Source organism: Ictidomys tridecemlineatus, chromosome 5, assembly GCF_052094955.1.
Source record: "Ictidomys tridecemlineatus isolate mIctTri1 chromosome 5, mIctTri1.hap1, whole genome shotgun sequence".
NCBI lineage: Eukaryota > Metazoa > Chordata > Mammalia > Rodentia > Sciuridae > Ictidomys > Ictidomys tridecemlineatus.
In genome coordinates this window covers 132166759-132455116 of record NC_135481.1, presented here as the reverse complement: position 1 = coordinate 132455116, position 288358 = coordinate 132166759, and the positions used below count along the sequence as shown (strand labels likewise).

The window sequence follows — 288358 nt, the reverse complement described above, 5'->3', positions numbered from 1 at the left end:
CTGTGGGGCAGGCCCGTCCCCTCCCCCAGAGCCTGCAAGGTAGGCGGGACTGTCACCTCTAGCAGATCAGGCTTAGTGGCCTGCTGAGGGGCAGGACAGTCCCCTCCCCCAGTGCCTGCAAGGTAGGCGGGACTGCGACCAGCGGCAGATCAGGCCCAGCGGCTGGTTGGGGCCAGAGCCGGCCCCACCCCCAGTGCCTGCAAGGTAGGAGAACCGGCGACCTACGGGCAGGCCAGACCCAGCAATCTGCGGACAGACAGAGCTGACACACGCGCCTGCAAGGAACAGGGTCCTGCGACCCACCAGCGGCCTTCTGTGGGGCAGGCCCGTCCCCTCCCCCAGAGCCTGCAAGGTAGGCGGGACTGTCACCTCTAGCAGATCAGGCTTAGTGGCCTGCTGAGGGGCAGGACAGTCCCCTCCCCCAGTGCCTGCAAGGTAGGCGGGACTGCGACCAGCGGCAGATCAGGCCCAGCGGCTGGTTGCGGGCCGGAGCCGGCCCCACCCCCAGTGCCTGCAAAGTAGGAGAACCGGCGACCCACAGGCAGGTCAGGCCCAGCAATCTGCGAAGAGACAGAGCTGACACACGCGCCTGCAGGGAACAGGGTCCTGCGACCCACCAGCGGCCTTCTGTGGGGCAGGCCCGTCCCCTCCCCCAGTGCCTGCAAGGTAGGAGGGACTGTGACCACCAGCAGAGCAGGCCCAGTGGCTGGTTGGGGCCAGAGCCGGCCCCACCCCCAGTGCCTGCAAGGTAGGAGAACCGGCGACCTACGGGCAGGCCAGGCCCAGCAATCGGCGGACAGACAGAGCTGACACACGCGTCTGCAGGGAACAGGGTCCTGCGACCCACCAGCGGCCTTCTGTGGGGCAGGCCCGTCCCCTCCCCCAGAGCCTGCAAGGTAGGCGGGACTGTCACCTCTAGCAGATCAGCCTTAGTGGCCTGCTGAGGGGCAGGACAGTCCCCTCCCCCAGTGCCTGCAAGGTAGGCGGGACTGCGACCAGCGGCAGATCAGGCCCAGCGGCTGGTTGGGGACCGGAGCCGGCCCCACCCCAGTGCCTGCAAAGTAGGAGAACCGGCGACCCACAGGCAGGTCAGGCCCAGCAATCTGCGAAGAGACAGAGCTGACACACGCGCCTGCAGGGAACAGGGTCCTGCGACCCACCAGCGGCCTTCTGTGGGGCAGGCCCGTCCCCTCCCCCAGTGCCTGCAAGATAGGCGGGACTGCGACCAGCGGCAGATCAGGCCCAGCGGCTTGTTGCGGCCGGAGCCAGCGCCACCCCCAGTGCCTGCAAGGTAGGCATACCAGGGACCCATCGGGAGGTTAGGCCCAGCAACCTACGGAGAGACAGAGGTGCCCCTCGCGCCTGCTGGGTAGGCGGACCTTCGACCGGCCAGCAGAGCAGACCTAGGGCCCGCCAGCGTGGTAGACAGATCGCACCAATTGGTGGAGGATCACAGCCACCATCTGTCCTGCAAGGGAGACTTTTCAACTATACAAGAGCAATATAAATAAATAGAGGGAAAATCTCAAAAACACAACAGCTTCACCAAGCAGAAAGAAACGCCAGCAGTATGAAAAGACAAGGAAAGAAAGGACCACAGGCAATGCAGGTCAACTCAACTCTAGAAGAGGTAATAGCTGCAACAGATGGAATGTCAGACAGAGAGGTCAGGATATACATGCTTCAGATGATCTGGAGTCTCAAGGAAGACATGAGACAGCAAAATCAGACAATGAAAGATCACATTGACAAGGAACTTCATAAACAAATCCAGGAAGTAAAAGATCAATTTCACAGGGAGATAGAGGAAATAAAAAACAAACAAATACAAATCCTAGAAATGCAGGAAGCAATAAACCAACTTAAAAACTCAATTGAGAAAACTACCAGCAGAGTGGATCACTTAGAAGATAGAACATCAGACAATGAAGACAGAGTATTTCAACTTGAAAAGAGCATAGACAGCTCAGCAAGTCTGCTAAGAAACCATGAGCAGAACATCCAAGAAATATGGGATAATATCAAAAGACCAAACTTAAGAGTCATTGGGATACAGGAAGGCACAGAGCTCCAAACCAAAGGAATAGACAACTTATTCAGTGAAATAATACGAGAAAACTTCCCAGACTTGAAGAATGAGACAGAACCCCAAATCCTAGAAGCCTACAGGACGCCGAATGTGCAAAATCATAAGAGATCCACACCTAGACACATTATAATGAAGATGTCCAACATACAGAATAAGGAGAGAATTTTAAAAGCTACAAGAGAAAGGAAGCAGATTACATTTAGGGGTAAACCAATCAGGATAACAGCTGATCTCTCAACACAGACTCTAAAAGCTAGAAGATCCTGGAATAACATATTTCAAACGCTAAAAGAAAATGGGTTCCAACCAAGAATCGTGTATCCAGCAAAATTAAGCTTCAGGATGGAGGATGAAATTAAAACATTCCATGATAAACAAAAGTTAAAAGAATTTGCAGCTAGAAAACCATCTCTTCAAAAAATCCTTGGCAAAACACTACAGGAAGAGGAAATGGAAAACAACAATGAAAACCAACAGTGGGAGGTAGGACAGTAAAGGGGGGGAAAAATCAAAGAGAAAAACAAAACAGGTTTAACAGCATTAATAAACAAATATGGCTGGAAGAACAAACCATATCTCAATAATAACTCTAAATGTTAATGGCTTAAACTCACCAATTAAGAGACACAGGCTAGTTGAATGGATCACAAAACAAGATCCAACAATATGCTGCCTTCAGGAGACGCATTTGATAGGAAAGGATATATATAGACTGAAGGTGAAAGGTTGGGAAAAATCATATCACTCATATGGACTGCGGAAACAAGCAGGAGTGTCCATACTCATATCAAATAAAATAGATTTCAAACCAAAGTTAATCAAAAGGGATAAAGAAGGACACTACATACTGCTCAAGGGAACCATACACCAACAAGACATAACAATCATAAATATATATGCCCCAAACAACGGTGCTGCTGCGTTCATCAAGCAAACTCTTCTCAAGTTCAAGAGTCTAATAGACCACCATACAATAATCATGGGAGACTTCAACACACCTCTCTCACCACTGGACAGATCTTCCAAACAAAAGTTGAATAAGGAAACTATAGAACTCAATAACACAATTAACAACCTAGACTTAATTGACATATATAGAATATACCACCCAACATCAAGCAGCTACACTTTTTTCTCAGCAGCACATGGATCCTTCTCAAAAATAGATCATATATTATGTCACAGGGCAACTCTTAGACAATATAAAGGAGCGGAGATAATACCATGCATCTTATCTGATCATAATGGAATGAAACTAAAAATCAACCATAAAAGAAGCAAGGAAAAATCATGCATCACTTGGAGAATGAACAATAGGTTACTGAATGATCAATGGGTTTTAGAAGACATCAAGGAGGAAATTAAAAAATTCTTAGAGTATAATGAAAACACAGACACAACATATCGGAATCTATGGGACACATTGAAAGCAGTTCTAAGAGGAAAATTCATTGCTTGGAGTTCATTCCTTAAAAAAAGAAAAAACCAACAAATAAATGATCTCATACTTCATCTCAAAATTCTAGAAAAAGAAGAGCAAAACAACAGCAAAAGAAGTAGAAGGCAAGAAATAATTAAAATCAGAGCTGAAATTAATGAAATCGAAACAAAAGAAACAATTGAAAAAATTGACAAAACGAAAAGTTGGTTCTTCGAAAAGATAAATAAAATTGACAGACCCTTAGCCATGCTAGTGAAGAGAAGAAGAGAGAGAACTCAAATTACTAGCATAAGGAATGAAAAAGGCAAGATCACGACAGACACTTCAGAAATACAGAAGATAATCAGAAATTATTTTGAATCCTTATACTCCAATAAAATAGAAGATAGTGAAGGCATCGATGAATTTCTTAAGTCATATAATCTGCCCAGATTGAGTCAGGAGGATATAGACAACCTAAACAGACCAATATCAATTGAGGAAATAGAAGAAACCATCAAAAGATTACCATCTAAGAAAAGCCCAGGACCTGATGGGTTTACAGCAGAGTTTTACAAATCCTTTAAAGAGGAACTAATACCAATACTTTTCAAGCTATTCCAGGAAATAGAAAAAGAGGGAGAACTTCCAAATTCATTCTACGAGGCCAACATCACCCTGATTCCGAAACCAGACAAAGACACTTCAAAGAAAGAAAACTACAGACCAATATCTCTAATGAACCTAGATGCAAAAATCCTCAATAAAATTCTGGCAAATCGGATACAAAAACATATCAAAAAAATTGTGCACCATGATCAAGTAGGATTCATCCCTGGTATGCAAGGCTGGTTCAATATACGGAAATCAATAAATGTTATTCACCACATCAATAGACTTAAAAATAAGAACCATATGATCATCTCGATAGATGCAGAAAAAGCATTCGACAAAGTACAGCATCCGTTTATGTTCAAAACTCTCGAAAAACTAGGGATAACAGGAACATACCTCAACATTGTAAAAGCAATTTATGCTAAGCCTCAGGCTAGCATCATTCTGAATGGAGAAAAATTGAAGGCATTCCCTCTAAAATCTGGAACAAGACAGGGATGCCCTCTCTCACCACTCCTGTTCAACATAGTTCTCGAAACACTGGCCAGAGCAATTAGACAGACGAAAGAAATTAAAGGCATAAAAATAGGAAAAGAAGAACTTAAGTTATCACTATTTGCAGATGACATGATTCTATACCTAGCAGACCCAATATGGTCTACAAAGAAACTGTTAGAGCTAATAAATGAATTCAGCAAAGTGGCAGGCTATAAAATCAACACGCATAAATCAAAGGCATTCCTGTATATCAGCGACAAATCCTCTGAAATGGACACGAGGACAACCACCCCGTTCACAATATCCTCAAAAAGAATAAAATACTTGGGAATCAACCTAACAAAAGAGGTGAAAGACTTATACAATGAAAACTACAGAACCCTAAAGACAGAAATTGAAGAAGACCTTAGAAGATGGAAAAATATACCCTGTTCATGGATAGGCAGAACTAACATCATCAAAATGGCGATATTACCAAAAGTTCTCTATAGGTTTAATGCAATGCCAATCAAAATCCCAACGGCATTTCTTATAGAAATGGAGAAAGCAATCATGAAATTCATATGGAAGAATAAAAGACCCAGAATTGCAAAAACAATACTAAGCAGGAAAGGTGAATCAGGTGGTATAACGATTCCAGATTTCAAACTATACTACAGAGCAATAGTAACAAAAACAGCATGGTACTGGTACCAAAACAGGCGGGTGGACCAATGGTACAGAATAGAGGACACAGAAACCAACCCACAAAACTACAACTTTCTTATATTTGATAAAGGGGCTAAAAGCATGCAATGGAGGAAGGATAGCATCTTCAACAAATGGTGCTGGGAAAATTGGAAATCCATATGCAACAAAATGAAATTGAATCCCTTTCTCTCGCCATGCACAAAAGTTAACTCAAAATGGATCAAGGAGCTTGATATCAAATCAGAGACACGGCATCTGATAGAAGAGAAAGTTGGCTACGACCTACATGCTGTGGGGTCGGGCTCCAAATTCCTCAATAGGACACCCATAGCACAAGAGTTAACATCTAGAATCAACAAATGGGACTTACTCAAACTAAAAAGTTTTTTCTCAGCAAAAGAAACAATAAGAGAGGTAAATAGGGAGCCTACATCATGGGAACAAATCTTTACTCCTCACACTTCAGATAGAGCCCTAATATCCAGAGTATATAAAGAACTCAGAAAATTAGACAATAAGATAACAAATAATCCCATCAACAAATGGGCCAAGGACTTGAACAGACACTTCTCAGAGGAGGACATACAATCAATCAACAAGTACATGAAAAAATGCTCACCATCTCTAGCAGTCAGAGAAATGCAAATCAAAACCACCCTAAGATACCATCTCACTCCAGTAAGATTGGCAGCCATCACGAAGTCAAACAACAATAAGTGCTGGCGAGGATGTGGGGAAAAGGGTACACTTGTACATTGTTGGTGGGACTGCAAATTGGTGCAGCCAATTTGGAAAGCAGTATGGAGATTTCTTGGAAAGCTGGGAATGGAACCACCATTTGACCCAGCTATCCCCCTTCTGGGTCTATTCCCTAAAGACCTAAAAAGAGCATGCTACAGGGACACTGCTACATCGATGTTCATAGCAGCACAATTCACAATAGGAAGACTGTGGAACCAACCTAGATGCCCTTCAATAGACGAATGGATAAAAAAAATGTGGCATTTATACACAATGGAGTATTACTCTGCATTAAGAAATGACAAAATCATAGAATTTGGAGGGAAATGGATGGCATTAGAGCAGATTATGCTCAGTGAAGCTAGCCAAGCCCTAAAAAACAAATGCCAAATGTCTTCTTTGATATAAGGAGAGTAATTAAGAACAGACTAGGGAAGAACAGCACAAGAAGAAGACCATCATTAAACAGGGTTGAGAGGTGGGAGGGAAAGGGAGAGAGAAGGGAAATAGCATGGAAATGGAACGAGACCCTCAGGTTTATACAAAATTACATACAAGAGGAAGTGAGGGGAAAGGGAAAAATAATACAAGGGGGAGGAATGAATTGCAGTAGTGGGGGTAGAGAGAGAAGAGGGGAGGGGAGGGGAGGGGAGGGGGGATAGTAGAGGATAGGAAAGGCAGCAGAATACAACAGACACTAGGATGGCAATATGTAAAGCAATGGAAGTGAAACTGATGTGAATCTGCAATCTGTATAAGGGGCAATATGGGAGTGCATAACCCACTTGAATCAAAATGTGAAATATGATATATCAAGAAATATGTAATGGAGGGGTAAGACAAGATAATACAAATGGAAGAAATGATTTACAGTAGAAGGGGTAGAGAGAAAAGGGGAGGGGAGGGGAGGGGAGGGGGGATAGTAGAGAATAGGACTGACAGCAGAATACATCAGACACTAGAAAGGCAATATGTGAATCAATGGAAGGGTAACTGATGTGATACAGCAATCTGTATACGGGGTAAAGTTGGGAGTTCATAACCCGCTTGAATCAAACTGTGAAATATGATGTATTAAGAACTGTGTAAGGTTTTGAACGACCAACAATAAAAAAAAAAAAAAAAAATAAAAAAAAAAAAATAAATAAAATTTAATACAGTTTTATAGAGCAAAAAAAAAAAAAAAAAAAAAAAAAATTCTTGACATCATCATCCTCCATTTTTTCTCAAGAAGTTTAAGGAACACTGCATGAATGAGATTATATTAATATGCAAAATTATGAAGCGTAAACAGCATTTCATTTGCGCACATTTAGCTCTAACTTGACATTTTAATGTACTCTTAAAAACCTTCACTTTAATATTCCCTACAATGTTTGCACTGTATCATAGTTGATTTAATTACTCTTTATTGATGGATATTAGCTCATTGCCATTTTACTATTAAAAAACAATATATGCAATTCATTCCTATGGTACAGTGACAGGTACAATATGATATCTCTTTTATAGCATCAGTCACACCATAATACTCATATACACAGATATCTAGAAAGACATAAGCCAAATGATGAGAATTCTGTTTCTCTCCTTTATGCTTTTTGTTTCTTTCTTTCTTTGGGGCAACAGGTATGTATTCACCTTTTTTTTTTTATTTTTAAAACTGATACTGTAATTCCATATGAGAAAAAAAGCTGTGACTTTCAAAAATGCAGACCTAATTGAAAATCAATTTCTTTTGAGTGACTATACATTTAATTACTTGCTTATTTAAGGGGAAAATGTGAGAAGTGCCTATGTTAATCATGATATTTATCAAAAAGGACTAATTTGAAAATGGTTAACAAACACTAAAGTGTACATTTTGTTTCATCCACGATGCCTTTGATTATAAATTGCCTCATTATTTTATGAACCAGGAAGAAATAAGAAAAAGCTTCCAAATCAAGTAGGGCATGCATTGATTGGGAAATGCATCCTGCTGTGCTTGATGTCAAAGTGTGAAAACAATTTTCACCTTCCACTTGATGAAAGTATGGTACTCCCTCCTACCATTAAATTACTTACCCATTTATTCACCATATGATTCAGAAATTTTTCTAAACCCATGATGTTAAAAGCACTGTTTAGAACTGAGAATTAAAATGATAAAAAAAAAAAAAGGACACTGTGCCCTTGAAAGGCTAAAGCAAAAAAATCTATGTAATGAACTATCACATGGTGTTTTCATGCTAGACCTGAGGTAACAGGCGATGCTGTAGGAGCAGAGAGGCTGGAACAATTACTATTTTCACAAGGACACTGGGGAGCCATCATGAGGAGGATGCTTATCAACTGCCCTTGAACACAAAGAATCTTTCTCTAGACTGACAGAGGCAGATGTGGAAGGACCCAGTGCTGACCTTGCGGCATGCCCTGAGCTCAGTTCCTGGTAGTCCTTCCCTTCCTAAATGTGCAACTCACAGTGTTAGCTCTAAAAATTAGAAGAAGAAAAAAAGGGATTTTAAAAGGGCTCTTGGGGAATTCAGAACTACAATGGATTGCTTCTGATACTGGGGTGAGTTTCTAAAATGAGGAAACAAGATTTTAAAACAGAAAAAGTATATAGTTAAATTCACCCTGGAGGGAAAAATGAAATCTCTCCTTAAATTACCATGTCTTGGGTCTCTTAAGTTCAAGAGACATGATTTTTTTTTTCCTTAGTAATGGCTTTCTCCCCACCCCCCACCTTCAGGCAATTGAAAAAAAAAGTACTTGGAAAGGCAAGTGAGAGGATCAAAGGACTCATTTCTTCCTCACTCTTGCCCTTGTCTCTCTCTACCTCTCTCCTCTCCCCCCTCCCTCACTCCCCCTCCTCCCTTTCTCTTTCTCCCTCCCCCCTCTCTCATTCCCTCTCTCTCCCTCCCTCTCTCCTGCTCTCCCACCCTCTTTAGTCTCACAGTAAGTCTGCCTAAGTTAAATACCCATATAATGTTACTCCACTCTAATCTCTGGCAGAATTTAAAGCAAGTAATCACTGTACCAGGCAAATAGGAAAAAAATAACATAAATCAAAAGTCCAACCAAAGGAAACCATGAAATGCTAGTCATAAACCAAAGGAAAAACCAAGGATGTATTCAAAGCAGAAACCAAGGATGAAGATAAAAATATAAATTAAATTTTCATATTTTAAATGATTACTTACTTTGGAAAGGTAAGCATGGTTTTTAAAATATTTCGATAATATAATGCTAGATAAAGTTAAAAATGAATGTTCTGTAAGTCCCTTCTGTTTCTGTTTCACAGATACAAGCACCCTTGACAATTTGGTACATATCCTTCTGGATTTTCTTTTCGTACATATGAGAATATAGCATATATCAGTATTTAAATATGTGAATATACTTAACCCTGTTTGGCATTTTCTTTTATGTGACTTCTTCCTCTTAGCCTGCAGAGATTTAGGATTGTTGCTGAAAGAAAAAAGAAGAATAAATATTCAACTGATGGAATAGGATTCAGAATAGGATTTCTGAGTCCATAACAGTATGAAGGTTAGAAAAAGGAAGGTTGGATTTTATCAGTGCAACCTTCATTGTACACAACTGCCACACTGCACCACATGAATATATATAACTAATATGTGTTATTATATTTTTTAAAAAATGAAAGCCTAGGTTTTCCATAAGACATACGTTTCAAAAAATATCAATTTTTATCAATTTTTTATTGCTAAATTTTAAATTTTCATTAACATAATAAGTCTGATTTCAGAATTCCAAAGGTAACCACTAGAATGAGTAGGAAGAGGAAACAAACCTTTTTTTATTTGCAAGGGGGAAGAGATCAGAAGCTTGCTCCATCTTCCCTGAGTCCTCTCTCTGAGAATAAACCTTAAGGGATAAGTCAAATATCATTCTCATGAAATAAGGGTATGTAAGAAAATTGAAGGTAATGGTTCACTTCCATATGCTATGCTTCTTTAAGTCTGTAATTTGGCTTGGAGTCACATCCAAAATTCCATGGAATAGTCCAACAAAGACACTGGATAATTGAGCAAAGCCTGAATATAGTGGTCAGTGGGGCAGGTAGTGCCCATGTGAACTGGCTGGAATGTTGTACTCACACACCTGGATTCTGCTTAGCAAGGAAGAGAGGGACAGGGAGAGAATGTGAAATATTAAATATTTAACTAAAAGAAACAGGAAAACACAAACAATCTTATACCCTCACCTGCCTCCAACTGTTCACTGAAAATAGAGAATCATAGGGAAATTAGATTAAAACTAAAGAAATTGAATTTATTCTGCAAATGTGAGTGTAACTGAGAAAATCTGAGACTTAGCACACATGCCTATATACACCTAGCCACCCTTTGAAACAATCAGAATAGCAAATGTAAATGGCTTAAAGCTTTTATGTAAAATTCAAAACCTTACAGACTAGGCCAAAAAATAATAATAAACCTATATTTAGACTATTTTCAAAAGAAAATTTAAAACTAAGTAACAGAACATTACAAAGCAACAACCAATAAAAAAAACAATAAAATAATTAGCAAATTTAAAAAATCAATTGCATTTAGATATGAAAAGTAATGCAATAATACAAATAAATTTTGAATCATATTTTGTAAATTTTAAAAAATATCTAAAATATTAAACTAATAGATCAAATTGAATTATACTTATAAATGATTTCTTTAAAAAAAAACTAAGTAACAGAGATGAATTTAGGTTAGACAACTGTGTATTTTAAATAAATGTGAAAATATGTCAGATAATATAAAATAAAGTCACACTTTGAAAATAGGAACAATTCAAATGATGAACCATTGTCATAAACCTCTCTGTACAGCATGGCATATCTTCAAGATAAATAGAGCAGGGCTGGGGTTATGGCTCAGTGGTAGAGCACTTGCTCAGCATGTGTGAGGCACTGGGTTCAATTCTCAGCACCACATATAAATAAATGAATAAGTAAAGGTCCATCAACAACTTAAAAAATATTTTAAGAAAAAGGTAAACAGAACAAAGTTTGTTTTAATTTTATGAAAACATTTTAGGACTGGGGTGTAACTTAATGATAGAGCACACATTTAGCATGTACAAGGTCCATGGTTCCATCCCCGCCATGGGAGAAAAAGAAAAAGGAAAAAAAAAAAAACTGAATGAAATACGGTGTCTTGATTTGATTTTTCTTCCTGAAAAACAAAATAAAACTAAAGCAACCTTCCTGGCACCCGTGTGCTGTCTGCTTAGGGGTGCCTGGAGTGTTTTCATACTCCATTCTTCAGGTCAGCATCAGAGCCAGGACTGGTGTTTTCTCGTAGAAAGGTGAATGGATTCCCCTTGGACCACTCAAAAACCATTGGTGTCTTAAGATGTCAAGCTTCCCTGTCACTTGACTAACCCAGGGGGAGGGAGCTGGAGCCTGGAGCAGCAGGGCCATCACCCCTCCTCAGCAAGGGGTTCCCTTCCATTGGGCCCATATACTGTTCTAGAGCTAGAGGGGCCATACCTCTGGTTCAAGAATAGTGCCACCTCATCTGGGATGTGTCTCACCAGCAACCAAATTCACAAAAAAAGCAGCCTTCTTGTTGGTCATCCTCCAAAACCACTGCAGTGGAGTTGGCAAGCCTGTCAAATGATGACCATCAGAGTCTTTGGCTCAGCCCCAGTAATAAAGGTAAACAGATTAAGCCTTGGGTGTAAAGATGAAACTTCATAGAAATTAAGAATCATGCAGGACTTGGAAAATATTTTAAACATTTTACTAGAGGACATAAAATTTGATACAGATATGGAAAGACATGGCATATCCATATGTGGTAAGAGTCAAAGCCTTCACTCAATTCCTGCTCTTCCATTAAAAAATAAGTAGAATAATCTATCTCATTAATGCTACTCCAGTCATGCTCCTAGGTATTTGGGGGTCCAGGGAAAAATGAGAGAGAATACAGGGAGGCTGGATGCAGAAGTTAAAAAATAAAAAACTAACTTTGACACTGTTTTAATCAGCTTTTTTTGCTGCTGTGACCCAAAGACATGACAAGAACAATTTTTGGAGGAGGAAAAGTTTATTTGATGTCTCAGGCCATAGACAGCTGGCTCCGTTCCTTGGGACCTGAGGCAGAACATCATGGCAGAAGTGTGTGGCAGAGGAAAGCAGCTCAGGACATCACACCAGGAAGGGGGAGGGGGTCAGAGGACTCCCTTCACAATGGACAAAATGTATACCACAATGGTACATACTCAATGACCCAACTCCTTCAGCCACACTCTACCTGACTACAGTTACCACCCAGTTAATCCCTATCAGAGGATTAATGCACCTATTAAGACTCTCATAACCCAATCATTCACCTCCAAGCTTTTTTTTTTTCTTTTGCATTGTCTCACACATGAGTTTGGGGGGGGGGACACCTGATTTCTAAACTATAACAGACACTTTTTAAAAAATACAACGTTAAAAATAGATATAAATTTAAGATAAAGGAATTAAATGAGTTGTAACAAGCAAAGATAAATCAAGAATGAAATAAATCTAGATAAAAGATAAGGGTAGCAAATATAATACCAGGCCAAAAAAAATTTTTCAAGAAAAGGAACTGAATGAGACAAGGGAAAATGGTATTAATTCTGTAATTCATACACTTGAAAATAAAGATATGATATTTATGAACCTTTAATTCAATACAGTCACATTCAAGATTACTCTCCAAGCATAATGATTGGAGTTGTGGATATCTCCCAAATTTCAACTCTTCAGCTTTGGTAGCTCAGATGGCTAAATGATGTGACTTTTACTAGTTTATAGCCAAGTATTGGAGAATATCCCCCACTTTGTGCTCCATTTACTGACAATATAGTCAAGCAAAGCATATAGGGTTTTTTCAGAATGAGATTAGCCTAGATGAAATCAATCAATCAATCAATCAATCAATCTTTGAGTAGTGTAAACTCAGGCTTCATGGCTTCTGTGTAATTTTTCTGAATAGAAAGAAAGGAAATAACAAGGAAGAAATTTTGAGTCTGCAATTCACTTCAACAGCCAGGTTATACTCTTAGGTCAGGATACTGTGGAGATGAGTCAGAGAGAACCAAAGGAAGAAAGGAACAAAGAAATATCTTGAATCCATTGCATTGGAGGTGCCGCAGCTGGGTCGTTTCTGTGTAAGAGACATCTTGTCTAGGAATGCCGCAAACATTGTCCTCTTCTGCATTATCGAAACATATTTGCATGTTTATTATTGCTAAGATATTTAACAGAAGTGGGAGAAATTGCTGTAGGAAATATAGCCCTGAAAAGGAATTCAAAAAGCTGTATCTAGGTTAGGAGATGATTTCGTTTTCAGCAGAGAAAACCAGAACAGTGGAAGAATCATGCTGGTCTTTTCATCTATATTCTCTCTTGTGTTGATTCAAGCATCTCTAAGAGTTATTTCAAGAACCATTTTCACACATTCACTGATTTTGTTTCTTTTTTTAAGCCTTCTGGAAGCAAAACTCAAGCTGTCGATTGCAGCCATGGAGATAAACAGAGATCTGAAAGCCATCATTTTTGAAGTTTTCTTCTCTTTCAACTATTCTTAACAGGGTGAAGCTACCCAAACTACATGATAGAATCACCTGGGGAGCTTTTCAAAAATCCCACATGCTCAGGACACATCCAAGGCCAATTAAATCTGAATCTTGGGAGGTATTCACAGGGCATGGTAGAAGTAGTTGCCTCCTGGCAGCACCATTGTCTTGAAACCCAGGTTCAAGGGCATTTTTTGAGGTCATCATTATAAGACCTTATGTTAGAATTGCTTTAACTTCTTTTACCGAATTTTCATTTAATCTTCCTGCAAGCTGTGAAGTGAGTCCTATTTTCCCTCTTTTATGAATGATTAGGGTTCAAATGAGACTGTAAATGGCAGACTCAACTGTATAATCCACTGATCTGAATCCAGTGGAAAACTAGATATTCCTGAACTAGGCCCTTTACCTGCTTTCTCAATGACTCAAGTTGTTCCTGCAGAATTGCTGCAGAACAGAATGGTGGGATACATACTATCAAAGATAGTAGTAGCCGTGAAGTCTACCTTAAAAGCCTACATCAGGTCTCTTCTGATGGAAATCAAATGGCTTATAGTGAGTCTTGGAATATTAGTTTGATTAGATTTCTTCACCAACTCATGCGATCTGGATTTTAGAAGAGTATTAGAAACTCATCCCATAATAAGATAAAGTCTCAGTAATGTGTACCATTACCTCACATGATGAAGCAACTTGATATTAGTTGGCCCATGATTTTTGTTAACTATACAATACTCTGAGTTTTCTTAAAGTGGTGAATGTGGAAATTACCTGGGTAGGACATCCATTGCTCATTGATTGATTGATTGGACAAGTGCAGCTTTGTTACCCTCTGGGAGGTCTGGCAGCAGCCCTTTACCCGTCGGGGTTCCCGGTGAGGATGTGGGGCTTCCCACATGGGCAGCCTGGCCCTCACCACCATGCTTCTGTTGGCTGTGGTGGAGCCTGGAGGACAGCCTCAGGTAGCTTGTACGCAGTGCATAAATGCCCTTGTTACATCTCCTGATGATTTGAACTTCAGGCTTCCTATCAGAAATGAATTATGCACTGTGGATTTAAAGAACTATTTTCAAATTAAAGCATATTAATCATGATGGTCTGGATATCCAACTGAAAGTCTTTGATAACCATAAGGAAGATTTTATTGAGTCCTTCCATCACCTCAAAGATATTAGAGCTGAACTTGAATATCTTTTTTTTCCTGTGATCTAGCCAAAAGATACATAAAAGTACTGCTAAATTCAAAATAACTGATTACTTCTCATTTCTTTGTAAAAAATGTGAAATTAAGCCTTTTTGCAACAGAAAAAAATATTATTTTATTAGCTCTTTGCGTTTTTATAAATACAGATATATGTATATATATGTAAATTCATATTACAATCAACAAATGGATTCTGTTAGAATAGCTTCTTTTATATGTATGCATGCGTTCTTTTTATGATCGGTACCTCCCTTCCCATCCAGTGCTTTGCTTTCCAGCACAAGGAATTTGGTAGCTTTCACCCATTGGCTGTTTCTTCCCTGCACATTGGGTTCATACTTATTTGGGCTCCTTGTTCATTCTGTAGGTCTGCACTCTTTTGAGATCCTCCAGCTTTCTTTCCTCTACTGGAGCCTCTCCATGGGAGATAACATGTGCCACCAGTTCTGTCATTCAGGGCTCCCTTAGAATTCAATATTGTGTCCACAACCAGCTGCCTACTACAATTTTTTCCAGCAACATTTTCAGTTAGAAAGGCAGATTGATTGGAGTTGATTATAAAGGGGAAGCAAGAAAGTGTCAGGGCATCTTGCCATTTCCAGAGTTATTTCCCTGCCCTCTGTCTTCAGTACCTGTATTGAGGTGAGATAAACAGTGGTTATAGAGCATATTCTATATCATATTATTACAGTTGTTTGTTGTTAGAGTATAAATAAGTCCTTGTGTTTCTTCATCAATTTACTGAAATATTTGATATTTACAACATGGTGTTGAACACAGTTAAGGAAACCAGAGCAGAGTGATATTTTAATTGTATTCTTTAATATTTTTTGCTGATTCAAAATGACTATTTTATAAGGTTAGAGGAAGTTATATTCCAATGTGTTATTTCACCAATAAAAATCTATTAATTTTGAATTTACCTGAAAAAAAAAAAAAAGATGAGGGAGGGACGCTTTCAAAATCTCATTCTCAAATAATGTACTCTTGATAATTGCCATTCAGACTGGGGTGAAATGGGGTCACAGGTGCCCTTAGACAGAAGGCTACTAACATCTGGGTGACAAGTGCTACCACTCAGTTTATATCCAGAGGACTTTAAAACAGCATACTACAATGACACAGCCACTTCAATGTTTATAGCAACTCAATTCACAATAGTCAAGCTATGGGACAAACTTAGGTACCCTACAACAGATGAGTGTGCCGCAGTCTGGCTGGGCACAAAATCACGAGCCACTCAACCAGGAACAAATTTTATTTCCAAAACTCCAGCGAATGCCATGCACTCGGCCTTCTCCAGGGACACACTACACCAACAGGAAATCCCTCCTTTGGAATTCCCTCCTACTGCACTTCCCCAACCAATGGGAACTCTCCGGGAGTCCCACAAGAGCTCCAAAGTAGCAGGCCAGGTGGACAGCAGGGGTCTAATCTCCAATTGAATGCACATCTTAACATAATCATTATCATCTCAATGGCTTGTTGAAGTCACCTTTCAATCAAAAATGCCATTTGTCCTTTCTACTTGGCTATGGCTCTCAGCATGAGTGGATAAAGAAAATGTTGTATATATACACAATGGAATGTTACTCAGCCATAAAGAAGAATGAAATTATGGCATTTGCTGATTAAATGGATGGGCTGGAGATTATCATGCTAAGTGAAATAAGTCAGTCCCAAAAAACCAAGGGCAGAATGCTCTCTCTGATATGTAGATGCTAACCTACAAGGGAAGGGAAGATTAGAAGTTTATTGGACTAGACAAAGGGGAATGAAGGGAAGGGAATGGGCATGGTAATAGGAAAGATAGCAGAAGTAATTGGACATATCTTTCCTATTCTCACATATAAATATAATCAATGTAACTCTGCATCATGCATAACCATAATAATGGGATCCTAGTTGAAACAGTTATTCTATGTATACATAATATTTCAAAATGTTCTATACTGTCATGTAAAAAACTGTCAAATTTTACCATTGAAAGACTTAGTTAGATGTGTTACAAAATATAGATTATTTATTTGAAGAAAAATATACTAACATATTTGCAAAGTTGAAACAAAATAACATCAACAACAAAAAAGCTTCAGTGATTGTTTAACATTGCTGTGTCAATAACAACTGGGGCCAACGAGTTGAAATGGTATGGATATGAGGTGTCCTCCCAAAGCTTCTGCATTAAGACAGGAAAATTCGGAAGTGAAATGACTGGACTGGGAGAGCTAAAACCTGATGAGGCCATCCTAGTTTGAATGGACTTGACTAAGTGGTAACTGTAGGCAGGGGGGTCTTGGTTGGAAGAGGTGGGTCCCTGGGGGCATGCCCTGGAAGGGATGTTCTTCCCTGTAGCCCCTTCCCCTGCTTCTCTCTGCTTCCGTGCTACCAGGAAGAGAGTAGCTTCCCTCTACCGTGTCCTTCTGCCATGATGCCTTGCCTTACCTTGGGTCCAGAGCAATGAAGATGGCTGTCTATGGACTGAGACCTCTGATATCATAATAAATAAAAATTAGATTTTTATTTGCCAAAATAAAATTGCTCTCCTCTATGTTGATGACATTAGTACTTTGGTCATAAAGACACAAAAGTTGACTGAAACACATAAGTTGACCAAAAGCTTTAAAAGAAAAACCAGAGAAGTGAGAGATATCCATGGAGCTGTGCAAAGCCCTGAAATCTTCCTGGGAACCTGGGAGTCACATGTGTCGGGGGTGAACACAAGCCCAGGGCTGTGTATATGCTTTGGAAAAACCTAGGAAGGCCTTAAACACTCACCCCTGGATGACCTTGGCTTTGAACAAGTAAGAGGGGGAAGCTAAGTTTGCGTTGTCAAGGAGGTGGCTGAGAGTCAAAGGCATGCCCTGACATGTACACAGAACCCTTGGCCAATAAAGAGAGACTTATTGACTCCAGAATCTTAATGGAGTCTCAGACCAAGCATTGCCTGATCATTAAATTCACTATGCAGAGATCTCAGTGCTTATACCTGGCAAAATGCAGTCTTAATGGAATTAGTTCAGATATGTTACTCAAAAGACAAAAAAAATGCAAAAACAAACAAATAAAACAAAAACAGTCAGCAGCAATAACACTCAACAACAGCTATGGCAAAAACTGCAGAAAAGGAGAGAATTGGATCTTCAGAGTTGCCACATTATATTATCTAAAATGTCATTTTCAACACAAAAGTTATGAGACGTGCCAACAAACAAACAAAAATATGAGCCATACATTAAGGAGAAGATGTTCTTGAGAAAGCCCAAATGTTGGACTTGCTAAGCAAAGACTTTTAATCATTTATTTTAAATGTGTTCAAAACTAGAGGACACTAAAAACCATGGTCTGTCTCCATCAAAGAAACAATGAGGTGGGAGTCTTTAAAATGAAAAATTTCTGCTCTGTTGAAAGAGACACTGCTGAGAGAATGAAAGGACAAAAGGTGCTCAACATCATGTGTCATTAGGGAATTGCAAATTTACCCAGCAGTGAGATACACCAACGCATCTATCAAAAGAGCCCAGATCCCAAACACTCTAACGGCAATTGCCAGTGATGATATGGAGCATTGAGAACTTTACTGATTATTGATGGGAATGCAAAATGGTACAGCCATTTTGGAAGACAGTTAGATGATTTCTTATCCAAACTAACATATTCCTATTATAGAATCTAACAATAATTCTCCTTAATATTTCTTCAAGTGTTGAAAAATTATGTCCACACAAAAGCCTCTATACTGATGACTGCAGCAGCCTTATTTATAATTATCCAAAATCTCAAGCAACCAAGAACAAGTGAATGGCTGAACAAGCTGTTGGCACAAACATATCACAGAATATTATTCATTGATTTTAAGAAACAAGTTATCAAGCCATAAAAATACATGAAGGAAACTTAAATGTATGTGAAACTCAAATGCTAAGTGAAAAAAGCCAACCTGAAAAGACTCCATCCTGTATGATATCAACCAAATGACATTCTGGAAAAGGCAAAACTGTGGAGACAGTAAAAAGATCAGTGATTGACAGGAGGAAAGAGAAGGACAAATAAGTGCAGCAGAGGAGAATTTTAGGGTACTAAAAATTATTTGGTATGAGAATGTAATTGTAGATACATGTAGTTACGTATTTTTCAAACCTCATAGAATGTACAATATGTAGAGTGAACCTCAATATAATCTGTGGACTTTACTTTATGGTATTGATATTCCTCATCAACTGTAACAAATGCACCACATCATGGGTACAAGATGTTCATAACAGGGAAAACCAGAGGAGACGTGAGGAGTCATCTATGTACTTTCCAGTTGATTTTTCTGTAAATCTAACACTGTGCAAGTTAAGTCTATTAATTAAAATAAACGAAAAAATATAGAGAAAATCAATGTCTAAAAAAACTAAGATATGAGAATGATGTCTCATCAAACAGAGAATATCAGTAAAGAGATTTAAAATCACACACACACACACACACACACACACACACACACACACACACCAGAAATAGAAACCAAATAAAAATTCTGGAACCTGAAAGTACAATAACCAAATGAGAAACTAAGTGCTGAACACCATATTCAAGCAAGAGGAACAAAGAATTGGCAAGAATGAAGATAATGCTATTGAAATCATCCAATGTAAGGAACAGAAAGAACAAAGAATGAAGAGAGGAGGACAAAGTTCAGAGAGTGTGGACCATGAAGTGTGCCAGCTGATGCATGCTGGGTCCTAGAAGGAGAGGAGAGCCAGAGGAGGACAAGAGGGAGTACTTGAAGAAATAATGGCCAACAACTTACAAATCTGATAGAAAGACATTTGCCTAGATAGTGAAGAAGCTCAACCCAAATAGATGTGTTTTTAAAGAGTTTCACACCTATCTATATCATTATCACAGAGACAAAGTTATGAAATTAATCAAGAGAGAAAGAAAGAAGGTTCAAGGTACCAAATTCAAGAATGAAAGGGGAATATACTATGGCCCTTACATAAGATCTGACAGAAATAAAAGACTTTAAGTCTTCTATGCCCAGTGGAAACTAAGACAAGTCACTGTTATCTCTATAATGCTACTTTCTTGCATGTACACAAGGACGGTTGTTCCTTGGAATGCTGATCCTACAAGCAAACTAAGTAAGCTAATACTTAGGCTTCTTCAGCCTAATCTATAATACCTCTCTCTCAGTGGGGACTGATGCATTACTGAGGGCACCGTGGAAAGGATATGTATTATTTGTCCAGCTGGCTGCCACTGGACAGGACATCATGAGGAAGAGGAGGCACTGCTGAGCTAAGAACCATGAGGAATTGGGGTGCAGTCTGTTGAGCCTATTGCCACTCAACTCTTCTTAGCTCAGTCACAATTGTATATTAACAAATTAGATCATTTAGATGAAATGAACACATTTCTGGAAAGAAAAAATTCCCAACATTGACTCAAGAATAAATAGAAAACCGGAATAAATTTATTTTAAGAGATTGAATTGTTAATATTAAATATCCCCTAAAGAAAATGTTAGATGCTTCACCAAAGTTGAAGAATTAGCACTAATCCTTCTGAAACTCTTCCAGAAAAAAAGGAAAAGGAAGAAACATGTCACGGCTCATGTTCTGAAGCTAATATTATCCTGATGGCAAACCATGCAAAGACATCATGAGAAAGCTACAGATTAATGTCCTTCATAAATAATAGATTAAAAATCCTCAGCAACAAAATAATAGAAAACTTAATCCAACAAGGTAAAAAAGGATTTATCCAAGTGGGGTTTATTCACATACATGGATCTAAAGACAATATTGTTAGGATAATAGTATTCCATAAACTGACCTACAAATTCAATGAAATCCTTATCAAAATCTCAGCTGCCTTACTTTGTTTGGCAAGTTAAATACAAATTCACAAGGAAATTTAAGGATCAGGATAGCCAAAACAATCTTGAAATAAAAAACTAATCTGTAGGACTCATATTACCATACTTTAAAACTTATTACAATGCTATAGTAAACAAAACTTTATGCTGTGGAAATAAGATAGATAATATCAGTGAAGTAGAATTAAAAATGTAGAAATATACCTTTACATTTATAGCAAATTATTTTTTGGAAAAAAATGCAATTCCCAGATAATATGATAAAATGTTTAGTATTTGCAAACCATATACCTGATAAAGGACTAGTATCCCTAATATATAAAGAACTCCTGTAATTCAATGATAAAAAGACAATTAACTCCAATGAAAAAGTGGAAAATATACCTTTACATTTATGGCAAATAATGTCTCTGCCCAGAGACAGAATATGAGACATAATTTACTGAGAAAAAGCCTACAAGAGATCAGTGACTGTGCTAAGAAGAGTTCTGTGGCAATAGGCTCAACAGATTGCATCTCAATTCCTCATGGTTCTTAGCTCAGCAGTGCCTCCTCTTCCTCATGATGTCCTGTCCAGTGGCAGCCAGCTGGACAAATAATACATATCCTTTCCATGGTGCCCTCAGTAATGAACCAGTCCCCACTGAGAGAGAGGTATTATAGATTAGGCTGGAGAAGCAGTGACAACATCAGTATTAGCTTACTTAATTTGCTTGTAGGATCAGCATCCCAAGGAACAACTGTCCTGGTGTACATGCAAGAAAGTAGCATTATATAGATAACAGTAACTTGTCTTAGTTTCCACTGGGCATAGGAGAAAGCCAGTGTCTTTCAAGAGAATTTGTATCTGGACATTCTGGTCCAGGCTTGTTCTCATTTTTCCCCTAAGTTAACCGGGTTTATGGAAACAGAAAGGGGGCATTCAGGGACATGGTGTATTATTATCCCCAATTTCCTTAAGGGCACTACACATATGAACCAGTAATTCTAGTATATACCTAATAGAAATGTAAATATATGTGTATGCAAAAACCTGCACATGAATGCTCATAGCAGCATTATTTCTTTGAAGAAATTGAAAAATAAAAAAAATAAAAGAAATAATGCTGCTATGAGCATTCATGTGCAGGTGTTTGCATACACATATATTTACATTTCTATTAAAGAAATTTCTATTGAAGAAATTGAAAAATAAAAAAATAAAATTAGTTATACATGACAGTACAGTGCATTTTGACACACTGTACACAAATGGAACACAATTTCTTCTTCCTATGGCCAACCATCCTATCCTCACACCCCCTCCTCTCCCCTTCCCCCATCTGCACAATCCTTTATTCCCCACAATGGCCTTGTTATGGAGTAGCAACCACCTATCAGAGAAAACATTCAGTTATTATTTTAAGGGTTTGGCTTATTTCACTTAGCAGGATATTCTCCAGCTCCATCCATTTACTGGCAAATTCCATACTTTCATTCTTCTTTAAAGCTGAGTAATATTCCATTGTGTATATGTACCACAGTTTCCTTATCCATTCATTTGTTGAAGGACATCTAGGTTAGTTCCATAGTTTAGATTGTGAATTGAGCTGCAAAAAACATTGATGTGGCTGTGTCACTGTAGTATGCTGAATTTAACTCCTTTGGGTATATAGAAATAAGGAGTGGTGGGATAGCTGGGTCAAATGGTGGTTTTATTCCAAGTTTTCTGAGGAATCTCCATACTGCTTTCCATAGTGGTTGCACCAATTTGCAATCCCATCAGCAATGTATGAAAGTACCTTTTCCCCCACATCCTCACCAGCACTTATTGTTGCTTGTATTCTTGATGTTTGCCACTCTGACTGGTGTGAGATGAAATCTTAGTTTTGATTTGCATTTCTCTAATCGCTAGAGATGATGAACATTTTTTCATATATTTGTGGATCAATTGTATTTCTTATTCTGTGAAGTGTCTGTTCAGTTCCTTGGCTCATTTATTGGTTGAGTTATTTGCTTTTATTGGTGTTAAGTTTTTTGAGTTTTTTATATATGCTGAAGGTTAGTGCTCTATCTCAGGTGTGTGTGGTAAAGATTTCATTCCATTCTGTAGGCTCTCTCTTCACGTAACTGATTGTTTCCTTTGCTGACAAAAAGCTTTTTAGTGTGAGTCCTTTCCATTTATTGATTCTTCAATGTGCTTCTTGGGCTTTAGGAGTCTGGTTAAAGAAGTTAGTTCCTAAGCTGACATGAGATTTGGTCCTACTTCTTCTTCTATTAGGCACAGGGTCTCTATTCTAGTGCCTAAGTCTTTGATCCACTTTGAGTTGCTTTTATTTCCAGTTTTCCCAGCAGTATTTGTTAAATAGGCTATCTTTTCTCCAATGTATGTTTTTGGCATCTTTATTTAGTATGAGATAGTCATATTTATATGGGTTTTTCTCTACATCCTCTATTCTGTATCATTTGTCTACAAGTCTATTTGGGTGCCAATACCATGCTGTTTTTGTTACTATAGCTCTGTAGTATAGTTTAAGTTCTGGTATGATGATGCCTCCTGCTTCACTTTTCTTGCTAAGGATTGCTTTGGCTATTCTGGATCTCTTATTTTCCCAAATGAATTTCATGACTGCTTTTTCTAGTTCTATGAAGAATGTCATTGGGATTTTAATAGGAATTGCGTAGCAGCATTATTTCTAATAACTGAAAAATGGAAACAAATCAATGTCCATCACACAACAATTGTGGAAATACTAAAATCTACTGAATTGTATGATGTGAGAGGCTGAACTTCATGCTATATGTATTATTTCTCCATTTTCTAAAAAAAAAGAAAGAAAGAAAGAAAAGAAAAAGAAGAAGAAAGAAAGAAAAAAGGTAAGACAATGCTTAGCAAAAGTAGCCAAACACAAAAATTCTCTTTATAAAGTTCAAAAGGCAAAGCTATAGTGATCAGGGATTCATACTTAGGTGGTAAAACTATCACAAATAAAAATTTTCAGCAATTATTTTAAAAGTCAGGATAATGATTACTTTAGGAGTTAAGAAGGGCTTTTTGGTTTGGAGGTCTAAATGGGATACTGGTAATGCCCCACTTTCTGATGGTAATGGTAATGGCAATACAGCTGTACATTTTAGAGTGAACAATAAGTCATTCATGTGTATAATTCAATAAGTAACATGTGTGTAATGTGCACTTTTGTATTATGTGCTACATTTCACAATAAACATTCACTTTAATTTGCTAGTGAAAAATCCGTGAATTAGATGCACTACAATTTACTTAATCATTCCCATATTGGTGGTGGATTTTTTGCCTCCAATTTTTCATTATTCTTAACATCATTGTAATTAACATTTTTGTGTAAAAAAATCCCTTTCCATATTTTTATTAACTTTAGATAGATTTCCATATGTGGAAATATAGAGTAAAAGGAATCAGATGTTTTGTAATTGATGCTATGAAGCTTCAAATATAGTTTTTCTTTTTATATGTTACATGTGGTTTATTTCAACCCAAATGTTCCAGTTTTTCAAGACTTTTCTAAATTCTGATTCTATCTTTGGATGTTAGCTATCCCCTAACCCTCCAAGGTTCTCAACCATCCATTTTTTCTCAAGAAGACTTGCTGATCCTTCACTACAAGTCCAGGTGTGAGCAGTGAGCTTGCTTCTGTTTCTTCCTAGTTATCTGTATCAATGCTCAAGATGATGTGAAGGAAGGACCCTTTTGATAAAGGACACCTGTGCCTGAGATTTGTGACCCATAATTGCCAGACAACCTCTGTTCTGCAGTTCATTCTTAAACCTATGATGCAATTCCATCCTTACTGCTCAAAAAGTTAAAAATGCAACTTCCATACCTATGTTGAGTATTCAATTCAACTCATTGATTCAATTCTTTAATGAGGGACCTGTAGGATGGTAAAATTGGTTCGAAGAACAATTCAAGGAATAAGGATGGATGGAGTTAATCCATTCAAAAATGCTGAAATGAATTTGTAATAGGATAAAACTATGTTGTATCTTACAAGGTGACAGAAACCTTTGGAATTATCTTTTTACCAAGCAGAAATCTACTGATTAACATGTAACTTTGCAGGGTTCTAATCTAGTAGTAACAAAGTCAAACACAGTTTTTTTTTTCTGCAATATAGTGAAATAATCCTAGGAAAGGATTATAAAATAATGTTCTACAACATCAAAAGTAGGTGTGGTCATCCTTTGGCTTTGTTTCTAAGTGTTGGATAATTTTACCAACACCACACTTTTTCAGTGGCCCCGATAAAACACTGGGTCTGTCTTTTACTGTATTTAAAATCCTGAAGGGCTAGGGTAGATTGCATTGTTTAAAAACAAAAACATAGAAAATGATTTTCTCCTTCCCAAGGCTAACTTGGTTCCATGTTTCATTATCTGAAAACTCATAACAAGTCAGTCCTCTTTTGCTTGAGGCCATTGATGTTTTTTTTGTAAGATATAAGAAACTTCCCTTTTTCAAGTGTCCATGGACACAGCATCTGCCCATGAGCCTCCTAAAATTTCATTCATCTGATTGCTGTAGGTGCACAGAAGCATTTTTCTTAAAAACAACTAAATTATGACCATAGATGTTAAGAAACACAGTCAATGGGGCTGGGATTGTGGCTCAGCAGTGGAGCGATTGCCTAGCACAGGTGGGGCCCAGGTTCGATCCTCAGCACCATATAAAAATAAAGATAGTGTGTTGTGTCCATCTACACCTAAAAAAAAATATTAAAAAAAGAAACACAGTCAAGAACAAATAAACCACAATTTTCTACTAACCTGTCAGGAATTGACAATAATTTTCTAGGCAAGTCAGTGTGATACCCCTTTTCTTCTCTTCAAATTTATAGACATCTGAATCCCTGTCCCTGGGGGGATGATGAAGAGATGGCGTCAAGGGGGACTACTTTGGCAAATGTGGCCCCCAGGGTCAGCTTGCTGAGGTTGTGTCCCACTGGAGTTTTAGGTGACACTCCAATCTACGTTATCCACAAAACCAAGAGCCAGGTGATGAGAAGGAAACTGCCAAATGTGGCTCTGGCATGGAGTAATAACTCCATGGAGGTAGCCGCCACAATTGCAGGGTGTCTCTTCCTTTTCCTTTTGCATTTCCTGTTCTTTGGAATGACTGGTTGTAACCCCTGCTTCTGTTTACATCCCTTCTATCCACCAGCTTGTGAACAGCTATATCCTTAGGGGAAAAAAGATACCCATAATGCTCTGTAGCACCAGTACAAACACACAGACTAACATTGCCAAAAAGGTAAAGCACACATGCTGCCATACCTGTAGCTATTACATCTTGCAAAAACAAAAAGTCAAAAAGCTCTGCTATTCATGAAGCACTACCCATTGGTTAACATGATTTCTTTTGCTCTGAATTTTATTTGCAGCCTGTCTTTATTAAAAATTCAAACACACCCTAATGTATCATTTACATTATGTGAATCTGTGTTTAGCATAAGCTATTCCAAGGCACCAAGAGTAATTGATGGTAAAATTAGATTTTCTGTGCAGTCTGTGAAATAAGAGTTCAAAACCTATCTGAAGACAGGAACTCTCTGTCATCTTATCACAGGTGCATTTAGCCATGTGGTCATTTGGTCAGTCCAAAATGAATTCCTCAAGCAAAGCCATTATAGGTCATTTTCCAATTCACAAATTTCATTCCCATTAAAGAAGAGGGTTCCTGATTGCAGAATAGATTGTGCCTATCTAACTTTGTGTTTAAATACATACTGAGATGCTGTTTTTGCCAGGATTTTTTTCTTATTCAAATAAGGGCAGCATCACAGGAAGCAAAAAGGGGGTAGGAAGGATAAAGGGGACATAAAGTAAAATGACAAGCTCTCTCCAATGATGAATAAATAATATTTAATAGTACCATAACAGTAACAATCGATGCCATGTATTGAACATTTATCGTTTAGCATTGTGCTATAAGCCTTACAGATTGTTGCTCATTCACTTACTTTACAGATATCTATTGAATGTTCATGTGTCAAGTACTCTTATATTTTTTAAAGTATAAACTATAAAGTCTCTGAGCTGTCTTCAGTAGCACATATACTTAAACGGGAATGATACAGAGAAGATTAGCAAGGTTCCTTCACAAGGATAATATGCAAGTTGTGAAGCAGTTGTTTCATATTAAAATTTTTTAAAAGGGGGGAAAAATTATATATATATATATATATATATATATATAAAGTTTCTGCTCTTCCAGAGTTGTACCAATGAGAAATGAGATCAAAATCACAGGAATAAATACAAATACATATGGACAAGCATATGTATTTGCATGTATAATTTTAACTTGAAACCTGCCTTAAAGAAAACAGGCTAATGGAATGCAGAATTATGCTGAATGGAGAAGAACCAATTTGGTCAGATGGTCAAAGGTCTCTCTGGGAGGGCCTATGAGAAGATCTGAAAGAGATTTCTGGGCAGAGAAGACAGCAAGTGCAAAGGTGTTGAGCCTGAATAGAGTTTGGCATGTTTGAAAAATCCAGACAGTGGCCCAATGGTCATTTCAATGAGGAGGAAAATGGAGAGAGATGAAGAAGCTTTAAGAGGTTTAAGTGGAAGACTGTATCAGGTTCATTCTTCAAAGATCACTCTGGTTCCCCTGAATGACATGGTAAAGGTATAAGAGTAGAAGCAGGAAGACTAGCTATAAGACTGTTAAGTTAATGCACAGGAAAGATGGTGGTGGCATTGCCTGGGGTTACCTGCATGTGGGGGAAAGGGCAGACTCTGTGGATGTATTTGAGGAAGAGTGATTGGGATTTGATGATGGGTTAAATGTGGGGTCAAGGGAGGAACCAGAGATGCATACGAATGCAAAGTAGAACCTCACTCTCCCTTGGCCCTCTTCTCATAATGGAAAAATTGGCACAAGATTTTAAAAGTTTACCATTGCCAAACAAATGTCACAATCCAGTGCCAGGTGTGTTCAAGTTTTATGAATAATCAAATAAGTGAACAATTTCTATAAGAATACTATCTTTTTGATTTGGCCAATTGGCAAAGATTTTTAAATGACAGGTAGCAGAATTATCAATGCTGGCTAAAGGGCTCTTCTCAGACCCAGTAGTGGAATGTAAACAAATTCAAACACTGAAGTGAAATTTAAAATTTTACCTTTACTAGACTTCATAATACACACTGTCTCCACCAATTCTATCCCTTAGAAAATAATCCTAGAGAAATAACCAAATGCAGAGTTAGATTTACATTGAAAAAGATTAATTATAATGAAAATGGAGGAAAAAAAGAAACTGTGTAAATATCCAATGATAGATAAACGATTCAGTATCTTAGAGAGCAGTCATTTATGCTGTCACTAAAATCATACTCTGGAATAATTTATGTTATCAAATGATCATGATGTAAATAAAATTGACTTCAAAAGCATGTTAGGGGCTAGGACAAAACTCAGTGGTAGAGTGCTTGCCTGGCATGTGTGAGGCTGAGTTTGATCCCCAGCACCACAATATAAAAAAATAAGGTTAAAAAATTCTGCATGCATGAACATGTATACTCATGCAAATAACAGAAAATAGAGAGCCAAAAGATAAATAACTGTTTCCTCAGAAAGGTCAAATGAGAGATATCATTTTCAAAATTTCAACACTAAATGTCTATATTTTTACTATTAACTGAATTATACAACTTGTGCAAGCCCTAAGAAGTCCAGGGACTAGGCTTTAATATACAGCCCCTGTGGTAGGAAGGCTGAATTCAAACCAAACCTGGCATTTTGCATGGACCCCTGAGGATAATATCACTTGCTTCCTGATTCTGTTTCTCTAAGCTCAGAAATGTTGGCAGGGTTCTCTTGGGAGTTTCTTATAGTCACTCTTGGATTTGGCTCCTCTTTCTCACATGACTTGTTTTACAGATTATCTTAGTTCAGGCAGCTATAAGAAATTACAGTAGACTGAATAGCTCAAAATTACAAATATCTATTTCTCATGGTTCTAGAGACTGAGAAGACTGAGATCAAGTTTCACTCAGATTTGGTTTCTGGTGAGGGTCCTCTTCCTGGTTTGTGGATGGCATCTTCACATGGCGAGAAGGCGGCAAGAGAGAGAGGGAGAGATCTCTTGGGTCCCTTTCACAAGGGGCACTGATTCCATTCACAAGGCCTCCACACTTTTGACTAACTACCTTCCAAAAGCCCCCTCTTCCTGATGCCAACACATTGAAGATTAGGATTGCAACATGCCAATTTGGGAATCCTAAACATTCAGTCCTTGATACACCATCTGTTGGTCTTTTCTTTCATCTGGTCTCAACTAAACAAAATTGTTCTGGAATTTCTTAACATTGGAGCCATATTCTCTGACACATGAAGGCATGCTTTCTTCTGCTGGTAAAGTACTTCTTACTTGTCATGTTCCTTCTGTAATTTGAGTGGGAATGTGAAAAGAGATGGAGTCAATTTGCTGAACCTGGATCACTTAGCAGCCCAGGCTCCCTGGCTGACATGTTTGCCAAATTCCTTCATATACCAGAAAGAGGAAGGTAGAAGAGGAACCTCCTAGGTCACTGACACTCAAGAATAGTGTAATGTCATTTTAGGGAGATCTGGCACACTTGTTTTTGCCCCTATCTCTGCTTTTATCTCACGGAATCAGGGTATGTGTATAGTTAGGAAATGAAAAAAAGTGTACGCCCACTATTACATTTTTGTGGTCTCAGTGACCATCTCTAGTTGGTCACAAAAGCACAGGTACCCATGACTAATTGGTACCCAAACATAATATATAAATGGAATTTTGAACCCATATGGGTTTTATAATCTGACAAAGAATTGTGCATTTGAAGACAAAAAATTTTTTCCAAAGATTAACACATCCAATGTCTTCTATCATCATTGAATTGATTCTTGAACTTACTTAATTTTATTTCATTAAAGTTCTTTGGGAAAAAATTCTCACTTGATCATAACATCTCTTGTGTTTCTTCTTTGGCTTTTGGAGGAAGAACAATACTATGAAAGGTGGTTGCTAAAGGGTAATTCAATCAGCATTCTCATAAATTCCACATGTTTTCTGCCTGATTGATATAAAGAGAAAAGTTTTAGGGCAAAGAGTGTCTTTCATATTTTAATTTGATTTCTGGGCCTAATTACATTTGCTGAAACTCAACACACTTGTGATTCTTGTGATTTTACACAGAGGACCATGTTGCATGATAAAATAAAGGTTTTTAAATTTCTAAAACTACTTGTCTTTCCTGGGAGTTGAACTCCCACTATAATCCAAGTATACTGGAATAGAAGGAAACTCCTTCTATTAAAGAAAAGATTTAATGTAAAGTTAATAGATTGAATATAGCTACTCTGGGAAAAAAATGATAATGGAATGTATAGCTAGAAGAATCCCCAAATCCGAGAAAAAAAGTTTTAAAATGTCCATTCCTATCAGTTCTTCCAGGTATTCGAACTCACATCTTCTCCTTGAACCTGCCAGTTATACCAAAAAAAAATCTTAAATCCTTCAATTTTTTTGTTTGAAATGCTTTCTTAATCCTTTTCATTCCAAAATTCCAGACCAAATCTCAAGTTCTTTATTTTGACAAGCCTAAATTATTATGGTACCAGCTATTTCTTCTTTCTAGTATTTTATCTTCTTACCAATTTTAATCTATTCAAGCCCTAAATTGTCACTGTTATTAAATAAATTGTAAAATGAAATATTCATCATTACCTCTGCAATCAAACCCAAGCTTTTTAGACTAGCAGGAAAGTAAAAACAAAAAATAACAACAATAATAATATTAATAGTAGCTAATTTTTACTGAGCATTTATTTTCCAGATAGTTTTCCAATACTATTTTTAGGGCATTATAATTAAACATAATAGTGGGGTTCATTCTGACATATTTATACATGCATAGAACATAATTTGCTGCATTTCATTCTGCAGTATTTCCTTCTTTCTCTTTTCTCCTCCCTCCCCAAACTCTTCTTCTACTCTACTGGTCTTTCTATTTATCTTTTTAATTGGTACATTATAATTATTCATGAAAATGGAATTCATTGTGATATGTTCATATATGCACATAGCATAGTTTGGTGGATTTTTATCCCCAAATACCTTCCGTTTCCTTCCCTTCCTTTCCATCCAGATATTTTTCTAAATACTTTACATGGTTTTAATTCTTTAGCTTTCATGATAACTCAACAATGTAAGATTATGTGCCCATTTTGTAGATGTGAAGGTGGAAGACAGAGAGATTGAGTCGACTCTACCATCACAGGTGAGTATGGTGGAGATTTCAATTGTAGACACTAGGGCAGAGGCAGAATCCTGGGGCTTGGGTTAAATCTGAAAAATGAAATAGAAGAAGGGATGAGCCAGGCTAGTGAGGGCATCATGTTATCCAAGCAGGTATTTTGAGTAATTATTAAAAGGGAAGCCAGTGGATAGTGATTGAAAAACGGTGGGTGGGGTTGGTGTCTTTCTTTTAAACAGTAAATACAGAGATTGATTAGTAAAGAGCCTGGAGTTGAAGATACCAGGAACGTGTTAAAGTGAAAGCAGAGCTGATGTCATCCAAGAACAGAAGGAGAGGGTCGGCTGCATTCTCAGTGGGTGGTATTACCAGCCAGCAGATTCAAAGCCTTAAAAAAAAAAGGCAAAAAAGAAATGGTTCTATTTATTCTAAAATTATCTAACTCTTTTTCAAGTTGTATTTCTTCTATAAAATTTTCTCTGGAGAGATTGCCTGCCTGCTATTTCTCCTCTGATCCCATATAAATTTATTATCTGTAAATGATGAACTCTATTATGATATATTACTTGATATTTTATTAATGTATTTTATATGCCCCTCCTAGTTCCAAGGAGAGCTTAAAGATACATATTTAGTTTTAGGATTCAGTTCTCCATATATCACATATGGCTTCTCCTTGTGTAAATTCCCTGTTGTTTGTTCTTCCACCTGCCTGACCTCTGCTATCCAAGCTCAGCAGGGCTGTGGCAGACCCAGTGAGAGGTCTCTCTACATTTTTTCTTGCTCTCAGGCCTCTGGTTTCGTTCATGTTTCCACCTGTCCTCTGAGACTAGAAACAAGGTCTCAAACTCTATATCTCCAGGGCAGAGTTCTGACGGGTTTAAGCCAATCTCAAGGAGATGCCTGGGCATCCTCCATCAGCTCAAGAGTGACATGTGACTGAGGTACAACTAAGGAAGTGACAACAGGTGTCAACCAAGGGTACTCGGTAATAATTTTCACATTCTTGAGGACACATGAGAAGAGACGTTCTTTAGACACTGGCTAAATTAAATGATGCTCCCTGAATAACTGAAGCTATTTAAATTCATGGGGGAAAATGCCCTCATAATGCAGCTAATGCTCAAGGTGGCAGAGTTAGAGAGAGATGCAAGAATTCCCAATCTGCAAAGATATGGAGGGATCTTTCAGGCATGAAATATGCTGTGTCTTTGTTCTTTTTCTGGACTTTTAAGTACATGAAAAAATAAACTTCCTTAAGACAACTTGATTCTAAGCTGATTGTTGCACCTAACATTAATGTAGCTGATAGCTTTCACAATACTCACTCATACACAGCAGCTGTCCATTAGCACTGATTGATAAACTGAATCAATATTTTAATGTTATTTGTTAATATTATAGTATGCTATATATAGTACACATACATCATTGTATATAACATACAATTTATTTTTATATTGGATACAAATCACTATCATAAAAGTTACTAGAAATTGTATTTTTGAACAGTTATAGAAAGTAACATCTATTTATTAAATATATTGTTTTAAAATTTTAACAAGAAAATAATATTATAGCTAAAGATCTATGCAAAGATATTATGGGCATATTATGCTTTTACATGTTATTATGATATGACAATTATCATAATTATTAGCCCTTACCAAACCTAAACCTAAATTCTAAAACAAAATAAAACAAAGATTTATAATATAAAAACAGATTGTTACTTATTTTAACAACGTTATATTTCCCTATACTAAAATTTTAAAATTAGTTCATTTGTTGATACACTATTTTGCTGTTTCATGTTTATAGCAGTTCCTTATAAAAATCAGAAGCTCAAAATGTCATTTGAGAATGAATAAAATGGAGTGTTGTTATTAGGTTATTCCATGATTTTAAATGTCTCAATTTAAAGTTTTTATTTTATTCACCTAAAACAGATCATATATTTTAACAAATAACTGAGAAGAATTATACTGGGTTTCTAGTAATTTTTGAAGATTTGAGTAAATTTTTCCTTTTTAGTTTCCTAACAAGAAGATAATCACTTTACTTCCTAACTAAAACTCACATTTCAGAGGCTGAGAAAGCAATTAAATTTATATTTCTTTTAGTTTTGGTTATCACAGTTTTAGCAAAGTGACATAAGCTCATCCATCCTAACTGCTCAGAGACTCTTTAGTTCAGACTGTTGGATCCACTATCAGAGAATTAATGGCACAGAGGGTAATGGAGCAGATGCAAGAAAAATGACTCTGTCTCAGTTTTCTGTGACCAGGGTAAATTGTCTGAACTCTGAGACACATGGCATCAGGAATCAAGATTCTGTTTGCTTGATCTTGGTCATGTTCTGAAACATGAAAGGAAACATGAGGACCTAATCCCACTGAGATCATTATAAGAGTCAAAAGTGTAAGAAGAAATCAAGGACCTCAGCAATTCCAGGGTCTCAGGTTACAGTTTAAAGCCAAATGCTGAGTAGAAAAAAGGCAGATTAGGGTAGCAAAACTTTTTCTTGCCTTTCTCAGATTCTGCCTTGGCAGGAGGGTATAATGTAACTCTGTTTTGAAATCACATCCAAGGGAAGAAGGACATAAGGAAATGAGGATTAAACAGGATCCATTAAGCACTTGTTAACTAACTCCCTTTCTTTGATAGAATATGAACATTGAAATATCTAATTTTTCAATGAGATGACATACAGACACCACCTGGATTTCTAGAACTTGTAGTTACTTGTATTAGTCTGCTGGGCCTTCCATTAAAAAAAAAAAAAAAAAAAAACTACAGACTAGGGGTCTTCTCACAGTTCTGGAGGCTAGCAGTTCATGATCAAAGTGCTAGCAGGGTAGATTTCTCTCACCTAGATTTCTCCTCTACATGCATTGAAGGGCAGGGCAGTGGATGCAGAGAGAGAGAGAGAGAGAGAGAGAGAGAGAGAGAGAGAGAGAGAGAGAGATAGGAACAGAGAGGAGAAAGACCTGGTGTCTCTTGGTTTTTGTAAAGACACCAATCCTGTTGATCAGGGCTCCACCCTTAAGATCTCATTTAACCTCAATTACTTTATTAAAGGTTCTGTCTTCAAATAAGTCACATTGGATGTAAGGTTTCAACAAATGAATTTGGGAAAGATACAATTCAGTCCAAATGTAGACTATACATTCCCCAAATTTACATTTGCTTAAACATTAGAATATGAAGAATGCTAGAATGTTTTAGCTAATATTTTTGTTTCAAAAACCATTTTGTTTGCTATTAATATAGAAATATCAGAGTTCTTTTGGCTAGTATTTGCCTGGCTGTATCTTTTTTTTTTTTTTTTTTTAACTGTGCTGAAAACTGAACTCAGGGGCACACTAACACTGAGCTACATCCCCAGCAATTTTTAAAATTTTGAAACCAAGGGTTTCATTAAGTTGCCAAGGCTAGCCTCAAATTTGTGATACTCCTGCCTCTGCCCCTTAAGTAGTTGAGATTACAGGCATGTGCCACTGAGCCTGCCTTAATGAATCTTTTTTCACATTTAACTTTTCACGTTGCTATCCTTCTGTGTCCTTAGGCTGAGGATTGAATCCAGGCCTTCAGGTTTGCTAGGTGAGTGCTCTCTCATTGAGTTGCAGTCCTGCTTTTTCTTTTAGATTCACTGCATACACATCTTTATTCTATTATTTTTTGCCCACTATTGAAAGTTATATACACATTTATATTTTAGGGGTGCATATAATTCTCCATTCTGAAAAATTCTCAAGTTATTTTGTTTAATAAAACAATAAACACTATTAGAAACAAATATTATTGAGTGCTGAACAAAGAAAATATACCAGCACAGCAGAGTCCAAGTAGGCCTCCAGGGATGAGTTTGTTAAGCTGCTATAACAAAAATACCACAAACTGGGTGGCTTACAAACAACAAATATTTACTTACTGCTGTTTTAAAGGCTTGAAAGTCCAAAATCAAGGTACTATCATATCCAGTGTCTGAGGTAGTCCCTTTTCCAGATAGTATCTTCTCTGCATCCTCACACTGTGGAAGGAGCAAGGTAGATCTCTGAGGCCTCTTTCATAAGGACACTAATTTCATTCATGAGGGTAAAACCCTCGAGAACTAACTGCTTCCCCAAGGCCCCATTTCATAATACCAGGACCTTGTGGGTTAGGGTTTCAGCATATAAATTGGAGAGACATATTCAGACGTAGCATCCAGGAAGTACCTGTCCCATGCCAGTCAGGGTCCAGTAAAACATGGTGGTGGTGGTGGGAGGATATCTGTGAAGAGTCCTTTAAAGAACCCATAAAAGGACCTTCATGCGAACCCACCAAAATAGGCGGTGTTTACATCCAGAGGGAACAATGACCAGCACCAGTCAATCATGATAGTATTTTCTCTTCACCTTTCCTCCTTGCCCAGTTTCTCCAGCCCTAAAGAGTAAGAAACATCAGTCACTAGAGGAGAGAAAAAAAAATTTACAAAACATTATATACACACACACACACATACATATATATAAGTGTGTGTGTGTGTGTGTGTGTGTATGATATATATACACACACATACACACACAAGCAAAGAGAAAAGTAAAATTAAATCTCGTTGTGATTTTGTTACCGCTGTTGACTGGTGACGAGTCCTTGCTTCCCCAATGTTGAAGAATAACACCAAAGAAGCACGCCGAGGCAAGGTCAGAGTAGAAATTAGAAGTTTATTAAAGGACAGCAGAAAAGACTTCTCCCGGAGGAAGAAGGGGACCGAAGAGGTGGAATGGTGGAAGTGCGGTAGTCTCTCCATTTTACAGTTTCTTTCAGTGATGGAATGTAGGTGGGAAGGCCCGAGGGGTGGGACACAGGTGGGCCAAAGAAGTAGTCTGAGCAGGAAGGACTTCATTAACACTTCTTTGGGATGGACTTTGGCCTAGGGCCTTTTCGGGACTTCATTAACATTCCATGAGTTGTCCTGCATTTCCTGGAATCCTTCTCAGGGTGGCCTCCATTTTAGATTTCACTCGGTATTAGACCTGATTTACCTAACTACACTGACTACCTAATTTTAAATCTGGCTTCAATTTTGTCTTTTCTCTACCTTCCCCCCCCCACCCCCGGACTATTACAAAGAAAACTTGAAGCACCATAGCATTTCACCAAAACATACTTCCTTTGCATTCCTAAGAGATATGAAGATTACTTTTTAATATATTCACAATGCTATTGTTATGCTTAGCAGGATATAAAGCAATATAAATTTTGGATACCTTGAAATGAGTCTGCTGTTAATGGTTGAAAGTAAATAATTGTGAGATCTGTCCAAGATTCCGTTAAAAGATGGAAAAACGTGATGCAACTAAGTGGTTTGGTGAGAGGAAAATAAAGTTGTTTCCAGACTATGCTAAGTTCAACATACCAAACAAACAAATCATTCATGTTTGATCAGAGTGTGCTCTCTGTGTGACTTATAATTGGTCTAACACAAACAAAAATGGGGCCACCAGGTTGAATGTGTACATTTTTGATCCTTCAGTAGGTCAGAGTGCTCTCTATCAATGGGGTTAGCTTCTAGGCATTTCTCTGCTAAAGGCCTCCTCCTTCCCCAATTAGTCAAGCCCTCAACGAACTACCATTTAAAATGAGCAGCTTGCTATGGATTACTGTTTGATTCTTACTCAATTATCTATTACTTAATCTTTTTTATTGTTTGATTCTTACTCCGTTATATTGTTTGATCTTTTTAACTCTGAGTTTTTTCATCTATAAAACACAGATAAATCTAGTATATACCAGACAGAGCTGTAATAGATGAAAATTTTAAAATGTATATAAGAATATATTACAAGGTCTGAGCATGTAGCTAAGTGGTAGAGCTCTTGCCTGGCATGTGCAAAGCATCCCTGGGTTCGGTTTCTAATACTACGCACAAAAAAAGTTTAGCAATCCTTGGAGCATAAGTGCTCAATTTATCCATTCATCCATTCAGCAACTATTTTGTATTACTTTTGATTTAGTGGGCTAGGAAGACATCATTCAGCAGGAACTCATCTCAGCCTTTATAAGAGAGTTAAGATAGTTACTTTTCCAAAGAAGGTGAAAGAGACTACATAAATCTGCTAACTCATCACTCAATTATAATTGTGATCATTTGAAAGAAGAAACAGAAGAAAAGATGACAGAGGAAGCTGAGCTTATCTGAAAGTCTGAAAGAGTTTTCTGAAAGTGCTGACAGTTGACCTTTTCTAGCTCCTCCAGAGGTGTATTGGAGATAATGCAATTTTTAATATGCATTCCTATAAATATAAGAGGAATTCAAGGCATTTCTTTCCCCTTCAGGACTGGTGAGTTGGAGGACATCCCAGTGGTTGTACAATTCTAGATATAATAACAGAATATACCTGAGGTTGTACCAGTTTTCTTCTGCTGTTTTTGAGCTAGGATATACTTGTAGAAATCATAATCCTTTTCTGCACAACCATTCATCAGCAGGACTCTTGCACTTTTTAGTTCTCCTTTTGGCCACTTACTTTAAAGTTTTGTACTTTTTTAACACTGGAAGGAAGGTGTTCCTTTAGGTTATCTATAATTCTTTCTTGTTCTATGTTCTTTTCAGAAAGCATCATTTAGTTACATAAGTTGATAGAATATTCTCTGTTAATAGCTGTGATCCCAAATTTTATTTTCTAATCAAATTTCATAACCAGAAAGAAGCAGATAAATGGACCATTCATTCATTTATTCAATCCATATTGAGCCTTCTACAATGTGACATACTCAAAGGTAGAGATACATGCCAGGCCTGGTGATGTGGGATTGTAATCCCAGGGACGCTAGAGGCTGAGTCAGGAGGCAAGTTTATAGTCAGCCTCAACAACTTAGACACTAAGCAGCTTAGTAAGAACCTGTCTCAAAAAAATAAAAAGGACTGGGGATGTAGCTCATTGATAAATTGCTAAAATATCCTTGGGTTCAATTCCCAATATCAAAAATAAAATGGTAGAGATGCAGTAAGAACCAGACTGCAGAGCCTCTTAACAATAACTCTAGGGAGGCAGGGCACACAGATATGTATAAAATAAGACAAGTTTATTTTGATAAGTGCTACGTAAAAATAAACAAGGAGATGAGTGCATGACTGGAATGTATTTTAGATAGGAAGTTCAGACAGATGTTTCCCACCAGGTGGCGTTTAACAGAGAGACGAGATAAACAGCCATGAAAAAAGATAGAAAAAGAGCACTTGGGGTTCCCAGTTGCTCCCTGGGCTCTGACCCCATCAAGTGTCAAAATGTCACAGAATTAAGTCATGAGTTATAAGTTTCATGGTGTTGGTGCTGCCAGTGTTGTACTGGGATGTTCCCAGACTTCATTAGCCTGTGGTCCCAGGCTACTGGGAGTCTAGATGCATGATGTGGTAGGGACAAGAAGGGAAGGTGTCTCTGTGGTTTCTCTAGGTAGAGCCAGTGTATGAAAGATAAGCTAATAATTGGCTGAAGAAGATATGGTTGGTGATGACTATTCGTTATAACTTTATCCTAACAAATTTCCCCTAGTTGGGTGATACCTTTTCATTCATTTGTTTAGAAGACAAAGTGTTTGCAAATCTCTGATGGCATAGAGATGCAACAGATTTCACTCAGCAAATCCTCTCTCAAATGTTTTGCAAATAGTTTATCGATAAAAGTTTTCAGTATGACCTTTTCTGTGACTTTATGAGAGACTATAACAGTACTTGCTATTGCAAATGAGAATGAACAAACACAACACCCAAGACTGTGTAGCCCTTTTCCTGCTTTTCTACCAGATATCTCTGCATATCTATGTTGCCACAGGAATTTTACCACATATCTTTGGGCAGTTACCCAAATATATTCCAAAGGTATCCCAGAGGACCACCCTCTTGACCTACTAACAGCCTTGCAAAAATACAAGGCCTGCATGCTTACATCATCCCCACCTCCACATGTGCAAAGAGCATCATCACGTGCCTCCTTCTCTTGAAAGGTGACTTAATGATAAAAAAAAAGGGTGATTTTCCTCAGCCTATCTGCCTCTCTTAAATGTATACACAATGGAATATTAGTAAAGAGAATAAAATCATGGCATTTGCAGGTAAGTGGATGGAGCTAAAGAAGATAATGTTAAGTGAAGTTAGCCAATCCCCCCAAAAAAAACAAATGCCGAATGTTTTCTTTGATATAAGGAAGCTGATTCATAGTGGGATAGGGAGCGGAAGCATGAGGGGAATAGACAGAACTCTAGACAGGGCAGAGGGGTTGGAGGGGAAGGAAGCGGGGCATGGGATTATTAATGATGGTAGAATGTGGTGATCATTATTATCCAAAGTACAGGTATAAAGACACGAATTGGTGTGAATATACTATGTATACAACCAGAGATATGAAAAAATGTGCTCTATATGTGTAATAAGAATTGTTATGCATTTCACTGTCATATATAAATTTAAAAAAAATAACACAAAGGCTCATTGGAAACAGAATTCTATTTTTCTCAGTTCTCTGGTGCCATCTGGAGGTTTAAGTTAGAGTCACATCCTGTAATTTTTCAAAACAGGCGTGGGTTGAAGAGGTTCAAGTATGTAATTCATAAAGTAAGAGTCCTAATCACACCTATAAAGGTGAAGTGAAGCACCAACTGAAGAAAATTTTTATGTAGGTTTGACCACATATCTTTCCTAATGTGACATCAAAAAACACTGTCAATCATTGTTTAAGTGGTGGGAAAGAATGGACTGTGTAGAGAGGCGGTCTAAAGAAAATCTCTCCATTTACTTTGCATAGACTCTAATTTAAATTGCAATAGCCCAAGTTCAAGTGTTAGGAGGACAATGGGAAGACATTTAGAGCATTTCCATATAAAAACATGAGTTCTGAGAAGGTTTGCTTTGGTTCAAATACTAGCTTCACTATTTATAAACTGTGTGACCTCAAACAAGTTATAGAAGTTCTCTGTCCTCTATCTTCTTTCCAAAATGGGTTTAATAGTCTGTACCATGTAGGGTTGTTGTGAGATTTAAATGGCATAATGTGCATAAAAGTGCTTACCACAGAGGCACTTCAGCAGCATTCAACAAGCATTGGGATTTATTAGGTGGGACCAGACCTTTCTGTGTACTTAACCTAATGGCCTATGAATCACAAGGTTTTCTAGTCTGAGTGTACAAGTAGGCTCTAACCAGTGAAAAGAATGAGGCCCATGTAGCAGGCACTTCCTGAAAGGCTGAGAGTTTACTGGACCACGATCTCCCTGGCTTTCACCAGGGCATGAGATCAGGCTAGCCTAGGCAGATGGCTTTGCTTCTGAAAACAAATTGTCAGCGTTCATATTCACCCCCAGAAATCCCATCAATGTAGATTCAACCACTGGGTCCTCAATGTGATGGATGCTGAGTAAGATACGTTCCCTCTCAACCAGAATTATTTTCTTGTTTTATAATCTAGTTACGGACATCATACATGCACATTCATAATTCATGTTTATTTTGAAGAATGTCATCATGGGCTGAGGTTATGGTTCTGTGGTAGAGCACTTGCCTCACATGTGTGAGGTACTGGATTTGATTCTCAGCGCAAGGTATAAATAAATTAATAAAATAAAGGTCTATCAACAACAAAATATATTTTTTTAAAAAAGAAAGTCATCTCTGTTATATATAAATTAAAAAAGAATGTCATCATAGATAACAGGTAGAAATTTCTGGGTACACATAGGGCAGGGGGAGGGAAAGAGGAGAAGAAGAGAGAAAAAAAAAATCCAGATGTTGGTGAGACCAAAATGAGGACCATTGTCCACAACATGTTGATCCCTGAAGCAGTAACAAGGTTAACATGCGACTAAAGAACATACTACTATGGACATTTTTTTTTTCATTTTCCAATTCATATTAACACAAATTAACTTCTGAAACAAGGAAAAATTTTAATTTTGGCAGTGATTATTATTATAACATCAGTAATACACTTTGATAATTGTGCCACATTTTACAGCTTAAAAGACCTTTTCTTTTTCATATATATATGAAAATATATATATATATATATATATATATATATATATATATATATATATCTCAATTGAATTGAATTAATATATGCTGTCATGTTTTGGATATGAGGTGTCCCCCCAAAGCTCACATGTAAGACAGTTCAAGAAGGTTTGGAGGAGTAATGATTGGGTTATAGCCACAGCCTAATCAGTGAATTAATCCCTGATGGGGTAATAGAGGCACATGGGGTGTGGCTGCAGGAAGTGGTTAATTGGGGGCATGGCTCTGGGGTATACATTCTGTATCTGGAAAGTGGAGTCTCTCTCTCTCTCTCTCTCTCTCTCTCTCTCTCTCTCTCTCCTTCTTGATCATCGTATGAACTTCTTCCCTTCACCACTCTCCTGCCACCATGTTCAGCCTCACCTTAAACCCCAAGAAATGGACTAAGACCTCTGAAAACATGAGCCCTCAAATAAACATACCTTATATGCAAACAGAGATATGATAAATTGTGGTATAAAGGTGTATTAAAAATTTTAATTCAAAAAAAGTAATAAGAGAGCTCATGTATAATGGCATAATTTGGCATGAACATACTTTATATACAGAGTCACGAAAAATTGTGCTGTGGATGGATAATTATGATTGTAATGTATTCCACTATTGTCATGTATGTAAGAAATAAAAATTAATTAATTAATTAAATAAAAAATTTTAAAAATAAACTTTTCCTCCTCTACAGTTGTTCTGGTTGGGTCCTTTTAGTCACAGCAGCAAAAAAACTGACTAAAACATATGCAAAATACCTTGAATAGCACTTGCCACACAGGCAAGTCTACGTAAATGTTTAACAATAATATTAGTAGAGGCAAATGATCTCCAGTAACACTTGGGTCTAAGAATTTCTTCACGATCATGCGCAACATATAGAAGTGATTTTAAAACACATTCAATATGAGACTCTCTCCTCTTCAATGAAGAAAGTGAATTATTGCCTTGAGAAAATGAAGCTCTTGATGATCAATTTGTTTGCCCAAAACTGAATCTTGATCAATCTTGATACTAACTATTTTGCTGAAATATGCTTCTAAGAAGATGTAATTGAATTTATCGAATCATCTAAATTAAATGGGTACAACATGAAATGTTTTTTGTTTTTCTCTAGCATTTGGCTTTCAAAGTTGATTAATTGTTCCTCTCTTTTCCATCTTTAGATGTTTTTTTGCAAATCCCATAGCTTTTTTTAGTCAGTTTCAGGTACCAAAGTGATGTTTAAAAACCCACTCTAGTGATTCATTTTAAATCTCAGTCACTCACACAATCTTGTATTGCTTCCCTTCTGCTCCCCAGAACCAGCCAGGCACAAGACAAGAGACTTCAGAATGATCTGTGCTCCTCAGTTCCCCTCTGCTTTTCGGTTCCTCTCTGCCCCTCTCCCTTTTGCTTCTACTTTTGGGCCGGAGAGAATGAGCTAGAAATGAGAGGCAAAGTCTTTATTTAACTGGAATCATTATAGGTATTTCGTGGCTCTATGTAGGAGAATGACTATTTTGGGGTCCTATGTGTGTTAGGAGACTCTACAGGTGGCTCCCCCAGGCACATTTTCTTTATTTGAGAGAATCACTCCTGCTCAACCTCTTGGTAAACCTCCTCCACAGCTCTTGGCCCCGTAGGGATGCCCTGGTCCTCATGTTTTCTGGTCAGCCCCCAGCTCCTTCTACCTGAACTGTATCCCTTTTAATGAAGTCCTTTGGAGGTGACTGAAGCCCAGCACCTCCCATGGTGTCCACTTCAAAGGAGGAACCTACCCACCCCAGATACCATATGGAGGAAGTATTCCAGGACAGCTCCTCTGCCTGTCCTATGGTCTGCCTCCTCAATTTCCCCTGCTTAAGTGCACACAGAGGACAAGCAAAAGCCAGATTCCTGCCTACTCAGCAGTATAGCAGGGGATTGAGTCTCTTCCCCACACACTTCCCAGACATTATTGAATGTCCAGATCTCTCCAAGTGACTCTTAGAGCAGTTGTCATTTTCTGTGGGCACTAAGAAGCCATATCCTCAGTTTCAACTCTGAAGGCTCTGTTCTCTTCCCGACTCTTGCTCTTACACCTGCTGAGGGACATGGCAAGCTAATGACATAGGGGCAAGTACTACCATCTCTTAGCAGCTCCTGGGCAGCTCTGGTTTTGGAATACAACAACACGTTACACCTCTTATTCCAGCTCAAAGGCTTCAGGCTGAAACTGTCAGAGGATAGAAAGAGCCTCTGTACAATTATCACATTAAGATCATGGGTGTCATAAAAACTTTTTAAAGGTCTTCTTTTGTCTCAAAAGCCTTTCTGTGGGCAGCCAGGGTGGATCAATAGGGAAAAGCAAAATGGTATCCTTTGCTACAAATCTCTTGGTGAGATTGGCTAAAAAAATGTGTTATGTGTTTTATTATATTATAATAAAAATGTGCAGGCACAATTTTATTATAATCAAAATGTTTACAATTTTTGTGAACAGTGAATCAATTTCTGTTTTTTGGTAAATCATGGCTTTTTAAGAGGGGAGAAAAAGAGTACATGGATTGGTATTCAAGAACAAGTCATATTTGAGTAGCAGTGGCTATCTCCATGTTGTAGCTAGGTTTTGTTTTGTTTTGTTTTTAGTTTAAAATAGAGTTTACAAAGTACTTGGTTTTAATAAATAGAAAAATTGACCACCAAGTAGTTCCTCTGATATGTGCACTGCATGCATACAGAATCATGCACCAGTGATCAATTGGTGATCTAATTGTAGCATAAAATAGCCACTGAGACATGCCTTCTATTGTCAAAGCATGATTTTCCAAAAAATTTTAAATATTACTCTCATATAAGCATAAAGGGAACATGTGTTAATAAGTCATTTAACTCAGTGAGGAAACCAGCAGCATCCACAGGATAATTTAAAGAAAAATGAGAAGAACAGGGATTATATAGTATATTAGAAAAGAAATACCAAAATAACATACTACCTAACTAGTTCATGTTTTGCATCTCCATCAGACAAAAACTAGGAGTTAGCTTGCAACTCCAGAGACTTGGCCTCAATCAACAGAAAATAGTAAATCAAGCAAAAGTCCATCTTCAAGAAAATCAAATAGTCCTCAGGTGGTCCTGTTAGACAAGGTTCCAGCATAGAACACTGAAAGGACAAAGAATTCTGTTTTCCTTTTTTTCCACATTTTGGATAATTTTGAAATAATAGTATATGTTTGGATACATTGTACATCATTATTATGTGGTGTTCAGTAATATAATCTACCTAAAATTTGCAATGGCTGAGTTATTGTTTTCTCAGGTATGATGTTTATCCTTGGTTTTGTGGCTAATTCCACAGCTTCTTAGTAGCATATAACCCGTAGTTATTTCGTTTTGTTTTGTTTTGTTTTTGCTGTGGGGAGTGCTCCCTCATTTGGTCTCCTTCTCCTCCTCCTTTTCTTAATAAACTTTTTATTGAGAGAAGAAATTTTAGGGAAATAGTAAATTGAGAGTTCTCACACAGCCCACATACAGTTTCCTCTGTTAGTAATATCTTACATTAATATGGTATATTTGTCACAATTAATGACCAATATTAATGCATTATTATTATTAACTATAGTTCACACTTCATTCTGATTTATTTAGTATTTGCCTAATAGCCCCTTTCCCTTCTAGAATCCCACCCAATATCCTTTCTACATCTAGTTGTCAGTCTCCTCAGGATCCTCTTGGCTGTGAGAGTCTTTTCTATGTTTTCATGACTTTGACACTGCTGAAGATTGCTAGGTGTTTAACAGGATATCCATCAACTGGAATTTACCTATTTTTTTTCTCATGACCAGGCTGCTCTCCTGGATTTTGGAAAGGAAAATCAGAGATAAACTGTGATTCTCATCATCTCCTATCAGGGCAAACACCAACATGACCCCAATGGTTGCTTGTGTTAACTTAGATTCACCTGAGACAGTGGTTATCAAGTTTCTCCACTGTAAAGTTCTTTTCGCTCAACTTCCTATACCATGCTTTATGAAAGGAAGTAGCTCTGTACAGCCTACAATCAAGACATGGGGAGATTTGTTCACTTTTCCTGAGTCATAGTATCTGCATTAGTCCATGTTCTCAAGATTTATTATAAGGAGTGGGAATGTAATTCTGTAGGGTGGCAAGTCAAAACTCTCAGTGTGGGTGGTAGGCTCAAGACCAGGAAAGCCCATTGTTCAGGTGAAATCCAAAGGCAGTCTGCTGGAGAATTTGCTCTTTTTTTCTGGAAACCAAAATCTTTATTTTATTTTGGTTTCAGTAGATTAAATGAGAAATATCCTTGTAATAGAGGACAATCTACTTTACTCAAATTTCACTAATTTAAATGTTAATCTCATCCAAAAAGTTGGATGAGATTTCCAAATTGACACATAAAATTAACCATCAGAATATCTACATAAATTATTTGGAATTCTTCTGCTCTGGAAATTTGGGTTCTCTTCTCCATTTATTTATGTAGCCATTTATATATGGTAGTGTGGACTGATATGTGCACTTTATACTTTTGGTTAAAATTCAGTAGTACTTTATTTTGTTGTACAAACTAGTTCTCTTTTGGTTTCCTGATGGCTCATGTGTCCCTCATTGTGAGTGTTATGTTGTTGTTGTTTATATTTTAAGCACTTCCTTATTTCTGGCACTACAAGATGCTCTGGATCACCTTGTATATTTCTCCCTCCACTATAGAATCATCCATTTTTTTTCAAGGATTCCTGATTGATGATTCTTCCTTTTGGATAATAGTATTAGAAACTAGGATCTGAGTGCCAGATGTACTTGCTACTCAAGTCAATTACATCTAGTGCCTCTCAACTAACAAAGCAAAGAAATACAGTTTCCCTTCAGTATCCATGGGGGATTGGTTCCAAAATCCTCTGAGCATATAAAAATCTGTGATGCTCAAGCTCTTTATATAAAATATGTAGTATTTGCCATTTACCAACGAATTGAATCTTCATCAGTTGGAATTTGCCAAATATCTTTCTCATGATTAGGCTGCTATAACCAGATTTGGAAAGGGTGATTAATAGTAAACTGGAATTCTCATCCCATTGTATCAGGGGCATACACCATACGCAGGACTCATGGTTGCTAATTATGCACATCTTCCTGAATTCTTTAAATCTTCTCTATTTATAGTTTCTTATACCATGTACATGTTATATGAATAGCTGCTACTCTCTATTATTTAGGGAATAATAACAAAAGATGTCTTTACATGATCCAAGTTCAGCTCTTCCAAATATTTTCTATCTGTAGTTTGTTGAATTACTGAGTATAAAACCTGCATATACATAGGACTGATGTATATATGAATACTAACACATGTATACACATATGTCTATGAATATTCATGGATATAAAGCTAAATATGAGTTCATACTGATGTCTCCAACTCTAATTAATTATCTATGGATAATTCAAGCCTCTTCCCTTTGCTGCTCTGGAACTTTCCATTTGAGCAAGGAGAACTCTGGCCCTGACATGCCATCATACTTAACAACCTCTTCATTTCTTGTCCTAAAATACATCAGTCTTAAGCTAAAAAGTTTTTGCTCATTCAAAACAACAGCAACCCAAAAAAAACCTCATTTGCCTCTCAACAAAGATACTGTGTTTCATTTGGAAAATTTTACAAACCCTTGAAAGATTTCATAACATGTTTCGGAAAACTTCACAATGGACACAATGGGACTAACACAATGGATGAATCCATAATATCAACAAAGTCCACTTTTCAGGTATTCATTGTTATCTTTGTTCTTTCTCTTCTGCTTGTGTGAAATCACTACTCTTGCAACTTAATTCGCTTCTCCCAGTATATTCAATTTCCCTTCTCTTTTTTTACTGACTAGTGACCCTTTTATTATTTATACCTATTATTTTTACTAGAATTAAAGTATTTTCATTAAATTTTAACCATTAAATTCTTTAATAAGTCACTTTTTATAATAATTAGTTATAAGTTGGTATGATATATTAAAACACTTTTATTATTTAAAAATCAACTATCAAGGTATCATTTACATATGATAACAGGCACTCATTTCAGGTGAGGAGTTTGACAAGTTTTGACAAATGTACACACTCATGTAACCACCACTCCAATCAAGATACAGAACAATTCCTTTTGCCCAAAAAAATTCCCAGGGTCATGGGCTTCTTTGCAGGGAAACCATCCCCACTTTCCTGATTACTGTCACCATCAATTAGTTTCAGTACAGTAATTTATGAGTGCAAATCACAACCAATAGAATACAAACAACCTGGAAAACATGAGACCCTGTTATCTGAATGATAGCCAATACCAATTCACTAGCACTATTCTGGGAGCATCTTAATATATTATATAATAACAATATAATATTAATACCTTAATTTTAGGATACAATAGTTCAGGATGAAATGGAATTTTAAAATAATAATTAGTATTACATCTCCAATTGATAAAACATGTGACTTGGGTTGTTTCTTCACTTTCATTTCTAAGACTGCCAAACCAAACATTGATGTGCCATGAGCAATTTGTATTTAGCATTTTGAGAAAACTAACTCTGGGAGGCCCCTGGCTTTATAAAACCACTGGCATTAACTCTTCTAATTAAATGCTAGTAGTATGAGTGGCAGGGGGTGGGAGGTGGAGTAAGCAACAGTGTAGGTACATGTACATCTTTTTTCTGGAGCGAAGGTATAACACACATCAAGTCAATGTCAACATGACCTGAAGACTGGATAGGGCAGTTAGTCAAGTATAATTTACCTGAAATGGGAGTGAAGTTACGATTCCCCTTCCAGGCATTTGTGCAGATTTTATCCCTGGAGAGCATGAGTCAGCAGGGGGCAAGGCCCAAAGATCTGGATCCTAAATGAACATCTCAGATGATTCTGATGCAAGTGATCCACTGATCTCACCTTGAGAAATACTACCTGAGATCATTTTAAAGACCTCACTTCATCTGAAAAAATCTTTATTCCATGAATTTCAGGCACACCTTCTTCATAATGGATGGAAGCTGTCAGTAGGTCAGGGAGTTTCTAACAGGTGTTCCCTTCTCACTGGCCTTCAAAACCCTTTCCTACTTAAGAATGTTGCACATCTTGTCTCGGGTCACCTTATCTCGGATCACCAGTGTGCCTGGAAATAAAAACAAGTTGACACATGGAGAAATTGCCATTCTCTCCAGAAACAATTCAACCCTCCACAGCACCAGAAAAAGAGGGACACACAGCACCAGAAAAAGAGAGACATGAGAACAAAAAGAAGAAAAGAGAGGAAATTGACTTTCAGAATAGCTATGAAGGCAGAGTTTTCTCTCTTGAACATATTCAGCATGTGGTTCAAAACTGAGGGAATGAACCATGGTGGATGACACACTGGGTGCTGTTGGGTAGAAGGAGGGCCTGAAAAAGAGTCCATCCTACAGCCCAGGAAGCTATGGTTGTCTCCAAAAAGCATGTTCAGATAGGGTGTGCCCAAGTTCTCATGAGGAGGGCGTACTGAATAGAGGCCATTCACATACTGTCAGTGACAGGAAATGTTCAACAAAGAATAGGTCACAAATAACTATAGGAACTCTCCTACAAGAGTGGCCCTTCAAGAAAAGCTAATAAAACTGGAAAAGACAGTATTGTGAAGGGTTCACTATTTACTTCATGAGAAGCAGGGATATTTTTAAGATGAGCCATCTTCTAGAAAGTATTTGCAATGAGCAGAAAAGATCAAGGATGCCCAATACCTTTCCACAATGGTACATCTCAGGATATCCATTCAAAAAAGGTTTCTTGGAGTCAGCATGCTACTTGGACAATATACATTAAATTCTAGGTGTTTTTTTTAAAAAAAGAACAAAACAAAGTATATTCTACACAATAATGACCAATATTCTGAAATTGCATTACTTTTGTTAGGTCTCTCTTTTAAATTTGATTATTTTTCCACTTCAAATTTTAAAAATAACTTCAAGTAATTCATACACATAATTTAAAAAGCCAAATAATACTACAGGCTTACAAACAAATAAACAAAATTCTGCAATCCCTTTGATTTCTTTTTGCTACCTTCCAGAATATTAGAAACAAAAAGGAAATTTCTCTATCCCCAACCATGGTGGGGGGAGACTCATGAGGGTGATCTGAATTAGTTCAAGTGTCCATTCCTGAGCAGATCACTGAAGTCAGGGGGAATAGTAATGGGTCTATACTTTTCAGAATACACACTGAGAGCTGATGAGAGCTGAAGGAAGGCCAAACTTAATGGCACCTCCTAGCTATTATCCAGTGAATGCAGCCTGCATGGAATACCAGGGTCCTGGGAACACTCCCTACCTCTTTCCCATGGCAGATTAAATAATGGTTCCCAGGTCCTAATCCTGGAATCTGTGGAGATCAATTCACATGGCAAAAGTGGCTTCACAGATTTGATTAAATGGAAGATTATAATGCATTATGTGAGTGACCTTCTAAGAGCAAGGCACAAGGGAGTTTTGAAACAGAATAATGCCAAGTGAAAACTGGAGTCAGAAGCCACTTTGCTCTCTTTGAAGGGCAGGGGACATAGTTTTAGAAGCTGGAAAAGATAAGGAAAAGACCCTCTCTTGAGTAAAAGAATGAATCTTTGCACAGTTCACTGTTCAAGTGGAAATCCCTTCCAAAATGGCTGTGGATGAAACTTGTCCTGCTTCATTGAGATAAGCAGGACTTCTATTCCACACAGAAGTCCTTGGACTGTAAATTGACTTTTTGGTTGCTTGATATTCTTAGGAATATGAAGAATGAATGCAGATCAGAAATTAGCCACAAGATGGAGACTTCATGCTAGTTCTAGAAAACAGCCTAGTTCCTGGAATCTTTCCATCTAACAATGGCAGAATGAAACATCGGATTTAATTTCTATTCCAGCCTCTGACTTCCCATCCACAACATAGAGAGCCTGCCCCACCTGCCTATAGTGTCCTAAAGGGCCACAGGATCAAAGGATTCATATCTAATCAAAGGATTCATATCTAAAAACGTTTTTTCCTAATTCCCCATCTGGTATTCTTCAGTAAGCATCACTCTGTTTTTTCCTCCATCTTCTCTGAAAAAAGATGTTAATTCTCTTACATTCTGAAAATCACATTTATTCATGTAAAGTTTTTTTTTTTTGGTCTTCTTTGGCTTTCCATCTCCTTCCATTGTTATGTATCAACAACAAGCTTAAAATCATTTCATAGTGCTATAATCCATGGCCTATGCTTTGTTATCCTTATGACAAAAAGATAAAACTCCATTTGTTATCCTTATGACAAAAAGATAAACTGGATGAATCAGATGTGGTCTCCACCTTCAAGGAGCATTGAGTTAAGGGGAGGAGGCAGACAAGCTAATGAGATGATTGTTTTAAGTGATATACATGTTCTTTCCATCAGTAGAGAAGGGGATGGGAGGCATGTGCAATAAAAGACTCGGGTGATCCTTGAGGAAAAAGATAACATGGGCTAGACCACCAAGAAGCCATGAAATCTTATGAGCCCATGACTGGAGCAAGTTATGTAGCCAAGAAAGAAAGAAACAATTGGGGAACAGAGTTGTGTTAGGATATTCTCAGTTGTGCAGTGGTTATCAGATTACTACAAATGGTCAGTGGCCTAACAAACAAAGGCTTACTTTTCAGTTGTGGTCATATCCAACAAGTGTCAATGGAACTTTACCCCACATAGTCACACAAGGACCCTGGCTGAGATACATACCATCATTCTGCATCTCCATTAGCTGTCATAGTAGAAGAAATGAAACTGAAATATTATGCATGGATGTTCCAAACTCTTCCTGCCAAAATACGTGTATATTTTCACCACTGTGCTCAAAATACCCCACAAGAACAACTTAAGGGAAGAAAAAATATTTTGGCTCCTGGTTCCAGAAGTTTAGTACATAGTTGGCTGAATGCATTGCTCTGGGTCCAAGGTGAGGCAGAAGATCACGGCAGAAGGGTGTAGCAAAAGTTAGCTACTTAAGACATGGCAGAAGGGAAGCAGATAAAGGGAAGTGGGTAAGAGGCCACAGGGAAGATGAACTCTTCCAGGGCATGCCCCCACTAACCCACCTCCTCCAGTCACACCCACCTGCCTATAGTTATCACCCAGTCAGTGAATTCAAACTAGGTTACAGCTCTCATGATCCAATCACTTCATCTCTGAACATCCCTGAATTAACATGAGATCTTTTGAGGGGACACCTCTTATTCAAACCATAACATCATCACTCCACTCATATACTGTTGGCCAGAACTGGTTACATAACCCTGACTAACTATAAATATAAAGGGAACACCTGGACCATTTGATACATACTACTTTCTCAGCCACAAGAATTCAAAAATTGACTACTGTGGGTTTTAATGTAGAAAACCTGTCAAGTCTTGGTGAAAGAAAAATGATTCACCTCAATTCTGAGACCATCAGAATTCTGTTTACCAACCATCCAGTCTTTGTCAGAACTCAAATGTGAGAAGCAAAGCTTTTCCATTACTGTCCATGAGATTTTTAATTAATTCTGCAAAGAGGCTAGAAGGGCTTCCAAGGACCTCTCATACCTCCAGGCCACATGATGAAAATCAGATCTGGGAGTTACCGATACCAGTGTAAACAAAGGAAATAAATTCCTGGGTTATGGAAATAGAGAGTGGAAGTGAGAGCCACAGATGGTATTTTAGTCAATTTGCCTTGTGTGATGAATGTAGCTGACTAGAACATCTTAGAAAAGGAAAAGTTTATTTTGCCTCACAGTTTCAGAGGTCTCAGTCCATAGTCAGCCAACTCCATGGTCAGCTCTGGGCTTGAAGGAAGGCAGAATATCATGGCAGAAGTTTATGGCAGAGCAAAGCAGCTCAGTCCATAACACACAGAAACAGAAAAAGCTTGCTCACCAGGGATGAAATATAAACCCTCAAGGCTTTCCCCCAGTGCCTTGCTTCTTCCAGCCATACCCTACTTGCCTACAGTTACCACCCAGTTAGTCCAATCCGTTGGATTAATCTGCCAATTAGGTTACAGTTCTGATAATGTAATAATTTCACCTATGAACATTCTTGCATTGTCTCACACATGAGCTTTTGAGGGATCCCTCATATCCAAGACATAAAAGATGGTTTCCAGTATTTCATGTCAATGAACCTTCCAAAGAATTTATATTTCTCCTATTTTTGACATAACAAGGAAAAGCACCAGGACGCCAAAAAGACTCAAACTTGATTTGGATTACAATCAAATAGCTGAAAGAACAGAATGATTCTGTGCTAGGACACCAGAGCCCCACCTGTGACAAACCCCAGGGAACAAGTATGGTCTATTTATTTCTTGCTTCCTGCCCCCATGAAAAGCAAAGTACAGGAACTTCATCACAGGAAGGTAGGCATAAAATGCTTGCCTGCCTTCTAATGAAGCAAAGTAAATTTGTTTACAAATTCTATTTAAAAAAAAAAAAACATGATAGCATAAAACTAGGAAAATGTTCAGAAGTCTTCTCAAGTCAAATAAAATAAGATGGTTGGGAAAGTATTAGTCTATTCAGATCGAGTATTCTGAGCTAAAGAATTCTTTATGCCCACAGTTATGCCCACACTGAGTTTGCTGGTGGTGAGGTACATGCTCAGGCATGTACTGAGTATCATATTGTCCAGATCATGCCAGGACAATAGGGAAGACTCACAGGCATCTGGGAGGAGGCCTGTGTGTCAGGCAGATGGGAATCCAGATTGCCTAGTTAGATCAGGGTTAGCTGAAGAGTGGAGCCAAAGGCAGGGCCAGTTGCCCTCAGGAGTTTAGGCCAGATTTGGAGAAATTCAATCCAAGTAATTTCTATGGGATAAAGGTGACAGCAGTTTATTTAATAAGGCAATTCTAGAATGTAGATCTAGAATGTCCCCCAAAGGCCCATATGTTTAAAAGGCTTTGTCCCCCACCCATAATGCTATGGGGAGGTGGTAAAACCTTCAAAAGGAGGGGCCTAGAGGAAGACATTCAAGTAATTGGGTGTATCCCCAAAAAAGTGTTTGACCCTGATCCCCTCCTCTTTCTCTCTTTCACTTTCTCTCCAGGAGGAAAGTTGAGTTTGTTCCTTCTCGACACAGGCCTAAAAGCACCAGGCCAACTGATCATGGACCTCCAAACCTGTGAGTTAAAATAAACCTTTTCTCTTTATCAATTGATTGTCTCAAGTATTTGTTATAGTAATGGAAAACTGTTATTTATTGTATTTCTTATAGTAATGGAAAACACAGGGATAACAGGCGGAATGTTAGGATCAGTATACAGAAAGAGTAGAGAAGATACCCTTTCTTTCTGGTCTTGAGGGTAATGTCTTTAGGATGGAATCCTGTAAAAACTGACATAACTTTCTACAGTTATACTTTTCACCCACTCTTTGCTACTGAATAAGGCAAGGTCTAGGATCTATCACAGGGAATACTGTTCCCAATTAGGAATTATAAATGTGGAGGGAAAATTCAAGCTTTCAAATTTTAAGACAAATTTCTTCAAGTCCAAAATGGTAGAAGACATCTTAATTGTCCTTGCTCAAGTCACTTATCATCACTAAGTCTCAGAGTCTCGAAAGTAAAATGAGGGTGTGCACTTCACACACACACACACACACACACACACACACACACACACATTAGTACCCCATAATTTCATCACTGGTATCCTTGAGTCTTTCTTACCTGTCTGATTCTTCATCTGCTAAGAGGTCAGACAATAAGGTATTAGTGATCTGCTATAGAACCAGGAAACTAAGGCTACAAATGCTTGACTGCTATGCATATCTGAAGATTGATTCTGGATTATGATTTTGTGGGACAAGTGTTCAGAAAGGCAAAAATGCCAGGAGATACTTGTAATAGTTTGATTTCAGAAATCAGTCATTGTTATGGTTTGGATGTGAAGTGTCCCCTGAAAGCTCACATGTGGGACAAGGCAGGAATATCCAGAGGTGAGGTGATTAGATTAAGAGATATGCAATCCAATCAGTGGGTTGATCTATTTGATGGGTGAATGAGTGGTAACTGTAGGCAACTGGAGATGTGGGTACTTAAAGGAAGTAGGTCACCGGGGGCATGCCCTTGAGGATTATATTATCCCTGGCTCCTTGCACTCTAGCTGTCTCTGCTTTCTTATTGCAACCTCCTGAGCTATCTTCCTCTGCCAGGCCCTTCCACCATGATGTTCTGCCTCACTTGGGCCCAGAGCAATGAAGTTTCCCAACCATGGACTGAACCTCTGAAACCATGGGCCAAAATAAATTTTTCCTCCTCCAAGTTGTTTTTGTTGTGCATATTGGTTGCAGTAATGCTGACTAACACAGTCATGGGATTCTGTTCAAGATTGGCAATTATGAGGATAGAAAAAGACTAATATTTGGAATAATTAAGAGTTTGGATGTGTTACTGTAGTTAAGAAACAAAACAAAAAAATGCAGCGACAGGCCATTGTATGACCAGGGAGTGGGATATTATTCATAGGTAGAGAAGACTAAGGTGGTGAAAGGGACTCAGAGAAGACTTGGGAGAATGTGGCTGAAGTGGAGTGGCCCTGACATCAGGGGCTTCTACCTGTGCCTTGTTCAGTGGTTTCTGGCACTCACTACCCAGGGTTGAGCCAAACTTCACAGAAAGGCACCATCCTCCACAAGACCACCCAAATTTCAGACACCAGCATGTTTTCAGGGGTTCACAGGCCACTCTCACTTCTGACCAGCTGGTTACAAATTTCAGGGGTTCACATGAATCTTTCAGGTTTAATGATTCTTCAGAATAACACCCAAAACTAACGAAAATGCCAGAGATTCATGATTGCAGTTCTAGTAGATCAAAAAGAGATCATTTGGAACCAGCCAAAAGGAGAAAGAGACACCCGAGATGAAGTCTGGAAGGTTCTGACACACAATCTCTGTTTCCCTATCCTCACGGAGGCAGAATGCATTACCTTCATGGCACATCAGTGTGTGACATTATACAGAATATTACCAACCAGGATCGTTGAGCTGAGGTTTTGTGTCCAGAGTTTCCATTGGGGTTTCATTAAATAAGCATAATGGTGTGAATCATTAGCAATGCATTCAAATTCAATCTCCAAATCCCTGTTCTCCCTGGAAATTGAGCTGATATTGCCTGGCTCAAAGCCCCCACCCTCTAATCACAGGGTTGGTCTTTCTGCAGGACCAGCCATTATCCTGAATCATCTCTTTAGCATAAACTATTAGGTGTGGTCCAAATGGCCCTCCATGAATAACAAAGATGCTCTCCTATCACTGGGGAAATGCTTTCAGGTCTGGGAAAAATTTAGATGTATTCTTTATTACACATCAGTTAAAACAAGGACAGTGACCAGAAATGGCTGTTGGAAGTACCAATTTTCAACATCATATCACAGTTATAATGATGAGTTTTTGTTGATATTGTCAGATAAAGTCAGAATGTGGGGGCCAAAGTGGGACCAGAGGCAGGTTGGGGAAACAGAGAGCTTAACTCAGACTAAGTCTAAGTATGAAAGGACATGGGAAAGGGTCCTGTCCAAGGAATTGGAATTTCTGGGCTCTTTCAAAAGCTGTCTTCTTCCATGTTCTTGTGGAAGCCTTATTGGCCTTTAAATCCCCACAATGGGTTCCCAGCTTCTCTTGGAATACCTCAGTTCCCAAGTGCTGACCTCGCTCTTTAATTTTATTGTTGTAGTTGTTTTTCATACTGGGGACTGAATCCAGGGGTGTTTTACCACTAAGCTATATCCTCAGTTCTTTTAATTTTTTTTTTTTTGAGACAAGGTCTTGTTAAGTTGCTGAAGCTGGCCTCCAACTTGATCCTCCTGCCTCAGCTTGTTGCTTGAATTACAAGCATGTGCCACCATGCCCAACCTGACCTTGCTCTTGAAACACACATTAAAACAGTTCCTTGCATCTACTCAGCCCAAATGGGAAAGTTTCTTTTTCTACTCCTACTGTCTCAAGGCTGAGGACTATAAGAAGAAACTTTTCTCCACTTGCATTTTGTCCTGGGCTGGATCAAAAAGGGCACTATTTTTATTCTTATGTATCAGACAAACACTATAAGGAACAAGGAGTTATAGCTATTCCCTCTAGAACTGCAACTATAGAATTAAGGGGGAGCTTGGAGATCTCATTCCAAAGGAACAGAAATCTTGCCAGTCATCTAATTTCCATTTTTTTTTCATGCAGATAAATCTTTCACTGGTCCATACAATAACCCATCCCCCAATATACCTGATCATGACTCTATGGTCTGAAGAAACTCAGGCCTGGGCTTAGTATTCTGTGACACAGAGGTTTTAAAGAAAGATTGATTGTGGGCTGAAGATCCAATGAATTATTCACTGTAGAGTCAGAATTCTGATATGATCTGTGTTGACCGACGTTCATTTGAAATGGTTTCTCATGATCGCCGTTGTCCAGGAGCTAATGATATCATTGGAGCAAGTCCATTCTGTGATTGATAGTCTATGTCTTTCTCAGACTTCATCTTGTTGTCCGGTTTCAATTTGTCTCCTTTTGCTGTACTAAACCTCTGACTGTGACTATAGCACTTTCCTGAGTTCTGTGACCTCTTCTATTGAATTATAGAAACTCAAGTGGTAAAGGGAATCCCTGAAGTTGAAGCCAGCTGGTCAGAAATAAGAGTGGCCTACAAGGCCCTGAACTTGTGATTGGTGTCTAAAGTTTGGGTGGTCTTGTGGAGGACTGTGCCCTTAGCCTGTGAAGTTTGGCCCAACTCCATACTATTGGTATCAAAAGTCACCAGACACTGAAGGCTAGCTCAGAGAGACACCTGTCCAAACTCCTGCCTATTTATCTGCACCTTGGCAAGTGGACACAATTGCATCACTCCCTTTAAGAAGATCGTTAAGCACGTGGAAATTTTGGACAGAGGTCAGAATATATGAGATTACACTGAAGGGTTGAGGCTGGCCATTTGGGTTTAGAAAGATCCAGAAAGATATGCTTGAAGGATTAATAAAAAGTGTGAAACAAGGCTATGATCCTCTCAGTTGATTATTACTCCTTATAGTCAATGCTCTTCAGGAGATTTTTTTTCATAAAATCAAGATAGAAGATCAGTCACACACATAATTACATTTTCACAATACAACATATATCATGCATTACATATTGTACTTTCAGAATAGAGACTTATATTCCAAGTCCCTAACTGAGCAATACTCCTGACTTTCTTCTTTCTCCTTCCCTTCCATAGCTCTAAGTGTCCACACAGCACTGCAATCCCGTGGCCTTGTTGTGGTCCTCACTTGGTTTTTCATCCACTAAGCATCAAATCACTTCCAGGAAAGACTCAGGAATTTTCTTCATGTCGGTCCACAAGGAAGCGCAGAGAATCAGGTACCAAACAGCAAATGCTTGATGAGAGAATAAATGAGTGAGTATGCTAAATTCATTTCTTGTCATCTTGAAATATTCACATGTACCCCCTGTCCTGGCTGTATCACCTTGTCCCAGAATAAGCCAAGTTTGAGAATTCTACTTTGACCTTGAGATGAGGTTGACTTGGAAGGCCAGATCAGTGAGGCTACTACCAGTAGGAGAGGAGTATAAATTTTAAAAACAAGAGTTCAAAAGATTTCTGCAGAGAGCTGACAGAAGGGAGAAAGAACAGGGGTGAGACGATGCAGCTTTCAGAATAATCAAATCCTGGATTTTAGCAAACAAAACCTCATTAATCCCCCCGACACACACACACCCGCATCTCTGGTAACCACCACCTCTATTTTATGGCCATTTGGAGATCATTTGAAGCCCATTCCATAGCTGTTCTCTTGCTGAGCTTCCTTTATGCAGAAAAATGATAATGCAGTTAGGATGCTTTCAAAAGTCCCGGGGGAAATTAATTTGTTTACAGGATTGTGCATCATATGGTTAAACCAACAAGGAAAAACAGACAGTCCTCTTTCTCAGCCCAGCTGAACTCCTGACTGATGAGGTCAGGAGGCAGGCGACATGGGCATGGTCCCAGTGAGCTCCAACAGGAGCTGTCTCTTTGAAACTGTGGTCATCCAATCCAACATCACAGGTCTCAAAAGCTCTCACTGTGGCACCCTTCTCAGTTACAATAGAGAGCTCTCTGCTCCAGGATTTGGTTAGTTTTTTATGGGCCTGATAAATGCATTACAGAATGGTATTTCTTTGTAATCCATCCCTATTGCTTCCCCCAGGGGTTTCTTCAGAAAAAAAAAATAGTCCTCATGGACCTTTCTCTGTGTTTTGCAACTACCTAAATGGTTTGCTGGTGCCTTGGGCTATTCTTACACTCTGAGCTCTATACCAGAAGTGATCCAAACCATCCTTCAAGTAAATGACTCTTGGAGATTAAAAACTGTATTGAAATAAATATAATTTAAAAAAATAATTAAAAATTGTAATGAAATTAATGATAGGCCTCTATCATCTAGCAGTAATGCTATAATGAGAAGTTTCCAAATGATAGTACTTCATTGTACATTTTTGTTCTGTATCATAGCTTCCAAGTCTGAATTATCAAAGTTTCCAAATTAGTAGAGTAGAAATTTAATAAGACCTTACCATAATCGGTGACAGTTGGTCTTCCCTTTTTAACTTCAGGAAAGATACCACTTAACAAATTTCATCCTTCCTGCAGTCGGGCTGGGACCACATGTTCAATTACACAGCACGGTCTCACTCACCAATCAGCAGGCCTCCCTGAGCTCTGGGAATTAATCCCTGTATCTCTGGGCCTGGGCAGGCTGCTTCCCACATTCAACACCTGCAGCAGGAAGTTCAAACTCCCTGAGTTAAATTCTGTACATGTCCCTGGATACATTCCAAACTTATTTAAAGCAGGAAGGCATTTTTAGAGTTTTATTTGTATTTGAAGCTGGATTAAAGAGCACAGATAGTGTGTCTATCATGTAGTTAATAAATATATTTATAATGTTGTTATTATAGTTTAGATGTGAGGTGCCCACAAAAACACACATATGCCAGAAGGTTCAGAGGAGAAATGATTGGGTTATAATAGTCTCAACCCAATTAGTGAATTAATTACCCAACAGGGACTAACTAAGTGGTAATTGAAGTGGTAGGGTATGGCTGGAGGAGGTGGGAATTGGGGACATGGCTTTGGGATATATGTTTTTATCTGGTGAGTGGAGTCTATGCTTCCTATTCACCATGTGAGCTGCTTCCCTCTGCTACACTCTTCCATCATGATGTTCTGCCTTGCCTTGAGCCCTGAGAAATGGAGCTGGCCTTCTGTGACCAACATCTGAAACTGTGAGACCTAAAATAAACTTTTCCTCCTCTAAAATTGTTCCAGTCAGATCTTTCAGTCACAGCAGTGAAATAGCTGACTAAAACGGTTATTTATTAAAAAGTCTCCATATCAGATTAGTTTTTAAAATATAACTAATTTCAAGCATTCCAACCAAGCTTTTATGCTGATGTTACAATAATGCCAATAGTCATAACAGTAATGGCTATAACAATAGCTCATATGAATCCAAACCATTTGGGCCACGCTTCTATGGTGGAGTTTAACACTACTATTATGGGCATAATGCCAGTTTTTAGGCTCCTACCACGCCTCAGGCCCTGTGTTAGGTCCATTATACATAATTTTGCTAATCCTGAGAAAATTACAAGATTATTTCCATTTTGCAGGTAAGAAAAGACTTAGGGGTATGCAGTAATATCTCCAAGGCAATCCAATCTATCAAGCACTAGAACTGGTATTTAAAGATTTTATGACTTAGCTATACCCTCAAAGCTTAGGTGTCCTGAAAAGTTCATGTGTGAGAGACAATGGAAAAAGTTTAGAGGTGAAATGATTGGGTTATGAAAGTTTTAACCTAATCAGTACATAAATCCCCTGGATAGGCATCAACTGGGTGTAACTGTAAGTAGGTAGGATGTGGCTGGAGGAGGTGGGTAATTGGGGTGTGCCTTTGGGGTATATATTTTGTCCTTGGTGAGAGGAAAAATCTCTCTCTCTGCTTGTCATGTCCTGAGCTGCTTTCCTCTTCCACACCTGCTCACCTCAATATTCTGCCTCACCTCAGGCTCAGAGCAATGGAGTCAGCCATCTTTGGATTGAGAAACCATGAGCCCAAATAAACTTTTCCTTTTTAAAAATTGTTCTGGTCAGGTCTTTTGGTTACAGCAGCAAAAAAAAAAAAAAAAAAGAAAATCTGACTAAAACAAATACCTATATTCTAAACTATAACAATCCCATGTTCATTGCAACACATCAAGCAGATTATTTTGGTTTATAAGCTAGATTCTTAGGAGGAGCAGAGTAAATGTTAGACTCAGTTGTCATTCACTCACACAAATAAAGTCTACATTTTTAAAAGAAAGATGTAAAGTATAAACTGATTTTTTGTTTTTTAATGTAGTGTTGTAATAGTAGACTCCCAAGGAGTAAACATTTAACATCTAGTAGGGGTAAGTACTATTTTAAAAAATTATTATTATAACCTGCCTGTAAAGAATGTTGGATCTTGCTCTTCTAGCCAAGGTTGCTGAAGAGACTCACCAAATAAAAACAACATATGAGAAGGAACGTGAAGGAGGAAAAGTAGGAGCAACTGAATATGTGAGGAAAGAACATTTCAAAAGGGAGCAGACATGCAGAGCCCTGAGGCCAGACTCGGAGTGCTTGGGCACAGCAATGTGGCCAGTGGGACCAGAAAGAAAGTTGATATTTTTTAAGTATGTTTTTAAATATGACATATTTTAAATTTTAAAATAAAGTCACAAATAAATAAATCCAACACAATTAGTCACCCAATGTCTTAAATCTATCATAAGTATATCTAACATTTCTGAACACTTACTACACCAAGCACTCTTCTGAGCTTTCTCTGGTATGCATTCATTTTATTCTCACAGAACACTACAAAGCACATATTGTTATTTATCTCGATTTCAGAAGAGCTCAGGGAGGCAACAGAGGGCCAGTTCTTGTCAGGAATTGAGGGTCTTACTCAGGACTTGGCTTTCTTGGACCCAGAAAAGAAGCCACTGGAGTTTTCTAGAAGGGAAAAGACCTGAACTGACTTATATTTTTACAAAGAACTCTGTGGCTGCTGAAAGGAGAAAGGGATGTTGTTGGTGGGGGTAGTCTTGAAAGTTGTCAAAAGAGGCAGGAAAACAATCGGGAGGTGATGATGATAAGCTAGGAGAGCAATAATAGTGTCTAGGTGTCGCGACCCCCCTTGCCCGCAAGGAAGACGCGACTCAGGAATCTTCTTTCAGCAGTTTATTCAGGCCCTTGATATTCTTCTAATAATTCTTCTACTACTACTTCTACTAAACTTCGGATGCCCCTCCCAGCCTTAATAAAGCACCGCGAACCCCAATGCAAAGCTGCCACGTGTACCCTTCTCACAGGGTGCTAGAAAATGACACGCCAACTTTCTCTGATAAGGAGCTGGGAACACGCCAACTCTCTTTGATATGGAGTTGTCCTTCACAGACCACAGCGGAGCCAGCGCCATCATGTAATGGCGACCACAGTCCGCAGGAACGGCTCACCACATCTAGGGGTGTTGTCATGGAGGTCTGTGACACAAGCAGGTGCCAATCATGCTCAGAGGTTCAGTTAGTTTGAATAAAAGGTTATATTTCATTAATATATTTGCTACTTAATATTTGATGTTGGGAAATTATGTGGTCTCATGTTTTAGATAAATCGTTCATAATTATATCAGATCTGGGATTTTTGTTTGTTTTTATGGGTTTTTTTTTTTTTTTTTTTTTTTTTTGCTGATAGTAGAGATTAAACCTAACAGTGCTACATCCCAGCTCTTTTTGTTCTTCATTTCGAGACAGTGCTTGCTAAGTTGCCCAGGCTGGGCTCAAACTTGTTATCCTCCTGCCTCAGTCTCCTGAGTCGCTGGGAGTACTGGTGTGCATCCCCACACCTGGCTTTATCTGACATTTGTGAATACTTACTGTGCCAAGCACGATTCTAAAGCTTCCTTCAGGTACTCATTGATTTCATCTTATCTTTACAAAAACACTTCCAAGTACATGCTATTATTAATCTCCTTTTATAGATAAAAGTAACTATTAATTCACTGGTATTGCTGTAACAAATTGTCATGTTTTAAAACAGAAATTTATTCTTAGGTTTCTGGTGGCCAGGAGTCTGCACTCTGAAGTCGGATAGTATTGCTGGGCCAGATAACAAGCTGCCTGGGCCATTCCCTCTTGGGGTTTTAGGGCAGGATGCTTCCTTGACTTTCCCAGTTTCTGGTAAGTGTTGGCACCTTCTTGTTTTGTGACTGTATCACTTCCATCTTCAAGGCCAGCACCTTCCAATCTCTCTCTGCTCTGTCTTCATATCACCTCCTCTTCTGCATATAGTAAGATCTCTGGCTTCTTCCCTCTTGTGAGGTACATGCAGCTGCATTTAGGGCCAACTCAGATAACCCAGAAAAATCTTCCCATCTCTATATCCTCGATCACATCTGCAGACACACACTCCCTGCTCCGGTCACCTTTTTGCCAATCAAGGTTATATTCACAGGTTCCAGGGATTAGAATGTGACTAATTAATGTGCATAAGGGACGTTTTTCAACCTACCTCTGTGATACTCAGAATATTCTCTGCATCTAAACATCAGCATAGTAGTGTTTATATGTATTATGGTACACTTGAGAACATTTTATTATGAACGGAATCCCAAGATCAAACCCAAGAAGCTGCCTAAAGCTGCTGGGATTACAGGCATGCACCTGAACATTACGGTTCAACAACACTCAGTTCAAACTTTTATCATTTCTTGATGGTAAAAACACTTCCTCTTTGTAAAGGACTGTGCTGTGGTGGTAACAACTGGTCTTCATTTACTGGGAAGAGCAACTGTGGTAAAGGGCAACCATGGCCACCAACCCATTTACCCATCACTCACTACTCAAAATGAAGAACAGAGTATCGTATAAGGGAAATCTCAGCCAGTCTGCAGGGTTTCCAGTCTATATGATTTCTTGAGGCAAAAAAAAAATTTTTTAAATTTAAAATTGTTCTCAGTCTCAACTAATTCAGTTGTTGCTCAGAAAATTGGAAATAATCTACTCTTGAGTATCTTCCCAGCATAACATTCTCCAGACTCAAAATATATTTCCCAACTTTAAACAAAAGTTCTCAGATTTGCCAACACAATATAACACCCATGTAACTATATACCAGAAGTGAGAAATTGTCCTGTAAAATCCAGATTTAAAAATTTGAGAAGGAAGCAGGAGCTTGGCACGGCTGATGGGACATAGTGGACTCACATGTATGCTCTAAGATGTGCCCAGGGATGCTGATGTCTCAGAATAGAATCCACTTAGCAGGAGGAAAAATTCTTTAATTGATGATGTAGGAAATGAATGTTTTTGTTCCTGTAAACTAAGCCATCAAATGATTTCTGTTAAAACCTTCTGGGATTTATAACGAAATTGTATTCCCTTTCCCCCTTTTACTTTTTCTTTTTTGAATTCAAAGAGATGCACATGCTATACAATTAGTCTTGTCCTGCTGCTTCACTCTCTCTCTCCCTGTGTGATTTTTCTTTTCCTACCATATGAATCTTGGAAGCAGTTGGTCTGGGAAATGATAGTCGCAGACCATTTTGACATTGTTTAGATCCTTTCTGAATTTTTAAAAGTAATCCAATTATAAGTGTTTGAGGGATTTTCAGTCATTTTATCTGTAGACATATTTGAGACATTCTGTCTTACCTTAAAATCACCCAATGCATCTAAAGCTTCTAATCAAATTGCCAGAGGAAGTCAAATGCAAGGAGAGTAATTATAATCTCCTTGCATCCACAAGGCAGCATCTTCTGGATGCCCACTTTCTGCCTGGCCCTTTGGAGCCAGGACTGGTAGAAACCTAGAAAGGAAATGAAGAGGTGAGGCTGAGTTCTCCCACTGGGGATTAAGGAGCAGCAATCAGAGCCTCACCCTGATCACATGACCAACTCGAGGCCAAGGAGACTCGAAAGGGCATTTTAAAACATCAGACCAAAAAAATCATAAGGAGATCACAGACAAATGTGACCATGTCAAAAACTCCTTTTAAGTTATTGTAGATTTCAAAAGAGCCAGAAGAAGAAGGGATTTTGAATGTTCCCAAAACAAAGAAATTATAAATGTTTCAGACAATGGATATGCTAATTACCCTAATTTGATCACTACACATTAGATATATGTATCAAAATAGCATAAACATGTACCATTACTGTGTGTCAATTAAAAGTAATTTTAATGTAAAAATAATTTTTAAAATCTATTTTAGCAATAATAAGATGCATTGACTTAATATAAACGTAAAAAGGGCAACATTGATTTGATATTTAATTTTTAAAATAATATTCCTTTTCATCCAGTAATTTCACTTCTGTAAAAGTAACTCTAAAGAAACGATTCTCACAGCAGAAGAAAATCAATGGCAAAAAGAATATATCTGGGAGAATGAAATAGATGCTCAAGAAATGGGCAGAGTCTAGATGTTCACTCAATGGCCTGTTGGTAAAGTATTTTTTTTTAAATAACACGGGGTTTGCACTCACTTATTTTAATAAATCCCCATAGTACTTTGAAATGTGCTACCATCTTTCTCTACCTTCCCCCACAAAAGATATATAAGGCAATCCCATGCTAACACACAACAAGAAGGGTAGTGGGGAAGAATAGAATTCAGTGGATTAGAAAAAGGGGAACAGGGACTGGGGCTGGGGTTCAGTGGTAGAGTGCTCATCTAGTGTGTGCGAGGCCCTGGGTTCAAACCTCAGCACCACATAAAATAAATAAATAAAACAAACGTATTTTGTCCAACTACAACTGAAAAATAAATGTTTTTTTAAAAGGGGGGAATGAGGGGAAGGGAGGGGAGATGGAAATAAGAAAGTAGAATGATTGGACATAACTTTCCTATGTTCATATATGAATACATGACCAGTGAAATTCCCCATCATGTTTAACCACAATAATCGAATCCTAATTAGAATAAGTTATACTCCATGTATGTATACGTCAAAATACACTCACTGTCATGTATATCTAAAAAAGAGAAATATATATATATATATATATATATAGAAAAGAAGAAACAAAAATGCTCAAAATACTTGAAATGCATAAGATCAATATAAAATATTTCAAGTAAATATTTCTAAGTCAGGGTCTTAGAAAAAGTAGAATTAAAATTCTTTGACATGTTTAGAAATCATCCATGTAAATATGTAAAGATCTCTAAAACAAACTGATACAACTCAGTAGATCTAGAAAGAATTCTTCTGTAAGTGCCATTTGTCCATTTGATAAGCACATATTTTATAACAGTGTTCTTAGTAGATTATCAGGCAAAATTGCCTCAGGCACATTGACACATGACCTGGTCTCAAAGACCCCCAGGTCTGTTTCTGAGTCAAGGTCAGCTCCAGCACATGACTTTCTGCCTTGTTCCCAGGCCCTGTGCCCTAGATCTGAACACCTGCTTGGTAGCCCCTGTACCCCAGGGTCCTGGGCTGGGGTTCTGGCTCATGTAACAAATAATAAGAGCTATTGTAGTGGCACCCCCTCCTCCACAGAAAACCTTAATTAAGCTTCTCCAGAAATCTTCACCTTAATTGATTTTAGAACTATCAGCAAGAGTCTCTACAAAAAGAGTTCAGTGTAGTTAAATTTCCTATTTTCCTGTTGCTGTATTTTACTTGGCCACTGAAGAGATCTGCACTCCAGGTGCTGAACTCCCCTTTTCTTAGTTTTCCACAAACATTTATCCAGTATAGTAGTTTGGAAAAGTGTGTTTGCAAATGCAAAATGTGATTTAAAAAAAAGACAGATCTTTTAACAAGGCCTCTGGCCTGAGATGGAGCTTCTCGGAGATGTCTACATTTCTAAGATAAGAAAAGTTACCAGTTGGGCTCCCTAGTAACAGCTGGCAGGGGAGGAAAGAAAGGGGAGAAGAAGCTCTCTCCTTCTCAGGCACTGTCCTTGAAGGGTTAACTTGCCCAGAACACTAAAAGAAAAGGCTGCTTTCCTGTGAAATTCTGCAGACTATGAACTTCTGAGCCCCCTCCCCTTACACGCTGGGTATAAAGTTCTGAAACTACCTGAACTCAGGGTTCAGGGGATTAATTGATTACAACAAAACTGTACCCTCTGAACCTGGCTGCAGTAAAATAAAACTGTTTCCTGCTATCTTCAGTGCTCTGCTTCATCTGTCCCCTACAACACTATCTAATGATTTGTTAATCAAGTAATGGAGGATAGAATAAATGGAGTCTCTCCCCACACCTGAAGTTGCTGATGGACTTGCTCTCTGCTCTGTTGTCTGGTAAATAGCTCAGTAATTTAAAAATTCACCCCTTTGTTGAGTTCTTAGTGCATACTGTGTATGCATTAAGACATTTCTGTTTTCATTCTTGCACTTCCCACTCAGTTGGTACAAATCTACAATTCACTTTACTACAAACAAGCCACTTCTTATGGTAACTAGCAAATAGAGATTGATATTGTGAAATCACAGTCAGGTCTTGGACTTGGGGTAAAGTCTTTGACTGAGAATCTTAGTGCATGGCTAAGAGGGGAAGCCAAAAGTGACAATGGAACAGGGGACCATTCTGCCTGTGGCTGGGAAAGGAAAGTGGTCCTACCGACTTTTGCCCCAAGGATTAGCATGGGCTAGGCATCCTGTTTTACAGAGGCAATTTACTTTCAGGATCTCTAATCTCTATCATATTCTTTCTTACCATGAAACTCCAGGAAATTCCTTCATTTCCCTTAGACTCAGTCTCAGAGGGTCATCATGCTCATGAATGTGACCCCACTTGATAAACATAAAAACATGATGAAATATTAATTTGGTTATTTTTAACACCAGGCTCAAGTATTTGGGACAAATCTTCCAGAATATACAGTTCTAAAAAGATCTCATGGCAAATATTCACTGCAGGCCCTGGACCATGGGACAAAAGCTAAAAGCACTTGATAAACATAAAAACATGATGAAATATTAATTTGATTATTGTTAACACCAAGCTCAAGTATTTGGGGTGGCCATATCATTATTTCTGCAATGTACTTTCAAATAGTGTGGCGGTGGGGAGAGTGTATAGAAAGAAACAGAAAAGAAAAAAGTCAAAAGGGAAAAATTAAAACCAAGCCACGATGATACCTCTCCTGGACTCTACTATGTGAACATTGGCATGATCCTTGCTGTCTCTAAGCCTTTTTCTTGAGAGGTAAAGATGGAGAAATTAAGCCCTGTCTGTCGTATTCCTTAAGTGTTTAATGAACGCCAGCCAAGGTAATAGATGTAGAGTGTTTTGCAAACCATAAAACCTCGAGTACAAGGGGCTATGGCTGGGTTCCATGGGGAGTGCAAGTCATCCCTAGATCACCTGGCCAAGCGTTCCACCTTGGGCTGCCCAGACTCCAGCCAATCAGTGCTTCTCCGGCCACCTTAACATTATATATGCATGATCTGCCTCTGGCTTCTCCCCTGTTCCCAGCGCCAGTTGCAGGCAGGCAATCCTGCTCCTGAGAAGGGGAGGACAGAGCAACTCTGCAGTTCCTGTTTAGAAACCTCCAGTTGCAACAGACCCTTGCCTGCCAGCTTCCTAGCTCCCTGGCTGACATCAGGGATCACAGGCAGCAGGTCTGTTCCCATGAAAGCCTCAAGGGCATCCCAGCGCTACAGAAGCATCAGGAGAAATGCCAGCCAGCACTACCTCTACCAGGAGTCCCTGCTGCTCAGGTGAGTAGGTCCCCTTCATCACCTGGGCAGAAGAGGCAGGTGTGTGAGAAAGGGATGCATGTTTGTGTCACCTAAGCCAGGGACAACATCTCTCTCGGTTGTGCTTGGTTCTTCAAAACAAACTCAGAAACTTATTCCTACAGGTTTCATACAACTAAGATGGCAACATGAGCCAAGGAAACAGGGAGAGATGGTTCTAAGCTGCTGGTTCTCGATGAGGGGATCAGACTCCCAAAACCTGTATCCCAGACTGGCTTTATTGCTGCCAGTTCCATAAATGTGCTTTGTCTTTGTTCTCTGTTTACTCAATCAGCAACGTTGAGAGAAAGCAGATAATACATCTGTCTCAATAAATAAGGTGTTTCTTGGAAAAAAGCTTCTGAATAGTTAGAAGTGGGTGGAAGCGCTATTTGAGTTTGTTAAATATTTATAATGAATATTTTGTTAAGTATTATGACCTCCACTTACTTTAGAGAAATTGGAGGAAATTCTCTATTGAGTAAGCAGAAACAGTATGAATGAAAATAATAAAGAAAACATTTTCTAACAGCTACAGAAGAATCTTCATCTCCTGAAAAGATTGCATTAGGATTAGCATGTCAATTATTACTGGAAATGAACCTCACTACACATCAAATATTGTTCTTCTAGAGAATAACCATTTCCCTGACATGTTTTGCTCATATACACTTGTTTAGCTAATTTCTTCTTCATAGAAACTGCTGCTTCTGTTATCTCAGGTTTAAAATGAATCAAAGTGGAAGGGCAGAGAAGGGTCTTTGGGTGACTGAAGTTTGACATTTATATATTTCATCTGCAGAATTGGGAGCTAAGGAGAAATCTCCAAAATTATTTCAATGATCCTATTGAAAATTGTTTTGTCTACCAAAATTGCTGCTATTCAGGAATTGCATCATATAAATAAGTCTCCTCTTGCTTCCTTTTGTGTCTTCTGATGGTTTTTATCCTCATTATAATTATACATAATAGTGAGATTTATTATGACATATTTCTACATGCACATAAAATAATTTGATCAAGCTTATTCCCCAGTACCTCCTCTTTCCCTCCCCTCTTCTCTACCCTATTATCTTTCTCTCCTCCATTGGTCTCCCTTCTATTTTTTCCAATATTATATTTCATCCTGAGAAATTTTTCTCTTTCACTGACCTCAGAAGTAATAGAATCTAAGAAATGTGTTTAAGTGGGCTGCTAACACTGCCAAATTCTCTCTCCACCTTCATGGATCCTTACACACACACACTTCATACAGTTAACCCTGGGGCAGTCAGATGCTGAACTTTCCCCAGGAAAGATGATCTTCACTGGAAGCAATTCTACTAATCAGATTTCCTCCTTAATGCCCTGATCCATTCAGTAACTTGGATGACAGCTTTAATGCTGATGAAACAGGGGACAGCAATGATCCGGAACAAATCTTCCAGAATATACAGTTCCAGAAAGATCTCATGGCAAATATTCGCTGCAGGCCCTGGACCATGGGACAAAAGCTAAAAGCACTGAGGTAAGGTCCTAACAGCAGTTACTAATTACTGTAAATATACTTTCCAAAAAGCCTCCAGTCCCTGCCCATGGAAACAAGGAGACAGATCCACATGAGAAAGGTGCCCTGGTGGCTCTTGACCTGACCCAGAGAAATCACAGAGGTGTCTGAGGGGTCTGCCTGGTCCATATAGCCAGTGTATGTGTTGAGGGAGAGGGTGTCTATATGGGGTATATATATGTGTCATTTGTGTGTGTGTTGGTGGAAAGTTTTTGGTCTTCTACCTCTACTCCAACAGTAGGTTTTAATATTGTCTCCAAACTTATAGGAGACAGGTACAAGTCAGAATGAAAAGAGATGTTCATTTTAGTTTCCTTGCTATTACTTCCCCTAGAGGGGGAATAATCTCCATGGGAAGCCATATTATTATACTTAAGAGTCGTTTTACAAAGTGTGTCTGTATAATAGTTAAGTGCTAAGGATTCAAAGACAGATTTCCTGAATTCAAATATTATCTGTCAATCTCTAGTCATTGGATATTGGAAACTTTTCTTGATTTCTCCAAATATCAGTAAAGTTGAAGTGTTAACAAGGAATAGCCTGAAGAAATAATCCCCAAAATGTCAACTGCTAAGTTCTCAGAGTGCTATTTAAAACTCAAAGACCCTGGCTGCCCTCAGACCTGTTGAACCAAACTGTGGGGGAAGGCCCTCCGTTTTGGCAGCCACCTCCTCTGATTCCTCTTTCTCTTGTTCTTCTCCTTTCTCCTTTCCTTCTCCACTTCCTCCTCTCCCTTCATCTTCCAATGCTAGAACTAGAGCTTTCACTCAGAACTAGAGCTTCTCACAGGATAGTCAATGCTCAACTGAGCTACACCTCTACCTTCCCTGGTATTTTAAACATGCATTCAAGTTGATTCTTGCACAAACTCAAGTTTGAGACCACTGACAGCAATCCCTTGAAGGAATTGCACTGTATCGGGTAGGCAGTAAGAGTGACTGATGACTGCTTATGCTGATGCCAGGGATCCCAGCAAGGGGAACTAGTAGGATGGCCTCCATCACCTGTGCCAATGAGCTACTGTGAACTAGCAGAGCACCCTTGTAGCAAAGCAGTCACCACCCTGGCCATCAGGCAACCACTGTATGGACAGAACCACTGTCACACCTTGCTCTTTAATGCCATTTTCTAGATGCCAACCAGACATTCCTTTCTCTCCATACCTACCATCTAAAGAGCTTACACTTTCCCATCACGTAAATCACTCTTTCCTTGGGATTCCATTCAACGCACTGTTCTTCCAGTTGGACTAACCTGCCCCTCAGGTGGCTGCAACAGTTAACTAGTCATCCATAGTTTTCACCCTCAGAAGGTTCCAATTAATTCTCCTGTATCAGCTCTCATCATTTCTACTCTTGGAGGTAAAGATAGCTCTATGTTCACTTTTCAGCTCAGAAGATTGACACTCAGAGATGTTAAAAGACCAATTAACCTATGCATGGCTTCTGAGTGCAAGAATTAAGCTTTAAACAAGATTTTCTTCTGACATCAGTTCCAGGGTTCCATGATATTGAAACACAGGAATTTTATCAAAGTGATCATTGGAGAAATTAACTTAAAAAATAAAAAGAGCATATATTTCACTAAAACCTAAAAAAAATCATTTAGAAATGATGACTAATTGTTACCTATACAATAGAAAACTAAGCTTTTTTAACCTTAAGGCCAGAACAGAGAAAAATATTGCTTTATTGTCAAGGCACTTCAGAAACAAAAGATAAAACCAGGACTTCCACCATGATGCTTGGCTGCATGACTCAGCAAGAGCTCCAAGCAGGCTAATGCCAGCCATGCATCAGCCAAAGGTAAGGCAGCTTGCCCTCTGAGCACTTCCATCTCTCACCCCCTGCCACACACATCTCTTTTCCATCACTTTAAGAAGCTACTGGAGCAACACCTCATTAATGGGACCTGCTGAGGCTTATCCCAGCACTTGAGTGGAAGCTACAGAAAGCACTGATCCCTGACTGTGTGAGAATTAAGGGTGCATCATCTAACACAGATAAAAAGCCACTGTCTCAGAGAACATGGCACACTCCTGTTTCCCCTGAAGGGAAACGAGGGGTCAGATGGCTGGGATCAACCTAGTTCTATGACCCAGCCTAGGTCAGATCCACCCCTCTTTGCCACCTCTGCACCTGATCATCCCCCTGACCCCCGTAAGAGCACATGCTATTCCACTCTTTGTATAGTTAGATCTTTCATCCTTTCTAGGTGACACATTCTTCCAGGACATTGACTATGCTTTATACATGTATTCTACTGCACTTAATCCAAAACAAGTATACAGAAAATGTTTGCAGGAAAAACATCATAAGTAAATACACAAAATAAATTATTATTTAACTTGGATGGGTTCTCATCTTCTAGATGTATTTAGCATGCAACTGTATTGAGGATGACCCCCAATATGGTCATGGTGTGGAGTAGGACATCAACCTCACCCTTATCTGCTCTTCTTATTTTGACCAGAATGAAGCCAGTCCCTTGGATCAGCTATGATAATGAGGACATTGCATTGAGAAGGCAGACGCCAAAACCCAGTACTCAGATTAGGTCATGTTTTGGAGAGTCACCTTGGATATGGAAAAGAGAGCTGTCTAGTTACATGTGTCTCCTAAGGGAGGACTCACAACTGGTGGGTGTTACTGGGAGGTTGTTGGAAGAGACACAAAAGAACACCCCAATGAGTAAACTTGTCAAACTGGCAAATTGGCTGATTCTGAAGAACTAAGTTCTTTATCATTGAGTGCAACCAAGCAAAGGGTAGTTGACAGCCAGATAAGGAGGATCTCTGCACTGGAGTCACATATATCTATCTAAGTTGCTTTGAGGGGAAATATTCAGTCTGTCCTACGGCACCAACATTTATTTTCTAATCCTTTTGCTCATTTAATTGTGAACTTAAGCAGCTATTCCAAGGAATTCATTATGTTTTTATGACTCAAACATTTAAATTGAGAAATCACGCAAGCTCAACAAAATGATCAATAATGTGTCAATAGTTTGATTGGAATGATTCAGGTTGCTCCTGGCTATCTAAACACAACATTTTCCTCTCATTAAGCAAACACCACCCTTTTCTTGAAGCCAGTTCTCTGAAGCCAGGTCTCATTATCACTTCTAAAGACTTGACTGAAAGAGAAAGGTTGATAGGTTGAAGAAGCCAAGATACTCCACCCTGCTACAGATTTCCAAAGCTAGTGATTCCCAGCCAAACTCCTGAATCAGAGAAGGACTTTAAGAAATTCAATTTAACTAATTTTGGCATGAATTCATCATTTTAGGTTAATTCATCTATTTAAGTGCTAAAGAAAAACAATTGGAAGGAGTTTTCTGGTTAATAAAAGTCAGGAAATGAAATATTAGTTTAACTCCACCCTCCCACAGCATCCTACCCTGCAGGTTTGGTATCCATTTCTATTACATCTTCACATATTTTTCAAAAACTAGGTGATAAAATTGTGCTTACTCTCATTTCCCTTTTCTCAGACGCGCAAAGGAGATTGTGCTAAAATTTGAAGGGAGGCTGACCAGGACCCGAGGCTACCAAGCAGCAGGTGCAGAGGTAAAGCACAGGCACATGGGCACAGCCATCCCTTCCTGGGGTCTCCAGGGCTAGGAAGCTGCACTTGCCATTGGACATAGGTTGTGGAGGGCAGGATGATAAGCCAGAAAATCTGAATTCCCCCAAATTCGATTTTAGTCCCAGATGCCATCCCTTACTAATTGTGTGACCCCGATAAGCTAAGATCATCAGGAAAAGATGACTTCCCTGTGAGAATAATCTAGTGTCCATTCTGACCTAACCCCATCCACACAGGTAGGTATTGTTTGCTGTGTCACTGTGTACAGTTGTATCACTGAATCCCTCGCAATGAGAGATGCATATTCCAGCTCTCACTTTATAATATAGTGTGAAGGGTTTTGATTGTTATTTTCCCCAAGCAGTCCCAAGCAATTATTTAAACTAAACTTTAGTATGCCTTAAAAATAATATGTTTATAAAGATATCTCCTATATCTTTTTAGAAAACAAACAAAAATATCACTTCCATGGCCCCCACCCCTAATATAGTATATTTTTTAAAATCTCATATGTCAATAATTGCATAAATATGTCCTTTTCACCTCAGAGTAATTGTAACTTACACACATTTTTATTTTGCTACTTTTTCCACTTAATACTTTAAAGTTTACCTATATTGCTTATGGTCCTCGTTAGACTTAACCGTTTTTAATGACTGTTTAATATTCTATCAGATAAGTGTATATTAGTTTAATTAATCATTTGCCTGCTAGTAGATATTTAAATTGGTTCTACTTTTCATTATTATTAATAACTCTGCAAAGACCCTCTTTGCATATAGTTTTTCCTCTTTTTAAATTTTTTTTCTTAAGGGATCCCTGTAGAAAAGACTATAATCCCTTTTTTTTGGCTCTTGGTAAATACTAAAAAATTATTTTCCAAAAATCTTTTTCATAAACATTGTCTCACACAATGCAATAATTTATTGGTCTCATATGCATAAATGTTGAGTATCACATTTTTTAAAAGTTTATTTTAACAGAAAATTTGATAAATATACTCTCACTAAATTCTCTGAAACAACATACTCTTAATAAAATTTAAATTAAAGATGATCATAAATTTACATTTAAAGCTGCCCTGCTTTTGCAGGTTTCATGTACTGAAATTCTCAAGCAATATCATAAGCACTGATTGATTTCTACTGCTCCTTATACATATGAGCCAGCAGCATCCCAAAGAAAGAGAATGACTTCCCCAGCAGCACAGAGTAAGAGAGATGAGGAAGTGAAGCTAGAACTCAGGTCTCTGGCTTGCCACGCCTGTTTCCTAGACCATATGTTGGGGTGGGGGTACCAGGGATTGAACTCGGAACACTCTACCACTGAGCCATGTCCCTAGCCTTATTTTGTATTTTATTTAAAGACAAGGACTCAGTTGCTTAGCATCTCGTTTTTGTTTAGGCTGGCTTCAAAACTGAAGTCCTCCTGCCTCAGCCTCATGAACCACTAAGATTACATGCATGCACCTGGCTAGACTTTATATTTTAAAGCAGGACACAGACCCAAACACTTTCTAACCCCAAACTTCTTGCTAAAAGATGTCTGAGAGCCCCTGACTCTGAACACTATTGAGGACAGAGATCAGAAAACCTTTTGTTTTCTGATTTTGTTCTTTGTGCTTGAGGAGATAAACCATACGAACCAAATACAGGTAATGCAAGGTAGGGCATGATGAATGTTATAAGACAGACTAGGGAGTTTATAGACAGGACAAATTTATTTTTGGCTACAGAAAAAATCTGTGTGACAGCTTCATGGGAGTGGCCCTATTTGAGTTGGCTCTGGAATCATGAGCAGAAGATGAACAATTCCAGCTTCTGATAAAATTCAGATTTTCATTTCCAAGCAGCCGTCTGGCCTTAGCAGACACATCCAGAATGACATTATCATACATGTCTGTATCAGGACCGTGTGCTGTCTTACAGTTCAGAATGTGGTAATCACATTTGTAACCCTTCTTTGTGCAATGATATCATTTGCTTCCAACACAAACCCAGATTGTTTGTGTGTTAAAATGCACAACCTGCCAACTTTGTCCAAGAGCACAGCCAGTGTCAGGACACATTTTGCTTCATTCTTCTTTGAAAAAAAAAATTTTTTTTTCAAACTTTTAACAATTGCATCTTAAATCCACAAGATAAATTTCTAGACCTTATTCCTGACAACTTCAACCTGGGAAACTAACCCTGCTCAAGATACAAAACACATATTGGGTGTGGCTCATTTTCACAGTAGGCTCTAAATTCTTGGGCCTTAAACAGAATACAGGTGTGGTCACTTGGTGATTGTGTTAGCTGTATGGATTTCTGGTCCCCACTCCCAGAGCTACCTTAGGTCCATGGCAGGTTCAAGTGGTGCCTTTAGACATCATTGGAAGTCTGACCTTCATCCCTGCATCAGGAATGCTATAAACAAGAGGAGCTACATCCTTAAAGAGTATGCATCTCAACCCAGACACCACAGCTTAGAGCCCAGAGCAGTTGTCCACTCATCTGGTCAGAAGCACAGAGAAAGACAAGAGTGCTACTTTGGTCCTAGAGCTGCTTAATGGCCTATGAAGCCATCATTAAATGTACCAAAGGGTATGTCTGGGAGTCCCTCCTCCAGCTAGGACCCTAGTGCTACAGGAAGTTCTCCAATCCTGTTGTCTCCTTTTTAGCTCTGGAGGAAATTTGCTCGTCTTGCCTGTAACTTTGTGGTCATCTTCATTCCCTGGGAAATGAGGATAAAGAAAATTGAAAGTAAGTAATCGCACCTGGAAAAGGGGTCAGGGATGCAGGATCAGTCATCAATCCACAGCCTGGGAATAGTCTGGTGTGTGCCAGTCCCCACAGTGTGTAGCTGGGGAGACTTGCATAGCAGGGCAAAGCAAGAAGACCTGGTCTGTCCCCAGCAAGACAGGAATAATCCCCATGCTTCTTTGCTACATTCCAAGATAGCTCTGTTTGTTCTCTCCCAGTTCATTGAATCAGACACATCAAACCCCCAAAGATGAAGTGAAAAACTCTGAGGATAAATAAGATGGTAATGTAAGGAATTGCAAAACACACACACACACACACACAAATCACATTTTCATAGAAATAGTTGTGTTTAGAAAATATGCTAAAAAAGTAAATAAAATCACATTTAAACACACACACATAATAACACAACACACATAGACTTCTATCAATAAAGTTGGTAATAATTCTGAAATAAAGGAAACTGTAATATTGGACTATAAAATATAAAAGTTCTATAAGGAGATATGAGAAGATTTAATATTTGGGAGATTATGAGTTCTAACATTAATTTACAAGTTTAATGCAATTCTAGTAAAAGTCTCAATGTATTGCTTTACGTATTTGACAAAATAATTACAAAACTTATAAGGAAGAAAAACATTGAAGAGATCAATTAAACAAAAATTTGAAGGAAAAATACAAATGAAGTTTTGTGACCAAAATCTTAAAAATACATTAGAAAGCTAAACAATCCAAACAGTACAGCGTAGTGCAGAAATTTAATGACAAATCAAAGTAATAAGAAAAAAAATCAGAAGCAGAAATACAGACCTTTAGCATATAATAATTATTATAGTCTAAATTACTACATAAATATTGCTGGAATAATTGATTCAATTGTTTTAAACAGTAAGTTTAATTCCTTTACTTTAAAATTGCATTACAAATATTTTTAAAAAGAAATGTTTTATATACACACACACACATACACACACACACACACACACACACACACACACACACACACACATATATATATATAAATCTAAGGCTGGGGTTTTAGCTCAGCGGTAGAGTGCTAACCTAGAATGGGTGAGGCCTGGGTTTGATCCTCAGCACCACATAAAAATAAATAAATAAAGGTGTTGTGTTCAACTACAACTAAGAAATAAATATTTTAAAAAAATAAAAATAAATCTAAAGTTAGCTTAAAAAAGTGGAAAAATATTTTTAATGTTTAAATGGAATCAAGCAATTTCTTACTTTTTAAATTTAAAGTGAGATGTATTTGCAAAGAACTTTTACAAATTTGTAAAATGAAATTTTCAAAGAATTACCATGAATCTTTCACTTGGTTTTCCCAATTGTAAACATCTAACAAATTGGTTTTTATTTTAAAATTTAGCCAAAAGGACCCTCAGAAAAATACTTGGAATTCTCCAAAGGACCTCAAATTTATCAAATTCTCAAAAGATGCTCACACTTTTTAACATACATTTGTTATTGTAAATTTGATAGAGCATTTTAGATGAATATGTCATTAGGAAAATTATTATTTTTGGTAAACTAAGGATTTTTTTTCTTAATATAAAACTATTCATGTTCATCTTGACCCATCTAAGTAACCATTTGGAGGAATGTTCTTATGTGCAAGTATAGCATTTTTTTTTTACTCTATACCCTGAGGATAACAGGAAAAATTAATGTTGCTTTATGAAGATTTCTTGTACCGTGAGGATTGAGCATAAAGGACTATATTGTCTTACCTTTCTCTAGGTCATTTTGGATCAGGTGTGGCCTCCTATTTCATATTCTTGAGATGGTTATTTGGAATTAATATTGTGCTCACAATAATGACAGGTGCTTTTATTGTCGTCCCAGAGGTAAGAACTATTTCAGAAGAGAAAACAGTACCATTGTTTAAAAGGGGAATGTTACAATAGTATAAAATGACCTCTCTTATTACTGTTGTGGGAAGGATAATTCATGTATGGCAAATCTTTTCTATAAAGGACAATACAGTTAAGCATTTCAGGCCTTGTTGGCCATTTAGTCTCCATCACAACTTCTCACATCTACCAGGATAGCAAAAGCAGCCAACATAGCACATAAAATAATTAATGTGGCTGTGATTCCATAAAAACTTTGTTTATGCCAACTGAAAGTTGAATTTTATATAATTTTAATTTATCCCAAGATATTATTTTTCTTCTGATTTTTCCCTAACCACTCAAAAATGCAAAAACCATTTTTAGCTCTCAGGCTCCACAAAAGAAGTGACAGGCTGCCAGTTTGCCAACCTGTTAAAATAAAACACATTATTCAAATAAATTTCATCCTATTAAAGTAAATGGGGCCATTCATTTCCCATACAGTCTCAAAATCCCAGGGACCTCACTGATCCACCCACAAATACTATATCTAGTCCAGAGAGAGTACACCCAGCAGGTACACAAAGAAAACAGCCAAAGAAAAAACTAATCACCCATGATTAACTTTCCATTCATGTGAATAAAGCAAAAAACAGCCCCATAAGAGCTCTTACATGTGACACCTCTACAGATTCATGGGAATCCATCCCCCACCCTTTTCTCTGGTCCCCTCACCTGGAGGACCACATGACATCTCTTCCTCTCTCACCAGCTGATCGCAGGCCAGCCCTTTGGAAGCACAGCCAGCAAGAGCATCCCCCGGGAGCATGTTGCATCTGCCCAAGACCTGGATACCGTCTGGTCCCTGGGGGTGAGGTTGATGCTTGCCACTCTCTTGCCTTGAGTAAGGCACTATTCTGAGACCTGGGAATCAGAAATGACACAGAGTATTTTCTTTGCAGGGCTACCTCCAGTACTCAGTTCTCTTCTATGGCTATTATGGCCGGGAGAGGAGGATCGGGAGAGCAGGCTACCGGCTGCCCTTGGCGTATTTCCTGGTGGGGATGGCAGTGTTTGCTTACAGCTTCATCATTCTTTTAAAAAAGTATGACTGCTCATTTCCCCAAGATTTACGTGAGGAATTATGATATGTGTGATCCTATTTAATCTTGTCAATAGCCCTGCTAAGTTAGGGCATAAATGTACCTATTTTTACAGAGGAGGAGACCAAGACCAAGGAGGTATGCTCATTTTAACCAGTACTTTTTGCCCACTTACAGCTTCGAGCTAGGTGTTGTGTTGAGACTGGAAAGACAAGGATCATACAGACTTACCAGTTTATGCAATTTTAGACAAGTAGATGACTTAATAGAGATGAATAATATGATCCAGGTGACCAGAGATTACAGAAAGCAAAACATGCTCTGTTGGCTGTATGTTTGCCTGTGACCTGGTTATAGATTCTTACAGATCAGTTTATCTGTGATGTGACAGATTTGGAACTTCAAGCTCATCCTTGATCAGAGGCACAAAGCAAAAGAAAGTGAACTGGCCAGGGGTTGGGAGTCCTGCACCACTCCCACTGGGAGCCCCACAGCAACTTGCTTCCCTCTCTGCCCTCTCTGCACTTCATCTGTAAAATGGGCAGTTTGGCTTGAAAAATCGCCAGGTTTCCTTACAGCTTAATATCCTATTAAGAAATTATGTTAAATTAAGACATTAGAGTAAAAACATTTAAAATAAAAGGGAGAGATGCTGGGGTTGTGGCTCTGTGGTAGAGGGCTTGCCTAGCATGTGTGAGGCACTGGGTTCTATCCTCAGCACCACATACAAAATAAATAAAAATAAAGGTATTGTATTGTATCCATCTACAACTAAAAATATTAAAAAAAAAAAAAAAAGGAACACAGACTAACAGTTTCTGAGCCTAGAGAAGAACTTGGTCCCCACCATCTTGTCTCACGTGCACTTCTTTCTAATTTGTGCTTCCAACCTGTGGCAAGTTACCAAAGTGCAGACAGAGGTGCTTGGGCCACCGCAGTGGTGGGACTCTCTGTCAAAATGAACTCACACACAAATGTGTCAATGCACTTTTCAGAGTATTCAAAAAGGTTAGCCGAGGGCAGGAAGTCCACCAGGCACTTTGCCTAAGGAGCTACCTCAACCCAGATGAGGCAGCTTTTCTAATTCACATAAAACTCCAAGTCAGTAAGTAGCAACAGCCCAGAGAGGAAGATCATAGTCCTGAAGCTGTCCCCAAGTACCCTTCTGATTCCACTTTTGCAGGATGGCCAAAAACTCCCGCACAAGCCTTGCTAGTGCTTCCAATGAAAACTACACCTTCTGCTGGCGTGTGTTCTGCGCCTGGGATTACCTCATCGGAAACCCAGAGGCTGCGGAGAGCAAAACCGCGGCAGTCGTGAACAGCATCAGGGTGAGTGAAAACCTGTCCAGACTGCCCTGCCGCTAGCGCCTTGTCCGGACTCACAGAGCGCGCCCCCTACTGGAGAGTCGCGCCCTGGCCTCAAACTTGCAATCCTCAGTCAGGCACTGGGTTTACAGGAGTGCGTGCTACTGCCTCTGGCTAGAACATTTATTTATTTATTCATTTGTTTGTTTGTTTATATTTCATCCTTTAAAAACTTCAGTTGGTGTATTTTTCATAATTCACATAATGGATTATTACCATGATCCATAATATAACCTGTAAATGAAACAATATGTAGATGTGAGGGATATAAGCATTTATTTTTAACTTAGAAAAGAAGATCAAAAGCAGTCAAAAACCTGGGCCATTTGAACCACTGCAACAACTCAATGGCACCCTATTTTGAGAAAAATGTATCTTGGTAATTCAGACTATCACAATCTTCCTGTCTCTAACTTTTCTTCCCAATTTCCAATTTCCCTTCAATTGATAATTAAACAATTTATATCTAATTCACTGATATCAATAGAATCTTACAAAAGAAAGTATTAAACATATGATTTAAAATACTGAATGTTTTTAATGATTTATAGTTAACAATAATGCTAAGCTCCTAATGTTATATGTATTCTTCCTTAAAGGAGGCTATCCTGGAAGAACAGGAAAAGAAGAAAAGCAAAAATCTGTAGGTATTAATATGTCCTGTGCCAAGAGTCAGTGATGCATTTTGTTTCAACTTAGTACAGAAATTTACTAGATTATCTATATTTTATTTTCACAAGTCAAATAGGTCTTCTTTCTTTGTGATCTCCGTTCCCCTAGTACTATGGTCTATGGGAACCTCATACTTTCCTATAGCAGTGATTAAGAGTGCTTCCTCTTCCCTCAGAGCCTGTGACAGGGTGAGAGATCTGAAGTTAACCAGCATCCTACCTTTTTACTTAGATAATAAAACTCTTATATTTAATGCCAACTTCCAGTTTGCTGAATGAAACAAATCTACAAAAACTGTTAGGACTAATTTTATTTAGAAACAAATCTCTGAAGTTCACAAGATACAAACAGCATCCTTTGTGTTTACAAGGCCTTCAAGATGGTTTCTTCTATGTGAGGTTCTTCATGAGGACTTGAGAAGTGTGTTGGCGAGGGAACAACACCATAACCAGAGAACTGATGCAAGACAAGGGTGTTCCCAGGAAGGGGCAAAGGGGCAGTGGCTCTGTCTGCACTGAGATTGACGTGTGCATTCATCTGCTATCCTTACTGAGTGGTTAGTCCTCATAATTAATTTGTGGAGAACCAAAGAAACACACCAGCCACAGGGATAATGGCAGGAAGCAAGGCGTGGTATTGGGAAAGGCTATGTGTAGGTGGTCTGAGGACATGGATTCTGGCCCTGCTCTTGACATTCACTCCCTGAACTTTCCTGGCCTGCAGCTTCTCTCCTGAGAAATGGAAGGATGGGGCTCTAATAATGCTTTTCAGAAGCTGGAGAGCTCCCACCCACATAAGAATCACCTGCAGTCCCTGGAAATGAAGACTCCTGTGGCCCAATCCCCAGTTTACCAGATTAGAATCCCTGAGAATAGAGCACTGAATATATATCTTTAGCAGATCTCACAACATGATTTAAAGGGTTCCTCAAATTTGAAAATTGTAGTTATCTTAAGTTCATTCCAGATCACTGAAGTCATTATTAAAACAAGCAAAAGAACTAAGGAGAAACTTTTCTCATCTCTCTTCTACAAAAAAAAAAATGGTAGCCATTCTGGGATATGCAGCATGCTGTAACAGGACCCAGAAGAATAGGGTAGAGAAAAGGGAAAACTAACATTTAATTGGCTACTTCCCTCTGTCCCACATGCATTTTCTAGTGTAGTCCCTAAAAGGGTCACCAGGTACTGGAAGGGAAGATCAATTGCAGGACCGGCCCCAGGGCCACATTTCACCACGTGGGCAGCCTGACCCTAGAAGTGATGAAGTATGCTCCAGAGACTGGAGGGAATAAAGAAGCACTGGGATTGCCTCCGTGGACCCAACTCTCTCAGGGATTTCTGTCTCCGGTGCTCTGTGATTTTTTGATCTTACTCCTCTGCCACCAGAGTTGGTAATAATATCATAGTATGCCATGTTTTTATGTTTTACCTGGAAAGGTGACATTTATCACTGCAATTTGGTAATGAGTTCCTTCACTCTGCTGATGAAGGGCCAGGACACCTATAGAAGAGGGTGTCTTGACCTGTCCAAGGTCCCCAGCTGGTGCAACTTCACAGAGGGGATGATGCCCTTCTTTTGTATACCTTCAATTCCTCTTGACCACATCTCTTTCTCCTGTCTCTATCCCCAGGTAGAGCTTTACAGGATGCTGCTGGCCATATGCATGTTCCCCTTGCTTCTGCCTACTGTGTGCTGCCCTGAGGTCCTCTGAGGAGTACCCACAAGGTCCCAGTCAACACTCATACAGCCATAGGCTGGAAGCAGTGCTGACCATAGGGAATGGGATAAATGCTTCTCTCTTTCCCTCTGGGTGGACTGTTTGGGAGGCATTCTGTGGTCCCTAAGGAGGTCCTGCAGTTGCCTCCAATTGGCCAACTCTACCACACATCCTTGTGTTAATGGCTTTTTTGTCCCACTTTCTGGTGTCCCCTCCCAAATTAACTATGTACAAACAGGCCTCTGCCTGGGGTTCTGCTACCAGGGGAACCAGGTTGGAATTGGTCCCACAGTTGACAGATTACCTTAAAAATGGGCCAACCAGAGCCAATAAGTCAGTTGTCCCCCATTGTGACAAAAAGTAGATGGGTATCAGTTATACTAAATTCCAGAATCACTGTTGATTCTGAAATCTCCCACACTATAAGAGATTTGTGACAGTGAGAGCTAACGAGGAGAGAGATGAGTCCCATGTCGCATCTCAGAGTCATTTAGTTGCTTCTTTATTTGCTCACTCATCTATCAGATATTTATTGTATGCTTAGATGTGCTTAGGCTTATTCTAAGAGCTGAGGATATAGGAACAAAAACACTAAAAAATCTGGGAGCTTCCATTACAGAAGAGAAAGACAGCTCATAAGGCCCCAGGAAGGTATGTGGTGCAAAGTCAGATTTGTCATATGGAGTGACAGAAATCATCTCTCCCTTCCTCTGCAGAACACATTTATTTCATTTTGTAAAAGATGAATGTGCAAACCACAGAACTCCAAGTTTAAGTAGCAGAGATTGTTTTGAAAGCCAAATATTCAGATTCTAAAACTAGAGTTATTTGTTCATGTGTTTTAAGCCCCAAAATTCTGGCAGGTTAAATTTATAACTCATTGTTGATCTCACAGAAAATGAGGTTTTTGAGGTGAGGGGAAGTGACAGTTCCTTAAGGCAGAGGACCCTCTCAGCAGGGAATGTGTTTCTGGTCAGTACATCATGGTGGTCTGATGGTCATGGTGCCTGCTTCTCTCCACAGGGCAGTGACCATCTGCCTGAGGATCATTGCAAACATCCTGGTTCTTCTCTCACTGGCTGGGAGCATTTATCTCATCTACTTTGTGGTGGACCGGTCCCAGAAGCTGGAGCAATCGAAGAAAGAACTGACCCTTTGGGAAAAGAATGAGGTACTCAGGGCCTGTTAGTTACCTGCATTCTGTCTTCAAAGTAGCTGCTCTTCTGCTTCATTAGTGGATTATGTAGAACTACCTCTAGGGAATAATTCCAGTCTTGTTCTAAAGCATGGACCTCAAGGGCTTTGAGCCATTGAGTGGCAACATCAAGCCTTGGATAAATAATTTTATTGGTCTCCATAGGAAGATTTTGATTCCAAAGAACCTTCAAGTGTTTGCTCAAATCTTTACCTTTAAATCTATAGGTTTATGCGTACATACATACACATACACATACACACTGGGAATTGAACCCACTGGCACTTAAACACTGAGTCACATTCCCAGCCCTTTTTATTTTTTATTTTGAGAAAGAGTCTTGCTAAGTTGCCTAGGGCCTTACTAAGTTACTGAGGCTGGCTTTGAACTTGCTCCTGCTTTAGACTCCAGAACCACTGGGATTAAAGGCTAGTATTACCGTACCCATGCCCAGCTGCTCTTCTCACTTCTGTTCTTTCACATCTGAGCTTCAGAGTTTGACGCCACCTGTAGGCTTGCCTTGTATTCTAGTGTATGTGTCAAAATTGGCCTGGTGCACGCTGTTGAATACTTAGGTAGTTTCTATATTTCTTAATTACAAACAACACTCCTAGCACCAGCTCCACATAAATGGCTTGTATATTGAACAGCTTTCCCCCACTGTGTAAATATTGCCATAAAAGGAAAATTTCCAAATAGAAGGTTATGGACAATTTTACAATTCTTAATAATGGTTGGTTATGAGACTGTTGTTCTAAAACGTTGACTCACTTTACCTGTAAAGATTTGAAAGGCAGAAATACCACAGCAAAAAAAAAAATTTAAAGAAACTTTTCAGACCACTTCTATGAAAAAAAAATTATCACCATTTAAAAAGCAAAGTGTGTAAGCAGTAAGATGATCATCAATTTAACCCACATATATCTATCCATATACAATAATATATCAAAATCTAAGACTACACTAGGTACCTTATCTCTTTCTACTTTATATCAACTAAGTAGGTTATGTAAATGTGTGTATTTTTTACAGGTAGATGGATTTTTTAAAGATATATTCAGAAATCATGTCTTATTTTAGCTCAAACTCTTGTACACCAGTTAAAATGCCTCTTTCTCTTGCTATAAGTACAGAGAAACAAGAGCCAGGCATAATTCTCTGGGTAATTAATCTTCCATGAACAGGAAGAATATTAAATCACCTCTCCGCCTTCCTTTTTCTATTCGTAATAATCACAGTTATTTCCATCTTCCATCCCAGGTCGGGGAAGTAAGTATAAATGAGATGAGATGGTAATTGAAAAATGTGGTAGAAATGCTAGTGAATCCCCAATGACCCATAGGAGTGTCCTCAGAATACTAAAGGAATGTTCCTAAAAAGAATAAACCCATGATAAAATAACAGTGGTCTTTCAAAAAAAAAAAAGATAATTAGCAGAGATTGGGAGAGATTAGAAACTGCATGACCCTGTGGATACCCACGTTCCAAATATTAGAGACCAAATGTAAGTAAGTGAGATAGGTTGGGGGGACCCTGGGAAACACAGGGTCTCACACATGCTCTCTTGGCAGGTGAGTGTGGTGGTCTCTCTGGTCACCATGTTGGCACCATCTGTCTTTGACCTCATTGCTGCCTTGGAAATGTACCACCCGCGGACCACGCTGCGCTTCCAGTTGGCAAGGTATGGCAGCCCTGGCAGGCTGTGCCACATTGTGGTTGACCCACCTGGCCACTGCAATGGGAACATGAGTCCCTTGTGAGCCAGAGCTTGCATATCTTCCCCATCTTATCCCAGAACTTTAACAGGGTACAATAGGAGAGAAAAGTGAAGACGCAGCGGAAGAGGAGGGACAGGAAGGAGAGCCAGGATGACAAGGACAGAAGGAACGGATTAAAATGTAATGAAGAAAAGAGAGCAGAGGAAGAGGAGAACAAGGAGAGGGGAGGAAAGAGGGATGAGCAGAGGGAGAAACAGGCAGAATAAGCTGAGAAGAAAGAGGAGCAGGATGATGGGATGTGTGTCTGGTTTTCCTCATTGTTGAACTGCCCCCACGGTCTGACTATGAGTGGCAGAAGAGACCCAGGTTGTTTTTCCAGGCGTGAGAGGAAGAGTTTGAGCTTTTCTAATAATTTCCCAAAAGCACAGACTCAGAGATTCTTCTGGATTTGCCTAGAAGATTCTGGGGCTGTGCCAGGATAATCCATGGCCATAAGAACAGGTGGCAGCTGGTGTATCCAAGGGAGCGTCCTTGGACATCCCCCTTGGGAGTCAGAACAAACGGGTTCATTTCTAGCATGACTTCACCATTGTCTTCCTTAAAAAAAATCTACTTCTATTCCCTGGAGCATGGTCTCCTCATTCATAAATTAAGCCCGTATGGGCAGGTGAGAAAAGATGAACATGGTGAGGGAGGCAGTCAGAGCCCTGCTTTCTTGCTCCCACCTGCACCCCTACCAGTTTCACCCAGTTTTCTCCTGTAACACCTAATAACATTCTCCACAACTAATTTTCACAAACCACTTTGGAAAGATTTGCTCCCATTCAGGAGTTGGCAAACACCTGGAAAGGATGTTATAGTAAATATTTTAGAGTTTAGATATCTCTGTCACAACGCTAAGCTCTAAGGTTGTAGCAAGAAAGTGGCCACAGAAACAATATGCAAATGAAAGGGTGAAGCTGTGTTCCAGCACTTTTCACAAAAATAGGGAAGGGTAAGGTCTGATTTGAAGATCATCACTTGCCGACCCCATGAAATACAACTGTCATTTTAAAGGTGAAGAACAAACAAACAAACAAAAACTGACTAGAAAGAACAAAGGGCTTGCCTGAGCCTCACCTCTCAGGGTAGCTCTGCTGGAGAATGAGGCTTTTAGTTCCCTGGCTCCTAACCTGGTTCTTTCTGCTCCATTCAGCACCTCTTAGACCTGAACAAGAGAAGTGTGTTCTTCAGCTCCTTCCTTACTAGCAGGCATTGGGGAGAATCAATTCCATTATTGCATTTGGTCTAACAGCAATCCTATTATACAGATTGGCCTCGTTATTCATGTTCAAAACCAGAGAAACAGAGACATTGAAAGACTTGCCTCAGACAAATCAGGGCTAATTTTGATAATAACAGCAAGACATATTATTTTAGTTCCATTAACTCACCAGCAGACCATGTTACCTTTCATCCATGGCATAGTGAAAACCAGAGCCATGGGATGCCAAGACTGAGGAGGTGGGATTCATTCCACACTTCCTTCAGACAACTCTTACTGTATATACTCTGACGGTCTATTTCCTGCATGAGGAAATATAAGTGCTGAATTAAAAAGGTCCTGGCACTGTACCAAAAGAAGTCCCTTCACAATTCAGAGAGAAAGCCTTGGATATTACATGGTTTTCCCCTTGTGATGCCTCTGCCCCCACATGGGTGGTCACCTCTACCTTGAGGAGGTAAAGAAAGTCTGTGGGGATGGTCGACTCAGGGTTCAATTTGGTCCTGGTTTCTGTTTTCTCAAGATAAAGCTGTTTTCCCAGTAACTGACATTGATTTCATGATTCTCCATGTGCTAAGAAACACCCCATCTCATTTCTCCATACAGATTTCCCATAAGAAATCAAAGCTGCATCCTGGGCTATTCCATGATAGGCTTCCCCAACTTTTCAACTCTGAACAAACTGACATCAAGTCTTTGGTCCTTGGCTGATGGAGATTGTTGCTGGAAGATTCCATTCACTTCCAGTGGTCCACATGGTACAGCTGTATCTGAAGCCCATCTGTGTTTCTAAGGGGAGCACAGAGATTCAGAGATTGCATCTGATTCTTTCTAACCTGATCAGACTGAATAGTTACTCAGCCCCTCCATGTTTTAGTTGACTTGTGTCTTAAGTGAGTTCATCTGGCTGTGAACTTCATAGAGCTGTATGAAGATCATATGAGATAGTACGTGGGAAGAACCTTTATAAACCAGAAAACATGGCACAGAGACATGTATTTTATACTATCCTTTAGTACACCACTTCCTAAATACACACTCCCACTACACTAGTGTTCCTAAAATGCTGATCCAAGGATGGACTACAGTGGAAATCATCTGGAAAGAGTAAATGTAAGACATGGAGACCCCACACAGAGCTACTGAAGCAGGGTAGATTCTGGAATTCTGTATTTGAATAACCTCAAGGTGATTTAAAAGATAGAAGCATGACAGCTATTGTCTTAGAATATCCCCAGTAGTCTAGAACTATTGGATAGGTCTACCCATGGACTTGTTTGTTGCTTTCAGGGTCCTTGTGCTGTATTTGGGAAATCTCTACAGTTTGATCATTGCCCTCCTGGACAAAGTAAACAGCATGAGCATTGAGGTGAGTGCCCAGATGGGGATAAACACCTGCTCCATCATCACCCTCCCCACTCCACCTCATCTCCCTACACCTGGGTCATTATCATAATTGTCAGCATCACTGCTTATACTTGCATTTCATATATCATATCCAAACTCAACTCAGCTGCGGTCTTCTCAAGATGAGGATAGAAAAATTATTCCCATTTCCCAAATAAAGAAACTGAGGCTGGGATTCATGGCTAGTGAGGAACAGTTTTTGCAGCTTTTGATTCCATATCTCTTTGTGCCCTATATCCTTGAATCTAATCAGGAGAAGCTGTTCACAGCTATTACAAATGATCCCAGAAAGAACAGCAGGCCAAGAGGCTCATTCTGACAATTTGCAGAGAATAATCATCTCATGGCAAACAGTTCTCAGTGAGACTCACCAGCCTAGCCCAGGGGGTTAACTTTCCCTTTCCAACCTGAGGACTGAGGAACCTCTGAGTGGTGGGGGGAGGGGATGCCAGGGAGGAGGAAGAGCTTTCTGAGGGTTGTTTGTCCACAACACATCAGCTCTCAAAGCTTGTAGGCAGAAGAGACCACAGAGTGTCATTTTTCCACATCAGGGTTTTGAGGTTACATAGACCTAGGTCCTTACCTGCTACTTGCAATGTGAGCTCGAGCAATTACCTTCTAGTCATAAACCTGGGGTGATAATTTTTACCTGAAGAAGAGATACCATGTGTTATGGAGCAGGCAGGACAGCAGGGACCAACGAGCACTATCCATTACATCTCTGTGTCCCATGATTGGGGCCAACTCTATTTAAGTGGGATGAGAAGAAGAGAGAGAGAATGTAATTATTCCCAGGTAATCCAATGATAACTTTGGTGTGGTGTCCATTATGGATTCTTATTTATAAACAGGTGCTCAGTCTTTTTTTCTTTTTTCCCTTTCCTCCCTTTCTCTCCACAGGAAATTAACACCAAAAATAACAAAAGTCATTGGATAGATTCCTTCTTCGCCACCAAGGCAGCCCCTGGAGAAGGGAAATGGTCCACACCTTGGTCTGGAATGGGGTTCAGGACAAACAGCACATGGGTCTTGGAAGATACCAGTATCCCAACTTATACCATGCCACTCACCAAGGCCAACAAGACTACGCTCCACACTCTGAGCCCGCAAGGCCAGTGCTGGGAAACATACGTTGGCCAGGTGCTTCCCTTTGTCCCTTACAAAGTCATTTTGCCTCCAATCTAGCAACTCTTGGAGGCATTATTGCAACTATTTTCCAGAAAAGGAAAGTAAAATTCATTAAGATTTTTGCTTTTCAAGGTCTAAGCATTAATAATTATAATTAGTGCACAGATTTGTGCAGTAGTAACTATGTTCTGGGCAATGTCATTATGAGAGTTTTACTGTATCACCCTTTATAGGCACAGATGAGGCCCAAGGACCCAGTAAACAGCAGGATAAAGACTTGAACCCAGACATCTGCTCCAAAATCTGTGTCCTCAACCATTTCGCCTTTCATCTTTGAAATTTAACCTTGTGCAGAGCGTCTCAATACTCCATTATTATCCCATGGAAATGAGTTTCCTGTGACTCAGAACCATAGAACTCAGATTCTTTCCTAGTTTTCTGTAACTCTGGCTGTATATGTCAGAATCCAAATTCAAATTAACCAATATTTATTAAGCATCTATTATGTGCCAGAAGCCGTCCCCTCTACCTGCTGCACCCAATAGAGATGCAAAAATGAAGGTGCCCCTGGAGGGCTCACTGGCTGCTCCAGGACAGAGACGAGAACATTGTGGAGGAAGAGAGGGCTTTGGAGGTGGGGGACATGGTGGCAATTGAGACTCTCTCCTACCCCATGTTGCAGGAGATGCTGAAGCTGTCCATCATTGATATGCTCTTCACAGTGGCAAGCATCCTGCTCATAGACTTCTTCCGAGGACTTTTTGTTCGATACTTAAGTGATTACTGGTGTTGGGACCTGGAAAGCAAGTTTGTAAGTAAAATGCTGTGTCCTTGGGGAAGTTTCTATGGCTAAATGCATCTTTTCCTAATGCCAGGGACATGAGAAATAGCCAGGCATGGCTGAAAGGACATATCAGGGAAAATACACGATGGAAGATGGGAGAGGTCTGAGTTTCACCCTGCATCTTAAATTTCCCATTTGCTGAGTGACCACACAGGCAAGACTCTCTAGTGTCTGTCAGAGCAAAGAACTGGATTATAAAAAGGACTTTGCAATATTCCTTTATTATTATTATTATTAGGGATTGAACCCAGAAGCGCTTAACCACTGAGTCACATCTCCAACCCTTTATTTATTTGTTTGTTTGTTTGTTTGTTTATTATTTTGAGACAGGGTCACACTAAGTTGCTTAAGGCCTCACTAAGTTGCTGAGGTTGGCCTTAAACCTGTGATCCTCTTGCCTCAGCCTCCCAAGTTTCTGGGATTACAGGTGTGCACCACCATCTCTGGCATCCAACTTTTATTTTTAACATGGAAATTCTTTTTCTCTTCTAGCCTGAATATGGGGAATTCAAAATAGCTGAGAATGTGCTACACTTAGTCTACAACCAAGGAATGATTTGGTAGGTATTAAAGCTTCTTGTCTTCGCTCATCTGCCATCTGGACTAAGATTTTGATTCATTTGGATAGGTCATGACCAGAAAAAAAAACAGTGATAGGGTCTTACAAGGGAAATATTCCACACATGTAATAATTTCATTAATGGTTTTATAAGGATTTTGTGGTAAGCAATGATGAAGGGAATAGTCTGATTCTAACTGCTATTGATTACAACAACAACAAAATTTGCGTAGGAATCAATAGAATAAGTTGCTGAGAAGAACTGGGGGAGGCCAGGGGGAGGGGCTGCTTCTGCCCAGCCAGGGCTTCAACAGTGCTGGTGCTCACAGCTGGAAAACCTGGGGTCAGTCCTACCCTCAGCTTCCCCTCTGCTCCTGGTTTTCACTTTGACAGGAGCAGGGCCAAACCACAGACTAACAGACCCACCTCACAGGGGAGGCAGAAGATGAAGGTTGGAAGTCTGTTCACCCAAGCACCTCCCAGGCAAGGCAGCCCTGCTCTTACAGACACTGTCAACCCACAGGGGTCATCCAATGCACAAGAATGTGTGTTAGGGTGCAGGAAGAGCCCTGTAAATTATCCCACATCCTGCTTTTACCTATTGGACCACAAAGAGTGCTATTTGTTCACATGCAAATGAAGAAAAAAACCTTGGATTTTTTCACACATTCAGAAAACACAACATTGCTTCAAAATCATTCGCTAAAATACTAAAATGTCTGGGGAATTGAGAGCCATAAGGTAATATTCCTACAGTCAAATGGTGTGTTCTTATAGTCCATTGTATTTTGAGAAATATTTTCACAATACAGTACACGTAACATGTACTCAGTATTGCTAGATATCGGGCATTTTTTAAAGTGAATGATTTAATTTTTATTGTAATCCCATGATTTAATGGGCCATCATTGTCTGTCTGTTAAAGATGAGACTGAGGCACAAGGAAGCCACGTATCTTTCTTAACGTCAGACAGAATGACATTTCTGCCTGCCACAAGAAATCAAACATTTAAGTCTTTTACTTATTAAACATACCCTTTTACCTATACTTATTTTCCTACTAGTAAAATTGCTTTGCATATTTACCCTTCCTTTTGTAATTACAAAAGAGTAGATGTACTAAAATGTGTCAGGATGTTCTTCGAAAGTTGGCGCTCAACCTATATGATTAAAATTGAAACTCAATAGTTCATTAACATCATCTTCACTGTAGACAGGCAAAATCTGAGATTACCCCAAGGTATAGGTATCCAGCATTTCCTGCCCCAGGAGGGCCGTGCCAGTGTTCAGACACAAATTGTGGTGCAAAAGGATATATCAAAAATAGGATCACCAACCATCTGCAGGGACTTATCTTTCCTCTAGAATGTGGAGGTTGGGTTCTCAGACCTTCAGAGGTCTTCCCCAATCCTTTAAAGCTTAGGGTGTAAACCCCAAAGTCTCTGAACCACTTTCCTCTCTGGGGTTTCCAGACCACAGACCTGTAAGATGCACTGGAAAAGAAGGTACACAAACTGACTTTCTTTATGGTTCTAGGATGGGAGCCTTCTTCTCCCCGTGTCTCCCAGCATTCAATGTTCTCAAGCTCATTGGGCTCATGTATCTGAGGAGCTGGGCTGTGCTGACTTGCAACGTGCCCCACCAGCAGGTATTCCGAGCCTCCAGGTCAGTAAGTACAAGATCTGCCTTGGCAGAGAACATACATGATCCATGTTGCTGTGCCCAGCAAGGGTCTCCCCACTTTTTGCTTGTCAAAATTCTGCCTCCGCTCTTTTTTAATTTTCTTCTTGAAGCCATTTCCTGTGCCTCACCCTCAGAATTATTTGTTATTCCTCTGTACCTCATGACACATTGTGTTAGTCAACTTTTCACCACTGTGACCAAAATACCAACAAGGACAACTTAGAGGAAGAAAAGTTTAATTTGGCTCACAGTTTCAGATATTCAGTACACGGTGGGTTAACAACATTGCTCTGAGCCCAAGATGAGGCAGAACATCATGGTAGAAAGGCACAGAGAAGGGAAGCTGTCCATTCATGGCAGCCAGGAAGCAGAGAGAGAAGAGAAGGTGCTATAGGGACCCAGTGGCCACCTCCTCCAGCCACACCCCAGCTACCTACAATTACCACCCAGTCAGACCATTCAAACTATGTACTGATGAGGTTAAAGCTCTCACAATCCAATCATTTAGCCTCTGAATATTCCTGCATTAACACAGGAATTTGTTTGGGGGTGGTAATATCCCATATCCAAACCATAACATACATTTTTAAAAACTGAGGATTGATAATCATTTGGGGAAAGAATGCACAAATCATAAATTTTTATCTTGATGGATTTTCACAAGCTGAACATAAATATGTGATAAGCACCTAAATCAAAATACAGAATATGAATGATGCTCAGAACACCCCAAGTTATATTCCATTCCAATAACCCCTGGCCTCTAATGGCATGGTTGGGTTTGCCTAGCTTTTTACTTCATGTAAATGGAAACACATATAGGATGTGCTCCTTCATATTCAGCTTCTTTCACTCAACATTATATTGGTAAGGGTCATCTTACTGAGGAAATATATCCCTATTTCTCTATCCATACTACTACCAATACACATGTATGTTTCCAGCTGTTACCTATAGATGAATATTGAATATTCTTGAATATTCTTATTCTTTTCTTGGGGATATGCTCAGCAGTGCAAGTGCCAGGTTGTAGTGCATGCAGATGTTCACATTTAGTAGAGAGCACCAGAAAGTTTTCTTGAGTGGCCACACCATTCTATACTTCTGCCAGCACTATGTGGAAGTTCCAGTTGTTCCACAACCTTGCCAATACATGTTATTTTTCTGCTTCTCATTTTAGCCATGTTAGTGAATTCATAATACATTTTGAATACCAGATTATAGTGCAGCTATGTTACTTTGACATTAATAGTTTGTGTGTGGGGGGTGTATCTATATTAGTGATTTTCAAAATGTTTAACTATGGTGTGCATGGCAATGTATTTACCGTTTATGTGGAGAATAGTACACATATATGCTTACATTCAGGTATATGTTTTAATATATTTATAAAAATTTGTTTTGTATGTGTGTCTACATTTTCTCTGTTTAGGGGGGGTAGAAAGAGAAATTTTCGTAAATTAACATTCACCTTCTTAGTCCATTTTGTGCTGTTATAACAGAATACCTGAGACCAGGTAATTTATAATGAACAAATTTATTCACCCACAGTTCTGGAGACTGGGAAGTCCAGGGTCAAAGCACCAGCAGGTTTGGTGAGTGGTGAGAACCAGGGAGCTGAGTTAAGGCACCTTAAATGCTGCATTCTGCAGAATGAAGAACAATATTCCTTATATGGTAGAGGAGAGGAAGAATAAAAAATTAAAGGGGAACTGAGCTTACTTTTTTATATCTATATTAATCCCACCCATAAATGTGGCATCCTCAAGACTCAAGTCCCTCCCCAAAGGTCCCACTTTCTAACACTGCCACAAAGACAACCAAATTTCAATATGAGTTTTGGAGAGAACAAACACTTAAACCCTAACAGCTTAGTATTACATCCTGTACACTATGATCAAGACTCATTGTTTAGAAACAGACCAAAGAGTGCTAGCTGAGGGTCACTAGATGGACTGATCAAATTTTCTTTTCAGAACTGTGTGGGGGGCCTTGCACATCCAGTAGGTTTCAGGTACCCTCAGGGGTGGCCTGGGCAGTCAAGCTCGCTGATAGCAGCTCAGGGCTCAGAGACCAGAAACCAGAGCTCAATCAGGCAGAACACTTACCCTAAACAGCCAGAAGCAGACAGGTAAAGAGGTTGAGTGTCAGTGCATTCCAAGTGAGAGAGTCAAGAGTCAAAACAAAAGAACAAAACCATTCAGGAACATAAGAGACACAGTTCAAGGGTGAGAGTATAAGAGGGAAGCATTAGGTAAGGCCCCAGTGGATGGACAGTGGTTCCAAGATTCTTCCATAAATTGAGCTTACTGGGTAAAGAGCCATGGGTACATAAGTGGGCTCATTGTCCTCATGGTTTGTGATGGACGGGTGCTTTTCCAATGTTTATTAGACGAACAGACTGGGCTGGCAGGTCTGTAAGGTTCCTTTTAGTACTGATTTCCAGGTTTCTGAGTTGTATGTGGCCCTAGGGCTTGCACCTTCCTAGGTAGCTCTGATAAAACATCTTCTTGTCTGCAAGAGTTGGGGGTGACAGTTTCTGTGTCAGTTCTTATGTGCATCATCACTATGGAATGAACTCAATCCAGTGCATTTGGTTTCTTGGCAGATCCAACAACTTCTATTTGGCAATGCTCCTGTTCATGCTATTCCTATGTATGCTGCCAACCATTTTTGCTATTGTCCGATACAAGCCATCTCTAAACTGCGGGCCATTCAGGTAAGTTATTTTAGTTCATTTGACTATTCCTGGAGCCACTTCGAGCTGTAGGGAAATTGAGTCATAGTGAATCACATTTTTCTCTTGGCTCACAGAATAGGCAGACAGAACAGAAGGAGCTCAAATCTGCATCATTTGAAGCCAAGATTGAAACTCTTTCCTTGATAGCATGCTGTCCTTAGATATAGTCATCTCTATGCCCATGTTAAAAAAAAACACAAACTAAAGCTCCTTTAAAATAAAAAAAAAAAAGAGAGCCAGGCACAGGAGTTCACAATTGTAATTCCAGTGACTTTGAAAGCTGAGGTAGGAGGGTCACAAATTCAAGGCCATCCTCAGCAACTTAGCAACACCCTATCTCAAGAACTAAAAAGATCTATCTCAGTGGTACAATGCCCCTTGGTTTAATTCATAGCATCACAAAAACAATAAATATATAAACTAATTAGTTAGAATAAAATAAGGAAATATATTACTCCTGGGCTAGAGTGAAATTACACCTGGTCAGACCCCAGACAGTTTTATTAAAAGATAGTCCATAACACTTTTTATTTTATATTATCTATCTCCAGACAGAAAAGTATAATACCATTTCCACCTAGAGTTTAAATCAGTTTTGATACAACATGTATGTAACAAAGAGTCTATCTTTGTGTATGCTATAAAACACATGCATATGCAATGTGATTATTAATCCTACATATTTAATTAGCTAATGGCTTCATGGGTACCTTGAGAATGTTATCTATCTTTTCCATTTGGATATTTACCTGTATTGGTTCTAGATGACTTTAAGTGTCTGCCTCTAGGCATCCAGACATTTTTCAATGTTTTGTCTTAGCATCTTTCTGCTAAAAGCAATAAAATCCAGAGTTATGTTTTTCTTTCTCACAGTGGACAAGAGAAAATTTATGACATCGTGTCAGAAACGATTGAGAACGACTTCCCCGTGTGGTTTGGCTCTGTGGTTGGGTACATCAGCAGCCCCATAGTCATCCTGCCAGCTGTGTTGCTTCTGTTGTAAGTACCATCCACGCCTGCCAGCCTCTGCCACAAAACAACACCGCTTTCCAATAAGTATAAAAAACTAATTAGTGCACTCATTAATCAGTTACCAAGCCTGATGATCTAAGCACGGACTCTTGAGTCACACCCCAGAGTCACACAACCACTGTGCTGTGGAAACACAGCCAGTGGTTCTCAGTGAGAGAAGGGATGTTTCTACTGCTATCTATGGACTCATCCTCAACTTTTGGTAAGTTACTGTGGCCATGAAAATGGAGGAGCTGAACACCATTCATATCAATATCTTATTTAATTAACCTTAAAAATGAACTTCACAATTCATCTGAGTAGCTTTAGCTCATATTGACTTAAACAGAAACCTAAGAACAAGTAGAGCCAGTATTTACAGCTTGAAACATCATTGCAAAATGCCCCTGCCCTCATCTCTTCACACTTCTTGTTGCTATCACCAGTGCAGCATTCCAGGTCAACAGGGGTTGCTGGAGAAAGCAAGAGAAAAAAGAGGACAGTAGCTCCTTTCCAGTGCTCATGGGCTTGGGAACTCCCCACTAGATTTTGACCATGGTGGAGGGTTCAGGGAATAGCCACAGGGGTGGCCCTGGGAGTTTTTACTTCCACCAACCACCTGAGCTGGGAAATGTGTCCTGAAAGTCAAAGAGCCCAATTGCAGTGCACTCACCAGTCTGTCTTCTGTTTTAGCATGCTCATCTATTACCTTCAGAGCATCGCACGATCACTGAAGCTCAGCAACCATCAGCTCAGAATGCAGATCCAAAAAGCAAGTACTATATAAATTTCCCTATCATGAATGTGGGTCAACCATCAACCCTCTCTCCAGCACATAAATGAAAATTGTTTGCCCTTCAGATGTCTATGACTCTTGGATGCCCTCTGTGGCCCAAGTCCACCACCTCCAAGATTTATTTCTCAGGATTCCCAGAGGCAGCTCACACAGGTCAGGAGCAAGCCTACTTGTCTTTTTCCTTCTCTGCAATGGGTCTTTGGCACTTGAATGCTCCTCATGGTCTCACCTAGCCAGTCCTCCATGTGCCAGGCACTTCTGCAGACTCTGCTAGACTGGAAGAGAAGAGAAAAGGCCACTTTCTATCCTGTGTCAACTTGGACATCTCAACCCAGCCATGCTGTCTTCTCCCCAAAGGCTCACCTCTTTCATATCCTTTAGATTCTGTATATTATTGACCTTCTCTCATATCTGCAACTCAGACCCTCTCAGAGCAGTCAGAGACAAACACTCCCCAAATTGTCCACAGTGTCTCTTCCTCTGCATACTCAGGGGCTCCCTCAGGGTCAGGGCGAGGGTGAGTCCAGGAAGAAACCTAGGATAGCAAATTTAAAGAAGCTTTCTTGAGGTTGTGCTAACCTTGCCCTTTCACTGTCCCCAGAGTATACACACTTTTAAATGAAGTGCCCTGGAAAACTCATTTACTTTACCTTCATCCTGACCCCAAGCAAACAAAGCAAACAAAACTCCTTCCACCCTTTTCATTTAAAAAGACTTCCATAAATATTAATTCATGTAAATTTATTAAATTAGTTTTATGAAAAGTCAAATTAAAAAATGCATCTGGACTTGCAAAGGGCATTTTTCCAGTATATATCTTCATTGTTGTTGATCCATGTTTTCTGTTACTTGGGCAAGCTATCATGGACTAATCATCCCTAATCAATAAATCCAAAATCTGAAATGCCCCAAAACTCAAAACTTTTTGAGCAATGACATGATGCCACAGTGGAACATTCTACACAACAAAGCTTTGTTTCTGGTATGAAATTATTTAAACTACTATATAAAATTACCTGTAAACCCTGTGTGTAAGGTATACATGAACCATAAATCAATCTCATGTTTAGATTTGGGTCTCATCCCGAAAACCTCTCAGCATGTATAAACAAGTATTCCAAATGTTAGAAAAACCTGAAACCAAAAAAACTTCAAGTTCCAACCATGTCAAATAAGGGATACTCAAACTATATTGTCGGAATCTACACATGGTCCACGAGTTAGCTGTCCCTATATAAGACTGATTAAGTATGAAACTTTGACTCTTAGGTGTCTGCATTTGTTCACTCAAATAGTAGACCCAGCCCAGGATGCTCTATTGCCAGGGTTCAGTCATGGTGCAAGGTATCAACAATAGCACATAAATCTTTTTCCTCTGAAAAACAAAAATTTTTACTACTTTGTGTTAAGTCCAAAACAAATATAATGATTATCATTTATATTTTAGGCAAGATCTGAAGACAAGAAAAAGGTTGCTCAAATGGTGGAAGGTAAGTATATTTTAAAAATGCAAAAGTCTGATATTTCAATTGATGGGCATTTTTAAATATAGCAGTAAGGTAATGTAAGGTACACCACTAATAAAAATTCCCCGAGAGCCCATAGTGGTTTTCACAATTAACTAGGCACAAAAAATAAATAAATAAAATGTAGGACTATAAATATCTGCTTAAATAATCAAATTTTACATCATGCCTATAAATAACCCCCAGAGAAATCAGAGGAGGTTCTGAAGTAGGAGAGAAGGAAAAAAAAAAAAAAACCAGCACATCTGGAACAAAACCCTAAGGACATCCTTATCTTCTTCTTTTTGTGCAGTGTTACCTTGTTTCTTCCACTGTTCCATGTCGTCCTCACCTCAATACTGTCCTCCCAGGTCTCTGCCCAGCCTCCATAGGTCCTGTCCTCTCCATCCCAGTAAAACCAAGTGATGCCAGCTGGGCAGACCTGGAGAAATGGATTCCTGAGTAAGGATCCAAATCCAAGGACTCTCCAAGAGTACACCTTTTCTCCCCAGGTTCTCCAAACTCATTCCCATCTTAGCTCACTGGGAAAATGAGAAAGAACTGTGCTCCAGAAGAAATGGAAGCATGGGGAGCAGACTTTTGGTGTGGTCATAAGGGAGGCAAGTGGGCAGGTGCAGCTCAAAAATAAGAGGGAGGGAGTCTGCTTCTTGGGACCACTAACAGAGCACGCCTTGAGCCAGAAGGCTTATCTGGCACCATTAGACTGGAATAGCCCATGCTGCCCCTCAGAATGAGAATGAGAAAGGGCTCAGAAAGTTTCCCTGGGCCAACTTCTGTCACTGTTTTAATACTGAGCTTATTGAGATATACCTAGTCCCCTCCAAAGAGATGCCAGTGAGAGTCATGAGGCCTAAGGGATATGCCTGCTGCATTCACCTTTGTGGAGAAAAGCCACTAAAGAACAATTAACTATGGAAAGTGACCATGGCTCATGCTATAAAACTTCACCATAATTGTCAGGGATTACTTGGTAATTAAGAATAATTAAGTTTAGTTCAGGTAGTACCTTCAAAAGCCAAGATTTATACTGACTTTCTCAAGGTAAAATAGCATTGTTCATTTTCCAGTTCAAAGCCACATGATTTTTTCAGAATGTCACATGAACTATTTGCAAAAATCTTAATAGGCACATAAGCATTATTATGTTCATCGTGTAGATGAGGAATTAGAGCTCTGAAGTTGTTAATGGAGCTGTCTTTTCTCATGGAGGCATCAAATGGCACACTGTAGAGTCTCTGGGTCCATTCTGTTCTTTTTAGTCTCCTTGCTTTGACTTTTCATGATAGGGTGATTTGAATTACAGTTTTTCTGTTGCCCACGGGTTGGGTATATTTGCAAATGCACCCAATTGCTTTGTAGAATCAATCGTTAGCAATCATGAAACTCTTACAGCTAATTTAGCCTTGTGTTAGTCAGCTTTCTATTCTTTTATGACAAATACCTGAGATAATCAACTTATTCAAAGAGAAGGTTTAATTTGGCTCATAAGTTTAGGAATTTCAGTCCATGATTAGTTGGCCAGGAGCATGTGGTCATGCCAAACTGTCCACTTAATGGCCAAGGCACAAAAGAGTGGAAGAGAGTGTGGTCCCACAACTTCCTTCAAGGGTGTTCCCTGAGTGACCTAAAGACCTCTCATTAAGCCCCATCCTCTGAAGTCTCTACCACCTCCCAATAGCTCTGTCCTTGGGAGCAAGCATTTAACATAGGGCCACTGGGGGACATTTAAGATATACATAGTATAGTATAATAAGCCTGATTGTGTCATTTACTCACATGTCATGTTGTTATATAACCTGTCTTTACCTGTAGCTCGAATCCAGACCAAGGAGGAAAGCACCAAGAAACTTCCAAAGGATAGTGACCTCGTCAGCCAGCTGTCCTCAGCACACATGGCAACACCCCAAAACAATGGCAACATGGTCAGTTTTGACTCACTGAGCAGCAAGAGCAGCAGGATAGAAACAATTACCCAACCCATGCTCCAGAGTCCTAGGATGGAGCACAGGGGGCCCTGCTCACCTCTTCCTGACACCTCCCAGTCGAGGCCAGAGCACAATTCTAACAGGTGAGGCTTAACCGAAGGCAGAAGGAAATCTGGCATCCTTGAATGTGATGCCAGCAATGGCTCAGAGGCCACAGAGATTGTAGGCAGAAGGGCCATTAAGAGTTTGCAGGACTCAACACTTTCAGGAGACTAGGGCCATTAAATTTCATTCTGCCAGAGGCTGGCTAGGAGTTCAACAGACTGTGACAGCTGGTACTGGGAAGAAATAAAAGCAGTAAGGGAAGGGGGTTGGAGTTTCTCAAACAGAACAAATTCTTCCTCCTACACTCTCTGTAGGATAACCTTATAGGCAAATCTTCCTGCCAATCTTAGATACATATTCCTATAACCCAAGAAAACAAAAAGCCTTTGTAATTGTTTATCTTCTTCTTTTTTTAAGCTCCAGACTGGCCATAGAATTTGCAAGTCATTACTGCAGCTTTGGGCCATCAAGGTCTCAGCAAGGTCATCTATGCATTAAGTGGGGCTAAAGGGCTCAGTCTTCCATAAAAGAAAGCAAAGACCCTGCTTCCTTTGATAGAAGTAGAGTGTTAAAAAGACAAAAGGACAGGCCTATGTTGACCCAAAATCATATCAAGAATATAGCAGAGTGGAAGCAATATAGATAAGAGTTTTTCATTTTGTCTTTTTGTGTTTTTTTTTTAAGCAATGACTAAGTTACCAAAGAACTTGAAGCCTCCTATATGAGGGGTTGTCTCTCATCTGTGCAGGCTCTTGACAAGGAGTAGGATTCAAATTCTCCTGAAAAGGCCACTGGGGGGTCAAACCAGACACAGGTGGGAGTCATGTGGGAAGAACTTTCTGATAGACATCAACTCCTCCCAGTGGAAACTCAAGGAAGTTACAGAGAGGCTGGACAGCTGCTTAGCAGAAATGAGAAGGAACATAACATGTGCTCTGCCAACATCAGTCCCATGACATGCTCCTAAGCAGAATGAGAGCTCCATAGCAAGATACATTAGGAAAACAAAACAGTGCCCTACACACTCCCACCCATGGAGATTGGCAGAACATGACAATGCATTAGGGTTCTGAGCATTCCAGCAGTGAAGAAATCTATTTGGTCCAGTTCCCCAAGTGTTTCTATACATATAAGCCATAGAACCCACATGAACATTCTGGAATTGGTCATAATGCTGAGGGAACCTAGAACTTCCCTAGCTCATAGTGCTCAGGTGGGGGCTAGGAGCCACTAAGGTGGTAGTTACTTACTACCTCTGTCTTACAGGTATCAACATGGTCTGTGTGCAAGCACAGGTGACCTTCACAAGAACAGATCCTGCACACCTGTGACATTGACAAGGCATATTGAAGATGTTCACTCAGAACCTCTTTTCAGGAAAGACTTTAAACAAATCAACACTCCTCTCCATAGATCTGGGGTCTCTGCCTTGGTGGCACATGGTCACAGACCTCATGCCCCAAGATATTATATCATTAATGAACGTGACTCTCACAAAAAATCCCGTCCAGCTTTCTGTTCAGAGAGACATTTCAAGATAGATGCTTCAGGTGACATTGTGGAAAGGTACCCCAGGAACACGCAGCATTACATATCCAGGGCCCCTCACCAGCCTTGCTCTCCACAGCTGAGTGAAGAAGAGGAGGAGATGTTGAGGAGAGAGCTGGTCAAACAGTCCTTCCCACCTCACTCACTGACAGACCTTCATCAGGCTCCTCACTTTTATATTGGTGAAAGGTCAGAAAGTGAGGCTCTAGATCTTGCACACCAGGGATGGATGCACTACAGTTCTGAGAATAATGATTTTGAGGGTCACCTTGACAGGCCTATGTATGTGCACAAAAAAACACGCTCCCGTCATTTCCAATACCCACAGCATCCGCTGAAGCCCAGAGCCAAGCCCAAGTTTGAGCCATCCTTCACAGAATCTGATTCTATATCAGCAGCCTCCAGTAGCGACCAGCAGAACAGCGGCACTGACCAATACCTACAAGTAATCCACAGCCAAGGCAAGTTCTCAAGATCTTCTGGCCAAATCGGCAAGAGAAAGGCCAAGTCCAGACAGGCACTGATGACGGATCTGAGTGATCTAATTTGTTCAAATGTCTAGGCTTCCTCCAGTGACATATTCACACAGATTGGCCCCCTTTTGAAGTACCGGGACTGCACCTGGTCTTACCACATCTGGTGGGTATTAGAAGGCTCCATAGCATATTCAAGCACATCTATGGTTTCTGGTGGAGGCCTGGAGACTCACAGGGCTACAACCATATAGTCTATAGTTATCTATACACGAGTGTGTGATTTCCTGGAGTCTTTTCAGGCCATCATTTCAAGAAAATGTGAGTCCTTTGCATTTATTCAGGGTGATTGCAAATCATAAACTAGCCAGATATCTCATTGCAACAGCAAAAGTCTCCAGAGATTCTGCTCTTTCCTTTAGTGATTTGAGTGAACTATATATATCGTGCTGTTTTCAGCATACAAATGCCAGTAATAAGCACACAGAAATTAGGTAGCTGCCCTTAAAGATTTTACAATGCCTAGCTTGTAGGAATAATCTGCCTAGTAATAATCCACTTCATAATGATGACAGTAACAAATTTATCAAGAGCTTCTTTTACACCATTTACTGGGCTGTATGTCTGTATTAATTGTGACACTATGGACTAAACATAAGTCAAAGTTTAACCTAAGGATTATTGGTTCGTTTAACTGGAAAGGATGGGGATCAAAGCTCACTCATAGGCGCAGTTGGAGCCAAGACATCAAAGTTTTTCGAGAAGATCTGTTTTTTCACCTCTCTGCTCTGTTGCTTTCTTGTTAGGGCTTGACATAAGTGACTGCATTTTTGATTCTGACAGTTTTCACACTGCAGTAGCCAATTAAGTGGCTTGAAATGACCTCCTTTTCTCCCTGTGGTAAGTGGAAGATGAATTCATAGCCATAGAAAATGCCAAGTTTGAAGCATTGAGCCATATTTTGCTACCAAAAAAAACCCTCCCTACTTCACAATTTTTTTACCTTTATGGGCTGATCCCTTTTAATCCTTTGACAGGCATTTTGCAGTGTTGGGCAGCAGTATGTGTTCAGTTTGTCATGTCAACCAGGATTGTGCCCCTATTTGTATTTCCATATAATTCTTTCCATACTAAATTGTGTCTTTTTTAACATTTCTGTCTCTTCCAGCATACCCTGAGTGTCCTCAGAACAAAAATGGTGTTCATTAATTTCTACATTCCCAGTAACTGACATATAATGGATATTTGTTTTTTATTGCTACTGTCAATCAAAATAACAAGGCACACTCTCAAAGGATTAAATTTCTTCAGGAATAGTGGACATCACAATAGTAATACAAATGACACAGTAGACTATGAAGTGTTTGTGGCAAGGGGAAGTTTTTAAAAGCAAACTGATTACAGTTTGAATCAATTATCTTTGGCTACAAAGATTAAGTTTGGGTGAGGCTGTTGAGAAAATGGGCATCTTATCTGCTGAGGCACAGGGTTACTTGTGAAAACTACTAATAAAGAAGCACGAATATACCACAGTGGATTCCATATATATATGGAATATATATATGATACACACACACACACAAACATCAACAATTTTAAAAATAAATAAATCAATAAATAAATAGAAGGAGGACCAGTGGAATAGAGAAAGGGGTTAGGGGTGGGGGGAGAGGACCGGAGGGAAATAGGAAGTACTCGGAATCTAAATGGAGCAAATTATATCCTATGCATATATGAATAGGTCAAAATGAACCCCAATGTTAGGTATAACTAGAATGCACTACTGAAAGCATTTTCTAAACATCTCACCAAAAGCACTTCTATAACAAACTCCTTTCAAGTGTCAGAGATCAGAACAACTATTCATTAAAAATGAAGAACAAATTCCTCCTGATAAGAACTGTCTGGTGAACATCTTAGCAAACTAGGGATGCTTCCTTTGTCACTATTTGTGTTTCAGAATTTGTGAATGCCAGAAAATTTTGAGACGAGCTTTCTGCACATCTTTGAAAGACCATTTTCTCTAGCCTAAGGTAGAATTTTCAAGCTACTCCAAGCCTATGCACGTGTCATGGGAAACGTTACATATGCTTATAGGAAGTGGATTTAATAAAGCATGTGAGTATACATTTAGTCTTGGAAAATAGAAACTGGGTATTTACCCACAAACTCCACTTCACTAGCTACGTGGCTTTAGAGACTCTATGTAATCTCAGTTTCTTAATCTGCAAAATGAAGACAGTACTCATTACCTCATAGTTCTGCAAGAGTTAAAAGGCATGATACATAAAGTGCACACAGAATAGGGCCTGAACAGTAGTGTTGAGTAACAATTACTTATGGCTCAGCAAACAATAACCATATACATTTAAGTGCTTACTTGTGTAGATTCACATAACATTTTCCTGAGCTAACAGTAATATGATGCTGGATCCCCTTGCCCCATAAACACCTGTTTGAAATTAAACTAGGATTAAGATCTGATATGGACAACTTTGGGGGGTGATTGAGAAGCCCATGGGAGGGACTCTGGTCAATGGAATCTATAAAGCTCAGTCAGTCATTCTTCTTTCCCCTTCAACTCTCGATTCCAGCCCCAAACTGATTGCAAAACAGATCACTGCCCCAGGACAGTTGTGTGGGCAGTGGCAACCTCCCTTTTGCTCTTGCTACCTGCTCATCCTGCATTTTGCTGGCTGGCCTCTAGTGGCAAAATAGGTCACTGCCACCTGCAACAAGGCTGCCCTGGCCTCACCACTGAGTCCGCCAGTTTGTCACAGTCCTTGAGGACAGTTTCCATCTCCAAACATTTTGTACACCCAGGACTTCCCATTTTGGGGAAAGCAAAGATTAAAGATTCTTATAGTGCTATTTTTAAAAAATCCTGTATTCCATGCTCTCTTTTAATAAGTGTAATCATCTGCTGAATGTTTGATGTCTAACAAAATCACTTTCTACATCAACCTTACTTTCCCTTGGCTTTAAACCCAAACAAAATTCTTTGACCCAGAAACTCCTGCTTTTCACAATGGCCTGAAAGACATTCCATAGAGCTTTAAACCCCCCAAAAATTCCAATAGGGCCCAGACTGACTTTCAAGCCACAGATTTATAGAAATATTCTACATTGAATTTTTAACGAGTCTTTTTTTAATTTAAAAAGTCCTATATGCTATTAAGTAAAATAACTAAAACAAATATAATGATCAAAAATGAAAGAGAAATGTCTGTTGGCCTTACTCTCCATTATTAAGTATTTATTTTATCCCTTCCTAGAAGTGAATATCCTAAACATACATATATGAACATAAACATCCTACATACATGTTCATGTATTGATTGACAATAGGAGTACATCCTAAGAGATGTGTCATTAGATGGTTTTGTTATATCATAGAGTAAATTTACATAAGATAAGATGGCTATGACATCAGTAGGTGTTATAATCTTCTGGGACCACTATCATGTATACTGTTTGTCATTAACTAAAACATCCTTATGTAGCAAATGACTATATAAGCACGAACATATAAACACAATCAAGCACATCTCTAATCTCTGATTATTTCTTTCTCACTCAAGATACATATGAACATATGCTAAACATTTACGGTATGTCAAGCACCATTCTGTTTTTTATTAAATCATTTCACCTAAACATCAACTCTGTTAGTCCTATTATTTATTTCACTGTCCAAACGAGAATGCTAAGGTATGGGATGGTCAATGAATTGCCAAGATCATGACCAGTAGGTGATGCTGCTGGCATTTGAACCAGACAATCTGCTCACTTATCCATAATGCCATTGCCCTTCAAACTGCTGTATTCTTTTACCTAATACATAATGTAATATATGAATTCCTTTACCTATTGGTTCATATGCAAAAAAGTTTTACTGCAGAAGGGTAAGAACTTACTACCAATAAACACCATTCATGTCCGTTAGCGAGAGTTAACTGTACTTGGTGAGAAAAATCTATTCATTTCAACAAATATTGCCAGACTGCCTGGGCCTCAGCTCTGTTGAGCAATTGGTTTTTACTCTAGCCTCATGCTGCATTATTGTAATGATTACATAATATTCTAATAAATATATATAATGTAACATTGTATAATATATTGACAAATAGCTTGTTTCCAGTTGCAAAATCAATCTTACATGCCTTTGTTAGGAGGAGTTTCTGGGTCAAAGAACAAGTCGAGCATATGTTAACATGATACTTTTGTTCCTAGAGAGTTGCATTCATCTATAGTCCCATCCACAGTCTAAAAACAAATATAAAACTATTTCTCCATAATGTCATTAACACAGGGTATTAACAAACCTTTTTGTGTTTGGCTATTAGATAGGTTTTAAAAAAGTATCTTTTAATTTGAAATTCTTTGATTGAGGTTCTACATATTTTTTGTGTCCTTATTAGCTTTGCTGATTTATTTTTCTACAAAGTATCTCTGTCTGATGCATTTTTTTTCTCCCTATGGAGCTGCTTAAAATTTTCCTACTGATTTTTAAGAACATTTTGTCCAATAAGATACTTAATTTTGGTTAAAATGTGTCCCAATATATATATATATATTTTTACCTATTATCTAACTTGTAATGGTATTTTGGTATGCTTAATATTTTTTTTAAAATGTAGATACTTAGTTTATCCTCTATGGCTCCTAGAACTATTCATATGTATTCTTTCACCTGCTTTTCACAATGGCCTGGAAGACATTCATTATTATCCCATTTCACCTTGGAGTTAACTAAGGCTCAAAGGGGTTAAGGGACTTGACCCAAATGACACAACAAATAATGTGTGACACTTAAGGTTCCCCAATTCTTTATTCAGGCCCTCCTCAGAAGCGGCAGCCCTTCAGGTCTTCCAAACTGTTCTTTCAAACCTTAAAAAATGAATATGCAATAAAGAAAAATAACATAAATAGGTCTCAGTGATACTGCTGGTTATCTGTGACAGTTCTGCTTCCTCGAATGTTGAAGTCTGAACAATAGAGAAGCACACAGAGCCTGGGAGGGAGAGGGAGGGCCATAACTGGTATATGAAGAAGCAAGGAGTTCTGCCCTTTCTATAATGTCCTAGGCTTCCTTTATTCTCCTGCTTTCTTCCTCTTATCTCTCTCCTTCCAGCATAGGTGACTAGGCCCAGGAATTCTTGTGGGAGGGCCAAAAGGTGGGAAACAGGTGGGTGAAGGGGGAAGGGCGGGTTGGAGCAGCCCAGAACACATTAATTAACAACCTTATAGCTCCCTGTAGGGAGGGGAAATTTCTGGGACAGGGAGGTTGGAGCAGGGGCAGGTTCTTGATAAGAGTGGAGGAAGGGCTCTGAAGGAATTGACATTTCAATCCCTCAGGAGACAGTCTCCAACTTCTCAGACTCACTCAAAATTGACCTCCTTGATCTGACCTGACTCGATTTACCTCTCTATACTGACTGCCTGTATAATTCTGGCTTCATCAGCAACAACCTTTTAAAAAATTTAGTTGGACATAACCTTGAGGAAGAAACAGGTTGCCCTTTTAGTTCTCCCTGTGGGGCTGTAACTCCAACCCAACCTCAGACCTCACTCCCAGTGCCTCCTTGCCCCCTGGCCAGGCCACCTGGATGCAAGAATTCCTGATAAGATCCCTTATATAAAGCCAGAGCCTCTCTCACATAACTGCACATCACATCACACTGGATATCTCCATTCAGAGGTCCCTCCGGCATCTAAACATGTCCAGAACTAATTTCACCATCTTCTTCCTAGAGTCTACCTCTTTCCCCATGTCACTTAAGCCACCAGCTATGCAAGCCAAGCGGGAATCGTGATGCTTCTTCCTTTTTCCCCATCCCTCACAATCATGATTAATAAGGTTAATCATCTCCTGAATGTTTGATGTCTAACAAAATCACTTTCTACATCAACCTTACTTTCCCTTGGCTTTAAACCCAAACAAAATTCTTTGACCCAGAAACTCCTGCTTTTCACAAAGGCCTGAAAGACATTCCATTGAGCTTTAAACCCAAACAAAACTCTAATAGGGCCCAAACTGACTTTCAAGCCACAGATTTATAGAAATATTCTACATTGAACTTTTAATCAGTGGCAGAGAGCTCTGTATTGTACCTCCTAATCACTTCAACTTGGATCGGTCTTCTTTTCTGCACCTCCTGCTCCTGACTCCTACCCGGCCCTCCTCACTCTTCTCTAGACCCTGCTCCAGGCCACTAATTTTCTTTCACCTTCTCGGCTGCTCCAAGCCTCCAGGCATATTCCCTCTCCCTCCCTTAGAGCAGTACCCGGAACACCCTTGTTAAACCACCCTAGGAGTTTGTCCAGACTTGGCCATCATCGACCTCTTCTGGTCCGGGTGCTACTGGGCGCAACCCAGCGCCCCAACCGCACCAAGGCTCTGAGTGGGTGCTGCAAAACTGCCGAACCAGCCCGGGGATCGTGAGCCCTCCCAGGCGGTGGTGCGACCTGCGGCGCCTGGCCGTCAGTCTCCCGACCTGCCAATCTCGGTGTCGGGCGTGATCTTCTGTGGGTCCGGACCAATCCTGGAGCAGGAGGCCGGAGGCAGGGCTCCAGGCTCCGCCTAGGGCTTGGTTTCCGGCCTCCCAATCAGTGCACCACCCTTCTCGCTTCACGTCTCCGGTGGGGATGGACCTGGCCGAAGCTGCTCGCGTGAGCGAGACCGTGGCAGAGAAGGTGCTCCAGTACCGGCGAGACGCCTCGGGCTGGAAGATTTGCCGGGAGAGCGTGAGTGAGAAGCTGGGCGGCAAGGGGTCGCGGAGACTGCTCCCTGGAGCCTGGACCCCAAAGTCCCCAGACTCCTCTCCCGGTTGCTTATCGCACTCCAAGCCCCCATAGCAGGATTGAGGATCCCTTAGGGGGTTGTTTCCTTAATAAATAGTGGACTTGTGCTCACAATGACTCTAGAAAGCAAGAATCTGCCCCTTTTTCTGAGTGACTTACCCAAGGTCACCCTAAATGGTGGTTAGATTTGGAACCCGAAACTCCAAGCTCTAAGCCTTTATTCCGTTCTTTAGCATAAGCATCTTTGTCCCAGAGGTGGTATGGGAATCGTTTTTCTTACTTAACACTTGTAAATTTTAACAAATACCCCCAAATTACTTACTTAAAAGCATTTAAGATGATTTGAAAACCACCCTCAGCATTTAAGACTTCCCTCCCCATCCCTTGCGGTGGGGACAGCTTTACTAGTCTCAACTCTGCCTGAATGGGTTGGGTCACCTTGGAGAGTACATCCCCTCTTCTAAAGAACATGGGACTGAGCCAGGTGTTCTTCCAGAGCCCTTCTAGCTCTAAAATTCTATGATTCTGTGCCTTTTCACAGAATGGAGTGTCAGTTTCCTGGAGGCCATCTGTGGAGTTTCCAGGGAACCTGTAAGTGCACACTTGCTCAAAGCTTGTCAGAGAGTTTGCTTCTCAAAAGATTCCAATCGACCCTAACACACTGTGATCAACTAACCAATTATCTTCCCCAAAAGCACTAGCTTCTGTTTATATCTAAATCATTTCCAGAAAGCCATATTCCTGTAAAACAAAATAAAAACAAAAACACAGCACCTGTTTCTGCAGGCCAAAGGGGAGGTGGGCTAACATATTTCAGCCCCTTCTCTGCCAGCCTGTCCTAAGGAAATATGATGGCTTTGGCATGGTCCACCTTTCATTCCTTAAATATAATCCCAAGATAAACAAGTTTGATTGATGCTTTGGGGTCAAATTCCTTTTTGTGCTTCAGGTATCGAGGAGAAGGGATTCTGTGTGCGACACCAGAGGAAGTATGGGACTGTGTAAAGCCAGCTGCTGGGGGCCTTCGAGAGAAGTGGGATGAGAACGTGACCAGTTTTGAAATAATCCAAAGCATCACGGATGTAAGTTTTTCCAAACATGTTATCCATTGACATTGTCTGGGCCCTGCTGCAGTAACCTGGCCCTATCTCCTCTGGAGGGTGTCTGTGACACTTTTTGGTTAAGAGCATGTTCTGTACATACTGGCTGCCCAATGCTTGAAACACTCTAAGCCAGCCTTGGCCCAGTTATAGGTAGGAAGCCATGACTTTGAGAGTAAGTCCCCTGTGGCCACAGAGCATTAGAAGGTGGCTAGTTTGAGGAAATGAATTAAGTTTATTTAACTAATCTTAATGTAAGCTTAAATAGCTACATGGAGCTGGTGGCTATCAGAGTAGAATTCAGATGTTGATAAGTCTGCCCTGGGGTCCCTCATTTTGATTACAGACTTTGTAGGGGGGAAAGTCATAACCAGAACTAATGCTTTTTGAGGGTAAGCATTGTTGAACTGTCCAATTTGAATGGTATCTTGATTTTGACTTCAGAGACCTGGCACCCTCTTGAGTGTTTACACAGATGGTATTTTGAAATCTCATACAAGAATTCTCAACTAATGAATGTTTGGCAGCCACGTATTCTCAGCCTTGTCCAAGAATTTTCATTTGTCTCCTGTTGAGTATTACAGGGGTTTCTGTCAATGTTTTCTGAAGGATGAGACACATACCCCTGGCAATGAAAGGGGACTTAGGTCCTACACAGTCAAAGCTGAAATTGAATATCATAGTGGGAAAAAAAAAATGCCTTGTGTTAATTCTTCTTTAATTTTAATCTCTTTGATGATTTAAAGGGGACTGTCTCTGGTGCTGATGTGCCCTTGAAACCTGTGTCACATTTGTTGATCTCCTTTATAACAAGATAGATAGCTGGTCCCAGGGTCAGAATTAGCAACTTTGCATTGCTTTTCATTTATAGCAAGTGTTTTTTTTTTTTCATTTCTGATAACTTCCTTTTAAAATCAAGTGATCTAAGTTTTTAAAAGGCAGCACATTTATACAGCAATATTAAGTGAATTAACATGATGGGTGATACCAGAAATAGCAAAAAAAATTAAGAGTATTCAAATAATCATGCAAATGATTGAAGCTGAGGAAACTTGTGTTAATGTCCTTTAAAGAATAATACAACTGGGCATGATGGTGCATGCCTGTAATCCCAGCAACTCAAGAGGCTGAGGCAGGAGGCTATCAAGTTTGAATCCAGCCTGGGCAATTTAATGAGACTCTGTTTCAAAATTTTAAAAAAATGGTAATTATTTTAAGAATGGCTGAGGATGTAGCTCAGTGGTAAAATAGGTCAGGGTTCAGTCCCTAGTACAAAAAAAAAAGTAATATATGGAATTTTTTTAAAAAATAGTTTTTATATTATATATTTTATATATTTTTAAATATTTTTTATATTTTTAGCATGTTTGCAGTTCTTTGGCTTCACACAGTGACTGGTGGGAGGGAGAATAAAAGGCTTCAAAAGTTAGAGGATGATACTAAAATGACATAACAATGATTAAAGGCTAAGCTGTCATTTACAAACTCAGAGTGCTTTAACTGAAACCTTGAAGAAGGGAAATAGTTTGACAGAGGTAAAGAGAAGCACCCAAGTTCACACAGATAAGAAGCTGACCTGGGACCTGAGAGCCACCTGATAGCTCCAGCTTTCCTGCCTCTCAGCCACCACAGGTGCCAACTATCTTCCAGAGGAGCCCAAGAACCTCTTTCTACCCCACTGCCTTTTCCCTAGCTCCAGTTCTGGGTTCTGGTGACCTTATCCCTCAGAGGCCCACAGAGTTCTGTTTTCCTCATTGTTATCACACTGTAAGCTCCTCACTTTTCCCATCTTGCCAGAACCATACAGGATAGCCAGCTGTTCACCTATGCTGAATTCTACATTGGTGCAAGTTGCTATTGCCTTCTTGATCATCTTGCTAATGGGTCATGCTGGCAGGTCTTCCTTCTCCTCTGGTACCCTGGTTTGTACCTGTGATGCCTGCTTCCTTATGCTGCTGCTCTAGGCAACATAGGGCCCTTCATCCCTGGCTGGGCCACAATTTGCCCATGTATCCTGCCTGATCCCAGTTAGTCTCTGATGCAAGGGTCTTCAACTTTTTTGCTTACATACCTCTGACAAATTTTTGAGAAATTTTGCATGACCCCACAAATCTAGTTGACAGCTAAATTTTTGCAAAGCATGGCATTTCTGACATATTAATAAGTTTGTCAATTTTGAACAAAGTATTGGTATCATTCTTTTAGTTGTATCTAAATAGCATATGAATTTGTATTTACTGTCACCCATTTTTAAAATATGAGTAAATTTTTCTTTAAATAGTCAGAAATTGTATATAATTAATTGTTTTCCTTGAACTCAAATTTCCATTTCATGCAACTCAATGAATTTTATCTTAATATACTGCATGTTATTCTTGGAAGTCATCATCTTACATCATAGATACGCATATAAATTGAAATTATTTTTTAATTGTATCTTTTCTTTGACTATAAGACTAATTGTATTTTTTTAATCCAGATTGAGGTATAATTTATTAAAATGACAAGATTACATTACAACTTCTGATGGGGAATTATTAAACACACACACAAAAATATTGTGCATCTCTGGATGAGATAAATGGAATTCTTTGTTTTAATTAATTCATGTGTCCATGAAAAGATATAATTTCTTGCCAGAGAGATACAATCTTCAATAGACATTAACTGAAAATAGCAGAGGCTACTACATGCTACTGGTTTACAAAAAAAGCAGAGAAGAGCTGACAATTGGTAGCTCTTAACAATTTAGTGAAAATAACAAAATATGGAGAAAAGGCCCTTTCTTATAGATTGGCATTTCTTGGCATCATTTTGACAAATTTTAAATGTTCTAATTCTGAAATAGACATCAGATCAATGGATGGGTTGAAGAAACATACCATGAATATGTTGACATCTATGACTTGCTATGGACCTCATCTTGGTCTCCAGACATTTTCTCTCAGAAATGATATATTTGAGACTAATAATCAGAAGTATATAATTATTTTCCTTGAATTCAAATTTCCATTTCATGCAACTCAATGAATTGCATGGAAGCAGTGTGGCTACTTTTTAAAAAAAAGTATTGAATTATATTGTTATATTGTGTGTATGTACAAGTATGTAACAACCAATCCTACTATTATGTATAATTATAATGCACCAATTTAAAAAAAAACAAAACAAAACAACTCTTCTGCTATTCTTTTCTTCTGTGAAATACCAGAATTCAGAAATAGCGAAATTGCCTTGTTTCTGACCCCACACTTTCAACTATGCTTAAGAAAGGGAAAAACATGAAATTCTAACCCCAGTGTATATGATACCTTGATTAAATATTTAAATCAGTGTTCCTGGTTGTCTTTGGTACCCCAGGGGTACACCCAGAGAGAATTCATGATAGGATGATTCTACATGAGGGAAGATGGGAGAATGCTCTTTTTGTGTGTGTGGGGAGGGGTTGGTTTTTGGGGTTTTGTTTGTTTGTTTTTAAGCAGGAAAAGAGACCCTACCTGCAGATGTAGCCTATTTAGGAAGTGAAGTCATCTGGAAGTTCATCCCCAGTATACCTAGTGGAAAGTTCTTTAGCATCACCAGGGCCTCCCTCTGGGCCCTCATGTGCACAATGCCATGCTTTCCTTTTCCCCAGACCCTGGTAGACAGGGGAGAGCTAGGAGAAGATCTCTGACCTTCAGACACAGCTAGGCTCCCTTTTTCTTTGGCAGACACTCTGCATAAGCAGAACCTCCACCCCCTCAGCTGCCATGAAGCTCATTTCTCCCAGGGACTTTGTGGACTTGGTGCTAGTCAAGAGATATGAGGATGGGACCATCAGTTCCAATGGTGAGTGACAACCAGGTGCTGTCAGGCCTGCCCAGGAGGCTGGGCTCTCTCCTCCACTCCTCAGATTCTTAAGGAAAGCCAAGCAGCTGGAAACCAAGCAGTAGCGGGGTATGACCATCCCTACTGCACATTCTAAGCAATGATCATCTCAATAATAGTATGTGCCTTGCCTTCACAGTTTGGGGGGATTCCATGCCATGAGGGTCTGAGGTGGGATAATCCTTGTGCCAGTAATTTTATTTATATAGATATATTTATTTAGTCTCAGATCTTGTCAGCACCCCTTCTTGTTCCTGCTGAGACTTGTAGTTTGAGCTGTGGACATGCAGGTTACAGTTGGGTATCACAAAACCTTGATATGCAGTGACTCACTGAGTTCATGGATGTGTCCTCCTGAGAGGGCTGGGCACAGTCCACTCCCTTCCTGCTCAACAGAGAGCAGAGCTGCTACCACACAGCCCATACTGTTCCTCTGAATCTGCCTCATGGAGGAGATTATAGACACATCCCCCGCTTCTGTCAGCTGAGATTTAAGAAAGACACCTTCCTCCTTCCACCCCCAAACCTTGTATTATAGAATATTCTTTGTTCCAATATTCTTATCCGCTTGGGGAAGCTGCATGTTGGAGTGTATATTTGTGTGTGTGGATTTGAGTGTGTGCCCATGTACGGGAATGTAAGTGGGTGTACAGGGTGGGGAAGAAATTTGAGGCCATGTAGCAAGAGTCTCTTGCCCTCTCACCAGCTCTCAGTAACTGGTTCTGCACACATTGTAGCACTTAAGTGGCTAGGTCTGACTGAAGCTGTAGATCACTGTTTGTCTGAACTGTCTTCCAGCTACCCATGTGGAACATCCACTATGCCCCCCGAAGCCAGGTTTTGTGAGAGGATTCAACCATCCTTGTGGTTGCTTCTGTGAACCTCTGCCAGGGTAAGAATAATGAAGAGGGAGGCCCCTGTTTCAGACCTGACTGACTTCACTCTGGACACTCTAAGAATAGGTACTTTGACTAGGATTCATAAGAACAAAATGTCTTAGGCTCTTTAGGCTTTGATGTTACAAAACACTATTACACACAAACACATGAGTGACATAATATGCTAAAGCATCTCATACATGGGGGATGCTGTTATAATTTAAATTTTTGATATGTAAAACTCTTACTCCCACCCCATTAGTCAGGTTGAATAAATGCCATGGTCCCATTTAGAAGATGAAACAGTTTTGGGTGGTTAAGTATGTATCTATGATCAGTCTAGGAGGTTGGCAGAGTCTGAGCTCTGGCAAATTTCTCCTGCACTCCCTGGGAACCATCCACCAGCCTGGAGCAGCTGGGAGTATGACCATCCCTACTGCACATTCTAAACAATGATCATCTCAACAAGGATTGGGGTGGTCTTGGGAGCTGAAGGGCAATCAGAGACCACACTGTGAGTCAATCACGGAACTGAGCCCGGGATCCCTTCCTGTTTACCCACAGCTCACAAGGCCAGATTTTTACAAGGAACTTTATATGTAATGAATAACCTGAAGGTCACTAGTGTATTCTGGGTGCCACCCAAATTGACAATAAAAGAGATTACACCTGCCAGTGTGTTCTTGTGTTCCTGTAGACTCCAAGAGGGGAGGGGCTTGAGCTTTCTCAGCCTCAGGAGGCAGGCCTGATGCCATAGGACTTTACTAGAAACCAGACCTGGACCTCCACCTAACACTGTGTTTGCTAAGCTGGCTTTTCAAACATCTTTCAAAGGACTTTTCTTAAATGTAACAACATTTTAAGTGTGAAAATAGCATAGCCATGCTTTAACACACACTAGGATTTTTAGTCCCCTCAGTACAGAGGTGCCCTAGATCCAGGGCTCTAACCTCTGCTTCATTTCCTTATTGTCCCCACTTGGCTGTCAGTGCTGAGAACCACCTTTCCATGGAGCCATGTCTGCTGGAAAGGAATTTTTCAGAGTAAGAGTCCTCATATAAGATAGCAAAGGTTATTGCACAAATTTTGCAGATGGCCTGGTTGGGACCAGAAAGTCCCCACAAAACCCAGCTAGTATGCAGGTTTTAAACCAAGCATTGACTTGCTCAGCTCTTGTCCCCTCAACAAAGTTTTGAGTTTTCAATTCTGCTATTATTTCAATGAAATTGACAAAGGTACATTGAGGTGGGTTGGAAGTCATAATATAGAGCTTGTTATATAATTTATCATTTATTTAATAATTGAGTGATTAATAAGTTATTTGATCAATTATTATGAAACTTACTGTATTAATGAAAATTATCATTAATCATTCACCTATTATTTTTTCAAAAGAATCTAAAACCAAATTATTTCATTTACTGCAAGTGTTTTGTTGCTCAATTGTTTTGGTGTTTTCATCAATGGGATGATGGGACATAGTGTTAGAGATGCAAATGTGAAAAGGGCAAATCATATATTTGTATTGTTATGAAAACAGTTTTGACCTTGTAAACCCCTGGAAAGGGTGCCATGGTCCCCCAGGAGCTCCTGACATTTTGAGAATTGCCGCCTGAGCAGAGAGACAAAACCAGCTTCTGTTCACTCCTCCCAGGGCCTCAAACAGAGAGAGTTCTTGAAAGCATCTACAAACAAATCTGTCAGAGGGAATCTCTCTTCTTAGAAAGGAGGGACCCCCCGCCACCCATCAACCCCGGAGGGCCTGATGGGACTATAGGATATGTTCACTAGAGGCCATGTTCCCATCTTAAACAAGAAAGTACAAAGTGGCCCCCTGGGCAGTGAATCCTGCAAGGGATTGAATGTGGTCGCTGTGTAACAGCCGTTTCTGCTGGGCCAGGCTCTCTTTGCCTGATCTGGTACTGTGCCAGCCCCTCTGTGGCAGATGCCTAACACAGCTCTGCTGTTGCTTTCACAGAGAGCCCAACAAGACCAACCTGGTCACATTCTTCCAGACTGACCTCAGCGGTTACCTCCCACAGAGTGTAGTGGACTCCTTCTTCCCTCGGAGCATGACCAGTTTTTATGCCAACCTTCAGAAAGCAGTGAAGAAATTCTATGACTGATGGATGCCCTCAGTGTTGGCAAAGAACATCTGTGACTCATTGAGGAGCTCCACTTGCTGGAATACCTCAGATCTAGGAGAACCCAAGCCTGCTTTTACTCTTGGGCAGTGAGTCTGTAAGAATGCCAGCCAAGGGTGTTAGCCCTCCCACTCCTACTTCCTCTGTCCTCTTAGGATTGGCAGGAGAGGAACCATTCACATACTTGTAATTCTACCTGTGATCCAAACTCACTTGAGGCAAGGTGGACCCAAACTTCTGGCTACCTGACAAGAACTCAGCTCAGCACTGTGTGATGCACTGTGGTTCCAATCCTGTATGTACCTCACTGTCAGAGGCCATGTCTCCATGTTTGTCCTAGAGAATCATGATGAACACTGAAACCAAGTCCTCAGTGCATTTTTTGGAAACCCTCATACATGTTTTGACACCATGTAAGATTTTCCCCTTAAAAACTTGTCAACTTGGAAAAATAATTATTTTGAACAATTGAATAAGCCTTAAGAAACAATTCTTTCCATTTGGATCAATACTTTCTGTGGTTCTTCTGTTGGAATTGGTCTTCTGCCTTCTTTCCTTTGAGTGAGTTATCATATCATATCACCAGTAACACCAGGGAGTTTGAATCTGCCCCAGGCCAAATCTGCAGTCTTTGAGATTAGTTTTCTTTGAGAGTGGCTCTAAATGAAGTAAACTTCTCCTGTCTGTGAGCAGAACTCTGGAGATAAGCATCTCCTTCCCCAGGATATCTACCTCTTCTTTCCCTCTATTAAGAAGGCCAAAGCTGGAGTGCTCTGGCCTCCAGGGCCCCATCAGGCCACACTGCTACCGAGAAGGAGGGCAGAGCAGGCTTCCCTCTAGCATCCCTGGCTGGAATCTTTCCTCTAAGAGTCTGCTACTGGACTGTACAACCCTGCAGTGTCCATACCCACCTGTACATCTTCAGAGCCAGGGAGCACAGCTATATCACCTAGAAGAGACTCAGCAGGAAGTCAACACACAACTTCTTTTACCTGTGTGCAGTCAAGGCTTCACAGCCTTGAAAACATTCCTTTGAAACCTTGTCTGGCTTCCACCTTTGTAAGGAAGACCCCTCCTGTGTCTCATCAGAGGCCCTTCATATGGCCGCTTCTGTTACTATTGCCCATGCAGGAAATTTCCATGGCATTCCACCTTTGCTACTCCAAACATAAGTCATTAACTCTTGGATGACCAGTCACTTAAGGACTTGTCTCTGGCCCATATGATATTCTGTGCTGACCCTACATGAATCAGTTGGCATCAGGTTAAACTGGTTTGAGCCCAGAAGACTCAGAACAATTGTTACAGAAAACATCACCATGCCACATGATGAGATTGTGCAGGCACAGGGAGTGTGCCCAGCCCTGGGCAGGCCCACAGGAAGACCCGGGGGAGAAAGTAGGTCTGCTTTGACTTTCTAATGTATGGAGGCATACTGCTTCTTGAATTTTGACAAAGTGAGATAATGTGTTAACCAGTAAAATGCCATACAAAGCAAAGAACTAGGACTGCCAGGGAGGGGCCCTTGAGAGGATTCCTTCTCATGGAGAGTACTAGGTCCAGAATTATTAACTGTAATGTCTGCAGTGTTGGAGAGTAACTGGAAATATTGTTTCTAAGCCACTGTTTTCCAAGCCTCTGTCAGCTTCAAAGAAGTTGGCCAAGGACAGTGAAACCTCATAATGAAATCCTCACGCGATGGAACTCAGATGGGTGAGCTTTAGTTTCAGGGCCCTCTTGCCCAAAACTGCCCTGAATTCTCTTGACTTGGATACCAGGAACCTGAGCAAGAGAAGGGGATCTTCTAAAAGAGGGCAGAGACAGGAGGAGTACTGGGAGAGCCATGAACTCACCATATTCATGCTCTTGTCCTCAGACAACCTCTTCCTACCCACCTGCTTGCTTTGCCCCATTTCCCAAGGATTCTAGGATCACAGGCCCATAATAGCTCCATGCTCCTACCTTTCCCCACCTTCCTTTCTCTTTCCCTGGGCTGGTCCCACTATCACTTGGCTGCTTGAGAAGACTCAGAACAATTCCCGGTCACATGCATGCCCAGATGATGAGATTGTGCAGGCAGGGAGTGTGGCCTCATTGCCCGGCCCTGGGCAGGCACACAGTAAGACCCTGGGGAGTGGGCATTGTATTGAGTTACACTTTCATCAAGTTTGCCTCCAGTGTTCCTATTAAATCTAAAAACTGATAACATGATATTTCAAATTTCTTATCTACTTGCTTGAAGAAATTTAGGATGGGGTGAGCAAGCCAACGTGCAAGAAACGAACTAAGCCCATTATTTCTCCGAATAATAAAACACAATCAGCTGATGCCAACTGTGACAAGAACACTAAAGGGGTTTACATGAAGAGTAGGAACCCAGCTGGGTTTTCTGAGTCCAGTCTTCTGAAAGATTCTTGGCTTCCTGTGAACCCCCTGGAGAAGCCATCAATTACATTAGCATGGTCCCATGGATTATGGCCTGGGAATAAACTACTTTGTGTTTTATCTGTGATCCTTGTCAGGCCTTCCCCCACACATTCAGTGTGTAGGAGCAGAAGCTCAGGAGGAGCTGGTATTCTGGACTAGACCTGGTCAAAGTATGCTGGGTGATGCTAATTCAAAGTTTCATTGTCTTGTCTTGAGTTTGGCAATCAGGTGCTCAGCGATGACCAAAGGTAACACCCATTGGTCGGGTATTCAGAGGTATTTTCCCAAACTTACAGAAATTTTGGCCTCAAAAATCTAAGAGCCTATTATTTATCTCTCCCAAACCACTGGAGGACTCAAATCTCTCTCTGATCACTTCACAGCTGGGCAAGTTACTTACTATCCCTGAGTCTCAGTGCCCTCATCAATAGAGTGGCACAGAACCCCATGCTGTACAAGGTGCTGTGATTACTAAACACCATTTCATATCAAACACAGTGCTTGGCATATGATAGGAAGGTGGTAGCCATTTTTATCTTATGCTTACATACATGGTGGTACATCCTGTTGGTGCACCTCTCCACACCATGAGTTTCACCTTTGCTCTGCTCACTGGCTCTATCACCTGACACCTTCCTTGACTAGGATCACTTATTCAAAAACAAATGTTTTGTGTGAAAGACTTTATTTTCCAAATGTGGCCTTGGCCATATTTTCATATCCTATAAATCTGGGTGGATGTGTGCCAGCTCTGACAGATTACAGGGAAAGCAATGCTATGGGACTCCTGAAATGAGGGCATAAAAAAGATGCTGCTTCTACCTGGCTCTTGCACTCCCGGGATGCTCACCCAGAGAGTTCAGAAGCTGTGTTATAAGGAAGCCCATGCCACAGGCGTTGGCCACCTGTAGATGTTCAGGCCAAAGCCCATCTGCATCCCCAGGCAGACAACTCCCAGATGTATTATGAAATGATCCTTCACACGGTCAAAGACTTCCAGCCTTTGAGTTGCTGCAGTTGATGCCAAGTGGGAGTAGGGAGAGGTGAGCTCTCTGGCCAAGGCCTGCCCACACTTCAGAATCATGATAAAAACAAATGTTGCTATTATGGGGCAGGTTGTCACAGTTATAATACTCATAAGATTTTGCACAGCAGGACATGGGTATCGGATCAAATTGTAATATATCCATTTTATTATGGCACCACAACATTATCATTAAACTTCATATATATACAGTATACAGTTTGTATCAGCCACCCCAGCGTGACTCTGCCTTATTTTGATGACAGTCCTCTTGCTGGATTGTTTTCCAGAAGGTCTGGACCTGAGCAGCAATACCCAGGAAGCACACCTGTGCTTTCCCTGATCTGGGTGGGGTGGGCAGCAGAGACCCTGAGAATCAGCAGTTATGGGAGCTGTGTGCTCATGGCTTTGGCTTCAGAGTTGGTGCCCTGTCTAGGGGTCTCCAGTGGCTGTGGTCCCCTTGGACTGCAGGCTTTTCCGTTTGATAACAATAGTGACAGGTCCATCAGGCAGTGCCTTGATGACATTCCAGGCTTCAAACCGTGTGAGACCCTGCATAGCAGTGCCAGCCAGATGCAAGATTTCATCTCCTGGCTGGACCATCTCACTTTGTTCTGCAGCTGCCCCTGAAACAAGGGAGAAGAACATTATAATGGGCTCGACTGGTGATAGGACAAAACGAGAAGTTACTTCTACCTGTGATCTCCAAGGAGCCAGGAAAGCTGAGAAGAGAATGAGACACCCATTTCTTGGAAGTTTGGTGGTGGTTCCAAAATGAGGAAATATTATAAAATGGTGGCTCAGCACTTAGACACCAGGCTCCAGCTCTCTGTGACCTTTAGAAAACTGCAGCCCTTGCTATTCCCAGAGGAAGGAGATTCCAGGCAGCGCCAAGCCAGAGCCCGGTTAGTGAGACTTCTACAGTTCACAGAAGACTCTAGGGTGCTAAGTCCTCCTCGATGCCTCCCTTGAACACTGAGCCAATATCCCACCCCCTTGCTTTTGGTCTCCCTTTCTTATGAGAACAGTACTGGGCGGTACAGGAACAGAGCTGGTGAGATTTTCATGAGGCAGTCTTCATGGGCTTTTGGCTCTGAGCAGCATGTAGAAGGCCTCTGTGCCCATGTAAGAAAGACATAATTCTGTATGGTACCCACTCTTCAAAAGCTGCATGTGGAAACATGACTTTTTATACAGTTTATAAATTTCCCAGTTGACACCATGACCTTCACAAATAATGAAAAAGAATACAAAATAATAAAATAGCTAAATTATTTTGGTTAATTGTTATGATGGGCATTGTGCTAATGGTTTGCATTGGTGACAGTAATCCTATGAGGCATATGCCTTTACTATTCCCTTTTTATAGGTGAAGAAACCAAAGACTAAAGTGCTTCTTTCAGAGCTTCAAAACTGCTAAAGTGGTTGAACCTGCATTGAAGCCCAGAACTTCTGGCTCCAGCATCCACATCCCTTAGTACCTTGCAGCTGGTTAGTTATCCCCATAGGAGAAAATGGGCCCAGGATGGTGAATTGACTTGCTCAAGCTCATCCTACTCTAAGGAGAAGAATTAGCATTGGAACCAAGTTCATGGGTCCAAGTCTTTTGACTCTGTTGACTTTGGACCCCATGCTAATTCCAAATTGACCTTTGAAAAAGTTCAAATTATCTTTCTCAGAATTGGAATTAACATGGATTCTGGGGGAATCATCATATACACCTCAGCCTACCCTCTGGGTTTTCATAGCTGCCACAGAGATTCCTCTAATAAAACCAGTTGGCCACAGGGATCCATGTAGGACAGAGAGCAGAGTTGGGAGGCCCTTAGGGACCCAGTTCTAAGAGCTCTCAGACACATACCTGTACCTCTTTGCCTCTTTTATTTTATTTTTTTTTCCTTTGGATAAGAAGAAGTGGTCACCCAGCAACTCAGAGGCAGAGCTGGAACTAACTCCCAGACCTTTCCTGTGTTCAGGTCTCACAACATCTTGCCCTGTGGTGCATAGGCTTCCAGTTGAAGAGTAGCAAAGAATTCAGGGAAGATTTATATAGCAGCTTTAGGTCATTCATGATTTTCACAGGAAAACCCAAACCCAGTGACACCCACGTCAAATACTCTTGCACCCCCACCCTTTGGCTTCCCCACCCTGACTGTAAGCCAGCAGAGAGCACCGTCCCTGCAGGGGCATCCCTTTGTGGAAAGCCAATGCTGGGGCTGGAGACAGAGGCCAAGGCTACAGGAATGTATGGGATATTTAGTCCTCCCCAATCTATGGTGAAGAAAATATCAAAATTGTAAGTAAAAGTGGGAACTGATGAGTTAGGACTAGGGTAAGGCCAGTAAGGTCAAGTGGAGCAGGTTCAAAGCCAGACTTTGATTGTATTTTGATCAACATGAATTTTTAAAAATTATTTTGATTTTAAAAATATTTATATATTGCACTGAAGGCTGGGGATATAGCTCAATGACAGAGCACTTGTCTAGCATGCTCAGGGCCCTAGGTTTAATTCCCAAAGATTGCAAAATTAATTAATTAATTGAAATTTTGCATTGAGCTGGGTTTGGTGATATAGAAGGCGGAGGCAAAAAGGATCATAACTTTAAGGCCAACCTCAGCAACTTAGGGAGACCCTGTCTCAAAAATAAAAAGGGCTGAGAGTATAGCTCAGTGACACAGGGTGTCTGGGTTCAATCCCCAATACCCCAGGAAGAAAGAAAGGAAAGAAGGGAGGGAGGGAGGCAGGGAGGAAGGAAGGAAGAAAGGAAGGACTGAAATTGTATTGATCTTGATTACTGTGTATTTTGGTGCCCCATTAAATTTTGAACCTCAGGCCAGGGTTTCATCTGCCTCAGTCTAGTCTTGGCTCTGCTAAGTTGAACCAAGCCCAGGGCTCAGTTGCAAGAGGACTTTTATGGTTTAGATTTGGTATCCCCCAAAAACACACAGGTGAGACAAAGCAAAAAGATTTGGAGAAGAAGTTATTGGGTTATAACCTTAACCTAATCAGTGATCAATCTGCAATGGGATTACTGAGTGGCAACTTGAGGCAGATGGGGTGTGGCTGGAGGAAGTGGTTCATTAATGGTGTGATTATGGGGTATATATTTTGTATCTGGAGAGTGGAGTCTCTTTCTCCCTCGCTTCCTGATCATCATGTGAGCCACTTCCCTTCCGCCATACTCTTCTGCCATATTGTTCTGTCTCACCTTGAGCCCTGAGGAATGGAGTCAGCTGTTTATGGACTGAGACATAAAACGGTGAGCCCTCAAATAAACTTTTCCTCCTTTAAAATTGTTCTGGTCTGATCTTTTAGTCACAGCTGTGAGAAAGTTGACTAAAACAAGGACCTAGTAAAACAGAGGGGTTAAGGGGCTATCTGAGCAAAGGGGTAAAGGTTGAAAGGCAGAACTGAGCCCTAAATGGATCTGCATGCCTCTCAAGAGGAAATGGGGTTATGGGAAACCAATGTCACCAGAAAGTGCCCATGAAACTGGAGAGCATTCAAAAAGCCTATACCACACCTTTGAAAATCCTGTTGATGGTGAGAGGTTTGTCTCCATGCAGGGAGCCCTTCCCTCCTTCCAGGCTGAAGCCCAACCCTGCAGAGGTCTTCTCCAGTGTCACCGTGCAGACTGTTGCCTCTGCTGCTGAGGAAGATGCAGGGACTTGTTAGAGGCTGCTCTACTCCCAAGCTGTGGATGACCCGCTGGTGTTGTGTTCACACACTCGTGAACACAAGAGACACATCTCCACAAGATACTAGGCAGGTCACATGTGGTTGGGGCCACAAATTGCTAAGCATCCCCACCTAGACTGGCCCCAAGTGGCCAGAGGCAATATGGTCCATAAAGCTTCCACTGAGTGGGGAGAACTTACTGGATTCTACAGAAATGTCACTGGCTGCAGAAGCTGAGGCTGCAGAGTCAGTGGAGGAGTTCAAATCCAGGGTGGCCTCCAGAGTTGACCTCCTTGTGACAATCACAGCTTGCCTTGGGTCCCGAGCTTGGCGGAGGATGGCCAGAGCATCATTGTGGGTGGCCCCTTTGAGGGACTTTCCATTGATGGAAAGAACCTCATTGCCCTTCTGAATGGTCCCTTCCTGGGAGGCCAACCCGTTTGGAAACACTCTGTGAACCTGAGTAAATGAAAGGAAATCAGGAAGTCAGATCCATATTGATAGAGGATCTGAACTTGTCAGGCAGTCAACTCTATAGGGATTTTTGATGCCAAAGAAAACCAACACTAATTGTGTCCTAGATCAGAGCTACTGGCACAGGGGCTAGCTTCCCTTTGTCCTCTACCCATAGCAGAGATCACCTGCAATAACGTCCTGGTGAGCCTTCAGAATTCTTCTCAGAACCATGCCGAGGACCACATCACTACAATCTTCATGGACATTCCCGGGGAAATCTTCTGCCTTACCTGTCCTAGATCAGCATTTCCCAAACTACTTCCCTTGAATTCTGATTATATGGCATGTTAATAGGTGATGAGTAAGAAAGGGTTTCTAAGATCAAAGAAACTTGAAAAATACTGAATTAAGCAAAAAATTTAAAAAAAAACTCTGAAAATGTCTATTTCTCTAAAGGCATTAGAAACACTACAATGCAAATTTGCATAGATCTCTAAGAACAGGCACTATGATATGGTGATTGCCCAAAGTGTTCCAACAAAAAACCCTTTCTCCATAGAGAAATGCTCTCTCTGGTCCCATCTTCTGCAGGATATATTTGATATACACCATCGTAAGCAGTCTAGACATTAGTCACTTCTTGATCACTTTTAGCAAAAATATGCAGGATTAAAACAAAATGTCTTTGCCTTGCCCTCTTTAATGATGTAAATTATAATTAAAAGGATTGATGGGCACTCACTTAAAGGGGCTTCAGATTGTTTTACTTTTTTATGATGTGAACAAGCACTTTAGTCTCTGAAGTGGTTTTGGTGTTAGAAAATTCTATTATGTGGTCAGATAATGCCAGAATTCGTAGGCTGTGAGCCCCCAGCATGAAGCAGAACTTCTGCTGTGAGGTTCCTCCTCTATAAAACAACTATTCAACCCAAGATGTGGGAAGATTAATTTAGACAAGAGGTCACTGAGATGGTGAGCACACTGAGGTCACTGGGCATGGTGCTTGGTCACGCATGGTCTCATACTTGGTTCTCTTTTTACAAATCTATAAATGAAGAGAACTGTTAAATGCAGAAGGAGAAAGAGGAAATTTTGCTCACATGCTCACTCAGCGTGCTGAATTTGAGTGCTCAGGAGTGGCTGGTCAAATGGAGTGAAGAGAAATTGCTACTAAAGGACAGAGAAAAAGATCCAAAGTGCTATTCCCACGGGCAGGCTCTATTCAAACACAAGAGAGCCTTCTCTATAAATTGAAAGGGAACTAACTACAGAATCAGGAACCTGTATATAGTGTTCAGCCAAGTGCTTAATAACAGAAATAGGTACTTTTTAGTTTTATGTGCTTTTTTGTGGTAAAGAACTTATAAATAAATCAAAGAAGTCACTGCTCACTCAGGACCAACTGAAGTAACAAATAAATGTACTACATCACCATTACAAGGGGATATGGTGTGTTTAAAGGTGGCCGGTGCTATGGACTGGAAGATTTATTGCAGCTGGGCAAAGACATTCAAATGAGCCCACCACCATCCACATACCCTGAGACAACACAGCTGTGAGATGACAACTATATACGCTCAGCTTTAGAGAGACACAGCAGCTATGTCATTGCCTGTTCCATGAAGATAGGAGGATCAGAAATCATCTGGGTCAAGCACACTTGGTCTGGAGCAGTGGGCTGATCAGATTGCCCACACCAGAATCATGGGGTCCACTGATGTGTTGCTCTCTCAGCACCATCCAAGCTTTAGCAGTTCCTCTGTGAACAGGGGCTGGACCATGGGATCTGAAGTCCTGGGATGTGCACTGCCATTTACATGCATGAACAGTAACTGTTCTTTCCTCCAGCTGTGGCCCGTTGTGCTCAACTAACCATCAGATTGGCTTCTCAGCTGCCTAAGTGAACAGCCTCACCCTCTGAGTGGGCAAAAGCAGGAAAGCCACTATTTTTACAGGGCTCTGCCTTTTGTTCCTTCCTATGAGGTGATCTGTGTTGTACCTCAGGCCAGGTCTTCAATCCTGACTGTACAGCCTTCTAAAAAGGCGCCTGTGCTCATAAACTGAGAAACTGATGTGACTCCATTTTTGAAAAAATAGATAACAGCAGCTTCTACCTCAAAGCCTGTCCAAGGAAGGGGGCGTGACCCTTGTCCTTGGAAAAAACCACAGAGCACTCTTAGGCACATATCCACCCTGCTGAATTGTTTGTCTGCAGATAACAGGAGAGATCTGCAGCGCCAGGTGTCCCTGACTCAGTTAGGCTAGGTGAGGACCCATAGCAACCCCCTAGCAACCACCAATCAGCATGGGACAGGGAGAATACCTGGGATGCCAGATGACCCCCCAGTAGTCTGGGTGGTTGATAACATGTTAGGAAACCATGTAGTTCATCACATACACCCCTTGTGGATTAAACCACTATATCCCCCTCTTACACCAATCACTCCTACCCAACTTGTTCCTGCCAGTGAATGTGCTAATCAATGTTAAGAATTGTTGTTTGACTTTCCCATGGTGTGAAATGATTTGCTGTGTGATGTTGTGATGCATAGAGTATCCCCCACAAAACTATAAGTCCTCACTGAACTAAGGGCCCGGCTCCCTCCTCGGGACCTCTGCTTCGGAAACGGTTGTGAGTCCAGGCTCAAGCTTGCAACAAAGACTCTTGTGTGATTTCATCGGATTCGGCTCCTGGTGGTCTATTGGGATTCCACGAATCTGGCATTACAAAACGACTCTTATCTAAATCTTAGTGATTACTAGGACTATATTTCCAAAGGAAGAGACATGACATTGAATAAAATGTAGTTTCAGTTTTTAAAATGTCCTCTGGAACCTTAAAAAAATGTAGGCAATAGAGCTTCAATCCTGCAAAATTCTGATTCAGATGTTCTGGTATGAAAATCATAAACACACACACATTTTTGAAGCTCCACAAGTGATTCAGTTTCATTTGGGTACATTGAAGTTGTTTTGGGTACCCAGAGACCTTCTTTATTAAAGTGAGGATTAGGATGAGCGTTAAATATGAAGTCCCACACAAGTAATCTGTCTGTGGTTCTTGAAAAGGAGGGTCCTGTTGGCTCTCCTTTAAGATCCTGTCCTAACTGCCTGCCCAGTGACCTGGTGTCATGCATTCCTCTGTTCCCCAGCACAGGGCCCCAACCTGGCAAGTTTGCTCCTCCCCCAGAGACATCCCCTCAGGCTCTGAAACGCCCCCCATCTTTGGCCCACTTACCGTAATCACCTTGTTTTCTAGATCTGCTCCTCCTGCCAAGCTGAAGCCAAGGCCAACGCCTTCCTCCTTGTGTAAGATGGTGACGTGGATGCTGTCTAATTGCTGCAAATGAAAACACATCAATGCCTCAGGGCAGCAGCATGAACAATTCAATAAATGCTTTAACATCAGACTGATTTATTTTATCAAGCTCAGCTGGGCCAGGCTCCAAGTTCTGTCACTTCCTCAAACCTCACTTTCAGTTTCATCATCTATAGAGAAGATTGTACTTTCAGAGGAAGTTTAGAAGTAGAAAAAAGATGTATGTAAAGCAGCAAGCACAATTCTTTTCCTCTTTTCCTTGCCCCATCTGTACCCGCACTAATACATACTGGGCTAGCTGCTATGGAGTTAGCTAAAATCCCAGCATGATAGATAATGAAGCTCTACCATGTCTCATAGGACAAGGACTTTGGGTCAGAAAGCCCAAGATTCAGTACTGTTTTGCAGAAGCTGGTTGCTCCCTCTTTCTCCCTTCTCCTGTGTGGGACACAGTAGCAACAGTCTGGGGGCCCAGGTGACCTCTCTCTCTAGAATACATGCATATCCAGACATGTACACAAATGCAGGTACACACACAGCATTTCCCAGACTGGACATGGGCTCCCACAGAGCCAGGACAACCTCCCTGTATAGACCAAAGCCAGCAACCCCTATTCTGGTCTAGAATTGCAGTCTTAAGCTCCGGCTCCTACAGAGGCCAGCAGGTCACTTAAATGAGCAAAATGGGTAGATGTGAGATGAAGGAATCACAGCCAACAAATATTTATTTCCTGCTCTAAAGGGTTGGCTACTACATAGGAAGACCGACCCAATGCTACTAGATCATTCCCTTTAAAGAATAGAGTTAGAAATCCAGATATTGATTTAGGTTTTGTAATATCTAGAATTCAATAACAAAAAAATCATCATACAGATGAAATAAAATACACCTTCAGGTCCCAGAGCTCGGCAGTCACTGTTTTGCAACCTGTGCTAGGGAGTGAATTTATGTCAAAGAATTCACTTGCTCCAAGCACCATCAGAGTCCCTGACTTGCAGCTGGCTCTGTGATCCTTTGATTTGGAATCTCCAAGACCAGACATGATGAAAGGATAGTGTCCCTCACTGCTCCAGTGCCAGCCCAAATCTTCCCCCCCTGGGATGCCCTATAGGTTCTTGCCAGGTTAGAATACAAACCCTAACCCTCCCAATAGCACCTTAGGTGGGACTGCTCTTTGTATTTTATGCACTTTTGCAACTAGGAGCTGACTTCTCTAGCTTCAAGACCCAGGGAACTTCATGAGCTGCTTCCCCTTTGTCCAAACTGTGGTAACCAAACAACCCACAATAACCTCTTGCCACTATAAATACTTACAAAAGAAACCTACCTTTAATGTTGCTTCATCCAGAACTCTCACTTCCTCAATGAGTTTTTTTAATTCTTCTGAACTGAGCAGGGAGATGACTGACTGACCAGACTGAGAGGAACAATGGTCCCTGTCATCGGCTTCCTTGGGCTCAGTGAGACCTTCTGTATATTCTCTCAGCTCTGAAAGGCTGAAGAAAGAAAGAGCACAGTGCATGAATAGCAATATTATGAAGAGCTAATATTTGTTGCATAATTACTCTATTTCAGGCATGATGCTAAATACTTTGGGGCATTTTAAAATTTGATGTAGCATAAGAACAATAAATAACACAAACAAATGCAGAACTGCACTGGTTAAAGAGGGAGGACCAAGCTCCAGCTCTGAAGAAGCCCCCAAAATACTTCTGCCCAATTCACATTTCTGTGAAGCAGGTCTTCTCCTTCGCCTCTCAATTTCAGCTGAAGTGGAAACTAAGGATAAGCGTTGAAGGAACCTGCTCATGGTCAGGGAGTCAGTACCTGAACTGGGGCCAGAACCCAGGCGTCCTAACTTCCTGTCCAAGGGTCTGAGCCCAGGAGTAGAGTACAAGTGAATTCCTTTTGGGGAGCAGCAGGAACTCCCAAGGGATAATCTCTTAGCTTCATCTGAGTTAAGAATGGGACCTTTCAGATGTGTGCCTACCTTCCAAAATCATGGATAATCTGCCAGGGAGCCATTCTTGTGCTCCACTTTCTGAGGCTAGGTGTTGTGAAACCTTCTCCTTAATATGGAAGGGAGAGGTATGGCACGCACATGTGCACATGTGAGCACATGCACACAAAGAGGAACTGGAGAATGAAAAAGGCTGAATTATATCATATTCATGTACAAATATGTAACAAGGAATCCCACTATTATATTTAATTATAATGTACCAACTTAAATTTTCAAAGAAGGAGGAGGAAGAGGCAGAGGCAGAGGAGGAACAGCAGCAGAAGAGGAGGAACAATTTTAAACTAATACATCTGATAGTAAATATGAGAAATTTTTTTGAAGTGGTATAGGCCAGGAGGCTGGCACATGCATGTAATACCAGCAACTCAGGAGGTTGAGGCAGTAGGCCTGCAAGTTCAAGACCAGCCTCAACAATTGAGACCTTGTCTCAAAATAAAAAAAATAAAAGGACTAGGGATAGTGCTTAGTGAGACAGCACCCCTGGGTTCAATCTTTGGTATCATAAAAATAAAACTAAGTAGTAAATAGAACTTTAAAAGAAAGAAAAATAAGAAAGGAAAGAAAGGTGATGACAATGAGAAAAACCCCGGTGTAGACACTCACTTGAGAGAAAACCCCAGGTCTGAGGAGGCTGGCTCGGAACTATTTGTAGCTGCATCTTCACTGGACGATGACTTTGGAGATGCCCCTTCCTTGGGGACGCAGCTGGTCTGGCCACAGGAGATTGAAGATGGAAGGCACAGCAAGGACTTCATGACAGCCGAGGACACCTGGCTGCTGATGGAGTAGAGCTTACTGGTCCTTTCATCAAATGGCTTAGTCTCACAAGATTGGGTCCTGGTCAGGGGGAAGCTGCGTGCCCGCTGGCTTGGCATCTTGAGGACTGGGCCTTGAGAGTCCTTAATTTGTGTGGACAGCAGCCTCGAGAGCGGGTCAGGGTCAGGGGAGAAGGTTTTCTGATGGGGCCGCTGCCCTGGGGGAGGAGACTCCGACACACCTGCATCACTGACCTTGGAGGCGGCAGGGACACCTGAGGGCAGCTGCTCCTGCTCTGGATACCTGTGCTCCACAGAGAATGGAGCCCCTCGCCCCGAGAGGCCAGGAAGCCGTCCTCCCTCTTGCTTTGCAGGAGGTTTGGAGGCTTCCCCAGAGGAGGGCTGAAGGCTTAGTCTCTGGGCTCCTCTGTCAGGCAGTTGAGAGGAGCCAAAGGTTTCAAAGGAGCTAATTCTCTGCTTAATGGAGGAGGAGGTGGCCCTTGGGTGTGGCCCCAGGGGCTCCCTGGAAGCAGGTGTTGGCTGCAGGGATGAAGCCGGATCAGGCAGCCTTCTTGGGTCTGGAGCTCGATTCCTCAGACCTTTTAAACTCTGACGAAACCAGGCTGGCTTAGGGGCCACAGGGGGCCCTTTCTTCACAGTGCTGCTGTCCGCTGACTTGTAAACTTTGTGAGCACCATTGGCAGTGTCCAGCTTTGGTGAGGCCCCATCTGGGTGTCCCTGTGCCCCGTCTTCTTCACCCAGACTGACACTGGGCTGCAGTGGTATGTGGCCATGGTTCTCACTCATAATGGGGCTAAATAAGTTTTTGATGCAGTCAGAAATTCTGACCCAAGGGTCTTCAGCTGTGGTATCAAAGCTATAGTCCATCCGAGCCTGCCTCTTAAGCAGCGGGTGTTTAATTGGGGATGCTCGGGTCACTAGGGAGGAGAAACAAAGCCAGAGCTGGGCATTAATCTTATTATGACTTTTCTAGTTTGAAATTCTAGTTTCAAAGCTGAGCAGCAAAAGAGCTCTGGAGAAGATGAGCAGAAGTGGTGGACACCGAGATGGGCCAGCTCCAGTTGCTGTCACTTGACTGAGGTGCAGGACAGGAGAACCAGAAAGGGGAGTTAACTTCCTGGCATCCTAATGTTCCAGCATTGAAGATATTCTCAAGAAATATCTGGTCTAATCTCTGGCATTTTGCACTTGAGGACTGCAGCGTTCAAGAAGAGCAAGGGACCATCCAGTGGCAGAGCAAGGACAAGACCCCTCCCCTCCTGTCTCCTCACTCACATACCCTTTCCACTGCCCAAAGTAACTCATTTCCCAGATAACCCATTAAAGTAAAGGCCAAACTAATTTTCTTCCCTTTTGAACTTTTAGGCCAAATTGACTCCCATATTTGGTTTGGACTGCTTATGTCCAGTGTGAATGTGTACACCTTTAAGAGCTGATCACAATGTTCCAGGTAGACAAAAACTCAGTGACACTGATTCTCAACCTTGGCTACATGTTCAGATCTAAGAGTCCACCTCTAAGTTCTGAGTTAATACAGCTGGGATGCACCCTGGGTGTTGGGGACGCAATAAACCCTACTGGGGATTTCAGAGTAACACCTGCCCTGTGCCAACAGGGACCTCAGGCATGCCCTGACATGGTCAGCCCTTTGATCTAGGAGGCAGTGAGAATGGCACTGGCATCCCATCTACATGGGCACAGAAGACTTTGCCCCTGGCTGTCTTTCCCAGGGATAGGAGAAAGTTGGCCCCTGAGTTCTGATGGCAGGAAGTAAGTCGATATGTGACCCTGCCATGTCTCCCACACATGCTAGATTTCTGTGATTAAGCACATGATGCTTTGGCTGTGTGCTTCCAAGGGAGATGTTTGATGCCAGAATGCAAACCAGCTTAAGAAACACTGCCCTACCCTATCCCTTGTCTTAATGCCAGATCATAAGAGCAATAATCTATGTAGAGGGCAGAACTTTGATGATATCAAGGAGAAGCTCTGCTCAATTCGGACAATCTGGGTGGGAATGAATGACCCCAGGGCTTGGGCAAGTGAGTATAGCTCTCTTGTTCTGTTTCTGCATTTATAAATTGTTCAGCAGTTAGGGGCTCTTGTGTTGAGATGTGGCAGTCAGAGGTTCTCGAGGCAAGCTCTCTTCAAGCTGGGCAGGACTAACAGTCCCCTGGTGTGTTCCTCAATTGGGATGACTAAGGGAAGGGAGGTGGACGGGTGAAGCCTCCATGGGCTGGGCACCTGTCTGAGATGTGCTGGATCTTTCCACTCATAATGTTCCTTAACTCTCCAGGAGCCTGTCATCTGTTTTTTTTTGCAGTGTTTCTCAACCAGGCATATGGTTTATAGCCTACATGTTTATTTCTCTGTCATAACTGGCAGCTCCTTATGGCAGGAACTGGCCTGTTTCATCCTTTTCCCTATCTCTCCTCCAGCACCAAATATTGGGCCTTTGAATCCAGCACTTAGTGTGTGCTTGCTGAATTGAATCATGTATTGGGGTTCTCTGAGATCTTCCATTCCTTGTTGATGAGCCAATTGAAGCTCTCAAAGGCAAACAAGGCTATCCAGAATCACAGATAATGATGGATGATTCAGTATTTCCCAACACCAAATCCTAAGTTCTTTCTAGCAAGTCACTGAGTACTAAAGTCATGTCTTAGTACTGCTCAATGTACCACGGGGGACACAAACTTGCTATCTACCTCATGGATGTGGTGACCACCAGCAAAATGATACTTATGCTTCCCTGACACTACATTCTCAGATTTGGAAAGACTGAATGCAGTATGCTAGATGTTAGCATCCCACAGGCAGTTACTCCCATGATAGTTGAGTGAGTGTGCCTTTGGACTGCTTCCCAAGGACCCCATTCTCCTGTTGCCTTCCTGGATTGGCCTGCATTCCCACCACAATCACTACAGCATCACTGATACAATCTGGAGATTTCCTAGCCTGGACAGCACCCACTGTTCTGCTGTCCCAGAGCCCCAGACTTCTGATGGCTCATCAGCCTGAGCCACCAGACACATCAATGCAGAACACTGATCCTCAGACTAAACTCGGGCTCTTACCTTATCACTGGACCTTTCTCTACGGGGCCCTTTCACCTTCTAGAAGATTTCCATGAAAGCTTACCTGGGCTGGCTCTTCTCCTCCCTGGCTCGCCCTCTGTGGAGGTCGTGGTCGGAGGGTTGACTCCGGGTCCTGAGCAGCAGGCACCAGCACCCTGGGTTCTCCCCGCTGCGTCTTCCTGTGGAGGCAGTGGTGGCAGCAGCTCTCTGACTTCCTGTGGTGTAAACAGGAAGCAAGACTGTGTCAAAACGGTAGCCTTCAGCTGTGAGAAGGCAAGGCGCACTTTGATTAGGACAGGAGAGCGGATATTGAGACGCCTTTAATGGAAAATTCATCAGCAGCCTTGTAAAGAGAGTTCTTTCCTCCAAGGTGCCATCATGGCAAAAACAGCACTGCCTGGAGGCCCCAGACAACCCTTGACTTCCAATAACCTGGTGTCCAGAACATGGCTGTGGAAGCAGGGGTCACCAACTCCCTTCTACAGGGGAGGAGGCTGTGCCAGAGAGGTGCTTTTAGTCTCATTCTTGAAAAAAGAGTAAAATTTTACAGAGAAGCCAAATAAGAGTGTTCTGTAGAAAAAGGCCAACCCAGGAAGGCAAAGTCTCACTAAGTTGCTTAGAGCCAGAAAAAAAAAAAAAAGAATGAGAAGGCAGACATCATCAGAATGATTCTCCTTATATTGGTTGGTGGTGACCTCTGCATTGTACTGGTTCCAGAGTCATGTAACAGTGGGCCATTTGACAAGGCTCCAGGCCTCCCTACAGAGAGGAAGGAAGGAAGCAGGAGCACATGCATGCATCCTTTGGGACCATAGGTGGCCCCCCATCTGAGATGTAGTATCCACATACAAAAGAAACATTTTGGGGGAAGGAAAGTGGTACAGAAGTTACAAACGTGTTCACAAGTTATTGCATCAATGCAAGTTCCTACTGTAAAACCGAGCTTAAAGGGAGCATTTTGGAAACATCAAGTGATTAACCAATCTAAAGGAATTGTTGGGCTTCTTAAACTAGTCATCTAAAAAAGCACGGCTTGGCCATGGCATTAAACATTTAAAATATTAACCTGAAGGTCTCTAAGACTTTTATTACTCAGGATATTTTATCCCACCCCATTCCAAGTTCTGTAAAGTGACATCTCTCCATATCCATGAATTGTTGGCACTTGTATAGGCAGATATGGTTTCTAGCAAGTACAGTCATCAAAGTAGCTTTATTTATTTATTTATTTGTGGTACTGGGGATTGAACCCAGGGGTGCTTTACCACTGAGTCACATCCCCAGTCTTTTTTATTTTTTATTTTAAGACAAAGTCTCACTAAGTTGCTTAGAGCCTGAGTTGTTGAGGCTGACCTTCAACTTGTGATCGCCACCCTCAGCCTGGGATTACAAGTGGCTGGGATTATAGGCGTGCATCACCTTGCCTGGCTCATCAAAGTAGCTTGACATCTTGGAATAGACACAGATGTGTTTTGTTTGATGTTGCATCCTCTTCATGGGAGGTTTTTCAAATTAGTTTAATTTTACACAAAATATTTTTCTGACAAAAGTTTTCTGGTACAGTGCTTGGTGGATGAGGGAGGGAGAAGGAAAAGAAAGAAAAAGGTCTAGAGAGATAGAGATGGATTTAAGAAAGAAAGTAATTGTTGTTGTTGTTTTAACACATATTATAATTTGTGTTGATTTTCTAAAAAGAGAAGAATTGATGTTTTTTTGAGGAAAAGATCCTGATGATCATTTTGGTTGTGGAAGTTAAGTCCCCTTGAGTTATAGTAGAAAAGAAAGATTTGGAGGATATCCACAGGTACTTGAGAAGGGCCTTGGGACTATGAATAAAAAAGTCTACAAAGGGGAGTAAGGAAAGGAGGGATGGAAAAAGAAGTAGAAGGGAGAGGAAGGGAGGGAGGGAGAGATATTGTACACTGGAGCCACAGAATAACATCCAATGAGGAGTGACCAGGATTCGTCACGACAATTTTAAGAGGATCCAAGTCAAGTAGATTGTTTCCTGTATCCTGTTGGGCTATAGTCCTTTCTTTATTAACCCCAATACCCAGCACAAGCTTGTTGTGCATGGTGGAACAGATTACAGGAGAAGACCCGGTGGGAAAACACCGAGGGGACAGAGAAGAGCAGCTACAGAATTGTATCTGTGCTGCCGGGGACGGTGCTGCTGACGGAGGTTTCAGGAAGGTGTGGTATACTGACCAAAGATGAGGGAACCTGCTTGTGAGAAAGCTCCTTGTGTCAGCTCTTTGCCCAGAAACCCTGCCTTCTCCTCCTGCCATCTTACTTGGGGCTAATCCCTGCCCTGTATATGGTCCCACCTGAGAAGGTGGCCCATGGGCATCACCAGGGCCACTACCCTCCTTCATTGCAGGAAGAGGATAAAATCATGGCCTCTCAGCCAGTCTGTTTCCAATCTGTCCTTCTCAGGCCCAAAGGAATATGAGTTATTTGCTGAAAGGATGAACAGATCCACACTGACAACTCCATCATGTGTTGGTAGCTAGCCACATCCTCCTGCTGTCTGCAAAAGAACGCTTCCTCTTTAGCAACCCAGCCTCATTCTACCCTTCTCCACTGACTCTCTCCATCTAGACCATCCGCCTCCACCTCTACCACTAATTGGGATTCCTTATACCCTGATGTTCATCAACCCTCATTATAGCTCATTGTAGGGACCTTCTGAGGCTTCCTTCTACCTGCCCAGGGGAGCAACTACCTGGAGAAGACTTGTGGCACAGTGGTTAACAGGGACCCACTGGCAATATGAACTTGAGCAAGTTTCTCATTTCTGTCTTTACATAACTGGGACCCTCACCCTCAGGGTGTTACAAGCAAGAGCTGAGACAATATACATGAAAGTATTTAGCATACTACCTGCACATAAAAATGATTCCCGATATAGCTGCTTCCTGTCTGTCCGTTAGTCTTCCTTTAAGGAGGTGGGTGGGACTATGAGGAAGAAGGTCTCTAGGGGTATGATGGGGGAATGATCACAACAAGGAGCTCACTGTGTCTGAGACTGTGCTAGACACTTCACTTCACTGGTAACATTGAATCCTAACAGTAGCTCTTTGAGAAAGAAACACTAAATGCAATCTCAAGCGGCAGATACGGAAACCTAGGCTTAGAGAAGTTGAGATTTCTCCAAGGATCTCCACCTTGGAAGTCTAAGTTAATTGGGGGCGAAATAGAAGCCAATTTCTCATAATCACATCTATCTACTTACTTAAAAAAAAAAAAAGAGGGTAATTAACTCTTGTCCCCTTTTAGCTATTTAGGCAACTACTACTATCCTTGCAAGCAGAGCACCTGAGAATTTCTGTGCAGTGACCTCTGCCTCCCGCATCAGGGAGTGGCCCTCCTGAACATCTGCTTTTTGTCCATCACAAAGGGTGTAACCAATGACCCACACACAGGGAACTCAAATTCCACTGGGTTATGGATGGGAAGCCAAGAACCAGTGCACAGGACTGGGGCTTCCAGTTTGGGTCAGCCAAGCTTCAAACTTATCTTCGCACAGTGAGACTTCACTTGACTCCTGAGCATCAGCCTTTCACTGCTGGAGCAGGAAACTGTATTGTGCCATGGTTGCTGCTTCTGCTGATACTCAGGAATTCCTGTGTATGACATCAACCAGAGGACATTCAGCCCATCCCCAGGTCCTCTTACCTGACTGCAGCTGGGCAAGGTGTGCCCAGAAGGGCATAAGGAGCTCTCTTTCCCTTCCAGACTCTGCTGAGGCTCACTGTCACTTTTAAAGTACTTTCTGGGCGGAGGCTTGGGCTTGGAGGACGTAGGTTTTCTCACCAAGATCTCAAAGGATTTCTTCAGTCTCAGAGGTGGATGGCCATCCAAGCTCTCCGGGAGGGGCGGGCTCTCCTGGGGTGGCCTGGATGAGGCCATTGGAAGCACCCCTGACTCCCTCCCCAGGGGCAGGCTGGGGCTGTGGGTGCAGCTTTCTCGGTCAGAGGGCTGCTTCTCAGCACTGCCACTGCAGGGACTGCCCCCTGGGGACCCAGACATGTAGCTGCTGTCACTGCTGGATCGGACCATGACCTTCTGAGCCCTGCGATGTGGGGGCGCTGAGTTCTTCTCTCTCTCTTTCTCCAAGGTAGGCCGCCCGTGCCAGCTGCTCTCCAGCCTTTTGACTCCTGTAAGGGAAGCACAAGGGAACCTCCACAGCTGAGCTTTGGAAGTCAGCCATCACTCCAGCCTTGCCCTGACCTCTCCAGACAGCACGCGGGACTCCAGACGTCCACTGCTCAGCCAAGACCACCTTTGTACTTAGAGCCCAGCAGCCTCTGGTTTGGTCCCCAAAGAGCTGTATGCCTTTGGGTTGAGGAAATTCTGAACTGGTGATGGATACAAAGTTGTGCTGCTCAGATTACCTATCAAAAAGGACTCGGTATCCCTCTTGTGCGGTGACTGGTGGCAGGTGGCTTTCAAACATCTGTTCCTCCGGGAACTGCCTCAGCTTCAGAGAGCTGCCTTGCCAAGGGGGTGGCCTAGTTCCAGTGACTGATGGAGATGGGTGAGAATAGTCCTGCCATTGCTGCCAACACAGGCCCACCTTATTTTAGCTCTAGATTTCCAGGGGTTGGTCCATCTCAGCTCCTCTCTCCCTCTGCCCAACCCCACTTTCTCTCCTCCCTTCCATAGGTTTCAATCCTAGGAAACCCTACTAAAAATATCTTGCATGCTAAATTCTATCTCAGCTGATCAGCTTCCTGGGGAAACTCAGCCCACCACACTCAATTTCTCCATCTGTAAAATAGGGATGATAATTGCAAGGTTGCTAGGCTTCTTTTGAGGTTCACTATCAAAGAAAGAGAATGCAAGGAAGGCACTTTGAAACTTATATCAACAGATTACAAAATTTTTTTTCCAGCTAAAGAAGTTAGCTCAGAAAACCAGTTTCTTGCTGTGGTCCTCTCTTCCTTGCCCTTTTCAGCCCAGCTCCTCCTTCTAGTCCTCAAACGGCACCCCTGCCACCATAGTTTCCCGCACTAGAGCCACCCACACATCCTTGAGAGGCCCTTCTCTCTAGTGGTGAGCTGTCAAAGAGGCTACTTTCCTAGAATCACAGCTAAAGCAGGTAGATTGAAGCCTGGTTTCTTGCTCAAACCCCCACCCATTCTGTGAGGCTAAGAGAGCCAAGTTAGCCCCATGGGAAGGTACTTGAGGCTTTAGGAGAGAACCAACACCAGCCAAGCTCATAATTCAAATCCTTTTTTTAAGTTTTCTTTTTCTTTCTTTCTTCCTTCCTTCCTTCCTTCCTTCCTTCCTTCCTTCCTTCCTTCCTTCCTTCCTTCCTTTCCTTCTTCTTGTATACAAAGTAATGCATCCTCACTTAAGAAAAACCAGCCACAAAAAGAGTAAAAGATGGAAGAAAGTAAACACTCTCTTGTGTTCCAATCATCCAGAGATTACCATGGCTAAAACATTGGTGAATTTTTCAGGCACCTTCCCCATAGCATATATGTATCTGGGGTGGATGGAAATATTAGAACACAGTTGAAATGCAATTCTGTGTCCTGTTCTTTTCTCTCAATGTTTCTTGTACCATTTATTCCCTTTCTCAACATCAGTGCTGCACATGAATGTTCCATGATGAGCTCCCTAATGTTCAACAGCTGGGCTTGGGAGTCAGCCAGCTGGGTCACTGACCCAGATCCTCTGCACAATAGCACTATGTCTTTGGGTAAGGGAGCCCCTCAGGGCCTCACTTGTTTTCTGTAAAATGTGCACAAAATTTAGATATGAAGATTCAGTAAAATAATGCATGAATTAGCACAGTGTCTGATATTATAAGAATCCAATAAGTGCTAGATATTGTATTATTAGATATTACAGTTTCTCAAGATTTCATTATTAAAGAATAGTGGCTGCAAAATTCAATGTGTATGGGGAAACGTGTGAGAAAAGCAAACTGGCAGAACAAAACGGAAATGGTGGGGACCACAGAGAACTGGAGAGTGCCTGCCACATTTAAAATAATTCAAATTCAGATGCTTACAAAATCTTGCACTTTCCAAACAAAGCAAAAGTGTGAGCTATGTTTAGCAAGTGGAATCCTGACTTTCAATGCTTTCCTGTGCATCACGCCTTTCTGTAATGACTGTTCTTACATATTCTTATGATAGAGGGCCATACCCTGAATTTCAAAGGAGAAGATATTTTAAATCAAAGTCCACTATTTTCCTTACCTTCCAAGCTCCACTGATGCCTCTCTTTTCCAAACTTGATGTTTTCCATAGCCTGAGTCACAGCTTCTTTGAGTTGCTGCTCAGAGACCTAGAAAAAAACATTGGTCCCATTCTCAAACAGTGGAAACCCCTGCCCTAGGCTCCAAGTGCTGAACCAGCTGTGCCCCTGTATTCTAGCATCTTTCCTTCTAGTCCAATCTGCAAACAGTTGACAATCCCACTTCCAGAAATATCCTGGGGGTTAGTGATTCTCCAGAATCTCCCAGATTATGTCCAAAGTCTGCCGATAAAGGAGTTGGGTGGGCCCTCTTGTCACTCCAAACTTCTGCCCACTTCTTGCTGTTAAACTTAAAGCAAAGTCACTATTTCACAGTCTACCCCTGCAAGCAACTCCCTTCTTGGAGATGCTGTCATGACATTACTATCATCATTATCACCAACAACAACATTATCACCATCACCACCATCATCATCATCATTGTCACCACCACCATCACCACCACATCATCACCACTACTATCATAATCACCATCACCACGATCATCATTATCATCACCACCAACATCATCACCATCACCACCATCACTCTCCCCATCATCATCACCATCCCACCATAATTGTACTCTCTGTTGTTGCCTCACAGGTCACTAATCACTTTACAGTAAAGTTAAGAATATGAATTTTGGAGTCAAACAGACTTTTTTTCCATACAAGCTGAGTCTCAATTTCTTCTTCTGTAAAGTAATAACTATAATAGAACCTGCTTCACAGTATGGACAGAGATATTTAAGAAACCATTTGAAAGAAAAAGTATAGCAAACAAAAGGAAAGATAAGTTGGAGTATTTATCTAATTTTAGTATTATCTATTTTTAGTATTTTTATAAAGTAAAAATTTAAAACTTCTGAGCATCACAGACACAGATCAAGAAAATGAAAAGACAATTCACAGAATAGGAGAAATACTTGAAAATTATATATTTGATAAAGGGCTAAAATCCAGAAAATATACAAACACACACACACACACACACACACACACAAAACACACGCAATTTAACAATGGTCAAATATGATTCAATTTGAAAATGGGCAAAGAAAAAGAAACAGACACTTCTCTAAAGATCTACAAATGGCCAACAAACACCTTAAAAATGTGCTAATCATTTGGAAAATGCAAATTATAACTATGATGTATTATCACTTCATACTTATTAGGTTGGCTACTATAAAAAAAATAGAAAATAACAAGTCTTGGCAAAGATGTGGAGAAACTGGGACCTTTATACAATGTTGATGGGAATATAAAATAGTGCAGCCTCTATAGAAAACAGTATGAAGTTCCTTTAAAAACTTAAAAATAGAATTGCCACATGATCCAGCAACTCCACTTCTGGGAACATATCCAAAAGAATTAAAATCAGTGTCTCAAAGCTATATCTAAGTTCAAATCCATTGCAGAATTATCAGAGTAGTTGAAAGGTACAAGTGACCTAATTATCCATCAACAGATGAATGAATAAACACCATGTAGTACACACATAAAATGGAATCTTATTTAACCTTCAAAAAGGAAGAAAATTTTGACACAGGCTACAACATGGATGCACCTTGAAGACATCATGCTAAATGTCGTGAAAGGACAAACACTGTGTGGTTCCATTTACATGAGGAATGCAGAATTGTCAAAATCATGGAAACGAAAGTAGAAGGGTGGCTACCAAGGGAGGGGAAGTAGGGATTTCTTGTTTCTAGGGTACCGAGCTTCAGTTTTGCAAGATGAAACTTGGTGGTGATGTTTGCACAACAATATTGAATGTACTTAATGTCACTAAACTGTGCGCTTAAAATGTAAGTTTTGCATCGTGTGGATGACTTCCTCACTACCAAGGCCCTCACCTCCTGTGAGATCTTGAGTGTTTGCCCCAGGTCTCCAGCCATATCTCTCAGCTTCCCTCAACCAGGGCCACAGCATCAGCCCCACATCCTGGCCCTGTCCCACAGTTCTTCCTTCACAGTCCTCAGGCAGCAAGAGGCATCATAAACTAATTGAGACTCCTTTCTTTTCTTTTATGTCCCAAAGATTTAGGTCAATTATTTGTTTATTAAGTAAGAAGTCTGATTTTCCCTGGTATGCAGTGGTAGCTTTGGTATGCAATGGTCAAAGGGGACCAAGTTTGAACCTGCTCTATACTGTGTATGTTGATTTTCCCCATTATACCACTACCTGTCCTATTTTCACTGAGTTTGGGGATCAATTAATTAAGAGCATGGGCTTTGGTGAGTTTAAATCCTAGCTCCTCTACTTAGTAGCTCCACCATTGGGCCAGTCCCTTTTCCTTGCAGTGAGTTGGGGTGGGGGAAGCATACCAACTGCAGAGGGTGGTACAACTAAATGCAGTTGTGTGTGTCACATCTTCGACCATTGAGACTGGCACACAATAAGGATTAAATAAAAGGTGTCAGTGATCATTACCAGGTTCCCCAAAGTGATCTCACCAGGGCCATGGCTTCAACTAACTTCAACCTGAATCTCATTTACTGCCACTGTCAGCCCCAGATTTGATGTCTACTGGGCATCTCCCTCTGAACATCCCCCAGGCAACTCAACCTCAATATGTCCCGCCCTGAAGTCATTTTCTTCTCTCCCAAGCCCACTCCCCAGCCAATCGATATCATTGATTGTTCCCAAGCTTTGCCACTTGTTGCCCCCTTTACTCTAATCTCTTCCCATGTCTACTGTTCCATTCGGGCCCTCAACATCTGTGTCCACCCTCCTAAAAATTTCACACACAACCCACTTTATACTGAAAAAAAATCTGAACATGTTACATCTATAGCTATCTAGCTTCTATAGCATCTCACTACACATGGGATAAAATACAGACTCTTTGGCAATCTAATGACTTTACAAGGTAACCCTAGTGCCTCACCAGCCACCCATGGTTCTTAATCACTCATGCCTAGCACACTACGTCCCAGCCCCACCAAAACTGCCTACTATATTGTTTCCATGATAAGTTCTTTTATGACTCTGAACTTTGCATTCCTACTACCTGGAATGATCTCCTTCAAATTTTTTGGAGAAAACTAGCTTCTAGGATTTCTTGCTTCACAAACCCTTCTCTTCAACTTAGTACTTACCCCTCTGTATCGCACTTATTTCTCTATCAGTCTCTTTATTGAAACTGTGGGCTTCTGCGGGACTATGTACTGTGAACTTGTACATAGTTCTGTCCTTGGTGCTGGGCTCCAGACACTCTCATAATGGGTACCTACTAGATGCATGAGGAAATGAATCTCTTGCATATACTAGCTGGGACCCCAGGTCTCTATCTTCTTGCCTCACAGCTTGTAACTCAGTTGCAAGACGTTTCCTATGTTGAAGCTCCTGATGTCTAGGATGTTATTAATGGACCTCTGATAAAACTATTTGGTTTATCACAAAAAGTTGGGATGGATTCTTGAAGATTCAGTTCAAAACATAGCCAGTAATGTTCTGTTTTCATTTATTTCTTGTTCCAACTTGGTACTGGAAGAGTGAGCGTGAGAAGAAGAACATAACCCAGTGGGATGTTACCTGTGGGTCTGGATGTCGGCTAACGATGATGGGCACTGGACCAGGATTACAGTGACTCAGGATCGCATAGACTTCATTGAGTGTCATGCAGTGCACAGGGGAATCATTGATTTCTACGATCTCATCACCACACCTGCAAAAGCAACACCATGAAACCATCAGAAAGCTAATGAATATTGACATCTGGAAGGTCGCTTCTCTGGGAGACCTAAACATCGTATCAATAAATAGACCTCCCTGACTGCTTGACCAAATATCAGAACAAGGTAGACCAAAGCACAACCACAGAGTACCCAATATTCCATACCCAGAGAGCTCCAACATGAACAAAGTTTCATCTGTAACTTTGTTCCTTCTTTTCCCATTTAATCACACTCAATCAGGATGAGGGCAGGGGTTATCTGAACTAACTGATGGACTGGTCAACCATGATGTAACCCATTGCATCTCCTCCTTGGACCTTAGTGTTCTCACACATAGAATGATTTCAAGGAAAGATTGGACAGGATGTGCTGAAGAGCAAAGAAGAAATAACTGGGTAGGAGATCAGTCAAAGTTCTTGCAAAAAAAAAAGTCTAAAAAGCAGCTGCTGGAACTCATTTTAGCTTTAAGGTGGGACAGGAGTTACCAGCAACTGCTCTGGTTTAGATATGTGTTCCCCAAATGTCCTTATGGTAAAGTCTTGATCCTCGGCCTGGTGATATTGGGAGGTGATAGAACCCTTCAGAAGTGGGACCAAGTGAGAGGCCTTCTGGTTACAGGGAAGGGAATTGCCTTCCCTTCCCTGTAACCAGATGACACCCTCCCATTCCTTTCTCTCTTTTTCAAATCTCCATCCTGAGGTGAACGGTTTGCTCCACCTCATGGTCCCTGCCATGATGTGCTGCCTCACTACAGGCCCAAAAGCAATGGGGCCAATCAGACATGAACTGGAACCTCCAAACTATGAGCCAAAATAAACCTTTGCTCTTATAAATCGATTATCTCAGGCATTAGTTATAGTAACAAAAAGCTGACTAATGCAGCTACCTAAACAGAAAAAGAAATGAGGTAGGAAAGATAGGGGTCATTGATTCATGGAAGATTTGTGCAATCTACCTTCTTTCCCCATCATAGATGACACAGAATGTGAAATAGTCTCTGATACATCCTAGCTGGGAAATTGATACTTTATTTTTTAAATAAAGCAGCAAAGAGTGAATCCTTTAGGCATCACAGGCCCTTCCATCTGTGTTACAGTGACACAGCTGCGCTATTGTAGGATGATAGCTGCAGCTATAGACAATTTGTAAACATATGTTTATGGCTTTGTTTCAATAAAACTTTATTTAAAAATCAAGAGGTCTGCAATTTGCATTCTCCTGGCCTCATTCCTGGACCAGGATGAGAATACAGGTTCCTGTGCTGATTTTCCTATTCCCTCTGTTGTGGTCTGCTGCTTCCTTCTCCTATATTTCTGCTGAGCAGGTGTGCTTTCACCCTTGCTAAGAAAGCACACAATTTATTTATGTGACTAAAAATTACTGTCATCAAGCCCCAAATGCCAAGGAAAATAGAAGTTTCCTGAATAATTCCACTGTAGGCCTAGGAGGGAGATACTCTCTGTTAGAGGGTATTAGGACAAAGGCTATCACCCTGACTCTGCTATTATGCCCCGTGCACCAGCACAGAGGCTCAGCAAATCAGCTGTCACCCTCCAACAGTAGCAGTGTGTCTCTAATTAGAAATTCCATCAAGGACTTGCCTGTATACTGCAATTCTAAGAAAACTTTAAAAATAGGGCAGAAATCTCTTGATTTAGCAAAATGCAAATGCAATGAAAGAAAATGTACTATATACAAATATTAGAGTGTGTATGAAGTATTATAACAAGTTGAATGGAGATCAAATATTTTGAGAAAAATCAGGTTACTTATTGAAAAGAAAATTTAGATTTATATTTCTCTTAGAATTTATCTGTTAAAAAAATATGCCTGGAGTGCCTGAAAATATTTTGTTTATGCCAGCAAGAAACCATATTTATGCAACTGATTTGCTCAGAGAACTGCTTTTTCTATATAGAGCTCACGGGCAAACCTTGGAAGCTCCTATTTATGACACTATGATTTCTATGCTAGTTGAATCTGAGTTAAAGTGTGCTTAGTTCACTTTCTGTTGCAGACTGATATTCTCTGAGGTTGGCTTCTTAAACTGTCACATGCATACAAATCCCAAGGGGTCTTGTTAAATGTAGATTGAGTCAGCTGGTTCTCTCTCTCTCTCTCTCTGTCTCTCTCTCTCTCTGTCTCTGTCTCTCTCTCTCTCATGCTGAGGATTGAGCCCAGGGCCCAGATGATGTTATGTCATGCTGCTGGTCCAGCCACTTTGAGAGCCATCTCTGGGCCATGCCTATGTCATTCTAAGCATCAATCTCCAAATCAATCTCCTGACATTCCTAAGTAGTTCTTCCCTCTGCTCTAAGTCAGGGAGCTATTCAAAACCATAAGTGAGGACATACCGCAGTCGTCCATCCAGATGTGCCACAGATCCTGGCGAGAGAGTATGAACAAAAATGCCCGAGATGCACTGGAAGTAGGGGACACTGCACAGGCCGATGCCCAGGCCAACGCCAGCCTCTGCAAGGCAGAACAGGGTGAGAGGCGGGAGACTGTGAGCTTCCCCAGGTGTGCACTAGTCTGTTAGGGGCCACCAGCACTGTCTATCAGGGTCCCTTATTTATCATGACATTCATTCCACCCACATTTGTGGTGCATCCACTATGTATAGGTACTGCTTAAGGTTCTAAAGTGACCAACAGCAATTTCAAGTGGGGAAACTCTAAACAGAAAGGAGGGAATGAAAAAGAAAGGGAGAAGGAAGGAAAGGAGGGAGGGAGGTATCCAATAGTGAGGAGTATTATGCAGAGAATCAATGGGGAATGTGCTATAAGGTATCAGGATGGTTACTATGGGCCTCAGAGGAGACAATGTCGTTTAGGCTAAAATGTGGATGACAAGAAAGAGCTAGGAATGAGGAGACAGAGCAGAGCATTCCAGCAAGAGAAACAGCCAATGCAAAGAGCAAAGGGTGAGAAAAAGCATGCCGTGTTGCAAGTTCAGGAAGGGCATGGTCAGTCACAGGAGCGAGGCATGAGATGACGAATGACAGGATCAAGAACTGGATTAAACAAGGCTTTGTAAGCAAGGGCATCACTGAAATGATGCTACTCCATACTGCAAAGACACGCCATGGGAGAGCTGTGAGCAAGGAAGTGTCGTGACCTAACGTCTTTTGTTGCAAATGTTGGAGAAAGAACTATGGTGTTCAAGAGGGGGAAACATGGAGGCCAATGGAGTGGCACTGCTGAGCAAGACAACAGTGGCTTTGACTTCACCACTAATGAAGAAACAGAAATCTATGTGTGTGAAATATCTGTTGAAGACCAGACTTGCTGAGGGATGAAATATAGGGGTTTCATAAATAAAAATCAAAATAACTGAATAGATGATGATGCTGTTTACCACAACAGAAGTCCAGGGAGGACAGCAATGATGAGGATGAGGACCCAGTGTTCAGTTACACCCAAGTTGCACTTGTGATGCCAGGAGGTATCTGAGCCAATCTGTGCAGCAGAGAGTGGCCCAAAAACCATGCAGAAAGAGGGACTAAAGTTAAAAGTTTGTAGCAACATATAGGTGGTATTAGGGCTATGAGGATCCTACAGAATACAGAAGGGGAAAAACGAGGGGGTTGCTGGAAGGTGACAGGATGGCCACTTCAGGTCTCACAGCAAAGACCTGGAGAATGAGAAGCAGTCAGCAGGAAGGACTAGATGGAGTGGTCACAGAGTGGAAGGAAGACCTCCTCAGTGGTTTTTCTCATGTTTTACAAAGCACTTTCATGAATACTTTTACCTTTTTGATTCTGGTTCTCCCAAAAAGCCACCTGAAGGATGTCATGGGCCATTGTTAGTGACCCTATTCTACAGGTAAAGAATTTGGGCTGTGACATGAGCCACCAACACAGGTCAGAACCCTAGATGAGCTTCCTGACTCCAGCAAGAGTTCTTCAGCTTAATGGGCATCAGAATCACCTGGAGTCCTTATTTAAAATATAGATTCCTGAGCCTCAGCCCAAACATGGCTGCAGCAAAATCTGTTGAGGTAGAGTCTAAGAATAAGAGGCGGCTTATTTAAATCAAGAAGGCAAAGACCCTCCATACAGGTGCTTCTGATACCAATAATCAGAGGAAACACCACTCTGAAGCCATGCCTACTCAGAAAACTCCCTGCATGAACCCTATTCACAGCACATCTGCACTCACCCATATGCACCTTGCACTTCTCTACAACACGGCGCCAGGCCTTGGCACACAGAGATGTCTGAGTCTTCCAGGAGCTCCCAGTACAGCAGGGGAGCTAAGACATACATCAGGCAAACTCCTGTGCAATGAATTAATTCCACACCCTCTTCTCCTCTCTCTACAATTCATCTCAATCCATCTACTTCTCTCCAAAGCAATATTCCTATGCTCAGACCCAAATGGCTGGATGCCAAGTACTCTAATGTCATCACTCACTCTGTTCACCTTGCTTTGGCCATGCAGACCCTCTCTCTGTTCCTAGAACACATGACCCCTCTGCTGGAGCTCAACTCTGTGACTAGCTGCCTCCTCTCCATCATTCTGGTCTCAGCACAGTTGAACTTTGGTAGAAAGGGCTTCGTGGGCCCTCTGGGGTTTGCTAGCCATGGGCCTGTGGTGACACAATGAATGGCTGTGACTCTCAAATGTCAGAACTTCAATTCTCTTGTCTGGGTAAGAAAACAGGGGCCCAGAGAGATTAAGTGACCTGCCCAAGGACACTGAAGATATTAGCTGCAAGGCTACAAAGCCTGGTCCCTTATATCCATTTCCTTCCCACCACTTATCTATGTTTGTTTTATTTTCTTTCCACCACTGTAGGACATATTGACTGGAGTTGGACAGTTTGTCTTGAGCTTCTAGAAGCAGATAACTCAGCCTCCTACTCAGCCCAGCCCAGCAACAGCCATGGGGTCTTCTAGTTGAGAACATCCTGCCCACCCTGAGCTGATTCCAACAGGGAAGCCTGAAACTCAGCCAGGTATGGAAACCTGGAAGGAGGCTGGGCGACGCTGGCAGAGCCTCCAGTGGGCTGCACTCCTACCTTTCTTCAGGGAAACCTCTACCATGACTCTGTAATTGGGTTTGGCAATGCTGGCAGGAGACGCAGGGCTTTCCAGGGCAAAGAGGCTGCTGTCCTTGGCGACACACGTGCTGGAGCTCAGGGAGCGGCACAAGGGTGGAGACAGGTGGCTGCCCAGGGCAGGGGGCGCTGTCAGGCGGGTCCTCACAGTTAGGGTGAGGAGCCCTTTCTTGGCTTGCTGAAAGAAAAGGGAGAGTGTGACAATACCCAGCAGCAATGCCGGGGCGGGTGAGGCAAACTGTCCTTCATGAGTGACAGTAATAAAATACTTTATAAAGGAAATGCAGCTCAATGTGTGTGTCATATATAAACATGTGTATTATTCATATATGTGACATATATGACACACAGAAAAGTACTGTATCACGTACCATACATTATAGGCTACATATAATATAAAACATCATGTATGATATTGCATTATAGCATTGTATATAATATTTATGACACATCCAGTATTATATATTATATGTAGTATATAATAAATGTCATATACCAGATATACATGCATGAGTACTACATATTATATATTATGTCCAGTGTTTATTATGCTATATATTACATAGCATATAAGCAGACACATAAGTACTATATGTGTGTGTGTATATATATATATATATATATTCACACATAGATATGTGTATACAAAGTAGTCTTAAGTTGAACCAACTAGATAGAGACTCAAAAATATCTTTAAGTGATGTTTTAAAACCCCCAAACATATTTTTAAATATATGAGTCTAAATACATAGAGTATTATGCATACTGTTTTAACAAAGCTTTCTACATTTTAATTAGTTCAAATATTCCCCCAAAACAATCCTGATTATATTCTTATTTTCTGAGTAATGACATTTTAACACTGTGCTCAAGAGCAGCATCAGCTGGGGACCCTTCATGTAAAGTGGGGAGCAGATGATGCGGTTGCCTGAAGGCCCGGGGGTTTGACCAGATGTTAATTAGAAACAATTACCTTGAACTTCTGCAAAGCATCCTGATGTGTTAATCCAGCCATTGATTCGCCATTGAGCTCCAGAATTTCATCACCTGTTGAGATAAGCAGAATAATTTTGTCAATTACAGTTCAAAGTTCTTACTTTAAACTCTGGTCTTACCACTGCCGAACCTTTTGTACAGGGAAGAACAATTTTGAGAGGCAAGATCAGCAGTGGCCTAATCAGGTCTCCTTGCTTCATATTCACCCTCCCTGCCTCCCTGACTCTCACACCTTTGCTCCCATGTATCATTTTCAATATGATCTTAATTTTCACAATGGTCTATGCAGTTAAATGCCTGGCCTATGCCATTTTCTCAACTAAAATGTACTTTTCTTACCTTCTGCACCCAACTCTCTTTTAACCTTTCAGCCCCTGTCACCTTTATCCTTTTTTTGTATTTTGATTTTTGTTTTTGTTTTCGTAAGGCTCATGGCACCCTGTACCTACCACATCATAGCACTTGTCACCCTGTGTGGTAATCAGTAACCTGCAAAAATCATTCCCTGGCCAGGGTGACAGATCTTGAGGAGAGGGACTTCTTCATATTAGATGATAACCCAGAGCCAATTGTGGGTAAGGTCAACAAAATGCTCAATAGATATGGGTTAGATGTGGTATTTCCAGAATGCAGTGTGGGCCCCACTTACAGAGGAAAAAACAGCTCAGAGAAATCCCAAGTCACAAAGTAAAGAGAATTAGGACTTGGATCTTTCAACTTCAAGGATTTTCTTCCTAACAGTATACCCCTAGGATAATATTTTTTTCTCTATCCAGAAGTCTATTTTTATGTGAATGAAAACCACTTACTCCCTTTCATTCAATTTATTCGACATACAAACAAGGAACACTTTCTCTTAATTCCACACTGTGCTGAGCAATTCAAATGCAAAGGCTATTTTACACTGACTTTGCTTATCACCAATTATGGTTCCAGTGTATATAATCTATACATTTGCTCTCATTGTTTTAAAGATTTTTTTCCTTTGTCTTTGATATTCTGCAGTTTCACTATGATGTTCTAGGGCAGAAGAAAATCCTCTTCTTCCTCAAGCTATAGTTTCATGATTAAATAAATTCTGGAAAATTTACTCTCTTTGGGTATTATTCTTCTCTTTTCACTGTTTTTTTCTAAAATTTCTATTGGATATATTTTAGACATTTTGCTGTGTTCTCCCTGTCTCTTTAATGCTCTTCTTTGTTGCTCTGTGTAGTCTCCTGGATAATTTCTACTTCACTAATTTTTCTTACAGATGCATTGAATCTGTTGCCTCACCAATCAATTGATACTTTATTGAAATTATGCTTTAAAAAAGAAATCCAGAAACCACTTTTTTCACATTAATTTATTTTTATTTGTGTTCTGTTTATTCCTTCCAGTTTATATTGCTTCTTTTATCACTTAAAATCCTTTAAACAAAGTAATTCTATTGCCTCTTTTATATTATTATATTTTTGAGGGCCAATATTCCTCTGTGTTATTTCTTCTGACCCTTCTGATGAAATATGTAATCCTTATTGTAAATTTATTTTTCAGAGTGTTTCTGTTGTCCTGTGGGATTCCCATATACCTCAGGTCACCCAGTTTTTCCTTTATTTCTACTAGGAACCCCTAGGGAAAACAATTTAATATTGATTTCCCAGATTGGGGATTTATGTTCTCCACAGAGACTATAAATATGATCTTTGAGACCACATATGATACAGGCATTGATGTTTATTTCCTTGTGAGAGATGTTTTCCCCACTCAAGTGTCATGGGCAACCAGATGTGGTGGTGGATACCAGAGACTCAGAAGGCTGAGGCAGGAAGCTCATAAGTTTTAGGCCAGTCTGAGCAACTCAGTGAGACTGTCTCAAAATAAAAAATAGAAGAGGCTGGGGATGTAGCTCAGTGGTTGAGCACCCATGGGTTCAATGCCCAGTACCATTTTAAAAAAAAATCATGAGCAAAGTCAAGTTTCCTTATTGCTTCCCTGGGGCCTGTTGGCCTTTCATGAGTCATATCTCTTTTAGTCTCAGGGCTTTGTGCAGATTCTCAGAGCTCACATGGACCCAAGGACTCAAATGGGAACAGAGGACACATCCCTTAGGGTCTGTAACAGTCCAGCAGCCCTCTGGGCCACCACATCATCAACTCTTGAGTTTGCCTTGTTTGGATCTAAAGCTGCTCTTTGCCTTCTGGCAGCTTGTCATTCCCATCTCTTTCCTTTGAGTTCAGATGTATTATTTCATCCAACATATCTATGTGTGGCCATAGAGGGTGGAGGCACAGTGGAAAGTATTGGTTTGGGGGGATTGGCTTATTTCGTTTAGCATAATATTATCCAACTCCATCCATCAGCTCAGCATGGCAGGTCATTGGAACCAGAGTAAAAAAAAATAGAATGACCCAGCCCTTGTCCTTGTGAGTCTTCAAATCCAGGAGTGACAACAGACACATTAAAAAAAATGTTGAAAAGTAATTGTGTGCTGAAAAAAAGTTAGACAAAGAAAAAACTGCAGCATGTCCATTCTTAATTATGTAAGGAGCTGAACCCAACACGGTCATGTAGCCCAGTTCTGTACTCTTCTGTCCTTTCCTTATTGGGACATGTCCAGTGAGAATTGATCTGCCTTGATTTTGCCAAATACATCTTACACAATAATTTTTTGGAGCGGGCATAAGGGCTGTTGTACAGCCTTGATCTTTACAACAAACTTTTGTCCCCACCAGTGTATCCCCCCATGGACTCAAGAGTAGATTTGGAAACTTCACTGCTGGAAAAAAAGATCACAAAAGGCAATTTGGCCAATTACTTGAGGCTTGAACCAGGGACTACACACTATCAGAATGTCTCGGCTCATTGAAATTCTTCATTTTTTTTATCATTGCCATTAACTATGGGAGACAAATACCCAGGAAAATACAAGGACCTTGGATTTGGGCAGGCTTGCACTCAGGGAAGAAAAGAAAATACAAAACCATCTTTTCTTGTGACGTCAACTTCTCCCTGGTACTATGCTTAAACCCAAACAAGTAAGAAAATGAAACAAATAAGGCCATCCCCTCCAGATTCTGATTCCACTTTTCTTACTTTCTCTCATTGGCTCCTATTGTCTGCCTACTCTTTTTTTAATGTTAATTATATATTTATTTTAATTAGGTATATATGGCATCAGGATGCATTTTGATTCATTGTATGCAATTGCAACACAACTTTTCATTTCTCTGGTTGTACACGATGTAGTGTCACACCATATGTGCAATCACACATGTACCTAGGGTAATGATGTCCATCTCATTCCACCATCTTTCCTGCCCCCATGTCCCTTCCCATCCCTTCTCTTCCTTTTGCCCAATCACAGTTCCTCCATTTTCCTCATGTTCCCTGCCCCATTATGGATCAGTATCCACTTATCAGAGAGAACATTTGGCCTTTGGTATTAAGGGATTGGTTTACTTCACTTAGCACGATATTATCCAACTCCATCCATTTACCTGCAAATGCCATAATTTTATTCTCTTTTAATGCTGAGTAATATTCCATTGTGTATATATACCACAGTTTCTTTATCCAGTCATCTATTGGGGGCATCTAGGTTGCTTCCACAGTTTAGCTATTGTGAATTGAGCTGCTATAAACATGGTTGTGGCTGTGTTACTATAGTTATGCTGTTTTAAAGTCCTTTGGGTATAGACCCAGGAGTGGGATAGCTGGATCAAATGGTGGTTACATTCCAAGTTTTCTAAGGAATCTCCATACTGCTTTCCAGATTGGCTGCACCAATTTGCAGTCCTACCAGCAATGTATGAGTGTACCTTTCCCCCACATCCCCAACAACACATTTTGTTGTTTGTATCTTCATAACTACCATTCTGACTGGCATGAGATGAAAGCTCAGTGTAGTTTTATTTGCATTTCTCTAATTACTAAAGATGTTGAACGTTTTTTCATATATTTATTGATTGATTGTATATCTTCTTCTGAGACATGTCTATTCAGCTCCTTAGCCCATTTATTAATTGGGTTTTGGGGGTTTTTAGCATTAAGTTTTTTGAGTTCTTTATATATCCTGGAGATTAGTGCTCTATCTGATGTGTGTGTGGCAAAAATTTGGTCCCCCAAAATGTATGGTCTCTCTTTACCTCATTGATTGTTTCTTTTGCTGAGAAGAGGCTTTTTAGTTTGAATCCATTGCATTTATTGATTCTTGATTTTATTTCTTGCACTTTAGGAGTCTTGTTAAGGAAGTCGGAGCCTAATCAGATGTGATGAAGATTTGGGCCTACTTTTTCCTCTATTAGGCACAGAGTCTCTGGTCTAATTCTTAGGTCCTTGATCCACTTTGAGTTGAGTTTTGTGCATGGTGAGAGAGAGGGGTTTTGTTTCATTTTGCTGTATATGACTTTCCAAGATTTTAATTGGAATTGCATTGAATCTGTATAGTACTTTGGGTAGTATGGCCATTTTGACAATATTAATTTTGCCTACCCAAGAGCATGGGAGATCTTTCCATCTTTTAAGTTCTTCTTCAATTTCTTTCTGTAGTGTTCTGTAGTTTTCATTTTAGAGGTCTTTCACCTATTTTGTTAAATTGATCCCCAACTATTTTATTTTATTTTTAGACTACTGTGAATCTCTTTCAGAGGATTCATCACTGATACATAGAAATGAATTTGATTTAGGGGTATTGATTTTATATCCTACTACTTTGCTGAATTCATTTATTAATTCTAGATGTTTTCTGGTGGAGTTTTTTTGGATCCTCTAAGCATAGAATCATATTGTCAGCAAATAATAATAGTTTTGAGTTCTTGTTTTCCTATCCATATCCCTTTAATTTCTTTCATCTGTCTAATTACTCTGGCTAGAGTTTCAAGGACTATGTTGAATAGAAGTGGTGAAAGAGGAAATCCCTGTCTTGTTCCAGTTTTTAGAGGGAATGCTTCCAGTTTTTCTACATTTAAATGATGTTGGCCTTAGGTTTAGCATGGATAGCTTGTGTTAGGTTTAGCATGGATAGCTTGTGTTGAGGTATGTTCCTACTATCCCTAATTTTTCTAGTGTTTTGAACATGAAAGGGTGTTGTATTTTGTTAAATGCTTTCTCTGAATCAATGGATATAATTATATGATTCTTATCCTTAAGTCTATTGATGTGATGAATTACATTTATTGATTTCCATATGTTGAACCAACCTTGCACCCTAAAATGAACACCACTTGATCATGCTGCACTATTTTTTAAATAAGTTTTTGTATTCTATTTGCTGGAATTTTATTGAGAATTTTTACATCTACGTTCACCAGGGATATTGGTCTGAAATTTTCTTTCTTTGATATGTCTCTGCCTAGTTTTGGTATGCGGATGATACTAGCTTCATAGAATGTGTTTGGAAGGGTTCCTTCCTTTTCTATTTCATGGAATAATTTGAGAAATATTGGTATTAATTCTTCTTTGTAGGTCTTGTAGAACTCAGCTGTGAATCTGTCTGGTTCTCAGCTTTTCTTGGTTGGTAGGCATTTGATGACATCTTTTATTTCCTTGCTTGAAATTGATATGTTTAAATTGCGTATGATCTCTTGACTCAGTTTGGGGTGATCATATGCCTCTAAAACTTATCAATGTCTTCAAGGTTTTCTATTTTACTGGAGTATACATTTTCAAAGTAGTTTCTAATTGTCTTCTGTATTTCAATAGTGTTTGTCATGATACTTTCTTTATCATCATGAATTTTAGTAATTTGAGATTTTTTTCTTTCCTTCTTCTCATTAGGGTGGCTAAGGGTTTGTCAATTTAGTTATTTTTTTTTAAAGAGAGGAGAGAGAGAGAGAGAGAGAATTTTTAATATTTATTTTTTAGTTTTCTGTGGACACAACATCTTTATTTTATTTTTATGTGATGCTGAGGATCAAACCCAGCGCTCCGCGCATGCCAGGCGAGCACACTACCGCTTGAGCCACATCCCCAGCCCATCAATTTCTTAAATTGTTTATTTTATTTCAATTTTGTTGATTTTTGCCCTGATTTTAATTATTTCCTGTCTTCTTCTACTTTTGGTGTTGGCTTGTTCTCTTTTTTCTAGGGCTTTGAGATGTAATGTCAGGCCTTTTATTTGTTGACTTTTTCTTCTTTTAATGAATGAGCATTAATGAATTCATTAATGCAATGAATCTTTCTCTTAGCACTGCCTTCATAGGATCCCAGAGATTTTTATAAGTTGTATCAGAGTTCTCATTGACCCCTAAAATTTTTTTTTATCTCCTCCGTGATGTCTTTGTTATTCACGCAGCATTCAATAGTATATTATTTAGTCTCCAGGTACTGGAGTAGCTTCTATTTTTCATTTTACCATTGATTTCTAATTTTATTCCATTATGGTCAGATAAAATGCAGGGTAGTATCTCTACTTTTTTGTATTTGCTAAGAATTGCTTTAAGTCATATGGTATATTTTGGAGAAGGATTCATGTGTTGCTGAGAAGAAATTGTGTTTGTTCATTGATGGATGGAATATTCTATATATGTATGTTAAGTATAAATTATTGATTGTTTATAGAGTTCTATAGTTTCTTTATTTAGTTTTTGTTTGGAAGATCTATCCAGTGGTGAGAGAGGTGTATTAAAGTCACCCAGTATTAGTGTGTTGTGGTCTATTTGATTCTTGTAGTTAAGATGGGTTTGTTTGATATACATAGGTGCTCAGTTGTTTGGGGCATAGATATTTATGATTGTTATGTCTTGTTGATGTATGAAATGTCCTTCTTTATCCTTTTTCACTAACTTTGGTTTGAAGTTCACTTTATCTAATATGAGGATGGAAACCCCTGCTTGTTTATGCAGTCCATGTGAATAGTATGCTTTTTCCCACCCTTTAACCTTCAGTCTGTGGATGTCTTTTCCTGTGAAATGAGTCTCTTGAAGGCAGAATATTGTTGGGTCTTTTTTTTTAAAAAAAAAAAATCCAATCTGCCAGTCTATGTCTTTTAATTGATGAGTTTAGGCCATTCACATTCAGGGTTATTACTATAATATGATTTGTATTCCTGGTCATTTGGGTTTATTTTTGGCTTTTAACTTGACTTGGTTTCTCTTCTGATTAGCCTTTCTTTTAGTGTAGTTCCTCCCTTTGCTGATTTTCGTTGTTGTTTTTCATTTCATCCTCCTGGAATATTTTGCTGAGAATGCTCTGTATACTGGCTTTCTTGCTGTAAATTCTTCTAACTTTTGTTTAGCATGAAAGATTTTTATTTTGTCATTAAATCTAAAACTTAATTTTGCTGGATATTAGACTCTTAGTTGGCATTCCATTTTCTTTCAGAGCTTGGTATATGTTGTTCCAGGATTTCCTGCCTTTGAAAGTTTGGGTTTTAAAATCGGCTTAGATCCAAATTGGTCTCCTCCTTTATGTAATTTGATTCCTCTCTCATGGCTTTTAAGATTCTATCCTTATTCTGTAAGCTAGGCATTTTCCTTATAATGTGCCTTGGTGTAGATCTGTTGTAATTTTGAACATTTGGTGTCCTATAAGCCTCTTATATTTGAATTTCCAATTCATTCTTCATGTTTGGGAAATTTTCTGATATTATTTCATTGAAGAGATTGTGCATTCCTTTGGTTTGAATCTCGGTGCCTTCATCCAACCCAATAAATTTTCAGGATTGTATATTTTGTCTTCATTATCTGACATTCTGTCTTCCAAGTGATCTAGTCTACTGGTGATGATTTCTTTTGAAGTTTTTATTTGGTTTATTGTTTCCTTCATTTCAAGGATTTCTGGTTGTTTTTTTTCCCAAAATCTCTCTTTCTTGAAGTAATCTTTTGCCACCTGTATTTGCTCCCTTTACCCTTTGTTGGTGTGATCAATGAATGCCTGCATTTGCTCTTTATTTCTTTGTCAGAGTAATTAAATTTTGCCTGTCTTTTCTCTTTTATGTCATTCTTTAATTCACAGATCATTTTAATTATGTACATTCTGAACTCCTTCTCTGACATTTCATCAACTCTTCTGTCAATGGATTCTACTGTTGTAGTATCCTGGTTTGTTTGGGGAACTTTCTTCCTTTGTTTTTTTTTTTTTTCATGTTGTCTATGTGTCATCCTTTCTTGCAGTGCAGATCTGAGATATTACAGTTTCTAACCTACAATCTGGTAGTGTCCATGCAGATTACCTGTACCTCACTTTGGTATTGTGCTTCCAGTCCCCAGCCCATGTCCCCAGATGGATGCTACTGAAACTAAAGGTGGTGGCAGCAATAGCAGTGGTAACTCAAGATGGCAGTGGGGGTGTCCCAAGATGGATGCAACCACTTCCAGAGATGGGGCCTAGGCTCCTGAGTGATTTGGCTGGTGGGTGGTCCTGGACCTGGGCTCCCTCACAGGTCCATAGGGACAGTCCTAGGCCAGGGCCTGGGCTCCAACATGGGTTTCTGTCTGTGAGGGTGGTCCTGGGCCTGACCTGGGCCTGGGCTCCTGTCTACCTACTCTTGATGTAGCTATTTCTCTAGAATTGTGACATGTCTGTATCTCCTCTCTCTTTTCCACTCAGTTTTTGCTGCTTTCACTCACTGTGTAACTTCAGTTATTTCCAAAATTTTGATGACCCTCAAATTCAAATTCAATTCGAATCCTTCCTGAGCAGTAGCCCAAATTTTCATTGGCCTAATAGACAGCACCACCTTGTGGTCACCTGGGCACATCAGTCTTCTCTCTGCAGTTTGGACCTAAACATCTTCCCACTGTCTCCTCTTCCTCTTCCTCTTTCTTCAGTTGACTGAGACCAGAAACCTTCAAGTTTCCCCTAACCCATCCTTCACTTATTGCCTCTCTTGTCAGGCGCTGTCACTTCTCTCATCTGTCCCTGCCTCTTCACAGGGTTACTGCCTTTGGGCAGCCCGTAGGAGCTGAGCCTGGCTCCCCCACTGGCCTCTTGGCTGCTCTTCCCACTTCTGGTCTCCTGCCAGTGCACTGCATCCTACAGTCTGAGAAGTGAATCATCCAAAACCTCTGTAGCTGATCCCTCTCAAATGATAAAAAGCCTTCAAAGGCTTCCACTGCCCACACAATGAAACCCATATGCCTAATGCTGCATCATGTTGGGGTTGGCAAACATTTTCTGTACAGAGAGAAACAGTAAATATTTTCGTCTTTGTGAACCATACAGTCCCTGTTACAGCTACTCCATGCTGCCCTTATAGCACAGTGGAAGCCAGAAACGGTAGGTAACTGAAGGGACATGACTGTGATAAATGAAATTTATATTTTATATTATCCTGAAATTTATATTTCATTTCATTTTCATAGGTCACAAAAGGATTAAAAGCAGTTTTGAATTTTTTAACCATTTAGAAATGTGGAAATATTCTTTGCTCGTGGTGTTTTGGCCAATGGGCTACATCACACTACAGTGTGCATGCCCTGCTTTAAACAAGTCAGGCTATTCAAGATGGTTAGGCTGCCAACATAGCCTGCAGACATTGACCTTACAGGGAAAAGTGATTCTGTGAGGTCACTTCTCTTCAGATCCCCAATAGGTAAACCAGTCCCTGGCTTGCAGTGGCTCAGTCTGCTCCATGGCTTCATACGTTGAACTTTGCCTCCTAGTGAGATCCAGAGAGCTCCTTCGGTCAAGCCTATTGCCTAATAATCCAAATATGACTGTGGGTAGAGGTGGAATGCTATTTCTGCCCTCTGGGACAAGAAGACAGACAGCTTTGTTCCCCAGGTTGCTCACTCTGGGATGGCTGAGAGCTTTTGTTCCATGGAGATAAGTAGGAGTTGGGAGGAGACAGTTGCGGGGCATAAGGGTGGTCAGAGGGGGTGGTTGCCACATGGTAGACTATGAGCCCTTCAAAAGAGGGGCCATGTTTATTACTTTTATGTATTCTTAGACCCCAGTACTCTGGAAGCTCTCAGAGAATATTTACCCAACTCATCTGTTAGAAGAATCGAACCTGGTTTTTCCATACTCATAGGTTAGGGAATAAGAAGGGAAGGAAGGGGATGGCAGTGAATCCCAGCAATTAAGAAAGAACCTTGGAAAGACAGGGAAGGCAGCACAGAGCAAGGTAAGGAAGGGGAGGGAGAAGACCAGCCTTCAGTCCCAAGCTGGCAACAGGACTAGCTGGGAGATGATGGTGCCAGGCTGATGGGCCATCATGATGGAGTTCTTGGGGGAGAGTCCCCACTACCAGCAGAACCTGGCATCCACAGAAGCTGGGTTCTGAGTGCTCAAGACACGTTTTGCATCTCCAGTGTCCTCTGTAACTTTAACAATTCTGGATTCTGCTTTTGATTTCTCAACCAGGGTCTCATAAGGGATAGGAAATCTACCTTCCTGTAGCCTTCCATCAGCCGCTGCAGCTCCCCCTGCAAAGATGGTTTTGACATAAATCCCAATGGGGCCATAAATGCTGTCCTTTCCCCCAACGATGCTGAAGCCGAGGCCCTGGGGAAAGAAGAGGAGAAGGTGGGATTCAGGAGGGTTTATGCTGCTCCCTGGGCAGATGTTTCTAGAGAGCATGCCTTGGCCTCAACCAAGGAGTCAGAAAGGGAGGAGGCACCTTTAGTCTCATATGTCTTTGGGATTAACAAAGGAATGGGAGGCTCAGTAGCATGCCATCCATCTGGCCTGAACGGTGTCTGAAGTTCTCACATAAATCTGATGCTTCTGACACTAAAGGAGGCTGGGTGGGGATTAGACCCTAGCTCTCTACCTTTCCATTTGGTGACTGAAGTCATATCACTTCCTGCTTGTCAGTCTCAATTTCCTTTTCTTTTTTAAATTTTATATTAGAGCATTATAATTATACATAATAGTGGAATTTGTTGTGGCATTCATCCATGCACACAACATACTTTGGTCAATTTCAGAACCTTCCTTTTCCTCCTATCCTCCCTACTCCTGTTCCTTTCTCTTCTACTGGTCTCCCCATCTTTTTTCATGAAATTCCTTCCTCTCCTCCTTTTTTTCTCCTCCTGCTTTCACATAAGAAAAAAAAATGTGTCCCTTGACTTTCTGAGTCTGGTTTGTTTTGTTTAAACACAATGCTTTCAAGTTCCATCCATTTTCCTGCAAATGACATAATTTCATTCTTCTTTATTGAACCTGAAGTTCCCTGTTGTAAAATGATGATGATGTTACCTAACCCACAGGTAGGTAATTCAAGCACAATGTGCTTCAAACAACATGCCTGGAAACAACATTGAGGACATCAAGGACAACAGCAATAGCAGCAACTTACGATGGGAAAATTGTCCCTTCTCCTACCAAAGGCCCCCTTGTCCCCTTTCTGTTCTGCCTCCCACCCCTCTGCCTCTCAAGGACATCACTTCAGTCATGTGATCTCCTGCCTGAAACTATACTACTGTCTGCAGGTCATTCCCACAAGTTGACAAACACATCCTGGAATGTGCAGGTGGCTCTGGGAAGAACCTGGGGCCTAGCAGACATCTTCAGTGCAGAGAAGATCAGGTGTAGGAGAAAGAAGGAGGGAATGAGGCCTACAGGAGGAAGAGAAAGGAGAGAAGGTTTGGCTTCCCCTACAGACCCACCAGGGAGGTAACCAAAAGACTAAGACAGACCCAGGGAGCAGCAAAGGAAATTCAAGCACAATGTGCTTCACTTTGCTAAAGAAAACTTCTTGGGCAGGCTTAGCTGATCCTCGAGGTACTTGTTTCCAGACTATGAACAATCTGAAGGCATAAAGTGAAGCTTATTTGTCAGTGTCTGGCTTCTGGCAAGTGATCGAAACACACATCTTGAGGAATAAAGCCAGGTCTTTGGGTTCAACTCACCAGGGTACCAGGTCATGGCCAGTAGCTTGGCTCCTAGACACACTCAAAGTGAATGGAATAGCAGCACTGCTATTGGCAATTTATCTCTGTCCAGCAGCTGCTTGGAACTGATTAGTAGCATTCCTCCTGGACCATGGTGACGATGGCCTGTTAACCATCTTCAAGATGCCACAGGCCATGAGGTGAGCCTGTACTTTCCAGGAAGGCCATTGGTCAGGGTGCTGTTCGAAGCTTCTGGTGAAGGTGATATGTGTTTCAGGATGACAGGGATAAATATTACCTAGAGTAGCACAGCTGACCCGGCTTGATCCTGGTTGAAATTATTGCTCTGGACAGGATAATGGTGAGAATGGGACCCAGGGGTCAGGGAGTCCAGGGCCATTGTCTGGGTCAGTTGCTTGCTAACCATGTGACCCTTGGACAGGCCCCACAACCTACCAGACCCTTAGTCTCCACTTCTATAAAAGGGAGATGCTAATGGGGTTGTTGTGGGGAGTCATGGGGTTCCCTCACAAAGCACTGAGCACAAGGCCTGGGTTTGGGTAGCTGGTTTTATTGTCTGACTTGATTCTGTCTCTGCCTCCATCACCTACCTGTCTTTCTAGCTCTGATTCCTCCTCTCCTGATCTCAACTCCAGCCTCACCCCTACCTGTCATCCTTGCTATTGATGAGGTCATAGGTGTGTAGACTGTATAGCTGGACATGGTAGGTCTCCCTCATTTCTGAATGTATTTCCTCTGCTTTGTTTTCCAGGCGTCTGACACCAAATAACATATCTTATTTCATCCTGGGGCTCCATAAAGATCATTTATTGAATGTTATTATACACCAGGATCATCTAAACCACTTTTGGTCATCTTTTAATGAGTTTAAATGCCCTTTTCCATTTTGCTTTCTTTTGAGCATTACAAAAAACAAATTAAAAATCAACTTTTCAAAAAGTACTTCTCTCTAAATTCAAGGAGAGAAAGTGTTGTGATCGACTAATCAGAAGGTGAGGCTGTTCAGAGTAAACCACAGAGGAGACGGTTACTCCCTGGTGATCTGAGGGGCACTCATTCCAGCATTCCTCACATCTGGACCTTTTTGTTATTCTCTAAGCTCCCAGGAGTGAGAAGAAACTGGAGACAGAGGGAAAGAGGAGTCAGGTGCGTGGTGGAACCCTGCCCTTGAAAAACCATAAGCACTGCTTAAATCCCTTCCTCCCACCACACACCAAAACCATATTAGATGGACTAAAGAAACCAGGCTTTCATTAGATCAGCACCTGGGCATCTTGGGTTAGTCCAAGAACTTTTATGCCTCTTCTAGATATTTTAGAAACATGTCAACCCCATGCATGAGTATGTTTGGGGTCAGCACAAAGGAACATTTAGGATGCTCCTCCACCACCAATACTTCTTTTTCCCCTTTGGTATTCCTCAATTATAGGGCAGAAATCAGCATGATGTCTCAGCATTGATGGAGAGCTAAAGTCATTTTGATACTCAGGAAGCTCCCACTAATAGCAAAAAGCAGTATAGACCGTGGAATTACCCACACATAGCTGGTGGTATACATATTTTTAAACTTGTATATGAGCCCAACTTTCTTCTTCCAACATCTGAATTGTAGAGGTGAAATTAGGACCCATAAATCTATGTAAAGGATTTGGGTTTATGCAACAGATAAAAAGAGGCCTGAAAAATATCATGCCAGGAATGAATTAGGGAATAAGCGTTGAAAGTGATAAGGCAGTGGGTGGAGAATGGTGTCCTCAATGAGAAAAAAATGATCACTTCGTCTAATGAGAAGAATGTGTGTTGCTTGAAACTCAGCTGGCTCTGAGTCCAAAAGACAATTTTTCTGACTCATGGGGATGCCTGATTAGCCTGTTCCCATCCTTCCCTCGATGTAGGAGGTGCTGCTCCAGGACTCCCTGTTGGTAGTGGTCGTTGCTCACCTTGGCCTGGCCCTTCATCAGCACGATGTTGGAGATGACCGAAGCCTGGAGGCCCCCAGATGGCTGCCCAAGCTGAGCTGTGCTCAGTGATCGTGTTGGTCTTGAAGCGCTCTGCAACAAGGAACCAGGGCAGGCAGAGATGAACCATGTGGAACAACAGTACACACCTCCCAGGGAAGGCAGAAGACCCAGCCAGGGACAGGAGCCAAATCCCCTCTCTCCCCAGAGCCCACTGCACAAGAACTAGAACATGGTTAATGGAATCTGGCACTCTGGTGGGCGGGGGCTGGTTCCAGGAGCCCGAGGAGCCAGCTGTGCTCAGCCTGTCTCCCAGCAGCAAAGGCTTAAGGTCACAGATCACACTGCCCCAGGACAAGTCCCCAAAGCCAAGGTCCAATTGTCAGGGATGAGCTCTACAAATGGTATTCAATTCAAGAAACATTTACAGTAGGTACTGGGTAGTGGCCCAGAATGCAGAAACCCAAAGATTTATAAAGTTGGAATTTAAATTCTTGGGGAGGAAGACAGGTGGTTAGCTACGTGCACAGAAGCAAAGGATGCTACATAGAGGCATATTGTGCTCCAGGGAGCTGCCCCAGAGAAGGCAGTACAGCTCGGTGATTAAGAGGGTGCTCTGGAACCTCCTTGCCTGGATTCTTTTCACTGCTCAGTCAGTTATCAGCTGGTGACCCTAGGGAAGTAGCTTAGGCAACTGTCCCTCAGTTTCCTCCACTGTAAGATCATGGTTCTAACAGGGCCTGCCTAAAGGTGTTGTTTTGGAGACTAGTTCTAGGAAAGTGCTTAGAACATGCTTCATAGATGCTTCTTATTGCTACTGGCTTCTTTTAACCTTCTATGACCTAGAAAGACTCTCTGGGGCTTCCTGTATGTCAACCAAAGTGAACACAAGTTGCAAATATACCAGGCAGTTAAATGGTTCCTACTCGCTGAGCTCTGGGATGCTGCAAGGTAGGACCAGGAGCCTAGGCTGCTGTTTCCTGGGCAGACTCTGACCCCAGAGTACCTGGGCAGAGGAGGCAGGAGAGCCATGGAGGAGAGCATGGGCTCTGAATCTGCTTGTCTTCACATCCTGCTGCTCCCCACCCACTGATTAGGTCACCTAGGAACACCACTTAATTTCTCTGAGCCTTGGTTTTGTCACCTATAAATGATGGATATTAAAAGTACTGACCGGGGCTGGGGTTGTTGCTCTGTGCTAGAGCACTTGCCTGGTATGTGTGAGGTCCTGAGTTTAATCTTCAGTACCACATATAAACAAACAAATAAATAAAAATAAAAGTTCTTTGACAAGGAAAAAAATATTTTAAAAAAACTGCTGACCTGTTTGAGTCATACTCTCTTGGTTTTATATCTCTCTGGATGACAATTAAATAAAAGAATCTACATAAAACATGACTGACAGGTAGAAAACCTAGGATGCAGGTTTGCTCATTACTGTCACTGCCTGGACAACCAGCTCATCTTCTCTCAGTGCTCTTCCTCTTGCTGACTTGCAGCTGCCCACATCTAGTTGGGTGAACTCCCAAAAGGTACCCACCAAATAAGTCCTGTAGCCCTAAGCCCCTCCCAAGGCTGTGGGCCCCACTTTCCCTCCCTCCTTTCTAGAAGCAGCTCCTCTCCTCTCCATTGCCCTTGCAGTGCTGGTTTGAAGACAAATGAACTGCATGTGGGCATCTGTAATAGCTAATTTTATGTGCTAACTTAACAAGGCCATGAGGTTCCCAGATATTTAGTCAAACATTCTTTTTTTTTTTTTTTCAGTGCTGTGGATCAAACCCAGGGCCTCACACATGCTAAACATGTATTCTACAATGACGCTACATCCCCAGCCCTTTTAAATCTTATTTTGAACCAGAGTCTCAATAAGTTGCTGAGCTAATCTCAAACTTAAAATCCTCCTGCCTCAGTCTTTCAAGTAGCTGGGATTTCAGGTCTATGCCACCATATCTGGATTGTTCTGTATGTTTTCAAGAGTGTTTTTGAATGAGATTAACATTTAAATCAGCAGACAAAGTAAATTACCTTTCCTGATGTGGATGGGCCTCAGTCAGTTAGTTGAAAGCCTGAAGAGAACAGAAGCCTGACACTCCCTTAAGTAAGAGAATCCATCCTGCCTGAACACCTACAATCTGTGGCAGCTCTCCTCCTGCCCTTGGACTCCAGCTGAAATATTGGTTCTTCCTGGGTCTTAAACCTCCAGAACTTCAGTCAGAAACTATACCATGAGCCCTCCTGGGTCTCAGACCTCTGAACTTGGACTTGAACTAAACCTTTAGCTCTTCTAGTCCCCATAATGCCTTCTGGGTCTCCAGCTTGCTAATCCATCCTTTAGATCTTGAGATTCACCCACCTCCATACTTACATGGCCCATTTCTTATGATAGATAGATAGATACATAGATAGATGTATGATAGGGCCCCTTGATGCTTTGGATTAAACATTAAGGGGTTGGATGTGGCCCTTTTGATGCTCTTCAACAAATCTTTCCAGACAGCTTCTACCAACTGACCTGTAGCCCATCCATACTGGCCAGATGAGCCTCCTGTTTCCAGAGGCTGGAACCCTAAAGTATGAGCCATCAAAGATAAGAGGCCAACTTCTCAGGAAGTGCCTCCCTATCAGTATCCTAAGCCTTAAGGATGAGTACTGGTTGCAGATGTTAGATTTTAGATGGCTCCAATGGGCTTCCAGAAACCCAGAGGTTGAGAGAGATCTCAGCTCAGGGAGTCACTTTGAAAGCTATCTTCTTCTGACACTGGGACACCAACATGGCCAGTTTGCAAGTGAAAAATAATGATCTAAGGAAGGGAAGGGAAAATAGAAATAAAATGTACTGAGCATCTACCATGTACCATGCAAGGAATCAAACAAATTGGACTTTGGAGCCCATCTTTGGAGAGCCCATGGTCAGCTGGAAGGTCAGGCACTAAAACAAATGGCACTAACAAGCCAAGCTGGTAAACACTGTGAGAGAGATACAGGCACCTCTTGATGAGCATTTAAAAAGATCATGAGGCCCATGCAGCTGGGGGTACCTGGAATGCTTCCAGGCAGGGGAGGTGTTGGGAAGGTTTGGGGGCACTATTTCTAGTAACAGAGATGAGAGAAGGGACAAGACACTACAGACAGAGGACACTGTGTGATATGAGTGGCAGCATGAGTCACTGAGAAAATGCTCAGGGAAAGGACAGGAGGGGGCGTCACAGGCAGGAAGGAGTGACATGTGCAGAGGACACTGTGCTTTGTGTCTGTTCAGCTCCCAATCTGCAAGCTGATGTCATGTAGATGAGAAGGACATGGACTGCCACACCTGTTTGCACACTGTGAAATGGGTCTAATCATGTGTTCCTTTCTCAGCTTGTTTTAAGAATAGTGACAATGTTTATAAGGTAATCCTAATCATAGGATGCATAGGCTTTGGAGTCATAAAGCTGACTTCAATCCCAGTCCTGTTACTTATTAGCAATGTGAACTTGCATAAATTCCTTAACCTGTCCAAGATGCAGTTCCCTGGCCTACCGCTGCGGATTATTGTGCAGATGAAACAAAGGGGTCCACATAATGCCTTATGAGCCTGCACATAAGGAATTTTACTACCTATTGCTTCCTAATTGCATAGAAGTGGCTGCAGTTACAAGTTCTTGGCACGAGAGGGAGCTCAATAGATGTCCATTCCTAGTGTGGTTCTTTGCTTAATGTGATTGAAGACCCTCTTCTGGGCAGGACACAGGACGCAGGACTACTGGGAAAATTTCTTCAGCCACTACTAACATTGGCCCCTCCCTTTCCTCCCAATTCCCCAGCTTCCCCTCCCTTTCTTCTTACCGCAGCCTTTCCTGCTGGACAGTCCAGTTGTTGAGAGAGGGATTTCCGGTTACTACACAGAGAATAAGGCTGTCTGTCAGTGGAAGCTGCAGATTTCTTGGTCATTGGAAAATCAATTTCTCCTGTGCAATAGGGATTAACACCTAAACCAAGAGAGGAAAAGCAGGCAGAGATCATTTGTGTTCTCAAGATGAAAAGCTCCATAAGGAACAAAATCAGCCCCCACTGAACCCTCATTAGCCAGGGCTGATACAAACATAAACCCTTTAGCATCCAGTAACAGGTGCACGATGGGGAGAGATGGCTGTTGAAGACCTGGGTGGCATTTTTATTCTCTCTGTTCATGCATCCCTTATTGCAGGGTGCAATGAAAGATCAACTCAGCAAGAGTTCACATGCATCTCCTGCATGTCAAGCAGCAAGGAGAGAGAGGGAAAAGGCCCCAAGTGTCCCCAGGACAGGTGGATCTGAACCAAGGGTGACAAAGGGGAAGACCAGGCAGGGACGGGGAGGATTAGGGGATCCTCCAACCTCCCAAACAAGTCATCTACTTCTGTACACGAATTCACACACAGGCATGTGCACACCTCCCACAAAGAGATGACTCAAATCTTTGAGATCTAAAAAAATGCAAAGAATTCCGCTTCCTCTTCTTCGTGGGAATTCCAGACTTCATTTCGCCCAACCAGGAACTCACTGCATACAACTGCATACAGTTGGAAAACCCTCACAGACTATCTGATTTAACTCACACTTGTCTGAAGCAGCATGTCCCAGCTGAAATACAATTGGAATTTTTCTAGCAGCCATATTTTTAAAAGTTAACAGAAACAGGTGATGCTAGGCACAGTGACACACTCCTGTAATCATAACAATTTGGGAGGCTGAGGCAGGAGGATTGCAAGTTTGAGGTCACCTTCAGCAACTCAAAATTTGAACAATTTTTAAAAAGGGCTTAAAAAAAAGTCAGCGGACAGGCCTATGTGGAAAATTCCCCCAAGGAAAAAATGAGATAAAATGGTAGTTCAGAGAAAATAAAGAATGGACCAAGGTTTGGGGTTTTCTTTTATTTTTAGGATAGGAAAGACTTTAGGTTGCTTATAAGCTGAAGAGAGGAAGCCACTAGCCAGGGTAGGTTGAGAAAAAAAGAGGAGAGAATGAGTGTGACAGAATGTGAGATGCCAAAAGGGAAGTGACAAAAGAGACGGAGGAGTGATGGAAAAGGGAGAGTCTTGGTCCATCGGGGCTCCAAGAGTGACGGAGGAAACATTTCCCAGCCAGGACAGCTGCTCCCAGCAGCGGCTTCAGTACAGGTAGGTGGTCCTCTCCAACAAGGACCAGTGTATCCCAGTGGACCGAGAGAGAAGAAGCCAGAGGATTTAGAAAATCACACTCTGGAAAGGGGGACACATCGTTATGGGTCAGAGTTGGGAGGAGAGCCTGGGGATCTAATCCAAATCTTCCTGCGCGTCATATTTTTCTGGGTGTTTAATAAGAAGGCAGATTTCAGTTCCCTACTCAACCTACTGAGTCCATTCTCCACACTGCCATGGTCAGGGGCAACCTGTATGTTTGTCAGGCTCTCCAGATGAGGTGGACAGCCATCATTAGTTTTGGGGGGAACCTGGTGGAGTTTCCTCTCTTATGCATCAGTGAGGAAATGGAAGCTCAGAGGGCTTCAGAGGAGGAAACAAAGAAGTCTGGACCATAACCCAGGCCTCCAGGATCCCAGTCACTCCATTTCCTGATCATGGCCATGCAATGTTGACCTGCAGTTTGAAGAAGGACAGCACTGCACAGTTTGGGTTCAGAGGAAATAAGGACATGCAAACAGGCTGCAACTTTGGAATGGCTCACAGAGTCAGTCAACTGCAGAGTGATGGGCAAATCTAGCACCAAGATGTCAGGCCACACCTACCTCTGCTTAGGCCCTCTATGATTTAGGCAACCCTCATGCATGGGGGGTGGGGGCTCCTGTTCCTGCTATGGGTTCAGATATGCAGAGAAGCTTTCACATCAAAACAAAAAAAAAAAGATTAAAAAATTTGATGATATAAAGGTTAAGATATCTTAGGTTAAAAAATTAAAATACCAAATTTGAAAAAGTATTTTAAGAAATATTACTTGAAATATTAATTTAACCAAGAGGCTCTTTTAAATAAATGAATGACAATAGAAAACTAGGCAAGCTCAGCAAAAACATATGGTATATATGTTATAAATATATGAAGAAGGTTTTGACCCCACCTGTGTGTGGAGGACCTCTTTTTTGGTTTACTTTATAAAGCAGTGCATCAGTCATGGTTTGAGCAAGATGCAAAAGTCACACTGGGCTTGGATTTTGAGAATTGAACAGAGGGGCAATTTACAGGGGTGGGCAGAGTTAGGAGACTAGCAAGGCCTCCTTAGGTACTGGAAGCTGTCAAGCCAGAGGACAGGAAAGAAATACCCCAGCAGCTCTCTTCCACCACCAGTATACTGTGGAAGTCTCCCAGTGACTGAACTCAACCAGAAATCAGAGGGTGACTCTGTAGGAAGGGGTCAGGTCCCAGGGTACAAGCAGAGCTGGCTTCTCATGGGCATGTAGCCTATGAGGCCACCAGGGTAGTAATTGGAAAAGTCCCAGCTTGGTTTAACACCAGGCTGCTGACATTTGGAAATTCTTAATCGTTCTGAACAGGGCTCCCACATTATCTTTTTATACAGAGTCCCACAAATTATATAACTGGTCCTGGGTGCAAAGCAAGACAGACAGAAACCCAAAATCGGTGGGGAGAAATGGGGACTAGAGAAGAATCTGCATTACAATTATTTTCAAAAATTACACTCCAGTGTGGCCTGTGATTGAAGAAATAGGTATTCACATATATTGCTGAAGGAATATTAGTCACTAAAATTTGGCCATACAGATCTCAAGCTTAAAACTACACCTGTCTTTTGACCCTAAATTTCATTTCTAGGAAATTATACTAAAGGAGGGGGAAAAGTTAAAGTTTATAACTTAAAAAGTTTAAAATAGGATGTTATTAATTTAAGAATGTTGCACCCTACTGCAGAACAATATGAGATATGTTAGTCAGCTTCTCATTGTACATTGCTATTTCATTCAGTAATCAAAGTGCCTGAGAAGAACAACTTAGAGGAGGCCTCACAGTTCAGAGGTTCAGTCCATGGCTGCTCACTCCAGGGCTCTGGGCCTGAAGTGGTGAAGGAGCATCATGGCAGAGGGCATGGTAGGGGAAAGCTGCTGAGATCATGGCAGCCAGGACACAGTAGAGAAAGCCCAAGGAAACAGGGACAAAAGACAAACCCCAAAGGATGAAATATAAACCCCAGGGACCTTCTTCCTCCAGTTATGTTTCTCCTGTCTATAATTATTTTTTTGTTTTAATTAGTTACACATGACCGTACAATGACCTTGACATATCATACATTTGAATCACATGGGATACAATATCTCATTTTTCTGAGTGTACAGGTTACAGAATCACATTGGTCATGCAGTCACATATATACACACAGTAAAAATAAAAATGTCTGCTTCATTCTACTATCCTTCCTAACTCCCCAACCTCTCCCCTCCCATCACTTCTCTCTACCTAATCTAAGGTACTGCTATTCTTTTTGTTCTCCTCACATCTTCTTACGTGTATTTTGTATAACAATGAGGATCTCCTTCCACCATCCATGCAATTCCCTTTCTCCCTTCCCTTTCCCTCCCAACCCTCTTCCCTATGTAGAGGTAATCTTCTTCCCATGCTCTTCCTGTCTTCCCAATTTTGAGTCACCCCCCTTATATCAGAGAAGACATTCAGCAATTGTTTTTTGGGGATTGGCTAACTTCACTTAGCATAATCTGCTCTAATGCCATCCATTTCCCTGCAAATGCCATGATCTTATTATTTTTAGTGCTGAGTAATATTCCATTGTGTATATATGCCACATTTTTTTTATCCATTCATCCATTGAAAGGAATCTAGGTTGGCTCCACAGTCTAGCTATTGTGATTTGTGCTACTATAAATATTGATGTGGCTGTATCCCTGTAGTGTGCTGTTTTTAGGTCTTTTGGGTATAGATCGAGAAGAGGAACAGCTGGGTCAAATGGTGGCTCCATTCCCAGCTTTCCAAGGAATCTCCATACTGCTTTCCAAATTGGCTGCACCAGTTTGCAGTCCCACCAGCAATGTATGAGTGTACTTTTTCCCCCGCCTCCTCACCAGCACTTGTTGTTGTTTGACTTCATAATGGCTGCCATTCTTACTGGAGTGAGAAGATATCTTAGAGTAGTTTTAATTTGTATTTCTCTGATTGCTAAAGATGATGAACATTTTTTCGTATATTTGTTGATTGATTGTATATCCTCTTCTGAGAAGTATATGTTCAGGGGCTGGGGATGTGGCTCAAGTGGTAGCGCGCTTGTCTGGTGTACGTGCGGCCCGGGTTCGATCCTCAGCACCATATACAAACAACGATGTTGTGCCCGCCAATAATTAAAAAATAAATATTAAAAAAATTCTCTCTCTCTCTCTCTCTCTCTCCCTCTATCACTCTCTCTTTAAAAAAAAAAGTGTATGTTCAGGTCCTTGGCCCATTTGTTGATTGGGTTATTTGGTTTTTTTGGTGTTTAGCTTTTTGAGTTCTTTGTATACCCTAGAGATTAGAGCTCTATCTGATTTGTGAGGAGTGAAAATTTGTTCCCAGGATGTAGGCTCCCTATTCACCTCACAGATTATTTCTCTTGCTGAGAAAAAAAACTTTTTAGTTTGAATTCATCCCATTTGTTGATTCTTGGTTTTAATTCTTGTGCTGTAGGTGTCTTATTAAGGAAATTGAGGCCTAGCCCCATGTGATGGATATTAAGGCCTATTTTTTCTTCTATTAGACACAGAGTCTCTGGTTTGATTCCTAGATCCTTGATCCATTTGAGTTAACTTTTGTGCATGGTGAGAGATAGGGATTCAATTTCATTTTGTTGATATGGATTTCCAGTTTTCCCAGCACCATTTATTGAAGATGTTATCCTTTCTCCAGTGCATGTTTTTAGCACCTTTGTCTAATATAAGGTAGTTGTAGTTTTGTGGTTAGTTTCTGTGTCCTCTATCCTGTACCATTGGTCCACCAGCCTGTTTTGGTGCCAATACCATGGTGTTTTTGTTACTATTGCTCTGTAGTACAGTTTAAGATGTGGTATAGTGATGCCACCTGTTTCACTCTTCCTTCTTAGAATTGCTTTAGCTATTCTGGGTCTCTTATTTTTTCAGATGAATTTCATAATTGCTTTTTCTATTTCTGTGAGGAATTCCATTGGGATTTTGATTGGAATTGCATTGAATCTGTATAGTGCTTTTGGTAATATGGTCATTTTAATAATATTAATTTTGCCAATCCATGAGCAAAGTAGATCTTTCCATCTTCTAAGGTCTTCTTCTATTTCTCTCTTTAGGGTTCTATAGTTTTCATTATATAGATCTTTCGCCTCTTTTGTTAAGTTGATTCACAAGTTTTTTTTTTTTTGAGGATATTGTGAATGGGGTAGTTTCCTTATTTCCTTTTCAGAGGATTTTTTTCTGATATACAGGAATGCCTTTGATTTATGGGTGTTGGTTTTATATCCTGCCACTTTGCTGAATTCATTTAATAGTTCTAGAAGTTTCTTGGTAGAGTTTTTTGGGTCTTCTATATATAGAATCATATCATTAGCAAATAGTGCTAGTTTAAGTTCTTCTTTTCCTATATGGACCCTTTAATTTCTTTCATCTGTGTAATTGCTCCAGCCAGTGTTTCAAGAACTATGTTAAATAGCAGTGGTGAAAGAGGGCATCCCTGTCTTGTTCCAGATTTTAGAAGGAATGCTTTCAATTTTTCTCCATTTAGAATGATGCTGGCCTGAGGCTTAGCATAGATAGCTTTTATAATGTTGAGGTAAGTTCCTGTTATCCCTAGTTTTCCTAGTGTTTTTGAACATAAAGGGATGCTGTATTTTGTCAAATGCTTTTTCTGCATCTATGATCATATGGTTCTTATCTTTAAGTCTATTGATGTGATGAATTACATTTATTGATTTCCATATATTGAACCAAACTTGTATCCTGGGGATGAATCCCACTTGATTATGGTGCACGATCTTTTTGATATGTTTTTGTATCCAATTTGCCAGAATTTTATTGAAGATTTCTCTATATTCATTAGAGATATTGGTCTGAAGTTTTCTTTCTTTAAAGTATCTTTGTCTGGTTTTGGAATCAGGGTGATATTGGCCTTGTAGAATGAATTTGGAAATACTCCCTCTTTTTCTATTTCCTGAAATAGATTGAAGAGTATTGGTATTAGTTCTTCTCTAAAGATCTTGTAAAGCTCGGCTGTATATCCTTCTGATCCTGGGCTTTTCTTGGTTGGTAATCTTTTGATGGCTTCTTCTATTTCCTCACTTGGTATTGGTCTAAGTTGTGTGTATCATCCTGACTCAATCTGGGCAGATCATATGACTTAAGGAATTTATCGATGCCTTCACTATCTTCTATTTTATTGGAGTATAAGGTTTCAAAATAATTTCTAATTATCTTCTGTGTTTCTGTAGTGTCTGCTGAGAGCCACAGCCTCGTCGGAATGGCTCCTGGCATTTTGCCAACAGTATTGGTTGATAGATGAGGCATTACTATCCGCCTCAGCTGCTACTTCGGAGTTCTCCTGGGGATTCCCGGGGATTCCCCGAGAGTTCCCATTGGTTGGGGAAGTGCAGGAGGAGGGATTTCCGGAGGAGATATTTCTGGTTGCTGGTTCCTGGACGAGTCACGTGGTTCGGGAGAGTTCCTGGGGAGTGTGTGTGGAGTGTGCTGGTGGAGTTCAGAAATAAAGTTTGTTCCTGCTTCAGTGGCTTGTGATTTGTGCCCAGCCAGACTACAGCAAGTGTCTGTTGTGATATTGCCTTTTTTATCCCATATGCTAGTAATTTGGGTTTTCCCTCTCTCCTTCTCTTCATTGGCATGGCTAAAGGTCTGTCAATCTTATTTATTTTTTCAAAGAACCAACTTTTGGTTTTGTCAATTGTTTCTTTTGTTTCAATTTCATTGATTTCAGCTCTCACTTTAATTATTTCTTGCCTTCTACTGCATTTGATGTTGATTTGTTCTCTTTTTCTAGGGATTTAAGATGTAGGGTGAGGTCATTTATTTGTTGGCTTTTTCTTCTTTTAAGGAATGAACTCCATGCAATGAATTTTCCTCTTAGTACTGCTTTCATAGTGTCCTAGAGATTTTAATATGTTGTGTCTGTGTTTTCATTTACTTCTAAGAATTTTTTAATCTCCTCCTTGATGTCTTCTGTAACCCAAAATTCATTCAGTAGCATATTGTTCATTCTCCAAGGGATGTAGGAATTTTTCTTCCTTATATTATTGTTGATTTCCAATTTCATTCCATTATGATTGGTTAAAATGCATGGTAATATCTCTATTCCTTTGTATTTACTAAGAGTTGCCCTATGGCATAATATATGGTCTATTTTTGAGAAGCATCCTTGTGCTGCTGAGAAAAAAGTATATCCGCTTGATGTTGGTTGATATGTTCTATATATGTCAATTAAGTCTAAGTTATTAATTGAGTTTTTGTGTTCTATAGTTTCTTTATTCAACTTTTGTTTGGAAGATCTGTCCAGTGGTGAGAGAGGTGTGTTAAAATCACCCATGATTATTGTGTTGTGGTCTATTTGTCTCTTGAACTTGAGAAGAGTTTGTTTGATGAACATAGCTGCACCATTGTTTGGGGCATATATATTAATGATTGTTATGTCTTGGTGAATGGTTCCCTTTAGCAGTATGTAGTGTCCTTCTTTATCCCTTTTGATTAACTTTGGCTTGAAATCTATTTTATTTGATATGAGTATGGACACCCCTGTTTGCTTTCGAGGTCCATGTGAGTGGTATGATTTTTCCCAACCTTTCACCTTCAGTCTGTGTATGTTTTTTCTTATCAGATGAGTCTCCTGTAGGCAGCATATTGTTGGATCTTTTTTTTAATCCCATCTTCTAGCCTATGTCTTTGATTGGTGAGTTTAAGTCATTAACAGTTAGGGTTACTATTGAGATATGGTTTATACTTTCAGCCATGTTTGTTTATTTTTAATATTTAACTTGATTTGTTTTTCCTCTATGATTAGTTTTTCCTTTACTGTATTACCTCTCACTGTTATTTTCTTTGTTATTTTTCATTTCCTCTTCATATAATGTTTTGCCAATGATGCTTTGAAACGCTGGTTTTCTAACTGCAAATTCTTTTAATTTCTATTTATCATGGAAGGTTTTTATTTCATCTTCAAACCCGAAGCTTAATTTTGCTGGATACAAGATTCTTGGTTGGAACCCATTATCTTTCAGCAATCTGTTCCAGGATCTTCTAGCTTTCAGAGTCTGTGTTGAAAAATCCACCGTTAACTTCATTGGTTTACCCCAAATGTAATCTGCTTCTTTTCTCTTGTGGATTTTAAAATTCTCTCCTTGTTCTGTATGTTGGGAATTTTCATTATAATGTATCTTGGTGTGGGTCTCTTGTGGTTTTGTACATTTGTCATCCTGTAGGCTTCTAGGATTTGGGTTTCCATTTCATTCTTCATGTCTGGAGAATTTTCTAAAATTATTTCATTGAAGAGGTTGCTCATTCCTTTGGTTTGGACCTCTATACCTTCCTGTATCCCAATAACTCTTAAATTTGGTCTCTTTATGTTATCTCTTTATTTCTTGGATGTTCTGCTCGTGGTTTTTTATCATCCTTTCTGAGCTGTCTACGATCTTTTCTAGATAATGTACTCTGTCTTCGTTCTGGTGTTCTGACTTCTAAGTGTTCTACCCTGCTGGTAATACTCTCATTTGAGTTTTTAATTTGGTTTATTATTTCCTTCATTTCCAGGATTTCTGTTTGTTTGTTTGTTTGTTTGTTTTGTTTTGTTTTTGTATAACCTCTATCTCCCTGTAGAGTTGATCTTTTGCTTCTTGGATTTGTTTATGTAATTCACTGTCAAAGTGATCTTTCATTGTATGCATTTGCTGTCTAAAGTCCTCCCTAAGACTCCAGATCATCTGACCATGTATATCTTGAAATCTTTATCTGATATTTTTTCTGCTGAAGCTATTATCTCCTCTATTTTTTAGTTGTCCTGCATTGTTTGTGGCCCTTTATTTCCTTGTTTTTTCATGTCTCTCACATTTCTTTCCAGCTGTATGTGACTGTTTTGTTATTATTTTTCTCCTATAAATTAGTATTGCTCTTGTATAGTTCCAAGATCTTTCCTTTGTGATGGGAGACAATGTCTAGAGATTTGGATTTAATTATAGTTTAAAATATATTCATTAGCTTCATCAAAGACATACAGATTCTGGTGTCATACAGAGAACTGAGGTTCCGGTGTAGGACTTTATGTTTAGGGAGAAAGATGTGGGGTATGGGGGTTAATATATCAGCTACTTTGGAGGAGAACTCTAATGAAGGGGGTTATTAACAGGAGATAGACAGGAGTTATTTTAGGGTGGCTAAATGCAAGAGAGGACAATAAGAAGCATAGAAAGAACTACCTATTTGCATTTAGTAATTTACACGTAGTAGAAATAGTAACACTTGGGAGGTTGGGAGAGGAAGAGAAGGAGGGAGAAAAGTAAAAAGAAAAGAAGAAGAAAAAAGAGAGGAGAAGAGATAGAGAAAAGGGAATGAAAAAAGAGAGAGGAAAAGAGAGAAGAGAAAGATAAAAAGAAAAAAGGAAAGAAGGAAAAAAAATACACTCTTAGAATTCTATTTTCTTCTCTTCCATTAGGTGGCGTTGTGTATTCCAGGTTGAGTCACTACCCTCAGGGTGGGGGAAGCAATCAGTGTGAGGCAGCTCTCCCTCCCCTGCCGGGTGCCTCTCCAATCCCAGTCTCTTTGGGTTGCTCCCAGTCTCTATGTCCCTCACTTCTCCTGCCCATCAGGCCCCAATTGCTGGGACTCTTCTCCACAGCCCCGGGTTCACTCTGGGCATGCAGCGCCCTGGCCACCCTGCACTCCTGATCAACTGAGCGCTACCTCTGTGTTGGGTAGTCACCAGGTCATCACAGCTGTGGAGAGGGGCAATTGGAAACCAGCAACCTGTTCTGTCTGTATTCCTTCTGATAGCCACACCCACAGAGAGAGCTGGCAAGAAAGGTTTTGGGTTATCACAGCTGGGGGAGTGGGAGTTGGAGATCAGACACCTTTTTAGTTTCACTCGGCTCTGCTATTCACGCCCACCAAAAGCTGGTGTGAAAGGTTTTGAGTTATCACAGCTGGGTGGGGGGGCTGGGACTCACACACCTGTTCTAGTGCCAATCTCACTGTCTGCTACATCCGCCAAAAGCGGATGTGGTAGATTTTCCAAGATGGCGGCCACCCGATTCCGCACCCGCGTGTCTGGTGAGGTGGAGGGGGCTAGGCTGTTCGTCCACTGTGTCCCGAGTGTGGTCCTCGGTCTAGTGCCCTGCAGTGACGTGGGTCTAGTCTGGCACGCTCTAATCTTAGAGGATCTGTAAGCCTGCATCTCTATGCTGCCAGATCTCCGTGGTGCTCAACTCCACTTATCTGCAGCGGGTTCCCAGGCTCTATTTTGACATTTCTTGTGCAGTGTTCAGAGCTTGGTTTGGTGACCCACAAGTAAGGCCTGTGCGTTCTGCGCTGCCTTCTGACTGCGACGACTAGGCCGCAAGTGGGGACCACCTTCCATCTGCGCCAACCGGGCTGCAAGTGGGGACCCCACCTGTCTACAATTAACACTTAGTGCTGTAGTCCATTCAAATTATTAGTCCATCAAATGGATTAACCCACTGATTAGATTGCAGCTCTCATAATCTAATTTCACCTCTGAACGCTTCTTGATTGTCTCACACACAAGCTCTTCAGGACACCTTGTTTTCAAGCCATAGCAAGAGGTTCAGAGATTTTAAAGGACTTGTCCAAAGTCACATCAATACTTAGTTCTAGGAGCAGGATTCAAATTTAAGTGCATTGTTTCTCAGATGAGAGCCCTTAACTACCATACACCAGTCCACTATCTCGTTTATAGTTATTCTAGATCCATATGGATTGGTCCCAGAATCCCCATGGATACCAAAATCTATTAATGTGTTTCTATCCTTTGCATAAAATAGGGTAGTATCTCCATATAACCTGCACAATCTTTCTGTAAACTTTAAATAATCTCTAGATTATTCATAATACAATGTAAATGCTATGTCAATCCTTTTTAGGGAATAATAACAAGAAAAAATTCTACATATTTCAGTGCAGATGTAACTTTTCTTCAAATAATTTCTATCTACGAATATGGTGGCACACTGTATTTCCTTTAAGATGTTACAACTTCAAACAAAATTTCACTTACAAACTCAGCAATGTGGATTATGTTAGCAAAACACTGAGAATAACTTAAATATCTAGTAAGAGTAGATTGTGCATGTTCATACAATGAAATGACATACGTCTACTAAAAATAGTGTTTACAACAGATTTCCCAATGACATGAGAAATAGATATAGATGCATGTGCCTAATTTTCCTATAGGCATATATAGGAATAACTGAGAAATAATTGAAAGTGTCAGTATAGATTATTTCTAATATTATAATTTGATGTGATTTTAACTTCTTCAAACTTTCATGCATTCTTCACATTTTCCTGACTTTTATATAAATGCTATTCTATTTGCAGCAACGAAGAATCATGAAGTCTTCAAGCCTCAACCCCCATCATGTTACAGATGGGGTGACAGAAGCCCTGGGAGACAGAGTGGCTTACTCAGGATTAAGGAAATGTCAGAAATCAGAATAAGAGTAACCCTTTTTCTCTTATCCTCCAGGCCCAATCTTTTCAGCAAGGCAGTAGGAGCCTAGCTAGAAGACGAGTTTACCACAGAAAACTCAAAAAGCCAATGCAGAGCCCTCTAGCTGACCAGGACCTGCACAAGCCAAAAAGAATGCTCTCAGAGAGGCAAGCAGGCTGCCATCTTGGTTTGGTCCAACTGGATCAGAAGAGATCCACCCATCCCAAATCTCCCCTCATCATTGATATTCAAAAGCACTTAGGCCCTGTTCCTGAAGATGTTTTGATGAGACACTTACTGGTGGAGTTGCTTCGTGTCCTTTGGTGGCAGGCTTTAGGAAACAGGAAGTTACTACTTTGTGCTTCTACTTTTCCAGGCTTTTCTTTAGAGGAAGTTGTGGAAGATTCCTGCAAAACAATACCTGTCTTTTATTCAGCAGGTTAAAATTAAAAATGTTGATTAGCAAAATAGGGTTTCACTATTAATCATGGAAGTACTGGTTGGGTGGTCTGTCTCCCTTTCTAAATTACAGGCAATACAAGGGTAGGGATTCAGGATTACTGTCATCCTTCCATTCATAGAAATGCACTCATTCATTTAACAGGTGATATTGAATGAATAGATATTACATAAATATTTAATTAATGCAATAAATATTGAGTAAATTTGTCACCCATTAGGTGACAACTTCTTTGTTAGACGTGGGAGATGTTCAGAGAGCTGAATGAAGGCTCATTTGCCTGCCATCTACTAAATAGCAAGGAAAAGCCTGGCCATGAACAAGAGAGACAAGAACATTGACCTTAGAGAAATGGCATTTTAGCAAAGGAAGACAGACAGTAAATAAGGAAACAACTAAAGGTGAAAAATAATTGTAGAAAATGATAATTGCAATAAGAAAAGAACTAGAGAGTTACATGAACAAGGTGACTGGGATCTATGGATTAGAAATGATGAGGAGTATGTTAGATTATTCTGAGATTTAGTAATAGTCATTCACAAAATACTTGCTAACTGAATGTTATAGAAATAGACTTTAAAATATTGAATGTCCAAGTATACTTATGAGTATTATGATTTTACTATATTGCTAATTTATATCTGCAAGGATTTAATCTGTTGTTTAAAATTTATTTATTTATGCATTACAATTCTTAATACACCATTATATCATAATTTATCATGTCTCTGATTATATATAAGGAAAGATTTAATTTAAAACTTTAAAAAAAAAAATCAATGTTCCTAGCCTGGCATGCTGGTGCTCATTTGTAACCCCAGCAACATGGGAGGACAAGGTGGGAGGATTGCAAGGTGGAGGCCAGTCTTAGCAATTTAGCAAGGCCCTAAGCAAATTACTGAGACCCTGTATCAGAAAGAAAACTAAAAATGGGCTGGGGATGTATCTCAATGGTAAAGCACCTCGGAGTTCAAACCCCAGTATCATTTTTTTTTTAAAAAAATGTAATTAGATTAAATTTGCTGTTTCTCTTATACTTTTTTCACCATATCAAATTGAACAAATTTTCTTCACTTCTTTCTTTCTATACTAATAATCCTGTACTAATAAGTGATTAAGCAATATATTTAACAACATTATGGGACTCATTTCTGTACTGTGGTCAATAACCAAATAGAAAACATCCCTTTTCCTTCTGCAAGATGAGAACCTGAGACAATGTCACTCTCTTCCCTCTCCTCCTCCCAGGATTTTAGGAACAGAGAGTAATATGGATAAAGGTTGATACTGAGGGCAGTGGTATTAATTTTCTTCTCTTCATGGTGCGGTTATTCTAATATATCTTTACTAGGTACAAAGACAGCCTAATTTTTGAGTTATATTGGTTTCATTACTTGCTGCCACAATCCTTAAACGCTGGATGTGTTTTCTTTGGGGAAAGCTACATGGATGGAAAGCTCTCCGAATATTTGCACGTCTGAGAATGTCTTTCTGTGGTTGTCACATTTGAATGATTGGCTGAATTTAGAATCTTCAGGGATTAATTATTGGGTTTGGAAACAGTCGATGGCTCAAATGCTTTCTGATATTTAGTGGTCCAGTGGGAAGTCTGTTGGGGGTACATGACTTCACTTTCTAACTTACCGGACCCCTTTCTTGGAAGGCAGGCATAACAGGCCTGAATTTCATGTGCCAAGTGAATGCAGTTGCCAACATCTGGTGCAGTTTCCAAAGCAGAGGGAAGATCCACTTTCACCTCTCCCTAAGTGACCCATAACCCATCCTCACCTCCACCTCCTGCCACTGTGAGCTGGTAGGTATTGGGGTCTGCCAACATCCGCCTCACTCCTTTCCCATGCTTTCCCTTCCTGTGTAGTAGATGAGCCTTTCTTCAGTCTCACCTGCACTAGGTCAGACAGAAAATTTCAGAATGTGGCCCCTTTATATCGTTTCCTGTTCTGATAAGCATTTCTCCCTATTTGTGTATTCCTTTTGAATTTTGATAGGAATTTCTAATAGATGGTTGAGTTAATCAAGCGTATGCTATAGCAATCTGGAGTTAGAAGTCAGCTAAAGCTTTTCCCCAGTTCTGACACCAGGGAATCCTGCAAGAAACCACATATCAATTCCCTTTCATCTCTTATAGAAGTCAGCATTTAAAATCAGAGAAGTCATCCTAGCCTACATGCTCATTTTTCCTTTTAGCACCAGATGGCGCTGTATTAACCTGAACAAAAATCACATCTTTATAAACTGAACATTAAACCAGGGAATTGTTGAAAAGGAGAGAAAACTGGGATTACATATAAGAAAATGCTTTAATTGAATTGAATTCTCAAGACTCTGTATTTCCAGAATTTAACATAATAGCTACTTCTTTGAGTTAATTTCTTCATACAAGATATTCAAAAGCTATTTTTTAATTATAAGAGTCTGATGAGGTCATGTCCTGATTCTAATTTCAAGACTTCCCTCTGGCATTATTTCCTCATGCACTCCAGTGTGAGACTCTGGAACTAAATAATAGAATGTGATTTCAGGAACTTTTTAGGTTCCACTGAACATGGCTGGGCCTAGTACAGCAGCCAATTGATCTACTTATCTAAAGGCAAGCCTTATTCACAAAGTACTTTTTTAAAATTAAGTTATTTATTTATTCTAATTTCTTATTCACATTGGCAGAATTCAATTAATTTCACAAAGTACTTTTGAAATGTATATTTCCACAAAATATTTAGTAATATAAAAGTAAATAAGTAAATGAGGTTCATACAAGATAAAGATACTAAGTATCTTTAAGAATGGTATTTATAAAGAACTTTTATGGCATCAGCATATCTGTGTTATCATGGTAAGTTAAAAAAGATATGTTATTAATAGGGTCTACTATAATCATGTAAAACAGAGATTTAAAAAGACTGGAAATCAGAGACTCTGCGTCTGATAGAAGAAAAAGTTGGCTCCGATCTACATATTATGGGGTCGGGCTCCAAATTCCTTAATAGGACACCCATAGCACAAGAGTTAATAACAAGAATCAACAAATGGGACTTACTTAAACTGAAAAGTTTTTTCTCAGCAAGAAAAACAATAAGAGAGGTAAATAGGGAGCCTACATCATGGGAACAAATTTTTACTCCTCACACTTCAGATAGAGCCCTAATATCCAGAGTATACAAAGAACTCAAAAAATTAGACAATAAGAAAACAAATAACCCAATCAACAAATGGGCCAAGGACCTGAACAGACACTTCACAGAGGAGGACATACAATCAATCAACAAGTACATGAAAAAATGCTCACCATCTCTAGCAGTCAGAGAAATGCAAATCAAAACCACCCTAAGATACCATCTCACCCCAGTAAGATTGGCAGCCATTATGAAGTCAAACAACAACAAGTGCTGGCGAGGATGTGGAGAAAAGGGTACTCTTGTACATTGCTGGTGGGACTGCAAACTGGTGCCGCCAATTTGGAAAGCAGTATGGAGATTCCTGGGAAAGCTGGGAATGGAACCACCATTTGACCCAGCTATTGCCCTTCTCGGACTATTCCCTGAAGACCTTAAAAGAGCACACTACAGGGATACTGCCACATTGATGTTCATAGCAGCACAATTCACAATTGCTAGACTGTGGAATCAACCCAGATGCCCTTCAATAGATGAATGGATTAAAAATGTGGCATTTATACACCATGGGTATTACGCAGCACTAAAAAATGTCAAAATCATGGAATTTGCAGGGAAATGGATGGCACTAGAGCAGATTATGCTTAGTGAAGCTAGCCAATCCCTAAAAAACAAATACCAAATGTCTTCTTTGATATAATGAGAGCAACTAAGAACAGAGCAGGGAGGAAGAGCAGGAAGAAAAGATTAACATTAAACAGAGACATGAGGTGGGAGGGAAAGGGAGAAAAAAGGGAAATTGCATGGAAATGGAGGGAGACCCTCATTGTTATACAAAATTACATATAAGAGGTTGTGAGGGGAATGGGATAATAAACATGGAGAGAAATGAATTACAGTAGATGGGGTAGAGAGAGAAGATGGGACGGGAGGGGAGGGGGGATAGTAGAGGATAGGAAAGGTAGCAGAATACAACAGTCACTAATATGGCAGTATGTAAAAATGTGGATGTGTAACCGATGTGATTCTGCAATCTGTATTTGGGGTAAAAATGGGAGTTCATAACCCACTTGATTCTAATGTATGAAATATGATATGTCAAGAGCTTTGTAATGTTGTGAACAACCAATAAAAAAAATAAAAATAAAAATAAAAAGACTGGAAATAAATGCACCAAAGTATTAGCAAATGTTTATTAAGCACTTACTAAATTCTAAGCAAGATTCAGTCAACAAATATTTATTAAGCACTTACTACATACTAAGCATGATTCCTACTACTAAGGATATGGCAGTAAGCAAGAAACACAGGATTCTGCTTTCTTGAATTAGCAAGAGTGTGTTTGGGTGATGAGATTATGGCTGCTTTTTAAAAACACCTTTCTGTATTTCCCATGTTTTCTATGGTGAGCATGTATGAATTTTACATTTGTTTCTATTGTCTCATTTGTAGACATAATATTATTTATTGTTAAATTTCTTTCTTTTCCTCATTACAGAGTCCCATGTCCAAAACATAATTTAGAAATTGCTTGATGAGTAAAAACTAATTGATGTCAAGAGAATCGTAGGAAAAAGAGTCCCTCCCCCAGCCCATCTTCCCCCAAAATAAAGTGGAAAAGTTTAATCCCACTTTCAGAGGAGGAAGTCTTTCTTTGGGGGGTTTTAATGTTGACCGAAGAAGGCCTTGCCCAAAAGAAACTGAGTCAACTGGACTCACCATGGGGCCCCATATCCTCTTCTTGCCCTGCTGGACAGGAGCAGCGGCTTCGTCCCACGTGCAGAGCTGGGGTGCTCTTGTGTGCACACAGGCTGCATAGAGGAGCCCTGCTCCTTCCCCAGACATGCATCCTCTCACCAAAGCGGCCTCTGACAGAGATCACGCAGCAGCTGGTCCTTTCACTCTGTCATGGAGCCAGTCTCTGAACTAGCTAGGGGCTCCAGTAAGTTAGGTCTAGCCAGTCTGCTCTCTCAAGCTCTTGGACAGTTGTGTGAAGTTGACATGCATGACACAGACATGCAGTTGTGTGGACTGGCTCACTAGATGACTACTACAGGGAAGAATGGAAATGTGCTAGCATGGCACAGGATGAGAGAGCTGAGGAGCAATTTTCTATCAGACATGAAATACCACATGATTCCTAAGCGTCCCTGACATAGAGACAATGCACAAGGGTTTGGAACCTTCTTTCTATTTCCAGGGCACCAACAAGGGGTCAGGTACTTATCCATGCTTTGGTACCATCTCAGGGTATTGTTCATTCTTAAAATATCAAGCTTAATGATTTCTTCACCAGAAATTAACAGTGGGAAGAAAGAGAGAGTCATGAGACCAGCACCAATGAATCCCTCATGACTTACTTTGAACCTTACAGTGGTTGGTCTTAGTTTCCTGTTCTGTAAGCTGAGGGGGCACATTAAACAGTCTTTATAACCACATCCAGCTCTATGCTTTTGAATATAACTGATGTTTAAAGGGCCACAGGGCTACGGTTCACTCTGAAATGGTCACATGTCAGAGGATCATTCACAAGGAAAAAAAATAACTTTCCTTGGCTCCCAGGGGAGCCTGGTCACTCTCGGGCAAGTCTGTCCTGGGTGGAGTGGTTTTTCATCAAAGGCATCTCTGTGGAGCCGGTGGACGTCTGCACACTAGGACTCCCTCCCCAGCTCACGGAACAGAGCTCTTCTGTTCTTGCTCCTAAGGTGGGGCTGCTCTCGAAGCTGGGAATGTGACTGAGGTCAGGGGGCTGGCAAAGTCACTTCTGAACACATTTCTCTTATTCCCCACAGAGACTGCGGCCCTGGGCAGCCGTTCTGTGGGTCACGTACCCCATCATTACCTGGTCGCAGTCCACATTTACCAGTCCCAATGGGGGCCAAGTGGCGTTTGGGGTCAACTGTCCAGAGAGCTCTTCAAAGCATTTTTCCTGAAGTCAGGATTAATCATACAGCTCTCAGGGCTGAATAGCTTAACCCAAGAAATGGAAAACCCACAATCCCCATAAAACAGGGAACGAATCCAGAATGAAGATGTAGAATTCTGGGGCATCGTGTCCTACACACAAGATAATTCTGGATCTTAAACTTTTCCCCAAGAATTAGAAGATCCCTGTTAGAGGTGCTCCTCTTGTACATGGATCCCTGGCTGTCATTACAGACAGAAGCTGGATTCTTCTGGAGTTTGCTGACTACGTTTCTATCTGATACAAACCTTTCCATTTTCTCTTTGAACTGAGATACTGTATCTGCTCTAATCTGAAAGAACCACAAAATATAATTCAGCTTTCCTGAGTGAGGCTTATTTCCTGTGTTTGAACTGCTCGTGCAGTAATAGGCTTTGATCTTCAAATCATGAGCACAAACAAGCAGATAGGTTCTGAAATGGCCACATGATCATGTGGGATGATGAAGCCATGTACTCTCTGGTATGAAGGACAAGGCAGGGACCAGAACCTAGGACTCAAGTCCTTCCTGCTTCTCACCCACTGCAAGATCACAGTCCCCAAATTCTTATAATCCCACCTCCCAAACTTCCCCAGCAACCCAGTCTCATTGCCTGAGCCACTGTTCAAGATAGCCCTTCTTTGTTGGACTATGACACTGAACCAGGGGATCCAAACATGTTTCAAAGATTAATTTTCAATAACTGATGCAGAGACAATCAGATATTCACATGCAAAAGGATGAAGTTGAAGGGCTGGGGTTGTGGCTCAGTGTGAGAGTACTTTCCTAGCACATGTGAGGCACTGGGTTCAATCCTCAGCACCACATAAAAAAATATAATCAAATAAAGTTTAAAAAATCATTTTTAAAAAAAGGGATGAAGTTAGACTCCTTTCTTTCTCACACTATACATAAAAAGTAACTTACAGGGGGTCATGTACTGATAGGTAAGAGCTAAAATTTTAGAAGAAAATACAGTAAATCATCATGACCTTGGGTTAGAGAAAGCCACCTTCCATATAGTAATAAAAGCATGAGTGACAAAATAACAAATAGATAAATGGGATTCATCAAAATTTAAAACTTTTGCACTGCAAACAACAGCATAAGAAAAGTGAAAAAGCAACCTACACTATTGAAAGAAATATTCACAAATCATATATCTGAAAATGGGTTTGCATATCTAGAACATATAAAGAACTCTTAAAAATCAATAACAAAATGCCAGTAGTCTGATTTTTTATTGGCACTTTATAGTTATACATAGTAGTTAGGTTCATCCTGATAAACTCATAGTAATCTGATTTTTTAGCTCAATTTTTTTAATTGACAAAAGATTTAACTATAGAAATTTTTCCCAAGAAGATGTACAAGAAGCCTGGAGGAACGTGACAAAATAAAACAACATCATGAGTCATCAAAGAAATGGAAATTAAAACTACAGTGAGATTCCACTTCACATCAAGTAGGATGGTTATGATTACACCTACTCCAGACTCGCCGGCATAGGGAAGACAGACTAGAACAACCCTACACTTATAGCTGAAACATACATCCACATGAAAACTTATATGAAAATGTTCAAAATGTTCATAGCTGTCAAAAAGTAGAAACAAACTCAAATGCCCATCAACTGATAAAGGGAAGATACGATGTGTTATTCCATACAGTGGAATGCCATTCGGCAACCAGAAGGGGTGAAGTAGTAATCCATGTGACCAAACAGTTACGGTAATTTATATTAAAGTTACACTAAGTGAAAGATGCCAGTTACAGAAGGCCATGTATTGCATGACCCCAACTATATGAGACATGCAGAGCAGGGGATATACAGAAACAGAAAGTGGGTAAGTGTGGGGCTTAGGGAGTGACTGCTACAGGGGACCAGGTTTCTTTTGGAGGTGATGAAAATGTTCTAAGATTCTAAAATTGATAGTTGTGGAACTATGGAAATATACTAAAACCATTTTATATTGAACTTTAAGTGGTTGAATTGTATGATATGTGAGCTGTGTCTTAATAAAACCATTAAAAATGGACTGTTCATCCATCCATTCCTAATGTCCCTGTCTCCAGTCTTTTCTCCTTTAAATCCTTCTGAACCCTGCTGCCAATATGATTTTATGAAAATGAAAAGGAAACCCAGCAAATTGCTTAGTTAAATCCCTGATGGATCCATTTCCAAAGAATTCAAAAACAAACCCAAATGTCCTGGCATGTCATGCAAGGTCCTTTCTCCTCTGACACTACCCAGATAGACCCAAGCCTCCCTTGTTCCCAGTCACACTTCCTATGAGTGGATCCTTATGTGATCTGTCCTGTGTGGTAACCTGTCCTGGATCCTTTTATCCTTCAGAATAATGTAGGTGTCAGCACCTCGGGAGTGATGGTCCCAGGCAGTAGCCGCCTCCTGAGCAAACCATGGACTCTCTCCACCAAATAGGCCAAGGAAGCCTTAAAATATCATTGGCTGTCTACAGTTGTTTTAATATCTGATAGGATCAGATTCTCATTGTTCTTCTTCCTGGTTATTTTTATAGACTATTTTATTCAAACAATCATAGGATTATGTTATCTGTTTGTTTTTAAAATTATTTCTCTTAATAATTTTGGAGACCCTCTCCTAAATTTAAAAACAATTCTAGATAATATTACTTAAAACATATAGGCTCTCTTTCTCCCAAAATGTGCCTGTGTTTCTATTTATTTAATAGAAATGCCTTTCAGTGGGGTTTTTAATCACGTTAGGACCAGTGGAACATTTGGAAGAGTAAATGAAAGATACCAAGAATACAAACAATCCAATTGGTCTACAAGCAGTGCCAACCTATCCCCCAAATATTCTCAACTCTGTCTCATTTTATATTCTAAACATTGATTGTGAGAAATAACTGGGCAAAATTCATCAAGTTGTTTGTGCAAAGATGTTCATCATCATACTGTAGCAGGAAACACAGTGGGATGCAGACCACTCTGATAGGGGAGCAGTAACAGGAGATCCTCTTTCTGGACGTATGATGCTAATTACATTGATCCTTCTGCTAAAAACAAGTACCTGTGTTGGATGGGATAAAACTCTATTAATGAAATAACACATGAGTAAGGAAAATGGAGAGGCCCCCAAATAAATATATAAAAGACTGTACCACATCTTTCCCAAGGGGGAACAAAAATGCAAAGCTCAAAAGCAGACTAATGCTCTGAGATGATGGATGACCTGGCTGAATTTGAATTCTGCCTCCCACAGACTCAACAGGAGCAAAAGAGAAGTCTCAGCTCCTTCCTAAGATGGGAAGTTGAATAGGATGTTTTTGCACAAAGAGGAAGCCCCACAGGACTATATCCTCATTTTAAGTGTGAACTGGAAATAAATGCATGCCACCCCTCAGGAAATGAATGAAAATTATCAGTCTGGCAATGGCCCTGAATAGAAAGGGGAACCCCCCCCAAGAATTAATAATTACCAGCTGACTCTCACAAGAGTGGGCAACCCTAATTCATACCACATGGAAGTCTTAAAAAACATCTAGACAAGAATTCAGCTGAAATGGCTCCAGGCTGGTGGTGCCCCTACTACCTGGCAGAGGCATACTGAATCTCCTGTGGAAAAGCCAGCTTTGACTTGGGTCATGAAGATTCCCACAGAGGCAGTGACAGGACGTGTGAGTTATCAGAGAAAAAGCAACCACATTGAAACAGGCACCATAGGAGCCAGAAACCACAAGGAATCACACATACCAAAATCAGACCTGCAGAGATTGCAACTGCAGAGCAGATGCAAAATACAAAATTCAAATAATATTTGAAAGAGTGATTGCAAAATTGTAGGAGAAGCTACAAAGTTTTCCCGGCAGACCTAGAAAAAGAACCAAGACATTTTAAAATGTAATTATTAATATTCAGAAGTAAATAAATTGAAGAAAGTATTAGATGAGACTGAAGATACAAGAATTAGAATGGAGATCTGGGGAAAAAAAAACCCAGATGGCAACACAAACAGATGAGAAATAGGAAAGAGAGGTTAAGAAACATGTTAGAGACACAAAGCCTAACATCTAATCAGAATTCCAGAAAGGGGATAGAAATAATGAGGAAGAGACATATATCATGTACAATTTCTGAGAAATTTCCAGTCCTGGAACTATAAATCAATCCTAAAATTCACCAAGCTCAACAAATCCTAAGTAAGATAAATATGAAGTAAAGCTTACTTAGAAAGTTCCTAGTGAAACTTCAAAACACCAAGACATACCTGCAGCCAGAGAGAAATGAAAGGTGGCCTTTAAATGGGAACAAATAACTTAGTCACTTCGCAACAGAAAGCCAAACAGTATGTTAAATTAATAACTAATTATTTGAAATAATTAAAAATAACGTATATGTATGTGTGATTGAGAATGAAAGAATAAAAAGTAGAAGATATGGGGGCTGGGGCTCGGTGGTAGCGCCCTTGCCTGGCATGTGTGAGGCATTGGGTTCGATTCTCAGCACCACATACAAATAAATAAAATAAATCATATCAACAACTAAATATTTTTAAAAATAAAAAGATATGAGTGAATCTGACAGATGCTATTCAAAATGGTGGTATGCTTTATAGACAAAGTAGATTAAACAAAAAATGCATAAAGATTATGTGACTGTATAATAACTGCTTTAAATCATGAAGGAGATACAACAATCCTAAACCTGCTACACTTTGTAATGTAGCTTCATGAAGCAATGACATAACTAAAAAGAAACTGGAGCATGAGATATTTTAAAATTCGCTCCTATAAGAAATTGACAGATCCAATGGACAAAAGTCAGTAAGTATAAGAGCAAAATATAATGTTTTTTCAAACATAAACAAAATACTTATAAAGCTGAGCATGGTGGCACATGCCTGTAATCCCAGTGGCTCGGGAGGCTGAGGCAGGAGGATCATGGGTTCAAAGCCAGCTTCAGCAATTTAGCTAGGTGCTAAGCAACTCAGTAAGACCCTGTCTCTAATAAAATACAAAAAGGGCTAGGATGTAGATCAGTGGTCAAGGGCCCCTGAGTTCAATCCCCAATACCCCAAAAAAAGAAAAATAAATAAAATTAAAAATCACGTATATGTATGTGTGATTGAGAATGAAAGAATAAAAAATAGAAAATATGGAGGCTGTGGCTGGGTCATCAAACAATTCTGAACAATTACAAACAACTGTAGTGACACACACCACATTTTATGACAAAACATAATTTACTCTAAAGCACTGAAAAAGTTTACAGGAGAGATAGATAACAGATGATGTTGCTAGGGACTAGGGATGGTGGGTGGAGGTTGGCTGTGCCTGTGCAGGGAGAGCAGGAGGAGACCTCGTGGGGATGGTGCACTTCTGTGTCTTGGTCCAGGTGGAGCATGCGCCTGATAAACAGCACAGAACCATTGTAGTAATATCAAGTTTATGGTTTTGATGTTGCCCACGGGGTAAAACTAAGCAAAGTGTATATGTGTCCTGTCTGTATTATCTTTGGAACTTCTTATGGATCTATAGTTATCTCAAAATAAAAAGGTAATTTTAAAGATAACTCATATATACCTGAAAATGTAGAAATAAAATATGCTTCCAAATAACTCCTGAGTCGAAGAAGAAATCATGTTAAAAATTTAAAGGCATTTAGTACTGAATGATAATGAACATCTATATACTAAATCTGTGAAATGCAGCTAAGATAATGCAGTATTTATAGGAAAAGTTAAACTCTTAAGTTAATATATTAACAAAGAAGAGAAAGTGGGTTAGAGATATAGCTTAGTGGTAGAACACTTGCCTCGCATGCTCAAGATCCAGGGTTCAATCCCCAGCACCAAAAGAAGAATGAGGAGGAGGTGAAAGAGAAGAGGAGTTGAAAATAACTAATGAGATAATCATCAAAGAAAACAGAGAAAATAATGAAAGAACAAAACAAAATTTATGAAATAAAAATGAACATATAATGGGGAATTGACAAAATTAAAACTTGGAGTTGGTTGCAGTGGAACACATCTGCAATCCCAGTGGCTCAGGAGACTGAAGCAAGAGGATTGCAAGTTCAAGGCCAATCTCAGCAACTTTGTAAGACCCTGTCTCAAAACAATAAAAAATATAAAATAAAATGGTCTGGAGATGTGGCTTAATGATGAAGTGCCTCTGAGTTCAATACCCAGTACCAAAAATGTGTATGTATGTATGTGTGTGTGTGTGTGTGTGTGTGTGTGTGTGTGTTTATACATAAATAACTTGCTCTGTAGAGAAGTTTTTAAATGCTGATGTTTAAGATTATTCAGGATAAAAAGAAAACAGAAATAATATAAGGTATAAAAAGTAAACACAATTACAGATGCAGTTAAGATTTTAAAATTGATAAGGAGACATTTTAAACCACTTTATAGAATATATTTAAGCAATTACATAAAATAAGAAAACTCAGAGGAAAATAGACGTTATCAACATCAATTCAAAAAAAAAAAAGACTGGAAACCTTTCTATGCCTATACAAATTAAAGAAACTGAGTGGTTTTGTCTTTCCACAAGGAAAACATTAGTGCCAGACTGTTGTAAACAGAGAGTTCTACAAATCATTCAAAACATAAATAATTTCCTGCCAAGCATGGTGGTGCATGCCTGTAATTCCAGCAACTCAGGAGGATGAGACAGGAGGATTGTGAGTTCAAGGGCAGACTCAGCAACTTAATATGATTCTGTCTTGAAATAAAAAATAAAAAGCACTGAATATATGGCTTTGTGGTAGAGTACCCGGGGTTCAAACTCTAGAACAAACAAACAATCGACCCCTAAAAAGATAAACCATTCCAAAGTGTAAGCACACATCTCACACATTTTTTAAGACCAGAAAGATTTAGAGACCTGATGAGGAGAAGACCTCAAGGCCAGTGAAAGAGATGAGCAAAGAAATTCTGCTACCAGCATGAGGTTGGCCCAATCTTGAAACCAGTGTAGGAAATACAATTACAGAACAATCACACACACAAAAATAAAAATCATCAAACACTAGTCAACTGCATCCAGGGATCAAAAGAATGTTTTATCATTGGAAAAATAAATAATCAAATAATCTACCACTTTAACAAACTAAAGAAAAAAAAATACTTGGAAAGATTGGATAGTGTTTGGATTCACTGTATATGCCATTCTGGAAATAGTAGGACTGTAAGGACAGAGAGGAGATCCATGGTTGCCAGGAACTCAGGGTGGAGTAAAGACTCTACTACAGAAGGGGCGTATAGAACTCTTCTGTGTCCTGTTGTGGTGGTGACTTCATGAAACACACATCTGTGGAAACCTTCCACAGTGACTGCACCAATTTACAGTCCTGGTTGTGGTGATGACTTCATATAAACATACATTAAGACTCATAGAACTCTATACCAAAAAAACTAAGTAATTTTTTTCAGTATGTTAACTTAAACTTTAAAACAAACAACAACACAACAAAAAGGAGAAACAAAGCAAACAAATCATTATTCATAGATGATATTATCATCTATATGGAAAAAAAACCAAAATATACGAATAAAATATTTTACTCTTAAGAAAGAGAAGTAGAATATAAGATCAATGTACAAAAATACATTGCCATTCCACTCTAGGAAAATGAAGCAGGCCTGATTTTTCCTAATTCTCCCACTAAGTACAATGAAAAATTCTGGAAATTTCATATAAAACAAGTGCAAGAAGATTTTGTTCTTTTAGAGAAAAGAATATAGACCAAATAGAAATTTTGGCCCAAGAAATGACAAGAAGGGGAGTTCCCTGAAAATTCTTTTTGTCTCATACATCTCAGAATTGCAGCTGGCAACCTGAAATTTCTAGCAGGTACAGATGTCGGGGGGGGGGGGGGAAAGCCACAACACAAGTCTGATCTTTCAATTCAAAAAACTTAACACCAGGGGCTGGGGTTGTGGCTCAGTGGTAGAGTACTTGCCTGGTATGTGTGAGGCACTGGGTTTGATCCTAAGCACCACATTAAAATAAATAAAATAAAGGTATTGTGTCCATCTACAACTAAAAAATAAAGATAAAACTTAACACCAAAAAAAAAAACAAAAACCCAATCAACAAATGGGCAAAGGAACTGAACAGACACTTCCCAGAAGAAGAAATACAAGTGATTAACAAATACATGAAAAAATGTTCGACATTCCTAGTAATTAGTAAAATGCAAAACTACACTGAGATTTCATCTCACTACCATCAGAATGGCAATCATCAAGAATACAAGCAACAATAAATTTTAGCAAGGATGTGGGGCGGGGGGAAGGTACACTCCTACATTGCTGGTTGGACTGTAAATTGGTGCAATCACTGTGGAAAGCAATATGGAGAATCTTCAGAAAACTTGGAATGGAATCACCATTTGACCCAGTCATCCCACTCCTAGGTTTATACCAAAGGACTTAAAATCAGCATACTACAGTGACACAGACATCAATGTTTATAGCAGCTCAATTCACAATAGCTAAACTATAAAGCCAACCTAGGTGGCCTTCAACACATGAATGAATAAAGAAAATATGATATATATATACACAATGGAATATTACTCAGCCTTAAAGAAGAATGAAATCATGGCATTTGCCAGTATGTAAATGGATGGAACTGAAAAATATTATGCTAAGTGAAATAAGCCAATCCCAAAGAACCAAAGGCTGATTGTTTTCTCTGATATGCAGATACTAATTCACAATAAGGGCAGTGGTGAATAGAGGTATTTTGGACTGGACTAGACAGAGGTTGAGTGGAGGGAGTGGAGGGGGCATAGGGGTAGGAAGGATAGTAGAATGAATCAGACACTGTCACCCTATGTAGCTACATGACCTGTCTACGTCACGTACAACCAGATAACTGAGAAGCTAGACTCCATTTATGTATGATGTGTCAAAATGCATTCTGATGTCATGTGTAACTAATTAGAAAAAAAAATTTTTTTTAAATTTAAAAGTCTGATCTTTCTAGTCAAAGGACCAGGAAAGGGAATGGTCCTCAGGGTAGGAAACTTCAGATGAAAACTACTTTTCATCAAAGAAATTCGGCACACCCATCCCATCCCTGGTGGCAATGGCTAAGTGGGAAATCTGAAATTCCACCCTTGCTGGGCTGTAAAGGAAGTCTCTGAACTCACTGCCAGGAAGGCAACCGAGAGAGCTAAGTGAAACGCTGGGAACTTCCACCTGCCGTCTGGGAAGGGGACCTCTTCACCCACAGTCTATCCCTCACTCCTCTTCCAGCAGTGATGAGAAGCCCCTCACCCTGAATGTCATGGAGGCCAAGTGGGGAACCTGGACTTCTACCTTTACCTGTAGTAACAAGGTGGTGACTCCTCTGCCTTCCCCTGCAAGAACAGTCAAAGAAAGAGAGTTCAAACAGAAAGTTTAAATGAGATCCAGGAGCTCATAACATAGAGTAAAAACGTCCAGGATTCAATTGAAAATTATTCATCGTATCAAAAACCAGAAGGATTTCAGACTCTATAGTGACACGGCCACATCAATGTTTATAGCAGCTCAATTTACAATAGCTAAGCTATGGAATCAACCTAGGTGCCCTTCAACAGATGAACGGATAAAGAAAGTGTGATGTATATACACAATGGAATATTACTCAACCATAAAGAAGAGTGAAATTCAGGCATTTCCCTGTAAATGGATGGAACTGGAGAATATCATGCTACATGAAAAATCAATCCCAAAAAAACCAAAGGCCAAATGTTTTTTTTCTGATATATGGATGCTAACACCAAAAAATGGGGATGATGGAAGAAATTAATTGGATTAGACAAAAGAGAATAAAGGTAAGGGATGAAAGATAAGAATAAAAAATACAATAGAATGAATTAGACATAAATTTCCCATGTCCATATATGAATATACAACCAGTGCAACTCTACATCATATATAGCCACAAGAATAGGAAGTTGTACTCTATGTATATATAATATGTCAAAATACATTATAGTGTCATACATAACTAAAATGGAGCAAGAAAAAAAGAAAAGAAAAAAAGATTTCAAACTAGGTAGGAAAAACAATAATCAACAGAATGCAAAACTGAGGTAACAGAATATTAGAGTTAACTGTCAAAGATTTTAAAGTAGTAATTATAAAACGTTTCAATAAATAATCATGAACATGCTTAAAACAAATGAAAAACAGGAAGTTTCAGCAAAGGTATAGAAGAAATAAAACATCAAATACAAATCTTAGAACTAAAAACCAAAAAAAAAAAAAAAAAAAAACTTTAGGGTATGGGCTCAGGAGACAGAGGAAAGAATCAATAAATTAGAAGATGGAACAACAAAAATTACCCATTCTGTGCAAGAGAAAAATAAACTGGAATAAAAATGAATAAAGCCTCAGGAATCTGTGGGACTATAATAAAAGATCTAACATTCACGTCAGCAGTGTTGAGGAAGAAGAAAGAGAATGAGGTTAAAAAAAGCAATTGAAAAAATAATGGCCGAACACATTGAAAAAATAATGGCCGAACAATTTATCAAAAGACATCAAAGATTGAAGACACTGAGAGAAACTGAAACAGGATAAACCCAAAGACACCAACACAGAGACACATCATAATTAAATATTAAATGTTTAATTAGACAGATCAAACAAATAATACTACCAATATTTGATGGTCAAAGCAAAAATTGTAATCCTGTGATGTGCTTCCAAATGCGTGTAGAAGAAATATCTAAGACAATTATAAGCAAGAGAGGTAAAGGGAGATAAACCTTTATGCTTCACCTGAACTGTTAAAATGATTGCTAATAGACTATAATAAGTTATGTATACATAATGGCCTTCATGCAATTAAAAACTGAGATACACTTGAAAAAATTCTAAATAAATCACATTGGAATTCTAAAAAATATTCAAGTAACTCACTAGAATGCAGAAGAAAATGGAAAAAAAGAACAACCGAAATCAAATATAAAAATGACATATCTAGTTCTTAATATATAATAATTACAATAAATAATAATTATCAAAATACACCAATTAAAAGAGATTGACAGAGTATATTTTAAAACATGATCCATCTATATTCTGTCTATAAGAAATTCATGGAAAATATAACGACATAGGCAGATAGTAAAAGGAGAAAAAACATATTTAATAATAAATATTAATCACAAAGGAGCAGAAGTTGTAACTATATCAGCATCAGATGAATTAGACTTCAAAACAAAGAAAATGAACTGAGCTGCAGGGTCATAAAGAAACAATCCTAAACCATGCAGGTACCAAACAGCAGAGTTATAAGGTAGGTGAAGGAAAAACTGAGAGAATGGAAAAGAGAAGTAAATAAATCCAGAGTTACAGCTGGAGGCTTCAGAATCCCTGCCTCAGTAATTGATAGAATAAATAGAAAATCAGCATGGATATAGAGGAAAGCAGTGTGCTTATCAACCAACAGAATCTAATCAACATTTATAGAACCACTAGCGGGCATGAATTCTTATCAAGTGCCCGAAAACACATTTTGAGATAGACTATATCCTGGGCCAGAAAACAAGCCTTAACAAATTCAAAATCATTTAGAGTGGGTCCTTCTACTATAATGAAATTAACCTGGAAATCAATAACAGAACATACCAGGAAAATCTTCAAACACTTGGAAATGAAACAACACACTTCTAAATAATTCAGAGGGCAAAAAAGAAGCCTTCGGGGAAATAAGTGCATTGAACTGAATAAAGATAAAAAAATAAAATATACTTAAATTTATGAGACATAACTAATGCAGTAGTGAGAGGATAATTTATAATGCAGACATTAGAGAAATCAATAATACAAGTTCACAGCTCAAAAACCTAGAAAAAGAAGAATGCAATAAAGCCAACGCAGAAGGAAATAATAAAATTAGAGCAGAGATCAATAAAATTAAAGACATAAAAAAAATTAATGAATCAAACCTTTGTCTAGCAAAACTGATGAAATAAAAAAGACACAAATTACCACTGTCTGTAATGAAACAGAGGATAGCACTACAAATGATAAAGATGTCAAAAGGACAATAAGGGACTATGACAAACAGCTCTACACACATAAATATGACTATTAGATGAAATTGACCAATTTGTCCTCAAAAAGCACAAACTACCACAATTCAATTTTAATAGTCCTGTAACTATTAGGGACATTGAATTTATAACTTTAAAACTCCCAAGAAATCTCTCTAAGGCCAGAGAGATTGCATATACTGGAGAATTCTGCCAATTTAAAGAAGAATTGATATCAATTGTACACAATATTTTCCAGAAAACAGGAAAGAAGACATTCTAATTTATTTTATGAAATCTGTACTACTCTGACACCAAAATCATACAAAGGCAGTACAAAGAACAACAACAAAAAAAAAAACTACCCACCAATATCCTTCATGAATAATAGATACAAAAATCCTATAAAAATATTATGGAGTAGGTCTCAGCAATATATAAAAAGAATCAGATATGACAACCAAATGGGATTCCAGGTATTCACAAATGATTAAATATTCAAAACTCAATTGATGTTATCTACCCTAATAACACAGTAAAGAAAAATCACATGATAAATCAATGAAGAAAGACATCTTACAAAATTAAACACTCAACATGATTAAAAATTCCCAGTACACTAGAGCCAGAGGAAAACATCCTCAACTTCATTTTTAAAATCTCCAAAAATCTGTAGCAACATAATTAATTAGGAAAAATGAATGCTTTCCTGCTAAGATTGGGAATAAGGAAAGAATGCCCCAATCTCAACACTCTTACGCAACATGGTAGTGGAAATTCTACCTATTGCAATAAAGACACAAAACTGTTCTTGTTTATAGAAGTGGTTGTCGACATAGAAATTTCCAGTTCCTAGAACTAAAAAGTTTCAACAATTCACGATATACAACATAAATATGTAAAAATCAAACATCTTTCCATCTACCAGCAGTGAATACACAGACAGCCTTCTTAAAATGCATATAATTTATACTCATCAAAGAAAAGGAGAAATGTTGGGGTTGGGGATTTAGCTCAGTGGAAAAGCACTTGTCAATATGCTCAAGGCCCTAGGGTTGATCCTTAGCACGGGGCAAGGTGGGGGGAGGAATTAAAAAAAGAGAGAGAACTATTTATGCATAAATGTAGCAAAAATATACAAGATTAATATGCTACAAACTGTGAAAATGCTACTGAAAGAAATCAAAAATTTGTCCAAATATAGACACATATACATGTCATGTTCATAGATTGAAAAAAATTAGCATAGTAAATATCAATTCTCCCCAATGTAATGTATTTCCTACTAAAATCTCTTTAAGAATCTTTGTAAATATAGATGGTTATACTAAAATTTACATGGAAATACAAAAGGCCTACTATAGCTAAAATGACTTTTTAAAAGTGGGTGGAATCACCCTCCCCAATTTCAAGACTCATTACTCAGCTAGAATAATCCACACTGTGGTATTGAAAGATGGATAGACACACAGAATAGAGAACCCAGAACTAAGCCCACACGAATATGCCCAGCAACAGTGCAAGAGCATTTCAGGGAAGAAAAGATAGCCTTTCATTATATGCTGCTAAATAATTGGACATTCACAGGGGAGAAAAGGAAGCTTGGCCTAAACCTCACCTCACACAAAAAAATTAACTTAAATGGACTTACATATACAATTTAAAACTACAACACTTTTAGAAAAAATAAGAAAAGAGGTAGAGGTGAGGGTCAAAGGGAAGTGAAAGAGCAACCTGAGGGATCCTGATGATGGAAATATTTTCTCTCTTGACTGCATTGACTTGAACAAATTAACTGAAGTATTATGCTACAGTATTGTTACTTTATTATAACTTTATGAGAATTAATGTAAAAATAAAAGCACTGAGTGAGATTGATCAAACTATGTTATGCTGCATCTGTGAATATGGCATAATGAATTCCACTATTATGTGTAATTATAACATACAGATTTAAAAAGATTTATTCAATAAAAAGAGCAATTCTGGAAAAGTTAAAATTAAAAGTTAAAAACAATTTTAAAATTGTATATCAGCATATAGCAGTGAGAAAATAAAATATTAAAAAGTCAACATGTAATTAAATCAGACAGTAAAGAATGTCTAGGAACATACCTAAGCAAAAGTTATGTAAGTTCTTTCTGGGAAAAATTGTAAATCTTACTAAAAGACATTCTGTTATGAATAATGGAGATTTTTATGTACTATGTTTGTGAAAACGGAAGACTGTCAATTCTCCTCCCAATTTATCTATAAATTTCATGTTGTACTAAACAAAATTTCAAGTGTTTTTTAGAGCATCACATGCCTATCCTTAATTTTTATAAAAACTCAAATGGCCTCAAATTAAAAAAAGCATACCTAAATAAGCACAGAAGTGACAAATCTTCATACAAGAGAATAATAGTTATTTTTTAAATATAGCAATTAAGACAGTAGCATTTTGGCATAAGGGCCAAAAATTGACCCATAGAATACAACAATCTGTAATCTCAATGCAGTCAAGAACATGTCTAAAAGAAATTTTAAATTCTGACAGAATTGACACTTTGGCTACATGGAAAAGGATTAAAAGTTCAATAGAGAGCACTGGGACAACTGGTCTATCATGAGGAAAAAATGACCACACACAACTATTCCTCAAAATCTTCAATTCCAGGTGTATTAAAAACATAATGCAAGTGGCAAAATTATCAGGTGTCCAGAATACAACAAAATAGATAGTATAATGGAATATGTTTATAACTTTAGAAAAGGATAACATTTAAAAATAAGATGCAAAAAGTACAAACTATAAAGGAAATCATCAATAGTTTTACATTAAAATTAAGTACTTCTATTCATCAACTAGAAATGACAAGTTAAAAGCTGGGAGAAGAAAGAAAAAAGTTAGCACTCCAAAAAGATAAGTACAAAAATATTTGAATGGGCATAACATATAGGAGGAAATTAAAACATCCCATAAACATATGAAAATCTGTGCAACCTTATCAACAATCAGGGAAATGCAAGTTAAAAACAAAATAAGAAACCAGGTAATAGCCCCCAGACTAGAAAATGTTTTAAATATGATGGTATCAAGAACTGAGGAGGATGTAGAGAAAGGAAGAATTTTATACCTGCTGATGGAAGGATAGATTGGCACTTCAGAAAATAGTTTGGTAATTTCTAACATAATAGAAGATACCCGTACCCTATGACTCACCAATTCCCCACCTAGATTTACAGCCCTTAAAACTTGTACTGAGGCATGCACAGGAATTTGAGTGGCAGTATAGTCTCTAATTTAAACGAGAAAAAAGGGAGATGTTCCAAATGTCCATCAAGAGCAGAATGGATAAATAAACTGTGTGGAGGATTCCATGGAACAGTGAAAATCAATGAAGCACAATAAAATGAAATAACATGAAAGGATTTCTGGGATATACTGTTGAGTAACAGAAGCAAATCCAGCAAAGAGGAATTGTTGTGCAAAAGTGTTTATGTCACATTCAAAACTTCAAGGAACTGAACTTTCCAGGTCAAAGACAAAATAGCATGGGCTTACTCCCCCTCCGCCCTGACAAAATACCCTGGAAATTATTAGACAATGATAAAAGGATTCTAAAAGTCAGAAAGAAGTGGATAGGGACCTCAGGATGTAAGGAACAAATTGGTGAGTTCCCTGGGTTGTTTTTCTGTTTAGTCTATCTCCCAGAGTAGGAACTGGAGAGTCCGCAACCCAGAACTGTCAACAGGCAAAGACAAGAAAAGCAAGCAAGCAAATAAATTAGAAACACCTGTTCCCTCTGGCCTGGCTAAAACACCAGGAAAGAGGAACGTTCAGCAGAGACCTAGTGGAGAGCCATGGCCTCAGCTCCATGGTCATGGCACTAACTTGTGGTCTAATATGTTGTATTGGCACCAACAAATCCAAGAATAATGCAGCCCCCACTTTATCACTGGGACATATGCAGGTGTCCCAGCCCATCTGAAGAGAGAGTATCTACTAAGTGCTTCCTTTCTTACCCTCCACCTAAAAGGGTGGCATAAAAGCCCCGGCCCTCCAGCTTCTCCCAACCTCCACCCAGAGCAACACATGGTCACCTGGTGATACCAGGGAGCCCAGAAAAGCCCTTTGCATCTCTAAACAGAACTGCACATGTTGAGCAAGTGCTCCATAGTGCCAGAAAAAAAAATGAAATGAACCAGAATAGCATTGCAAGGGCTCTGAAAACTACAATGCCATTTCAACAAAGGACTACAGGAGTAGCTGAAAACTGCACGCTACACCTACACACAGTGGCTGCCTGCTCAAACAGAAGATTAAAATCAGATCAAGAGTCTCCTAACATAATAATCAAAATATCCAAGAGGCAATTGAAAACCACTTACAATACCAAGAACTAGGAATCCATAATTCAAATGAGAAAAGATAATCAACTGGTGCTAATGTTGAGAAGAGTTGGATATTGGAATTATCTGACAAGGATCTTAAAGAAGGCATCATAAAATGCTTCATTAATCATTCACAAATTCTCTAGAAGCAAATGAAAAATTAGAAAATACCAACAAATAGAAGTGTTTAAAAATAAACAATTGAAGGTGATAGAACCAAATACAACAAGCCCAAATAAGTCAATATCCAGATACCTCATAACCAAAGAAAGAAAGAAAAAAATTCTTCAAAACTTTAACCAGAGAGAAATGATGTATTACCTACAATGAAACACCTATTCAAATGTCAGTACATTTCACATCATGGAAGGCAGGGGGAAAAAAAGCATATTTTTCAAGTGCAGAAAAATTTGTGTCAATGATAAATTCTACATCTGCTAAAACTACCTTTAGGCAAAATAAAAATATTCTCAGATGAATGAAAATTAATGGAATGTGTTGCCAGATGATCTACCCTTAAAAGGTGGCTAAAGAAAGCCATCTAAATAGAAAGAAAATGATAAACAGCTAGAACCTTCAGAAAGGGAAACAGGACCAGTAGAAGGGGTGAAAATAGAAGTAAACATAATATATCATCTTCCAGTGAGTTTCTTTAATTAATTTTTATGGTTAAAAATTATCTTATATTTTCTTATTATCTTAAGTATTGCTTAATAGATACAAATAAATAAATAAATACTTAAGACAATGCTGTCTAAGAAATGAGGAGGGCAAAGGGACCTAAGTTTAAGCTGGGTTTCTACACATTACTCAAAATGATAGAATGTGAGTACCAATAGTTGACATGGTAAGATGTGTGTGTGTGTGTGTGTGTAGTAATACATGCAGCAGGCACTAGGAAAACTGTAGACATGGTATAATAGAAGCATTACAAATAACTGAAGTGAACTCTTTAAAATAAAATTTCAAGTAATCTACAGAATGTCAAGGGAAAATAAATGGAGGGTTAAAAACCAGAAAAAAAATAATAAAATGAAAAACACAAGCCCTAACATACCATTTATCACTTTAAATGTAACTGGTCAAAATACATCAATCCAGAGATTGGCAGAGATGTGGTCATTTTAAATGATCTAACCAGGCTCTTCGTAAGCAATTCATGTGAAACTTAATAACACAGACAGGATGAAAGTAAAAGGATAAAAACATTCCCTGAAAACATGAAATCAGAAATAAAGAGACCTGGGCTGGGCTTGTGGCTCAGCAGTAGAGTGCTCGCCTAGCACAGGCGGGACCCGGGTTCAGTCCTCAGCACCACATAAAAATAAAGGCATTAGGTTGTGTCCATCTACACCTAAAAAATAAATATTGAAATAAAGAGAACTAAACAAATATCATCAGGGTATACAAACAGATACAGTAAACTATACAGGAAAGCAAAGGAACGATACACTCAAAATGAGAGGAGTGAGAATGGATGGCATCATGTAAGGACACACAAGGACCTCAAAGTTAGTTACCACTGACGTTTCAAGGTTTGTTTCTTAAACTTCATGACTAATATGAAAGTAAATGAGACACTTATATTTTAGAGTATGTTTACATTTTATAACCTTATTTTTATATGCTCTATATTTAAGAAAATAGTTTTGAAGATTTTAAAACAATATTGTGATGCATCCATGTGATAGAGTCTCATGGAGACTTAAGCATTTTTTTGAGACATTCTCCTATACTGGTAGTGTAATCGCAGATTGATAGAGTCAATTCTTCCTGCCTACAGATGGCACCCAGAATATTCTTTGGTGGGAAGATGTAAAGTTTTTTTTAATATTTAATTTTTAGTTACAGGTGGACATAATATCTTTATTTTACTTTTATGTGGTGCTGAGGATTGAGCCCAGTGCCTCATGCACGGGAGGTGAGCATTCTACCTCCGAGCTCCACACATAGTTTTTTGTTTGCTGTTTCAAGTAGGAATCATAGGAAACCAGCGGCATAGGATAAGGGAGGAGGTCAGATAAAACTTTATGACATCTGTTCTATTGAAAAGGATGACTAAGATTTGGGATGATTCAGAGAGTGAGAAAAGTATTTCAGCCAGAGGCAGCAGCAAGAGCTGCTCTGGTCTTGCTGTCTTCGAGACCGTCTAAGGGGTTATGTGCAAAGATAGTGTTTATTTGTCAGCTTTTCATCACTATGACCAATACCTGAGGAAAGATTTATTTTGGATCATGGTTTCAGTCCAGGGTCAGCTTGTTCCAAAACAGAACCAGCATGGTGAAAGAAAGCTATCGGCTCATGGCAACTGGAGGAAGGGACCAGAGATAAACTATAGTCCCCAAGGACAGGAACCAAGGACCCTCTCCTTCACCTAGGCCCCACCTCTCACCACCTCCACCATCTCTCAGTAGTCCATTCAGTTATCAATGGATTAATTTATCAGAGCCCTTGTGATATGATCACTTCCCAAAAGCCTCACCTCTGAATATTGCTGCACTGTGGACCAAGGATTCAACACATGGGTCTTTAGGGGACATACACATTCAAACCATAACTGACAGGGAGAAACCTAGCTAGGATGTAATGTATATATGAAGGGCAAGATTGAGAAATAGAGTTGGGAAGGTATGGTTTACAACTCTTCCCAATTTCCTTTATTCTTCTTCTTTCCATCAAACTCCTCTTCACTAAACAAATGGTATCGTGCCAGAACCAATGAGATTCAAATACCAATCAATCAAATTAGCTTCTAGGAAAATAGCTCCAAATGTCTTCTGGCATTGGAAAAAGTGACTAGAAATAACATGGAATTTGGGAGTCATAAAGAAGTGAACATTAATCATACCTGGGTGCAGCCCCTCCCTGCTTCCTGTACATGGACCACCCTTGCCTCCTTCCCCACCCTCCAGCACATTCAGGGATGTGGCCAGCTCCGTGGGAGTCCTGAATGCCCAAGCTTCCCTCCCAGTGGCTGCTCTCAGCATCCACAAGCTGCTCTTCTGTGGCAGAAAAAGGCAAGCAGCCAAAGGATTGGGTTTCCCACTTGCCAAGGAAGCCTGGGCCTCAAAGCCACAGGCCGAGCTGCTCACAAGCAGCAAAATGAAGGGACTCGTCTGTTCTGGTGGGGCCTTGACCATCCTCTGTCCACCCACAGCATAAGCCAGAGGTTCAGACGGCTGATCTGACTTCATCGCATCCTGAGTCACACTGCATGAGTGGTGACTTGGCCTAACCAATATTTTGAATTTTTAAAGAAAAGCAGCATTTTCCATGCTAGGGAGGCCATTCCCATGTGGATCAAAGCATTTTATATCCTTTCAGATGGGCATCTCCAGAGGAGAGGACCTCCCACATGTCTGGTCTCATCTGTTGCTGTCCTTCTTCCAGATCAATACCCAGTGACTCCAGATCCCAGTTGATAGAAATGCATAAAGCCATGTCCAATATAAACCTATGTGTTGGCTCAAAAAGAACTGATGCAAATCCAGACCATGTATAGACTTTCTGACCTTAAGAGTGGCCTAATTATACCCATTTATGCAACCATCCTTTCCACAAATATTTATATTTATATTGGCAATTACTATTTGTCAGTTCCCAGTCTCATTGAGTTCTACATCCCACAGTATTTAAGAGTTCCAGCTCCAGAGTAGGTAAACATAGAACTACAGGCTGTTTGGTGACCTGCTAACAGTCAGCTTGAGAGAAACTGAAAAACAATATAGGTGGGAGGCATCAGATTCCATCAGAAGAGCTCATGCTTCAACTTCTGGTTCTATACCATCAAGAGCAAATCACAACACTGGTGTGTGTAACTCTAGGCTGCAAGGGTGACAAGGTGGCTGTTTGCTAAGGGAAAGCAGTGACTAGAGAATTGCAGGCCTCCACATGTTCACATGTAAGGCTCCTCATGGTGATGAACAGTGCTGAGAGTGGTTAAGAGAAAAAAGGGCATGGTGAACAGATAAAAGCCATGGTCAACAGCTAAGAACCAGGAAAGGGATCTTCTTGTGCCACCATCTTCCAGGGCATATCTCTGATGAGTCCAAGAATCTAATTGGACTTGGCCATACAAGTCCTTAGGAAGGTATGTTTGTCAATCATGGAGGATAGGACACATATTTTAAGCATCCTTTTACCTTGATTTATAACTTTTAAATATTCAGACATTTGGCATGTAGAGCTCATTGCACTCTCAGCCCAGGTCCTGCCCAGGTTGGAAGCAAGTTTGCTTTAGGCAAAAGGAAACAATCTCAGTAAGAAAGACAGAAATGCAAGAAGAAATGAAGAATGATGGAAAGGTTAAACATATGAATTAATATAGATGAATACTGACTGCATTGAATAATAAAGATATATTTTGGAGTTTTAAACATAGGTTGAATTAAAATTAATGACAGAAAAGTGGAAAAAAGATGGACTATTGTAAACAGAGTTGTGTGTTCTAACTTCTTAGCACTGTCTGAGAACTGACACAAAATACTAATGTACATGAGACTAATCTGTTCAGTGTATTTTTATATTTTAATAAAAATCATCATAGAAAAATTAGAATGAATAAGGAAATCAAAAGGGAAATGGAATAAAATTATTAATTCAAAAGGTGGCAGAAAGAGAGAGAAAATAGATTATAAAACAGTTTGGACAATTATAAAACAGGTAATAGAGTAGCCATTTGATCAAAACATATCTGAAATTGCATAAAATATAAATAGTGTCAAAAGCCACAAAATAAGACAAAGATTACAAGATGGAAGAAAAACAACTTCAATATGTGCTGCTTACATAAAAGGAACCTTAAATACATAAACACAGATTGAAAGCAAAAAGACGAAAAAGGATATACCAGGCAAATATTAGCCAAAAATTAGTAGGCAAAACTATGCCAATATCAGATAATTTTTCAGCAAAAAAATAATCCCTAGGCAAAAGAGAGACCTTTCAAAACTGTAGGAGTATTAATCCACCAGAAAAATATTTAAAAAGTTATAAAAGTCTATACATATAAAAATAAAGTTTCAAAATAAATAAAGCAAAAATTAACAGAACTAAAAGAATTAAATAAAATCTACAATCATAATGGGAAATATTAATTTACTTCTTTCAGTAAGTAATAGAGATGGGATTGAGAAAGATAAAAAAAATCTGGAAAAAAATGACTATCAAACTTGACCTAAAGACAAATATGGACTACTGCATCCAACAACACCTATACACATATATATTTTGCCTCACAAATTCTCAATGATTGGGATCATTTATAATATATTCTCTTCTTTTTTATAAATTACTCATACAGAATAATTAATCTCAGAATTAATCAAGACACATAGAAGAATATATGCTAGAAAATTTTCAACTTCCTGAAATTTAAACAAGGCATTTCTAAATAAACCATGAATCATACAATAAATCACAATAGATAAAAATTTATCTATATCTGTCTATATAAAATATGACACATCAAAATTTGTGGATCAAACTACAAAACATAGGATATTTATACCCCTAAGTGCATTCATTAGAAAGTAAGAAAATCTATTATCCAACTTTCCATCTCAAAAAGTTAGATTAAAAACAGAAAATTAGACTTAGAGAATACAGAAGAAAGAAGATAATGAAAAGAGTAAAGATTGATTAGGTAGAGGACACAGGACAGGGAAAATTCAATAAACTCACAAAAAAATTATTTGAGAAAACAAAATTTCTCTATCTAATGACAGATTAAGAAAGAAATAAAAGCAAGACATCAAATACCAACGTTGGGAATGAAAATTTGGCCTCAAGACAGTTCCTATCCATATCTAAAAGGTAATACACACACACACACACACACACACACACAGTACATACAAATGTGTATGAGTTAAGCTTGGAAAATCCAATAAGATCAGAGAACTGTATCACCATCATTATGCTGGCTTAGCTATTATATCAGAGTTTTGTGAAATATTACCTATTACCTATGGAGGACATTGGGAAAGGGTACAGAGGATTGTAACTTCAGGTAAGTATGCAATAATCTCATCAAAATTTCAATAAAATATAATAAGAATTTATAAACTTTATTCTAATAAGTATGAAAATTCAGAAAACTTCCAGGAACAAAAATGCATCCTATAAAAACTGATAACAGATGTGATTCTGCAATCTGTATACGGGGTAAAAATGGGAGTTCATAACCCACTTGAATCAAACTGTGAAATATGATATATCAAGAACTATGTAATGTTTTGAACAACTAACAATTTAAAAAAATACAAAAAAAAACTGATAACAGAAGACTGAAAATCTGAATAACCTTGTATTTATTAAATACGTTTAACCAATTTTCTTTTTTTCTTTCTTTCTTTTTTTTAGGTACCAGGGATTGAACTCAGGGGCACTTGACCATTGAACCCATCTCCAGCCCTATTTTGTATTTTATAGAGACAGGGTCTCAATGAGTTGCTTAGCACCTCACTTTTGCTGAGGCTGGCTTTGAACTTGTGATCCTTCTGCCTCAGCCTCCTGAGCCACTGGGATTACAGGAGTGCACCACCATGCTGGCTTAATGAAAATTTAAAACACTTCTACAAAATAATCTCTAGGTCCAGATGGCTCATAGGAGAATTAGTCCAACCATTTTTAAAAGTAAAACACCAATATTAGCTAAGATAACCCAGAGAATAGAAAGATGAATATACCCATATTATGAGAAATCACACAGGGCATTACCAGAAAAGAAAATTTTAGGTTAATCTTTCTCACAAATACAAAAGGCAGCAATCAAAATATTAGCATATCAAATCTAGAGTTATATTGGATGAATAAGTTGAGTTTTTTCCAGGAATGCAAAAATGTTTTAACATTCAAAACAGTCATCTGACATAATTTACAAATTAACAAGAATAAAGTAGAAAAATCTATATGATCATATCAATAAATGCAGAAAATAATTTCATAAAATTTAACAACAATTCATACTGAGCAGAGGGGAAGAAAACCTGTCTGCCAACTGTGAATAGAGGGAAATTTCTTTAATCCAATAACAAAATAAAATAGTAAGTTTTTAAAATCATACCTAGTGACATAGTAAAAACTGAAATTTTGCCCTTGAGATCAATGAGAAAACAAAGAGTCCTGCTCTCTCCACTTCTACTCAACATTGTGCTATAGGCTATAGACAACGAAACAAAAGGAGGAAAAGCATAAAATTTGGCAAGGGAGAAATAGAACTATAATTATTCAAAAATGTCAGATAAGGAATTTAAAAAAAAATTTTAGTTGTTGATAGACCTTATTTTATTCATTTATTTATGTGCGGTGCTGAGAATCAAACCCAGTACCTTACACAGGTGAGGCAAGTGCTCTACCACTGAGCCACAGCCCCAGCCTAGATAAGGATTTGGCTTGCTGAAAACAAACCAAAAGTATCTATAGCAAATTTTTGAAGGAAAAAACAAAACAAAACAAATCACGTACATGGATTTAAATTGATCCATCGAGTCGGTGCAATTCCAATAAAGTTCCCAACAGAATAACCAAGTTCAGTTTGAAGAACTGAAGATTCACATGGCCAGATATCAAAAAACCTTACTATAAAGCTCCAATAATTAAAACTATGTGCTCTTAGTGTAAGGATAGAACAAAGAAAAGATGAATGGATAAGAATGGAGAAACTGGAGACTAACCCATGTACCGGGGGTCCTTGATTTTTGAGACAAGGCTGCCGTACAATGGTGGCAGACAGCTTTCCCAACACTGGGCCTGGGCAGCGGGCTACCCACACAGGATAAAAGCCCCTACCCCTCAACATGTGCACAATTTGATTTCATGTGAATTAAAGGTCCAAATGTGGAAGATAAAACAGCAATTCTTCAAGAAGCACAAGAAAATGTCTTTCTGAAAACTCCTTTCAAAAGGATCCTTTGAGATCTGGGGCAGGCTTGATTTGTGTGCAGGGCATAGATGAGCCCCCCTCTCACTCCTGCAGCCCCATTGTCTCCCCTCCTCTGACCTTAACCCTCTCTATCTGCACCTCCGTCCTGCCTGGTATTCCACTGCCCTGGCTCTCTCCTACCTCTGTAGGGACACACTCCCTCTGTCCTTCCTCCATGCACACTGAGCTTCCTGGAGATGTGAACAGGAAATTTTCATCTGGACCTCAGTTATTGGCTTGTTTCTGAGATTGCCTAGCTTTCACAGAAAGTTAACTGGACTTTCATTTTCCTTTGAGGAAATTCCATAATGAGGGGCATACTGTTCAGTGCCTTAGTGAAATTAATGGTAAATGCTATGGTCTGAACGCGTCCCCCAAAAGTTGATGAACTAGAACCTTAATTCCCAATGCAGTGGTGTTAGGAGGTGGGACCTAGCCAGAGGGTTTTGGGCCACTGGGCTGAGGCCGCCATGAGTGGATTAATGTTATCACTAGAAGCGTGTTGGTTATTTGCCACCAGAGGAGGTCATTCTAAGGTGAGTTTGCTCTTTTGCAGACACTTGCTTCTTCACTTTATGCCTTGTTATCATGCAGCACGAAAGCCCTTGCCTAATGTAGATGCCACATCCTTGGAACTCCCAGGCTCCAGAACAGGCAGCAAAACTTCTTTCTTTATAAATCACCCAGTCTGTAGCATTTTGTTCTAGTACCAGAAAGCAAACTAGTTGGAGGCCTAGCAATCTCATTTTAGGATGTGATTTCCCTACCACTCAGCCTCTGTATAAGATCTGTCATTAAGAAAACTGAATGAGCAAAGCTCTAGGTTGAAGGAGGAGACGGAGACAGGATTAATCATGCTTACACACAAGTTCCCTGAGGGTGCAGCATCAAATTGTTTATTTATCCCTAGAGGGCAGCTCAAAACAGGTGCTTTACAATGTTTGAAGAGACTGGGGGTGGGGGGGGGAAGGAATAAAAGATAAAGGGGAAGAAAGAGAGGAAAGAGAACAGAGAGGCAGAGTATGGGGAGCTTCAGTTCAACCTGGCTGAGTTTCTCTCTTTGGCCTCGACATTCTGCTTAAAGGGCATTTGAAAATACTCTTTCCACTTGAAAAAAAAGAAAGTGGGTTTGGTGTAGCCAGTGAGTCTGCTATTCCCTCCTTTCAAAGGACTAGGCTTAATCGATTGAATTTGTGTGTGTTAGTTAATTAGAAAATCTGGTATTTAACATTCTGCCATGTGAATCCATGGGGGAAGGGGAGGGTCTAGAAGCTCCCCAGGGACAAGCCCATCAGTATCTTAATACATAACACAGGCTCGAATGCTTGCTCTGAATTCCTCTCGTCTGTGCCAGCCTTGGCATGCCCCCGGGGCAGTAATCTGCTCGGCCCTGGCTGTGCCAAACACAAGCCATCCAAAAAGGACTTTTCCCCCAAGTTGGCTGTTTATACAACTTCCTCTTCTTTAATTTTCATCTTAGGCGTTTCTAGAGGAGAAGCTGATGTCACGGGGTCTCATTCCAGATGTTGTTTTGAAGTCACTGTAACCATGGCACTGCTGGAAGCTGGGGAGGGCATCTGGGCCAACTGAGTCACCCCGAGCGCTGGGCTGCTCTGGTGAGGGGACGCAGGGAGGGAGGCCGCTGGGGCAGGGACACTAGAAGGGAGCGAGTGGCTGTGAGTTACTTTGTGATACCCTCAGAAAGGATATGGGGACCAGCTGTCACCTCTCACCTTTCTGACCTGCCACCTGTGATTATGACACCTGCTCAGATGACGGGACTCTCACTTGCTTAGAATTCGTTAGTAGATCCTTAAGAATCCTCTGCGTTCCTTTAAAATGAGCAGGAGGTCTCAGGCTCCAAGATGGACCATACCCCTCCCTCCTGACCCTGTTCCTCCTTACCTCAACCTCCACTCTACCCTGCAGGGCCCCTCCACCACCCCAGTCAACTCTTTCTGGCCTCTGAGCCCAGCTCATGTTTCTTTGCACAGATTTTCTCCTATACATAAATACCTCTAGCTTTATATTCATTAGACCCATATGAGTTACAGACTATCAGCAACTTCAATGTGATTAAGGCACACAGGTAAAGTGAATTGTAATTGAGACACAGAGAGGTCAAGTGAATTGTCCAGTATCACACAGACAGTAAGTGGCAAGTTAGATTCCCGCCTGATCCCAGTGCCATACTGTTTCCAAGAAATAATACTACTATAAGATTGCTGTGACCACCATCTTCCCAAGGTTTTGGAGAATAAAGACAATGACCCCAGAGCAGTGAATTGCTTTGTAAACAAAAATATGCAGCACGTGAGAATTACAAAAAGCCGAAAAAGGTGAGGTCCCCAGTCCCCTCCCCTTGGCCTCTCCTACCGCTTGTCGATCACTTTCCCTAGGTGTGCAACCTCCTGCTGCTGAGCAAGGGCAAGAACTGAGCCCCAGACACAGCACTCAGCCTTCCTCTCTACCTCTTTGCTTCTGCAATTTCCTCTCCCACCCACCCTTGCTTAGTAAAATCGATGTCTTTCAAGGAACAACTCTTCATTTCTTTGTCATTTTTCCAGCCCCCACTGTTTTTCCCCCACTTTAGGACAGGGCACCTCTTTTCTCCCACCCCGAGTTTCTCGGACCTCAGTTCACAGCCAAGGTTGATCCCTCTCATTCTTTCATGCTCTGTGTTCTTCCAACAACAAATCCTGTTGCCTCTGCATAGAAAATGAATCCCTACCTGGACCATTCTCAGTGCCTCTGCTACTGGCAAGCTAGGTCATCCCTGGCCTGGGTCCTTACTATCTGTCCCCCAACAGGTCCTCCTCCACACCACTCTCAGTCAGACATGTCACTCCCCTGGTGTCCATCCTTCTTAGGATAAAAGTCCAAACCCTTGCCATCTGCTCAGGCCCCTGTTCCACCTCAACTCCATTTCCTGCCTTCTCCCCTTTCTCTCTATCTTCCGTGTTCTGCTCCTTGGTGCTGCTTGAGTACATGCCTTCTTCCTGCCTGCACTGGCTGTCCCCTCTTGGTGCCCCTCCTCCCACAGTCACTGGACTCTCTCCTCCACTTCAGAAACTTAACCGAAAGTCATGTAGTTAGGAAAGGCTTTGCCACTACCTTTTTCAAAAGGACAGCAATACCTCTCATTCTCTAACCCCTTATCTTCCTTACTACGTCTTCATAACCTTCATTATTTAATAATATACACCTATATTTAAGTAACTGATTGTCCCCTGCATCAGGGTAGGGACCGAGTCTGTCTCACTCACTCCCTACAACAGTGCCTGGCCCAGACAGCTAGCTGCTCCTTAAATATTTACTGAAAGAAGGAACGACAGATGCCTCCTTGGAGCTGTGGTCCCTTCTTCCTTTGAGACTTTAACAGGCCCCCTGTGTCTCCTGCAGTGTAAATTTTACTCAAAGCAAGTTCTTGGAGGTCAGAGTATGAATCCCCACAGTGCCGGGGGCACTTAGTAGGTGCTCAGTAAATGCCTATGCAATTAATCAGAAGCAAGCGAATAATCTATTCTAGGTGTCTTCAGGGATCTTGAAATGATTTTTCGAGTTGGGTTTACCTGAGCTCTCCTCTGGATTCTCTCATATCATCATTAGTAAATATGGCATTTGGTTGGTGGGCTGTATATTTTTCTCATCATTTATGACAAACTGGAAGGTTCTCCTTCTCCCCATCAGGTGAGTTCAGGACATGTCAACGGAAGTCATGAGTGATGGCACGGCCTGGACCGGGGGCTCTTTGTGTCTGGAGGTCATCAGGGCTGTGCCTGCTGCATACTGTGGAACGTAACCTGAGGTCATTTGTCATATAAGTGTTAAGCAGTCACTTCCCTCCTGAGGGAGGTTAACTGAGCTGTATGAAAGTGCTAGACCCTTCCCAGGCACTTCCTTTTGTGGCTCACAGGTTGGTGACTCCTTAGGGTTTCTGCCGGGAAGCTCCCTGGGGCAGGCCTGTCACTGAGCGAGCAGCACTGACTCCAAGGTCCAGGCCACTTGGACCCTTGAGAAATCCCTCCATCAACAGAAGGCACGAAGGCCCAGTACTCGAGAGGGGACAACAGGACAAAATCCAATCAGCCCAGATCCCATGGTACCCTGCAATTCCCACCTCATTATGATGGCAAATCACTGAAATGTGCTCTAACAGAAAACATTATGAATTTTGGCCAAGTCCCCAAACACTACTTAAGCACCCCTCCCCAATTTATAGCTTCATTTGTCACCGTCAGCGCTCCACCGAGGTTGAAACTGGCAGAGCACCCTGGAAAATGTTCACAGTCAGCATTTGGGGAGCTGACTTCCTCACCTGAGCTCCTTCCTCTGCTTGCCCACGGCCTCCTCCTGTGTCCAAGTCCTCAGCCTCTCCTCTGCGTGCCTACATGACGGTGTGATCTGACATGCCTATGATCGGCCCCAAAGAGACTGCAGATGACAACTTAGCAGAGTACTGACTGTCACACCTGCCACTTTCCATCAGGGATCTAGGCCCTGATCTTGGACTGACAGAGGTCTCACTGAACCTCTGAAGCGGGAGTGTCAGCTGGGCCTGATTCACACCACGCTCATGGCTGCACTTCCAGGGGGCCCGGCCTCAACTTTTTTCTTGCTTTTGCTCACGATTAGAACTCTGAAAAATGAATCCCAAGACTTTATTCTAGCCCCCACGCTACCGAGGCTCCACCAGCACCCAGCCCTGGGCATACCTTCATGAAGAACATCCTCCTGTAGTTCTTGCTGCGATCACTCCCAGCTGCTTGAAGTTGAGCGGCCTCTGAGGCCAACGCCAGATCAGGAATGCTGCTGAGCCTGGCCTCCGACGTGTCTGCCAGCTGGACGGACGAGTGGGAAATGCCCTCCTTGCCCTGACCCAGCGGACTCTCGAAGGGATCCGGGTACTTCTCATCAGGGCTGGATCCATCATCGCTAGTCTTGGCATTGCAGAGGATCAGGGATCGGGAGAGGGACCGGAATTTCATGGACTTTCGGCTCTTTGCAGAACAGCTGTGTGGCTCCATCCTCAGAGAGGACGGAAAGCTGCCTTTCTTCCTTTCCTGGTCTCTGGCCCTCGGTTGATGGGTGGCAACTGAACTGGGCTTAGCCACCACTTCATGAGTCCCTGGAGGAAAGAGGAAATGGGAAGAAGCCACGTGACTACTGCTGACAAGTGGAGATGGACATGTGTCCTGGAACCAAGCCACGGTGCCCAGTGCCCGGGACACAGGGCAGATGGGCAGGTCATCCTTCAGGGTCACTGGCCCTTCCCTTTGCCAGCCAAATGGGGCTCAGTTAGCCCAGTGGTTAACACCCCTTCACTAGCAGACTCACAGAGACCTTATCCCAGAGCTTGTCTTGTGCACAGCCTCATCCAACAGGCAGAGAAACTGAGGCAAAGACAGGAAAAGTGCAAACCCAAGGTCCCGGGAGAGAGTTTAGGTATCATAGAGACCAGCACTTTTAAACTTGGAAACCAAAAAATAAACAAACTTGGAAACCAATCTTCAAAATAAAAGTTTATAAGGGAACTCCAGTCTTTAGAGCAGACTGACTAGAGAACCAGGGAGGACTAAGCCCACCTGCTGGTCCCTTTTGACTATCCTTGGGGACCCCCATAGCATCTTTAAGGAAGCCCCGGAATCCAGGGAGCTCAAATCCAAGACCATTAATGTGTCACCGGGTGTGGTGGCATATGCCTGTAATCCCAGTTACTCAGGGGGCTGAGGCAGGAGGATCCCAAGTTTGAGGTCAGCCTCAGCAATTTAGCGAGAACTTGTCTCAAAATTAAAAGGACTGGAGATGTCACTCAGTAGTGAAAATTCTTGGGTTCAATACCCAGTACCAAAATAAAAATGAAAAAGGAAGGGCTCGTGACTAAGAGGGTCGGGAGCCCCACCCAACACTGTGCAGCCAGGCCAACATGCGTAAACAAAGGTGAGGCTCAGGCAGCGTCTGCCAAAGGGCTCAGCACATGACCGGCTCTTGGCGAACATGTATGCCTTCTCCTGGGCCCAGGTCACACGCTGGTGGCAATCAAGCAGACACCATAGTTCCTGCTCCGTCACCTGTCACCCCTAGGTCAAGGACCAGAGACCAGTTCCCCACCCCAGGCCCACAGGGTGGCCCTTAAGCAAGTCACACCTCCCCTAGGTTGAGGCTCCATGAGGCAGGTGGCCAAGGGGGCCCTGGGGCTCATCCAAGGAGCCCTGACTCGGGCCCAGCCACAGACCTGCTGTAGAACGGCACAGGGTGGGAGGTGCTTGGCCCCCTGGGACTGCTGTTCACATTCCTCCCAGGCAGAATAAGGGAAAGCAGCAACCTCCCAGCATTTCATCACGTCAAAACCCTTTTGCATTCCCCCCACGTCAAAGGGAATTCCTTCTTGAAAGAAGACTGTGTGTGCAGCACCTACTTCACACAAGTTTATTCTTCTCTATGTTCACCCTTTACATTTTTTTTTTCTTGGTGGTGAGGATCAAACCCAGGGGCCCTCAGCCACTGAGCTACATCTCCAGGACTTTAACATTTTAATTTGAGGCAGGTCTTGCTAAGTTGCCCAGGCTGGCCTTCAACTTGCCATCCTCCCACCTCAGCCTCCTGAGTGGCTGGGATTGCATGGGTGTCTGGCAAACCTTTGCTTTTACCAGTTTATTCACCAGCCATCAACAGCAACTAGAAGCAGTGAATTCAAATGAATGAATGAATACATGGAAGCCCACTTTGCAGAAGGCCCGGATGCTTCAGGGTGAGGCACCTCAGTGCTGGCCCATTTCACCAATCACTCTCTTTCCAGCCTCCCAAAGTCCCACTATCTCTGTTCTTCCATCTTAATTGAGAGAAACCCCAAACACAGGTGGGTCCACCATGCCTGGTCACAGATTTCTTGCTCACACCCTCTTGAGCAAATTGGTACCAGGAAACGTTCACGGCCACCCAGTGGGACCTCCAGATTTGGTCAACAATGGTGCCGTGTTTCCATGATCACCTTGATCACACATTCACAATGACTGTTTCAAAACCTCCCTCTCCTGGACCAGTGTCCCACACAGTGTTCTACGCTGTCCTCATGAAACCTACTGTAGGCTCCTCAATATCCTCATTTTGAAGAAGTGAGGTCTAAAACACAGAGAGGTAAAGTGACTGTGAAGACCACACAGCTAGGAGGCAACCAAAGCAGGAATTGAGCCATGCCGTCTGATCCTGGAGCCTGATTATCTCCTCTCTCACCGTCAGCCTCGGTCCCTCCCTCTGTGCCACGTCCCTATCATCACAGGTGGACACACTCACGGCTCCTCTTTCTTTTAGAAGCTGTGACTCCACACCTTCCCCTTGTCACGTGCCCTTCCTTTTATGCTCTTCATAGCTTCTCGGTAAACGCCCTGCATCCGGGACCTGCTCTCCCCACACCAAGGCTTCTTCCAGCCTCCACCCAAGAGTCGGCTTCCTTCCCCTCAAGCCACAGGAACTCTGGGGTACCAGTTCTGCATTTGATGTGTCCCAGAGCCGTGAACCCAGAGTCCAGAGGGCATGAGCTCTTTGGAGAGTTCCTACAGCTAGAGTCGGTTTTCCTTTCTTCCATCTCATTCTCCTGTCATTGCCCTCCCTTGGCCGCCATCTTCCAACACAGGATGGATTGCACTCTGCCCACTCAAAACCCCAGAATCTAGCTGGGTGTGGTGGCACATGCCTGTAATCTCAGTGATTTGGGAGGCTCAGTCAGGAGTATCACAAATTCAAGGCCAGCCTCAGCAACTTAATGAGACCCTTGCCTCAAAATAAAAAAAAAACTGGGCATATAGCTCTGTGGTAAAGTGCCCCTGGGGTCAATCCCCAGCACCAAAAACATAAATAAATCAATCTCAAACTAGTGACTCTCAAAAACAATGTCAGTACACATATTAATATACCCAGAGTTCTGTCCATTTTGATTAACCTCATTCGGACTCCCCATGATGGCCCTGGAACTTCTGGGAAAGGAGTGTGTGTGTGTGTGTGTGTGTGTGTGTGTGTGAGAGAGAGAGAGAGAGAGAGAGAGAGAGAGAGAGAGAGTTAACAATAGTTTATTCATCATTCAAAAATTTGAAAGATCATCATTTTTGCATTAAAATCCTTCTAGAATATTCCTGGCATTAAACAGGGTGGATATACATGAGTTACTAAAAGTCTCCATATGTAAAGGGTTGCCTAAGAGTGAATTCAACACAGAAAGTACAGAACTCACAGAGGTGGAGAGAAAGAAAAGAGGACACAGAGAAAATGAGAGGGACTGAATCTGGATATCATCCCATAAGCACCTAGATCCAGCCATGCCTGAAGCTATCACCATCAATTTAATTATTTAATTCAATAGCAAATCCTCCTGGAACAATGGTTCTTCACTCCACTGGCTTAAGGCATGAAAAACAATTACGTACAAAGGCCAAGAGAGCTTTTTAATCTGCTTTCTTATCCTACTCCAAGTCCCAGTCAAAGCTGAATTCTTCTCCTCCCTGTCCCCATTCTAGTGCCAGGCTCTAGTATTCTTGTTCCACCAAACATTGCCACAGTCTCCATGGAATCCTGGAATGCAAACCCAGTTCCTTTCCCCTCCATATTCTCTCCTGACCAACAGCAACGCTCCCAGAGGTGACAAGTCCCTCACTGACCATTTTCCATGACAAAAACCTCTGTGGGACCTTCGGGGCCAGGTGCCATGCTATGTGCTTCCCTCAAAGAGTAAGGGTTGGCTGCCAGCAGGATCTCGGAAAACAGAAGGGTCGAATTCCTTGGTGGAAACTGCTAATCCCAGGTGGGGTGGGGACATTCTCAGGAGCGTTTCATGAGTTCTGTCTTTTTTTTTTTTTTTAATAAGCTTTTCCAGAAGGATCCACCACTTCGGCTCTTGGACAAGGCAGGCGGGTGGGGCGGTGGGCGGGGGGGGGGGGCCTGAATGGGAGTGTGCCGATGCCTGGGGAAGAAGGGGCGGTATTAACCCCCAACCAAAGTTAGCAGAGACAGTCTTCAAAATAAGCCTTGTCATTACAGAAAATGAAAAGAGGGTAAAGAACAATTGCCATGGGGCTGTGGTAGAGAAGCAGCGTCGGACTTCTGTGGGGACCGCTTTCCCTCCAGGCCTGGCGCAGGGAGGGAGAGGAGGAGGAATAATTGAAAACACAGCGCTGTGGTCACAGGGTTCAGCTTAGCTTTGGTAATTGTGCTCAGGACAGTGGGACCAGCTATTGCTCCCTCATGGAACCAAACGTCAGCGGAGCTGGGGGCAGGCCCATGCCACCCTCCCCGCCGGCTCCCTTTCAAAGGTCACAACTAATGAGCTTTCCCTTATTTGGCCTCAAGCTCCATAAACACTTGCCAAATTCTTGCCAGATTTTCTCCATCCCTGGTGCATCCTCCACCAGACAGCTTTGGGATTGGGACCTTCTCTCCCTCCTCCCTCCCTCTGTGCCTCCTCTTCCTCCTCCAATGGTCATTTCTTCTCACTCAGCAAGGACCGCTTGAGAAACAGCGTCCTACTGTCATCGTGCTGGACAAAGCCAACAACTGGGGGAAGGCCACAGTCTTTCCGTCTGGATCAAACATGTTTCATTCCCTGGAGAACTTTGGGAGGGTCGATAACCCTATGGAGAAAAGGGGAGCTAGTGGATCAGATGTGTGTTAGATGGCTGAATTCTCTGACAGTGCCCTATATCAAAGGCGATTTTTAAAGTTTGGTTATTCTAGTCCAGGGGGTCTTTATTTGTCTTGAAGTGAAGCGTGACTCAGTGATAAGAAAATGAAGGGAAGAACTGTACGGCTCCTTCTCCTCCTAAAGGCATAGCTTTCGTAGGGCCCTGTGGGCCTGTGGCTGGGACTGGTGCTATGTTCGCCTCTGGGCATGGAGCAGAGGACTGGGGAGACAGCCTTGGGCACCTCTGGGCCTCAGTGTCCCAGCTGGCCAAGTGAGCGGTTGTGTCAGAGTTCATTTTATACCTGTCCTGGAGGGGAGAGATTCTGTCTTATGAACTAGGCTGGGACTTGGCTCAGCACAGGGACATCTGCTTGTTCAGTAAATGAATGGCGCTGAGTGTCTCAGAGACCCCCTTCTAACTGGCTGTCCCTGCACCATCATCATGTGAAATATTCCCACAGAAGCCACCTCATCTAGGGCCACAGAATGAAGGGCTCCAAGTTCCGGACTGACACCCGTCAGAGTGTGCTGACCTCAGCAGAAGACAATTCAGAGCCTTCAGGAAAGACATTCTGGAAGCTGCTGCTGGGGAGAGTCCCTAAGAACTGAGGTACCTTCGGCAAGTGTGGTATCTAGAAGGGGCTCCCGGCCTGTTGACACATGGCCATGGACAAGACCCTGGGACACAGGGTGAATCAGAATGGATTTTCCCTGCAGCACTTGCTACTTCCAAGATGGTGGAAGTGGACTATATAATTGATCTTAAGGAGAATCTAGATCAATTCAAACAGGGCCTGTCTCTCCATCATTGTTCTGAAGGGGCTGTCCAGGGCTCGCCCCTCATGGAAACCCAGGGCCTAGAGCAGGGCTTCACATGTAAAAGACCCTCAGTAACTGCCACGGAGAGGGGAATGAGTGATCGTCCACACAGAACCACACATGGGGGTTCCACACAGTGCCATCTGTAAGTGGGAGAAACGAGAACTAGGAATGCAGACGCAAGCCTACGGGCTGAGAGTCGGCCTTAGACTGAATGTCAGACTTGCCACTTCTTATCTGAGAACGTGAAGCAAATTACTTCACGCCTTTATGGCTTAGCGGTCCATAAGATGGAGACGGCAATGCTAACCACTGTGAAGATGAGAAAGAAAGAGGTTCCTAGACTGTTTGCCTGGCACATAGCATGCACCAAAAAAAAAAAAAAAAGTGGACTAAAAAAGTAGTATATTTGAAAAGCTTAGCTCATGGTGGCCCAACTTCCTTGGATATGTGACTGAATGAGAAAGAATGGGAGAAATTTTTAAAAGAAAACACTAAAAGAGTATAAACAAACTAAATGTACATCAGTGAGAGGTTTTAACTCTATCATGATATTTTCATACAATGGAGTATATATAGCCAATAACATGGAAATATAGGGAAAAGATATACACAATACATTGTAAGGATGAGAAATACCATAACATAGTTGTATTGATTTAGTTTCACTTATAAAATGGACTTATACAAATAAACACCAAACAATTAAGATTTCTGAAAGGCACCAGAAGGTGGTATTCACAAGGAGTCTTTCCTTTCCATGTAATAATTTCTTGTACTTGCTTTATTTTTATAGTGGTCAAATATTACAGTTACCATCAGAAAAACAAAGGTTGTCTATGTGGGGGAACAAAAGTAAAATCCATGACTAATTTCTATCAGTTAATAATTCTGAAATAATTTTCTCAAGTTCTATAATATCTGGATAGAATTTTGATTGGAATTGTCTCAGATTTATGGACAAGTTGTAGAGAAAAGTTTTCCCATCTGGAGACATTTTTAAAATCATTTTTTGTTTTTATATTTGTTCAAATTTTCTTTTCGAGCCTTCAACCAAATTTTATATTCTTCTTTATTTAAGCTTTAAAAATCTCTACTTGCATGTATTTCTCAACATTTTAATTTATATACTAAACTGAATCATTGGTAAAATGTATCATCTATTTGGTTATTTTTCATATGTAAGTAATTTATGACTTTTTAATATTTATTTCATAACTGAAAACCTTAGAGATCTCTTATTGGTTCTGTCATTATTCAATAGCTTGTATTGAGTTTCCAATTGTGTGATCTCTGAAAGTTAATAAACTTGTTTCATTTAATAAAGTTTGTACCATTCATCTGACTTTATATATTTTTTAATTTTACTGACCAGATTTCTAAAAAAAACTCATAAGTGATGATGACAATACAGATTTTCCATGTCTTTTTCCAGACATTAATGGAAATTCCTCTAACATTCTCTGGTAAGTAGGACCATGACTAATATAGTGAGATGAAATTAATTTTTATCATATAAGGAAGTATCTTTTACTAATTTTACCAGGAAGTATCTTTTACTAATTTTACCTTGGAAAGTTTTTTCAAAATCAAGTAGTTTATTTAATATTCTCCGGCTCATTGGCACTAGTATGGACCTTTCCTCTCGTGATTTGCTGAAGTGAAGAAATATGTGAATGGCTTGCCTAAGCTTCAGCCCCCTGCATTTCATTCTTATTTTAAGTCTCACTAGATCACAGCAGGTACTTTTTTTAATATTTATTTTTTAGTTGTAGTTGGACACAATATCTTTATTCCATTCAATCATTTTTATGTGGTGCTGAGGATCGAACCCAGGGCCCCACACGTGCTAGGCGAGTGCTCTGCCACTGAGCCACAACCCCAGCTCCATGTACTTTTTAACTGAGAACTAGATTGTAGCTTGCTCATATTTTGTAGGATTTTTGTATCTACATCTGCTAATAAAAGTGATCCTTCATGAATGAATTTTTTTAAATCATGCTATGTGTATAATATACCACAAGGTATTTCACCTTTGTAAATAAGTAGAAGGAACCAATCAAAAATAGATGAGTGAAGGGAAGATTAGTAGAGAAAGGGAAATGGAAGGGGGAGGGGGGAGGGGGAGGGGGAGGGAAAAGGAATGTGAACTGAAATTTAATTCCCTGCACGTAGGATTCTTTCAGGATCAACTACAACTCTGTGTAACTACAATGCTCTAATAAAAAAAAAAATTAAAAAAAGAAGGAGGAGGAGGAAGAAGAGGAGGAAGAGGAGAAAGAGGAGGAGGAGGAGGAGGAGGAGGGAGGAGAAGAAAAGAAAGAAGTGGTCCATCCTCTCATCTTGTGTAGGCTGGATGTCTCTTCCCACTTTCTGAAACCACTTAATAGATTAAAATATATCTGATGTAAACAGGCTTAAATTAATTTTTCCATAAAATCTTTTGGTTCTGGCATCACTTTTAGGTAGTTCTTTGAAATTTCTTCAGTGACTTCCCTGAATGTGGGTCTATTCAACTTTTAAAAATATTTTTCTTTGTTAATTTTGATCACTTACCTTGTCCTGAAATTGCCCTTCTACTCAGATTTTCTATAGTGTAGGGTTCTTCATCCCAGACTCATGACTGTAAAAACTTTCTGAGACGCTTTGCACCTGCTGTGGGTCGTGTCACCAGGGCTACGTATTTCTGACACTGCCCCTCTTTTTGGCTTTGCCTTGTCTTTACCAAAGTCCACCTGTTCTGTTGACAGGCTACCTGTTCTGTTGGTCCCCTCCAAGGACCTGTTCTTAGAAGTAATGAAAAAACAACGACTGCTCTTTTTGATTTGCTTCCTAATAGATTTTATTGCTGTTTTACTTACTTTTCCCCTTCTTATTCCTTTTGTATTTTCTTTGCTCTTTTTTTATATCCTCTAGCGTTTGTGACTTATTTCCTCAGACCTAGTCACTCTACTTTAGAAACAGAAGCACCTCGTGTGGTAGTGATGTGCTTGGCCTCAGAGCCAGGTCAACCTGGGTACCAGTCTCAGTCCAATCATTCACTGTGTCTGACCCTAAAAGTTTGTCTGACTCAATCACCTATAAAATGGAGATGCCTCCAGGAGAACCTCACTGCAACTTTATGATAACAAAGTGAAATACAAGGTCTCTTGGCCCAGTTTGTTGGGTGGCTATTATTGCCACTATGATCACCATTGTCACTATTATTTAAAGTTCAGAGGCTTCTCCTCTGAATGTCCCTTTGGCCACAACCCACGAATTTTGAAAGATAATGTTCTAACTGTTGTTACTTTATTCTATAATTGTAGTTGACTTCCAGTTTAAACTCAATTCTTCAGAAAACTGCTATCACTCATTTCATTCTTCCATGGAGTTAAATTTTCAAGTTTGTCTTCTTGAATTTCTTATTAGGAAATTCCAATTTGATTGGCGGTGTCTTGAGCACATTTTAGTTGTGGGCATGTATTGGGGTTGACTTTGTAAGCTAGTATATAATGTGGCAGTGTTTTCTTTTAAATATATTTTTATTTGTTTTAATCAGTTATACAGTGTTTTAAGTGTTCTTTGAACCATCGGTACAGGCAGTCTGACATTGAATGACATTGATCAAAATGTCATTGTGTGGCATATGACTGTATGTGTGTGTAAAATTTCATATGAATACACACACACACACACACACACACACACACACACACACCACTACACCACTTTTATTATCTGTTTTTAGCAATTAGCTCAATGCAGGGGAAACACATTGCCTAGACTTCGCCTTAGTTAATGTGATCAGTCCCCTGCCTAGGTTAGCAGCTGCTGTGGTGTCCCCCAGCCCCATCAGTTTGGCTGGAACTAGCCTCAACCATCCTTGGAGGGAAGGAGAAGAAAGGAGGAGAGGGCAGGCACAGGAGACTGGACCAGCTGCCCGCCCTCTCCAGCCCTTGCCACTGCTCACGGTTCTACTAAGCCATTTATGAAGAGGGAAAAGAGAGAGATGTGCCCATGGCTGACTTTGCTGGGGATCCCTGCCTAGGAAAATGACAGGATGGACATCTTGTCAAAAAAGAAAGTCAAGAACACTTGGATGTAAAGTGCTTTTCTTACACATCTCCACTATTCTAAATCCTACTCGATGTTCCACAGTACTATTTCGTAAGCTTTTAAAATCTTGACTTACAGTGAGAATTTATATCTTTACACCATAGTATATATCACATAAACACACATAAGATTCATATGTATATAAATGCTTACAAATATTTACATATATATGTGTGTGTGTGTGTGTGTGTGTGTGTGTGTGTATTAAACTAAAGCACTATAGCATACATTTCATGGAGCAATACCCTCACTATGGCATAATAAAGTAAAAACACAAAAAAATCATATAAAGTATAATTTTGCCAAGACCTTGATGCTTTCTGATATATCCCATTCATATATAAATATATATACATATGAATATATGTATATATTTTTATGTAAATATATATATACATATATATTTATATAAAGTTGGTCACAACCCACTAAATGCATTTTCACTCCACTCCAGGATCATGTTTGAAAACTACCACTTGTAAGTTTTCTCTGATTTCTCACAGCAGCTTCATATGGGATATTTGCTTTGATTCTTCTCCTAGTTCCCTTCCCTGACCTCTTCATATATAAATGACTTTTGCTGCATTTGCCCAACCTTCTTCAGGAAACTTACAATTTTCCAGATGTGGGAGCTAGAATGGGCTCTGAAGTTCCTGTTGGAACTTTTCAGACACAGATGAAAGACTGAGGAAAGGGCTCAGATTTAACTCTAACTTTGCTTTGTCACATGAGATACTATGAGTCCTTTCCCAGAATCCCAGCAGTAGGGAGTTGAAGATGATGTTGGTGGTGATCACCTCCAGGTGGCTGAGCAGGACAGCCACATCCCAGTCTCTGTACCTGTCCATCATGCTTTGCATGCCAAACCTAAGCCACAGGCAAGACCTATGTGGATATTTATTCTGGGTAGTCCCCAGCATCTAGGTCATCATGCAGAGCCACTACCAGTCCTGCAAGCTGCTTCTAGCCAACACAAACAACACAAACTTCTCCAGCATCTCCAAGTGTGACAAGCACCATAGTTCCCGAGGATTCTGCCGTGCCACCAAGGTGGCCTGCTCATCTACAAGCTATGCTCAGCACCCCCATCTGCTCCATTGCTGTTTCTGGCAGAGATGCCTCCATGTTTTTGGCATACACTGAGCCACCTTGCCTAGTCTACAAAACTGACATCCATTTATCCTGATTTTAATAGAAATGCAAAAGACAACGTCAAAGTGAATACCTGATTTCAAGCTGCCTTCCCTAACCCAAACTCCAAGCTTTTGGAGCTATTTTTAAATTTTGCTTCCATGGCTATTTTTTTCCCCTATGCACAGGAGTATGTGGTTATTTACACAGAGTGGTGTTTTAATGTAAAAAGTTATATATAAATGCATTGCTATACCAAATGGACAATGCAATTATAAATATAAATGCATTGCTATACCAAATGGACAATGCAAATATAAGGTATGCTTGCACTTGTTAAAGTTGTTGTTCTCGATGTTGTTGATTTCTGCAATCATTGTTTTCTAAGATTCACTATATATCAGACACTATATCAAAGATGAAGACACAGTCTTTTATAGACTCTTGAGGGTGGCAGATGTGTAAACAGATAATATTCCTCCTGTGGGGAGTCACACATTAAAGGTTGGAATAATCTGCCATAGCCTGAAGTGGCAATTCAGTGTAAATTGCCACATACCCCCGCATATGGGGAGAAAAATATCCACAGAGGCAAAATAAACAAATGGCTCCAAGCGTTTGGAGCTTTGGTTAGGAAAGGCAGTTCAAGGAGCTAAACCATGAGCTGAGGCTTGAGAGCAGAATAAGGGAATGAGCCTTCTGTATCCAGGTCAGAGCAAATCTCTTGGTGACTGCAGAGCCCAGGGATATGGCAGAGAGGAGAGGGACCCAAAAGCCAAATCAGGATGATGAGCAATCATGGAGAACCAAGAAGCCCCTTCAGGAATGAGGACCCTCTGTGCTGGAGAGTGGATTTCAATGCAAAGAGCACATCCCCCCACCAACTTCCCAAGCTTTGAGCCAGGCTGGGATCCAGAAAGGAGGGAAAGCCTTGACAAGAGGGCCAGTCTCAAGCTTTTGGCCTGCCTTCTGCCAAAACAGTTCTGCCTTAGCCATTTATATGTGACTATTCATGAACGATTTTAATTCTAAAATGGTTTGTGGATAAGAAGAATTTGAAAATAACTGCTTTGGGTAATTGTAATCCAACAGTTATTTTTTTTTTTAACTCTGTGCATATAATGACAATTTGGTGTTTGGAGAATATAAACATTGTTGAGGCATGTCACAGAGCATGGAATTGGGGTCACATCAGCTGGGGGCTCAGGTCCTGGGTACACTTCTCTTTAGCTGAGTGATCCTTACTCTTCAGTTTGGAGGCACCCTAATCAGCTGTAAGGCTGGGGCAAAGTGATGAACGTGAAGATTTTAGCACAGTGCCTGGAGCTTGGAGAGTTTTCAGGAAATTGTTGGAGCATTAAATATTAATAATAAACCTCATTGCATTGAACAAGTGAATAGCAACAAGAGACTGACCCACCCTGACAGCTCACAGGAAGGGGAGGTGCCCTCTACTGTTCTCATAAGCGTTGATCAACACTAACTGAACAGCGCACAATAAGGGCTGTTAGGAAGAAAGGGGAGAAGAGTCTTCTCTCTTCTAGGGAGCTTGGTGACAGAGGAAGGAGAGCCACAGAGAGCAGCTTCCTAGGGGTGCTTTGGGGAGTCCTGCATGGCTTGCACTAGGTTCCTGGGATAATGATGGAGCTCTGTCTGAAAAAGAGACCATTTTACCGGATACGGGTGGGAGAAACCAATGCTTCCCCTTGGCTTTGGGGAACCCCATTCTGCTCATGCCTCATTCCCCAACAACAAAAAACAAACACGCTCATGAACCAAAGGAAAGCCAGCACTGGGACAGAACCAATGTGACATGCAGTCACAGGACGGTCCTGTGGAGTGGAGTGGCTGACAAGCAGAGAGAACACTCTTGTTTTGGTGAGTCGTGCCCACCTGGAAGAGGAAGAGCCTCACAGGCACCTTCACGAGTCCCCTACCTTTCTGCCTTCCTCTGCTTCCTTTCTCCCGACTCCTTCCACATTCTTAGTACCAAGGATAAGACGAGAAATCCCAGGATCAGCTCAGCACTGCAGAGCCAGAACAAGTGGCATCCTTCTGCCCACCCCCAGACCCCCGAGCCTCCTCCCCAGCCCACTGTGCACAGGGGTTCTCCCTCCTGCTCCTGTCCTGACCCCAGTGTGACTTTAAAATATGAAACTGAGACCCAGCAACCAAGAACCGCCCCATGGAGGCCAGGGAAACCAGCTCTTTACCTCAGGGAACAGCCCCCTGGTGCAGGTGGCTGCAGGATCACTCACCTGGTGCCCATCGACTTTCCTTTGTATAGCCACCCAGGGCTGCCACCTTCCTTATTTTTCTCTTCAACTGCCCAGTAGGGACCGCAGCACCATCTATCTCTGAACGGCCTGGGGTCCAAGGCCAAGTGGGATCAGTCAAAGAGTGAGCAATGGATGTTCCCTCCTCACACAGAGGCCAGCTTCTGAGTCACATTTCAGCTCCAATGGAAGGGACTCTGAGTCAGATACTGTTGATGCCACCTGCTCTGACAGGTGACTGTGGGCAAATGTGTCCATCCTGGCACAGATTTGCTCAAAGACTCCCCACTGTAGCCATCTGACATCTCCATGGGAAAAGACTTGGTCCAAAAAGGGGTCTGCCAGGGCCGAGAAGCTCAGCTTCGGAACAAAGTCCACCATCTGCTGGGCTGGCAGGGAACACGTGGGAGGCAGGCCCCTTCCAGAGCTGCAGAACCCAAGCGAGAGGCTCCTTGTTCCAGGCCCAGTTTTCTCCTGCCTTCCCTGGATAGCACAGAAGTGACCAGAAGGAGGGCAGGGAAGTAACAGGCACCACTCAGGGTCTATGATGTGACTGGCACATGACAGGAGCTTTCCATAAACTTTATCTCTCGCCCTCCTACCAGAAAATCCAGTGAATATTATCATACCCATTTTACAGGCAGAGAAAAATCACTGTCCCAAAGTTCATTGAGTTCCTACTTACTTCGCTCTATGCTTGGTGACCTTGAGTCAACACTAATCACTGGCTCAACAAAGTCAAGAAACTTCTCCAATGTCACACAGCCCACCAAATACCACACCAGGAGTCTGACTCCAAAGCCCAGGCTCTATCCCATTGCCTCTCTGTGCCAGACTTATCTTAAATCAAACTGGCTCTCAGTAGCACATGCAATGTCCTCAAGTCTGGTGTTCCACCACCAGCAGCAGCAATACCTGCTAAAAAGGTAAATTCTCAGGCCCCAGTCCTGAGGGTGAGACCAACATTCCAGGCAACTCCCAAGCCCCCCAGGTGATTCTGGTGCATGCCCAAGTGCAAGGGCCAATGGCCTCACTTAGATAAAGCATGTTGGAAACCACAACCTAAAGGGACATGACACCTCTGTGTGTCCTGTAGAGTTTGGCTGCACATGATCAGAATGCCTTTCCCTCGCATGTCCCCTCAGATGGTCTAATCTCAGGGTGACATTTAACCCCGCTGCCCCCAGAGAGCATCCCACACATCTCTCCCAAGCATGGGCCTCTGTGAGTTGTTCCCATGTGACCAACTGGGACCTTTGTGTGGCCCTCTCTTCTGAAAAATAGAATGTTTTGTGACGCTCACCACTAAATGCTGCAGGGCTCCTGGGGGCTTTAATGAGGGTGTAGGTGCAAACTGTAGGAAGCTCTTGAAATTCCAGGCATGGCTGTGGAGGTGCAGCCACTGCTGGGGAAACCAGGCTACGGTCACACAGGAGCACCGGGAGGGCATGCTGGACATAGGGGTGCCTTTGTTGGCAGGCTCTGGGGACAGTGCCACATTGTAGGGCTGAGTCTGGCGTGCAGGGGAAGAATTTCAGAAGTGCAGGAATGGGGGGCATCGGTCAGTGCTGCCTGCTCTGTACCACCCACAGACTCTCTTGAAATTCCTCAGCCCAGGGCATCTGGGATCAGAATAGGCATCGCCTACCATGGCTCTGTCTGGCAAGGGGCATGTGATTCTGTAGCCCAGGCCTTTGGAGGCCAGCCTCATTCTTCCTGGATCCTGTGGCCTGCAGAGGCCCCACAGCCTCTCTCCTATTCCAGCATTAAGCCATCTCTGACTCCTGTGTTTGAGTCCAGCTCCTGCCTCTCCCTCTGTCTTTGAACCACCCATTCTTCCCCATCATCAGAGGTGAATTTTCTCAACAGTGCAGCTGGGACCCTTCCCTGACCCTTACACATACAGGGTGGCCTATACCTCAAACTGTGCCCTTCATGAAGGTCCTCCTGCAGAAAAAAAAAAAAAAAGAGGAGACTCCCACCTGCCCAGCACTCCACAGGCCAGCTCACTGTGCCCAGAGAAAGGGGGGAAACACAGCAGGAACAGCCCCACCTCGCTTAGAGCCATGAGCCTAGCCCTCCAGAGCAGTCTTGGTCACATCTCAGCTTTAGTTTTCACATTGGCCAAATGAAATTAGAAACTCCTACCACAGAGTGTTATTGAGAGAATGTGACAATCTAGGAGGCTCCCTGCTAAGAGCTCTGCAGACATGTCATGTTGGAAAGAACCACTGCTCCTTTCATTATTATTTTAATTTTTCCTTAGCATGAAAACTAATCAAAATTTGCTTCCATGGGATCTTCCCTGTTGTCCCTATTGTACACACCTGCACACAAGCATGTGCATGAACATGCACACAAACACACACATACATACCAGATGACAGATGACTTTTTATGTGTTATATACTCCAAAGAGCACTCTGTCCTCTCGGCAACTACATGAAGTAGGTTCTGTTTGTACCCATTTTACAGGTGGAAAGACCAAAGCTTAGAGAACCACTTGCCTTTCTTGGGCACACTGATGCTATGAAATGATGTTTGTGTGCCTTGAAGCCTTTCAACTTTGCCCCAGGCGATGCTTCCTGCAAGTGAGGAAACCCCATATGTCCCAGGGGGAAACTGGCTCACCTCATTCCACAGAGCTCAGAAATCTATTTAATTTAATTTGATGCTTGCTAAAGTTTCATCACCAACAACCTATATATTCTTCTGATATTCCCCCCTCCTCTTTTTTTAAATTACTCTTTATTTAAATAAAGGTAATGCATGTTTGTGGTGGCAAAATACTCAGAAGGCAAATGGAAAACTGCAACAGGGTCACCTAATCAGATCAAACAGAAGAATAAAAAGGCTTTTGAGTCAAAGCAGTATTAAATCCACAGCTCCTACATTAACCAACACTGTGAACAGTGGCAAGTCTTTTCACCTCCCTGAGCCTCAGCTTCCACATCCATACAATGGGAACAATAATCCAACAATCTGAGAGGGCTGCTTAGAGTTTTAAGCAAACAATTATTTAGTATTCTTTAAAAATCCTCAAGAAATCTTTATGCTGTGAAAATTAGGTCATCAAACTATATTATCATGACATAGAATATAATTTTAAAATTCCAACTAGAAATGTTAACACCATGATATAATAATAACAAGTTCTCTGCCCAATTGGCATTTACAGACAAGGTTGAAGCCAGGACTTCCGATTTAATAGTAAGAACATGTTTGTGGATATAGATCTGAAGGCCCAGAGAAGACCCTAGGACCAAGAAATGTGTTTCCTGTGGGAGGTTATAATATTTTGGTCCCTTGAGTCCCACTTAGGGCTGGTCCTTCCTTCACCAACCCACAACATTCATATTCAAACCAAGGCCTTACACTTAACTTTGTATGAAAATTCTAGTTAATTTCTGTATTAACCATGGGTGTTCTCTCTGGCTTTTCCTTCTTTCAACTTACCCTTTCTGGGCTTGCATCCTTTCAAAGTAATATTCCATCACTAATACACTATGCAGTTATAACAAATCTCGGGGACTGGTTCTGTTGATGCAGGTGCATGAGCATGTGCGCGTGCAAGTGTGTCAACTCCCAGACTCATGTCTGCATCCCTGGACTTGCCCTTGGCTTCTAATGTTTTCCCCACCATTCACTTTCCTAGAAACTAAATATATTTCAAAAGTAATATTGCCCAGTAGAGATTTTGATTTCTCCTCAACAAAACCTGCTTCTTCCCCAGACTTCCATAATTTCGTTTTTAGCTTTTGTTTTTCTGGGTTTTTATTTTTTCAGTACTGGGAATTGAACCCAGGGATGCTCTACCACTGAGCTACACCGTCTGCCCCACATATATCCTTTTTTTTTTTTTTTTTTTTTGAGACAGGGACCTGCTAAGTTGCTAAGGCTGGCTTTGAACTTGAACTCCACAAAACCCCATTAAGAACAAGGGCTCTGAAGCTAGAATTCCTGGATTCATTTGGTACCATCTATCCCTGGAAAGTGATGCATAGTTGTAGGCAGGTTAAGAACCACCTCTCGGTGGCCTGCTCTTCTCATCTATTGGGTGGTTACTGTGCTGCTATCTACCTCTCAAGGATTGTTAGAGGACTGAATGTGATCATACTTGTAAAGGCCTTAGAAAATTGCCTGCCAGAATAAACCTTCTTAGAATGCTGACTTCCCTCCCGTCTGACTTTCTTCATCATATCCAGTGTATTGGTGATTCCTGTTGGTTCCATCCCCAGAAGACAGACCAAACCCATCCACTTCTCTCCATTTTCACTGCTACCTTCTTAATCCATCCTTGATTCCTACATCACCTTCTAAATGGCTTCTTGCTCCTACATGGACTTCTATAACCCATTTTCTTCACAATGCTAGCTAGATTTTTTCAAATATAAATTGGATCATAGTACTCACCTACATAAAATAGTCAAGGACTTTGCATTGCTTTTTAAGACTTTTCAAAAATTTTAATAGACTTCATTTCTTCAGGGCAGTTTTAGGTTTACAGAAAAATTATGCAGAAAGTACAGAGTTCCCACATGCCCTCTTTATTTACACACATATGGAGTTTCTCCTACTATTAACGTCCTGCATTAGCATGTTACATTTTTACAACTGATCAACCGTGTAGACATATGATTATTCACTAAAGTTCATGGTTGACATTAGGATTCATTCTTTGTATTATTATTCTATCGGTTTTGACAATTGCATAGGGTCACTTATCCACCATTATAGTATCAAATAAAATAATGCATTTATTGACTTAAAATTGCCCTGTGCTCTACCTATTCCCTCCTAACACTTTGCATCACTTTTTCAAAGTAATATCCAAGTTCCTTACCATGGCCCAAAGCAGTTATATGATCTCCTTGCTGACTGTCCTCCCAACTTTAGCTCCCACTTCTTGCCCTCTTTCTTATTGCATTTCACAGTCACCTCGGAATTCTAGCTTGTTCTTGAACAGGCCAAACTCACATTGCACGAAGGCTTTTTCCCTAGCTGTTCCCCCTTCCCAAAGCTTCCTCTTCCAGATCTTTGTGTGGCTGACTTCTTCCTGCCTCAACATCCTAAATATGGCCTTTCCTGTCCACTCAATCTAAATGAGCCCTCAGTACTGTCTGTTACATCTTCCTTGTTGGTTTTTTTCTTCATCGAGCTCGCCACCATTGAAAGGCATCCTCAGAGTCTATTTAGGTACTTGGGCATCATCCATCTGCTCCATCTGGAGCATGAGCCCCGATCAGGGACCACATCAGCCTTGTTCCCTGCAGGGGCCCCAAGACTAGAACATGCCTGGCCCATAAGGGCTCAATAAACATTTACTGACTGAATTAATGCATAACTGAATGAATAAATAAATGACTAATGCCACATAATGAGTTTCTACATTTGTTTGTACTTGAGAGTTTACAAAGAGTTCTTACAGACATTGCCTTCATCCAACTCATGTGATTAGACTCAGTTTCAAATGGCACTTTAATACATACCCTCTTCTATCCTAGCTCATCAAGGCCACAGACTAGGAAATAGTAAGAATGTTCTCTCCAAGGGAAGAGAGGTTAGTTTCCAAGAGCACTAATAACCCCTTGGATTGGACCAGCAGAATCACTTGGTTTCATTCACAGTTCCAGGGCAAAGAAAAACGCTTGAGGATGCAGAGCCCTGGTGGATTAATTGGTAACAGTAACAACAACCATTTGTGCAACCCTTGCTGTGGGTCAGAGGATGCCAAGCATGGTCGATCACCACAGTCCCTACTTCCACAATTAGCCTGTAGGCTTAGTACCAAATTATCCCCCACGTCCTTGTGAGGAAGGGACAGAGAAATGTCATAGGACTGTGCAACAACTTTCTCAAGGCACAGAGCCAGGATGTGAACCTGGCTTTATTATCTGACAACAAAGTCCAGGCAGTCCCTGACCTTGTAACAAATGCAGAGTAAATCAACATCAACAAGCTGAGCATCTGGAGATCCCTGCCTACCCCGTTATCCCCCATCACGTGGACAGGCTTAGAAAAGATAAGACACCAGAACTAGAGGGAGCAGTAGGAGCTTGGGTGGTGCTTTTTAAGGTCAAGATTAAGATAGTTTACAAAGCACCAGCATCCTGCCTCTCCACCTGGCAGAAGGAAAAGGCTGGGTCCCAATGAAGCACACTCCTGGGGGCTGAGGGGAAGGACAGGACAGTTCCACTGAGCAAGGCTTTGGCAAGAGCCATGTATTCAGTGGGGTCTTAACATTTCCAGAGGCAGCTGGGTCCCTCACCTTTTGTGGCTCTTACAGAGAGCCAGAGATGCCCCAACAGAAGGACAGGCCCCTCCCATGTGTTTTTACACTGGGTAAGGGTGGAGTCAGAGGTGGACCGTGCTTGGCCGTGCCAGGCGGTTTTTCATCCCAAACTTTTTCAATCTCTCTGCCCACACAATCATCTGAAGAACGGCTGCTTCCTGCCTTGCACTGGAAAGCAACATTTTAAAAGATGAAGAAATCCCTTTTTTCTTTATTTGTTATTGTCCTAACATGACTGACTCAATATGTAAAAATTTTAAATCCCTGCCCAAGGTCTCAGGCTTGTCCCCCCACCCTCAGTTTGAAGTTCTTCCAGATGTTCCCTGCTTCCTCCACCTCGGCATGTTGCACCCTCCGTGCAACAAACTCACGACATGTTTCTTAAGGTTTGGCTCAAAGTCACCTCTTCCAGGAAGCCTTCCCCAACCCTGTCTCCCAACTCACCCAGTAAATTACCAGCTGCCCTTTGGCACTCTCTAAGCATTCCATGCTGATCTCGCTCATCTCTGTCTGCCTTATCCAGTAACTGTCAGTTCCTTGGTGCCAGGAACAAGGTCTTATGTTTCCCCCTGTAGCTCTGGCATCTAATACAGTACCTGGCACAAAGCGAATACTAAATAGCTGTTAGAGGAAGGGATTGGGAGTGCAATGGAAAGCAGAAGAGAGGAGTCACTGTGGTCAACACATAGACACAGATGCAAAATAAACGAATGGACCAATGGACAAGCTCACTGCAAGCCCACACATGCATAAGCACACGCTAGGCACAGGAGACAGGCAAGCATTGGAAAGAGCACTGGTCCAAGAGGGCAGCAGCTGAGTTTTTTTCCCCCAGACTGCTGCTAGCTGGCTGTTTGACCTGGAATGAGACATTCCCCCTTCTGAGCATCAGATTTCTCATTTGTAAAATGGGAGTTATCATGAGACTGAAATAAGGATGTCTCATTGCCTGACACATGGTGGTGGTTTAACATGTACTGGCTCTGCCTTTCCTCAACCCCATCCCACCTGCAATGTCCCTACACCCTTTGAAATGGGGAGGAAAGAGTGGAAAGGTGTGGAAGGCAGAAATCCCTGCATTTGGGCCCTCTCCATCTATGTTTCATAACACCACAGAAATTCAGACAGTTGAAGGTCCATCCACCTTACACTGCCTACAACCATTTTGGGTTGCTTCTGTGTTCATCTTGCCAATAAATATACACTTGTTGCTCCCAGTGCTGAAGCCATGATGGACTAGGGCAGGAAGCACAAGGACAGCCTAGTGATGACAGCTTGGCACCCCTCACCTGTCTCAAGATCCTGGGGCCCCATAAGAGAGCATAGGATGTACCAATATTGACAGAGCCATAATACAGTTCTCACCATCTCTGCATCAGGTTTCCATGATGAGGCCCCCTGCTCCATCTTCCCTGCCTGGTCCATTCCTAACCCCACTATCAGTACCCAAAACAACAACCTTAACCTCATCCTAGTGACAGCCTGGGACACTCTCTGTACATTTCTTCCCTAGGCCCTTTAGCTGAGGATAACCTACTGCCTGGCATGCTACCTTGTCCCACAACCCCAACTAGTGTCTGCACTTCAACACATCATAAGGCCTGTCCGCCACAGCTGGTGCCAGGAACAAGGTCTTATGTTTCCCCCTGTAGCTCTGGCATCTAATACAGTACCTGGCACAAAGCGAATACTAAACAGCTGTTAGAGGAAGGGATTGGGAGTGCAATGGAAAACAGGAGAGAGGAGTCACTGCTGTCAACACATAGACACAGATGCAAAATAAACAAATGGACCAATGGACAAGCTCACTGTAAGCCTGCACATGCATGAGCGCACACTTTTTCTTGCAGCACCTTTTTTAAAAAAAATAAACAGACAGCTACTTAGGAGGCTGAGGCAGGAAAATCACGAGTTCAAGGCCAGTCTGGGCAACTTAGTGAGACGGTTACAGCTGAGGTCTCTACAAGCAAGGACTCTGCCCCCACGGCTCATGGAGGACAAAAGAGATACCATACTGTATTTAACTAAGCCTTTAAATGTAATGATATGTTATATTATATAATATCTGTAAAAACAAAGCAACTGAGAAGGGGCATGAGAGAGTTTTCTAGGGTGGTGGTAATGTTTTATATCTTGATAGGAGTATGTGCAGCTTACACAGGTGTATATACTTGTCAAAGCTAACTGAATGGTGCACTTATGATATGTGTGTTTCATATACAAATCATCATCAGTGAAAATCCACATCATGTACACCCATAAGAATGGGATCCTAATTAGAATAAGTTATACCGCACGTATGCATAATATGTCAAAATACACTATACTGTTATGTATATCTAGGAAGAACAAATAATTTTTTTAAAAAGACTCTAATGGACTCAGCCATCAGTACTGCAAAGGGAGCAAAACTGGATGCTGGAGGCAAGACAGGAACTTAACAAATTTCTTACTTCAGACCCCTGACCAGTCTTACCTCACCAAAGCAAATATTTTTTTATTCGGGACATTTTGTTGAAGATCAAATATACCTAAATTAGCTCATGAATTACTTACTTTACAGATAATTGCATTTTGCTGGTCATCATAAAAAGAAGTCAGTGACACTGATGATCTGCAGGTGAAGTCACACTGTGAGGATATCTATCAGCCAAGTTCTCCTTGATTGGGGTCATTCACTCTGAAGAAGTAACATCTTAGAAACAGACTTTGTAGCAGCTAAGTAACATGGGAGGTTATCATTGTTTCTTGTTAAGTAAACTTGGATAAACCATGGGGTTGAGAATGCCTTGAAATTACATTTTCCCTAAGTAGCCCAGTCATAGCTCATTGCTACCACACAAAATGTCCTGATGTGTGTCTTTAGAATCAGGTGTGCAAATTATTCTCCTCTCCACTCCTCCACTTTTCTTCTTTATGTAAATACTAATGTAACAATAAACTGCATTTATCTTTTAAAATAAAAGATATGTGTTTCACTGTATGTAAATTTTACCTCTAAAAGGAGAATAGCCAAGAAATATTGTTCACATTTGAGTTAATTTTATGATGGATTTTATAGTGATGGCTGACATGCATGGAAACACATCTAAGAAAATATGGATGCTTGGATAGACAGAAGGACAGAGAGATGGCTACACATGATAAAGGAAATATAGTAAGAATGTTCTTTGTAGAAACTAGCTGGTGGTTATTAACTACAATTCTTTCCACTCTTCTACATGTTTAAAAATCTTTATAATCATGTTTTGGAAAAAATAAAATTGAAATCAAACCAAAAAGTCAATAATGTGGGAAATAATAAAATAAACCATGGCACAGGCATCTGAAGAGGTTATCTAAGGCCATTAAAGGTGGTGATTCTAACATCTATGCAGGAAAATGTGAAGTTATAACCCAACATCAAGTGGGAACATGAGCATGGGAAAAACTACCTGGGTGTAAAAGATCACTGTTACTTTTGAGCATCAATGTAGCGTGCAAAGAACATAAACTTTTGAATGGAATGCACCTGCCTGGGTTCAAATTTCAGTCCTGTCACTCACTGTCCAGGGAAAGCCACTGTGCTCTGTGTTGGTTCACAGTTCCAAAGGTCTCAGTCTGTAGTTAGCCAAGTCCATTGCTCTGGACCAAAGGTAAGGCAGCACTTCAGAGCAGAAGGGATTGGTGGAGGAAAACCACTCAAGTCATGATAGTCTGGAAGCAGACAGAGGGTAGGGAAGGGGCCACAGGGATATTAACCCTTTCAAGGCGCACCAGCAGGGAGCAACCTCCTCCAGCTACACTCCCCCGCATATGGTAACCACCCAGTCCATCCATTCCAACTAGGATGGACTAATGAGGTTACAGCCCTCACAATGCAATAGTTTCACCTCAATATTTCTCCATTAACACAGGAGCTTGGGGGGCACCCCATAATCAAACCATAAAAAAATGTGTTGCCCCTTCATCTAAGGCTGGCTTCTCTAACTCTGTCCCCAACAGATGACCCTATGCCAGATCTGCCCACACTGTTTCCCCTGATCAGATTCATGTTCAGGAACAACCCAGACTGATGCTGTGGCCTCCTCAATGCTCCATCTCCCCCTCCACTGGTGAAATAAATTGATAACCGACTGAAATTTTGGCCAGGTTTCATCACAAACATTTTTTTCCTCTTTAGAATGTGTGATTTTATTATTATTATTATTATTATTATTTGTACCAGGGATTAAACCCAGGGGCACTTAGCCACTAAGCCACAGTGGTTAACAACAGGGTGTCACTAAATTGCTTAGGGCCTTGCTAAATTGCTGAGGTTTCGAGTTTGCCATCTTCCTGCTTCAGCCTCTCCAGCCACTGGGATTACAGATGATTGCCATGGCACCTGGCTTGGAATGTGTGGATTTTTATTAGGAGATACTAAAAGATCATATCAGAATCTTCTTCCCCATCCCACATACCCTGCAGAAAACAGCTCAAACGAAACCTCCTCTGATCAGCAAGGCTAGGTCAGTTCTCCCACTACAGCCTAGCCTTCTTTTCCTTTATATTGTTGTATGTACATATTCGTTTAATGTGTCCCAATAATCCCCAGATCCCAGCACAGTGCCAGGAGCATACAAAGCTCTAAACAAATAATTTGTTGAAAATGAATTCCAAGTGTTTGGAAAAGTGAGTTCACTCTTTGTATATTGAAAAATAAATAGAAAATTGGGAAGTAGTCAAGGAAGGATGGTAATAAAAAAAAATCCAGCTACATCTATGTTTGTCCCAGGCAACATTAGATACTCTTAACTATTGAAGATATATGGTTACATTTTTACCCCCTGGGGAAAATGTTGGGGTGGGGGAGGTAGACAGCAGAATTCTCCAGCCCCACTCCCCACCTAGCTCCAGGACTAGGCAGAACTTTCCTCTGTTTTTCAAGTTGAACATCTCCCCACTGATGGCTGGTCTTATAACAAGGATCCCCAGAGATCTTGATTCCTATTTTCTAGCAGAAGGAATTGAGACATCTGTAGTCACATGAGAGGACTACACCTGGAGACACAACCAACCACCATAATCACAAGCTCAAAGTCTGCACTCGCGAAGTAATAGAGCCAGAAAGGTTCCTAGAAGTCATCCATAGCCCAATACCCTTCTGTCCACTTTATAGGCAAGGACTCTGAGTTCTGGCTATGAAGAGCTCTTATCCAATATCATGTGAGAGTTGAAGAGGACAGGTGTCCATGTATTTCAGGCCCAATCTTCTAAACAGCTGAACTCAGCAAAAAGAAAGCACACGATCAAGTTTACTGAGTGGCTGTTGTGGGCTCACCCCAGAACCAAGGTGTTCATTCCCACAGCTAACACAGGGTTGCTTGTCACCACTCGTTGCTGAGTTGCCAGGCATTGCCTCCAACCTACTTTGCCCAGGATGATTCCCTAGTTCCAAGCACAGCTCCTAGGATATGACTGGTCATTACAGGGGTACAAAACCCCCTGGGATCAGCCAGTGCTGCAACTGTATCACAGCCCACTCCTCCATCTGTCCAGTTCTGCCTCCCTCGCCCTCGCAGGTGTCCTTCCCAGAGCACTCAGCAATGAACTTCCTACACACAAATCCCTGCCTCAGAGTCTGTTGCCAGGGAAACCTAACCAAAGGCAAAGCAGCCAGGGACAGGAAGTGGTAAGACTTCCCTGTGAATAAATGTGGAAATGATGTTTCTTTAGATACTGAGCACCTATTGAATACCGGATCAGATACACTCACGTGGTATATCTCCAAAGAGGGGCACTTCAAGTGCTTTTAGCAAGAGAGAAGCCACAGCTGCTTTTCATCCACAAGCCCTGAACATTTGGGATGGTTGTGTGACAGAATAGGGGAGCAGCCTGCTTCTGAGAGTTGGTATGTTCACTGTATTGTGCACAAACTGCCCAGGGCACTTCACAAGCTTTATCTCATTTATTGCTTCTCCCATCCTGTATGATAAGAATTTATGATTGCTGTTTTGCAAAGGAAGAAACTGAGCCATAGCAAAGTGAAATACCTTTTCCAAGATCAAGTAGGATTCCTCTCAGAACCAAGATTTCAGCCCAGGTGGCCAGACACTACAGCCCCAGTTCTCAGTTCCTACCACCCACAGCCTTTCTTCAGGAAAGGCTTGAATGGAACCTAAGCAGAAGATCCCAAGGGCTTTAGCCATATCTTCCTGGAGCTGGAAAAGCCAGAATATGACTTTGACTTGCTTCATTCTCCTTTTTAAAGAAAACCATGTGTTTATTCTTTTATGCCAAAGTTAAAACAGAACTGAAGTTTCGCCAGCACTGACTTTAAAAGCTGGGCAGAAGGGTTAAAATCCTTTACCCTGATGCCTCATTGTTTATTTTTCTGGAGCAAAGAAGGTTATTATAAGAAATGATCTCATCTAATGGGCTGTACCTGCAGGAAGGTAGGGTCCAGCCAGGATACCAGAGGTCCCTCCCAGTTCTAAGATTTACCAGGCAAGGCTCAAGTCTCCAGTCTTGGGGGTCCCTGTGCTCCAGAGACTTGTGCTCTATTCTCCTCTAGGAGCTGAGCAGCTCCCTCTTCTGTTCTGCTTCTGCTGAAACCGGAGCCCAGCTGATGGGGATCCTGACAGCTATAGCATTCAGACGTGAATGCCCCTGCCTCAGCATTGCCTGCAACACTCACGGAAGGGAGGGCACTTAGCTCTATGCTAGCCAGGGCTCACTTTTATCCCCTCAGGGGTCCTATGATATGTCCCTTTACCCCTCTGCCAAGCACATGGTATAGCTCAGCCAGTCTCTGCAAGGATAGAAAGTCAGGGACTGTTACTGCACACACATGGGCATACATACACACATGTGCACACAAACATGTGCACACAGTCTCACACACACACACACTGCATAGTGTAACAAAAACTGCTCTTCCACCCTTCCCAGAAGATGTCAGAAATGATCAGCCCCTCCAATTCATCTCCCCATAAATCCCCTGAGACAGATGAAGAAGCTCCACTTACCGGTCTCCCTTCTGGGGAAGACTCTCTTCTGCAAACTCATGACCACGGGGGCTCGGAGGATGAGGGAAAGCCGGGAAAACTCCCTCCAAACCCGGATCAAGATGCTGTGGGGGGGCGATCAACCACAGCCTCCAGGGCTGGGAGTATTTGAATGGGAGTTAAAACTACAAAGTAACTCCTCGTTAGAACTGTTTTTCCTCGGCAGGGAGGGAGGAGGAAAAAAATCCCTTTCCCTCTGCCAGAAAATCTTTATAATGTTTCACAACGGTCGCTTCCAACTCCTGCACTTCTTGCGAAGCAAATGTGTATAAAAGCAATGTTATTTCACTGACTCAAGCCCTCAGATCATAAGCCTTTTCCTGTACCGCAAACAGAAATGTAAAACCTCAAACTTTCCTTTGGATCCAGAAGATGTTGTGAGAGGGCAGAGCCCAGTTCTTTCTGAGGTCTAATGTATGGAAAATGTGCTCCACTGTTCACATCGTCCCGATGCTGAGTCTCCGACCCCGCCCCCAGTGTTTCTAATGAGTTCTGATGTGTTTATGTACTTGAGTGGGACAAACACAACACCTAAATCTTTACCCCAAATTGAAGTGATTCATTTTCTCCCTCACACACCACACACAGACACAGTGCCCATTTAATCCAAGTGAAAACGCCTTTCATAAAAGTTGCAAGAGGCTTGGGCAGAGCTGCTCAGGGTGAATGCAGTCTGTGTCCCCAGAAGGGCAGGCAGGCTCCGGGGAAGGTGGAGGCTGGCTTTAATCAAGACAAACAGAAGGCACTCGAACTCCTGCCTGTGTCAGAACAAGGAAGGATCAAAGGAAAGGGGACCCAGCTCTGGGTAACCCTGCTGTAAAATGTGTTCAGCCTCCTCTACTCAATTTCCCCTGCTTGTCTTCTCATACCAAGAAGCTTTATTTTCCGACTTAGACAAGTTGTACCTATTATTTTAAATGACTGATTTGACTGCTGGGCTAAATAATCCTTAGGCCCCCATTGAAAAAAGCAAAATATGTAACAAGTGAGCAAATAAAACTGAAATTTCCTGTAATGACTGAAGAGCAGTTCATGTCTCTGGACAGAGCAGTGTGACTGGATGGAAGGGAAAGCCTGCTCTGCTTGGTAGAGAGACAAAAACCTACCAGGGACACCACAACATAGACCCTGTCCAGTTCCCAAGTTAACTCGTGGCCTGCCAGGTGCCCAAGTCTTCCTGGCATGGTCCTTGATGGGGCTGTCTGGAGCCCATTGACCAATATTACCACTTGGGACCTCCAAGAATCACCATAAGTCTGCTTAATCCACCTCAAAATCAAGGTGATCTCCCCCCCACACACACTTGCCCCCACAAACATACCTTGAAGGCTGGGTATGGTGGTACACACCTGAAATCCCACTGACCTGGGAGGCTGAGGCAAGAGGATTGCTAGCGCAAGGCCAGCTTCAGAAGCTTAGAGAAGCCCTATTTTAGCCTGAGACCCAGTGCCGGCTTCATGAACGAAGGTTCGAGATGTGAGAAACCTCTAGGGAGTTTTGAATTAAAGAGTCAAGACTCTAATTACCTTTAAACCAGCTTCAGGACAGCTCCTCCTAGCCCCAGCCTCCAGCCACCTATTGTGGTAGCGAGGTTTACTGAAGAGGCTAGTGAGAGAGAGAGAACACGCCAGGGAGTGGGCTTTTATTGGGGAACAAAAAATTCTAGGGAAAATCTCATCCAATGAAGATTAAGGGGGGCAGCATCCCAAGGTCAGGGGCAACGATTGGGTCTTCGTCGGGGTAGTGGCCAGACACGCCTCCGCATGGATAAGCCCTCAGACCTGAGAAGGGTGGGGAAAGCTCTGACACAGCTGTGTCTAAGTGCCTCTAGCCCAGCCAGGGAGGTAACTCAAATCACACCCAGTCTCAAAATTAAAAAAAAAAATAAAAAAGGAGGGGAGATACTGCTCTCTCAGTAGTATAGCAGCCCTGGGTTCAATCCTTAGTAATTAAGAAAAAAAAAAACTTAATCATTTCTCAAAGGAGTATTACAGATTGAAAAATCTCTGTTATCAGCACTTGGAATCAGAACAGCTCCCCCAGAGTCATCCTTACCCATGGTGAGGGCAGGGATCAGAGCTGCCACCTCACTACTGTCAGTCCTATCTTACTCTGGCTAACCTATTAATCTCCTAGGCCCTGGGGTTGTAGGATGCCACCACTATGGCATGAGCACCAGGAGATACACAATGTCTCGAATTTCAATAGTGCCCAACCTCAACAGCAATAGGAATGACCTAGATGCATGGCATGAATAGTGATAAATTAGCTTTTATGGTCACAGAAAGATGTCATTTATTTATTTATTTGGTACTGGGGATTGAACCTAGGGGCATTTTATCACTGGGCTACAACCCCAGACCTTTTTTTATTTCTTTATTTTTGAGAGAGGATCTTACTAAGTTGCTGAGAGTGGCTTTGAACTTGTGATCCTCTGGCCTTAGACTCCTGAGTTGCTGGGATTACAGGTGTGCGCCAGTGCACCTGGCTTCACAGAAACATCTCTGATGTTGTGGCTAAATAAGTAAAATAGTTTAAAAAATAGGGTATACTGTTGATCCACATACAGGAAACAAGATTAAATACAAACAAGTAAAATTGAATTGGTGTTTTTATTTTCACCAATATCCCATTGAACTTCCAACTATTCACTATATTTACCCCACAATTGAGGAAGGAGCAATGGCTTTCAATGTCTACCACCTATAGGATGATAAAATTTTTTTAACTAAAAACTATTTTAAGTCCAATCATTATCTTTGAAAAACCTAAGCTGACTTTGCTCAATCAATTTCAAAGCTATAATATTATAAGCTATAGCTTTTACCAATAGAATAGAGAAAGGGAACAAGTGGGAGGTGAGGAGGGAAAGATGAGGTAGTGGACAATGAGACTGACCAAATTATGTAGTTATATTGTGTGCATGTACAAATGTGTAACAACGAATTCCAATATTACATATAATTATAACACACTAAGTAAAAAACAAATAAATTAAATTTAAAAATAGTACAGAAACATCAAAAAAGCAGCTTTGGCTTTTGATCATATGAATCAAGCCTTTGACCAAGGAATTATTCTTTGATATGATGGGCAGAATAATGGCTCCACCAAAGAAGTCCATGCCTGATGCCAGGAACCTGTGAATATTTAATGTTACATGGTAAGGGGGAAGGAAGATCGCAGGCAGAATTGAGGTTGCTAATCAGTGAAAGGGATTGCCAGGGTTCTCAGACAAGCCCAGCATAATCACTAGAATCCTTACAAGTGGAAGAGGGAGGCAGAAGAGGAGGTGAGAGCCAGGAAAAGAATTGAAGAAGACACATGGCTGGCCTCAAAGATGGAAGAAGGAGCCACAAGCCAAGAATGCAGGTGGTCTCCAGAGGCTGGAAAAGAAAGGAAATAGATTCTCCCCTCCAGCCTCCAAGAGAGAAATGCAATCCTGCCAACACTTTGATTTTAGCCTAGCGAGGCCCATTTTGGGCTTCTGACTTTCAGAACTGTAAGATGATATTTTGTCTTACAAACTTTGTATGGAAATGACTAGATTTGCATTTGTGTTTTATTTCATTTGTTTCTTTGATGTCAAAAGCTTGGCTTTACTATGAAGAAAGAAGCCTGGAGAACTCTAAGCAAAGCACAAAATTTATATCATAGACCATCTGAGAAGACAGGGGATGATACCAGGGCAGTATTTTTCATATCCAAAAGGAGATAAAAGTCTACCTAGCACTAGGGAGGGTAAGGTTCCAAGTCACAGGTTGGACCAAAAAAGGACTTTGCCCCTTCCAAAAGCTGGCATTAAGCATTGGAATGCAATAGAGAAGAGCTCACACACCATGCCCACTTCCTGCCTGAAATTCTGGGAGAAAAGAGCCTCATTTGAGTAACCTGAACCTATCTGGAGTAGAAACATCCATCCAGAGTATTAGGACAAAGATTCTGGAATATTCTTCTGGGTCTCACAGAGGGGCTGTGAGTGCATTTGAATGTTCCTGTGGGGCCCTAATAGAGATATCTAGAGTTATCTGGATATGCCAGCTGCTCCAGGGAATCCTTGACCATTGAATGTGGAGGAAGCAGGTCAACTTTCATAGATCAAAGAACCAGATGACTCCCCATTTTAATATAGTGAGGATGGAGGCTCCCCAGACAAGCTGGAGATGCTGATGACTACATCCACAGAGAATTCCAGCAGAGAAGCAACAGTGGGATGTGCACACCTGCCCAACACCACGATATTACACAGCAAACACACAAGGAGGGAACCCAGAACTAATCAGTTACCCAGAAGGGGCTAAATTTTAAATCAGAAGTGAGTAAAATTACTTTAAATTGAAAAAGATTAATTTCCCATCATCTGCCCAAAAGGTGTCTTAAGAGTTACATTCAGTTACAGAAGAATAAGGGAGACTATGTGTTTATATATGATTGTTTTTTTCTGTGATTATGCCAAGGTATGAACAGAGGTTATTTCTGGCTAGTGGGATTGGGAGTGCTTTTGATTTCTTTTTCTCTGTATTTTGTAAATGGTTTTTTCCAAACAAAAGCAGATTTTGTTCCCTGAAAAGAAAAAATAGATATACTTTTTCTGTATTATTTGCTTTTTTCCCCAAGAGGAACAAGTTTTGTTCCCAGGGAGGGAGGTATGCATAGATATAGAGATTGCATTCTCAATAAGGAAGACATCTTTATTTTGTTCATTGATTTATCCCAAGTGCTTGGAACAGTCCTTGGCACATAATAGATAAATGTTTGTTGACTGATTTTCTCAACCAAATTGTGTGGTTTAAATCTAGGTTTCTGCATTGGTGAAGTTTTTGACTTATTCTTTGTGCTGCGGGAGGTTTGGTGGGAAGTTCAGGAGGCTGCATTGGAAAGCACTAGTCAGACACCATGTCTTCTGATGTTAACATTTCCCAAATTTACAGCAGTGGTCAAATGAAGCACATCATTTCCAGCTGGTTGGCTTGAGGATCCCAAGCACAAGTGCCTGAGATGGAAGGCCACTGACATTGACTTCTTAGTTTCAGGCCACCACCAGCTCTAGGCAGAAGATTTTTAAATCACCAAGCTTCTTTGTACAATCCCGTTCTTTCAGAATATACCCCACAGTGAGGGATACTGGAGAGGTGTCAATCAGCAAACCTCATTTATAATCACAGATTATAGAGAAAAGCTAGAATGCGGGGGAGGGGATTTCCACATGTGGGAAGTTTTTCTATTTCTTTCATCCTTATATGTGACTCTTCCATACACGAATCTAAATCCTAAATCCTTGCCATCTTTCCCCTGTACAAAGAAGACTAAGCAAGCATCTTTTGGTTACATCCAAAGGTCTACAACAACAACAACAACAACAACAACAAAAAGAAAGGTCCCAATTCTCACTGAACCACCTGGGGAGAAATGTAATCTCAACCAACCACTTTCCACTCTGTCCTCCCCTTGACCTTGCCGTACCTCCAGCCGCAGCACCCCCTCACCAGCTCAGGCTACTTCCCCAGGGCAGACAGCCCAAATCCAGTCCAACTCCACCACTCCCTGTTATATAATGAATCTGTTGTCTAGGGGCCAGGCCCATGGCAGCCCCAGGACCAGTTCCCACAGCCTGCTTCCTCCCATTTCCCATTGCCTGGGCCTCTGAATTCCCTGCTGACATTAACAAGTCACATTTAACTCAGAAGAGGGCTGAGCCACCCCAAGCTCACAAACCTTGAAGACTTTGTTCTTTATTCTCCACCAGGGTACTATGTAGCAAGTGGCCTGCAGTGTCCCCCAAGCTTTGTCATCAGAAGAGGTCAGCATTGTCTCTCCAACTGCTGGCCACTTCCCACACATTCTCACAGATAGAGCTGCCACATCATGTGGAGGGACAGTGACAGCCTACATGTCAGTGACCCCAAGGGAGGCAGGGTGACTCAGTGAAAGCCAGAAAACTATATTTTAGCTTAAAATGTAATCATTAACCCAGTTGCCTTCAACTTTGTGAGTAATAAATACATTTAAAAATCTTTTCTTGTTCAGTAAACCCGTTAGCCTTAACATGTTCATTGCTTTCATCATTTATCTTTTTTGATTTTTTAATTTTTTTAATTTATTCTAGTTAGTTATACATGACAGTAGAATTCATTTTGATACATTGATCATTTATTTTTGCACTCAGAAAATTATAGAAAACTCTATTATACTGACTTACAGCATTTTAAATTTTATATATATGTGTTAACATATATATATATATATATATATATATATATATATGTTAGTTATATATGTATTAACTAACAGGAATTGAATCCAGAGCACTTAACCACTGAGCCACATCCCCAGCCCCTCTTTTTTGTTTTTTTTTTAATTTTGAAACAAGGTCTTGCTAAGTTGCTTAGGACCCTTCCTAAGTTTCTAAAACTGCCTTTGAACTTGTAATCCTATTGCCTCAGCCTCCTGAGTCACTTGAATTACAGGAGTGTGCCATCATGCACAGTAAAATGCTTTATAATTTTTAAACATTTATGTTAAGTATGAATTGAGTCCCACACAATAGTTCAAAGAAGAGCATAAGCGCAGATTGCTTCCCTAACCTGGAAGATTTGATAACCCCAGATCTCAGAGAAAAGTCCTGAAATTCCATCAGGCATCTAGCACTGTAAACATCAAAATCTGATTAACTATCAAACACCCAATAATGATGGTGGATCCTTATACACCTCACACGATACAAAGAACTATCCTACCACATATATTATTTACTCTTTATCATTTCCCCATTTTGTAATGTAGAAATAGAGGTCCACAGAGGTCAGGGACTTGCCAGGGATCACAAAACTAAGAAATGATGGAGGTGGGATTAACACCCAGTATTCTTACATTCTTACCTAAGGACCATAAAAGTGACAATTATAGTTTCTCAATCAAGAACTAAATAGCTGCATCAGCAAAAAAGACTTACAAGACCTGTTCCCAGAGAGGCCTGAAATGAACTTTGGCACCCAGTCTAAGCCTTGGGCAAGCATCATCATGGACCTAGTGAAGTCAGAGCTGAAAGGATAATAGATGATCTAATTCATGTAATTTGAGAGGAACAGATCTCTTTCTTCAAACAATGTCCTGCATGGAACAGTAATAGCTAACACAGATAAATGTGAAGTTTCTCTGGCTGAAAGTGGGGTGACAAGTCTATGGTCCTTGCCCCCTTACCCTGCCTAGCAGTCCCCTAGAACTTTGTTGAACACATCAGGGAAACTCATGTCCAGAAGCAGCCCTCTCACTGCAACCCTCTCACATGGGAATACTGAAGTCTGGAAGGAAAATGATTTTTTCAAGAACAAATAATCATAGAAATAGGAAAAACCCCAGGGACTACTCACTCATGCCAACCACTCTCGCACCATCAGAATCCATCTCAGCCACCTATGCTTGCTACATTGTCCTGTTGTAACCAGTGTTGTAACCAGTGCACTGCAAAAGAGGAGCCCAGAGGTGTCCTGGTCAAGGTCTTCTTTGCTCACAGGGACTCCCAAGCAGAAAGACAACTCAGTAAATTATAAAGACCAGTAATCTTACTTTATCAGTATTTCATGTGCTTTGAACTTGTGAAAGTACATTCCTGAAAACCTTCTGGCCTTTTTATTTAATTTATCATAAAATACATTCTACAGACCCAGAAATATAAAGTCTTATTTCGTTCTGGAAGACTTTTATTGTTTTAATGTAAAAGTTTTAGGTTATGTGCATATGTTTTACATTATGTGTGTATATATATATATGTGTGTGTGTGTGTGTGTGTGTGTGTGTGTGTGTGTATAGGCACACATATATTTGCATATGTATATTTGCATATGTATACACACATGCATACTTATTATTATTTATCTATGGCCAATATAAAAAAAAATTCTTAAAATACTGTATTAACTATATATAAGTCCCCAAAGCAATTATAGTTCATGGGAAGAAGCTCACCATATTATCTGTCAGTAGGAAGTCAGCTCAATGCAACAAGGACTCCTGGGCACCTGAGCTAGGAGTGGTGCTGCAAACATATCAGCATGGCTGACTCAAATGCCTGCCCTCTAACTACGTTCTTTTCTGTCCTCACAAATCTGACTCAAGTCAACTCTTGATAGAACAGGATCCTTGCAATGGGTGTCAACATTTATGAGGCCACTTCTGAGCAATCCTTTGCCTGCTCCAGCTCCTAGCCCTTTTTCATGAACTCTGTCCCCTCTGGTTCCAAACTTGCTATTTTTCTCTAGCCTCTTTCCAATTTGAGACTGACCTTTGAAGGACTAAACCCAGAGACTACCAGAATTCAAGGCCTGCAGCTTTCCTCCCTGGACCATGGCTTGTCTTTTTTCCATAGAGATGAAACATGCTCATTGGTACACTGACGCCTTCAATTTTGAACACAATATGCCAGCTTCCCTGAGTTCTGTGTGATACTTTCAAGTGGGTTTTCACACTAATAGTTGGAGAGATTATGTCCTTGTTAAAAAAAAAATGTTAATGGCGATGGTGGGGATTTTGGCAATGCTGCTGATGGTGGTAGTGGTGATCATGGTGGTGACAATGATGATGGTGGTGATGATGATGGTATCATAGTACAAAAAATGAGAAGTAAAAGAATTCCACTGCTAGTTTAGACAGGGGCCCAGGAAACAATAAATAACAAAGAGTGACAGATGGGACCCAAGAATTACTTGGGAACCAAAATCAACACAAAAGTCTCAGGCTAAGTCCTGGGGCATCATGTTTTTGTTCTCCCTTGTGGGGAATAGGTAGATAATGCACCCACAATTTGAAGGTTTAAGAAAGTTTTGTTCTTCCTACCTTAAGTAAGTTTAGTCCCAGATTACTCAATGGATCCACCTAGGGAAAGTTGGAAGAGGCACTATTTGACAGAATGCTGGGATGAAGGCTGACAGAGAACAAAAGTCCATTGTCTGAATCCTACTTCTCCATGGAGAACTGAATGTGCTTGGATAGAGGTCAATCAAAAAAAAAGAGGCCAATGGTCCATTCAAGGCCATGTCTCCTATCTGAGGCAGACTGAAGTGCAGGGAGTTGACAAAAGAGGTTCAAGGGAGGTTCAAGGCTCAGTTCTCAAGGGAGGCCCAAGAGTCAAATTATAAAGACCAGATCTCAGCCCAAAGTCCAAAGGGTAGAATAAAAGAACATCAAAGTGCTAGTAAGCACAGAGGTGGGGTTGGACTGGAAGATGTACAGGTCAAGAGTGGGCTCATGGAGAGAGAGGAGCTCCAACAATGAGAATGCAGACAAGACTCCATGGAAAGAAAGTCATGAAGCTTCCCATTCTCTGCAGAACAAGTTCCTTCCAACTCCTCCCAGAGCTATTTTACAGTCTCTTCTTTGCACTGGCCATGGAGATAACAGAGGTCACCAATAAGGCTGCCAGACCATGAAACCTTCATGAGAACCACATTGAAGGCCTGAAATCCGCTTGGGTTGCTGTCCCACATTGTCTGCATTGGACACAATGCTCCTGTTGTCTTGGAGCACTTCTGAATTACTGTTTCCATACATGTACTATCTGTAGGGGACACAGCCCCAATGATCCTTTTGCTTCTACTGTTATAGTCTCAGCCTTGGGCTTCTGCCCCTGGAATCTTTGTTCTCCTCTTTGCCCTTTTCAAGCATCCCATTGTGTCTGGTTCTTATCCTGCAGTGCTGAGGAACCAAGCGAGAGTACTGCCTAAAGCCTCACAACTGAGCTCTTAGTGCAGCCTCCTGTTGCCATCTTGCTGATCCTTCCATTGCTATTACTTTTCCTCCAGCCATTCTTTTCCCACCGTGGTTCCTGAATGACCTCGGCCCATACTTGATTGCCTCTATGCTTTGCCTCCAAATGTACTCACACAGAAGAAACTTTCCACTCTCCTAATAGGCAGAGAAGTTACTACAGCCCCAAATCACACCATTAGATGGTCACATACTACACTCCTCACGATTCCTCCTCTTTCCCTGAAACCACACTGATAACAACTGTCACAATGTCAAAACTTCAGTTTTCCTCGCTTCCCAGGTGCCTTGGATTTTAACTACGTAGCCAGAAAGAACCCTCAGCTCTTCCCAAGATGAGTTCAGCAGTCTGCAAACAGCAACTGAATGGCTCCAGCCTTCTGTCCTTGTCTAATGGAGAGTGATGGAAGGGACAGAGAAAACGCACTGGAATAGAATTATCTGGGAATAAGTACAGCCTGAGCTCTGGGTGATGTGGAAGAAACCCAAAAGATGGCACAGACCCCACTGAGCCAAGTCAGAAAGGTTCTACTCCAGTGAGTTCCCTCTGAAGGTTTGATGGGTGAGCCAGATGAGAAAGGACAGTGAGCATGTTTGAGCCACAGGAACCACTGTGTACCTTGGTTCAGAAACATGAGACACAGAATGAGTTCAAGGGACCACTATCTAAATGTGGAGACTGTTTCTGAGACCTCTTTTGTCTTCTGTCCTTACTCATTACTGTGTTCCCATCATCCAGGCCAATGTCTACAAACCACCTTGACTCCTTCTTTTCCTTATCTCAACTTCCTGACGGTTACACATCCTAACCATCTCTCAAACCCACTAACCTCTCCCTGTTGCCCTGCCTCTTCCTTCTTGAGATTCTCATGCTCTACAGCCAAGGTGACCCTCATATTCCCTAACTTCTGTACCCATTCACCAGTCTCACACTCCTCAACTTCACCCTCTCCCACAGCCATAGCAATCTGACCTTTTCATTTCTACTTATCATTCCTCTGAGAGGCGATATAAACTCTCTGTATCTCTACTGGTTTTGGCACAATTATTTGCGCAAAAGGTTTTACAAGCCTTTTGAACAAGGAATATAAGCTTTTCATCAACTGTCCCCTGTCTGCTTCTGCAGCCACATCAAATTCATACTGACATTGAATTGATAGTTCCCACCTTTCTCATCTCCCTGCTTTTGCATATGTTCCCTCCTGCTTCTTTATCTTGCCTTTTGATTCTCAGCTCAGGGATCACCCTTGTGAACCCTCCTTCAAAGATCCCAGTGCCAATATGAGTCAAACCTCCTTCCCATGCTATCACATCCTCTGCATATTGCTGATGCTGCGTTCTTCCTATTCATTTATATGTCCATTCTCTTCCCTAGGTTGTGAGTACATTCTGAGCAAAGCCTAGATCTTATTCATCTTTATGTTTCCTTACCTAACTCAGGTTCTGACATATAGTGAGAACTCAAATTTTTTTAAACTTGTTAAACAATGGCATGGGTGGCTGAATGATTGACACTTTCAGTTACTAAAATAGTAAATGCAGGGAGAACAGCTGGAAGGAGGAGGAATCACAATGAGTTCAGTCTGGACATAGGGAGTTTTGAGCATCTGTGGGCTATAGAGAGTGGAGATTCCTAGTGGGCATATGAATGCAGAAATTGGAGATCAGGAGAAAGATCCAGATAGGGTTAGAAATTTGAGCATCATCTGCATATAGAAAGTAGAAAGTCAAGGGTTCAGATTTAAAATAAACCAAGAAGTACAGTAGGAACAATGGGATTTAGAAAAACCCCAATATTGGGGGGATAATCAATGGAAGAGACATGCAATATCAAGACAAAGATGATACTAAAGAGGGATGGAAATTAAGGAAGTTCCAATACAGAAGCCAAGGAGAAAGGAGGAACCATTTTGCATGTTGTTTAGTCTCCACTGGCTTTGGGACAAAACAAATAAATCTCAAGAACCTTTGGCAAATTCATCTGGCCTCCCAACTCTCTTGGAGAAAAAACTAGCTCTCAGCATCCCCTTGATTTAAATAGCTTCCATTTCTAGGGTGCTAAGGAGAAATATTTTGGGGAAGAGCAGATGGACATAACAAAACCAAGGATCTGTTCTGTGATTGCACCGGTTTCTCCAACACAGTTCTAATTTGTACAACCTAGAGTCCATTTCCCATAATTTGAAATCCCTGTGTATTTGAACGGAAATATAATCCACGTGTTCATGATTCATTTGCACTTTATGTAACCAAATGTTGGGCTGTAGTTGTTTGATGTCCAAGAGACCATCTGAAGAGTCTTTGCAGCCAGAAGTCGTGAGCTGCCAAGGAAATTAAGAGAAGAAAAACCTTGGCCAGCCCCATCCATAATCCGAGGCAGTCAGCAGGGAATGAATAGATACAGTGTGAAAGGCAGAGGCATCCAATCTGCCAACTGTTAGATCAGATCCACATTCTGTGTCTCAAGTTCCAGACACTCCATGCTAAACAAGCCACATCAACAAACAGGCGATGCCTGGAAACACGTTGTCATTTATGTAACTGATTTGTTACTGTGAACATTTAGAATATTTCCAATTTTGACATTATAAATAAAGCTAACACAAAATCCTCATCGATAAATTTTACTCATAATTTCCTAAGGGTAAATTTTTTTCCTTTTTTTTTAATTGTAGATGAACAAAATACCTTTATTTTATTTATTTATTTTTATGTGGTGCTGAGGATTAAAGCCAGAGCCTCACACAAGCGAGGCAAGTGCTCTACCACTGAGCTACAACTCCAGCCCCTCCTAAGGGTAAATTTTCAATGAGTAAATTTTCAAAACTGGGGAGAAATGCATTATTAAATTGCATTTCAGAAAAATTGCATAAAGCTGTTCTCTTCCAAGCATTGAATGAGTTTACCTTTCTTACCATTCCTTCCCAAGCATGGAGCATTAGCAATGAAACAATTCAATGGAATATTATGAAGTTACTAAAAAAAAAATCACGTCCTCAAAGACTATTTTATGTAGTTTGGGAAACTATTAGTAATATAAATATAAAATTATACTACTGAATATAAATTTTATGAAAGTATAAATTTAATTATATTGAAATTATGACATAGGTGTAATTCTATTAGTCCTTCCAAGAGGTGACTCAGAGATCAGGCTGTCTCCACCTTGTGTCTTCACCTTCTCAACATGATGATTCAGAGTTCCATGGCAGGGGATAAGACAGCATGGAGAAATATACATGGGCTTTCAATGCTCAGGCCAAAAGTGACACATGTCACTTTCACTCATGACCTGTCTCCTAGAACTCAATCTTTTGACTGTATCTAACTGCAAAGCAATTAGAATGGGCACATGGATATTGAGTGAGCATTCAATGTGTCAGCCACAATCTGATCACCAACTATTCCTTTTCTCTCTCCTCCCCCTACAAAAAATTTTAAAAAATCACCCTGCAAATTCCAAAGTCCTATCAAGTCAAAGGGCATCTAAATCAGAAAACCAGATCTCCAACAGATGAGTAGCCATCTCTGCTTCAGGTCAGATGTAGCTCTTCTTGGTCCAGAGGACTATTATTCTAGAACAGGGATCAGCAAACATTTTCTTAATGGGCCAGAAAATAAATATGATAATCTAGCTAACCACTTGAAGCACTAAACGCAGTCACAGATAACACATAATCAAACTTCACTTACAAAAACAGGCAACAGGTGGTATTTAGCCATGGGGAGCAGTTTGCCAACCACTGACCTAAAGGTCAAGTTATCTGCCTTCTATATACCTAGGATTCAGTGGTGGAGCAGGGATAGGGCAGAAGTCATTGAGGAGCTAAATGGAAGAACCAGCCTTCACAGACCCATAAAAACTCAAATCTTACTGGACACCTTTATAAAGCCCTCTGATTCCAGAGTGTTAGTCTCTGATAATCCTTCATTCTGCTCTCCAGAGGGCAACCCCTTATCTTTTTTTGTTTTGCAGGGGGCAGTGACTGGGATTGAACTCAAGGGCACTCGACCACTGAGCCACATCCCCAGCCCTATTTGTGTTTTATTTAGAGACAGGGTCTCACTGAGTTGCTTAGCATCTCAGTTTTGCTGAGGCTGGCCTTGAACTCATGATCTTCCTGCTTCACCTCCTGAGCCCCTGGAATTATGCTCCATAGATCCATTCTAGAAGGTCCTTCCTCTTCCATTGCCTCCTTGGCCACATCTGAAATGGGCTTTGGAAAATGTGTCCTCCTTGAGACTTTCATAGCTTTGTCAGACTTCTTGTTACCTATAGATGCTTTCTACAGCCAAAATCATGTGGTGGTGGTTGGGGGGAATGGTGTCTTGCTTTTTGTTTTTTGTTTGTTTGTTTGTTTGTTTTTTTATTAGGAAAGGATTTTTGTTTGCTTCCTTTTGTTTTTTGTTTCTTCTACTCTGAGGATTGAATCCAGGGCCTCACACATATGCCAAGCAAGCACTCTGCCACTGACCTCTTGTTTTGTTTTGTTGGCAGTGTACCTCTCAGAAATTAGTAGTCAGTTCCTCATCCAGGAGCCACACCCACTGTTCCTTGGAGACTTGATTCCCAGATATGCTTTGCTTCCTCGCCTGTTTCCTCAAGCTTCTTTCACACAATTGCAATGGGGGCTACCTTGAAACAACCTGGAGTACTGGGTGTGAAAGCTTAATCTAATTTTTCTCTAAGATATCATAGCCAGAGGGAAGTTTTAATGATAGGTGTGAAAGCCACACTCTTAATTTCATTTTTTCCCAGATTGCACCTGGGTAGCAAATTCTCAATCTGATATTTGCCTTTGACCTCCCAAAGCCTTTCATAATCGCATATTTTACCGTTCGTCATCTAGAGGCAAATAGTTTTCAACCTTAGTTTCTGGCCATTCTCCATTCCTTTTTATTACTCTTGAAACTAGTCAATTATTTGGAAACTAGTAAAATTTTTGTACTTGCTTCTTCCTTCTCACATTTTGTTAAATATGGTCAATAGCAACCAGCGTGTAGTGCCAACACTTCATTTCTAAACTCTCCACCGTAGCTTCAAGTTCATTAGGAAGCAATATGCCTTCCAAGTCATCCCAGGCTATTCTTATAAATATTTTACCACTTTGTAACAGGGGCTTCTGGTTTTTTAGTCTCTGGTCCAGTTTCCTTATTGCTGTTGCCTAACCAAAATGTCAGTGCCACATATTTTAGTTATTGGTTACAGCAGCATCCCACTTCTACTTCCAATTTCTAAATTAGTCAGAAAAAGCCAGGTTATATTATGGTCTGTGTCTGAGTCCATTTTATGTTGCTAAGACCGAATACCTAAGACTTACTAATTTTTAGAGAATAGAGTTTTGTTTTGACTAATGGTTCTGGAGGCTGGAAAGTCCAAACACATGAGGTGAAAGTCCAACGCGTGCTGCTTTGACTCATGGAGGAAAGCAGAAGGGCAATTGGGCACACATGAAAGAGACAAAATAAAACAGACAGGCTTGTTCTACAACAACACACTCTCATGGTAATGAGTCCAGTCCCTTGGAAGCAAGAACTCACTCATTCCTGCAAGAATTAGCCCAGTCCTGTGAGAGTACCATTAATGAGCCAGACAGTTCTTAAAAATTTCATCACATCTCTTTTTTATTTTAATTTTTATTAGTGCATTATAATTACACATAATAGTGGAATTCATTATGCCATATTTGTACAAACAAACACACTGTACAAACAAACATACCTTCCCTTTGTACCAGTACCTTCCCTTTCTTCCTGATCTGCTTGCTTTAGTTTTCCAATTTTCTTCTCTAGCTGTTGCTGTTTGATATATATAAATAATACACATAAATGATTCATTGTAGTATGTTGATGAATACTACATAGCATAATTTGGTAGATTTGATTCCCCAATACTTCCCCATGTCCTTCACTCCCTCCTCCCCTCTTGGTCCCCTTCCTCTACTCTATTAGTCTTCTATTTTTGTGAGGTCATTTGTCTTATTCCTGCACGCGCTCTCTTGCTCTTTCTCCCATATATGAGGGAAAACATTCAAAGTTCCCATCACTTGTCAACACCTTTAGGAATCAAATTTCAACATGAGTTTCAGAGAAAACAAATCATATTCAAACCATAGCAGAAACAAATTAATCTCAACATTCAGTGTTTTAACACAAGCCACTTGCTTTTACATATAAAGTCTTAAGTGTGGCAATGTAACAAGGATTCAGAGGCTGGAAAAGCAAAAGTCCAGTGGGTAACTCAAAGCAAAAAAAAAAAAAAAAAAAAAACTTGGCGTCTCTGCCTCCATCTTGCATATGTCTCCTGTGCTCTGAGTCACCTTGGATTCCAGAACCAACAGTTCGGATAAACTTCTTGTTATACCTCCCACCCCAGTATACCCTCCTTATCACAGGCAAGTTCCCACTTGATGAAACCTGAGACAATAATCAACCAGAGCACATTTTGACAAAGACTGAGCGATGGTGAACATTTCTGGTCCTCTTGTCTATATAATATGGAAGTTCACATCAGTACCCCTGAAGACAAGATGGATGTGAGTCACTTTGTCTTCCTGGTGTAGCTATACTAATTGAAGATTTTTTTCTGCTTTTCACCAGTATTTTTTTTCATTTGGGGGGTTGGAGTGGAGATGGGGGCAGTAGTCAGACTTGATTTATTGAGATCTATAATCATGTCTCTGGCCTAGGTCTCTAGTAATAGCTTCTGGTGGTGGCATATACAATACATGTTAAAGAGATACACTGAAAATTATCAATATTTATCTCATTTTCCTCCATTTCCCACAGTGAACATTTATTACTTTTTAATCAGGATAGAACTAAAAATTCTGAAGTCAACAGGTAATTCAGTTGCTTGGGGTTAGGAGAATATATGGTCCTTAAACATTTCATTGGACTCACCTTTGAAATCTACATTTCCTAAATAGACCTTCACAGTTGCAAGGTAGGCTCTTCTCACTATTGGAATGGCTTTCACTCTGTGAAGTCTTCCTAATTCCAAAAGCATCTCCCTGGGATGTTCTCCCTCCTCCTATTTGTTTATCTTAGCATAGGTGTATTATTATTTGTTGGTAGATTATTGTTCAATATATTAATGTGCTTTTCTCCTTTGTGTTTTGGTTTTCATTCTTTGCCTGGGCACCCTCTGGGTGGTGGGAGAAGCTGGCAGATAGAGACCACTTAAGTAAGAAGGTAAAGCAAGTCATCTGGCTATTCATACATTCATAGCATTTTTTTTTAATCTCCAGCCACAAGTTTCCTATAAACTAGATTTATTGCCAGAAAGGGATTTTCCAACTGATTTTCATACCAAGCTTATCAAAATACAGGCCTAGATGATGAATTTCATAATTTATTCCATAATATAAAGAAAATGCCTTTGGCCTACGAGGGAAATCTTAGTCTAAGATGCCTCCCTAAATGGGAGGCTATGACAGAGGAGATATGGAGATGGAAGTTCACACTTCTGATCCCAAAGGATAATGAACAGGAAGTAAAAGAGGTGAGGAAAGGAAAAGAGGGCTGCAACACATGGATCCTGGTGTTTAATGAAGTTCAGGAAATACTTTTGCCTAATTCAAGCTGAACCCACATGTGATAGCGAGAACACAGACTGCACAGCCTGGAGGGAAACCCACAAAGCAAACTCAAGGTGCGCAGGAGAGAGGGAGATGGAGCCCACATCCCTGAGGGGAGCACGCATGAGCTGCTTCCATTCCTGTGTGCTGTGCCAATTACAGGGACAAAGTGGCAGCAGGGCCACCTCAGCACCATTGAGGACCAAGGTGTGGATGGGTCAACCAAGGAACACTGAGAAGGAAGTACCTAACTCTACTTGATGAGGCCAAAAGATGCCTCCCAGAGGACAGGGAAATCAGGCTGAGTCTTGGTGGATCAATCTTCTGGATGGGCAAGAACTGGAGGGACAGAGGAATTCAGCAGTCCTCTGAGAGTCTGATGTTCCAGGTACTATAATAAAGCAAAAGGAATTCTGTAATGGCATAAGTTTGGGGAACTATGTATTATGGCTCTCTCTTGGAAACATTTGCAAATAAAGTAACCAATCACTCCTCCTGCTGCTATTAGAGAGGTTTACAAGACTCAAACACAACAGGAGGTATTTGAGAGAAGATTGATGGCTTGTGTGTCTTCACTCCACCCCCAAGAAAGAAGTATAGAATGTTTCTCCCTTCACCCCAAACTCGATGAAAGGAGCTTCAAAGAGACCATTTGGTGATGTTGATTAGCATGCTCAGAAGGGAGAAAGACATCCAGGTGCTGACCCCACCTGGAAAGGCTAAGGAGAGAAAGAAATATTGAGCTGCTGTTTTGATGGCGAAGAAGAAGAAGAAGAAGAAGAAGAAGAAGAAGAAGAAGAAGAAGAAGAAGAAGAAGAAGAAGAAGAAAGAAGGAAGAAGGAAGAAGGAAGAAGGAAGAAGGAAGAAGGAAGAAGGAAGAAGGAAGAAGGAAGAAGGAAGAAGGAAGAAGGAAGAAGGAAGAAGAAGAAGCAGTTGTATTGGGATAGATATACACTCCCAGAATTTGGGAGGGCTCAAAGAATTCATGGCTAGTTTCTGTGGGCACATTAAAGAAAAAAAAATGTAGGCTCATTTAGGGTCACACTTAGCTGGGAAGAGTAGAAAGACCTCAGCAGAAAGAATACAAAGGTGCAGGGGACACCCAGAGGCTGAAATAAGCAACAGATTGGACAAGAAACACAAACCCCAGGTAAGATGCTTGGAGCAGGTGATATCCCAGTGAACTCCCCTGGGTATATCAAGAAAGTCATAGAGGCTGACCTTGGCCATCTGCCAAGACCAGAGATCACAGAACACAGAACAGGGTCTCCTGCAAGTGCTGCCAGGAAAGAAATTTCCTGATGTCCTACTCTCTTCTCTCAAACTCCAACTCCAAGAGGGTCAGAAACTGCAATGGGCAAAACTGAGGAGCAGACCAGCAGGGGTCTCCAGCCAAGAGCAAGCCAGATGGAAGGAGGCAGGAGGCGCAAATGTACCTCAAGTTCAAAAGATAATCATTACGTGGAAAGAGAGCATTTTAATAACTACACTAGTAGGTGTTGAAGTGTTTAGGAACATCAAGTGGCCAAAGGAAATAGCTCAGTGTCCATCCAGGGGATAGGAAGGAATTGACCCCAAATAATGGGACTGAAGGATTCCTCCTCAAGAGGTAGGAAGATAAGGTGAAAGAAATAATTGTCCTTTTTTTTTTTTTTTGGTACTACGGATTGAATCTAGGGGTGCTTTACAACTGAACTGCATCTCTAAGCACTTTCTATTTCTTTCTATATTTTTACTTTGAGGCAGGATCTCACAAAGTTGCCCAGGCTGGCCTCAGACTTGAAATTTTCTCACCTCAGCCTCCCAAGTTGCTGGGTTTATAGGTGTGCACAACTACACCTGGCTAAAATCGCCTTATGAATTCATCTCTTAAACAAGGGATGTTTGGGCTATATAAGGAACACAGAGAGGAGGAAAGGAAAGAGAGGGGGAGAGTAAAAGAAATGAGAGAGGGATATGAGAGAAGATGACAGAAGAGAGAGGGAAAGAGGTGGGTAAGGAACAATAATAGGAGAAGAGAGAGTAAAGGATGGGAGAAGGAAGAGAAAGAGAAATATCCAATAGGACTATGCCCCCAACTACTCTCCATCATTAATCTTTATTTGCCACTTTCAAACAGGGCTGTCCAACCAATGCTGTGACTCACACCTGTAATCTCAACTGCGATTCAGGAGGTCAGCCTGGGCAATTTAGTAAGACCCTGTCTCAAAATCCTACAACTCAGTTCCCCCAGTGGAATGAAGTCCCAGCCTCACTGCCCCCCCCCACCCCATGTTACCTACTTGATCAGACACCTGTTCCTGAGGTTGCTTTCTTCCCTGTTTCCTATTACCTCCCAAATAAGCTGTTCACCTTCATCCTTGTCTCCTTCCCACATCCATTCCAGGAGTAATGGCCACTTCCTCCCCTCTTTGTCTCTCAGGGACTTTGAACTTCTCCTGTTACCTCTCCAGTCATCTCTGGCAGGTCTCTCTCTTCTGTTGAATGCCCCTAACCCACAGCACTGCCCCTTCTGGGAAAGAAAGGGAAGGATGCAGAACCCAGAGGCCTCTCCCACCTCTAAAGTAAGAGACCAGATCTCAGCTCAGGGTTTCCCCCTCCTTCCCCACAAGCAAACCAGGCAATGTCCTGGAGTGGCAGGCCCAGGCCCTGGCAGCTCAGTTCAAGGGTGGAGCTGCTTCCTGCCCGTCTGGTTGGGAGCACATTCAGGAGACATGAGCAGATGTTTGGCAGATGTTCAACCTTGTTCCCATCATCCAACAACAACACAGTGCAGAGACGATGGATGCAGGGACAAGGAAGAAAGAGAATTGCTGGGCAGTGGAGATGGCCACAGGAGGCACCGCCTCTGTCCCTCTGGATGGGAGGGAGTCAGGGTGCTCAAGTGTCTGCACTTAGTGAGCTAGAACATGGTACGTACAGTGCCAAGAATCTGGTGTGGAGCTCTGGGTGGGTCAGCCTGTGTCACTCAGCTCCCTAGACAGAGCCCACAGCCCCAATGCCAGGTAGCCTGGGAGGCCAGGAGAAGCTGCAGGAATCTGGATCTATCAGAAAGGGAAGAACTGGAGCTAGGCAAGCTAAAACATAGCCCATGGTCTGCTCCTGGACACATGTGGGGCACCTCAAATTCATTCTACACTGAAACTGCATGTTTTCCAAATACTGGTTAGCACAGAGCTCCAGAGAACCTATTCTCATTGTCAGAGTTGGTATGTGAGACTAACCCCAGGTTCCATCTATCAGATTGGAAGAGGAACTGAGAAACTCAGAAACCAGTGAGCCAAGGCAGTCTGTGTATTCTTTTTAAAAATTTCAAAGATTTAACTGACAATAGTTGCATAAATTCTATGTGTATGATGTGATGATTTCATAGACATATGCATCATGTAATGATTATTCCAATCAAATTAATTAACACATTCATCATTGCCCAGGTTTTACATTAGGTCCCCAAAACTTGATCAATTTTTCACTGTATTTTTTTTAATTTCAGGGAGTTCAAGTCTTTTCATCATAATTGGAGGAATTGCATGATAGATTAAATATTGTCAGCATTATTTTCCAAAATTTCTCATTAATGTTTTTCAACTCAGTCATAAAGACTCACTAATACTTATGTTTCTTTGGTAGAATCTGAGGTGAATGGTAGCAAAATCAGTAACAAGATTATTTGGAGTTTATGATAAACTAGTCTGCTGAGCTGTGAATTTCATGTATCTTTGAGTGTTTTTTTAATAAAATGAAAAATTCTACATTGCACTAACCTGCTTTTGCCTTTAGGAAATGGCTATAAAGAGTTTATTAGATGTGATTACAAAAGGATGATATCCTATCATGCACCTACCATGAAGCATAAAATGATAGTTTACAAATAACTGTTGAACAACTAAGGGAATCTTGGTTTCCCTTTCACCATGAACCTTCCAAATCATAGATGTCTTTCAAAACTATGGAAACTTCACAAGCATGCATGTTGTCTTTGCACAAGAGCTAAGCTAATCTTCTCTGAATCCTTCCAACTTAATAAGTGCTGCTGAAGCAAGCACAGAACTTGTTCATCTTTTAATTGAAAGTTTTTACCTGTCAAACATCTCCCCACCACCATTACCAGCTTCTGGTACCCACCTATCTACTCTCTGCTTCTACAAATTCAACTTTTTCAGATTCCACAAATAGGTGAGATCATGCCCTATTTGTCTTTCTGTGCCTGGTTTATTTCACTTAACATAATGCCCTCTAGGTTTATCCATGTTGTCACAAATGACTGTGGTCCCACCATGTATTCATGGCATGGATGAGGGGTGCCAGCTCCTAATCCTCCACAGCAGCCACTTCTGCTCTCGGCTGTCCCAGAGTGGACCTGAGATGAGAATTTCCTTACAGCTCCCTCCAGTGCCTCCTTCACTTCCTCCCCTTCAGTCACAGCCTGAGGCATGGTCCTTCCTGTGTGTGTCTCAGATGACACCTTTAAAGCAGGTCTCAACATAGAATTTGAATGCATGTCCAAGGTCACTCCCTATAATACATTATAACATTGCTCAATTCCCATTCTTACTGACTAAATTCAATCCAACAAAAATCATGAAGGATTGCTGCCAGAGAGGCAGCACCACTTGATGGTTAAGTCCTCTGGGCCTGGTTTTAGACTTCCTGGCTCCTTCCTTGCAAGTTGTGCAACACTGGGTAATTAACCTCTCCCAGTCTGTTTCCTATTCTGTAAAATTTAGAAAATGATAGAACTTATTTCACAGGTTGTATGTGAGAATTAAGTTGGTTAAGACATGCCAAAAGTGCTTGGAAAAGGGCCTGGCACATAGTGAAGTCCTGCTGGTGGTGATGATGATGATCCTCTAACACAAACCCAGAATGAATTTCTCTGTCCTCCGGGAGCCTATTGTTGGGCACAATAGACAATGCAGAACGAAAGTGCCGTGATAGAGAAAGTGCTAGTTCATGTGCAATGCTGGGCAAGTCACGCCCCCTCTCCAAGCTTCCCCTTACTTACCTTTAGAATTAGAAAGTTACATGCAAAATAAGCAGAGATCAGCATGAAGACCCATGTAGTAACGAGAATTGGTATTGAAGTAGAGCTGGAGAGGATGTAGAATGTTTAACACATGTAACCTTACTTAATCTGCACAGCAAGTCTATGGTAAGAGTTAATATTTTAGTCCTTTATTTTTTTCCAGTAATAGGGAATGAACCCAGGATGCTTTACCACTGAGCTCCCTCTGCAGCTCTTTTTACTTTTTATTTTGAGACAAGGTCTCACTAAGTTGCTTAGGCTGGCCTCAAACTTGCAATACTCCTGCTGCAGACTCCCAAGTCACTGAGATTATAGGCATGTGCCACTGTGCCCATCTTATTTTAGCCCTTTTGATAATCTAAGGATGAAAGGAGGTTCAGAAAAGTGCCATGATCTGCCAAGGCTACACAGTGAGGAAGTAACACATGTCTACACTGAGTCATCTGAGTCTACACCGGAGCTTGGACCCATTGTATCCTCCTGCCTCTCTAAAATACATTGCCTCATTTAATTTGTTCTTTTAAATTTAAATGACTCTGAGAGGAAGATAGTTTCCAGTTTAGAAAACTGATGCTTGCTGAGGACAAAGGATTCAGCCAAGGCTGATAAACAATAGAGAGGACTGTGGAGTCGCCACTCCACACGTCAAGCTGGACCTGTGGGCCCAGAGTTCAGGGCACAATTTCCTGGAGAACTCCAGACTCCCTGATGGAATGTCCATAAAAAATCCCAAAGGAGCTGTATCCTAACCTGGACTCCCCTTGGCACAAGCCCCCGGAATGCTGTTTAAACCAGCTTTTACAGAGACTCATACACCATTTCTTTTATAAAGAAAAAAAATGAACAGATACCCTGACCACAGTGTTTTTATGGTTTTTCCCCTCTTAAAATGTACATTTTGAAAACTGGAAACTCCCCCGTACTTTGAAATCAGTTCAACAGTTGAGCAATTTCAAGTGTTGACTTGTAATGTTATTAACATTGACATCTTGTGGCCACTTTGGGAAACAGCAAGGCCAAATCAATGGGTGAGAACCTAGGATCTCCCTGGCTTCAAAGCACTCCAGATCCTAACCCAGGCCCTCTCTCCAAGGTGCTTGGGGTCATGAAGTTGATCCTCCCCATCACTCACTCACTATTCTTCCCAGACCCTGCCTCTGTCTTTCCCAAGGCTTCAAGTGTATCCTTTCCCTTCCCAGGGTTTCTTTCCCCATCTGCAAATAACCAGCCACATGAGCACTGGTCTCTGCAGATTCTGACATACTATGGCTCTGTTGCTGGTGTCTGACTAGATGGCAGAAAATTGGCATTGCATTGAGCTGACTGTAATAAGTTCTGAAATGCTTCTTAGACAGTTGAATTATTTATAATTGCCACTTCAAGCCTTTTGCCTTATTTCTCTAAAGGGATGTTTGTTATTTTTGTTTTCACTTGTAAGAGTTTATCTACTAATCAATTGTCTTCCTTACAACATGTTTTCCCCTTGGGAATCGAACACTTTAACCCAATCAGGCTCTTCACAACATTTTGGGGTTACTGAATTTATACTGGATTATTATTGAAGGGAAAGCAAGAAATGAGAGAAGGGTAAGCAAGAAGTGAAAGACCGAGAGCAGGCTGAGATACACATGAGAGTTTGTCAGAGCGACAAATAAAAGCCATCTCTCTATAGGAGAGTTCTGGGACTCTTATGGAGGAGGGTCAGGACTCAGAGCTGGGTGGGTCCTAATGGGGCTGGTTAAGGGTTGTGTTGGTCTGAGGGAGTAGTCAGTCTTTCTCAGAAACGCCCTTGGGCAGGAAAGTGAAACTGTTTCCTTACAATGGCCATCCAGATGCTAAGCAAAGACCTTATAATTAATAAGAACCTTATAAGTGGTTCTGAATGGTTATTCCCCAAAAATAAAGCAATTAAAAAAAAAAAGCTCCAGATGAAATCAGGAGATACTGAGTGAATTTACCAATGGAAAAAAGTTGTTTCTACTATTTTTGCTTTGGTGAAGAGATAGTAGAAAAATAAAATACTCTGCTCAGACCCATCAATCTGCATTGCCAGCTCTGCTCTCCCTAATCTCCTGGCTTTGGAGTCTTTCACCAGCTGTGATTCCAAACTCAGAAACAACCTCTTTCAATGCGCCTTGTACCCCTCAGTCCCAGACTGACCTTCTTTCTTTTTCCTATCCCTGTCCTGCTCAGAAATATGTGACTCTCTGCTGGCTACCTTTTAAATGCCACATCCTTGCCCCTTCACCTTTTCCACACTCTTGCCCCCCACCTTTTCAATGTCTTTAACTTCCTTCTGATGCTCCCTCCCTCCAAGTTCCAGGCAAACTAAACTTATCTACTTCAAGGAACATCCTGCATTTCCCCTTGTCAATGGCTTTGCCTTATCATGATATTTATTATCATTTCTCCCCAATAGGAAGAGCCTTTCTTTACTTCCCAAACATCATTTCCCCACTAGAGGCCATAAAGGTGGGAACACATTCATTTCCCTTGGGATCCCAGTGTCTAGCTCAATGCCTGGTATAAAACTGTCTATGATGTCTACTGGATTTCATTGAATATAAAAAAGTCTGTTATATAAAGGAAAGAAGAGGAGTCCATCCCCAGGCAGTGGGGAGCCAAGTGTGTTGATAGAGATGAACTCACTTTCTGAACTTGCTTAGGAAGGCAGAAGGAAGCAGGGGCAGCCCTTGCACACACAGAGCACCTGGTCCCCCTACTGACCCAGGCAATTCTTCTTGTAGCCTTCCAAGATGAAGTTCTCAGAGCAAGGAGGTAGGCCACCAATTCCCTGTTCTTGCTAGATTTCTCCATGTACCTACTGGCAGAAAGTTAAGGTACTTACCCTGAGATTGGATTTGGATGGGGACAAACAGCCCAGCAGATGACAGCACTGTAGCTGGATTGCAGCTACAGCCACAGAAAATAGCCTCTACTCAGGGTCTCTAGGCAACTATTTTGGATGTCCTACACCTACCTTCCTCTGATGCTTGAATCTTGGGGAAGAATGTCCACCTTCTCCTCCTCCCCTGACCTTACATCCACCAAGTTATTGAGTCCTGTCTCTCCCCCTAATCCCCATGACTTCTCCGTATTCTGACACAGCCTGCACTCAAAATCTCATCATCTCATTCTCCCTGATGACTCCATAATAATCTTTCTAGCTCAAAATCATGCCATTCGGCTGGATGTGGTGGTACACTCTTATAATCCCAGGATGCTAAGGCAAGTTCAAGATCAGAATCAGCAACTTAGTGAGACCCTGTTTCAAGATAAAAAATCAAAAGGGTTGGGGATGTAGCTCAGTGGTAGATCACCCATAGGTTCAATCCCTAGTACCAAAATTTAAAAAAAAAAAAAATGCCACTCTTCTCCTTGAAAACTTTCAAAGGTTGGCTATCGTTTTGAGATAAAATTCAAATTCGATAATCGGACACATGCATCTAAGAATAATGTTAAAAATATTAAACAACCTGTATGACTTTCTGAAAATCACTGGACACCAATCTAACAAAAAGAACTCTGGTAACAATGTTAGGCAGGGACCTAAAGGCCCCCTGTTGTCGAGACATTAACTCCTCAATTATGTTATAGGGAAGTCCAGGAGGGTATCAAACTCCCAGGGGCATCTCAGGGGTTAGGTTCAGTAGCTACTTACAATAAGGATTGAGGTATTGCAGTATTTTAAGAACCCACACAGGGCCACACTGGGTATTACCTGTACACAGTCTATTCTAAACTGGCTTATTCCTAGTTTCCACCTCTCCCTGCTATTCCAGATGTCACACTTCAGGGATATAGAGATGGCCTCTGCAAATGAAATGTGGCCTCACTGCCTGGAAAGTGCTTCCCAGTGTCCTTTCTAGCTCTAGTGTCATCTGAGGGCAGCCTTCCTGGCCTCCAGGTATGAGTAACCTCCTTGTGCTTCCACTGGGATCTTAGAGCAGCCTGGGCACACTCACACTGAGGCCTCTTTTTCCCTGTCTGCCCCATTCAGAGGCTCTTTACCTCATTCTTCTCTGTCTTGGCCACCCTAAGTAGAACACTGGCCCTCAATTGAATTAAAGTCAACCATAGATCTTGGAGGAGACTGTATCCACAACTCAAGGCAGAGCTTTGTGTGCATCGTCATAGCAATAGTGACTTGGTGCTGTATAACATTTGAGCACGCACAGCATGTAGGATGGTTTCCACACTTTGTGATTATGCACCTTTCCCCACAAATTTTGAACATTTGCTACGAAACTCACTTAAGTATACTTCTTCTATTTATCAGTTTTATTCATGCCTACTAAGTTAAAATATTATGCACATTAAAAACTTTTTGAACAGTGTAAAGCACACACGTGAATGCATTTTGAAGGATAAAATAATGATATAGAAGCCTGAAGTCTTCTTTTCACATCTCAAGGGCCATCTTGTGTGGTCCACACTGGAGGCCACTGCTGAGGCACATGTACATTCAGGTCTCTGCATAGCATTTGCTCCTGGAGGGCCAGTTTGCATCTGCCAGAATTCTAGGTTTGCATTAAAGCCCAGCTCAGATGTTCAAAGCAGGTTATGAAGATCCCTAGAACGCATCTCATAGACCACATATTCTGATCTCTACAGGAAAGCTGGGAGGGGAGGAGGAGGGGAGGAGGAAGGGGGAAGGGAAGAAAGAGGAGGGAAAGGAAGGGAAAGAAAGGGAAGGAAAGGGAAGGGAAGGGAAGAAGAAAGAAAAGAGGAGAGGGAATGAACCTTTTATGCCATCCTCTGAAAATGGCAAATAAACATGGAGAAGAATGTCTAGGATGGTGACCCTTGAATGACAGATTTTCCCCTAGGGGACATTTTCCCTCAGGGGACATTTAGCAATGTCTAGAGATGTTTTCGTTTCTCATAACTACAGGAGTGCAACTACTGCAGAATCTAGGCATGTTGCCAAACATCATATAATGCAGAGGACAGTCCACAAGAAAAAAATTATTTGGGGAAAATAAGTATAAAATAATAAGATAAAGTAAATAAGAGTGCTGAGATTGGGAAACTTTGGTCTAGAAGAAGAGCGAGCATGCTTAGTTCTGCCAGAGTTCTGCTGCTTCTGAGCTCTGTGGCCTTGAGCAGGGTATTTCACTCCTCCATGCTTGGTGCCTCCTCTATAAATGGATTCATCATTTATTAACTCATTCATTCCCTTAACAGACACTTCCCAGGAAGTGGAGATGAGTAGTGATCAAGACCCAAGGGACTGTGGGAACTAAATAAACCAAGTGTCAAAAGCCCTTCATAATTGTGTAAGATGCTCAAGGGACCAGGGCAGCAGATTGATGTGTAGATGGCACAGTTGGTGCATGTAGGATGTGGGCTCCCTTCAGAAGTCCTCACTTTCTAGTTGCTATCTTCCCTCTTTGAGACACCAAAGGTTTTATCATGTTTGAGCCTCTCTAGATGCAACGTGTATATTAAAATGATGCGGTTTGTAATGACAGTCAGCTGGGAAGCAGTCATGCCATTAGCTGTCATTGACTGTGGGTCTGAAAACTTGGTCAGTGGTCCAGATTCCTGTCGGGTGGGGCTGAACCTGGGTGGTTCAGTCAAGAAACCACTGAAGGATGGTTCAAGGAAAGCCTGGAATCCCAATGTTGTATGAGAACTTTCCTCCTATGATGGATTCAAGAATGACTTTATCATAGGAATGATCAGGTTTTGATGCTTGAAGATGGTTACAGAATGTCTTTCTCCAGATGGACAGGTAACCCAGATCTACCTACCTGTTGCTTTTTGGAGACACAAGGGCAATCAAATCTTGCTCTAAGCTAAGCCAGTGATTCTTAGCCCAGGCTGCACATTAAAATTAATTAGTGAGTGGGGCCAGCTGAGATGCACATGCCTGTAACCCCAGAAACTTCAGAGGCTGAGATAGGAGGATCACAAGTTTGAGGCCAGCCCCAGCAGTTTAGTGAGGCCCCAAGGAACTTAGCAAGACCTTGGGGATGTAGCTCAGTGGTAAAGCATCCCTGTTTTACAATCCCCAGTACAAAAACAAATTAAAAATTAGTGGGTTTTTTAAAATACTGATACCTGGACTCTACTCCTAAGAACTAAGGATCTCTAGAGATGAAACCAAGCATCTGAATTTTTAAAAAGCCTTACCTGATTGAAAGGTGCAAAGAATAGCCTGGGCAGTGGATGTTTTCAAATTCTCCAGGTGGTCCTAAATGTTCAGCCAGGCTGAGACCCACTGACAAAAGCCCTCTCTGATCACCTCTAGGAACTGCTACTTCATCCTCCACCTCCTGACACAGCAGGACTCCCCTTGACTGCACATGGGAGCCATCTGAAGAACACTGACAAAGCCCAATGTCCAGGCTGCACCCAGACCATTAAATTGAAATTTCTGGCTAGGACCCCACATGAGAACTAATAAAGTTTCCAAGGTAAATCCAGCTCACAGCCAGGGTGGAATCTTGCCCTAAATCCCACATGCTTGATGGCAAAGCCAGCTCCCTGCAGAAGGCCAATCTGCACGGCCAACACTGCATCTATTTAAAACACCACTGGGGCCTACTTTGTGCCTCACAGCATATTTATTTGTGACTAGTCTTGCAGTTTACCTGTACCTACAAGGCTGGGCAACATTTTATAATACCTTACACATCATAGGCACTGAATGAAGTTTGAAAAATTGAACAAATAAATGGAAGGAGATATATATATATTTTTTGTCATATATTTTTTCAAATCATATGGGTGCCTCCATTAATGTGCTAGTTTTGAAGATAAGATAGAGATAAAAGTTCTCTTCGGTTTGAAGATCACCATAAAATAATAGATAACTGGTCAGGTAGAGAACTTGACCTTCTAAGCCAGAGGTCAAGGCAAAAATATTAATGTTTTACAAGAGGGAGAATTTTAAATTCCAAGATAAAGCTATGGCTCACAGCTATGTATTGATGTACATCACACAGGGCCAAGAAGGGCACAATATTACCAAAAATCCAGTGGTGTTCTATTATTAAATAGCATGTTATAAAGACTAACACACAGTCCTTGTAGGAGACGCTACTAGGGAGGATCTTCTGGGTTCTTCAGAATTTGGTTATCAACAAAGGACTAGCACTTGTCATATCCAAATGCCACTCATTTTTCAGAGCTAGTTTTTAAATGTCCTAGACCCCTACCACTAATTCAATAATCCTTACATAGTCTTTATTTTAATATAGTATTCAGAGAGTTCTGTTTCTAAAATCAGTTTGAGGCATGACAAAGATTGCCAATTTATTTTAAAGCTACACTGGATAAGCACAGGGTCCAAGAGAGCAGGTGTATGCCTGACATGTCACTGGGTGTCAAGGCCCATGGCCTGCTCCATGGCTTGGGTGTCCTTTGCTGGTGGTTTGGGCAGGTCCAGCATGGTGGAAAAGTCATTCCTGGGATTCCCAGTAACCAAAATCCAATGGTTCTTTGGTTTTTCAACCTTGTGTGAATCCAGATGTGTGTGAGCTGCAACTTCAACTTCTTTTCCAAAATAGGTCCTAAAGCAAGAAAAGATTAATTCTGGTTGGAAATCAAGTAACTCCTTTCAATAGGATTTCATTTCATCTCAAAGCACCAAATAAAGCAGACTACTACACACAAAGCCCTTGGGATCTCTAAGATGTGGCCTGTTTGAAGGAAGTTTTCACCCTGTTTAGGTGAGGATTAGACAGATCATGTCTGTTATAGCTAAAATCCGGCAGGAAAGGATTTAAATAAAAGGGGCTCCAATAAGATTTTCACACCATCAGAGTTCTGTGTGGCAACATTTCATCATCAAAGGACTTTTTTTGTGTATCTTTATTTGTATTCACGAGCCCCTTATGTGGCATTTGCTGTACCCTGCAATACAATACCTTAAGAAAAGATGGCGGTGGACTGCCAGTGCCCGATTCGTGTAATGGTGATAGATGACGATTTTTTCATTTGCCTTTAGATAAAAAATTAAAAAAATAAATTGTGCTATTAGCATCCTGAATTAAGGTCTCCATTTTTCTATATGCAAAAATTTAGATTGTATATATTTCAATTTAGTATATGTCTATAATAAATATGTATGGAATAACTAAGAAGCCAAGCATTTGATTACATACATTATGGTAGATATCCATATGACGGAATAATTATTCAAAATCATAATATGGATCTTTGACAACCTGAGATATGGCCAATGGTATTATTAAATGTAAAAAAAAATATTCATGATGTTCTATCTTGTAAAAAAATTTACCTATACCTATGTACAGAAAAATAAATAGTAAACAACAGTAATCATCTGTGGAAAATGGAACTATTACTAGTAATTTGCATATCTTAGTGTGCTTTTCTGACTTCATAAGTGAACATATATTGTCTTTATAATGAGAAAAAATAAATATTACTTTAAAAGCCTAACTCATGTAAGCTAAATGTGTCAGAAAGAGAAAAGCAGCTCCTGGAATCCAGAAGCTGACCCTCCTCTCAACTGTGGTTGGTGTTCTCCTAGATAACAGACTGATTTTAAGGAATGTCCACATTAGACAAGGCAACTCTGTGACCATGCTGGGTCAAGACAAGATCAAAACCATTCTGTAGTCATGACTGAAGACAGGCAAAAACAAGAGCATTGTCCAGATCACAAAATCCCAAACATCCCGCCCTCCTTTACCAATGCCAGTTTTAGTTTTGCCTTTGTCTTCCCTTCTAGAGGTTAGAGATGCTGATGGGCCAATCATGGGGTCCCTTTGCTTCCTGACAGCCTCCAATCCAGTGCAAAGTCTCACTTCGTGGAACTCTCCCCAAAATACCCAACCGAAGCCCCATTCTATATGCATCTTTCCCAACACCTCCTTACAGCCCACTTTCCCCAAGGTGTGCATTCTCCCTCATCCCAACAAGCAATATACCCAATTTGCTCAACTACAGGTGCTCCTGATGGCCTCTGGCCAGAGGGTGGTGGCCTGTGCAAGGTAGCCTGGAGAGGTCTGGGGTTCCTGTTTTGCAGATGTGTAACCATGACTAAGTGAGGTTAAGAGACCTGCCTCAGGCCATAAGGTGAGTTATCAGTGGTGCGAAGAGCTCCTGTGCTGGGGCCACTGCTCCTTCTAGAACATAACAACCATCAAGGCCACAGTGAATACTTGCCAGTGCATTCTGTAAGCCAGGCACTTTTCATGCAAATAGATCTCTTAGAAGCCTTCACAAAACCTCCTAAGGTGAAAGTCATTAATGTGGCTATGTACAGATAAGGAACTGAGGCACTGACAGCTTAAATGATGGACATGAAACACAATTCCTAGGAAAGCAAAACTTGGCAAAGAATGACTGAGGATGAGAAATTTGTCAAGCCTGCTTCACTGTGAATCCTGGGAGGAGGACACTTGTGAAGCTGGGTCCACACAGCAAAGCTCCAGAGAGACAGGCACTCTGTGTGGAACAGATTCCAAGTAACGTCTACCTGTGGCCACTTCCTGGACAGGGAGCAGCAGCCACGGATGGCCAGTCTGTAAATTCTTTCTGCTAAGGCCATACTCTCCCAGTGATTCTTAACAAGCCTATGAGTAGCAAAGCCAAACGTGAGGTCTGTGCCACTAACACCTGCTGCCCAACAGCACCTTACCTCGGGCTCCAGTCCCACAGAGTCCAAGTCTTATAAAATGTCCCCCACTGTCAAGAAGAATGATACTCTTTGCAGGATACTGTGTTGCCCATGTGGTTGCCCTGCTCTCTCCTTTAACTCCCTGAGACTTCCCAGTCTCTTTAGCAATGAGAATGCAACCAAATATTGTAAAGGAAGCAGGGTCATAATTCTTGTGATCTCACTCTGGACTTCTCAGTCTATCTTGAGAACAGGGCCTTGGATTCAGCATTTTTGTTTTTTGTTGGCTGGTTGGTTGGTTTTGTTTTTGGCACTGGGATTGCTTTACCACTAAGCTCCAGCCCCAGTCCTTTTTGTTTTATTTTGAGTCAGGGTCTCACTAAGTTGCTGAGGCTGGCCTTGAACTTGTGATCCTCCAGGCTTAGCCTCCTAAGTCACAGGGATGACTGGTGTACATCACTCTGCCTGGCTAATCTTTACTGTTTTGTAAAAAGTTCTTTAGAGATGCTATCCTGCAGTCAGGGTTGAGAAACACTAATGCAGGATGCTGCCACAGAAAAACACTAGTGCCCTCTAACTTTGAACTAAAATTAAAGAAAAAGAGAGAGCAAGTTTTTTAAGCTAGGGGAAAATCTCTGTTCTACAGACAGGAGCAAGTGGCGGCATTGTTGCACTCATGCTGTAGCCTCGCAGCCTGGAAATCTGTGCCCTCCCTACCATGCACTCACCCGGATGGGGAAGCCTTCAAACTCCAGGCGCAGCTGTGGGTCCAGGAAAGAAGCCTGCCAGCAGTTCAGGTGGGAGACCTCATCTGTCAGGTATACCTCCTGGAGCCAAGATTTCTTAGATGACTTCAGAAGGGTCCTGTGGTCACTGGATAAATATAACTGGAAAAGACAGCAGACATGAAACAAAGTCATTGCTCCTGAAAAAGCATTCAGCAGGCTGGATGGCAAGAATGTTCCAAAGTAGTTTTATTATTGTTATTTGTTTAGAAATTTGTTTTTTGTTTGTCTGGAATTTGGTGTGTGTGTGTGTGTGTGTGTGTGTGTGTGTGTGTGTGTGTGTGTGTTTGTTTGTTTATACTGGCAATGGAACCCAGGACATTCCACCACTGAGTTACATCCCCAGCCCTTTTAATTTTATTTATTTATTTATTTATTTTGAGAAAGGGTCTTACAAAATTACCCAGGCTACCCTTGAACTTGCAATCCTCTAACCTCAACCTCCGGAGGAACTGGGAATATAAGAGTGTACTACTGTGCTGAGCTTCAAAAGCGGTTTTTAAAACTGCTCATGCCATAAGCAGTTCTGCTCTGCCTGTTCTATCTGATTATATGAGAAAGCATGATTTTACTCTTCTTTGGACATGCCATCTTGGAATGTGGAAACCAACACACACACACACACACACACACACACACACACACAGTCAACTCAAACTACTTCTCATTTCTTTGAATACCAAACTCAGTCTCCCTGTCTTTCCCACTCCCTGCCTCTGCTCCCCTCCTCTGTTTCAAAGGATAGGACCTGGGTCAATTATTTATTATAAATAATGCTGCATCAAACTTGATGCATGAAGTACTCTATAGGCCAACATCATCACAGCTGATATCCATTTGGGAGTTTTCAACATGCCCTGTGCCCTTCTGGAATTTGTGTTAGTGCTGAGAATTTGTGTCAGCTTACTGGCAGACAGCAACCTTGCCAGAAACCACTCATCCTGCTGAAATGTCCAAAATGTTAGTTCCATGTGAGCTCTTTACTGGTTTACCTTCGGCCTGGATGTGGAGTTAGTTTCTGCCTCTTTGATGGGATTTTAATAGGGCTTTCTACATAAAATCCCGTACAGTGGGGCCTTATGGGGAAGGTAGAAATGAGTTATCATCTTCAATGATTTCTCTACGTAGCAAGAGAAGGAAAAGCAATATAGATAAGGGATGCGGCTTGCTGTGGTTTGGGTGTTAAAGACACCTCTAAGGCCCATGTGTTAAAGGCATGTTTCCCAGGGTGGTTCTTTTGGGAAATGGTGGAGCCTTTGAAAGGAGGGGCTTGAGGGAGTTCCTTAGCTCATTGGGGATGTTCTGAAAAGAGGATTGTGGAACCCTAACTCCTGTCTGTCCTTCTTTGCTACCTGGCTCATGCCATAAGCAGTTCTGCTCTGCCATGAGTTGCCACCACGATGTGCTACCTCACCACAGACCCAAAGCAATGATGGGTCCAACTGATCATGGACTGGAAAAGCCTAAATGGAGCTTTACTCTTTCTACATTGATTATCTCCAGGATTTTGTTACAGTGATGTGAAGCTAACACAACTAACAGTAAGGAAGGAGTTATCTAGCAGAGCTGCAGGCAATGTACTGTGTGAGGACAGAGGAAGCACAGTGCTCTCCTGGGGGCTGCAGAAAGGCTCTGAGGAGTAGCAGAGTGCTGGGGAGCCAGAGATGGGGAACACAAACAGGGAGGGCAGGGGCATCTCATTGGGAACTTCAGATGCCATAATGAGCACCTGGAACCTCCTTCTGAGGGCAGTGGGGAGCCTTGCTGGCCTTTCAATGAGGTGACCAGACATGATGAGCTTTTAAAGTATTTTCATCTGACTGCACCCTACCTACAACGGTCTGAGTCAAGATGGACTGAAGCGGGCAAACACTGTAGGCTTGGATGGAGGTTCAAAGTGGGAATGAGAGGACAGGCCAAAGAAAAAGCAGTGGAATGTGACACTTAGCAGGACATAGGTGGAAAAGGGACATGAACCCAAAACACACCACAAACTTGAGCCCTAGAAAACAGAACAGTGGTGCCGTTCAGAGCAGCACAAAACCATAACCTGAAATGGGGAAGAATATCTGTCTCAAACCACAAGCTGTTGTATTTGCGTAAAGAAAAACAGCAATAAAATCAGGAACCAACCTACAAGGCCATCATTGTTAGATATTTTTTATGGACGCCCTGGAAATGCTTGCTAATTCAAAGATAGAAAACAGAAATTGGAGGTCTGAGAATTTGGGAAGAGAAAAAATTGTCACATTTTGTGGCTGAAATTGTTGTCTACCTAAAAATATATACCAGAATCAACTGAAAAACCATTTGAATGAATGAGTAATTTCATCAAAGGTGAATATAAAAATTGATGGTTTTCTTATATTTTATAAGAAAAAATATTTTTCATGCTATCAAATGTTATTTCCTTATATTATCAAAAGGACCTTCTTAGAATACTATCCAAAAGTTAAAATGACAAGGAGAACCTTTAAGATCTGTGTCAAACCCATGTGAAAAAAGCCATAAAACCTTACTGAGAGACAGAAAATTTTACTAAGAGAATAAATGGAGAGACCCCTCAGAAGAGCTACTGAATATGTAAATGTTCTGATATTACAGTGTCAGTCAAAACATGAGGTAAGTTATTCCTGCAAGGGCTAACAGCCTTGATTAAAATAATTATTACATTTAACTGAAAGAATAATTTCTAATGTAATTTGGACAAAGAAATGTAATCAGAGATAGTTATGAGCTGTCAAAGTATATTATAAAACTGTAGTAATTAAGATACTCTAGTCCTAGAACAAAAATAGACAACTAGAGTCCAATGGATCAAAATAGAAAGCTCAGAAACAATGTGTAGTACACATACTAATTTAGTATGTGCTAAGGGAAGCATCATGTGTTGATAGAGAAAGGAATAATCAAGAGATAACAGATATGATCGTATGAATAGTCACAGGGGGAAATTTAGATACTCCCATAAAACCTTTTATCAATATAAATCTCAAGTGGATCAAAGAGTAAATTTAAACAAGATTCAAACTATAAACATCTAGAATTCAATTTTTTTTTTTTTTTTTTGTCGTGCAAGGAATTGAACCAGGGCCTTGCACATGCTAGACAAGTGCTACACCACTGAGCTACACCCACAGCCCCAGATTCTTTCTATAGAATCTCTAAACAGACTAAACCTTAAAAGCAATGGGAAAGGGCTAGGGATGTGGCTCAAGCGGTGGCGTGCTCGCCTGCATGCGTGCGGCCTGGGTTCGATCCTCAGCACCACATACCAACAAAGATGTTGTGTCCGCCGAGAACTAAAAAATAAATATTAAAAAAAAATTCTCTCTCTCTCTCCTCTCTCACTGTCTCTTTTAAAAAAAAAAGCAATGGGAAAAAATTTCAATGGAAAACATTGATTGATTTTACTCAAAAACATAGTATTAGAACAACTACTACTTAAAAGCCAAGCAGCACATGGGAGAAAATATTAGCAAGAAATATGAAAAATATATGAAGAAGCAGATATATGAACCCAAATCAATATATAGGCAAAGAACACATAATTCAAAAAAGAGAGAAAGGAAAGAAGAAAGGAATGAAAAGTAGGAAGATATAAATGGAAGGGGAAGGAGAGAAAACAAAACTGAAAACATAGGGAAATTAAAGCACTGCAATATTTACATATCATTTTTCTTCTCATTTTGTTTGGTCATCAAAGTAGTAAAGATTATAATTATGATATTTGTTATGACTTGGATATGGGGCATCCCCCAAAAGCTCCTGATACTACAGGAATGTTCTGAGGTGAAATGATTACATTGTGAGAGCCTGGCCTAATCAGTCCATCCTAGTTTGAATGGAATGACTGGAGTGTTAACTGTGAGTAGGTGGGGCATGGCTGGAGGGGGCGTGGGTCTCTGGGGGCACGTTCTGGAAGAGTGCATCTTCCTTCAACCCTTCACCCCAATCCCTTCTCCCCTCTCTGTCTGCTTCCTGGCCACCATGAGGTGAAGAGTGTTCCTCCATCATGCCCTTCCACCATGATGTTCTGCCTCACTTTCGACCCAACACACTTTGGACCCAGCCCACAATGGACTAAAACTCTGAAACCATGAACCAAAATAAACTTTTCCTCTTCCAAATTGGTCTTGTCAAGTATTTTGGACACAACAACACAAAGCTAACACAGTATTTAATGCAATTAATAGCTTTCTTATTTACTGCTTTTGAGAATACAAATTGGTAGAACCCATTACAAAAATAAATTATTATATGTATTCATAATTTTGAAATTATTCATATTTGTTTTCTCAGTAACTCCATGTCTCTCCCCGCAAAATATCTAAACAAAAAAGAGAATTCCTGATTTGGGATTGGGTGAAAGAAGTTTTAAGCATTTATACACAGATATACACTGAAACTTTACATATAATAGGAAAATAGGAACACCAAACTCAACTGCCCAGAAGTAGAATAAAAAATAGCAAACTTTGATGTTACCACACAATTATATATCCTGCACTCATTCAATATGATTGTCATGAAGAGCTTTGAGAAATATTCCTTTTAGTTATACATGGGCACAATGTCTTTATTTTGTTTACTTATTTTTATGTGGTGCTGAGGATCGAACCCAGTGCCTCACATGCGCGAGGCAAGCGCTCTGCCATTAAGCCACAACTCCAGCCCTGAGAAATGTTTTTTAAAAAATAATCTAGCTATGTATTCATTATGGTCACATCTAACTTTTATAAAAGAATATATAACCAGGCACAGAAATGCTGCCTACAATCCCAACAACTTGGGAGACTGAAGCAGGAGTATTGAAAGTTAGAGGCCCGCCTGGGAAACTTAGTGAGATCATGTCTCAAAAAATAAAGAGCTGTGGTGGAGCTCATGACAGAACACCACTGAATTCAATCCCCAATACTAGGGGAAAAAAAGTAAATAAATTCAAATAAGTAAATAAATAATATTTAGAAAATTACAAATAAAATAAGTCAGATGTTAGGAATGATAATCTCTATATAGATAATGGTGATTTAATCTTCTCTCTTAATTTAATTTCTACATTTAAAATCATGCTTCATGGGACTAGGGGAACAGCTCAGTGGTAAAGTACTTGACTAACATTACCAAGGCCCTGGGTTTGATCCCCAATACCACACAAAATTGAAAAAATAAAAATAAAATCAAGCTGCACCTTGCTATCTATGGTGCACAACATCTTGACAGTTTTTTCCTTAATAATATCTAATAATAATAATAATAATAACAAAACAACAACAATGCTATATCACACAATAATGGAATCTTCAAATTTTAATGAGAAATTTTATATAGTCCCAGCCTTGCCGCTTATTAGCTGGGTGACTTGAGCCAAAATGATTTAACCTTTCTGTGCCTTGGTTTCTTTTTCTTTTTAATTTTTTTGTAGTTGTAGATGGACAGAATGCCTCTATTTTATTTGTTTATTTTTTTATGTGGTGCTGAGGACGGAACCCAGTGCCTCATGCATGCTAGGCAAGTGCTCTGCCACTTAGCTATAGCCCAAGCCCCTGTACCTCAGTTTCCCCATTAGCAAAATAGGGGTATAAAAGATTCCCTACTTTATAGATTTCCATGAAGAATTAAATTAGTTAATACATGTGAAGCCTTTACAACACTGTATATTATGCAGTAAGACAAGTATAATACTCCTCATTATATAGAGAAGACAGATTCAAAAGGTTAACTGACTTATTCAAATTCCTATCACAAATTCCTATTGAGTTCCTGTACCTAGAATTCAAACTGAAATTTACCTGATTTTATTATATTCTTAATCCCTGGGGTAAAGTTCCCTGACTTATGCAAATTTAAGTATCCAAATATTATCCTTCTCCCTTGTTAAACAAAAGTCTGAAAGAAAAAGTTGTTCAATAGAACCAGATCTGATGGCACCATGCCCCCAGTCCTACCTACTTAAAAGCAGGAGTATCACAGAGTCCAGAAGTTTAAGGCCAGCCTGGGTATATAATGAGTCCCTGCCTCTTAAAAAACAAATGGACAAAAGAGTTGTCAGATAATATACGTTGCTAGCATCAGTGACATTTGGCAGGTGTCAGATGATCATTAGTTAATCCAATCATTTAACTTGTAGGTAGAAGTTGTATAAACTTTGGGATTTTCTTTTTTTTTTGCCAATTGTATTACTAAAGGATTTTCTTTCCTTACTTTAGCTTTTAGAGGTCTATGGGGATTTTTTGTTTTGTTTTTGTTTGTTTGTTTTTGCAAAGTTAGAAGAAAGAATTGGCCCAAAACTGCCACTGAAAACTGCAGGATGAAACCATAACATAGTCAGAGATGTAGCCTCCATCTGTAGAGTTCTCTATCCTCCTCAGGAGGTAGTTATTGGACCATCTTAAAAAAAATAAAAATGATCTGAAGAAGACATGCCAAGTTGAAGACTCACCATTTTGTTTTCAAATCCTCCTGTTATTCCAAGGTAAAAGTCCTGTCCATATCTAAGGACTTGACCGGTGGCATCTTTGCCTGCACTGTCAGGGGAGAATAAGTACAATATAACTACCCAGATTAGGATCAGTCTACAGATCTACTTTTTGCTTATTCACATTCTATAACTGAATTAGATAACTAAATAAAAGGTCTGTTGAGTTGGAGGTAAAATCCAGCGCCATGTTCTTCCTTGCCTGCACCATAGCCAGGATGCAGAGCATCGCTACTTTGCAAGCCTTTGACTGGAGTGGCCCAAGCACATTATGCTAATGTACACTAAGAAATTCTGGTCAAATGCATTGACATTTTTGGAGGTAACCAAGGTAGCACACTCATAGATATTTAATACAATCTTTCCTCTTAAAATGCAAGTTGTACATTTTAATGGACATTTAATTTTTAAAGAGCAAATTCCATCTACCACCAACTTGTATTAAACTATTTTTTGTTGTAAAAATAACAGCAACATTAAGAATGACAAAATCACTCAAATGAATTCAAAGTTTCTGTGTTATTAGAAAGCTTTAAAAAATCAAAAGGAGATTAGTAGAGGAAAGGGACCAGAAGGAAGAAGGGAATGGGGGGGGGGGCAGGGGGAGGGGAGTACAGGGGTGTAATATTGGCCTGATTATATTGTTATATTATGTGCATGTGTGAATATGTAACAACAAATTCCATCATTATGTACAACTCTAATGCATCAATAAAAAAATATGGAAAGAGAAAAAAAGATAAAAAAATAAAAGTTTGTATCAAAAGAACAAAAGAAAACTCCACTTTGCATCTAGCAGAATGCAAATTGAATTCCCTGGATCCAATAATTATGAAGCAAACATTTTGAAATGAGCCCAAGTTACCAGTCATCCTGCTAAGATAAAAATGATTGTAAAGGCTAATAATTCTCAAGGTTAAGCCAGCATGATGAGACCACGGAATCTTTTGCCTCCTACCAGCATTGCTGCCATCCCAGGGCATCCTTAAGCTACAAGTGAAACAGACACTATGGTAAAACTGAAAATCAAATCATCTCTACCTCAAAATGGTAAAAGTGTTTCTGCCAACTGGGTTCCTGGTTGTAGTTGCACTCAGGCCACAGGGCACCTCTAATTCATCATACAAGTGAGTTGAAATTTCATCTGGAGTCATGCAAAGGCTCAGGTCCCCACACTGAAACAAACCAGCTTCTTCCTTCTCAGGATAGTTGGAATTTAAAAGCATCACTTTATCTCCAAAATGAATATATCCATCTTCAGATATGGAAAGCTGCATCTACAATTTTAATAAGAATTTTTCAAAAAAAAAAAAAAAACGGACAATTCCTGAACAGCCCAAGGCCATGGCCACTCCCAGGTGTACCCTCTTTCCTTCTCAGACTAGCACCCACATGGATTCCCTCAAATCCAAGTTTTCTTCCATTCCCTTCTACTTTGCCAATGCCAAATTCCCAGTAATCCCAAATAATGCCAGACAAAGCCAGTGAAAAAATCAAATGTGTCAACTCCATTATCAATTTAACTTTCATTGAGAATTTCCTGAGCAACACAATGTATTTTAATTATTATTAATCTATTGATTTCTTTATTTGGAAAATGCAAGTAATGTAATGAAGAGCAGACTTCCTTTGTATTTCTAAAATGTTAAGGAATTTTAAGCACTGTGACTCTTACATGGGAAAAAATGGAATTTTTTCTTGCTTAACGTATACTCACACTTAATTCGACAAAATTTTGAAAACAATGTTGGAATTTTAAATTACCGGTCTCAACAGATTCTTTTTCAGTCTTCTGTTTCTCTGAATGAGAAGTTTCCCCTTTTCTCTCTTGTCTAAAAAGTCTTTCATGTACTCCTGATTAAGGAGAAAAAGAATGAATTCCAAAGTATGGACAACAGCCCTAAATAGAACAGTGGTGGCTTTTAAGTCAGAAGAATCTCAAGTAGAAAAAGCGAACTGTGAGAACAGAAAAGGAAGTGTGAGCATAATAGAGTGGTGGAAAAATGTTTTAGCATTACTTTAATACTTTATGTTACCAGAGAATGTTTAGAAAAGGGAGAAAGGCGCAAAGCTGTGATTATCCCAGCCAGCGACAATAGAGAGTAGAAACTGGAGGCTCTCTCGCCCCTTCTGAGCCCCCCACCCACCCCCAGGTTGTAGGATGGGGACGGAAAGCCCACCCCTCCCCCAGAGGTTTGTTAAGAGGGAGGTTTGAGAACGTGAGGCAAAGAATACACCGTGAGTAAAGGGGATACTTCCGTGGTCCCTCCGGAAGGCCTGGGCCATCAGGCTAAGGAGAGGAAAGGGACAGTAATTCCATTTAGAGGTTCCTGCAGCCTCAGACTTTAGCTACCAAGGGCCCAGGGGAGTTTAGTGGAACTCTGACCTAAGTGGGGGGCATAGGGGAAGAGCAAGGCACCCGAGTTTATAAGGGGCGTCAGGGTGCTTAGAGTAGAAGCCCCATAAGCCCTGGGCTTGCAGGACAGTCCAGAAGGTGGGTTGGGGGGTATTTGGTGTGTGCTGGGGGGAGAGAGGAGGCGGGGTGCTGGAAGCCAGAGTTGAGGCCGGACTTTGGGCTGGGTTCGGGAGTTCCAGTCCACACCTGGCCACGCCCTCCATACCTCCTCCAGGTAGATGTCCTCGTTCCAGTTTCCCATCCGCACTCGTGGACAGTACAGATTCTGCGCCATCGTCCCTACAGTCCAGGGAACAGACCCCCAGACCGGCACTGGAGCGTTAGCGTGCCCGTCGCCATGACGACCCAGCCGCGGGCGATTGGTCAAGGTTAGTGTAAAGCTGGCCAATGAGTGTAAAGCTGGCACCTAAGTGCGCCCGGGCCGCGAGCTTAGGGGTAGGTAGGTGGATCCAGCGGCAAGCCCAGCTGTCACCTGCTACCCCACCCTCTTCCACGATTTTGATTAATTAATTGCAAAGAGAGGAAAACTCCAGCCAAATAACAAACCTGACTGTCCTAAATGTTCCCTAGAGGAAAATTTTAAACTTTCTCTTTTTTATCAGAATCAAAACGAAAAATGCTATAAAAGTAGAGCTCCCTGGCTTATTGAACCACTAGAGAGCTTTTAAATGGAAGTATAAGTTGCTTGCAGGTTATTTTTCTTATCCTTATTATGAGCAGCAGTTTTGCTTTAATCATAAAACAATGTCAATAGACATTTGAAAATGAAACTAACATGGAGGGGGATTATTCAAAATTTCATATCCTTTTAAGTAAGAAATATACTATATTAACATATTTTGATTTAAAGATTTCTTATGTAAATTCATACTTTCATGGACTTTATAGCATTCCTTCCTCCACCAATATCCAAGTGAAATGACAAGCCTGTGATTTGCAAGCATTCTGGATACAACTGGAATATACTGTAGCCAACATTTTTTAAACAAGTTATTTTGAGTAGGAAAGATAAACAGTTACCTGGGACTGGATGTTAATTGAGTACATTCAGTAATTCTATATTTAGTGTCTCTTAATACAGGATAAAAATGGAAGACACAGGAACCTTCCCTCCTTTCGGCAAGCCCAATCTAAAAGAGAAAATAGTTCACGAAAACAAATGATTTCAGGAAGACTGTAATAAGTGCAATTAAAGAAGTGGTGATGAAGGGCCATGGAAGTTTAAGGAAGGGTCATTCTTGCAGAAGGGGATTGTGGGATGCAAATTGTATGACCTTTGGGTGATGTGGGGAGAGGTTGGTGCTTTGGAGTTTGACTTTGGATGAATTGAGCTGGCAGGCTGCAACCCTGGATACAAATAGGAAAATCTTCACTTATGAATCCATTAGTTCTGTCATTACATCACGTCATCCTAGGTCAGATAACAGATTGTGAACAGCATCTGATGAATTAAGAAACTGAAATTCAAAGAAGTTAGCAGCTTTTCTAAGTTCAAAATAATAATCATGTGCCACACAATGATGTTTTGGCCAACAACTGACCTCATGTATGACTCTTGTTCCATACATTATAATGGAGCTGAAAAATTGCTTTAGCCGAGAGTAACATGTTCAATGCATTATTCACCTGTTTGTGGTGATGCTGGTGTAAAAAAATCTAGAGAGCTGCCAAACCAATAAAAGTACAGTACATATAGTACATACAGTATAACACATAGTTATAATAGTTGATAATGACAATAAATGACTATTACTGCTATATTTGCTATATTATACTTTTTTCATTATTTTAGAGTACAGTCTTACTTATTAAAAAGGTATGCTATCAAACAGTATGCCAGTTACTCTAGCAGTGGCTTTATCCATCTTGTGTATTTGACATCTCTCAATTGCATTGTTTTCTCTCGTGCTTGATTTGATCTTGTATTTTGTTCATCATGGCTCCTAAGCATGCAAAATGTGTTGCTAATGTTGCCAGTAAGAGACCATGTCAAGTGATTGACCTGGAAACAAATTAAAAATGATAAAGGCTATAGCATTGGAAAATCAGTGTGGTTATTCCTCACCAGTCAGGCATGTGCTATCCCAGCATGGCTACAATATTAAAGAGCAAGAACAAAGTAAGGGAAGATCTTAAAAGATCTGCTTCACTTAAAGGCAAGGAGGCTAACAAAATTTTGAGAAGGACTTATATCACACTTAGAGAAACTTCTGAGCACCCAAATTTAAGACCTGACACTCATGGTGTTTGTACAATGATGAAAATCAACTAATGACATATTTCTCAAATTGTGTCTCACAGACTGTGTCTCAATGCAAGGACTCAATACAGATTTTCTGACTCTATGTTTTTGTCCTTTTTTATTTATATATGACAATGGAATGCATTACAATTCTTATTACACATATAGAGCACAATTTTTCATATCTCTGGTTGTATACAAAGTATATTTACACCAGTTCATGTCTTTATACATGTACTTTGGATAATAATGATCATCACATTCCACCATCATTTTTAACCCCATGCCCCCTTCATTTGCCTTCAACAACTCTGCCCTATCTAGAGTTCATCTATTCCTCCCATCTCCCTATTCCTATCCCACTATGAATCAAAGAAAATATTCGATATTTGGTTTTTTGGAGATTGGCTAATTTCATTTAGCATTATCTTCTCTAACTCCATCGATTTACCTGTAACTGCCATAATTTATTCTCTTTTATTGCTGAGTAATATTCCATTGTGTATACAGGCCACTTTTTTTATCCATTCATCTATTGAAGGGCACCTAGGTTGGTTCCACAGTTTAGCTATTGTGAATTGTGCTGCTAAAACATTGATGTGGCTGTGTCCCTGTAGTATGCTGTTTTTAATTCCTTTGGGTATAGACCAAGGAGAGGAGAGAGATAGCTGGGTAAAATGGTGGTTCCATTCCCAATTTTCCAAGAAATCTCCATACTGCTTTCCATATTGGCTGAATCAATTTGCAGTCCCACCAGCAGTGTATGAGTTTACCTTTTTTCCCCACATCCTCGCCAACATTTATTGTTGTTTGTCTTCATAATTGCTGCCATTCTGACTGGAGTGAGATGAAATCTTAGAGTGGTTTTGATTTGCATTTCTCTAATTGCTAGTGATGATGAACATTTTTTCATGTATTTGTTGATTGATTGAATGTCATCTTCTGAGAAGTGTCTGTTCAGGTCCTTGGCCCATTTATTGATTGAGTTATTTGTTGTTCTTATGTTTACCTTTTTGAGTTCTTTATATACCCTAGAGATTAGTGCTCTATCTGATGTGTGAGGGGTAAAGATTTGCTCCCAAGATGTAGGCTCTCTATTCACCTCACAGATTGTTTCTTTTGCTGAGAAAAAAACTTTTTAGTTTGAGTTCATCCCATTTATTGATTCTTGATTTTAATTCTTGTGCCACAGGAGTCTTACTAAGGAAGTTGGGGCCATGATGGAGATTAGGGTCTACTTTTTCTTCTATTAGACACAGGGTCTCTGGTTGTGTTCCTAAGTCCTTGATCCATTTTGAGTTGAGTTTTGTGCATGGTGAGAGATAGGGGTTTAATTTCATTTTGTTGCATATGGATTTCCAGTTTTCCCAGCACCATTTGTTGAAGAGGCTATCTTTTCTCCAGTACATGTCTTTGGCAACTTTGTCTAATATAAGATAATTGCAGTTTTGTGGGTTAGTCTCTGTGTCTTCTATTCTGTACCATTGGTCTACTAGTCTGTTTTGGTGCCAATACCATGCTGTTTTGCAGAATTAATATTATCAAAATGATCATACTTCCAAAAGCACTATACAGATTTAATGCAATTCCAATCAAAATCCCAATGACATTCCTCATAGCAATAGAAAAAGTAATCATGAAATTCATCTGGAAAAATAAGAGACCCAGAATAGCTAAAGCAATTTTTAGCAGGAAGAGTGAGGCAGGTGGCATCACTATACCAGACCTTAAACTACACTTCAGAGTAATAGTTTTTTTCCTTTTAAATGTTTCCATGTCTGCCATAAATTGGGAATAAGAAAAGGCAACTCCAGTTTCATATTTTTAATAGGTTTATAATGAATTAATTCGTTAAGTAAGTCCTTTCACCAATGCTGTTTGGCTCCCTCCTACTTCCTTTATAATATGAATCTGCATATTATAATATTAGACAGGTACATTATATTTCTATATATTATAGAGCCCATAATACAATTATATATCCATTGTTTTATGCAATAGTTTTTTAACTCAGTCAGAAGAAATATGTAATTATGTTCTCTCACAAGTATATACATAATTATCTTTATTGATTCTCTTTGCTTTTTCACATGAATAAAAAAATTACTGCCTGATGTCACTTGTTTTCAACATTAAGACCTTCCTTGGGTATTTCCTGTAAATCAAGTGTGCTAGCAAAACATTCTCTCCATTTTTGCTTACCTCTTTATTTTACTTTTATTTTTATAAGTTATTTTTTCCAGGTATGTGATTCTTGGTTGATGTTTTATTGATTTTTGATACTTTTAATATGCCATTCTACTGCCTTTGACATTTTTCATTTCTGGTGGTAATTCAGCTATTAATCTTGGTGCAATATTCCTGTGTGTGTTCTTGTGGCTTTTGGCTTGTTTTCTCTTTTTCTTTCAACATTTTGACTACAGTGCATCTTTGCTTTTCTCCTTTTTGGAATTTGGTGAGTTTCCTAGATATGTTGATTAAATGCTCTTTTCATCAAATTTTGGGAGTTTTCAGTCATTACTTTTTGAATATTTTTTCTGCTCCTCTTTCTCTCTCCTGTCTTTGTGAGGCTTTCATTATGTGTATGTTGATGCATTCGATGATATTGTACATGTCACGGAGCTGCTGTTTTTCTCCATGTTTTTCTCTGTTTTTCAGATACTGTAATTTCTATTGACTTATCTACAAGTTTTCTGATCTTTTTCTTTCACTGTTGCATCTCTTCAGTGAATTTTTCACTTGGGCTGTGATTATTTTCAACTCCAGAATTTATGTTTGATATTTGATATTGATACTTACGGATCTTTATGGACATTCTATCGTAGATGGGGCATTGTCATCATTATCTTCCTTTAATTCTTTTATCATGGTTTAATCACAGTTTGTTTAATATATGTGTAATAGCTTCTTTGAAGTCCAATATTTGAACTCTCTCAAAGGCAGTTTCTGTTGCTTAGTTTTCATTGTTGCTATTTGTTTGTTCCTTTGTTTTACCCTATGTACAGGTTGTACTTTCCTGTTTCTTTGCAGGGCTCCTAAC

At 40.7% G+C, this 288358-nt stretch overlaps 4 protein-coding genes, 1 non-coding gene and 1 pseudogene across 8 annotated transcripts; 3 read left to right on the top strand and 3 right to left on the bottom strand.

Annotated features, from left to right (window-relative positions):
* The first annotated feature begins 26740 nt into the window (after window positions 1-26740).
* Window positions 26741-26857, top strand: LOC120886982 (U6 spliceosomal RNA; annotated as a pseudogene).
* A 40753-nt stretch (window positions 26858-67610) lies between these two features.
* Window positions 67611-103464, top strand: Tmc3 (transmembrane channel like 3). Its single transcript, XM_013356299.3, has 22 exons — window positions 67611-67764; window positions 69143-69289; window positions 72821-72896; window positions 75578-75659; window positions 77421-77527; window positions 78288-78386; window positions 78478-78620; window positions 79802-79949; window positions 80585-80628; window positions 83401-83548; window positions 85144-85253; window positions 87845-87923; window positions 88862-89101; window positions 89772-89900; window positions 90426-90493; window positions 92029-92157; window positions 94784-94894; window positions 95789-95914; window positions 96620-96698; window positions 98170-98212; window positions 100061-100316; window positions 101545-103464. Exons 1-22 carry the CDS (start codon window positions 67676-67678, stop codon window positions 102386-102388), a joined length of 3297 nt encoding a protein of 1098 aa, XP_013211753.2. The 5' UTR covers window positions 67611-67675; the 3' UTR covers window positions 102389-103464.
* Window positions 103465-108886: 5422 nt separating this feature from the next.
* Window positions 108887-119298, top strand: Stard5 (StAR related lipid transfer domain containing 5). 2 transcript variants are annotated; one of them, XM_005320205.5, is made up of 6 exons: window positions 108887-109046; window positions 109645-109694; window positions 110053-110185; window positions 113914-114031; window positions 114869-114962; window positions 116927-119298. In XM_005320205.5, the coding sequence occupies exons 1-6, from the start codon at window positions 108948-108950 to the stop codon at window positions 117072-117074; spliced, it is 642 nt and encodes a 213-aa protein (XP_005320262.2). In that variant the 5' UTR covers window positions 108887-108947; the 3' UTR covers window positions 117075-119298. The 2 variants fall into 2 exon arrangements, with proteins under 2 accessions (XP_005320262.2, XP_040130493.1); XM_040274559.2 differs by lacking the exon at window positions 116927-119298 and adding an exon at window positions 115287-115623.
* Window positions 119299-120684: 1386 nt separating this feature from the next.
* On the bottom strand, window positions 120685-241807 carry Il16 (interleukin 16). Of its 3 annotated transcripts, none has more exons than XM_040274556.2 (19): window positions 241393-241807; window positions 214833-215245; window positions 179549-179657; window positions 167435-167577; window positions 163589-163699; window positions 160182-160296; window positions 149846-149919; window positions 148834-149050; window positions 146166-146283; window positions 143669-143801; window positions 140090-140177; window positions 137553-138034; window positions 133939-134089; window positions 130625-131714; window positions 129326-129494; window positions 127917-128018; window positions 124423-124681; window positions 124068-124193; window positions 120685-121169 (listed from the first exon to the last, which is right to left on the bottom strand). In XM_040274556.2, exons 1-19 carry the CDS (start codon window positions 241430-241432, stop codon window positions 120976-120978), a joined length of 4134 nt encoding a protein of 1377 aa, XP_040130490.1. In that variant the 5' UTR covers window positions 241433-241807; the 3' UTR covers window positions 120685-120975. The 3 variants fall into 3 exon arrangements, with proteins under 3 accessions (XP_040130490.1, XP_005320264.2, XP_040130492.1); XM_005320207.5 differs by having other exon boundaries at window positions 124068-124190; XM_040274558.2 differs by lacking the exons at window positions 137553-138034; window positions 140090-140177; window positions 143669-143801; ... (7 more) ...; window positions 214833-215245; window positions 241393-241807 and having other exon boundaries at window positions 120685-121163; window positions 124068-124190.
* A 20908-nt stretch (window positions 241808-262715) lies between these two features.
* On the bottom strand, window positions 262716-262819 carry LOC120886991 (U6 spliceosomal RNA). Its single transcript, XR_005730167.1, has one exon. It is a non-coding gene; the product is annotated as a U6 spliceosomal RNA (small nuclear RNA).
* Window positions 262820-271036: 8217 nt separating this feature from the next.
* Window positions 271037-283453, bottom strand: Cfap161 (cilia and flagella associated protein 161). The gene is made up of 7 exons (XM_005320208.5): window positions 283282-283453; window positions 282425-282514; window positions 281702-281937; window positions 280625-280709; window positions 274126-274284; window positions 271677-271750; window positions 271037-271319 (listed from the first exon to the last, which is right to left on the bottom strand). Exons 1-7 carry the CDS (start codon window positions 283348-283350, stop codon window positions 271124-271126), a joined length of 909 nt encoding a protein of 302 aa, XP_005320265.1. The 5' UTR covers window positions 283351-283453; the 3' UTR covers window positions 271037-271123.
* Window positions 283454-288358: the final 4905 nt, after the last annotated feature.

Coding starts and splice junctions, on each gene's coding strand:
- Tmc3 (XM_013356299.3), top strand. CDS start 67,676: ATGAAAGCCTCAAGGGCATCCCAGCGCTACAGAAGCATCAGGAGAAAT. Junction 78,387..78,477: donor ATACCGTCTGGTCCCTGGGG/GTGAGGTTGATG, acceptor TTTTCTTTGCAG/GGCTACCTCCAGTACTCAGT. Junction 100,317..101,544: donor CCAGAGCACAATTCTAACAG/GTGAGGCTTAAC, acceptor TCTGTCTTACAG/GTATCAACATGGTCTGTGTG.
- Stard5 (XM_005320205.5), top strand. CDS start 108,948: ATGGACCTGGCCGAAGCTGCTCGCGTGAGCGAGACCGTGGCAGAGAAG. Junction 110,186..113,913: donor TAATCCAAAGCATCACGGAT/GTAAGTTTTTCC, acceptor TTTCTTTGGCAG/ACACTCTGCATAAGCAGAAC. Junction 114,963..116,926: donor TTCTGTGAACCTCTGCCAGG/GTAAGAATAATG, acceptor TTGCTTTCACAG/AGAGCCCAACAAGACCAACC.
- Il16 (XM_040274556.2), bottom strand. CDS start 241,432: ATGAGTTTGCAGAAGAGAGTCTTCCCCAGAAGGGAGACCG. Junction 129,495..130,624: donor GACCTGGGGTTTTCTCTCAA/GTGAGTGTCTAC, acceptor TTCTTTCTTCAG/CCTTTCAGAGCTGAGAGAAT. Junction 124,682..127,916: donor TAGAAAACAAGGTGATTACG/GTAAGTGGGCCA, acceptor TCATTTACTCAG/GTTCACAGAGTGTTTCCAAA.
- Cfap161 (XM_005320208.5), bottom strand. CDS start 283,350: ATGGCGCAGAATCTGTACTGTCCACGAGTGCGGATGGGAAACTGGAAC. Junction 282,515..283,281: donor AGGACATCTACCTGGAGGAG/GTATGGAGGGCG, acceptor CTCCTTAATCAG/GAGTACATGAAAGACTTTTT. Junction 280,710..281,701: donor AACACTTTTACCATTTTGAG/GTAGAGATGATT, acceptor CTCCCCTGACAG/TGCAGGCAAAGATGCCACCG.